The following is a 272553-nucleotide window of genomic DNA, read 5'->3' on the forward strand; positions in this document are numbered from 1 at the left end:
ATGTCTATGTGCCACTGAAGGGATCTCGGGCGCCTCTTGTGGTACACATACCCTGGTCTTAGGGGTCTTAGGGGAAATGGCTTCTGCAGCTGCAGCCAATGCAGAGTCATGGAGAAAGGACGGAAGTAGAAGTGGAACAAGGAAGATGGTAGAAAAGACGCCAGGAGAGCACGTGACAGCAATGATGGCCCCCAACACATCTCTTTTTTACTAAGTTGGTCCCATGAGCTCCTGCCAACCATGAGAGGGAGGGGAACGACTGGCACCCTGTGGACCCAGGGCAATCCCTGGGGGTGGGTTAATCACTACAGGTATAATTCACTCTCTGGCCTTGCCCACTTCCCCACACTCAGACTCAGACCCTGATCATGCTCTCTCTCTCGCTCTCTCTGTCCTGGCATTCAGGGGTAGCCTTGGTCTTGCCTCTATAACTACAAAGAAAGGATGGAAATAAAAGACCGATTGTTAATATATGAAGCTCTTAGGTGACATTTTTGGTACTTCCTGGGAAATCACCCTTTGCTGTCACCTCTGGTCCTTCCAGGGTCATTGCCCACCCCCGCACTCCTCCTCACAGTGCAATTTATCCAGGCTTACGTGGGTGTGCTCTCGAGGTGGAGCTAGCAAGGGAAGCTGAAGGGTAGTTGATTCTCTTCCCAGACTGCAAAGTTTCATTAGGAAGGAACAAACGATGACTGTTCTGCAAGACCGCACAATGAACTGCTTTCTCCTAAAGCCATGCCCTTTACCCAGGAAGAGGCCAAGCACATTTATCAAGTCTCTGCATTTGCTGCAGAGAATCTGTGGTAAACAGAGCAAGAAGGCCCACATTGTCGCCAAAGGCCTTCAGAAGCCAGTTATTTGTTTGTTTGTTCATTTGTGTTTGGAGACGGAATCTCACTCTGTTGCCCAGGCTGGAGTGCAGGGGTGTGATCCTGGCTCACTGCAACCTCCACCTCCTGGGTTTAAGCGATTCTCCTGCCTCAGCCTCCCGAGTAGCTGGGATTACAGGTGCCTGCCACCATGCCAGGCTGATTTTGTATTTTTAGTAGAGGCGGGGTTTCACCATGTGAGCCCAGCTGATCTCAGACTCCTGACCCCAGGTGATCTGCCCACGTCAGCCTCCCAAAGTGCTGGGATTACACATGTGAGCCACTGTGCCTGGTCCCAGAAGCCAATTTTTTACACAGAGCCCTTGGTTGCCTGGTCGCCTATGATCCAATTTTACTGTGGCAATTGATTATGTAAAGTTAAAAGATAATTTATTTAGTTGGGTTTAGATTGGCCTGGATAATTGCCAAGGACCAATACTGCGGCCATGCTATGGTGACCATGTTTGTTGTCTATCTACAACTTATGTCTTCTCTGTCCATGCTCACGGAACCTCAATTTTGTACAGCTATTCAGTAACCATGCCACCACTGTCAATGGAGAACCCTCATAGGGGCCATCCCTTTCCTCTTTGCCAGGGATTGGGCTATTGTGAAGTGCTGAGGGTCTATGAGGAAGGGAGAGGGTCCTGTCATGCTGCCCTTTCTCATTGCTTTTGGACTTGTGTGAGGGCCTGATACTTGGACTGGCTTTGGCCTTCTTCTGGCCATGAGGGTAGATATCACAAACAGAGTTGACAGGTGTGAACAAAGGCCTGAGTCTTTGTTGACACAGCTGGGCTTTGGAATGGCTTCCTTTGGAACACCTTGTTAAGGAGGTTTTTCTGTGGATTGCAGACCATAGCATCCTAACTGATACAGATATTTTTTCCCAGCTGACCTAACACCATCAGCCACAAAACAAAGCCTTCTGCAAACAGTGGATAGCAACACTCTGGTTTCGTTATAGCTTCGGGCAAGATGTTGGACTTCGGAGGATTTCTGACTTCTTTTGATCATGTCGTTACACTACAGAGGAACTGGAAATTGATTTGAACAGTCAGCATCAGGGAACCCCCTTTTCTGTCAAGACTACAGTCCTTTAATCACAGAACCTGCTTCCTTTTTTGTTTAGTTCTTTTTCTCTCCCTGAAGGATTTAGAACAGAAATTCATCCATCCATCCATCCATCCATCCAATCTATTGAACGCCCTCCATGTGAGCATTTCCCAGAGTCGGGCTGTGGGGTCTGTGTGCACTGTGATGACTGTGGCAGTGCTGTGGACTATGGACTGCGGGCTCTTTGATTCACATCCTTCTCTTCCCAGAGCTATGCTCTTCTGGAGGTCGCCTCAGAGGCAGTTCGGGAGAACTCAGCCTAACAAAGATTAATCCAGTGCCAATTATGCCAGGGTCACTGTGTTAGGTGTGGGGGAAAAGACATACTGCAATCGTGATATAGGAGGTATTGCATCAAAACATGCAGAATGAGTTTTGCTGACTTAGAAGAAAGTTTCTAGGAGGAGACTTAAGAAATGCTGTCTCAGTAACATTTACTTGACAAATGAGGACACAGATCCAGAGAGCTTGTTACTTGTTTTACACATGTTAAAATTCATTAAGCTGCGTGCAAGATTTGCATGCTGTACTGTGAGCATGTTTCACTTTAGCAAAAAAACAAAAAGCAACAAAAGAAAAAATGTCCTAAATATCTCTTACCACCACTAAAAGAAAAGAATAAAGGCACTTCTTTGAATAAAGGGAATATTCGTGATATTTCATACATCTTAAATTCACAATATTGGGAATGGTCTGATTAATTTGTATGTATCATTCCTCTTCTGCTAGAATCTCTGCTGAATCTTCAGTTTCAACTTCATTTCCAATAAGATGCTTTTAAGCATGTGTTGTTTTTTGCAGACAACATATGATGGGACAGTTACTCACTGATAGGACAGTGTTAATCTTAGATTTCAGATTTGTGCCTTGCGATTGCTAGCTCCCACTTTGGGTCAGGAATGGTCCCAAAGATTCAGAATGGCCTACATGTTTGCAAGGGAACAAGCATATCACACATCCATTGCCCAAAGACTGTAAGGTGCAATGACCTGGCTGCTCAATTACCTGGTGCCTGGGTGGGGGACACGCCATATGTCCTAATGGCTTCTGTAGTTGGTATTCTCACCTGGCCTCTGAGGCCAGCAGCATCTTGGCCCTGGCCAGTGTATGAGGCAGATGCCATCAAGTGGCAATTCAATGATCTGTGGGTGCCCGACTGCTTCCTCCCGCATTTTACAGTTTCTTCCCCTCCACCTTTAACTGGTGAGGAACCCTGCTGGCATCTCTTTGCTCTGATGGTTGGCATTTAAGAGGGCTGGCATGTCAGTCCGTTACACAAAGGTACTGTCTGTGGCTAGCTCTTGGCCTACAAGTGGCTTACAGATGCCTCTCATGTGGGAGCTCAAAAGGTCGATCTCATGGAGGTAGAGAGTAGAATGATGATTACCAGTGACTGGGAAGCAGGGGTGATCAGAGAGGTTGATTAATGAGTACAAAAACACAGTTGGAAAGAGTAAGTTCTAGTGTTCGATAGCACAGTAGGGTGATGATCATTAACAATAATCACGGTATATTTCAAAATAGCTGGAAGATTTGAAATGTTACCACAGGAAGGAACGATAAATGTTTGAGGTGCCATATCATGGTATCAGTTCCTCCTCTATGAGGGTCTTTGTACGTTACCTCAGGCCACGTTGTGGGGTGTGTGTGTGTGTGTGTGTGTGTGTGTGTGTATGTGTGTGTGTGTGTGCATGTGCATGGGCTTGCATCCTGGGGTGGGAGTCTCCCTTCAGTCATCCAGGCAAGAAGCAGATAGATTTAAGTTTATGATTGGGCTAAACATGGAAAAATACAATCCAAGGCTAAAGCAGACCACTGTTCTATGTGTGTCTTATTCTGAGTATTAATGTTAGAGTAAACACCCTTAGGTTTGGGATATCAAAGCCTACTACTGAAAAAAAACTAGTGATGCCACGTACACACTTGATTAGTGCAACACTGTCATTTAGCTCCTTCACTGAGCTAAGCAGCCATCAGGTTAAGGAGAGGGCAGGGGAAAGTGGGCATGGCCTTATTGGGATGAGGCTGTCCTGCCGCTGACTCCCAGGCGGTACGGCACTGACCCCTGCTGGCAGGAGTTTCCTCTCCAGTGTGCACAGAGAGTAGGAGTCCCCTCAAGAGTCTGCGGTTCAGCAGGGTTCTTCAGAGAGATGCCCAAGACTGATGCTCAGGGAGAGGGGCGACTGGGCTTTCCTGCTAAAACCGTCATGAGGGGCTGGGGTTAGGCAGTCAGGAGCTGAGACAGATCCTTACCCTTGCTTCCATGGGCTTCCTCTCAAACATGGAATGGCTTCTTTAAGTTACTCATTTTTAGATCTAAACATATTTCTTTTAAAAATTGTTCTCAAAAGGAATAAAACAAGTGTTGCTGGGTGCAGTGGTTCACACCTGTAATCCCAGCACTTTAGGAGGATGAGGTGGGCGAAGCACTTGAGCCCAGGAGTTCAAGACCAGCCTGAGCAACATGGTGAGATGCCATCTCTACAAAAAATTTAAAATATTAGCTGGGTTTGATGGCACGCACCTGTAATCCCAGCTATTCAAGGAAGCTGGGGTGGGAGGATCACTTGAGTCTGGGAGTGCGAGGCTGCAGTGAGCTGAGATTGCGCCACTGCACTCCAGCCTGGGTGACAGAGTGAGACCCTGTCTCAAAACAAAAACAAAAATAAAGATAAAAACAAATGTCACCTAAACAAGACCCTGAAATTTCTTGAGAATAACACATTTATAATCTGACAAGATGATGTGAAAACATTCTCAAAATAAGTTCACCTTTGTATGTGTGTGTAGGGGACAAGAACTGAAACATCCTTTACAAATACATGAAGCATCCTTTACAAATACATGAATCTTCATATCAGCATACCACATCTCACCCACAAGTAAGTGTGAAATGCTGTTGTTGGACAAGGCCTGGGCAGAACTTTTTCTCACCTGTCCCGGCATATCTGTAATGGAATACTCTGGGCTAGGAAGTGGGACAGCCAAGTTGAAGCCATCGTGATGGCCTTGAGGGTTCCCCATGCAGAGTAACCGACTAAGCAGCTCACGTCCACAAAGCTGTTATCCCCGTGGGACCACGGAGTGGCAGGTGACAGCCGTTCCCAGCCCACCTCCCCTTCTCTGTTCACTGTGTTTGTCCTTGGGGGTGGGGACAAACTTCTTCTTACTATAGGGCCCATCTTCTACTATAGGGCTCTGTCCCTTTAGCCAGAGCTCATTGGATCATGGGGGAACCAGTGTCTTTAGTAGGGGTGGGGATGGAGAGGTGTGGATTCCTTTGCCTGCAAGGTTCCTGTAGGGATAGCTAGCATCTTCCATCTGCAGGCAGGGAGAGGCAGAGAAGGCTGACGATTAGCACAGACAGAAATGAAGAAAGGTGACAGAGGGGGACACAGAGATGACAAGAGGTGGAGGGAGGGAAGTTTTCTGCTTCCTGTTTCCAGCTTTTCCCTGTCCTCCCTTAGCTCTTGTCTTTTTCCATCCAACATCCCATTTTGCTTCAGCAACTAAAGATCCCTAAGACACAAACTTCTGTTTAGTTTGCATTTAATACACAGCGGACGAATTCCGTAAAGCTTTACTTGAGATCTCAGAATTTGAATTCTGTTCATTCCAACTACCAAAAACCCTCAGAATATTATATGGCCTCTGTTCATATTTTCTGGATAAATGAGTTAAGCAGAAAACTTTTTTCTCTCTATTTACATCACTATTATAAAAATATGTCTAAACTGTAAACACAAAAGCAAAAGATTTGAAACAACTTAAATGCCAATCATTAGAAGATGGGTTAAATATTCATACAATGTCACATGATTTGAGGGAGCCTAAATAAATTCATACAGTGGAATACTAAAAGAATAAGACAGATCCAACTGGGTGCAGTGGCTCACACCTGTAATCCCAGCACTTTGGGAGGCTAAGGTGGGCAGTTCACAAGGTCAGGAGTTTGAGACCAGCCCAGCCAACATGGTGAAACCCTATCTCCACTAAAAATACAAAAATTAGCTAGGCATGGTGGTGGGCAGCCTGTAATCCCAGCTACTTGGGAGGCTGAGGCAGGAGAATCACTTGAACCCGGGAGGTGGATGTTGCTGTGAGCTGAGACTGCGTCATTGCACTCCAGCCTGGGCAACAGAGTGAGACTCCATCTCAAAAAAAAAAAAAAAAAAAAGAGTAAGATCCATATGTCCCAGTAGTATAGAAGGTTTTCCATTATCTATTGTTAAGTAAATGAAATAAGGTATTGAGTGGCATGTGTAGTGTGCTCTCATTTATATACAACACAAAAAATTTTTTTAAAAAATGTAAATTTAAATGCACACACACACACACACACACACACACGCTTAGATATGCATGGGATATCTATGGAAGGACACCCAGAATCTGGTAACAGTACATACTTTTAGGAAGAAACCTGGGGGCAGAGTGGAAGGGAGACCAATTTTTCTTTGTATATCCTTTAGCAGTATTTGAAAATCATTTTTCTGTGTGCTTAGCTTTTTAAACACATACATAACACCTAAGTACACACAAATGCATTCTCTCTCTTACCACTACAATTACAGGGTAGCCATTTCTCTTCCTCATAAGAGTTCCTGGAATGTGGGGTAGGCAGATCTTCATATATGTCCGTGCTGGTTGGGTCACCTATTCTAACATGTTTGCTTTCCTGCAGAAAAGCCATTGAGTGGCCAGGTGGAGGCAGGGAGACGTGAATGCTGATGTTCCTGGAACCACACAAAGTGAGGGTAGAAGGGACACGTGGAGAGTGTAGTCTGAGCACTAGCAAGTTGATAGCGGAGGTTGAGGACCTGCCAGTCAGTAAGCTGGGGCTGTCATTCCTGTGTGGATTGTCATCACTCGGAGCAGTGGAGTCCTTGGACTTGGGCCTTCACTTCCTGCACTGATTAAATGGTGAAGACCAGACCTTCTCTCCAGGTTCTTCTGAATCAGGTTGAAGGTATGATGTGGTGCAGGGCCTGGCTCAGTTAGCCCTAGCTGGATGCAGAGTGTTTTATGGTCCTTTTGATAAACTTTTCTTAAATGTGTCCCGAAAGGAGGTGCGTACTCTATATTAGCAGAGATTCTGAGTGTCAACTCTGATGTTCGATGTCCCAGAGGTGGATTCAGACTCTGCTCTCGAGAGGAGGTTATTATTCGAAATATTTCTGCTCTCTTCGAAGACTTTTTTTTGGAGCGGGGGTGGAAATAGTGTGTTTTCACTCTGGTTTGGAAAACGTGATTCCACTCAGTGTGGATATCTTTGTCTATCAACTGGGGAGAACCAGTCTGAGACTGAAACTAACGCAGAGGAAAGTTAAGAGACAAAAGGGACAGAGAGTGAGGGGTTGAGAGAGAGATTATATCATTTTGCCAGAGCCCTTGAATTCAGCTTTGCTTAAAGCCACCTATATCCTCCCCATATCACGAACAATTGGGTTTCTGTCTCTGGCAATTGAGAAGGTCCTGAATTAGTTTCTTCATTCTTGTATTGAGATGCAAAAAACATGCGCTTGAAACCAGCTTACGTGCTTTCCTCCCACCAGCCACCCGCCACCCGATCCTGATTTCAGATATGGTCTGAAGGTGGGGCTGATGAATATGAGGGTGATGGGTTGTCTCTAAAGGAAACTCAGGTGCCTTCACCCATAAACATAGAAAAGGACTCAGCAGGAAAACACGTAGCTTTCCTCCACATCGAGCAGGATGTAGTGGAATAACTTGTACAACACTGTTTTTTAGGGCGGACTCTGTTTAAAATTCTGGGAGGCAAATGCCTTGTGTGGGCAGCTGGAAGCTGTATGGTGTGCTTGGTTTTCCAGGAGGCTTTTCAGGGAAATGAGGGTAGCAGGAATGTCCGTGAAATCATCGAAGGATTTTAGTAGGGCTCTGGAGATTGGGTCCCAGGGTTCTTTCCTTCATTTTCTCAGGCCAGACTTGCACAGCTGGCCAGATTTCTATGTGGCCTGGATGTTTCCTCACCGCTCAGGAAAGCCAATGTCCTATTAGTTGTTTGAAACTGAGAAGGGCCAGTTAGTTCTACTTCTACCACGGCTGTTGATGTTGCCTCCGTTTCTGAAGAGTCTCTTCCCTGTTAGGGTGATTCATCATTCTGGTTTGCCTGGGACTGTCTCAGTTTTAGCACTGAATGTTTTTGCATCTTGGGAGAGTCTTCAGTGCCAGGCACACCAGAGCAGCTGGTCATCTGGGGTGGTGAATCGGCACTCTTCGTAGATGACTTGCATTATGCTGATGCTGGGAACACAGTGCTAAAAAAAGCAAGCCCAGGCCCAGCGCGATGGCTTAGGTCTGTAATCCCAGCACTGTGGGAGGCCAAGGCGGGCAGATCGCGAGGTCAGGAGATCAAGACCATCCGGGCCAACGTGGTGAAACCCCGTCTCTACTAAAAATACAAAAAAATTAGCTGGGCTTGGTGGTGCAAGTCTCAGCTACTCAGCAGGCTGAGGCAGGAGAATTACTTGAGCCCAGGAGGCGGAGATTGCAGCGAGCTGAGATTGTGCCACTGCAGTACCGCCTGGGTGACAGAGCGACAGAGAGACTCTGTCTCAAAAAAAAAAAAAAAAAAAAAAAAAAAAAAAAAAAAAAACAAGCCCGGAGGAGCTCTCTGGCTGACAGCAGAGGCAGAACTGAAAATGACTGAACGCAGAGAGTTGTGGTGGGGCTAGAGGCCAAGGCAAGCAGAGGTCTGAGGGGCTGTCTCATACAACACTACAAGGAAGAGGCTTTTGAAAGGGCCTTTGAATTAGGTATTGCTACATGATCACGTCTGTGGATGGGGCTGGGATAGGGATGAGAATGAAGATTTCAGCACGGTCAGGAGCTTGTACACACAGACAGTGTGATGAGAAGCCAGACATTTTGGAGAGTGATGACAGCCGCCTCCCTCAACACTTGCATGGAGGGGAGCAAGTGTACAGATGGAGGCGTATATAGAATGTGTCTAAATATTTAAAAGTTATAAACCAGGCTAGCAAGTTCTTAATTAAATATATTCGACTCTCCTCCCTCGATAAATATACCTCCGCAGCAATCTGGAAGACCATGTTGGAATGTAGAAGTCTCTGGCATTTCCTGCTGGAATGAGACAGCAGGGGAAGAGGTGGGTCAGATCTTCTCCCACCCCCTCCTCTCCTCACGCTGCCCCCTCCTAGGCTGCTAGGGGCCTCAGGCACACATGTGGACGCAAAACTCCATCACAAACTCTGTTCACAACCCCTGCAAACAGCTGCCCTTTAGCTGTCCCAGGGGTGTGGCACTGGCAAGGAAGTGGCCAGAGCAGGCCTTGAAAGTCTGCAGGGAATTCTCAGGTTCTGGGTACCTGAGTGTGGTCTCTGGGGATGGCGTGGACTCTGGGTGGGCACATCGCTGTGGGCCCTGCAGGCTCTTTGCCCCGTGCGGTGGGGCACCTCTGGAGGGAGGCCAGCACGGGGTCCTCTTGCCTTGGTCTGAGAATGATACCGAGTCCTGAGCAGTTCCCAGTGGCTGGAATGTCGTTGTGTTCAGCAGAAGCAGCAGCAGAGGAGGCTGATTCCCATTGTGATGAGAGACGATGAAAATGGTGGCCCTGAATTCTACCTCTGGTCTTTAGGAAGAGGAATGTCAAAAATGATGGAGTCTGATTTGGAAAGACCTGGGAGGCGGCCTGGTGCTCTTCCACTCACCACACTCATGCAGATGTCGAGCATGTCCAAATCAATGCACGGAACCTGCCTTTCTGGCCCCGAAGTTCCGAGAAGCTAGACGTGAACAGGGCCTAAGCTACTCACTGTCTCAGGCTGCTAGAATTCCAGAGAGAAACCAACCACTCCAGAGGTGAGTCAGCTTCTTTCTGGCAATACTCACTACTGTGACATGACTCACCTTTTTGAAGGAGACATGTCATTTCCTTGTCCTTCCATTAGAGGGAGTAAATGTGCATAAAGTCGTTGATGACCCAGAGTTTAGCAGAGGACGCTGATGGAGCTTGAAGGTCCTTTCTGAAGCTGGTCTACACTGCAGATTTGAACTCCCTGGGCCAAGCCTTAATTTCTCCCGTATATGACACCTTTGAGTATCTGACTAAAGGTTCCAGATTTTAATTATTTATAAGGAAAAATAACACACACATACCCCACCCACCCACACCTCCCAACCCCCCCTTTTTTAAAAAAATTGTACTTTTAAGTTCTGGGATACATGTGCAGATCATGCAGGATTGTTACATAGGTACATACACGGCGAGGTGGTTTGCTGCCTCCATCCCTCCATCACCTGTATCTGGCATTTCTCCCTCAACCTCCCCACTCTCCGCTGTCCTTCCCCTAGCCCCCGCAAACAGACCCCAGTGTGTGATGCTCCCCTCCCCGTGTCCATGTGTTCTCATTGTTCAACACCTGCTTATGAATGAGAACATGCGGTGTTTGATTTTCTGTTCTTGTGTCAGTTTGCTGAGAATGATGGTTTCCAGATTCATCCATTTCCCTACAAAGGACACTCTTATATTTTCATTCTTTCCGGATTGGAAAGAGAAACAAGAGTATGAAGGCTTCCACTTGCCTTGGGCCACAAGAGATCATATTTTCACCCCCAACATAATAACAGCCTTGTTTAGATAGTCCTTGACATTTCCTAGTGTTTTTTAGAATTTCTTCCCTTCTACCGAATCCCTGAGAGGTGACTCCAGGACTCCCCAGTTCTGTTATGAGTAATGCTCTGCTCTTTACCACCTGACTCTGCTGTCAGAGGCTGAGCTGTGTCACTGGGCTCCAATCCCTTTCACCTCTCTTAGCAGGCTCTGGAACTCAATTGCCTGGGATTAACTCTGTTTATCCACATACCAGCCATATGGCCTTGGGTAGGTGATTTAACTTCTCTGCGCTTGGTTTTCTCATTGGGAATTACCCATCATTGTAGCTTACCTCTGAAGATGACTGCCATCAATTCCTTCCCTCCCTTTAAGTGTCTGTGACTCCCCCATTGAGGACGATAATCTATTCCTTCACTCCTTGAAACCGAGCTGGGCTGTGGCTGCTTTAATGCCAGCCTGGTCATGCCTTTAGATGACCCCAGCCTCATCAGCATCTAACTGCAGCTGCGTGACAAGCTCTGCCCAGTTGATCCCAGTCAAACCACAGAAACGTGAAATAATAATCAATGGTTGTTTTAAGTCACTGTTTTGTGACAGTGTGTAGCAAAAAGATAACCACAGTAAACACTGATGGCAATGATAATCATGTTTCCCTCATGGGGTGATATGAGGATTAAATGAATTAATCTTCATTAGATGCTTAGAACAGTGCCTGGAAGTACTAACTGCCATAGAGAATATGTTGAATTAAAAAAAGGAATGAACTAAGACTCTGAAAGTGTCAGGCTAGTAAGCACTCATTTTCAAGACAGGACAGTATTTTTTGATTGTTTCAGTTCTAGGTTCTTCCAAAAAATACCTTCGTCAATGTGCAATCAGTGGGTAGAGATGAAAACGTCCTGGAGACCAAAAGGCTCAGAGTTGGTTCTGTCTGGCCCGGCAAGCCCCTTAACCCCCCTGTGCTTCAACATCCACAGCTTCCAAACGAAGATGAGCATCATGCCACAACAAGACTGGCGCAAGGGAGGAAGCAGATGGCAATTGTGCAGAGCTTCGAAAAGCATAGACCCTAACGGTATTGAGACAGCTCGTTTCTGAACCCTCCATTTGTGTCATTCTATCAGACACTGAGGTCTGCACTTCTCTGGCCTCTTCTCTGCCTTGGTTTGTTATATAGACTCTTATCTGACTCATCTTTCAAATACAGATGCTCCTTGACTTATGATGGAAGTATGTCCCAGTCAACCCATTATAAGTTAAAAATATAACAGCATAAGGAAAAAATGCATTTAATCTACTTAATCTACCAAATAGCTTAGCCTAGTCTAAGTCTTATGTGTGCATCAAATGCTTACTTTAGCCTGCAGTTGGGCAAAATCATCCAACACAATGCCCATTTTATGACAAAGTATAGAATAGCTCATGAAATTTATTGAATGCTATACGTAGTGAAAAATGGAATGATCGTATGGGCACTCAAAATATGGTTTCTACTGAACGTGTGTTGCTTTTGCATCACCATGAAGTCAAAAAAATTATTAGTGGAAACCTCAGAAGTCAGGAGCCATTTGTATTGGTGTTTTCTGGATTCTTCCTTCTCTATACAAGCCTCATGGGGTATATCTTGCACTCCTAGCTTCAACAATTCTAAAACCTAAAGACTATCCTTGATCCATCCCTAGCCCTCAGTTCCCATATACCATCAAACATCAAGTCCTGCTGATTCTCTCTCGTATCTCCCAAATCCTCCCTTTTCTCTCCATCTTCGCTGCAATCACATCATCTGTTAAATTAAACTAACTCTCGCCTAAGGATGCCTTCATACTCAAGTCTGAAATGAACTGCAACCTTAGTATGTAAACTAACTAAAAGCCTAAACTAACAGTTGAGTCTCAGTTCAGCAGCTGAGCTTCAGTCAATCTCAGGCAGCTGACTGATTCACATAAGGGAATACACTAAGCTGTAGCCAATTAAGCTGTCTCTGTACCTAACTTCTTCCATTTTCTTCTTATAAATGCTCCCCGACTATGTTGCAGGCTGGAGTTCTTAAAACCTATTCTGGTTCTTAGGGGCGCCCAATTCACAAATGGTTCTTTGCTCAGTTAAACTCTGTTACATTTAACTTGTTTAAAGTTTTTCCGTTTAACAAATCCAAGCCACTATCATCTCCAGCCTGGACAACAGCAGTAGCTTCCCCACTGCTCTACTTCTGGCCACTACCGTCTTCCAAGCCATTGTTTACATTTCAGCCACAGTGACTTTTTTTATAATACAAAACGGATTAAATATACCTCTTCTTGTCCCTACCTGCTTTAAATAATTCAGTGGCTTTCTGATGCTCTTGATATAAGATCCAAATTCTTAGCATGACCTTGAAGGCTCTGCGCAGTATGGCTCCTGTCCTCTAGTCTGATTTTAAATCGATTTCTCTTGCACTCCGGCCACCGCTGGCCTCCAACACTGCCTGCGTTCCCTCCACAGGCAGCCCTTGATATCTGCCAGTCCCTCAACCTAGAAACTCTCTCCCCTTTCAACTCTTATTCATCTTTCAGACCTCAGCTCAAAAGTGACTTCCTCAGGTTTAGATCTGCAAAAAAAAAAAAAAAAAAAAAAAAAAAAAAAATTACTTCCTCAAAGACAGCCTCCCTTGAACCGCTCAACTAGGTCACATTCCCCCATTAGTTGTCCTCAGAGCACCATGCAGCTCCTCTTCATAGCATCTACTATGGTTGTAATTAGTTAGCTTTTTAGCCTTTTGTGTTCCCCACTATGTCACAGGCTCCAGGGACTCTTTTGCCCATTCTTGTACTCCCACCTCAAGGATATTTTGAATGAATGAAATACAACTTTCAAATCCATACTTCCAGTCAGTCTCCTTTTCTGAACTTCCAACCCAGGTATCCAGTTTGTTATCAACACTATCCTTACTAATTGCTCAGGCCCAAACCTTGGTGTCATTTTTGATTGCTCTCTTTTTCAACACCTGGTACCTATACCATGAGCAAATCGTTATCAGATCTGTCTTCAAAATGCATCCAGTATCTCAGCCACACAGAGTGCACCTTTTAACGAAGAACATAACTCAATCTAGGGAGTTGTCTTTTTTCTTCCTAGACTGTAAACACATAATTTCTTAGGAATGAAATGGCAAAGGGGAAAAAATAGAAAAACCTATTGAAGACAGATATATCAGCTATTTGTAGTATAGGACTTTAGTTGAATTCTGATTCCAATTGTAAAAAAAAAAAAAAATTATGTCTTCTCATTATGAGATAACCAGAAATTTTAATGAATGGAACTTGATATTAAGGAAATGTTAATTTTTAAGGAATTATAATAGTATGGTTATATTTAAAATGTTGTTTACTTTGTAGAGATATATACTGGCATATTTAGAGATAAAATGGTATGATATCTACAATCTGCTTCAAAGTAAGACAGTGGAGAAGGAAATTAAGTAGGAGAGGGTATCGATGGAACAGCATTGGCTATGAATTGTTGACTGTTGAATGATGGGTGGCCTGGGCTTCACCAAACAATTCTACTTTTGCATAGGTTTGAAAATGTCCATATTACAAACTTTAAAAATGTATCTCCAGAATGTGACCTATTTCTTATCATCTCCACTACTCCCACCCTTTTCCAAGCCACTGTCACCTCCGGCCCATACTGCCACAGCCTCCTGTCTGGTCTCCCGGCCTCCACCATTGCCCCGGCCTGCAGTCTATTCACCACACTGCAGTGAGAGTGATCCTTGTAAGCACATCAGATCCTTCCACTCTCTGCCAAAGTCCTTCAAAGGCTTCCCATCTTGCTTGGATGTTGTGTTACATCTCTCTTGAGCTTACTTCCTATTACCCAGCCCCTCCTTTGCTCGCCCACTGCCTTAAGCTATCAGGATAGAGGCCCAACTCTGCTGCAAAGCCAAGGCCCTGATGATGTGTCCCATGTGCCTCTCCAGGTTCATCATCCCAAACCCCAGGCTTTCAGAACAACCTACATCCCCCCCGACCCATGGTTCCTTTGTTTTAGTCGCTCCTCTCTGGACCTGACCTGTTTGGCGAAGCCCAGCTCCACCAGCCCCCGCTCAGTACCACGTCTCTCTGCTTTGGTTCTAGACCTCTAAGAGCCCAGATTTGTTTTATAATCATCTATTGTCTCATCAATCTCCACCAGACTTAAGTTTCTCAAAGGCACAAGCTACCTGACATCTCTGTAGTCCTAGTGCAGCAGTAAAAATTAAGTATCTTTTGAATAAATCACAATTTTACATGTTAGCATTATTATTATTTTTAAGACAACGTATCGCTCTGTTGCCCAGGCTGGAGTGCAGTGGCATGATCTCGGCTCACTACAACCTCCGCTTCCCGGGTTCAAGTGATTCTCCTGTCTCTCCAGTAGCTGGCATTACAGGTGTTCACTGCCACGCCCAACTAATTTTTTTGTATTTTTAGTACAGAGGGGTTTTACCATGTTGGCCAGCCCATTCTCAAACTCCTGCCTTGCCCTCTTCAAGTGCTGGGATTACTGGCACGAACCACCACGTCCGGCTGCATTAATACCTCTTTAAAATGTGTTTACCAATTTCTCTAATTGGAATAAAATACTTTTGCCTATAATCACATATGTCATACATTTTAAAATTATTGCGAAAAAGAGATTTTGGAGAAAAACATTCTAAGTAAAATGGATGTTTTTAGATGTTACTAATAAAAATATAACATTTCTAACTAGTTCTTCCATTTGTCTAAATTTAGAGTGAATATTCTAAACTGCACATCACGCCAACTTGCTTGCTCACTGACCATCTTGCTTGAAGAACTGAGTTACGAGGTACAAAATAGGGAGGGAGCAAAGGAGGCTTCTCTCTCCAGAAGAGAAATCAATAGCTGGTCAAGATTTGGGGAGGGTGAAGGTGATGAGTTCTCAGATATGGAGGAAACTGAAGTGGAAGAGCTGTTGCTTCTATAAAAAGAAACTGATAGACACAAATGGGAGTGGAACCAAATCAATCGGTGGGCGATGAGGAAAGATGAAGAGCACTAAGAATTAAAATACCGAATGGAAAAAAAAAGTACTAACATTTTTGTTTTATGCTTTTTCTCAATTGCTACAAATTCTTTCTATATTAAATCTGTTGTTCTAGATAATGGAATTAGTTTTAGCAGATAACAGTTATCAAATTTTTGGTGTATCTGGTTTGAATTGCCCTTCCAATACAAAATTGATGCTATTGGCCAGCCACTGGTAGGCCTGGCAGTGATTTTGTGTGTTGGTGATGGACTATGCTGCCTGAGCCACTGACAGCCCCTCTCACATTGCCCACTGGGACAAACTGCAGGCATTTGCAAGATGGTTAGCTAAGTTTAGGAGTAGAGTCTGTGACGACGGAACAGATTTTTTTTAAATGTGAAAATTGCCAGCTTATAATACCATTACATTATAATTTTACTCCATATCCTTAAAAAGTGCACACATTTTACTGATTTTATAGGACAATCTCCTGAGATATAAGGGAAGCCCAATTCACACAGCTTCCTTTCATCCCGTTCCAGGGCAGTCACTGCCATCCTAAAGCTGCATTACTTTATCATGGCTCCTCTTTCTTCATACTCTGTTCAGTTTCTATTAATCATTTTCCCCCCCCCAGTTTTGAGAAGGAACAGAAACACAGGCTTTGGAGTCAGGCACACCTGGGTTAGAATCCTGGCTCTGTCTGGTTGCGGGACCTTCTCAAAGTCACTATAAAATGAGGATAATGAGGTCAAATTCTGTTGTGTGTTAATGAACTACCTATGTAAAGACGTTGCCAGGTGCCTGGTACTCAAAGTCATTTGTTTCCTGTGAATGAGTGGAGCAGAATGCTTCTGGGAGAGCATTTCATTCTCTGATTTATCATGATAAGATCAGACCTATCCAAAACACTCAATCATCCGAAGACTTCAATCTCTTTTATTCTTTTTTTTCCTAATGTCATAATCCACTGGACTCCTAAGCATGTACGTAGGTACCATGGAATGTGAACAAGGAAACAGAAGTATACTGAATATGTGGAAACAAAGCTGTGACATACAGATGAAATAGCTGCACAGAAGAAAACATTAAAACATTTAAAAAGAGACTTAATGTAGGAATAAGCTATTTTAATCAAGCAAAAACAAATTTATATCCATTATTTCTAAAAATAAAATTAGACTTTTCCAATCCTTAACATCTGCATTTAATAATATCTTCTAACCAAAATACAGATGCTAAAACAGCAAGTTACATTATATCTTGTACAGCATACAGTATGTTCACTGTTTACACTTTAATTCTAGTTGGTCATGTACTCAATGCATAAACATCACTCAATAAAATTTTCACAATTAACAAAAAAATGTGACAAGGCTGTCTTAAAATGGCTCTGCTATAAATTGTATAGAATATACAGAATTACAAAGTCAAGTATTTTTTTTATCAAAATATACACCCCTCCCTGAAACTAACACAAGCTATCAACATTTTAAATGAATACAATTATAGAAAATATTTGCAAAATTATCTTTTCATGTATAAATATTCTGCCATATTTACTTTGGTCTAGAATTATCAGCATACAAGTCCACTTAAAAAATATCCACATGTAAGGACCAAGAGACATCACTACAGGTAATTTTATATTTGGGGTTAACTCAAATCAAAATGACTAGATTACACAGTAGTTCTCTTTCACTCATATTACTGAAAAAAATTAGTGGGTCACAGGATTTCTTATTCAATATTCTAATTATCAATTCAAAAATGATTTTCATAAGCCCTTTGTGACTATCTCTTTAACAAAACCCAAATGAATAGTGTAGGGTATACATATATACAATGTATAAAGTTGAATTTGCTTGCATTTGCCCATTTTTCTCTACTTATATAATACTGTATGTAAGTGAAAGTAGATGAACAAAAGATAAATGCAGATACAATAGTGGGGTTACTTAACAGCAAGGTACTACAGTATTAAAAGGTCAACTTGAATCATGTCCTTTCCTGGGCGTTTAAATGCTTTCTTACCCACCCAAATCCATACTAAGTCTTCTTCATGGAGACATCACACTTGTAGAAAGAAAATGGAGTCTTTTGAACTACTTCTTCGCAATGATAACCTTCCAACCTTCGATAACCTTGGGTTTCCATCTGTCAAATCCAATGAACGTGAATGACTGCAGGTCATGCTGAAACTGCAATCCGGATTCTGCTCACACCAGTGATCAAAGGGTAGAAATGTTTTCCCTCTCCCTCCTATTCTGGCAGTTTAAAGTAGTAAGAATCATGAGTTCCAGCTTTCCAGGAACCTAGTCCACATGAAAGAATATGCTGTAGGGCAACTAGATTTGAGGGTAATGTTGATGGTGTGGGTCAGTGTAAAAGAACATTAAAAAAAACTTCAGTGGGTTTTTTTAGCAAGGGGTCTAGATGTCTGCAAATATGAAGACAGAGCAACTGGCTTTGTGGATATATTTGAGTCACGTAATTAAGGAACAGAACCATGTCACTCCACATCCTACCTCCCCATCCCCTAAAAACACAGCTACTGTTTTAGGCAAGGGAGGTCATCCCTTCTTCCTGCCCACTCAAGTCATTAATGAGTGGGGTGGAGGGTGGGGTTCTGTCGTCCTTTTGCTTTATACTAGTCGGTACTTGTGGGCTGCATAATCTCCAAGAAGGCTAGTAATTGTAGGGATTAGGCAGTCACTTTCAAGTGCCCGGGAATTCACTACTGCAGTGTTCTTTACACTAAATCTCTTAGTCCTTCAGTGGAATGGCAGGTTCCACGTGAACCCCTAAGTCTGTCTGGAATAGACCCCCACCATTCATGGCCTTGTGGTTGGAAGACTGCAGAGAGTTTTGGAGGAATTTGACCCTCTTTCATTCTCTGAGATGAGGCCATTGCAAAGTAACATGCAGCACAGGTAATCACAGGTAAATTCTGGGAGGGCTTTCCCCCATAGATAAGGCATGACCTATGTTTTCCGTGAATTGAGTAGACCAGTTCTAAGAACAGCTCAGCCATAACTTCAAGGAAACAGCATTCCATCTAAAAGCATACACATGCTCTTAAATCATATTCAAAATGCTTTCTACTGATTTTTACATCAGTCCTCATTATTTGCAGATCTATTGCTCATCATAATTCTCTACAGGGGATATGGACACTTAAAAGTCATAGTGATTTATATATGTATTTTACAAGGTTTGTGTTGCAGAAAAGTAGTTCTACATAATGTATGAATGTCCTACTTTAGGTTACTCATTATGCACATAATTTCAGTTATATTGTTTAAGTATTTCATATGTAACCATTAATTTAAACAAATTTTAATAGTGCAAAAGCCAGATGGGAATAAAGACCGTCACAGCTCATTACCAAGTAACATGTTCATGAAGGTGCCATCTTCAGGATAGCTTACCCTTATTTTCTCCAGTGACTAAAGACAGTTCAGCAGCCAGTTCCGATTAGCAATTATTAGAAAGTTTTAAATTGGGCTAAAATTAAATTCCTCTTTTCACTGGTAGAAATACCACAGCTAAGAACTTCATTAACTTTCACAAGATACTTGGGATATTGGAGGATTCAGCTATTTCGTTTCTGTGCACTTTGCATAAAGTTAATGCTAAAACCCAAAGTAGATATTAGGATCCTTTTTCTGGAATTTTCACAAATGAGTTTGTTTGTTTGTTTGTTTGTTTGTTTTTAACATTTCACTCCTTCATGACCGTTATGTGAACAAAATTAAACTAAACTTAAAACAAAACTAACTAAAAAAAAATACCAACTATATTTTTGAAGATTTTTCTAACTCTTGCCATTCAAAGGACAACATTTTCCACACCGGTTGGTATGTTATCCTTTTGGTCATTGTCTTCTGAATCTATGAAATGTTGATTCTCCAAGGGATTTGAGTATTCGTGGCACAGATCACCTGTTTTCTCCTGCTGGCTTGGGCTTTTGAATAAGTGTTTCTTTTGGTGCATTCCAAGGGCAGCAGCTGTTTTGCAGATTTTGGGGCACTGGAAGCAGGCATAGCCCTTCCCATTGTGCTCCCGAATATGCCTCTGCTCATGATTCCTTTTGGTGGAGAGATACAAAAAACTCTGAAAGCAGAACTGACAGTGGTAACGCTTTTCTCCAGTATGGATTCTTTCATGGATTTTGAGGGTCTCATTCAAGGTGAATGCCTTGTTGCAATACTGACAGACAAACTCCTTTAAGCCCAGGTGGATACGTTCGTGTTTCTGTAAGTTTCCTTGCACTGAAAAGCACCGTCCGCAGGTCTTGCACTGGTACGGCTTCTCCCCGGTGTGACACCTCATGTGCATTTTGAGCGTGGAAGGGCTCTGGAACTGCTTGGCGCAGAGCTCGCAGGCATATGGCCGAGAAGTAAGATGTCGGTGGGGCCTTCCTGGGTGTCCAGCCCCCGCTGCTTTGTCTCCATCACAGAGTTCACACTGCAGCTTGGGCATCTCTTTCGTTTCTTCTTCCTCAAAGGCTTTATCCTGAGGAGCCTTCCCCACAGCGCAGTCCAGTTCTGCTGGGTACTTAGATTTATGGCTCGGGCTCCTGTTTCCGTGCTCCTTCTTCCAGCTGACTTTCCTCATTTTTCTCAACTGTCTGGATTTCTTTTTGGGTTTGTAGTTGTAGTAAGGGCGCCACGGTTTGTCGGTGGAATCCTGGTCACTTGCCTCATCGAACACTTCACTCATCTCCATGCACTCGGATTGGCCAAGTCCAAGTGGGCTGTCTCCGCTGGGTTCTGGGTCATTCCCCTGTGGCAAAGGTTCCTCCTGCATCTGATACTTGGGTCTTCTCCCTCTTTTATAAAACAATTTAGATCCTAGAATGTGCCTTTTCACAATGGCTTCATTTCCGATTTTCACTGTTATTTGGCAGAGGGGTGCAACGTTACTATTTGTGGAGGTTCCCGGAAGAGCAGGTTTCGCAATGTAGGTTTCAATTTTGCTGGTTTCTTCAGCAGTACTTGCGGTTTTGCTCAATGATCCTCCAGGGTCAGCAACGTATTTTGACTCCGCCAGCATTTCTCCCCTGTTATGTGGTGTCGTTTTCTTTTTCTCCTTAATGCTTTTGGGCCTGCTTGCAAACCTACCGACTTTATCCGGCTCAGGTTCACTGTCATCTTTCAAGGACTGACTGGCAGCTGGGTCTGAAAAGGCTCTGTGGTTGCTGCTGGTCATGGCAGCAATGGCATTGCTGTGCATGATCACCGAGGAAAACTGGCTGCTGTGCACGATGACCGAGGGCGCAGAGCCACTGTAGCTGATCACAGAGGCGGCATTCTCACTGCCATTACTCAAAGATAAAACAGGTACGTCCCCTGCCCGGAGGTCGGAAGTGACAGCATTTTCAGTGGAAGAAACTGACACCTCAGTTGAATAAAAGTTATTGTCAAGATCAACTTTCAATGCCTCTTCTCCCCATCTGGTGCTTTCTGCATTTTGAACATTGGCCGAAGTGGGTATGTCCTGACATGCAGATGTTTCCAATGGGATGGCTGGACTGTTAGTCAGGGTGTTTACAGTATCTTGGAAATTCAGCGTAGGTAATTCAGAGCTGTGTGGATTCTGAACAACATAGGTACCAGCTGCAGACTCATTCATTTGACTGTTCTCTCGTGCATTTTCATAGGAAGAATTTCGATAGCTCTTATAAGGGGCTCTCTTGCATTTCATAGGCAGTAGCCTATAAAGTTTATATGGATAGACACTAGGCTTCAAGCCTCCATTTGCTGTTTTTTTGCTGATGGAAAGTCTGTGATCGATGGCATGGAAAGACTTCTGATGATTTTTGAGTATATAGTAGGTCATGAAAGTTTCAAGACAGAAAATGCACTGATACCGTCTTTCTCCCGTATGCCAGATTTCATGCCTTGTCCTGTACTCAGCCAATGCAAATACTTTGTTGCAGTAATGGCAAGGATATGTTCTTCTCCAGGAGTGAACATTTGCATGTCTTCGGAGGCTGGATAAGGTCACGTAACTACGTTTGCACACAACGCAACTATAGAGCATTTGCCCATTCACAAATTTAACCATGTGGTCTGTGTCTGGCAAAGTACTTCCAGTACTGGAAAATTCACCAATCCTATTTTCAGATAATAAAGGTTCTGGACCTGTGAATGAACCTCCATTCTGTCCAATGGTAGGGTAGTTTTCTAGAAAGCCTTGGTTTCCTCCAGGAATGGGCATGTGGCTTGACCTCATGCAGATCTGTTCATGCCGATCCAACCTGTTCAGGGTGGTGAACTGTTTGTTGCAATACTTGCACACTAAAGGCTCCTGGGTTGGCTTGTGAAGCTGCATGTGGGCACTGAGCAGAGTGCTGCTGTCGAAGGCTTTGGAGCAGCAGCTACAATTGTACACCAGAGGTGGAACCTCTGCTGCCGGCGGCCCGGGAACATCAGAAGATTGATTTTCATCTTCCCTGGAAAAATGGACATCTCCTTCGTTGTTTGGAGATTTCGAACGAGCGAGAACTGCAGCTGGCTGTGGACTCCTTTCTTGATTGACCTCTAAGTTGGATACTGGAGGGGGTGGTATATTCTCTGTAGCCGAGTCAGAATCCTGCGGTATGGAGGACGTCTTCGGCTTTCGGCATGCTTTCGGTTTCGCTGCAAGGGCTTCACCATTTTCTTTCCCTGTGTTCCCAGGTGAACTGCCATCATGTTCACGTACAGGCTGACTTCTGTAAGCCTCAGCGACCGAAGAAACAGCGTATGAGTGCTCGGCGAGTGTGCGGACAGGCTCTGCCTCGTGGCAGACGTCCGTCCTCTCCAGGCAAAGGCTAGCTGTTCTCATGGAGTCGGAGACCTTTTTGAAACTTGGCCTCAAGTCCAGCGGGGAAAACATGTTATTACTATTTTCTGTTTCGATGATGGAAAATGCATTTGTGATCCTTGGCCCATTAGTGATGGCTGGTTCTTCATGCCTTTTTTCATTTTTTTCTTCTTTGACCACTCCCTTTTCAGTAATACAGAATACATAGGGACCCGGGGAATTGGAGAAGTTGCGATCTGTAAGGTCTTCCAAGAATGATATTCCCAGCTTTTTTCCTGCAGCTGCAAGGTCAGTGACTGTTTCCTGTCTTTTGACAACGACTGTGGAACTGTAGATATAATTAAGTATTTCAGTAAACACTTCAGCTTTGAGATCGTCCAGCTCCAGGACGTGGCTGGAAATACAGATTGTATGGCTCCAAAAGATATTTTTAAAATACAGGCTTGAAGCTGCCAGAACATTGCTGTGGGCTTTAAATTTGGTATCTTCCACAATGATAGTGACATCGCATAAAATGCCCCGAATGCGCTGCTCATTTAAGATGGAGAGCACTGTGTCACTGTGAAAGTCGTCCTTGAGGTCCCTGGAAAGGGACATGACTGTCATCTGAAACAAGAGAAGAGAAATGGTGAGAGACTCTTCCACAGGTGGCTTCTTTATTTCTAGACTATTTTCCGCTTCTGTGAAAAACTGTTCTTGCGTATGAAAATTCAGGTTTTTATCTCATTCTGCGGATGCTCCTGAGACTCAAGAGTCAACATTAGAAGCTAAATCTTTTTCTTGCCCCAGCCTGTTTCTCATACCATTGCTAATAGTTGTTGTCATTGGAAATCCTCCCAGAACTCCTTCTCCTTTTCTCCAAAGTTGGAGCTATATATACATGTCCAAATTTGGAGGGGAAGAGTTTTTTTTTTTTTTCCTGAAATATTAAGGGTCTCATCATCACTCAAGGCTGCTTCTTTGAACTACTAGAGCTGGGCAATGCCATGGTCCTGCCACAAGCTTCCAGCCTATTTTCAAAGAGAACTCTGATGATCCAGTCATAACCATGAAGCAGGAAAATGATTTTTTTTTTTTTTGAGAAAAAGTATCGCTCTGTCATCCTGGCTGGACTGTGGTGGTGCGATCTCCGCTCATTGCAACCTCTGCCTCCCAGGCTCAAGCAATTCTCTCACCTCAGCTTCCCGAGTAACTGAGACCACAGGTGTGAGCTACCATGCCCAGCTAATTATTGTATTGTTTGTAGAGACGGGATTTCACCATGTTGCCCAGGATTTTTTTTTTTAAAAGAGAATTTCCTTTAAGTGGTACCTATATGTAAAGCTATTGCTCACTCAGAGAAAAAATAAGAACTGAAGGAGCTCTTCCTAATTTGTTGCACAAAAGGGTTTCTCTACCGTCGCAGGGTGTGTGACCAAGTCTGACCACCAGGGGCATCCTGCCTCCCTGCGCTATTGGCCCTGCGGGGACTCATCACATTCCTTTTCTAATCTCCCCTTTTATTAGAGAGAAAGTAGACTAGGGCTTTCAAAAAGAACTGTCAGGTACTGAAGGCAAACAAAAAGGAGAAGAAAAGGACATTTCTAAGGAAATGGACATGTCTAAGTCCTTTGACAAGAATGGACAAGAATGAATCTAGTCACATGTTCCTGAATTAGCACAACTTCAAGGGACAGTGGCTCTTGTTCTAGTCTGAGGATCCCATCTCCATTCTTCTCCGTATTTGCTATATTCTCTATATACGTCCTATATCATGAGCCTGGGGTGCTGGAGCTTACTGATATTTTAGTGAGGGCAGTGAAAAGCAGCAGCTTTCATACTTCCCACAGTAAGAGATACACAGTACACAGTGACCTAAGACACAAACAAAATTAACACTCACCCTTACTAGGTGTGATGCATTCTGTTCTGCTCTAGTATTTTTCTTTCAAAGAACGCTTACAGCAACTAACTTCACTACCCACCAATAGATCACCCAATACAGTTAAAAGTAAAGCAAAAACAAACAAACAAACAAACCCTCTAGTCGTCAGAACATACTAACCAGCTATTCATCTAGTCCCTCTGTGCTACTCTGTGTTAAGTGATGTCTCCAGAAAGCCTTACACTTTGATGATACTTCTTTAACTCTCAGTGGTAATATTTTCCTAGCACTAAAGTATATCATTTAGCTCACGGCATTTATCAGTTGGATGGACCAGATGGCCACACAAAGAACCTCTCTTTACCTTTTTGTAAAGTTGTTATTATAAGCTGTGACTATTGCATTATGTAGTGTCCTTTAGACAAGGATCCATTTGATAAATTCTTTTATGGTATCCAGTCACAGGAAAAAAGTACCTTTCTACGAACAAACTCTTCAATTCAGATAATGAGAACACTATATTCACCATGTTTCTGTTTTAATTCTCAAAGCAGCTCAGAACTAACTTTTATCATTGTTGTAGCTATTCTTGGCCTGGGTTTCTGGTGTGCCTATTGTCATTTTCTTTATTTAACGTTAGTTCTTCTACTTATGTCTACCCTGTCTTTAACTTTAATCTTCCACGAATCTATTCTAGAAGTATGGGGGATTGTTTCTACAAATAAAATTGGAATGAAATGGAATCTTATGACTTCCTCTGTGTCTCTGAAGGGAGAAAGGATTTCCCCTGAGTGAAGGAGTCTGTTCTTCCTGGGTCACAGATCAATAGCATACTTTGCTGATGTTTCCTTTGCCTTTCTTGAGGTCTCTCTGCTCTGGGCCCCTGTAGGATCTCCTCTCCCCTGACTCATTTTTTTTTTTTTTAATCATGTTTGGCTTCTGGGAAGCCCACACATTATTTTAGTTCTTCATCAGCCTGACTAGATAGCTTCAGATCTTACAAAACACATGCTATATGATTCAAAAAGGCGGCTTAGGTCTATGCTGACATCATCTATTTTGTCTTTCCAATTCAAAACTACTACATCTTCCAAAACATTCTGCTTCACAGCATCCTGAACCTCTGATTAGGCTCTGCTTCCATTTGGGGAATACAGCATTTCCCATCAGGCTAATGAACACTCTAGGGTGTCCTGACTCAGATTTATAATATACGAAGCCCCAATCACTTCTGTGGGATTCCGATTCTTCTCTCAGATTGTTTAACTAGGATGGTTAGCAAAAGGCCAACTCTTAACATGGAATAGTATCTTAGTCATCCTTAACAGAACAACATATACAGTAAGTATCATTATATATGTCATTAAAATATTGTCATAATTTTGCAAACTCCAAGCATGACATTTTCCAGGGGGATATCTACCTTTGTGTGGCAGAACACTTTTAAAGTTAATAGTTAATAAAGTTAATAAGTAGCACCTTGATTTGCCTTCTTGAGACACACAAACTTCATCCTTCTAACAACTTTATCCAGCAAATATGTTGATATGGTCAGACACAGTACTTCAATGCTAGAGATATGCTGGAGATAGGAATGGGAGGAAGACAAGTCTCTGTTCTCAAGGAGCTCAGAGTCTAGGGGAAGAAAAAGAACTAATCATTGGAATCCATGATGACAGGCCATATACTGGAGATAACTATAAAATGTTAGAAGAGTAAGAAAAATTATTTATACAGGCCCTGGATTACTTCCATAAAAAAATAAAACAGGGGTATAGGAAGAATGCTCTAAGCAGAAGGGACACTATAGGCAAAATAAATTAAAAATGATCAAAGTGGGTACTGTTCTCAGGGACTGAAGAGGGAGGCTGAGTGGTGGCAGGAGTGGTCAGCATCCATGGTGGGGCTAGGCACACATACGGCAGGCCTCAGCAAGTATCTGTTGAATGAGATGGCCTGGGAAAGAAGAGTCAGGCCAGATCATAAAGGGTCCTAAAGGACTCCCTACAGTTAAATTTTATATTGCAGGGAATAGGGAACATTGAGAATCATAACGAGATCTGAGCTTTTTTTAAAAAAAATCACACAGCCTGCAGTATGCTGAAAGGCTCAGAGGGAGGCAGGCTGTAGGACCCATGGGCCATTGTAGTGGTCCAGGTGAGAAGTAGCCCATCTACCCCAGACAGAGTGAGAGCCTGGGGAAGAACAGATGACTCCACTTTCCAGCTAAGAGAGTGGGATGGGGTGGTGGAGGTGATCATGGCATTTGAATTCAAAATTTTCTTTAATTCCCTTAATAAGTATTTATTGGCCAGGCACAGTGGCTCATGCCTGTATAATCCCAGCACTTTGGGAGGCCGGGGCAGGCGGATCACCTGAGGTCGGGAGTTCGAGACCAGCCTGACCAACATGGTGAAACCCCACCTCTACTAAAAAAAAAAAAAAAAAAAAAAGTACAAAAATTAGTTGGGTATGGTGGCACATGCCTGTAATCCCAGCTATTCAGGAGGCTGAGGTAGGAGAATGGCTTGAACCAGGGAGGCAGAGGTTGTGGTGAGCCAAGATAGTGCCACTGCACTCCACACTCCAGCCTGGGCAACAAGAGCAAAACTCTAAATGTGCGTGCGTGTGTGTGTGTGTGTGTGTCTGTGTGTGTCAAACACACTTGCTAGGCAGAAGGCATCAGCTAAGTGCTACAGAAAGATAAGCATTTAATTAGCCAGGCATGGTGGTGCACACCTGTGGTCCCAACTACTTGGAAGGCTGAGGCAGAAGAATTGCTTGAACCCAGGAGGCGGGGGTTGCAGTGAGCCAAGGTCGTGCCACCGCACTCTAGCCTGGGCAACAGAGTGAGACTCTGTCTTAAAAACAAACAAACAAACAAACAAGTGTTCATTCCTCCTTTGAACGGAAGCTTACTGAATACCTATTATACGCTTTGAGCCAGTGTTTCCTAAACCTGGCTAGGTATCAAAATCACCTGGAAGGTTTCAGGGAATACAGATTTACAGATTCCACCTCCCCTGCTCCTACAGAGATTCTGGTTTAGAAGAGCTGGGATGAGACCCTGGAATTCATATGTATTTTTATACCTTGATTTCTCTTCTGAATAAGTAATACATTCATATGATAACAAATTGAAAAGGCACACAAAGTAAACACTGGAAAGTCTCCTTCCCACCTTGTCCCAGAGGTTCATCTTATTTCAGATGGTTTTTACTCAACCAGCCAGAACCAGTTCTAAGGGCTGATACTAAAACTCAGTGCCATAAGAGAAACAAAAATTCTACCCTCAAAGGTTTGCAAGGAGGCAGGGGAACTAAGATATGCTCATGGAACACTGCAAAACAAAGATACCCAGGAAACATACAGGATCAGGCATGCAGGGAAGAGGTTTTGGGAGTTCAACAGAGGAAGAGAGGCAGAAGGGAGAGGCCGAGAAACTCCCTGCAGGAGAAGGTGGCATGCACTGAACCCTGCTGGTGGAATTCAGCTCTGCTGATACGGACGAGAGGAAAAAAGGCAACTTCAGGCAGAAAGAGGCAGAGTCAGAGTTTCATGCCCTCAAGAAGTTTATAATCTGTAATAATAGGATGAGGGTTAACAATTCACGTGTTCACCCACAGTCACTTTTGCAAACTCTGGTTTTCATGACCAAAAGAAATAATAATATGCAACACATTGAAATAAAATTAAAAGGTGCCGGGCGCGGTGGCTCAAGCCTGTAATCCCAGCACTTCGGGAGGCCGAAGCGGGTGGATCGCGAGGTCAAGAGATCGAGACCATCCTGGTCAACATGGTGAAATCCCGTCTCTACTAAAAATACAAAAAGTTAGCTGGGCATTGTGGCATGTGCCTGTAATCCCAGCTACTTAGGAGGCGGAGGCAGGAGAATTGCCTGAACCCAGGAGGCGGAGGTTGTGGTGAGCGGAGATCGCACCACTGCGCTCCAGCCTGGGTAACAAAAGTGAAACTCTGTCTAAAAAAAAAAAAAATTAAAATGTACATTATCTAAATGACAGCTTAAATGTACTAATTGCTTATTTTTCTTGAAGGCAGAATAAAATGATGGCAATTCTCAACAGGCAGCTCAGCAGCCTGCATATAAACTGAATGGAAATTAAAAACAAAAAAAAAGTTTATGATCTAAGAGTCAGTGCAACTGCTTAAAACAAAGAGTCCAAATCTGCAAATGAAACTTGAAAAAAGAAACAAACAAACAAACAGTGAAACTTGTTGGAGAAGCAATTTAAAGTTAAGACTCTAGTATCTACCTCTCCAATCTTAACAGTGCCTGCTCCCAAAACCACCAAGTATTGTCACAACTGTCTTCAGAGCACGGTCATCCAGTTCACTGGATGATCTCAGAAAGTGCTATGGCTAAAAGCCGTATTCCACAGCTCTAAAGTGCAACAAGGAAATGAGTTCTAAATCTGCAGACCAAAGGAGGCCCACTGTAAGCCATGCAGCAAATCCGGTCCCCACAGGTTTTGTTTGCCCATGTGATTTTTAAAACCATGTTTTTGAAAATCTTAGCTAACACGTTGAAAACTCTAACAGAAAAACCAATATAGGTGGCTGGGCGCAGTGGTTCACGCCTGTAATCCCAGCACTTTGGGATGCTGAGGTGGGTGGATCATTTGAGGTCAGGAATTTAAGACAAGCCTGGCCAACATGGTGAAACTCTGTCTCTATTAAAGATACAAAAATTAGCCGGGTGGGGTGGCAGGCACCTGCAGCCCCAGTGACTTGGGAGGCTGAAGCAGAAGAACTATTTGAAACTGGGAGGTGGAAGTTGCAGTGAGCCGAGATCACACCACTGCACTCCAGCCTGGGCAATAGAGCGAGACTCTGTCTTAAAAAAAAAAAAATTAATATAGCTTTTCCAGAAGAATAAAAAGACCAGACAACACTGGGGTTGTAGCCTGCTTGGCAAGAAGGACTTGGCACCAAGTGGCTATGTCCCCAAAATACACATGCTGCCTACCCAAGGATTTATCAACCAGGCAGCTTTTCTCAGTAATGTGCCCTGCCTGGCCCCTTCAGCAGGTTCAGTTTCTGTGACTGATAAGAACTGTAAGTAAAGTAACATTGGACCCACAGATCTTAGACATATTTGCTTGAAGGATATCCCCAAGACGAAAATTAAGACATTAAAAGAGCTCATGTGGGAGGCAGGCAGTCATTTTCACCAAAAACAGTATTCTTTGACTTTAAAGTTAAGTTACTTTAAAGCAACCTCCTCCACTACATTTCTTCGTAAAGAGTAACTTAAAACAGAAGTCTAAGGAGTTCCTGCCAATGCAAAGCCCACAATAGATTTCAGAAAAAGAAATATAAGAAAGAAGATGGTTTAATTTACATGTAACTTTCTAAAATATTTTCTAAAAGGCAAGTTTTGTGCAATAAATTCACTGAGATGGAATAGATAAGCATAAAAAGGCTAACAAAAACATTCTAGATGTAAAAATTTGGGTGAGTCAGTATTTTTTTTTTTTTTTTTTTTTAAAACGGAGTTTCGCTCTTGTTACCCAGGCTGGAGTGCAATGGCGCGATCTCGGCTCACCGCAACCTCCACCTCCTGGGCTCAGGCAATTCTCCTGCCTCAGCCTCCTGAGTAGCTGGGATTACAGGCACGTGCCACCATGCCCAGCTAATTTTTTTGTATTTTTAGTAGAGACGGGGTTTCACCATGTTGACCAGATGGTCTCGATCTCTCGACCTTGTGATCCACCCGCCTCGGCCTCCCAAAGTGCTGGGATTACAGGCTTGAGCCACCGCGCCCGGCCGAGTCGGTATTTTAAAAGATAATTTGTAAGTGGATATCTTGCTATCTGACTTTAAGGTCACTATTTTTCTGAGTTTGTTTTTAAACAAACTAGAATAGATTGTTTTAACTAGAATAGCTTTTACATTTTAACTAGAATAGCTTTTAAAATATATTTTTTAAAATGCATAGTCCATGTATGTACATAGCCACATGTATGTGCAAATACAAGTATGAATAAATCCATGAACATATATTATACTTAAATACATTTTATATGCACAGATATAGAACTATGATGAACAGGCTGGGCGCAACGGCTCATGCCTATAATCCTAGCACTTTGGGAGGATGAGGTGGGTAGACTGCCTGAACTCAAGAGTTCAAGGCTAACCTGGGCAACATGGTGAAACCCCGTCTCTACTAAAATACAAAACATTAGCTGGGTGTGGTGGCATGCACCTGTAGTCTCAGCTACTCAGGAGGCTGAAGCAGGAGAATTGCTAGAACCCAAGAGGTGGAGGTTGCAGTGAGCCAAGATTGCACCATTGCACTACAGAGCCTGGGCAGCAGAGTGAGACTCCATCTCTTAAAAAAAAAAAAAAAAAAGGATGAACACATAATTCGGCATCCAAAACAGGACACTTGAGAGAGAAAGGAAGTACCACTAATGCCAGGGAAACAGGTACACATTGAGATTACCCAAAAAAAATCAGGATGAATGGTCATCCAGTATTTTATATATAAACAAAATCTAAATCTCTATATAAATTATTTTACTTTTATTATTTTTTTCTTTTCTGAGACAGGGTCTTGCTTTGCCACTCAGGGTGGAGTGCCATCGGACGGCAGTGGTGGCATGGCTCATTACAGCCTTTAACTCCTGGGTTCAAGTGATCCTTCCACCTCAGCTCTCGCCCATCCCCCAACAGTAGCTGGGATAACAGGCATGTGCCACCATCCCTAGATAATTTCTAAATTTGTTGTCAGAGACGGTTTGAGACCACTATGTTGCCCAGGCTGGTCCCAAACTCCTGAGCTCAAGTGATCCTCCCACCTTGGCCTCCCAAAGTGCTTGGATTACAGGCCTAAGCCACCACAGCCAGCCTATATGAATTAAATATAAAATTCTATATTATACTTATAAGTACATTTGTGTATATTTACATAAAGTATATTGTACAAATATGTAAAGTACTTTTAAGAACTATATAAGTAGATGATAAACACATTTTATAATTAGACTTTATATAAATGCCACTGGGAAATTCTAGTGAATTAGCATATTTAGAATTTTCTGTTTTTGTCTCCTGCTATGCTTCAGCCTTATGTAATAAAAACACATAAATGTAACGTAAACAGAGGCACTTAAGATACTTTTGATGACTGAAATGAACTTTCTTCACTTGCTTTTTAGAATTTCTTAGCTTTAGAAAAAGAAAATGAATCTATGCTCATGATCAAAGGCTAAAACAGCACAGATATGCATTAAGGTAAAAAGCAGGCCAGGCCCAGTGGCTCCTGCCTGTAATCCTAGCACTCTGGGAGGCCGAGGTGGCAGATCACGAGGTCAAGAGATTGAGACCATCCTGGCCAACATGGTGAAGCCCCAACTCTACTAACAATACAAAAATTAGCTGGGCATGGTGGTATGCACCTACAGTCCCAGCTACCCAGGAGGCTGAGTCAGGAGAATTGCTTGAACCTGCCTCAGCAGGTTCAAGTGAGGTGGAGGTTGCAGTGAGCCGAGATTGCACCACTACACTCCAACCTGGTGACTGAGGGAGACTTTGTCTCAAAAAAAAAAAAAAAAAAAAGCAGCAGAAGTCTCCTCCTCCATCCTAGCCTCCCCACTCCCCACATCTATACCTCCTCCCCTACCCTACACACACACGCGCGCGCGCACACACACACACACACACACACACACACAGCACACTCTCCCTTGTTATGGGTCCCTTTTCTTATAACTTCGGGAGATTTCTACATTCTGCCTGAATAAAGCCTCAGGAGAGAAGCTATATTTCCTCTTAACGATTATCCTTCTCTCCCAGTTCCCCTGCCTGGCAATCCTCACTTGTTCTTGTCTTATCTGGATAGCCTTGCTCCTCCGGAATTTCTAGTTTTTGGTTTTCCATCATTGCAATGTATGGTATGATGCATTTGTTCACATTTATATCTTCCCTATGAGCTACTCGAGTACAGGGACAATCTGATCATCTTGTACTCTCCGCACCTGTAGGCATGACAATCCATGGTTGGTGATGTTGACAGTGAGCAGAAAGGAACTGGCCCTGGAGAGCAGCCTTGAGAAAGTGCCTTCGAGTTTTAAGAATGCAGGATTGCTTCACTCTTCTCTCTGCAATGTCTTAAAGATTTACTAATAAAAACACACTTTTTGGAAATTATCACTTGTCAAGTTTTGGTGTAGTATCAAAGAATATCCACAATTAGCTGAAAAGGCTGTTAAAAAACTTCCCTTCCAACTACCTATTTGTGAGAAGCTGGATTTCCTTTACATAGTTCAACTAAAATAGCATACCAGAGCTGAAGGCAGGAGCAGGGATGAAATTCTAGCACTTTCTATTAAGCCAGACTTTAAAATATTTGCAAAGATGTAAAACCGTACTAGTCCTGTCACTATTTTTTTCTTTTAGAAAATACTTTTAATAAGATGTTATTTTATCATTCAGTTGGATTTATCACAGTCATTTTTCAATCAGTTAATAAACATTAGGTTGGTGCAATTAAAACTATGGCAAAAACTGCAATTACTTTGCATCAATCTAACAGTTCTTTAAATTCTCATTTAAAATGCGGAATGTGGTAAGTATTGCTAGAAGGAACTCAGATAAACAAAAGCTCTTTGGGTTCCCAATGACTGTAAGAGTGTATGGGAGTCTAGGGACCAAAAAGTTTGAGAACTGCTGTGCTAAGCCTTCCCCCCAAAAAGTCAAAACAATTTTAATTAAAAATGTTAATTTTCAAAGAAATTATTTAAAATTTTTACTCAACAAAATAAATACACATAAACCTAAAAGGACTAAAGAGACAGTGAATAAAAGTGTAAAACACTAAGCAGAAATCCTCAGGAGATAGCTGGAAAGACCAAGGGATTCAGAAACACAGACACACCCACAGTCATGCAGATATACACACACTCTATACCTGTCCTTAATTTTCCAAGTGTGAGGCGATTACTATTTCTTGAATTTGAACATGGCTGAAAAACCAGGTGGACCAGCAGTCCGCTCCACGTCATACCCAGGTGGAAATTGCTCTTTGATTTGCAGGGCTGCTACCTACAATCTGTTTATGCAATCAATATATCATTGCTTCCATCCTTGCCTTCCAAGTCTCAAAGGTTAGTGTGGTCACTGTAATCTATCCTGGATATTGCTTTTAAGTATTGGTTCACTCATTCTGGGAATGAATTTGAAAATAAGGGAAACAATTCTTGGCAATAATCTGACTAACTACTTCCCAGTATTTCCAGCTTAATTAAATCTTCTCTCCCTTCAATTAGTTAAGGCCATCTTACTGAAATGCACCGAAGAAAACATACAATGATAAGTTTCCATATAAACTCTAATTTTTACAATGCAAAAAAACTCTTGACAAAAAGTTGTTAACTAATGTATATATTATGCAGCTCTTTATAGGGCTTGTTAGTAAAATCTGGCGTATTTTTATTAGTAAATCTTTAAGACGTTACAGAGAGGAGAGTAAAGTAAACCTTTTCAGTCTGCATTCTTAGTGAAAACCACAAGTCACTTACTCAAAGCCACTCTCCAGGGCCAGACTGAACCCCATTTTTCTAGATCTTCTAATCAGAGGAAAAGGCCAAGAGCCTTCCTGCAGGTCCCTTAGCCACTCAACTCCTAATGTACATAATAACAACTGAATCGAGAGACCAACTTTCTCCTCCCTCTACTGCAAGTCGTCTTCTATAAAAAGAAACTTAGAAATAAAACCTAACTAAAAAAAGAACGCACTGTATTAGGATACTGACCTGGAATCCTGCAAAAGTCAAACCCGCAGTCCATACTGGGCCAGCGCAGGGCCCATATCAAAGTGAAATCTGCTGCGCGGGTCTGTTATTCCCTGTGGAAAGTTTTCTGACAAAGGACATTTTGCTTCAGTGAGCTGGCTGCACCATCCCACACACATCTTTGCAGTATATTTTCTCATAGTCATGTTGGGTGACTACGTCAGACCTCCTCACGTGACGGGGTGTTAGAAACACATGCATCAGATCTCGAAAACAGATTACAAAACAGAAGCCCTTTATAGAGCTGAGCTGTGTCTAGGAAAAGGAAAATCCTCTTGATTTTGCCTTCTAAATGCGGCCTGAAACGCACACAGAAAAGCTACATTTATCAGACTTTACTGCGCTTAAGCTATCAGATTCAAGAAGGCACGGTGTGACAGGGAAGCTTATTTTTTAATTGAAATTCAGGCTGTTCTAACGGCCACCATCGGGAAGCTGCTGGAGTGCACTCAGCAGAGAGGGAGGCCAGCTTCAACAGCCTCACCTATTACCTGGAGAAGGTAAACATTCGGGGCCTGGACTTGTAGTTGCGTGCACATGGGATTGTGAGAACGAGTACTGTCAGATTCATGAATGATGCAATGGGCCCAGTTAAATATTTTAGGTTGCTTGTTTGGAAAGATGAAAGGGGGAAAGGTCCTGGGTTTCTTTTTTCCTTTTGAAATGCAGCAGCGTTTCAGGGTAGCTCGTGCGCCTTGGGTTCATCTCAGGATCAAGCTTGCCTGGGACCTGCTTGCTTAAGAAATCTGGCAAACAGGCTTAGAGAATCTCTCTGAAGCCTCTGAGTGCTGTGTCTCCATTTCTTGTTTTACCCAAATTCCACTGACACTCAGAGTCCCAAAATGTATTAATAGAAGGTATTTTTAAATCTGAATGCTGTGAGGAATGCTGTGTCCCAGAGTTCCCCAGGACAGGGTTCCTGTCTCCTGAAAATTTTTATTTTAGGGGTGAACTTATCATCAAGAGTTGGTTTCAAATGTCAACCATCATTTCCTTGTGACGCCAAAGGACTAGCTGGTTGAATGGAAGGTGGCTCTGTACCTCTCGGGGAGGGCAAAGGGAAGAGCCGTTTCCATTCTGGCTCCTGAAAAAGAGTGAACCTCCAGCTAATCACAAGGATGAGTTGTCCTAAAATGAACGAAGCGCCAGCTGCTGCTCTGGTGTTAAATAATCTAAATCCGCCTCCCGCACTGCACTGCCGCTCCCCACCCCCGGCCCCTCTGCACCTCGGATTTCTGGGGACTCCTGCAAGACAGTGAATCACAGTTTACATTGGTACGTCCTAGATGAACCAGAAACTGGGCAGTGAGGAGTGACTGAGATGATGTGCCCGAAAAGCACCAAGTGTGATCCATGGCACCTAGGAGAGGGTTCAAGAAATGTCAGCTGGAATTAGCTTGAGAACTGACTGCATTCTTCCCAGCTGGTGGCTGTGGAGAGAACTGCTCATGCAGCTTACCCTTCATGCAGTATGTAGGGTGGGATATATATATACACATACATATTTAGAGACATTGTCTTGCTCTGTCAAAGGCTGGAGTGCAGTGATGCGATCTCGGCTCACTGCAACCTCTGCCTCAGCCTCTGGAGTAGCTGGGATTACAGGCAACCACCACCACACCTGGCTACTTTTTATATTTTCAGTAGAGATGGGGTTTCACCATCTTGGCCAGGCTAGTCTTTAACTCCTGACCTCATGATCCACCAACCTCGGCCAGGTGACCTTTGAAAACACAAACAAGGCCAGGCACGGTGGCTCACACCTGTAATCCCAGCACTTTGGGAGGCTGAGGCAGGTGGTTGCCTGAGGGCAGGAGTTCAAGACCAGCCTGACCAACATGGCAAAACCCTGTCTCTACTAAATACAAAAAAAATTAGCTGGGCGTAGTGGTATGTTCCTGTAATTACAGCTACTTGGGAGGCTGAGGCAGGAGAATCACTGGAATCAGGAGGGCAGACGGTGCAGTGAGCCAAGATCGCACCATCGCACTCCAGCCTGGGCAACAAAAGTGAAACTCAGTCTCAAAAAAAGCAAAACAAAAAAAAACCCTCACCACAAATGAGATCAAGTCAAGCCCTGCCCAAAGCACTGCCGAGGCCTTCCCCTGATCTTAGGATAAAATCGGATCCTTCCTGGTGGCTGGGGAGGCCCTGCGCTGTCAGCTCTCCAGGCTTCCTTGTTCCCTCCCACTGCACTCCTCACGCTGCCTTTGCTCAGGCACACAGGCTCCCTGGGCTGACTCCACCTGCTCAGTCTCTTCCTGCCCCTGGCCGGCCGAGACTTGTGCTTCAGGCTCAGCTCAAATGCCTCCTCGGAAGGACCACCCCATCTCTCTATCTGCTGCCCCTTTGGCTTCCCCTCCCATCACCTTGTTTATTTCTCCATACTGCTTACCTCAACCTGCAATTATCACCTGTCCTTGCCTGCTTGTTTACTGTCCACTCTGCCCGCCAGAAAGTAAGCTCCAGGAGGAGCTGCTTATCTAGGCTGCTCACGGTTCACTGCTGTATCTCCAGGCCGCAGCACATGGCGGGGGCACACAGTATATGCCTGGCAAGTTAGTGACGTGACCATGCATATGAAACACAAACCAGGCTCACCCTGACTAAAAAAGGCAACCTGCCACTGTCCCCTGCACTCACGATCTCCCAAAAAGCAACCTGCCATCATCCCCTGCATTCATGATCCCCCCAAAAGCAACCATGTTTCCTTGCACTCACAATTCCCAGAAAAGCAACCTGCCTCTGCCCCCTGCACTCACAATCCCCCTCGCCCTGCTCTGCTTTTTAGATTTTCCACGGCACTCAACATTCCAATATACAAAGTGGACTTACTTATTGTTTATCTGCTTGCTAAAACTGAAGCCCCACAAGAGTAGCAATCATTGATTTTCTTCAGTGACATATCTTAAGTACCCAGAACAGTGCCTGACACAGAGGATGCCGTCAGTATTCATTTAAAAAATGAACAATATGTACTATAAAAACGTATATGTTTGTAAATCAACATTACATGAGGATGGTCACCACAAATATTGCCAATTACAATTTTCGTCTGTCTGAATTCTCCAATATTGAATAAAATTGCTTTCATCAGATACATTTCAAGTTTTAAAGCACTTATCACATTAATTCATTTAATCACCTTCACAATCCTACGGAGGCTGGCACATAAAAATGGAAATACTAGTATGTACTCACAGGAGTCAGTGAATTAGCAGTTGGTGCTCAGTATGGAAAGTGGTGTTATTAATATGCCCATAGTACAGATATAGTAACTGAGCCCAGAGAATTCACTTGCTCATGGCAGAGCCTATAATTTCTGATGGAGGAACAGTGTCTTATCTATTGCACTCTGCTACCTCACATGTATGTGCATGCACACAGCAGTAATTAAGTCAGAGCAGGTGACTTGTTTTATATGGCACAAAAGGGCCCGGCAGTGAGCCCGGATCACAGTCTTGTTATACAAGACCCCCACAGAAGAAGCTGGCAGCTGGAAAAGACCCAGAATGGGATTCAAGAGGTTGGGCAGTTGGGGGCAGCCAGCCTGAGTCACATGCCAAGAAATCACAGAGAGAATGAGGAATATGCCAGAGAGGTCTCCAAGCAGGGCAGCCAAGGATGGCAGTTAAGGCAAGCAGCCCCTTGATCCCAGGTGGCAGTTGCCAGGATGATCTGAGCATTACTGGGTGATGGGCCTTGGACCCGGGATCCCTCATGGCTGGCCAGGTGTACAACAGCTGTCCAGGAGGCATTTTCAAGGTGCCGCCTGACATGTAAGCAATCTGTGTCTGTCTGACAGCCCAGAAAGCACTGGCACAGCCAAGATTCGCTAATCTAAAGTGAATGCCTCAGGAAGAGGGGTTTTCATTTGCCTCCCCTCCCCCAACGAGTATGTAGGTTTACCCTCTTATTACAGGCCTGTGATAATGCAGACCCCAGGGATGATGAAGCTAATGCTGCGGACCTGCCGGTCAGGGTGCAGCATGAGACTGGTGGGTGTGAAGCCTCAGGGGAGCACTGGGGGAAGACAGTCTCCAAGGGTAGAGCTGGCTTCTGGCATGAGCCTCCTCCATGATGGCGGGAAGAGTCTCCCGGCCAATATGGAACTGAGAGCAGTCAGCAGGGCTTGTCAAAACACTGAATCCAAATCTCAGCTGCCTTACCAGGGCTTCTAAGGTCTCCTGTGATCTGACCTCCTTTCCTGCCACTCTAACCCACACTAGGCTCTTTCTGTTCCTTGAGTGTGCCCGGGCCTTCCCAACCCAGAGCCTTTGCACATGTTGCTTCTGCAGCCTGGAATGCCTTCTAGCCTGGGCAGCCCACCCTCACCTCCATCTACCACCCACTTCTCTCCTCCCATCTGGTTCCTCTGTTATGTATTTTTTCGCATACTTCTCTTTCATGGTACTTATTACGATTGTAATTAAAAGTTACTTGACAAGTCTGTGCTTTTACTACAGAGTAAAAATTCTATGAGGACTGAGACTGTTGACCAGTTTTCCTGGCACTCTGCACTGCAACTGCCACATAATAATTGTTAATAAACCTTTATTTAATGAATGCAAAAACAGAAAGCACCCAAAACTACACTTTATAAAGCCCATCATGCCTGGCACTGTCACCAAGCTTTCCAGATCCAATGTCAGGTCACCACGAACTGCTCTGTTATTTCCCACCTAGGCTAATGGAGAAAAAGACATTTGTTTGTCATAAAAAAAAAAAAAAAAAAAAGTCAAGAAGGTTGTTCTGACATGAAAAAGGAGAAAGAACCCATCCCACACACAAATCAACACTGCTGGGCTAAAGCTGAGCCGCATAAGATAAAACAGAGCTGTCCACTGCCCACAAAGCTATTACAGCACAAACAAGTTAAAACACTGAGCCACAGCTCTGAAACACTGAAAAACTGCTTACTATCACTGTTTTGACCCAAAGGAAGAAAAAGAGCAATCTTTCAAGCACGACTGACATGCTTTGTTCAAAGTCCAGGAATTTTGTCTTTGTCTTGAGTACTTGGGCTGAATTGGCAACACACACTTTAAAATTTAACACTAAAAACGTTGTAAAGGTGGCGACGTGGGGGTGTCGTGTGAGGCCTTGGTGCCAGGTGTTTGTAAAGGACTTAGCTTCCACGTGACATCTTCCCTTCCCATACTCTGGCAGCTTTCCACTCTGTAGTCACCAGTCGCTTCCTTCTGGCAGCAGCTCCCTCACTCGGCCTCCTCTGTGAGAGCTAATCTGGAGACAGTGCTGGGTCTGTGGCCTTCTGCTGGGTCATGAACCGCAGATGCTCTGCATCCCAGCACACCAGTATATAAGCCTCGTCCTCCATCAGGCAACCAACAGTAGACGGAAAAGGCACGGTTGTGTGTGCTTATAACGGTGGTTCTCAGCAGAACTATGCGTATCAGACTTATGTGGGGAATTGCAAAAAGAATTTGAGATGGGTGATACCATGACAGTGAGCCAGGGTCTGGGAGACAGGGTCTGGATGGGTGTCTTTTTGCATCCTGCTGAAAATTACCGAGATACGTAGTATGTGCAACCTGGCCGATGACTCCTGCTTCTGCTGGAGCCCCTCTGGGCAGCCTGAGAACTGCTTTAAAGTGACATCCCCATACTCTTAACAAGTGCATCAATGTCTTCATTGCGACTTATCATTTGACAGGAGGAAGTCACCTATATGTGTCATCAAAGCTGTGTCCCGACACCTAACAAGCACATATGTGCTGTGTGTGCTCAGCACCATTACACGCTGCATTTAGATCATTCCATTTAGGCCTCACAGCAATCTTTCTCATTTCACAAGTGAGAAAAGCGAGGTTCAGAGAGGCTGTGGAACTTGGCCAAGATCGCTTAGCTAGTGAGTGGCAGAGGTGGGATTCAAATCCAGGCAGCGTACTCAAAATCCACACTTTCCATTTCAGGTTCAGGAGCACCAAAGCATCAAGAACTTAGCTTGTCCATGTTTTTCTTGGTTTCATTTAGTGACCAAACTCTCAAAGGCTCGTAAGACAACACCCTAGCCTACTCACTAGCGTGCATCTGGCAAAATGTAGCCGGGCCTGGAGCAGAACTGCCACGTGTGGCAGGCTGAGAGGCAGCCCAGGCTCTGCTTGGCCGGGCATGTCCCTCGGTGCAGGGCAGTAGTCCCTGCCAGAAAGGGGCTATTTCTCACTATGCACAAAGATGCCATATGGGACCACCAGGTGGCCCTGAGGTGAACATTTAAGGGAAATTCAGTATTTTCCATAAATTCTACTTTTAATTCATTCTCTTAAAAAATGTGAACTTCAAAGTAATATATGGCATGTATATGACTTATTTTGATTTTGATTTTGATCTATTCCCATTTCAAGATAATAATGGGTATATACATACATAATATGGGGGCAAAGAAAAGGAATGGTGGGGAGATTATAGTTGCTGAACTAAAAGAACTAAGAGTCTCCCAAAGCACTGTTATAGTCTATTCTTAAAATGGTGCTCTACAATACTTTAGGATAAGGCACATCACATCCAGTCTGTTACAGTGGCTCAAAGTCTGAACTTTGGCATCTGGGGCACCTGGCTCTGTCACACTCAGGTTGTGACCCTGCACAAATTTTTAAAAACTCTTTGCATCTCAGTTTCTTCCTCTGCAAAATGGAGCTAATAATAGAAAACACTAGGGTTAACATGAAAACTAAGTGACAGTACCTTTAAAGTGTTTGGCATACTACCTGGCACAAAAATCAAGCTTCATAAACATTAGCTATTATTATTACCAACTAATTATTAGTCAAAAATGTCAGCAGTAGGAAGTATTAGCTAAGCCTTGGCCTCAGACCCCAAATTAGGGAATGTGAAGTTCCTCAATGGCAGGGACACGTGTCCCACTTCACTGTGTGCCCAGAGTTCCTCACCCACTTCACAGTGCTCAGTAACCTGCAGGGCTCAATAACTAATTATTCTTTTTTAATTCAGAGAGCAGTTACATCTGAGCTTTGGCACCGCAATGCACACACACGTGCATTTAATTACAGTTGTCATTAAAATAATTTTCTTTCTTTAGTTGCATTATTAGCACCTCTTCTAAGCAAACGGAAAAAGGAATTCTTTTATCTTTTTTTTTAGTGACAGGGTCTCACTCTGCCACCCAGGCTGGAGTGCAGTAGCTTGATCACTGCTCACTGCAGCCTCGAACTCCTAGGGTCAAGTGAGACTCTCACTTCAGCTCCTGAGTAGTCAGGACCACAGATACCCTCTAACATGCCTGGCTAATTTTTTTTATTTCTTTGTAGAGACAGGGTCTTGCCATGTTGCCTAGACTTGTCTTGAACTTCTGGGCACAAGTGATCCTCTGCTTTGGCCTTCCAGAGTGCTGAGATTAGAGGTGTGAGCCACCACACCAAGCTGGTAATAACCATTTAAATAAAAAATCTTATAAGTTCACTGTTTATTAGCTATTCTGATGAAAAGCTTGGTAGAAAGGTGTTTCAGATAAATACTTAGATCATCAATAAATTTCCCTTATGTACACTTAGCCTCTTAAATCAGAAGGCACTCAAATTTGGCTATAAATTGATGAATAAAAACAAAGCTAGGGTCTTATCTGTTTATTGAGTTCTATGTCTGTGTTGGATAGTGACAACATTTCACCTTCCTAAAGAAGCCTCTGCTGCATTCGGCCTCATTACCTCTCCAGCCTCTTTACAGACTTGACAAACCACATCTGTTCCCTTCTCTTCAGACAATAATTTGGGATTTTTAGTAACGCATCAGTTTGGTTACAATTTATTTTGGAGAATATTTTGATGTTTTGAGTTTTTGATTTTAGAATCTGTTTCACTTAAGTCTCAGTTTAATGGATTCATTAGTTTGTATTTTGTTCAGTAAAAAATAATTAAAAAATTGGGTTCACTTTGGGAATTGGCATGTTTATGTGCTTTATTTTAGATTTTGGTTCAAGCTTCCCTGAAGTCCTTGATTAAATTATTGGGAAATGTCAGATGTAGTCGATAGCTCCAAGCTTTCCTTTCTTGTTCTGTCAGGCATCCTTTTTCTTCCTGTATAGTGAGTTATCTTATCTTCATTTGGCTGTGCCACTCACTAGCTAAACGAGTATAGTGAGTTGTCTTTATCTCCAGAGCTACAGCACTGCTTACCCACTCCTGGGTTTAAATTCTGGTTCCGCTAACTTGCTAGCTGTAAGCACATGTACAAGTTAATTAACATCTCTCCACCTGGTTTTTTAAAAAAAATCTATAAAGTCGACATAGCAGTGTGACCTCATTCTTATGAGGATTAAATGAGATAATACAGATAAAATATAGTATCTCATTCTACTGCTTTTACTCTCATAATTTTCCAAGAAAATCCCAGAAACAAAAACCTATAACTACAGCTCTTGTTCTGTAGCCCATCTCATTATGATACTAGCAACCAATTAAATGCTCGACGGTTGAAAAGTATTGGAAGGAGGGGGCAGTTTGTAAGTGGGGATTTCCCTAGTGCTGAAGTGGAGAGTTGAGTGACCTGGAGAGATTCAGGCTGTAACAGCTTCCTCTAAGTCCAGGCAAGATCAGCTCTGCAGGCTGCCGTATGGTCAGGAGCTGAGGGGCTCAGGCCAGGCTGACCTCAAAAGAAGGGAAGCCAGGGGAAAAGTGCTTGTGGAAGGTAAATGCAAAACCAACAAAATAAGGGACTATGGGTAATACAGTAAGAGTTCATATATTAAGGCTTTGGGAGGATACGTTAATATTTTTGGTACAGTGAAAACAATTTTTTTGATACTTTCAAAGTATTGTATAAAAAAAGGATTTTATAATACTTTCAAAGAATAGATACATGCACCACGATGTAATATTGTGATAAATATAGTCAATATTTTGTGTTAACAGATACAAAATTAAGTGACTATATTGTTTTAGGGAGCCCTGCGTGCTCATTAAGGATATGGTACCCGCACAGCCCCACCGTGAAGAATAAACAGAGAAGAGGTTAAGGGTTCAAACAATCAGCAGGGAGCTTCTACCTCACTGAGGGCTTTCTATAGGCCCACATGGTACCCTTTCCCGTCTAGGCTAAGAGGTTGAGCAAATGCGCCCGCAAAGCATCACTTAACCCTGAGTTAGGTGATTCTCTAGTTTCTTCACACACAGAAACATCAGGGCAGCCAGCTTCATCAGAGCGTGAGGAGACTGGGCTGAGAAGGCCAAAGAATTTCAGCACAGGAGCACTCTGTTCCCTTCACAGCTTCCTCCTGGTCCATCCTCACCTGGTGGTAAGGGGCTTTTAAAGCACAGTAAGGTGACTTACGCTGTGAGAGGCAATGAGTGCCAGGCAAGGAGAGGAGGCAGGGCAGAGGGGTGTCCTGGCCCGAGAGGTGGGCGGATGCAGGAGGAGACAGGCCAGAGAGAAAGGGGCATGGGGCTCCCCATACCCAGGAGGCCTCTGCTGTCCTCCTGAGGGCTGCAGTATACTCCTGGAAAGGCCTGGCTTTTTCTGCATTGCCGAGCCTGCCCATTCTGCTCTTTCAGATGTCGAGGGCTTAATAACGAGGTTAGTCATAAAAGTGCACAGGCAGTCCCTCTTCAAACATGATTTCTTGGGCAGAGCGCCTCCCCAGCAGCAGCATTTTCAGGGTTTTGTTCTGGGTTCCTTTACATTTGATGACCACAGCTCATCTCCAATGCACAGTGCTGTGTCCACAAGATGGTGCTGAGACCATACAAAGAAATGCTCCCGAGTCCTAAGCAGCCAGTCATCCAGCCCCTAGACCTTTCTCAAAATGGGCAGATGAGTAAGCATCACTTCATTATGACCAGAACTTGAGGTGCTACAGATAACAAAAAGCACAGGGGGCAGGATGCTTAGTGGAACATGCACTCTGACTCATTCTTATGGATTTTAGACATTCTTCAGATGGGGAGTGGTGTGGGGGCTCAGGATGGCTCCAACCAGCGTGAGCATCTCCTTGTTAGAGAACTCCCCACCAGGGAGGGAGCAACTGAGGGGCCCTCAACTGTAGCCTTTGCCAAAGGACAGCCCTTTGAATGTTTGCCCTTTCGTGGGCTATACGTCTCGAATTTCTTCAGCTACTCCCCTATAGTAGCAAAAATAAAACAAGACAAAAACCCAAAAAACTTTACAGAAAAGCCTAAGATCTCATCATAGTGTGATCAAAAGAAGTTTCTAAACTCCTGGCTGGGTGTCGTAGCTCATGCCTGTAATCCCAGCACTTTAAGAGGCCAAGGCAGGAAGACCGCTTAAGGCAAAGTGTTCAAGACCAACCTGGCCAACATAGCAGGACCTTGACTTAATTTTAAAAAAGAAAAAAAAAGTTTCTAGATTCCTGGTTCCACATGCCTTACTATGCCACACTCCTCAAATGGCAGATGCTGGGATCCCACTTATCAGAGTGGTTGTCCTCACTGTAAGCCTCAGTTTCCTCATCCATAAAATGGAGTGAATATTACACATGTCATGTAGTTCCGGGAGGACTGACAGTGTATGAACACTCGGCAAGTTCACAGCACGTAGTAAGTGCTCAATAATTGATTTCATTTACAATTTAGAGGCTTCCTCTTTTTTTTTTTTTTTTTTTTTTGCCTGACCTTCTCCTTTCTTCCCTTGTTTTATTCCTCTCCTTTGGCTTCTAAACCTCTAGGACTGGATTTTTTAACTCAAAATAAAAATTTACTCTGGTTAAACTTAATTGTGTTTGTTTCATCCATCCTTTCTCCACCTGTTGAGATATTTTAGAATGTCAATTCTATCTTAAAATGCATGCACTGATCACTTAAACATGCCCTACTGATTCCTGCTCTAGAAAAGCTTTCAGTAAGTTCAGGACAGCGATGACTGCGACAATAAGGTATGACTGTATTCTAGCTCACCTCCACAGAGCAGCAGCAGATCGTTCTTTTTCCCCCAAAAGCTTATTTTGAGATCAGTGCTGTTATACTTAGAAAAGATTTTTCAATCTATTAGAATAAAAAAAAAAAAAAAGAAAGCCTTGGTTTCATCTTTAAAGAGGAAACTGAGCACACATGATCAGGATATGAGCCTGTCAGAAGCAGTTCTGAACAGGTTCATCCATCCATATGTTTGGAATCAAGATACTGAGGCCACAGGCTAGTAGGCTCTTGAATTCAGATCCGGAAAGTTTCAGAGCTCCTGGGAACAGAATTGTTAGGAATAACCTAAGAATAAAAGATCAACATGTCAAGCTCCCTGGAGCTCATCTGTGGCCTCTGGTCTGGTCTTTGGTTACAGGTGACCCAACGTAAAACTCTAACCAATTACATTGTCTCAGCTCCACTGTTTTCAAAAACACAGCAAGACGCTAATTTTCAACTGTTGTTCTCTATTCTATCATTCTCCCTAAGTAGCTCATTCCAAATGTTTTTCTTGGGCTCACATCCCAGCATCCTCATGCCCCACCCTGCCTGGAATTCAGGCAGCGTGCGATTGTTTCGGCGCCCATATCCGCTTACCCAGCAGAACGCCACCTCCCTCATCCTGACTCCTCCCAAAGGCCAACCTCTTCGACCCAAACACAGAACAAAGACAAAAACACCCGGCCTTATTCCTGTGTAGCCCTGTACCATTTACAAATCACTTTCATACACACCACCTCATTTTCCTTCTCACAACGCTACTGCAGGCCAGAAAATTGTATTTCCATTTCAAAGATGGGACACCAAGGCTCAGAAAAGTGAAACCAAAGTCCCTGCACCACGACACTGTCACTGGAAAGGTTGAGTTTTCAGCCCTGATCTTGTGACTCTGAGCTTCAAACTAATTTCTACTAACATATTTAAAAGGAAGACTAGATTCGTGTGATTCCAAACATTAGCAAATATAAGCCACCGTCTCATCTTTCGATCGGTATGCTTAACAGTTGTGCTTGTTTTACGCCAAATTCAGTGTCAAACATGTATCTGCCACTCAAAAAAACTACCTATGTGATATGGTTTGGGTTTGTGTCCCTGTCTGAATCTCATGCTGAAGTGGAGGAGGGACCTGGTGGGAGGTGAGTGGATCATGAGGGTGGATTTCTTCCTTGCTGTTCTCATGACAGTGAGTTCTTACAGGATGTGGTGGTTTAAAAGTGTGTGGCACTTACTTCCTCCTTTGCTCTCTCTCTCCTGCTGCCACGCAAAGAAGGTCCTTGCTTTTCTTTCCTTCTGCCATGATTGTGAAGTCTGCTGAAGCCCCCCAGTCACGCTTCCCTTTAAACCCGCTAAACTGTTAGTCAATTAACCCTTTTTTCTTCAAAAAATACCCAGTTTCAGGCAGTTCTTTACAGAAGTGTGAAAACAGACTAATACAATATGGTTAGCTATTTTTACCAATCAAACCAGTTTTTCCTGATGAGCCTATGGCATGCCATTAACACGCTGTGGACCAGGTGACCACGTAAGTATTCTATTTCGTATTTTCCACCATCTTGCATTACAGTACTTGATCACATAGCATTTTATTTAACTTGTTCTATAAAATCAGAATAACATCTGAGAAGATTATTGTGACAGCTAAAGAAGGCAGTGACTATAAAGACCTTAGCTAGCAAATATTCAATTAACAGCATACCACATAACTACTACTAACACATTTTCAGTGTCTTCATTAAAATCAAGCAGAGTTTTGTTTTCTTAACAAGTGTCTGATGAAGTACAAAGCAGCATCAGTACAATGATTCAAAGAAACAGAATGATTTCCTCTCCTTGGCCTTTTTGAACCCTTTATTTCTTCCCTCATTCAGCAATCTCCTGGAGCCTACTCTCCAGTGGAGGAGACAGACATGCAGACAGCTCCTTTGATGACAAGAGTGCTCCACTGATGGGGCATCCAGGGCTCTGGAGGAGGCAGCCTTCAACTGGGGAAGAGAAGTCAGGGCAAGGGAGGTGGGGCTCGCTTGCAGGGAGAATTTCCAAATCCAAGAGGGGAAAAGGTATTCTTTTGTAGGCAGAGGTCTAAGCAAAGGCAAGACGGCATGAAATAGAGTGATGCACTTGGGGAAGGGCAAACAGGTGGGCTGGCTGCCTCCCAGGCATGTGCAGGGGCGTGCTGGGAGAGGGGGAGGAACTTTGGCAGGGCCTGGTCATGAAAAGTTTCCAGTATGGAATGAGTTTGGACTTTATCCTCTAGCCCACAGTTCTCACCCCCTAACTATATTCTGAAATTGCCTATGGGAACTTGAGAAAACACCAATACACAGGCCCCAATTCAAGATTCTGATTTGTTTAGTTCTGGGTGGGGCCTGAATATTGGGCTTTTTAAATAAGCTCTCTGTGTACAGCTTGAGCAATGGCAAGTCATTTAAAAGATTAAATATTTGACATGAAGATTGAATGATTTGACAAATTTGCAGACAGGTCACTCTGGAAGCAGTTTGGTGAGAAGGATGTCTGGAGAAAGTCTGAAAAGAAGGCAGGGAGACAAGTGGGGATCAAAGAGAGGGGAACAATTTGAAAGCGATATGGATGGAAGAATCAACCAATTGGAAATCAGGGGAAATAGAGGGAGGCGGGATTGACTGATGTGCCATTTCTACTGTGTCTAGATTTGTCATTAAACAGGTTGGGAGCCCAGATCAAAGATCTGGTTTGGGAGGAGGATAATGAAGTCTGTGAAGTCTGCAATCCCTCTGAGAAGCCTGTGGAAAATGCAGGCGGCTCTGTGTTAACCTACCTTGTGTTGGCCTAACCACCTCATTCTTAATTGAAGAAGCCAGACAAACTCCATCTTAGCTTCTTCACTTCTAGTTATTTTCCCTGCATTAAGTATGTAGCTGTATCGTGTGGCTGGGGCAGGATGACACCAGGCACATCCAGGAACGCACTTGCTGATGAGATACCAAGTCAAGTGCTACCAGCAGACCCTGGGAGTGCAGATGTTGCTAAGTACCCAGAGCCCCCATATCTATAAGTTGTATGTCTTCTGTGACAGCTTAAGCCCCTGGACATGTACTATTTCCTTCTTATGTACTACTTTATCTTTTAACTTTCTGCTTGCTCTGCTTCTGTGAAAAAAGTTGCTTCAGCTAGGTTCCCCCTCCCTTTTCAAACTAGGGCATAAGAAAACCACCTAACTCTTTCTTCGGGGCCGAGAGAATTTTGGGTGTTAGCCAACTCTCGGTCGCTGGCAATAAAGGACTTGCAACTCAAATCTCAGAGTGTGGCACATTCTTTTACTCACTCGGGTATAACATTTGGAGGCCCCAGCAAGATTTTATATCACCACTGGGTGTGACCGGACTTATTCCAGCCTTCCCCGGACAAACGGTGGGCTATAGGAGAGGTGCCCCTGAGACGTTCTAGGACCCCACAGGCCACCGCCTTCCAGAGGGGAACAGATCGACTGCCAGTGTGCCCACCAAATTCGGCCCCTGAGTCCTCTGTCTCTGGTCCCAGGAAGGTAAGTCAGATCTGGCTCTGCCTGCCTCTGGGAGGGAATCCACCCTGATGGGGGTCCTCCCTCAAAACTGTCAGCACTCCAGGACGCTGGAGGACAGAGTCTGGGTTTCTGTTAGTAAGTGTTTTAGTTGAATTTAGACTTTCTTTCACTCCCTCTCTCTCTTTCTCCCCTGCTTTCTTTCTTTTTCTCCTTTTAGAGAGGCTTCGACTTTGGAATTGTAATAAACTCTGAGTGAGTGAGTGAATGTGGAATTCAGGGCCTTGTGCCTGAATCTCCGGTCTGTGGCTCCATGGTGAAAACGACGGAGTCCGAGTGGGCCCTAACCTGCGGTTCTGTGGTGACCTCATAAGGCTTATGGTACTATTGAGCCTCGCCCGATCCAAGTTGGGGGTTTATACCAACCTGCCGATACCAAGAGGAGCCTAAGTCCCCGTAAGGGGCGCAGCCAGGCGGGCATCTGAATGATCCCAATATTGGACTCCCTCCCTTGTTTGTCTTTAAATTGCCATAAGTGGTTATATACCTAAGTGTCTGGTGTCCTGTTTATTCCTAACGTCTGAGTTTGTTAGGTCCCATCGTCGCTACTGTCCGAGGTGGCTGGGAAAGAAATTCTTTAAGGTACTCAGCGCAGACTTCCTATCTGAGGAGGTCAAATCCCTTATTTGCCGCTTGGGCTGGCCATCCCAGTCCTGTCATTTCTGTCAAAAACAGATCAGGTGTTATTATGGGGAAAATTGTAAAAATCATTCACCAGTTTGGGATTTCTGGCACCACAAAGATTGTTGGCGCCTGGATTGTCACACCTCATGCCCCAACGACTGGTTAAATTTCTCCTTCTTAGAGCAGTGGTGGATTCAAAACAGCCATTCTGCAGATCTCCTCACCCGCCTTTTCTGTCACCCCACAACTTTCCTAGTGCCCCTAAATAAGGCACTGTGTAGGGAAACCTATGCCCACAATACTCTAACTTTTCTGCATACCTACTACCTTCCCTCGTGGTTCCTCTCAAATCTTCAGAAGGATTCAGGTGGCCCTTTTCCTCATCATCCCCATCCTTTGCCCCGAACATCTCAACATTGTGTTTTCCTGTGTCTCAGCAAGTCCAGCATCTCCAGGACTTGGCTTTGTTATCCCTCCTAAAACCCTTGAAAGAAAGGGCCGAATTTGAACACTCTGCCTTTAAGACGTGGAGGCATCTGAGGTATCTTGGATATAAACTGAGGAGGGGGCCACCTAGATCCTATAGACTGGGGACCCCTCAGCCCTGGTATCCTGCCCTCTCCCCATAATTCAAGGTTCGAGAACACCCAATGTTGGGGCAAGAAATAGTGATTACAGTCGTTTTCTTGTTTCTCCTGCTCATAATCTTTCTGTTTTTCTGATTCTCCACACCCCAGACCATGAATACTTTTGTCCATGCTGGGTTTAATATCTCTGCTTAAATCCTGGTGACTTTATTTCCTGAAATGGGAAAGTCTTCCTCCTGTCCCCAATTGCTAAGCTCTCTGCAGTGTATGTTAAAGAATTTTTCTCTGGGCTTCTCAGAAGACTACAGAAAAGACTTTCTTAAGTAGAAGACTACTTAAGAAAGACAAACTCTAGACTCTCTGTGAAGTGGAATGGCCGAAACTCGAAACTGGGTGGCCCCCAGAAAGGTCACTGGACCCCACAATGGTTCAAGCTGTGTGGCGAGTTGTTACCAGAATGCCCGGACATCTTGATCAGTTTCCTTACATTCATCCACGGTTTAGTTTGGTTCAGAACTCTCCCCTGTGGCTCCAGTCTTGCGCTGTTCATAACCCCATCTCTAAGGTCTTTCTGAGTAAAACCCCTTCTCTGCCTCAACCTATTGCTCAAGTGGCACCTTCTGCTCCTCCTGTACTGCCTTCCTCTGAAGAAGAGGAAAGCTACCTGCACCCACTACCTCTGCCTTACAATCCTCCTGCTCCCCAAGGATCCCCCACGGTTTCTTCATTGGCATCTCCTGTGTCCCCTCCACTGCCACCAGCCCCTGAGCCATTGTCTTCTGCAGTCTCTCTGCCTATTCTCTCTTGGCTAAGCCTCAGTCAGAGGAATCCCACTCCTCCCCTTGAGGGAGGCACCACCCCCGTCAGGTAATGAGCATTCTGTTCCTTTTCTATGTTCCCTTTTCCACCTCTGGTCTGTATAAATGGAGGGCCCACAACCCTTCCTTTTCTGAAAAGCCCCAGGTCCTAACTTCACTCATGGAGTCAGTGCTCCGGACCCATAGGCCCACTTGGGACGACTGCCAGCAACTCCTTCTGACCCTTTTCACTTCTGAAGAGAGGGACCGAATTCAAAGGGAAACCAGAAAGTATTTCCTTACTTCAGCCAGTAGGCCAGAGGCAGAAGCCCAAAACCTCCTTGAGGAGGTTTTTCCTTCTACTTGACCAGAGTGGGATCCCAATACCAATGATGGGGGAGGAGGGCTTTGGAAGATTTCCACCAGTATCTCCTTGTGGGTATTAAAGGGGCTGCTTTGGAAACCCATGAACCTGTCAAAGACAACCGAAGTTGTCCAGGGGCCCAATGAGTCACCTGGAGCGTTCTTAGAGCACCTTCAGGAGACCTATCGAATTTACTCTCCATTTGATCCAGTGGCTCCCGAAAATAGCCGCGCTATTAATTTAGTACTTGTGGTCCAGGAAGCTCCAGACATTCGAACAAAGTTACAGAAACTGGAGGGATTTTCTGGTATGAACATTACTCAGCTTTTAGAAATAGCCCAGAAGGTTTTTGACAATCGAGAGGTTGAAAAACAAAAGCAGGCAGCCCAAGCCACAGATAGGGCAGCTGACAGAGCCAGAAAAAGACAGGCAAAAATCTTAGTGGCTGCCCTCCAGGGAACTAAAAAGGAAGAGCCTCCATCACAGAGCACCAGCCGGAGGACCCCGGACCCCTGCCAGAAAGGAGAGAAAGGTGAGCGGGCTCCCCTACAAAGGGACCAATGTGCCTATTGTAAACAAACTAGACACTGGAAGAATGAATGTCCTTTGAAGCCAGAGAAGAAACCAGAACAGAAAAGGGTCCTCACCCTCCCTGCAGCAGAGCAATCTGATGATTGATGGGACCGGGGCTCCTTTTCACTTGGCCCCCAGGAGCCCATGTTTACTGCTTCTGTGGGGGGCCAGCCTGTACGAATTTTAATCAACACGGGGGCTGAATATTCTGTATTGCAAACACCTTTGGGCAGTGTCTCTAACAAGAGGGTGGCTATACAGGGGGCTACTGGAGCTATTCAGGAATATCCTGTCACCCATTCACATGAGGTGAACTTAGGTCAAAAGAGAGTAACAGATTCATTTCTAGTAGCTCCAGAGTGCCCCTTCTGTCTCCTCAGGTGAGACTTGCTCCGCAAGTTGCAGGCATCCATCTCCTTCTCGGCTCAGCAAATTCATCTCAAGTTAGGGGACACAGCCCTCTCCTGCTCAGCTCCTGCTGACTGCCCCTCTATCAGAGGAATATCTCTTAGTCTTGTCCTCACCACTTAAAAAGGACAAAACTAACCCTCTCCTGCAAGATCTGCAAACTCTTTTTCCCTGGGTCTGGGCAGAATCAAACCCTCCAGGACTGGCAAAGCACCATCTGCCGGTAGTTGCAGAACTTCTGTCTATTGACCTGCCTGTTCGAGTCAAGCAATATCCTATGAGTTAGCGGGCTAGAGAGGGAATCAGCCCCCACATTCAGTGGCTCTTACAAGCCAATATACTTATAATTTGCCAGTCTGCCTGGAACACTCCATTCCTGCCAGTTCAGAAACCTGGGACAAATGATTATCGGCCTGTACAGGACTTACGGGGAGTTAACAAAGCAGACAGTCACAGTCCATCCAACTGTTCCTAGCCCTTACACACTACTCAGCTTGCCCCTGCCAGAGCATACCATGTATACCATCCTTGACTTAAAGGATGTCTTGGCCATTCCTCTGGCTCCTGTTTTTGCTTTCAAATGGACGGATCCTGGTTTGGGAGACACAACCTAATTAACTTGGACTCAGTTACCTCAGGGTTTTAAGAATTCCCCCACTCTTTTTGGGGAAGCTCTTCAGCAGGACCTTGTGACATTCCAAGCCAGCCATCCCAACTGTATCTTACTCTAATACATGGATGACTTGTTATTGGCTACTGAGACTACCAAAGGCTGCCTGCAACATACTAAAGACTTACTTCACCCCCTTCAGCAGTTTGGGTACCAGGTCTCAGCCAAAAAGGCCCAGCTTTGTCTTTCTAGGGTCTCCTGTCTGGGATATGAACTAAACCAAGGAAAAAGAGCACACATCAATGCTTGGAAGTAGGCCATCTTGCAAATCCCCACCCCCACCACCAAGAGAGAGGTATGTGAATTCTTGGGGGCTGTGGGATACTGTTGACTGTGGATATTAGGGTTCATGGAAATTGCCAAGCCTCTGTATACTGCTACAGGAGGAGATGGCCCCTTAGTCTGGAGACAGAAGAACAGGCCTTCCAAAACTTAAAGAAGGCACTGACTGAGGCCCCTGCTTTAGCCCTCCCAAATATCTCAAAACCATTTCACCTGTTTGTCCACAAAAATCAGGGAGTTGCTAAAGGGGTGCTCACTCTAACCTTGGGACCATGGCAATGCCTCGTGGCATATTTGTCTAAAAGATTCGACCGTGTGGCCTCCGGGTGGCCAAGTGGTCTGCAAGCAGCTGCAGCAAGAGCAAGCCTAGTTCATGAGGCCGGTAAGCTCACTCTGGGAGAATTTAACCCTCATGGCACCACATGCCATAGAGACACTACTATGAGGTGCTCCTGGATGTCTAATGCCTATATCCTGCAATTATCAGTTTGCTACTAGATCAGCCTCGTTTAGCTTTCTCCACCACAAGGTGTTTAAATCCAGCTGCTCTACTCCCTGATCCAGACTTCACCACCCCTGTCCAAGACTGCCAGGAACTGCTAGAAATGACAGAAACAGGTAAGCCTGATCTCCAGGACACTCCTCTGGAAAAGGTGAACACCACCGTGTTTACAGATTGTAGCAGTTTTCTTGAGCAAGGGGTATGAAAAGCCGGTGCGGCCATGACCACAGATATTGATGTACTGTGGGCCCAGGCACTGCCAGCTGGTACCTCTGCACAGAAGGCTGAGTTAATTACCCTCACTCAAGCCCTCCGATGGAGTAAGGACAAACGTGTTAACATCTACACTGATAGCCAATATGCCTTTGCTACTGTGCATGTTCATTGGGCCATCTATCAGAAGCGTGGGCTACTCACTTCAGCAGGAAAGACTACTGAAAACAAGGAAAAAAATTTAGCCCTGCTCGAGGTTGTTTAGCTCCCCCTACAGGTTGTCATAATTCATTGTAAAGGACACCAGAAGGAAAACATGGCTGTTGCCAGAGGAAACCAAAAGGCAGACTGTGCAGCCTGTGAAGCTGCTGCATTACCGGTTACCCCATTAACTCTGCTTCCAGCCACCTCTTTCCCACAGCCTGATCTACCCAACCACCCGATGTATTCCTCTGAAGAAGAGAAGCAAGCACTGGATCTTCAGGCCAGTAAAAATCAGGATGGATGGTGGATTCTCCCAGACTCCAGAATCTTCCTGCCCTGGGCCCTCAGGGAAACTTTAATCAGCCACTTTCATTCTTCCATCCACCTGGGAGGAACAAAGTTGGCCCAGCTTTTAAGGAGCCGTTTTAAAATTCCACACCTCCAGGACTTAACTGGTCAAGCGGCCTCCCAATGCGTGGCTTGTGCCCAGGTGAATGCCAAACAAGGTCCAAAGCCTGAATTGGGCCATTGTTTCTGAGGATGTAGCCCAGGAGAGAGGTGGGAAGTTGACTTTACCGAAGTAAAACCACACCGGGCAGGGTATAAGTACCTCCTGGTGCTGGTAGACACCTTTTTCAGATGGACTGAGGTGTTTGCCACCAAGAATCAAACTGCCACTATGGTAGTTAAGTTCCTACTCAATGAAATCATTCCTCAATATGGGCTGCCTGTTGCCATAGGGTCTGATAATAGACCGGCCTTCACCTCTTACATAGTGCAGTCAATCAGCAAGGCATTAAATATTCAGAGGAAATTCCATTGTGCCTATCGCCCCCAGAGTTCTGAACAGGTAGAACGCATGAATTGTACTTTAAAAAGTACTCTTACCAAATTAATCCTGCAAACCAGTGAAAACTGGATAAAGCTCTTTCATTTAGCCCTCCTAAAAGTTAGATGCACCCCTTACAAGGCAGGATTCTCTCCATTTGAAATCACTTATGGGAGGGCCCCACCTATCTTGCCTAAACTGAGGGACACCAAGTTAGCAGAGATATCCCAGGCTAACTTGTTACAGTACGTGCAGTCTCTCCAACAGGCTCAAGATATCATCCAGCCACTTGTTCGGGGAGCATGCCCTAATCCAGTTCCTGATCTGATGAGGCCCTGCCACCCCTTCCGTCCCGGTGACCTGGTGTATGTCAAAAAGTTCCAGAAGGAAGGACTCGTTCCTGCTTGGAAAGGACCTCACACTGTCATCCTCACCACACCCACGGTCCTAAAAGTGGATGGCATTCCTGCTTGGATTCATCATTCCCATTTCAAGAAGACCAACAAAACACAGCAAGAAATACTGATCCCCAAGCCTGGGTCAGGCCCCTTCAAGCTGCACCTAAGTCGAGTGCAGCCATCAGATTAGTTCTTTTTATTTACTTTTCTTATCTGCTTCCAGTCCTTAAGCCTTCTGTCCCCTCCTACTCCTTTCTCCTTACTTCTTTTGCAACAGGCTGTGTGCTTGCGAACACCACCTGCAAAGAGAGTACCTCTGATGAAGTCTCTTTTACAACTGATTTATGTGTTTTATTCCCAAAGCCCAGCCATGCCCTTGAAGAGCAGCGAAATATGCCCCTCTGGGAAGGAGTGGGACTCGTCGATCTTGCTGCCGGGTTTGGACACACCAGAAGTGAGAGTGGATGTGGCAGCTCTAGGGGTGCAGAAAAGGGACTCCAACGTGTAGATTTCTCCCTCTGTCCTGGAGATCACCCTGACGCCGCCTGCCGGGATCATTACGAGTTTTTCTGCTCTTTCTGGTCATGTGTAACCTTGGCTACTTACCGGCGGCGGGGGGGGGGGGGGACTGACTTGGTCCCCGACCCTTTCTATAGCTCGTACCTCTCGTCCTAGGCCATATACCATGGGAGTTTGTAATCCTATTACCATAACTGTCCACAACCGTAGCTCAGTTCAATGGTACTATGGTATGACATGGGGACTGTGCCTCTGTATCACAGGGTTTGATCTCAGAACTATGTTTACCATTCAAAAGAAGGTCCTGATTCCCTGGAGACCCCCTAAACCAATCGGTCCCTTAACTGATTTAGGAGACCCTATGTTCTGCCTGCACCCAGACAGAGTCAGGCCCATCAGCCCAACTGTCAGTCCAAGCTCCTCAACCTCAGCTGCAGCATCAATACCTCCAATCCAGCTCTAAATGGAGGACATTACCTTCTTAATGTTACTCAGCCTAAGTTGTCCTAAGATGGTTGGGTATGCTTAAAGGCAAAACCCCCAGATTATGTTGGATTGGGAGGTGAGGTTAAGCTTGATATTGGCCCTTTTTCTTGTCGTGCCTGTCCCTGTTCCCTTACACAAGATGTTTCAGGAAATGTCTCCTGCCTAGTCAGTAATGGGTATAACCCATCTGCTTCCCCCTTTCAGGCCACCTGTAAAGTCTCTGCTTACTTCCCTAAACCCTTCAGTCTCCTACCAGGCACCCAACAATACTTGGCTGGCTTGCACCTCAGGCCTCACCCGCTGCATCAATGGAACTGAACCTGGACCTCTCCTGTGTGTGCTAGTTCATGTGCTTCCCCAGGTTTATGTGTACAACAGACCAGAGGGACAACTTCTTATCGCCCCACCTGAACTGCACCCCAGGATCTGCCGGGGTGCCCCATTCCTAGTGCCCCTTCTGTCCGGCCTTAGTGTAGCTGGGTCGGCAGCAATCGGCACTGCTGCTCTGGTCTGAGGAGAAACTGGACTAGTGTCCCTAACTCAACAAGTAGATGCTGACTTAAGAAATCTCCAATCAGCCATAAATATGCTACATACCCTGGTAGAATCCCTGGCTAAGGTTGTTCTCCAAAACCACCAGGGCTTAGATTTGCTATTTCTCTCCCAAGGAGGTTTATGTGCTGCTTTGGAGGAAAGTTGCTGTTTTTATGCTAACCAGTCTGGAGTCATAAAGGATACTCTTCAAAGAGTTTGAGAAAATCTAGATAAACGCCAACAGGAGTGGGAAAGTTACATCCCACGGTACCAAAGCATGTTTAACTGGAACCCATGGATAACTACTTTAATAACTGGATTAGCAGGACCTCTTCTCCTCCTCTTGTTGGGTTTAATTTTCAGGCCCTGTATATTAAATTGGTCAATTTTGTAAAACAGCACATAGCTTCCATTAAATTTATGTATCTTAGAAACCACTATAACCTCCTCGCTATAACTGAGGAATCAATGATTTGAATCCCCAAAAACACAAGTGGCAATGTGTTAACCTACTTTGTATTGGCCTTACCAACTCATTCTTATTGAAGAAGCTGGAGAAACTCCATCTTACCTTCTTCACTTCTAGTTATTTTCCCTGCATTAAGTATGTAGCTGTATCGTGTGGCTGGTGGGGCAGGATGACACCAGGCACATCGAGGAACGCACTTGCCGATAAGACACCAAGTCAAGTGCTACCAGCAGACCCTGGGAGTGCAGATGTTGCTAAGTACCCAGAGCCCCCATATCTATAAGTTGTATGTCTTCTGTGACAGCTTAAGCCCCTGGACCTGTACTGTTTCCTTCTTATGTACTACTTTATCTTTTAACTTTCTGCTTGCTCTGCTTCTGTGAAAAAAATTGCTTCAGCTAGGTTCCCCCTCCCATTTCAAACTAGGGTATAAGAAAACCACCTAACTCTTTCTTCGGGGCGGAGAGAATGTTGGGCGTCAGCCATCTCTTGGTCGCCGGCAATAAAGGACTTGCAACTCAAATCTCAGAGTGTGGCACATTCCTTTACTCACTTGGGTGTAGCAGCTCTCTCAACCAACACACATCCAAAATGGACTTCAGTGCTGAAAGGGAGCTGGGGTGAAGATTCAGATGTGCAGTGCAATGCCATATGGGAGGTGGTTGCAAACATGAGCATGAATTTTGCCCAAGTTGAAGTAAATGTGATGAAAAGAAAATAGGGCCAAAGGAGGAGCATGGACAATGGAAGCTGGCACATCAGAACCACCTGCAGACCCTTAGTACAATTTCATTACTTCATGCCACTCCAGACTGACTGAATCTGGTTAAGTCCCCAGAATCTCATTTTTAACAAGCTCCCAGGTGCTTCTGGATCAAGGCTAGGTTTGGATAGTGTACTTGTTTCCTGGGGCCGCTGTAATAAATGACCACAAACTCGGTGGCTTAAAGCAACAGAAATTCATTCTCTCACAATTCTGGAGGCCAGATGTCCAAAACCAAGAAGTCAGCATGCCTGTGCTCTTGGTGAGGGCTGCAACGGCAGAACTCTTTCTTGCCCCTTCTAGGTTCTGGTGGCTCCAGTCTCTCCTCCACCTGTGACTGCATAATGCTCATCTCTGCCTTCATCTGTACATGGCTTTCTCCTTTCTATAAGTGTCTTCTCTGTGGGTCTCTTATAATGGACACTTGTCATTGGCTTTAGGGTCCACCACTCATCTCAGAATCCTTAATTACATCTGCGAAGACCCTTTTCCCAACTTAGGTCACACTCGTGGGTTCTGGGACATACATCTTTTGCAGGGCAGCCATTCAACCCATTGTCAACACCATAGCAGTAGCTCACATGAATGAATGTGACAGGGGCTGGGATCCAGAACTCCAAGCTAAGTTTCCTGACAGTGGTAAGAAAAGGAAGAAGAGAGGAAAGGAGAGTGAGCCAGCTAAGAGACTCCTAAGATACCCAGCTGGATTTCTAAGTTGTGTTCTGCTCAAAGGACCCCAGGCCACTGTGAGTCCAGGGCAAAAGACCACCTGAGAGTACTCCACGGAATGGGAAAAAAATCACAACAATCATAAATTCAGAAAAAGCCAGGCCACGTTACCCTCAAAATGTAGGTAAGAACTTGGAAGGGCCGAAAAGGCTTTTTTTTTTTTTTTTTTTTTTGAGACGGAGTTTCGCTCTTGTTACCCAGGCTGGAGTGCAATGGCGCGATCTCAGCTCACCGCAACCTCCGCCTCCTGGGTTCAGGCAATTCTCCTGCCTCAGCCTCCTGAGTAGCTGGGATTACAGGCATGTGCCACCATGCCCAGCTACTTTTTTGTATTTTTAGTAGAGACGGGGTTTCACCATGTTGACCAGGATGGTCTCGATCTCTCGACCTCGTGATCCACCCGCCTCGGCCTCCCAAAGTGCTGGGATTACAGGCTTGAGCCACCGTGCCCGGCCGAAAAGGCTTTTAATTCATTTTTAAACTAGATTAACGTAATATGAAGCTGGAATTTCCGCTCTAAGATTCTGCAGCCCTTTTCTCACCACCCTCGTAGCTTCCAGTCCAGACAGGTCACCATGGCAGCACGGGATTAATTATTTCTGTCTTTCCCATTGTTTTCTTAGGAGCAGGCAATGCTCTCAGCCATGAACATTAAAGTAGTCCAGGTACACCTCCCTTCTCACCACCTACAAGGGCCCCATAAATATTCAGAGAGCAGATCACCCCTCATTTTTATACTGATACCCACTCCACCATTAAAATCCTATAATATAATTATTTCTGTCAGTTCCCTGATACACAAAGGTTTTCTATTCCCTAAAAAAGGACTTTCCCTCCTTGGCAACAGGGTTCCCAAGGCCAGAAGGTCAGTGGGGGCTGGAGATGGTGGAAAGGAATGAGGTGCTATGATAAGATTAAAGTCACAACCAGGGGGCAACAAGAGTTTTCAGAATCAGATTCTTACTGTGGTATCACCCCATCATACATTTCTATAGCACAGCTTAACAGGTGCAACCCTCAGCCCCACCCCCTAAAACCAAAGCATCCAATGCACCTCCTAGTTAGCAAGTCCGCAATCTTACATAGGCGTCTCTACATCAGTCTGTCTCTGTGCTTTGTCGGAATGTCTAGAGCAGCACTCCTCAAACGTCAACGTGTGTGAGTCAGCTGAGGATCCTGTTAAGTGCATTTTCTGATAGAGTGAGTCTGGGATAGGGCTCGAAGCTCTGTATTTCTAATGGGTTCTCAGAGGATGCCCATACTGCCAGTCTAAGGCCCACGCTCGGGTGGCAAATGTCAGGACTTCACTGCAGCAGCGTCTGATGGCTTTTCTTTGGTCAAGTCGTCCTGGGAACAAGTTTCTAGATTCCAAGTTATCCTGGGAACAAAAGTTTCTAGATTCCATTCTGGTCCCTACAGTGCAGCCCACACAGCATAAGCCCTACAACTTCACTTATGATGGCAGAAACTTGTCTATTTCCAATAAAAGCCCAACTCCTACAACGAAAATGGATGATGTAAACAGGACAGATTCCAGAAAAGGGTCTTGTATGTCTGGTCCGTCTTCATCTATGTCAGGGTGGAGATGGCTGAGGTACCCCTAAAGATGTGGTTTACATGGAATATAGGGAAACTAAGTTCCCTAACCTCTGGTGAAATAATAGCTAGAATGGAGAAGATGATGATGATGCCAGTAACAACAAAAGCTAACATTGAAAGAGCACTTTTACATCCCAGGCCCTATGCTATGTGTGTCATAGACGTTATGACTCAGCACCGAGAGAGAAAGGGCAAGGTTAAAAGATGTGTAGAAAAGAGGAAAGGCACTGTAAATTCCAGGGTGTGTGGACGGTCAATAAAGTGTCAATGGAGGGAGAGAGGACATTCCTCATACTGTCCCAATCTAGGACTAGTTAGGAAATCACTGTTTGATATTTCAGGAAACATCCTTGGACCAGATATACCATAGACCAAGACATATCTGCTGTCCCTTGCTGTCATCCATTGCCTGATGCCATCCAGGTTAGCCTCTGCAGGCCTGGTGACATTTGGCTGCCTTAAGAGTGACATGTCTGGACACAGAGGGGCTTCCTCTGATGTTCTTCCTATCTTATCCTGGGATCGGCACACTGAGCACTGGGCAACTTAGTCAGGGCTGCTCTGTCTGATGCCTTCCAGATATCCCTGGACACAAATACTAAGCTCTGCTACTGACCCCACTGACATAATTACTTGGCCTGTATGAGATGGACATAGTTATATCTGAAGTGGCTGACTTACCTGTGGTGACATGGAGAAGGTTCAGTGGCCTTTACTTTACCCTGGGCTGGGCCTTAGACAGCTTCAAGCCCGACGCTCTGCAGAAGACTGGGCAGGTTGCCAATGAGGGAATTCAGATCAGTGGACTGAGTCAAATGGTGTGCAACTGACATGCAAGAAGCAGTCCATAGGCTGCATTCAGCCTGCAGATGCTTGCATCAGGCCCCCACTTACGTGAAAAAGTTTCAAACCTTCAGTGCCACAATCTAACCACTTGCTTATCTTCTTTTTTTTTTTCTTTTTTTTTTTAAACAGTTTCACTCTTGTTGCCAGGCTGGAGTGCAATGGTGCGATCTCGGCTCACCGCAACCTCCGCCTCCTGAGTTCAAGTGATTCTCCTGCCTCAGCCTTCTGAGCAGCTGGGACTACAGGCATGTTCCACCATGCCTGGCTAATTTTTTCTATTTTTAGTTGAGATGGGGTTTCTCCATGTTAGTCAGCGTGGTCTCAAACTCCTGACCTCAGGTGATCCACCCACCTTGACCTCCCAAAGTGCTGGGATTACAGGTGTGAGCTTCTGGGCTTTTACCTTCTTATTCCAAGCCCACATTTAACGTTCATATTACCTTCCTGCTCCTGTATGTATTTGAGTTTTAGATCTTAGTCTATACAAATGTAAGTATGCATCACGTGTAGGTTTTGTTTTGCCTGTGAATTTTTTTTTTTTTCCAAGAGACAAAGTCTCACTCTGTTGCCCAGGCTGAAGTGCAGTGGTACGATCTTGGCTCACTGCAACTTCCACCTCCTGGGTTCAGGCGATTCTCGTGCCTCAGCCTCCCGAGTAGCTGGGATTACAGGCACCCGCCACCATGCCTGGCTAATTTTTGTATTTTTCTTAGTAGAGACAGTGTTTTACCATGTTGGCTAGGCTGGTCTCAAACTCCTGACTTCAGGTGATCCACCCACCTCAGCCTCCCAAAGTGCTGAGATTACAGGCATGATCTACTGTGCCCAGCCTGCCTGTGAAATTTTAATCTCTGTACAGTGATTCACTGTCCTTCTAAAATTTAAATGATGAAATATCAGTATTCAAGTTTTCAAAACTATCAGAGTGCTCCATCCTAATGAAGGACAGGTGTTGAGAAGTCTTACCACAGAGTACATTAGGGTGACGTACTATTTCTTAAGGATCCCTTCAGTTTGTCCATTCCTCTGGGGAAAATTTCTGTACATAAATCATAAGAGGTAGAATGGCAGATACCAAATTCTTCACCTTGCTCCAAACAGTCCCATTAATGATACAGCCTGTTCAAGCTTCAAGAAAAAGGGGTACCTAACACCTAGTAAGTACTTCATGATATCAGATTTTCTATCAGAGGCACTGAGCTCTCCTTCTTTAAAACAAGGGTCCCACAAGTCATTATACAAATGAGCAGGTATGTAACGGGGGAAGCAACACTCACTGAGCTTTTATTGGTTACAGTATCCTGAGCTGACATCACTCTCCTTCCTGGGTTACAGTATCCTGAGCTGACATCATGCTCCATCACTGTGCCACACAAATAGAATGGTTCCAAAAAACAGATCCTAGAAATAGGTCCTGGAACATGCAGCTGTCAGGTCTTCAAAACAACAGGGTCCCCACCATGAAGCATCTCCACGAAGATCACAAGTATCCTCAAGGAATCCCAGAACTGCTCAATGAAAACAGTGGCTAAACCCAGGAAGCAGATTTCTGCTCTAGAGACATCAGGGGGATGTGCAGCTGATCCCTCAGTCCCGAGAGCATTCTGACCGTCTGGGGTGTGAAGACCTCCCGCAGGAAGGCTGCTGAGGCTCTCGGCCGGGTCTTCCCCACCTCCTCCCCACTGTCAACAGACACCTGGCTCTGGACGCAAAATACCAAGGTAGAGATCATCTGTATGGGCCCGGGCCCTCAGGTATTTATTTAAGCCGACAGACACACTTTTCCTGCACAAACATTTCCTTCTCCCCCATTTCCCACAATTCCTCCTCCCATGTTTCCAGTTTGAAGCCACTGCTGGCAACACTACGACCTCTGGAGGGAGGCCAGGCCTGGCAGCACAGAGCCCAAAGGCAGCACAGGATTGTGAAAGTCGCCTCTTCATAGGCTCAGGAGACGCAGGCGCTTGGTAGAGCTGTGGAGCAAGCCCACCAGTAGTTCTGAGGTACAAGGAGAGGCACAAGGGCTTTTCTACTACGGAAAAGCGACAAAAACTCTGACCAGTCTTTCAAATGGACGAACAATGGTTCAGACAAAAAAAAAAAAAAAAAAATCAACTGGAAAAAATTATTTTGTGTTGGGGTGGGGGGAATATTAAGGGAGCTAAGTTCCAGTCAGCTTTTGCCAATTTCACCCCAAAAGAAATGTAATGAGAATAGAAGGAAGGTTTCTGGCAGTAGTCAGGTACCTACATAGTTCCCCTATTCACCTGGGTTAGAGTAGAATTATCTGAGCAGAAGGAGCAATGACGTGAGTACGTTGTCTATGTTAAAAAATAAATAAAACTCCTCAAACAAACTCCAAATCACTGCAGGTAAACACTCACAACATGTTGTTTAGAAAAATTATGCTTTAAATATACTAATCTAAGAAAAAAAAAATCGAAAGAACAGACTGTTCTGTAGAATAGTTCGAGTTTCTGCCCGTGCTTTCATTTTAGAAAACAAATGCTCGTAGACCTCATGGTGGGAGGAGTTTCACACAGGGATTCAGCTTGCAGAAAATGGCCACCGGCTTTGAGAGACCTTAACACGACAAACAGGGCACCCAAAAGACCTTTTGGGAATACGGGGCATTTGCCTTTCACAAGGGTAATTGTCTCGAGACACACAAACCCCTTTTTTTCCTCCCAGACCAGTAACATAAATCATGGCCTCCAAAGTACGTGTTTGCAGAATACCACAATGACTAATTACCAGAACTTTTCTTATTCTCTCTGAGCAAAGGAACCTCATGGGAGGAAAAAAAAAAAAAAAGGTCATTTTTAATGTAAGGTAGTTGCTAGGATTGGAGGTAAGACTCCTATTTAAACTTCATAAAAAGAAAAAAAAAAGACCTCAAGAAGTATTTTCTAAAATAGGGAAAGGTGCAAATCTTCTTATCAGAAACGCATTATAAATAGAAAAGAAACTCTTAAAAGAGACTGTTCAAATGTGACGAAAAGCTCTTGGTTTCCTGAAAATGTCAAAAACAAATATTGAGAATACTACATATCCAACAGACGGGATAAGAAATTCACTTAGAAGCAAATTTCCATTTAGGTAATTTATGGTGCTTCTGTGCAAAAAGTTGGTTTACACTGTGTAGTCGCTGAAGATACTCCAGAATTGTTAGACCTTCACAGGAAAAATTTTAAAGGTCAGGGTTGTTTTTTTTTTTTCCTTCTCTAGTTAGCACAGCACTCGGGGCAGCCAGTTCTCTCACGTCTGAGTAAAACCCTACACAGGGCTTCATTTCAGTGCCACGTCATGGCTTCTGCAGACTATCTTCTTGCCTCCACTTCCTCAAAGTGGTCCCTCTGTCCCCTCCCATTAAAGCAAAGGTGGGACTTGCATTAATCCAAGGGAAGGGCTGCACACACTACAGGACACATAGTTCAGCCACAGGCACCAGGTATGGCTAAATCACCTCCACCAAAGAGCATCAAAGACTCACACAGAGACCTTGAGAAACCTTGCTCTTTGAGCTCAAGTCAGAGACTGTAAGACCAGACTAAATAGGTTTAAGCAGGGACAGACCAGAATGCCGAGTAGGTTTTTCAAAAAGGAAATCCTCACTTAGGTCTAGGAGGCAATCACTGTGCTATTAGAACTAATCAGAAATCTCCGTGCTTACACGAAAACACAAATAAGTACGGGGAGACTGATTTGAATATGTGGGTCTCCCTTGCCTGGCAAGATGATACATTCAGCTTTGTTTGGACTGAATTGGTGGTCTTATTATCTAATTGTAATCAACTCAATAGTCAGAAGTTGTTCTAACACATGAACGGGAAAAATAACATAAATAAAACAGGGCCTAGAAATAATACCCAACTCACAAAGCAGGAAGTGACAGCTCATATCTGTCTCACCTTCCACAAAGCCTGCCTTCACGGGTTGCTGAAATAATCCCAGGATGCCCTTCCAGGACTTAAATAGCCACTGGATTTCTCACGAAAATGCACCCTGGAATGAACACACACAGTAGTGGCCAGAAAAATGGGGGTACACAAGTTGGGTCTTCCTGCCTCCCTGAGAAAATGTTAAATTTCTTTCAATATTAAGTTATAGTACAACTTAGGAATTTTCATTTACATAAAAGAGGAGAAATGCGTTTTTTTTAAAAGACAGGGAAACAGCCTTCTGCCTCTCCCAGGTCAAAAAGAAATTTGCATGACTGTCTTAATTGGCAAAAACCCAAGGGCTTCAACTGGACCGGAAGCTTTGCATCATAGTGTCCTACTGCGTTTGTCTGCTGGAAGCCCAGCAGACGTTATGGTCAGCTCGCTCTCACGGGACAGTGCCAGTCCTTCTTTAAGCTTTGCTGCTGCCATGTCCTGCTCTTCTGATAACCTGCCTGTTTCTGGCAGACTGGGCCTAGGACAGTGGGTTCTATTCCCACTTTGCCCCTAATGATATGGCTTTGAACAAGTCCTAAGACTTCACTGGACTCTTCTTTCCTTATCTGGAATGCAAAGAGGTTGGGCTAGTTTATTTCCCAGGTTCCTTACAGGCATAAAATTTGAAAACTGTGATTCCTAGCCAGTCCCAATCCTTCTGTAAGAGTCTTAATTCCCTCCAAAGTGGACACTCTCCACCCTTAAATTCATGCACTTACTTCAAAAGTGTAGAAGGTAGACCAGGCTCCCAGCACTTTGGGAGGCCAAAGCAGGCAGAACACAGGTCATGAGTTCGAGACCAGCCTGGCCAATATGGTGAAACCGTGTTTCTCTAAAAATACAAAAAAATTAGCTGGGTGTGGCGGTGCATGCCTGTAATACCAGCTACTCAGGAGGCAGAGGTTGCAGTGGCCAAGATCACGCCACTACACTCCAGTCTGGGTGACAGAGCAAGATTTCATTTCAAAAAAAAGTGTAGAAGGTAAAGACAGAACCCAAAATGTGGCTAATATTGGCATATCTGTGAAGACAGGAGGAGGGAGCTATTACATTGAGATCCCCGGGAGACCACACGCTGAGTCCCTCCCTGGCGTGTTTGTCCCAGCACCTCTGCTTTTCTGCTCAAAAGAAAACAAAGTACTACACATTAGAGCCGGAAGGAAACAACCATCATTGAGTGAAACCTCTGGTTACAGGTAAGGAAACCAAACAAGCAAAGCCATGCTGGGAAGAATTCCTAGGCCTCCCCACTGGATTCTCATGGAGGTTTTTCTTCTCACCCTAACTCATCTCTGCAGGGGATCTGGGCAATTTTCCTATCGCCCTGTAGAGTTCCTCAGGGCCTCAGAGGGTAATTAACAAACATTTACTTAGCCTTCTGGGCAAACCCCCCAAGGAACAGTTTTAAACTTTCAACTGGTATAGACTCTGGGAACCTTTAGCCCAGCACAGTGACAGTGACAGCTATTGCAAGACACAAATTAATTGATCTTATCAGTGTTGAACTCCATTGGTGTTTTACTTTAAACGAATAGCTTGTAGCAGCACAGACAGTAGATAAGGATAGGTTAGGGAGACAGGAAGTCCCCATGAGGGTGGGGTCCTGATCTCCTACCTGGCACAAAGTTGATACTAAGTAAATATTTGCTGAACAAATTCAAGTTTGCACATTATCTCTGCTCCATTTGCTTCTTGTCAAAAATTCTGAGGTTACAATAATATTAAGAATGAAAATCTCTGAGTCTCTTAGTTAAAATCAGGAACAAATAGCTGTTTCATATTCTCATTATGTGGCTGGGGAGGCAGACCAGGGTTTGGAGAGAAGAGGCTAGCCTTGTGAGTCAGAGAGACCCCAGGGTGTAAAACTCTCATCTTAGGCTGGGCGCCATGGCTCACACCTGTAATCCCAGCACCTTGGGAGGCTGAGGTGGGTTGATCACCTGAGGTCCAGAGTTCAAGACCAGCCTGGCCAACATGGTGAAACCCCATCTCTACTAAAAATATAAAAATTAGCTGGGCATGGTGGCAGTCACCTGTAAGTAATCCCAGCTACTTGGTAGGCTGAGGCAGGAGAATCACTGGAACCCAGGAGGTGAAGATTGCAGTGAGCTTAGATAGCACCACTGCACTCCAGCATGGGCAATGAGAGCGAAACTCCGTCTTCAAAACAAAACAAAGCAAAACAACAACAACAACAACAACAACAACACCTCTCATCTCTACACCCTTGGCTGTAGTTGTTGAGTTTCTTTTTGCCTCACTTGCTACCACACCATGTTGTCTGAGGTTAAAAGACAGCTGAGATAATGCACATAAGGTATAGACGTAACTCCATGAATGTCCGTTTCATCCTCTTTGCTTGGGAGCTGTGAGTATAGAGAAACTCTGTTTCTAGGAAAGGCTCCAAGCCATCAGCACTCTCCTCCAAAAGAGGCAAACCAGCAAGACGATGCTGGCATTGTTTTAAAATGACTCAATATGGTTTTCATAAATATATTCCCACTAAGTCATCTGATTTTTAAATTATGTATAGAAAATGTAAGATGCAATTCAATATACATGTCAAATATTTTATACTTTCCATATCTAAGTTAAACACCAAGTATGTCTATATCGCTCAATCCTTTGTTGTAAATAAACAAAGAGGGGAGCTAGAAATAGGAAGAAAAAAAAAAAGAATACATGCCTTTTTCTTTCTTTCTTTTCTTTTCTTTTTTGAAACAGAGTCTTGCTCTGTCACCCAGGCTGGAGTGCAGTGGTACGATGTCAGCTTACCGCAACCTCTGCCTCCTGGGTTCAAGTGATTCTCCAGCCTCAGCTTCCTAAGTAGCTGGGATTACAGGTGCCTGCCACCATGCCTGGCTAATTTTTGTATTTTTAGTAGAGATGAGGTTTTTCCATGCTGGTCAGGCTGGTCTCAAACTCCTGACCTCAGGTCATCCATCAGCCTTGGCCTCCGACAGTGCTGAGATTACAGGCATGGGCCACTGTGCCTGGCCAAATTATTTTTTCAGCTATAAAACAGGGTTGGAATGGATAAAGAATATGAACTTTAGCCTAAAAATTATGTGACTTTAAGATGCAGAGATTGAGGGAAATAATGACAGAGATGTTTATCCACCAGATGAGAGTCATACAGAATACTTTAATGGCATGACTGTGTAGTGTTGTCACTGTATATTGCCAACAACCAAGTTAAAATGGTTTTGTTAAGTCTGGCCATGGGGACAGGGTGTCATCACTTACTCCACAGAAAAAGAAACTGGTTTGCAGGCAGCATGTTACCCAGTACTGTGATTCCACAGCAGAGAGCAATGAGACCATGCGAGCGGGAGGGTGCAGTAATACCACCATTCCCTAACTATCTGGAACGTATTTGTTTTTATCTCATTATGCACATAATCCACTAACAATCATACAAAACTTTTGAGCCTAGAGTTATCTCTAGTAGAAGCAGGATTTGAAACCAGCATCTCAAATCTCAGGTTTATCCCTTCCCCTGCTCCACAGAAATTGGCAATTGTTCATCTTCGTCACCAACCATGACAGCGCTGTTTAAAAAGCAGATTCCCTAGCCCCATCCCAAATCTACTGAATCAGAATCTCTGGGACTGGGAAACTACATTTTGACAAGTTCCCCAGGTGGATTCTTGTCCATACTAAATTGACGGTCACTGGGACTAATCCAGAATAAATCAGTGATAACAGGTGTGTACTTTCCATGATAAAATTAACACATTAAAATGAGTCTTAAAGATAAGGCTTTATGTGTAGGTGCACATTATATAAATTTACATATCTATTCAAGGTTGTGAATGGAAGGGAACCAGTATTAATTGATTGCCTCCTGTGGTATACAGAGTTCCTGACCAAATTATTATTACTCAATCTTCCAAATAATCCTATATGAGTTATAGATGGAAAAAGTCAGGCTTAGAGAGAAACTCTTTTAAAGTCACAAGTCTGGAAAGTGGCCCAGCTAGGTTGTGAAACTAGATTTATCTGACCCCAGTCTCCTCATTCCATTGTACTAACCTCATAGGCACGTGAAAACACGCAGACACGCACATGTCATACAATAGGCATATGGTAAAAGGCAATGGAATCACATTACTTTTAGAAACTTTTTGCATCAACAGAAATGTAGTTTTCAAAAGACTCATTCTATTAAGGGATAGTCTTTAATTTGTATACTGACAACAGACTATGGTGTGTGAATGCTATCAAAACCACGTTTAACAGCCTGCATTTTCATAATCAGAAGTGTGTTTTGACACTTGCTGGGGACAAATTTAAGGGTGATTCTTGATTTGTGTAAGCTACACATTTATGCAAATTAAACCACTTAATACTCATCATACACGTCATATTAACTTACGAAAGAAAACAGCAACAAATGCGTAACCTCGCCCTTGTCAATCCACCGGTCTTCCTAGGTTCATCCCTCACTTCTAGGGTCTGACGCACCCGGCTCTCTCCATCGGGAGCCCCGTTCGCTGGCTTCTGGAGTTGCGTTCCTCCACGGTCCTTTCTTACTATTATGCCAGACTTCTCTCTGTCTCCATAGATCTTCCTTTCTTTTCTCAGAAGGCTCCATCCTCAACCATTTTTTCACTATATTCTCTCTCAAAAACCTCTCTTTATCTCTTGACTTTTTCTTATAAATCAAAGACTCCCAAACAAGTCCTGGCCTTCCTGTGGAGCACAAAGCCCTCCTTCTGCCTGGGAGACAGCATGCTTCAACACTGAAAACACAGCAGCTCTAAAATGTAGCTCCTTACCTCCTTCTGAGTTTCCTCCACAGGTACCACTGCTCTGGAAATTGCAGCGTCAGCTTTAACTGTTCCTTCTCCAGTGAGACACCAGATTCTGTCAATTCTTCCCTTGGCATGTTCCTTTCCCATTTCATTGCTACCATCCATTTCAGGCCTTTCGTGCCCTCCTTTTTCCTTGGTGGGTTGTAGTAGCTTAACTGGCCTCCTGGCCTCTAGTTTCTGCCCTGCCTCTCCTCCCAATCTCCCCCAAGCTACTCACAAGGTCCCAGCCCTGAAGCATGGCCACAACGCTCCCCTGTTCAACGATCTTTAATGACGCTTATTGGTTAATGCATTCACATTTCCTAGTTGGCATTCAAGACTCTATCACTTAGCACCAAATGTTCTCCAGTTTTGATGCCTGCAAAGACCAGTTCTAACTCAATTGAACTTGACACTTTTCCCCGAGTATGCTCCATGTTTCTCCATCTCCTCCTATTTCTCCTGTCTCACATGCCTCCTCCCCACCTCTTTTATTGAAATGCCACATCATTCAAGGACTTGCTTAGAGGCTTTTTCTCAAGAGTCTCTTGACTGCTAGGGATAAAACGGACCGTTCCTCTTCAAATGACTAAAATGCCTTCTTTTTGCATTTATCACATGGTTATTTCTGTATATCTTATTTCCTCAACAGAGTCTGAGGGCAAACAGACCAGATTTTGCGGCAGCTGAATTCTTCATTCTCTCTGGCACAAAGTCATACTTGTAGATTGCTGTACAGCATTCATAGAACACCTCAAAGCTTACAAAGCATGTTCACATTCAACATCTCATTTGTTTTATTTGGGGATTAAATTATGACGGGTTGCATTCAAGTCTTGCAATTTGATTTCTGTGGCTTATCGCAATTCTTAGAGCTATCTCTAATTTTCTACCTTATAAATTAAACAAATGTATTTCTTAAATTACTTTACTTTTGAAAGTTTCCTTTACCCACAGTCTTCTGTGGCCTCCAAAGCTAAAAGAGAACATTTCAAATCAAACAAAGCCCCACTGCCAAAGTGCTTTTTCTTGGATTATGAGCTAAATGTACAAATGAAAAGGTATCTATAAGCAGGTAACAGGAATGTCAAAAATCAAAATTGAAAAGAAAAGCGGAAAATTCCTTTCTAAAGATCTTAAGACTTTTTAAAAGGCTTTCCTATATATCCATTTGGAATTCTACATATGAGTCAATCTCCAACATCCATGGAGCTGACATTCCAGCATATTAACAATAGAAAATTGCTAACAGTTGAACAACGAATTCTTTGCTAAGAGAATGGAAATGACTAATATGATTGTAAAAACAATAATCTGTCTGGTCTTGAGCACCCAAGTGCCTTGTAGAAACTAATAAACATTTGTTGATGAAAAATAAACGAATGGATTCAGAGAAGGCCTTCTATCATTTATAACTTGAGGGCATACGTTTTAATAGATGGGTGGAAGTACAGATTTAAGTAGAGAAAAAAGAAAAATTGAATTTAGAGGCAGGAATTTTGGTGTGTCTATGACTCTGGTCTGTCCCTGTGGTGGACCCCACTCTGCAACTGCTGGAGAAGCAGGGGAAGGAGAGGGGGGTGAATGGCAAGCACCGTCCATCCTACTGTGCCTCTGCGGAATCAGGCTGCAAGCTCCTCCAGGATGGCCACTTTGCAGTCCCGGCACAGTGCTGTGCACACAGAAGGTATTTCATACAGGTAGTATGAGATGCAAAGCCCTCTGTGACCTGTCCCTATTTTCACATTTCAATCCTTTACGCCTACTCTTCCTCACCTCATAGGGCTATCATGAGGAGTAAATAAAAATATACTGTGCTTAAAGCACTTCACACACTGCCGAGCATACACACGCACACAAAGGCTCGATAAATGGTAATTGTTATTGTCACCATCTGGGACTTTGTACATGGCTCCAAGGTACAGCTTAGTGTGCTGGGCTGTCAGTATTGGTCTGAGACAGCTCTAAGTGTCCCGGAGGTGGTCTCGTCACATTTGCATACTCGGTGCCCAGCAGAGCGCTCACCTCACAGAGGGCTCTGAAGCTGGCTACCTGACTGAGCAAAGAAGATCCAAGGTCCAGTCCTGCCTTGACCCCAACCCACTAGGTAGCCCTGAAGAAAAATTTAAACTCTTTGGGCCTCAGCCATGTCAGTGCATCCTTCCAGCCTAGAGAAACCAGAGATCTGGGAAGAGACATGTAGAGGACCCCACGACAATTGCTGACAGAACTGGAACAAGAAACCAGCAGTCCTAAAGCCTCAATGTCCTAGTTCCCCTTCCTCACAGGGACTTCACACATACCGTCTCCCCGTAACAGATCACCTGAGTGTCACGGTCACCTTGTAACCCCGTCACCTTGCAACCCCCAAACCTGGTGGATTGCTGTCTTGAATCATATACTCTTTGGGAGTCCCTCAGAAAAACCATTTCCTATCTCACGTAGGCTGAGAGACGCAAATTTAGTTACCTCAGTCAGAACAGACCAGCTTTAACGGAGTTAGATTGCTGTGCTTTGGAAGAAATCACTTGGAAATCCTTGGTTCTGAGTCCTCCATTTCTTCCACATCAAGATCTAAAAAGAAAAAAAAAGTACAGTGTCCCATGACTAGCTGCTAGGATTTGACATTTTAGCAACAACAGTAATTGCAATTAGCACATATGGAACACGTAAGTCAAGCACCCACAAAGTGGTTGACAAATGTGGTTTCATGTTGTCTTCATAACAACCTTCAGATGTAGGGAACATTCCCCCATTTTACAGCTACGGAAACGGATACTCTCATGGGCTACGGAACATGTTCAAGGTCATAGCTGGTTTATATGACAACTGGGATTCAAATCCAGATTCAATTGATTCTAAAGCCTGGGCTATTAACCAGTAAGTCAGGGTTTTAAAAACTTTTCAGTGACCCACTGTTTTAAAAATGTACGTGATATAAACTGAAAACCAAAAGTCTCATAAAACAATGCTTACCCTTACTACGTGCAATGCACGTTATTTTCTATTCTATTCTCTGTATTGTACTATGCATTCTATATCTTTAAGATTTCCAGTAGCAACCCACTGAACTGATCCCACAATCTTCTAATGGGTCCCCGACTCTTGAAAAACGCTACCCTATACCTCACTAGCTGCTTCCCTGAAACCAAGACAAAACTCTTACACATTTTTTAACCATGAGAATCTGACCAAGTGGTTGAGCTTCACAGAAGAAAAGCCTTTAGCCTTTAAAATATGTATAAGCCACCATAACACATATCACCAGTAATGGATCCTTAGAAGTGATACTCAGTTAGGGCCAACATCCAGAATGGAATCAGTCACTTACCTACCGCAGAGCAGGAATTATAAAGTAGAACCGCCGAAAGACTAAAAATCTCAGGTGATTTATGATGTACCCTAACGAAAAGTGGCTAGCGGCTGGCGGTTGTGTTGTATGTTGTAGCAACACAACAGACCTAACTACTGCAGAAGTAGGCGGCTGAGACTGCAAACCCCTGGGGGCAGGGCCCTGCCTCTGCACGTCCCGTTCAATTCCAGGGGCTTGCTGTTGCATCAAGGAAATTATCAAGGTCCCGTAGGGTCAGGACTAGGGTTCGATTCCCAATCCAGCACACGGGAGGTGTGACTGTCAAAGCAGTGCCCGAGCTCGCCTGGACCAGAGCCCACCACGTCCCCAGCCCCGGGGGCGCATTCCTCCCCGGCCCCCGCCCTCTAGCACAGCCGCGCAGTTGGGCCAAGAGATGCGGCGCAACCTGCCCGCACTCTCCAGCCGAGCCCACCCCGCCCCGCCCCGCTCCGGGCACCTGCGGGCGCTTCCTCCCCGCGGGCACCTCGGCTCTGCCGCGTTTGTGGAGCTCACCCCTTGCCAGGGTTTTCCCAGCCAGGCTTCCCGGCTCCCTCCAGAAGCGAGGGGCGGTCGGGCTGGCGGCGTCCCGGGCCCCGCGCCTGCAGGCCGCGCCTCACCCACCCCGGCCCCGCGAAGACCCTGCGAGGGGCACTTACGGGGCTCGGCTCCTGGGCCGCCGGCGCGTTTCCCCGGGGGTCCATGGTGCTTCCGGACCCGCGAGTCCGGCCGCGGCGCTGCACAGCACCGCCCAGAAAATGGACGCCGGCGGCTCGGCTCTGGCGGCCCGGCCCGCCCCCGGCGCGGGGCAGAGGACGCAGCCCGTCCGGGAGGAGGTCGGCCCAACCGGCGGGCCCGGGGCCGGGGGAACCGCTGCGCGAGGACCGGGCCTCAGGAGGGCAGCGCTGGGACTCGCGACGTCCCCGCAAGGCCCCATGCCCGACCCAGGGGCCGGCCGGGGCCTCCCACCAAGGAGGCAGCGGCCTCAGCCTTCCCGGGGAGGACGCAGCTGGGAACCTGCGGAAGGACAGCGCAGCTGGGACTCTGGGCCACAGAGCCTGGTGACTGTCAGAACAAGGCCCCGGGCCCCAGAAGGGTCCGTGGGCTCCTGTTCCAGACTCTGCATACAGGATTCACAGAAAGTCCGGTGCTGTTTTCAATTGCATCACATTCTCAGGAATAAGGAGTCACCTGTGTTTTTCTATGGCCGTCAAGAGAGGCCTAGGTTGATTTTTCCCAACGTGGTGTAGAAACTATTTCACGCAAAAGACCCAGTCCTCTTCTTTAAGTGACGGGCCCTGACCGCTGGCATCTTCCGTCCAAGATCCAGGGGCTGCTCATTGAAAAAGTATTCAGAGAGGGCCTGCCAAAAGCTGGCCATGTGGAGCGAATCGCCCAATGCGGGAATAATGGACAGGTGTTTGTTTTTTAAAAATCGGCCATGTTCTCTAGTGTTTTGATAGTAGAGTCTTACTCTTAAATTTTCTTAAAAAAAAAACAACAAACCAAAAAAGAAGGCCACAGCTTAAAAAGTCAATTATTCGCATAACTTACGTCTTGTTTTTAGCCTGGAATCTACAGTACTTGCAATTCTGCGTCCTAGTTCCTGACCATGTTTTAAGAATGTGATCACCTGATGAATAAAGTAGACTCCAATATTAAATATAAAGCCAACAAAACATTTTAAATAATGAGGGAAAGATACATTGACTCCAAGTCAAATTAAAGAATCACGTTATTTAAAAATAAAAGGAAGAGCTTTGAAGACCTACAGTTTGGGCAACATGCATATACATGTACATTAGCATTTCCCCATCTCCTATTATTCCTTCATACGCCACATGTTCAGAAAGATCTACTCCACTAAATTGCATTTATTAAGTGGTGATTCATCTTCCCACTTAAAACAAAAACAAAAACAAAAACAAAAACCTGCAATGTTTTTGCATATGCAATTGCCAATCAGAGCTTCCTCAAAACCTGAGCTAACCTGTTGTTAATAGTGGATTCCAACCTAAATAACCTGTGGTCTCTTAATAATGGCATGTTTGTATGTTTCCACTGAGGCTTTTGGAAACTCTGAAAATTACTCAAAGACCTCCAAGAAAACTGAGGCACATGGGTTAGGAACCAGGGTTGGGAAGTGCTAGTATCTGGTATTGTTCCCTGTGTTTCGCTGCAACTGGAAGGTGGGAAGTGGCAAGACAAGGCAATTCTGTCAGCCTGCCTAGGTTTAAAGCCCAGCTGGTTACAAGGCCACTTCAGGCAAGTTAGCTAAACTCCCTTGGCTTCTTCATCTATAAAATAGGACTAATCTTAATATTAGTGCCTACCTTAAAGGGCTTTTTAAGAATTACATGAGATAATACACGTGAAGCATTTGCAATAGTACCTGGTATTACGTCAAGTGCGCTAGGATTGTAGGCTGCTGTAGGCTGTTGTGGCTGTTGTCAATACTGGAAGTAAAGTATTCAGAGTTCTAAGTGTCTACCATCCAAGCAGTAAGAATCATAGTTACTGTGTGTAAAACAACTTTTCCAGCCTAGAAATTTTCCATGGGTAATCTGCCAGAGTCATGTGGCGAGTGACATAAAGGGATTGAAACATAGGTCTGACTCCACAGTCCACTTTTTTGTATTGTTAACATGTTCCAGGTGGTACCTTGATCAGCCTCTGTCAACAGCTTGTTAAGGGTAAAACCGGCTCTGGCTTTCTTAAGAGGCTTAGCAAGTGAATGGTTCTTTACATCCACTTGGGAATTCACAAACAGTGGCATTTCTTTCTCTTAGAGCCAAATGCTTCTCCAGAAGTGACTAGATTTCCCAAATTGTTATTAATAACTAAAATATCACGGCAACAGTTTTAAACAACACAGTCTAAAAATTACATAATCAACCCGTCCTTCAAAATTTTCCATCCTTCCTCATAACCAGTCACAGATTCTCTCTCTTAATCATTCTTCTGAGTATGGGGAACTATCTGGAAATTTCCAGGAAGGGCCCAATTTGTCATAGTTATTTTCTTTTCTTTAAAGGTTTATTATTTTTGAGACCACTAAACATGATGTGTTTCCTCTATCTTTATAATACTTGTCATTTCAATACATTTTCAAAAAAAAAAAAAAAAAAAAAAAACCAAGACTTTCAAGATTATGTCCTCTTAAATTTCCACCAGTTCTTCACCATTCCCACAGTGTGGTTCCTGATTCTTTTCCAGGAGCCTTTTCTAGAAGCCTTTCCTACCTCATTCATTTAATCTCCACACAGATTTCTGTTATTCTACAACTGCCTGCTTGCACTTTCTGACTAGGACTCCTGGCCAATTTAACATTTACTAACCCCTTCTTTTTAAGGCTTCAATATTAGTATTATGATAATATATTAAAAGACTAAAATGTTGCTGGGCGTGATGGCTCACGCCCATAATCCCAGCACTTTGGGAGGCTGAGGTGGGTGGATCACGAGATCAGGAGTTCAAGACTAGCCTGGCCAATATGGTGAAACTCCATCTCTAGTAATAATACAAAAACTAGCCAGGCGTGGTGGTGCATGCCTTTAGACCCAGCTATTCAGGAGGCTGAGGCAAGAGAATAGCTTGAACCTAGGAGGCAGAGGTTGCAGTGAGCTGAGATCGCACCACTGCACTCCTGCCTGGGCAACAGAGCAAGGCTGTGTCTCAAAAAAAAAAAAAAAAAAAAAAAAAAAAAAAAAAAAAAAGATAGGGGTGTCAACTTCCCATGCCTGTGGGAGCCAGGCAGATAAATATGTGAAACTGCTTATGGGAAGTAGCGTGAACTTTGGCCTGCAGGAGAATTCAAGTCCCACCTAAATGGGGTTGGGAGGTGGGGAATGGAGATGGTGACTACCCAACTCCAGACCAATTTGTTGTGAGGTAGAAATGCTGGAGCTGCAGCACTTCCTATTGGAGCCTAAATCAGGATTTTTATATAAAATCTATGAAATGTTGACTACTTAAAAAAAAAAAAAAAAGAACATAAATCTGATCCAAGGCTCTAAATATAACTCCCAATTTACAGGAAATCTCTGAGATAGGGAAACAGGTAAAACAGCACCAAGGGAGGTAATCACCAAATTTCAGATAGGAGGAAATTCTACAAAGTTTCTTCAACAAAATTTTTACAGCAATAGCAAAGAAAAAAAGAAGAGAGGAGGGAAACCTATATGTTAAATGAAATTTAAGAGCATCAGTTGCACAACTGTATGGACCTTATTTGGATTTGAGCCTTAAACAAATAAATTGGTTTTTTAAAAAATGACCTTTCATTTTTTGAACGCTATGCTATTGTGTTTGAATGCTATGATGTTTTGATGTTATTGAAGAATTATTGTTCTTTGTTGGTGTGGTCTAGTACCATGGTTATTTTTCTTGTTTAGTAATCCACATTTTAAAAATATATTTTAGAGATAATCAACATTTCTAAAACTTTTCATTTAGAAATATTTCAAATTCATAGAGGAGTTGCAAGAAAAGTGCAAAAAAAAAAAAAAAAAAACCTCCTGAATACACTTAACCAAGATCTTCCTGAACCATTTGAAAGTTACAGACATCATCCTTTTACCCCTAAATATTTTAGTGTTTCTTTTTTGAGAGAAGTCTTTCTCTTAGAATATTTATCTTTCTGAGAATCAAACTAAATCATACTAAAATATTTAGAAATTATATCGTTCTGGGGTTTGCTTCAAAATAATACAGAAGGAAATTTACATGAAACAAGATCGAGTAGCAGTTGACAATTGTCAAATGACTCACTGGGGGTTCATTAAACTAGCCTCTACATATGTTTAAGATTTTCATAAAATTTTTAAAGGTTTTGTTAAAAGTCTTTATTTAAAATGATATAAAATGCTTCTGCTTGATGTTACGTAGATAAGAAGAAGATACATAGGTTGTCTACAAAATACTATCTCAACTATTAAAAAATGCACCATACATAGATAAAAGGCTGAAGGGATCCATGCCAAAATGTTCAACACAGTAGGGATATACTACTTTTATAATTTGGAAAAAAAAAAAAAAGGTAGTAACGTTTTAAAACTAGGAAACAAAAACATTGGCAACTCATTCAACTAAAAACATCGTTAGAAGTGAAACAAACACACAGGTGAACTGAATCTGGCCAATAAGGCCCCAGTTTACAGGTTTCCGTTTAGAAAATGGGCCTGCAAAATCCACTGGGTCCCTTGGGCCACATCTGGCCTGATGTTTTTTCGTGGTCTACAAGCTAAGAATAGTTTACACGTTTTTTTAATTACTGGGGGAAAAAATCAAAAGAAGAATATAAACATAGCTTGTTTTACTGCACTCCACTTTATTGGGTTTGTAGATACTGCATTTTTTTTTTACAGGTTGAAGGTTTCTGGCAACCCCCCATCAAGCAAGTCTGACTGGGGCCATTTTTCCAATAGCATGTGCTCACTTTGGGTCTCTGTGTCACATTTTAGTAATTCTCACAATATTTCAAACTTTATCATCTATATGTGTTATGGTGATCTGTGATCAGTGATCTTTGATGTTACTATTGTAATTGCTTTGTGGTGCCATGAACCACGGCCATAAGATGGTGAGTTTATTAATAAATGTTTATGTTCTGACTGTTCCACTGACTGGCCGTTCCTTACCTCTCTTCTTCTCCTTGGGCCTCTGTATTTCCTCATATACAAAAACACTGAAATTAGGCCAATTAACCCTACAATGGCCTCTAAGTGTTTAAGTGAAAGGAATAATTGTGTATTTCTCACTTTAAATCAAAAGCTAGAAACGATTAAGCTTCATGAGTAAGGCATGTTGAAAGTTAAGACAGGCCAAAAGCTAGGCCTCCTTTGCTAAGCATTTAGACAAGTGGTAAAGGAAAAGTTCTTGAAGGAAATTAAAAAGTTCACTTGATACTCCAGTGAACACAGAAATGATAAGAAAGTCTTATTGCTGATATAGAGAAAGTTTGAGTGACCAGGATAGAGGATCAAACGAGCCACAACATTCCTTTAAGCCTAAGCCCACTCCAGAGTGAGGCCCTAATTCTCTTCAATTCTAGGAAGGCTAGGAGAGGTAAGGAAGCTACAGAAGAAAAACATGAAGCATGCAGAGGTTCGTTCATGAAGTTTAAAAAAGAAGCTATCTCTGTAACATAAAAGTGCAAAGTGGAAGTAAGTGTTGATGTGGAAGCTGCAGCAAGTTATTCAGAAGATCTAGTGAAGACAGTTGATGAAGGTGGCTATGCTAAACAACAGATTTCCAATGTAGACAAAATAGCCTTCTATTAGAAGAAGATGTCACCTAGGACTTTCATAAACAGAGAGGAAAAATCAATGCCTCGCTTCAAAACTTTAAAGGACAGGCTATCTTTCCCATTAGGGGCTAATGCAGCCGGTAACTTTAAGCTAAAGCCAGTGCTCTTTGACCATTATGAAAATCCTAGGGCTTTTAAGAATTATGCTAAATCTACTCTGCCTGTACTCCATTAATGGAACAACAATGACTAGAAGACAGCAGGTCTAGTTTAGTGAATATTTTAAGCCCACCGTTGAGACCTACTACTCAGAAAAAAGATTTCTTTGAAAATACTGCTGCTCATTGACATTATACCTGGTCACCCAAGAACTGTGATGGAAATGTACAAAGAGATGAATGTTGTTTTCATGCCTGCTAACAGAACATCCATTCTGTAGTTCTGGTCAAAGGATAATTTTGACTTTCAAGTCTTATTACTTAAAAATATATTTCATAAAGCTGTAGCTGCCATAGACAGTGATTGCTCTGATGGATCTGAGCAAAGCAAACTGAAAACCTTTGGGAAAGGATTCACCATTCTAGATGCCATTAAGAACATTCACGATTCATGGAAGGAGGTCAAAATATCAACATTACCAGGAGTTTGGAAGAAGTTGATTCCAACCCTCATGGATGACTTTGGGAGTCAAGACTTCAGTGGAGAATGTAACTGCAGATGTGGTGGAAATAACAAGAGAACTAGAAGCAGTGCCTGAAGATGGGACTGAATTTCTGTAATTTCAATATAAAACTTGATCAGATGAGGAATTGCTTCTTATGGATGAGCAAAGAAACTGGTTTCTTGAGGTGGAATCTATTCCTGGTGAAGACTGTGAACCTTGTTGAAATGGCAACAAAGGATATATATTACATAAATTTAGCTGATGAAGCAAGTACAAAGTTTGAGAAGATTGACTCTACTTTTGAAAGAAATTATACTGTGGGTAAAATGCTATCAAACAGTGCCACATACTAAAGAGAAATCTTTTGTGAGAGTCAATCAATGTGGCAAACTTCACTGTTACCTTATTTTAAGAAATTGCTACCCCAACCTTCAGCAACATGACAATGATTAGTCAGCAGCTTTCAACATCCAGGCAAGACCCTCCACCCATAGAAAGATTATGACTTGCTGAAGACTCAGATGATCAGTAGTATATTTTAGCAACAACCTATTTTTAAACTAAGGTGTATAATTTTTTTAGACATAATGGTATTGCATCTTTAATAGACTATAGTATAATGCAAACATAACTTTTATATGCACTGGGAAACTAAAAAGTTTGTGCAAGTTGTTTTATTGCAACATTTGCTTTATTGAAGTAGTCTGGAACTGAACCTGCAATATCTCTGAGGTATGCCTGTATTTCATGATGTGAAAACTATATAAAATGCAGACTTCAGCGTTCATAAGTGAAGTTTGGAGACACAGTCACATTCTGTATCTATAGCAGTATATCTATCATTATTACTATACTTAATATTACATATTATTGTATTTTGAGTTTCATCAATACAAAATTTATGAAAATTTGCTTTGCCCCTTGTTATATAAATACCTATGTAGTATCTTCAGTTTTGCCTCAACCCACGGTTACATTAAATTTATAGGAGGCCACTGATTTAGACTGGCTCCCGCACTAAACCCCAGTAGACCAAACCAAAACGGAGTCACTCACACTAAAGTTCCACATCACCAAACTGAAATGAAGTTGTTTATCTGTCTCAAGAAATTAGGAGAGAGATAATAGGCTAATCTTAGCCAAAATAATAAAGAAGTTCCTTCTGCTTTAACACTTATAAGGAAAATTACCTGCAGTAACTTGATGTTAACCAATCTGCTTTTTGTATTATGTTATTTCCTTATTCCTGTCTAAGCTACCTTATAAAAACCAATTGTTCTGCCATGTCCAACAGAGTAGCTTTCTATTTTTTATAGATAGGGTGCTGCCTGATTCACGGATTGCTAATAAAAATCAAGTCGATCTTTAAACTCAACTTGTTGAAAATTTGTTTTTTCATGCCATAGAGCCTAAAGTATTTGCTGTCTGACTCTTTACAGAAAAAGTCTGTCAGCCTCTCGTTTAGAACTGGGCTTCCCCTGTGACCTCAAGGCAGCTTTAGCAGAAGGAGCACTGGTCTAGGAGTCAAGCATGGTTTTTGTTCCAACACTTAACTCTCTGAGAGACCTTGAGAAGTCCAATCTTCTCTGGGCCAGGGTTCCCTCAAAGATAGAGCAAAAAGGCAACTGAAATCTGTTGTTCAGATTCCCACAAGAGTTTAGCAAGAAGAGCAGGGATGACGCAGTGTTAAATGCTGGTATGCCAGCCAGGCGTGGTTCTCCAGGAGACCAAGCGATTCAAACAATCAGAACATCTTTTGAGGATGGCGCCACAGGCACTCAGATCCGGGCCTGGACAGGCTGGTGAAGGAAGGAAGAGGAAGGCTCTGGGGGCTCCCAAAGCAAAGTAGCATGCCTCCAGTGGGCAATCTGACTCTGGGGAAAATAATTTTTTTTTTTTTAATAAAATTTTTTAAAGCCTACAGCACCCAGTATTCCCAGGCGGTCTCCAATCCAAGTACTAACCAGGCCCGACCCTGATTAGCTTCCGAGATCAGATGAGATCGGGTGCGTTCAGGGAGGGGAAAAAATTTTTACAATCTGCAACTTATAGCAGGTATTTCGGGTAGGTTTTCGATCTGTGCTTTGTAGAAGACCAAAAGCACTTGATCACAGCATGTATTTAAAAGTCTGCTCATTTCATTTAATGTTTAATTCAGATCTAGCAGAGTGATGGGGAGGAGGGAGAAGAGGTGGTGGGGAGTGGTGGTAAGGGGCTCTCTGGCATCCTCAGCATGTAGAATAGGAGACTTGGGATAGAAATGGAAAGTTCACAAGGCTCTGCAGTAAATCACCTTTAAGGACATCAGTGTGTAGGCGCTTCACAATAGGCAATGTGGGGTAATTAAGGAGCAAGGCCAACATTATGAGCAAAGCCAGAGAGTACATCATAACACCCCGTCTCTATGCAGTAGGCCTGCACGCTGCATTTAGGGGCTCTCCTGAGCCTTCTTTTTCTAGTTGCAACTCCTTCCCACTTTCTCCCTGGTACCTTGCTCCCCCAGCTCCATCGCCTTTTGTCCCCCAGCTGCCTCCTGACTGCTTCCTTTGTTCCCTCTTTCTTATCTTCTGCATCCTCACCCTGCCCCCATGCTGCCCTCTCTATCTACAGCCAGCTCCCCATTCTGCTTCCCAGATGACCACCCCATTCTCTTCCACATCATCTCCCCAGTACCCTGAGTACTTCGGAGAACCTTTCCATGGTGCAGTTTTTTTCTTTCCCGGCTCAAGGTTCCTCTCTTCCCTTCCTTAGCTCAAGAAACAAGAGAAAAGGAAAAAAAAATTACAAGGGCACTGCCCTTCTGGGATTTAACCACACACTCTCGGCTGGTGGCTTTTGTTTTCTGGCTTCACTGGCTTGTAAGGCCCTCGGGGCAGGGACTCTACGTCATGCTCAGCGCTGGGGAAGATCGGCAGGACTCTTAGGCCTTAATTAGAGCAAGGCCTCAGACAGGGTGGGAGATTTTAGCAAGCAAGGGGAAAAGAAATTTCAAAATATCCATTTGGCAGCAATGACCACAGAGTAAGGAAGAGGATTGTTTTACTGTAGAAAGCACATAACAAAAGCCTCCACTGCTTTGCATGAGCACAGAAAGAATATTTACACTGGCATTTTTCAAACCAAACAGCACCGGAAAACAAACTCCCGCCACAGGCCAAACATAGGGGAGTGTAGACGCAAGTGCTAGTCTTGAACCCTGAGTAGGAATCACTGCAGAAGCAAGGAAGCCATTAAGGGGGAAAAAATGCAAAATGATTTTTGAGTTCAAAAGAGCAATTTTCTGGTCAATGAGACATTTAGGCTAAGGCAGTGGCATGCTGGAATCACCTAACAAAGACAATTGATTTTGCGACTGGTCTCTGATTTACCTGCTGCCCAGAGAGCCTTCTGCAGAACAGCCAGTATGGAGACATCCCTGCTGTCAGCCAGGGAAGGTAAAAAAGCAAAAGCATCTTGCCTGCATCACAAATTCAAATTTTTGCATTTGGGGGCTTCTCAACTTAACATCTGCTCATGAATGCAAAAGTGGCAGCCGTTATTGAGGTCACCTGGCAATGCAGGCGGACCAGCTTGGAGAAGGGCAGCCAGACATACGGTGGCTTATTAGGAGCCAAGATATCTCGGGAAGGTGGTGAGGTCAAGACACAAAGTCCAAGTAAAGAACTGTCCTTGCCATCAGTTGAAATGCCCCAAACTGTGGGATGGCCTCCAGCGACCAGTATAAAAGGCCACTAAGAGAACAGCACACCATTTACTTCTTCCTGGAACAGGGAGGTCACACAATTGTGCTTGTCCATACAATGCTCTAGCCTTGTGTGGGAACCTGGACTGCAGTTTCATAGGGGGACCATATCGTATTTCATTCTGCTTGGCTTATAGCAGTGTCTGGCACATAGTAGATTCTCAACAAACACTCAAAGAAATAAACTGAATTGTGGCAGTCCCCTTCCCCACTAATGGGCAGAGAGCCCCTTTACCACCAGCCCCTTCCCCACTCTACTACAAGGGACCCAAACAAGCTTGTCGTCCTGTAGTGGAATGTTTCAGGGCTTCTCAAAACAAATTAAGTATAACATTCCAGCCAGGCCACCTCTACTGTAATAAGCAAAGTCTGCTATGTTATGAATCAGTTTTAGAAGGTGCTTCTGAAATATTTAGAAGGCTCAAAAGAGCCTTATAGTTTCTAATTCGCATAGCAAACTTCCCCCTTTGTTCCCTGTTCCCTGACCTTGATCAACAGACTAACCTGAAAAGCATGAAAGAGTTCTGGTTCTTAAGAAGAATTTTTTAAACAACGATTTTTTCTCAGAGAAAGAGAGAGAGAGAGAGAGAGAGAGAGAGAGAGAGAGAGAGAGAGAGAGAGAGAGAGAGAAAACTTCACTATTTAGGTCTTTAGAAAGCCACCAACAGGCAAAGATGTATGCAGAGCTGAAGCGTTTTAGCAAAACCTGAAAAACGCTTTACTGTGGTGGGAGCCATTTTAGGTCTAAGACAGTGTACTGGCGAGATGAGGTGAGACAGACCCTTCCACCATTTTGCCTTTACGAAAAATTCAATGGCTATCTCAATGTTTTGCAATGGGTTTAAATTCTGGAATTCTTACGAAAAACAAAGCAAGAGGCTTCCCAGAAATTTCTCTGCTCTGAGAGGTCTTTCTTCTGTGGATTTCTTGGGTTGACACTGAATCTGTGCCAGACTTTCATCACCACCTAGGACTGCAATGCACTTCTGAGGCAGTTTCAGGGTTGTGACTGGGTCAAAGGCAATGACCCCACTAGTACCAGACTCTGGAAGTCTGACTGGCTAAAACCAGTCACAGGAACCTGGGCCAGTCTCTTACTGTGGGGTAAGCTTACCTAAGGAAGTCTCAGCCCTTGAAGCTGTCAGATCAGGCTCTGTAACAGCAACATTTACACAAAAAAGGGAAGTTTGAAGGCTGGGCATGAACACTCCTCTGTCTGGTAATGCCCCATGTCAGATCTTCACCTGACTAGACCTTCTCAGCACACAGATCTCCACTTAAATGCCACATCCTCAGAAAGTTCTGATCAACCATTCTAAAGTGGCTCTCCTCCCTGGAACCAAATAACCCTCATTTTTTATTTTTTTTTAATTAAAAAATGTTTTTTAGAGAAAGGGTCTTGCTTTGTTGCCCAGGCTGGAGTGCAGTAGTGTGATTCTAGCCCACTGCAACCTAAAACTCCTGGGCACAAGTAATCTTCCTACCTCAGCCTCCCAAATAGCTAGGACTATGGGTACACCCCAGCCATCGTGTCCAGTTAATTTTTAAAATTTTTTGTGAAGGCAGGGTCTTGCTATGTTGCCCAGGCTTGTCTCAAACTCCTGGCCTCAAGCAATCCTCCTGTCTTGGCCTCCCTAAGTGTTGGGCTTACATGCATGAGCTACCATGGCTGGCCCACTTTCATTTTAAAAATTTTTAATTTCCTCTGCATTCTTGTCTTTTTTATTTATTTAGATCTATATTTTTGCTTATTCCCTTCCTTGCCAGCCCTCTCCCAGCCTCTGGAATATGCCTGGAATATAGTAGATGCTCAATAAATGTGTTGACTGTTTATTTACCAAGAGAGCTGTTAAGAACAGCATTTCCCCTGGAAAGGAGCTGTTAGAATGAACCACATGGTACCAGGAACTCAAAGACTTAGCATGACTTAGTACTAAAGAAAAAGTGCTAGATCTCTTTCTAGATTCTTCTCACATAACAGTTAAGAGGCCCTAAGTCATGGTCTGATTACCAGTCCATCTCCAGGGGATCCATGGAAATGGATGAGGTAGATCAATACTACTCTAGTATTATAGCAAGAGATGCAATCTTGGTATTCCCACGGCATTAAAGTTTGGAAAAACATCTACTCTCCAAAGGAAAAAAAAGGGTCGATTTATAGTATTTTATACTATAAATAATTCCAGCAGAAAACCACATATTTGCCCATTTTGTTTTGGTGAGAACAGGGCAATTGTTTGTACAGTCTCCCTGTCACACCTGCTCTGGGCTGCCCAGTATAAACAACATAGCCAAAAAGTGTAAATGGATTCAGGATAGCTTTTCAAACAATGAGATGGGGTAAGTGCCATCCTCTGCAATCATCAAGAAGCATTTTCAGCTAATCTTGGGAATTCAGTAATAATTGTAACTGGGTAAGTTTCGAAAACCTTTGTGCCTTGTCAACATTGCTATGAAATATGAAGGTAAAGTATTAAGGTGAAACACAACAAAGTAATGTATAGTAATTATTCTTCTGGTCACTAGTCTATTTATCAGAATGATGATGGTACAATATACTACCCAATAATCTTATTTGGCTTTCTAGCTCCTTGAATTGGGTTTAAAATTCTTTCAGGCAAGACCAAGAGCAACGTAAGTGAATAATGCCACCAAAAAACACCCCATTAAGTATGAAAATTTACAAGATGACGCAACCAAGCTTGAGTTACAAACAAAAGAATCGATATTCTATAAAGAAGAAATACACTGTTGAATCTGTCAGGCATTCATTTTAATGGTAAAACAATTGCATTGCATCCATCTAATCTTGTAATTAAGATTCAAATAGGTGCAAAATGATTACTTTGTACTAGCCTATCAAAATAGAAGACATGTCGCTGGAATCTTTCTGAATAGCAGTAGTGTTTTAATTATAAATGCCTGGCTCATTATTTGCTCAAGAGCGAATGACAATTAGCTTGATCCTATTGCAACTGTTAAATGCTGTTGGTACTAAAAAAACAGGCAATACTGAATCAGGTTTCTGATATTTCCCTTCAGTTGACAATCTTCTGATTGATACTATACTAAAAATGTACTTAGTCATTTAAAGTCACAGGCAAGAAGGAAAATGGCTCCCAACAGTCAAAAAAAAAAAAAAAAAAAAAAAAAAAAAAAAAAAAAAGAAAAAGAAAAAAAAAAAAGGTGTTGCAGAAAGGGTATTTCACGGCAAGCCTGGAGAACAAAATCAGTATGAGATGAGTCACGTTCTAAAATAATTGAACCAGAGAAAGACTCCAAGCAAAATATTTTAGTTGGCTACAAAATAACACAACAACAACCACTACCACCCTTCAGCCCATTAGAGGTTCAATTCTACGATAGTGCTATGGAATAGAATATTAGATAAACTACTAGAATAAAGCAGCCATTTACACAGATGGTTCTGAATCTCAGTGTTCTTCACATCCAAGCAAACCTCGGGGAGGTTTCAGGTTTAGCACCATCTTCCTAACACACCTATAGAGATATTTCCACAAAGGTTCTGGGTGCACTTGTCATTGGAAGGGTAGGCTTGGGTTTGGGTGGGTCCTTTTCTACTGAGAGCTCTGAGGTTACCAACGGAGGAATCAGGGAAAGCAAGAGCACAAGCATTTTCTAATTCTCAGAATTTCTGAAATACCTTTTGTTTCAGTGGCGCTGGTGAACTTGTGATAATGAAACTACACCTCTGTACACAAACCTTGACCTGGATTCTGGAGCATATTGCAAAGAACACCTTAATTTTGAAAGTACTGAACACAAAGGAGGGGAGAAAAGCTGTCACTGTGCAAGCTTTCTCTATATGTTTAGAAACCTGGCTTAATTTCTAAGGTTTGAAGACCGCATTTAAAAATATCTAAAACCAATTCAGATTCTATATGAGAGGAAAAATAACTGTAAATTTTTCATTAAACATTTGTTTCCTTTTTAAAGACATTCTTTTGCATATCTGTTATTGCATGTTTAAATACGATCTGGTTACCAAGGAAACAGGTTCTGGCCCAGTGTTAAATTTGAAACTAAAATATATTTGAGAAGTTAAGCCCAAAGGGAAGAGCTCATGAAATTATTTTGAAAAGTGCCCGAACCACAGCTATATGGTCTGCAATGAACCATTCGAGGGGCTCGGTTTCATTTAGTGAAGCTCTATTTTTTTTTAAGAGGGCCATCTATGTTTAATATTTCCCTCTTTAAAAACTGTAACTCCTCATCCCCCCAAATTATATACATAATATAGTATATCCTTGTATATTACCTAAAATTAATTTTGGAAGCATATCATGTTTTTATTTTCATCTTCTCATATAACACGTTTAAAGACCGCTTCTTAAAATTTAAATATTTTAAATGTTTCTTATTAAGCTTGTTTACGCTCTTTGAAATCATCTCCAGAAACCCATTTATTTTTAGTTTCAAGCTAAAATGGAGCTGAATCATTACTCTTTTCAAAAAATTCTTTTGTTGTCTAATGGTACCACACCTATCATATATATGATTTTTTAAAAAATCTCCCTTTTATGGCAGAATCATTTAATAAGTTCATAAAATCTATACATTTTTATACTATCTGAATAGCAGAGGCTATCCAATTAAAAACCCTCTCCCAAAAGATTACAACTGTCTTATTTAATTTTTGTTTTTTTAAAAGTCACATTTCAATGCATCTAATATTCTTGCTGCATGGCTCAAAAAAAACCCTATAAAAACATGCAAATTTCAACCTACCTGTATGTATCACTTAATGCAGTGCTAGCATGACAAGACACTCAGCCATTTTTACGTAAAGCGATGGAGACCAACTGATTTCTCTGTCTTCTTGCTCACAAGTTTTAGATGCAATTGCCACATACACACAAAAATCATACGCAGAACAGCTTGAATGAACTGTGATCACAGAACTGAATTTATCAACAGGAAAACAGGATTGAAAAAAGAAGTTTCTCATCCAAGGTTTCTCTGAGACTGCAACCAAGGAGGTGGTGTGTTGAATTTTTTTCCCCTTCCTCCTCTGAGAGTTCAAAGCTCGGAGCTGACCACTGCAAAGGCCACTGTCACATTTGCTGAAAATCAAACCACTGATACCAGCATTGAAAATACAAATTTGAGAACCCAAGTTGCGTGCACACGATGGAGTGCATAAGAGTTAAAAATAGAATCCACCTTGCCTCCTACCTGCATAATAAACATGTAAGTTTCAAGTGTTTAATTTGATATTCACATTAATTAACAATACAACATACATTATTTAAAAGACAGCAAATGCATGAAGAAAGGAGAGACACCATCTGGTAGCAGAGTTTTGTTGTTGTTGTTTTTGTTTTTAGGGTTTTGTGGGGGTGGTTGGTTTTGTTTTAAAAAAAAAAGGTAAAATCATATTTTAGATGTGACGAAAAGCAAACATCCAGAAGCAAATGAATTGGAAATGAAAGGTGATGTTGAAATATCTAAGGCTGTAATGAGGCAAAAACAAGTCTTCGCTACCAGATGATATGGCATACAGAGCATTTACATACTCACATCTGAAATACTAGGCAACGTGTAATGAATTCTAGACACAGCATGCACACACAGCACAAGCACGGCTAATCCTGCCTGCCATCTTAGGCTCGCAGAAGCAAGATACGCACTGCATGCAGCACACGAGCACTGGGGAAGGAGGAGGCAAGGGACAGCTCACCTTAAATGCAGTATCTGATTAATGTTGTAAGTGACATTGCATATCAGCCTCAGAGTCTTGGTTCAACTGGGTAGGAGGGAACAAAGAAAAATGTCATCAACTGGTGATGCAAGATGAGCCCAATCACTAAACACTGTTTAGCAAACTCCAAATTCTGCAACCAGACAGAAGGCATTTCATACACTTAAGCAGAGCTGCTCCACAATGAATGTGTCCTTCTGCTTCTGAGAATCAAACAGTCCTTTTGCTAAGGAAGAAAATAAGCTGGAAAGAACGCTCTCATATTCTCTTCTTGAAGAAAGCTTTCAATACAGTATGTATCTGGTCTGGGATGCATTTTATACATTATTAATTTTATAGAATTGCTAAGAAAACACCAAAACTGTTAAGCTCTTGCAAAGTAAAGAATAATGCTGATAAAGGGTATAGCATTTCTAGATTATTTTTCAAAATCCTAAATGGTGCCGGCAGGCTTGTAGGAGAATTGCATGATCAGCTGTCTGTATCTGTGCTATAACCTTTAACCACAAGCAGTGTAAATGTATCCTGCTAAATGTATCTGCAGTACAGAGCAGCAGATACCGCCTCAGAATTTTATTAAAATGTGAATGAATTTTTTTAAACTTGGAAGCAGAATAAAATCAGAACAGAAAAATAAATTGATGCTGAGTTCCTATGGCTGCATAGCTGACCATCATGAACGATAAAAGCTATCCTTAGGATAGTGACCTAAATAATACTAAGACTTACAGCAGCATACTGTATGCGTTCAGAACATAGAAAAAACACAATGATTTTTCTTCTCCCTCCCCCTCCAAAAGCTAAATTTTAAAGTAACAAGCCATTAATAAGAATACCAAAAGGCTATAGATAGTACATACTGTAAGAGAAGAAATGGTATTGTGCTGAGTTGCAATGTTTCTTTGTTTTACTTTGAGGCTTATTTTAGCTACGCTTGCATGATGACATTGACATCAGGAGGTCAGTGCTGACACTGGGTTGCTATCCGTTTTATGAGTGAAATGTTTTCTGAAAATTAAATCACATCTACTCAAACACCAAATTTCATGTCGTCTTCAATACCACCTCCCTACCCCCACTGCTCAAGATTGATGGGATCTAGTTTGGCTGTATGTAATAAATTGGAATCACCTTCTGCAGATACTCCAATACGTAATGGTGAGGAATTAATTTTTTAAATAAAAAACCTTCAGGAATTCTTATGCACCCCCTTTCATTCCTTCCTATCAACACACACACACACACACACACACACACACACACACACACACACTCGAAGCTCAAATTGCAATGAAATGTTTAACATGTGGAACAAAACTGTTGAAAGAGCTGCTTATTCAGGATTTTTAAGAAATGCCTAATAAGCAAATACGGTTTTGCTACAAAACCAGTGTCACCATGTCCCCAAAGAGGAAAACAGCATAGCTTGCTAGCAAAATTTCCTCCAGATCCTGCCGGCAGGTAAAAAAACAAAAAAGCGTTTTATCTGCCATGCTGTATAAAACAAGAAGTGTTTTATTTTTAAGGAATAGAACAGATTCTTTTCCACTCTATTTCTTTAGCTACAAAGAAACCATACCCACCCCACCCTTAGATCCTGGACATAAGCCAACATTTTTATAAAATGCTGAGACTGATTTTGAATATATAATATTTATAGTTTTCTTCTTCTTGTCTCTCCAAAAGTCTTTAATTGCCTATTGCATCACTGAATATGCTGTTGTTAATTTTAACACGTGCAAAAATGAATTAATATTTTCTGGGGTTGCTAGTTTTCCAGCGCCTCAATTTTCTGTAAGGACTGGCTGAAAACAATCAGGTTAGCAACACATTGAAGTTCCCCAGAATATTTTTGAAAGAGAAAATATGTTCAAACACCTTAGCTGAGGTACTAGGTTTCACAACTGGATCTTTTGTTTCTAGCTCTCATTTTATCACCTGCCCCAGAGCACAAGTGATTTTTAGCTTAATGTGTGGAATGTATCCTGCCCTCCTATAACCCATACACTTTAAAGTCTCTGAGTTGAGGTGTCCAGATGATGGGTCATACCTGAACCATAGCGAGTCCTCTTCTCTTTGGAGCACATCTCTCTCCCACAACTACTCCAGAAATAAATGTGGCTCTAACGAAAACAGTAGCTCCTGGTCTCACACCAATGGTGGAACCATCTTCCCCACCCCCACATCATTGCTCTATGAGCTCTGGCTAGCATTGACAGCATCAGAAAATTAGAATGGAGTGTCCTTAGGCCAATTCCTCCTTTACCATGGGGGTTGAGAATTAGAGAGATGATCGCGCTCAGTTATAAGGCACCAATTTAATATATGGTCATCTATAAAGCAGAGTCATTAGAGTGGGGTGGGACGAGGTTGACGTGGAACCCAGGCATGGAATATCTCTGTTGAGATATTCTCCATTAATGACATTTGAAAGCTAGATATTCATTTAAAAATACTCGCAAATTATTATCATGTAGGCTAAATATACACGTTATGGAATCAACTCTGACCACATAGAACTAAGTCATCTGCCTCCTCTGTCGGGAATAATAAATGACAGTGACAACGACAGTAATCCACATTAGGCTCTCAGGAGATGAGTAAATAGCGTTATATTCCCTTTACAGAAAGACTGGTGAATGTGGTCAGGTTCCCTACTGGTACTTGTAAGCCAGATGCCAGGGCAAATGGTTTCCAACCCCCCTGTAGGGTTCTCTGTCCACTCTGTCAAAACGAGCCAAAAGCCACGTATTGGTTTATTTTGTGATGTTCCAAAACACTCAATCAGCAAACATGGTGCGTTTACCAGACCTGCTAGGGTTAAACAAATGTGAACTATAGTTAAAATATTCAGAGCAACGAGGTTGTTTAGGCAGACATTCTCAACTAGTAAATCCTGTTTTATACTTTCAGAAAACCGTGCTCATGCCTGAATTACTTAAGCTTTGTCAGGATTACTAGTGGCAAGGGTATGTGTTCGCTTATGGTTTTTAAAAATTGCGTGCTTCTCATCAGTCTCCTCGGGGCATGTGCACAAACATTAATTTAAAAGGCAAATCCCTTTTCCACAGTGAACATTTTAGCCTGTTTCTGCCACTTTGACAAGTCAAACACGAAGAACCCCAAATAATCTGGCAGGCACAGGCTGGAGAAGGACAGAGCTAGAAGTGAGGAGTGAGCCTTTCACTTTGATTAACGTGCTTACTTGCTCACGGTCTCGTTGTTCTGCAGGCTGAGCTAATTTTCTTTGCAGTCCTGTGCGTTAAAGTTAAATTGCATGGCTAATGCAATGTACATAATTCAAGTATGAACAAAGCTTGACTCTCTATGTTTTAAAAAAAAACATAAAGTCAGGGCACTGAGTCCCAGAGGAATACTTGGTTTATAAACATTTGGATCAGTTTGCATGTTCCTTTATGCCATTCACCACATTAAACATTACAGCTGGGTTCTTTTTACACCTAATAGAGACAGTCAACATTTGTGGGTACATTGTTATCAGGTTAGGCTATTCTAATTGAAAAAAAAAAGTGTTTACCAAATACACTTTTGTTTAAATTCTTAGTATTTAAAAAGTTTACATTTTTTAAATGAGGTTGGTTATTACATCTGTCTATAGCATATTTAGTCTTGGAAACAACATGGTGACTTAATTTACTAATGACCAAAAATGCCTTTGGATTTTCAAGAAAGTTCAGTGCTACTTTGAACATCCATATCTTGCCTAGAGACCTGAGCAGGAACTTCTGCCTTCCACATTGATCAGAGCTAAAAGGTCTGTAATAGCTACCCTTACGGAGAACCTATCATATACTCAATATTTTAGCTACAAGTCCAATGTTTATTTATTTCATTCTAACCCAATAATCCTGCAAACTGAGTATCACCGATTTTAGGCGAGGAACTAATAAAGATTACACACAGAAAATAGCAGACTTAGGATTCAAACCTAAGTTTGATTGATTGCAAAGTCTATGTCTTCCCACCAATCCTAAGAGGATGAAACTTCCTCCTATGGCCATACTCCATCCCTGATGTCAGTAATCTTATTACGCAGACACCTGGTAGAGGACTTTGTCTCCCTGGAGTCCTGACTACCTCTGTTTATATGAACCAACCTCTACCCTCCAGTCCCTGGGAATTGTGGGAACCTAGAATGACAACAGCTGGAGACAGGCTGGGCCCAGCAGGTGGAAAAGACACAATGAAAGAGGCAGAATCAGCTGGACCATGTAGGAAAGTTAGGTGTAGGAAGCAGAATAAATATTTTAGTGGGAGATTTGTGATAATTCAAAAAATATTTTATGAGGCAAAATAGAAAGAGCTGGAAGGAAAAGGGAACTGTAAACCATGTTTTTTTTTTTTTTTTTTTTTTTTTTTTTTTTAACAAAGGCAAAGTGGCAAATGACATAGGCTGCAAGGGAGACTGTGGTGGACAACATCTCAACCCATCGTAATCCAATTCAGATCGTCCTGTGGGAGCATCCTCAACAGGTGTCACCACCATTATGGAAATCACTAACTCAGCTTTAGCAACAGAATAGTTGCTACTTTCATTTCTCAGTGCATTTGAAACATGGCACAAATAATGACCTTGAGTGCCCATGGAGATGAAGAGCATTCCTACGCCCCAATCACACGTTCATTTTCTGCCATGACTGCTTGTCATGCAGGCACCAGATGGAGAGTAAGTAAAACAACAGGGCCTTCTAGCTTCTGAATTGGCAAAACACATTCAGCAGGGAAGTAGAGTTTCATCTTTTTGGAGAAACAGGCAACTAGGCTGAAAAGGGAAGGTGGGGAGAGAAATGAAGGTAGAAAAGTAAGAATTCTTACAGATCCATAAAAATCCACCTCGTGTGAGAGCATAATCTTCTCTTTGTATCTTTCTTCACCCAGGGCCACAAATAGTTCAAGACTTAAACCTGGGAATAAACTTACTTGCTTTCTCTTCTCTCAGATACGTGACCTTGCAGCTCAGCAAGGGCCACAATACACCGGGTTCTCAGTCAGAGCAGCTTAACAAGCCTCAGTGAGTCTTTAACTCCTTTGGCCTAAAGATAAAGGCACAGTACATTTTTGTTGTATTGAATTATCTACCTAGGCCCATGCCTCTGGCTTGATTCCTGGAAGCTTTTTGTATCTTCCAGGTGCCTAAAGCATTGCCTACTACAATGGAGGGGCGTGCTGAGGATGTTTTGGACTCAGCAACACCAATCTCCGGAGTCCTTTCTCTACCACTACCAGTGGGATCTTCAGCTTTGTAGCATGAAGCCCCTTCCTAAAGTTAAAGTACTTGCTTCGGGACTTAAGTAATGGGCTCGGGGGCTGAAAATCCCTATGAAAACCTTTCAAGTACTTAATCACTTGTTTATCAAGGGGAGCTACAAGTTTTCTGGCAAGCAGACCACAGTGCTTTGTGTAAACCTGTCCCTCCTAGAACAGGGAAAGAGGAGACAGAAATAAGAGTGGTGAGACAACCCTGCCACAGCCTCCAAAGAATACCTCAACATTTCCTCAGGTCCTCAGTGGCAGAGTGTGTTTCACAGAATTGAAGGAGGAGGAGGACGCTTTAGAAAATGCCATCTAAACCATTGCTTTGAGGGAGAAGAAAATCAGGTTCAAACGGGTAAGCATCACGTTTAAATAAAGGACCCAGCAATGAGCACAGAAGCCATGTTCTTTAGTTTCTAGCATTCTGCTTTTTGTAATTCAACACACTGGCTCAATTAAAAAAAAAAATTCTAAGCTGTCAAACAGATACTTAAAAATAGTTACAGATTAATTGAATTAATGACTAGATAGCAGTATGGAGGGTTTACAACATGTTTTCCAATTCCTCTCAGATGAAAATATTATACTACACTTGTTTAACTAAAACCAAAACTCAACTAAATATAATTTTAAGCAAAATAGCAATGTTGGCCAAAATATCACCTGGAACTTCTCAAGTGTCACTTGAGACTTGTCATAGAACCAGACTTGATTGCTATATTAAGTCAATTGACTAAGTTTAGCCTGCTGAAGTAGCCTTTATCCTCTATGGTTTGCAAACAAAAATGTCATGATTTAGTATGAACAGCTAAAAATAAGTTGCAGGTTTCATTTTCCGTTGTTCAGTACGGTTTTGAAACTAAAAGGTGCAAAACTATGAGATTCACCGACGACTACGGAAAGTCAGCGATTAAAATTGTCACCTTTCTAGCACATGATCCTCGTTGCCTATTCACAGCCAGGCCCGAGAAATGTGCGTTGGTGTCCCTCTCATCATGGTCTCTTGAGATGAGTCCTTCTAATAACTAAGGCACGGATGGAAGCTGGAGGCTGAGGCCAGTCCTGGGGTAGCAGAGGCTTGTGAGCATATTGTCACATCCGGACAGGATGCTGCATAGGCTTCAGTCCATATGCTCAGCCTCGACCTTAGGCGATGCTGGGGACTCCTCTGAAGAATCTGGGGATAAATACAGCTCAAATTTCATTAAGATAGGGATCCAAAGGTGCTGAGTGCAACGAGTCCCCCTGGACCTAAATGCCCATGGCCTTGTACAATTCCATAGCGCTAACCTAGGCGGCTCGCAATAAATTTAATTTCAAAATTGTCTTTCCAGGGACAAGTCTAGCAAAAAGGTATTTGACAGAAGCGTAAATGCTTCAAAGAGAAGGCAGCCATCTCACTCTGTAGCCTTCAGCTGTGGCACAAGGCCCAGAGACAGCAGCGCTGCTAAAAGAAAGCCCTCGGCTGAATGAGATTGAAAGGGGGGCAAAGAAGGGTTAATATCCTTCCATTAAAGGAGGGGCCATTTGGCGAAGGTGAAGAGTATAATCTGTATGAAGAGCAGAGCAGACAAAGAGCCATTCCAGAAAAGAAATTACTGCGCAGGGATGAGAATGATGATTTGTCCTTGATTTTCACGGTGAGACCATTTCTTAGATCTTAATCTACCTAGCTTTGAAGTTATGGTCTAAGGAAGAGGTGAATGGGCCCCATTCACACTCAGTGCTGGCATACTGGAGCTTTGATTCCACCTGAGATGGGCTGTCTGTCTCTGAGAAGCAGAGGGTGTGGCCAAAGCCAGCAGGACGCTGTGGACTCCAAACTGCAAGTTAGAAGGCGGCAAAATAAACAGTAGGAGTTGCTCATAAAGGAGAAGCCAGGTGATAAATCCCCTTCCTTGGGGTGGGAAAAATCCCTGTTTTAAACATAATTTTTAAAACTTTTAAAAAGTTTTAATACCTTTTTTTTGTGTGTGAAAGAGCATAAGATGTACAAGAAGTTACAGTGTCTACTTTCTCCACCTTCTCCCAGTGATGGGAGTTGCAGTACTTAACATAGTTGTAGTACTTGGTCTAAACCAAGAAACAGATGCTGGTATAGTTCAAATAAACGCAGATACAGTCTTACGTGATTTTGCCAGTTTTTACATGCACTCTGTGTGTGTGTGTGTGTACCTGTATGCCTGCAGTTCTATGCAATGTCATCACATGGACAGGCTGGAGTAATGACCATCACCATCAGGACAGAGAATAGTCACTCCCATAGTTTTCTGTGCTCCTCCTCTAATAATCACGCCTGTCCTCCAACCCTAACTCCTGGAAACCACAGATCTGTTCTCTATCACTGTCATTTTTTTTTTTTTCTTTTTGACATAGGGTCTCACTCCGTCACCCAGGCTGGAGTGCAATGGCACAATCATGGTTCACTGCAGCCTCAAACTCCTGGGCTCAAGTGATCCTCTCATCTCAGCCTCTCAAGTAGCTGAGACCACAGGTGTGCGCCACCATGCCCAGCTAATTTTTAAAATATTTGTAGAGATGGGGTCTCCTTGTGTTGCCCTGGCTAGTCTCGAACTCTTGGGCAGTCCTGCCTCGGCCTCCCAAAGTGCTGGGATTACAAGCATGAGCCACTGCGCCTGGCCTACCACTGTGATTTCGTCAGTCTCAATGTTCTCTAAGTGGAATCAGGCAGCATGTAACTCTTTGAGAATGGCTTTTGGCATAATGCCCTTGTGATCCAGTTGAATTGAATGTAAAGGGCAAATGCCTTTTTATTGCTGAATAGTATTTCAAGGTGTGGATGTACCAGTGTGTTACCCATTCACTTGCTAAAAAAATTAGGCTATTTTCCAGTTTTTAGATATTACAAATAAAGCTGCTACAAATGTTCATGTAAAGTTTATTGTGTGAATATAAGTTTTCATTTCTCTTGTGTAAATACCCAAGATCACATGGTAAGCATATGCTGGATCATGTGGTAAGCGTTATGTTTAACTTTTATAAGAAACTGCCAAACCATTTCCTAGAGTGTACCATTTTACATTGCCACAGGTGATGTGGGAGAGACCCAGTGTTCCCATATCTTTGCCAGCATTTGGTAACCTCAGTATTTTTGACTTTAGCCATCTACCAGATTTGTAGGGGCTCCTTTTGATGAGCCACAGTCAAGAAGGCAGTCAAGTTTCATGGCCTTCAGAGCTTAGCTGGGGTGATCTCAGATGTCTCTCACTGCTCCAGTTTTCCTAGTAGCTGTCTACACAGCAGTTTGGGCTGTGTTTCATTTAGATGATGGAAAATGGGGTGGGCTCTCTGAATGTTGGGTGAGACTTTGGGTTTGCCCAGTTGCTCCCGACTGCAGTGGTGGGACATTGCTATCTGGGAGCACGGAGCCTCTTTGAGGCAGTGGCTCTTGGCCCAGCAGACAGACTTGATACCATGGCACATGTTCCCATGGGACAGGTAAAATGACAGCTGTGGGGCAGGGACATAGTTTGCCTGGGCCAGGGTCTTTCTGCAGCTTTGGCCAGAGACTGCGTGAATACTTTTAATTTCTCAGGCTAGATTGTTACTAGCATAGTGTGAGAGGAAGTGGTGGACATGGAGTTAACGTAGACAGGCAAGGGTGGGACCACCAGTGGCATTCGTCAAATCTTGGGACCTGCTGAACATTCTTTGCCCTTGAACATTGTTCTCTGTGACCACCCAGGACTCTCCAGCAGCATGTGGATACCTTGTCTGGATGCGATGGAGCCCCCCATTTTTGTCTCCTGTGGGTGAGATTTGGAGGCACTGCTGTCACCACCACATGGGCTTTCCTGGCCCAGGAGTCCAGGTCTCGTGAGGAATGAGAATGTCATCTGAGTATCAGAAGGTGCCTCACTCAAGAAGTTGTGCAGGACAGCAAGGCAATGGGTCTTACATAGGGCCAACATTATAGCGAGAACTTGAACCAGCCCAGCCATTCTTGGAAAGTCACCCTCCATCTGTGGTATCTCTGATTCAAGGGAGGTTGTAGACTTTGCCAGGACTCTTACTCATCATGACCCTGGAGCCATGAGTTTAGACCAGGAGGCCAAGAATCAGAAGAGAAGCCATCCTGAACAGGGGCACCCATGAGATAATGGAGATGAGCACAGGGCGGTGAAGCTTGGGGATCATCAGCAAAATTCCCCAGTGGCTAAGCCCTGGGAGGGTCCTGGGAAGGAGCTCCTTTGGGTTCTGGCTCTTGTGTGTCACCAGGTGCCATTGCAGGGGCTCAACACAGACGTAGGTATGGAGGAACTTAAAGTTGATTTCTAGAACCTGAACATGAACTGGGGATGGTAGGAAGCTGAGCAGTCTGTCTAGGCAGAAATTGAAAGTCGTCACACCATGGCAGGCTCTGGAAGTTGAGGTGGTAGAATGAGAGGAAGCTGGGAAGTCAGATACCATCAAGTGATCAGCAGGTGTGGTCTGATGGGTTTCAGCAGTTACGCAAGCAGGATGAATAGTCAGACTTCCTCTTAGAAGGTGGTGAGAGTTTAAAGAAACTGGTTTTTTTGTTCACTATGGTTTCTGCTACGATTGTTTTTTCCCACTGTTTCCTAAATTTCCATTTTCAGGTTCCTCCTGCTCCAGCCTGTCTCCTCTCAGGCCACACTCCTACTCACCTGCTGTCAGAAGGCAGCCCAGCACACAGCACCTTTCAGATTTAAAAAGGCAGGCACAGCTTGGGGAAGGTACTTCCCCTGATTGTGAGGTCACACAGTGGGACTCCATCCTCGAGACCAAATCCTCTGCAGCTCCCCTCTAGCTCTTGCTTTGTCTTCCTTTCAACTCATTCCTGCCATGACCTCAAATTCACCCACACATTTTAGTCCGGCATTTGCCCTGACCGTCTCCACTGTCTTGATTTCTGACCTCAGAACCCACCTCCTACTCTACTCTTATGGCACTGATCACATAGATGCTCTCCACACAGATGCCCTCTGTCCTCCTGGGTACAGCTTCTTCAGACTACCACCTCAGGGATCAGGGCACACCATGGTCTGGCTCCATTAGGTGACCAAGATGGGCACTTGGACCCCTCACTAGGTCTAGGCTGCCCATGAGTGTCTTGAAGTATGGGCGTGAGGGCAGGTAAAAGCTCCTTGGCTGAGGTATGGGGTTGCTTCAGGAGTCAATCTTCTCATTGGTGCCTTTTGCCTCTTTCCCAAAGGTTGGATGACTCTGGGCCCTTTGTCTAATTCAACCTTTACCACTACATCTCTAAGTGACCACCAGGAAGTAAACATACCATTATGAGCCTCAGTAATTTCATGTGTATAATCTGGTTTCTTGATTACCTAATTAATACATCGTTTTACTACACTATGTCACAGTTAAAAAAAAAAATCTAAAAGTCAGAAGCCAAAAAGAGACTTCAAGTTAAATTCTGGTATAGATACACTAGCTCAGAGGTCCTTATTTATTTATTTTTTGTCTAATAAATGTTTGCCAACTGAATATTTTTTGAACTGAATGCAGCAAGTCAGTAGTTCTCAGGCATTAATGCAGAAGAATTAGGAGGGCAGATTAAAATACATATTCCCTGGCCTATCCTCAGAGCTTTTAATATCACTGGGGCCTATGAGCATGCATTTTGATATGAGAAACTAAGAAGGACCAAGGTTTTGAAATAGACACTGGTACCTTTCTAGAGGCCAATTCACCAATATGCATTAGAAACTTTAAAAATAATAGAACACGAAAGTCAATCAAAATGTCCAACAATAACATAAAATGGATACATCAAAATGTATCAGTGCAATGGAAACATAGCTATTAAAAATAATATTTTCAAAGGTCATTTAGTGATTTGGTAAAATGTTTATAACATCACTAAGTCGCCTCTGAAAACATGATTTTTAGGAGGCAGGCAGATCACGAGGTCAGGAGATTGAGACCAACCTGGCTACCACGGTGAAACCCCATCTCTACTAAAAATACAAAAAAATAAGCTGGCCGTGATGGCATGAGCCTATAGTCTCAGCTACTCGGGAGGCTGAGGCAGGAGAATCGCTTGAACCCAGAGGGCAGAGGTTGAAGTGAGCCAAGATTGCACCACTGAACTCCAGCCTGGGTGACAGAGCAAGACTCTGTCTCAAAAAAAAAAAAAAAAATGTTTACAACATAATGTTAAATGGGGACAAAAAAAAAAAATATATATATATATATATAATACCATCTCAATAAGTTTTAAAAGGAGAGAAGAATATATACAAGAAAAATTGGAAAAAATACATCAAACTGTTAATATTGAATTGTGGCTTGGTTGTTGGCTTGCTGAGCAATTTTAATTTTTTTACTTGATATTTTTCTGCATTTTCCAGATTTGGTACAATTGACTAGTTATGGCTCTTTTTATATGAAAAAAAAAACACAATAATTTTTTTTTTTTAAAGAAAAGAAAAGGAATCTGCCTTATGTCAAGAGAAACAAAGAAAGAGAAGTCTCTTAGAAATCCAGCCCAGCCACAGCCTGACTGCTGCCAGAGCTCTGACAACAGGGAGACAGTCTTGCACCTGAGGTCAATTTTAAGCTATTTCTTTTGTGAGGTACCTTGGAATAGTCAAAACCTAGGTAACTGGGTCAATGAGAAGGTCCTTTTCACCAGATACTATTTTCCTGCTGCATTTTAGGATGACAGCCTGTAGAATCTGGGAAACGAAGAGGAGTTTTCAGTTAGTTTAGATGACCTTTATTCTTGGGATGAGCTCATGTTTGTGGCCTCAGTATAATGCTTCACCCCCATCCCAACCCATAGCACTAAGCATGGTCTCACCCCATAGCGCATAAGACTGGTCTCATACTTGGTGCTAATGGGTTGGGTTTGGGGTAAGGGGTTATACTAATGCTCTTTTGGATAAAGATGAGGGCTCCACTCTCTCCACTCTTGCCTGGGAGGCACTTCCCAAGGTTAATGCCTCTATGGAGCAGGTTCCAAGCCTCCTGGTCCCAATGCACTGGGAGCCCCATAGAATGCCAGGAATCATCTTGTTCTGGCAGAGAGATGACTCATCCATCCTTCCTCAAAGATTTCAGTGAACTGCAGGTTAAATGTCCCTCTGAATAAGATCAGAAGCCTCTCAATAAGTCTGGCCTAGAATCAAACATGCTTTGGCTAGTTAGAAGTGGTGCTAAGACTCCCAGATGAAAGTTAATTTAGAAAGACAAAAAGTCTTTAAAATAATGATAATAACAATATCAAAAGTCAAAATACCAATACTGACCATAATTATGATGATTATTTTTTATCAACTTTTCTTTCTTTTTTTTTTCCCTCTGTTGCATGGGCTGGAGTACAGTGGTCCAGTCTCTCAGCTCACTGCAACCTCTGCCTCCTGAGTTCAACCAATTCTCATGCCTCAGCCTCCCAAGAAGCTGGGATTATTTTTGTATTTTTAGTGGAAGAATACATGCGCCAACAAGCTTGGCTAATTTTTGTATCTTTAGTAGAGACAGGGCTTCGTGATGTTGGCTGGGCTGGTCTTGAACTTCTGGCCTCAAGCAATCTGCCCACCTTGGCCTCCCAAAGTGCTGGGTTTACAGGCATGAGCCACCAGGCCTGGCCTTTATCAACACTTTTGACATGCACTTTTCAAAGCTGCCCAAATCATTTTGCATAGATCACCTACTTATTCTGACAGAGTCCCAGCATTCCATTTTCTAACAATACTATTTTGAGGTAGGAGGAAGCTTTAAAGTTCTGATGAAAACCAGCAGCTTCTTGAGTTAAAAACAAAACCCTGAAGTCTTCAGTGTGGTATTTTCCAACTTGGTTCTTGACAAGAAATTAGGGGATTTCAGTGTGAGAAATTATAAAGCCCTATTGCTATGAATTGTTAGGTTTGGTGAATATGATGTGGTATTTCTGCAAAACTCTCTAAGGGGAGTGACAGAACATCATGATGCTGACCCATGGCGAGAAGGGAGCTTGCACATCTGTGCTATGATAATTCTAAAACCTCAGGGATTAAAATACCCAACTCGTGTAGGAGCTGCCTGTGTGAAACTGTGTGCTCAGTCCACATCTGCTCATCATGGCTCAACAAGGCCAGGCTCAGATCTTTAGATGACCTAAGCTCTGAAAAGTTTATAACGGCTCCAATTTGAATTATTACTCCTATGTGAAATTAAAATGGAAAAGAAAATAAAAGATAAAATTAAGGTTAAGGAAGCTCAAGAAAGTCTAACTTTTCCCAGGCTGTCTACTTTGATGCTTTTTTTGAAATGTCAAATATCAAAATATTTACAAAATGTGTGTTCATACACAGTCCGGCTTTGCTGGTGTTGTCTATGAGGTCACTCAGCATCCAGTGGTCACGGGGATCTGTAGCTTTCTTTCAAACACCAACTGTTGACAGTAGTGAAATTCTGGTACCTGATGTGGTGGTCTCACTCCCCTTCCTGTAGTACCATGCAGCTAGAAATTAGAAATCAGGAGGCTGGCCCCCTCCCCCAACCCTAAAACCATTCATATGTCAACTCCTGCATACTTAGTGCTTTGAAGAGTCATAGCAGATGGCAGTTGAAATTAGCAAGCTGTGATTAGCCATTCTCCCACATGAATGGACCCTGACACTGACTGAGACCTTTGGCTCTGCCCTTTCTGAAAGACTCTGTTAGGCTAGGACTTCCAGCAACAGATCATTCCCATTTAGCTCCTGTTTTTGAAATATGGCACATATTCTTAACACTTATACTCCTTCAGCTGCGCCTTCTAGCAGGCACTGTATTCTCCATTCCCATTCAACCTGGTCTTTTTATTTTTTTGAGATGGAGTTTTGCTCTTGTTGCCCAGGCTGGAGTGCAATGGTGCAATCTTGGCTCACTGCAACCTCTGCCTCCCAGGTTCAAGCAATTCTCCTGCCTCAGCCTCCCAAGTAGCTGGAATTACAGGCATGTACTACCACGCCTGGCTAATTTTTTTTTTTTTTTTTTTTTTTTTAGTACAGGTGGGGTTTCACCATGTTAGGTTGGTCTTGAACTCCTGTCCTCAAGTGATCCACCTGCCTTGGCCTCCCAAAGTGCTGGGATTACAGGCATGACCAAAGTGCTAGGATTATAGGCGTGAGCCACCACACCCAGCCCAACCTGGTCTTATCATTATTTTATACCACTAGCCCAGCCAGCTCCTCACTCAATAGATACTTTCAGTTCCCAACAACTTGGAAAGACAGACTTTCAGAGGCTGAAGTATTTTTGCAACAACTCAACTTGTTATTCTATTCCATTCCTCCTCAGCTCCATCCTGATGTGAGGGGACTGGGCAGAGGGTAGGCAGCAGTAACAGGAGGGTAGGCCAGGCATCAGGCTGTGACAGATATCTGAGAAGCTGTGGCAAATTGGCCAGTAACAGGCATCCCCACACAATAGACAGTACACGCTCTTCAGGGTGTGGATGTGGGTGCCAGAGAGGTCAAGTCCAGGGGCAAAAGTCAATCAGAAACCAGTGTGTTTAGTCAGATATTGACACAACTAGAGAACTAGGTACCAGGCAGCTCAAGCAAAGACTTGAGTTCATTTTTATTTGATACTTTTAAATTGGGGCCTCACAAAGCACCCATCGTATGTTTTCTATTTACTGGTAAGGGGAATACTGCACCAACATCAACAATGGTTAGAAGGCCACATAAAATGTTAAACTAGTTAAAAGTTCTCCATGTAGAGCTTACAACTTTACCACTTATTTCAGTAAATGTTTTTAAACTTTTCCTGAAAACAAAAAGCTAGACTTATATATCACATCCTTTGGGGTAGCATTCATAGCCCCAGTCTGAGACTTTTTAGTGTACATTTAAATGTAGACTAAATGAGACTAAATAGCCTCAGGCTGGGGCCATGAATGCTATCATTCATTCTTGGCTGAGCACTGTGGCTCACTCCTGTAATCCCAGCACTTTGGGAGGCCAAGGTGGGTGGATCGCTTGAGCCCACGAGTTTAAGACAGCCTGGGCAACATGGTGAAACCTTGTTTCTACAAAACATACAAAAATTAGCCAGGCATGGCGATGGATGCCTATAGTCTCAGCTATTTGGGAGGATCACTTAAGCCTGAGAAGTTGAGACTGCAGGGAGCCATCATCGTGCAACTGCACTCCAGCCTGGGTGACAGAGTGAAACCCTGTCTCAAAGAAACAAAAGTTGCTTTAATAACTTGGTTTAAAGGTCTCATAAACCAAATTATTAGAGAAACCTCCCCCCGCCATCAAGTGTCCCAAGACCTGGAGCAGATCAGGTAGGATACAATTCCAAAGCCTCCAGGAGCAGAGAAAACTTCAAGCTAAGGAAGTCGAGAGCTTTTCTATAGACCACTGGGGCTCATAGTTGGGGGGAGCAGAATTCTGTCACAATTCCAACTAATATAACTAGATCCAGGAAGGAGACAAAGCTGGTACAGTCCTAGACCAAAAGGACCCTGAGAGTAAAAATAAGGAGAAGAATGTCCTTCCTGGTTCACCGGCCATGGGCAACATAATGGCGCTCTCATAAAGGCTCAGGGTCATAATGGACAGAGGTGTTGAGATATCTCTCATCCACTGCTTCTTGCCCTCATGGCCAGATGTTCCCTAAGAGTGACAGTCAGAAAATCTAAATGTGGATAATTTTTTACTTCTCTCATTGTTTGTTTGGCAATTTTATCCTTGAGTGTCTCTAGGTTTCTTTATGCGCTGTGCCAGAGAAAACTATCTCTTCTTCAGAAACCCTCCAGAGCTGTGACCGCTAAGTGGCTGCCCCACCAAGGACTACATTTCCCAGACTCCTCTGTGGTTAGCTGTGGTCATGTGATGAAGTTTTAGCCAATGGAAATACCCACCACTTCCAGGCAGGGCCCATAGAAACCTCCCACGTGTGCCTTTTCCAAGCACTTTTCTTCCTTCACTAACCCTAGGCGACCTTGAAAACCACATGCTGCAGAAGGCAGAGCCCCTCTCTACTTGTCTCTGAATGAATGCACGAAAGAGAATTGCCCCACTGACCTGTACTGTTACATGAGCAAGAAATAAACTATTGTGTTTGAGCCGCTATAGATTTGGGGTTCTATTATAACAATTAGCCCGTCCTAATATCCTTTTTGATACAGCTGTTATCGTTGTATACAGAAATCTCTGTGCCCTTTACTCCTTTCTTTAAATCTTACCACAAACTAAAAAAAGAATTGGGAGACGTAAATTTAAGTAGCTGTTGGGGACAAATGACACTTACCAAATTAGTGGTCACGACATTCAGATCCTGGAGACAGAAGAATAGGAGTACAGCAGAGCCTCATTTCAAGACAACCTAATAAAGTAAAACATAAGGCCTTTAAAACAGATATTTTAGTGTGTGATAGTTAATTTCCAACAGGAGTTGTCCGTTTACAAAGGAATATGGCACTGTTTTCCAGTAAATGACAAGCTTCCCCGCTGCCTTTAAAATAAGACTTACACCTCCCCGCTCCCAATTATTTTAACATAGAATTTCTGAAGAACAGATCTCCTCTGACAATGTCAGCTATACTAAGACTAGATGCTGACTCAGGGGATGACTTTAGAAGCTAGGAAAATCAGGGTATGATTTCTATGCCTATGTGCTGTTCTCATGTCCACGTCAAAACTTTTCTCTTGGAAACTTAAGTTTCTTGGGTAAGAACTTCCAGAGCTTGCAAAATTATAGGCTTTGCAAAGAAGTACGAGTCTTTAGACAAAGTTAAAACTGACACATTATGATGTGTCTTTGTGTTTAATATCATCCCAGATACGAAGGCACAAGTAGGAATGAAAATAAGTCCTCTGTAAATAGGGCGATAAGACAATGCAGGTTCATACACAGAACAATGAGAAACATGCTCAGTAAAGGCAGCATGGCTGTGTATATCTTTTTACCAGGGCTGCCATCTTTTACCAGGTTAAGTGTGAAAATTGCCATTTGATGGCACAGGGCACTTATCTGCCTAGAACAGGGTTTATTTTTGTGTCTGATTGCTCAGTATAATAACTAGGAAGCAAATAACCCAGAACTCTGAACAAACGCTCTGAACAGTCTGAAACAGAGTACGTGGGTTAGGGGAGGAAGAGGAGGCAAAACAAAGAGGATGGACAGGGAAAGGCATCAGTTGGACCATTCTCCCCAGGGTTTCCATCTTAGTATCTTTTTTTTTTTTTTTTTCTTCCTTTTGCATTCTTTTCTGGTCCTATGGAGAAGAGATATCAGATCCCTTTGGGGCCATATTTACAGGGTCTCCCAAACGCAGTCCCTACTCCCAACTATGGGCTGGGGCCTGCTAAGCTGCAGGTGTCAGGGAACAAGATGGCGCCCTACAGTGAAGGGCACCGAATTGCGGGGGTTGGGGGGCAAAAGTGGGCCTTCACTTACTCGGAGGCGCTGGCTCCTCTGAAGCCCAGACGCTGCCAACTCCCTGGGCTCAGGAGTCACAACCGCTTTCGTGCTCTGTGTTCTTCACTTCTGTCGAGATCAGCTCCACATATTTTTCTGATGATGTCACCCATTCTGACTTCCTACATTTTGAAAGCGGATCTACAAGTAAAACCTTTTGTGAGGCTTAAAAAAAAAAAAAAAAAAGAAGAAAAGAAATGAAAGATGTGCTGTAGGGAGATGGAGAGGAGGAAAAAGGCCGTTGCCTCTTTATTTTGAGATTTGCTGCAGCTGCGAGTGCCACTCCCCAGCTAGTTTCCTGGCTTCAGAGGGAGGCCGGTGGCCGGGCGTGGGTGACGTCAGGGCCAGGCCTGAGTCATCGCCAGCGGCCCAGCCTGGCTGCCCTGCCACTCGGAAGGGGACAAAAGGAACCTTTGATGTCCAGAGGCCCTCCTCTCAGCACACTCGCCGGCACAGACTAACAGGCCAGGAGAACATTCCTGCCACCTCCCCACCCCCCGGCCGCCCTTCCTACTTCCGGAACAACCCCAGATAGATTCAACAAGGCCTCTCCAAAGAACATCACCCTCCTGCATGGCAAAGGCATGGCCACGCTCTGTCAAAGACAGAAGCAGCGACAAAGAAGAGGATGTTTCCCTGGGGAGCTCTCACTGCTCCTCTGCCATCCCCCTTCTTCCGTGTGGTGCCCACCTTACTCAAGGAGTTGCAGTGGAAAGAGATGCGGAAAGGTGGAAGGTACTTTGGTCACCATCACCAGGCAGCTCCCGGTGGTCAGTGTCTATTCTCCTCTGCCTCCATGCTGTGGCCCTGGACTTCGCTCCCTGCCCTGGGTGCTAACATGAACTAATTCTTCTTGGGTTTAAGACATGACCACTCTTTAAAGGGGATATTTATATCCCAGTGCCTGGCATGAGGCTTGGTAAATACATGATGAATGAAGGAATGATAACTGTAAAATAAAATAGTAGAGACCATAATATTGACTACTTAGAGTGAACAATATTCAAGCCTCTGTGCTTTATGAAGACTACTTCATTTATTGGTATTATCACAACAAAGAAGCTGTGAGATAGGTACCATTAATATTCCTAATGCTATAGAGGAGAAAATGGATACTCAGAGAGGTTAAGACACTTCTCTAAAGCCTCACAGCTAGTTAGTTCGTGGCAGAGCCTGGATCATCTAACCTCACATCCTGTTTTCTTAATCATGGTGCAGAGTAGCTGGAGTGAATGAAGAAATATTGACCAATGGCACCCTGGCCAGGAGAAAGGAGACAAGGATAAGGATGGGACTTGAAACCAAATCCTGCAAGGAAACAGTGAAACAATTAGGAATGTTCTGGCAACATGGGCCTCAAACCTTTTTATTGCGTCAACACCAGGTCTGAGGTTTGGCAAGTGGGTGGGTTACTCAGCGTGGCCAGAGGCGCGAGTCAGTCATGAGGTTCAAGGGGGGATGAGAACCAGGGAGGTTGGATGGATGCAGGCCTGTGGCATGTGGTAGATGCAAAATCTGAGAGCCATGGCGGACAGACTAGCTCAGCGGGGGACAGAGTACCTTGGAGGGAGTCAGAGTCCACGCTTGTCTTTGTTGCCTTCTGGCCTCATGGATGTGGGTGGGAGGGTCAGTGAGATTAAAGGGATACATCTGGGGCAGACACGAAGGCTACAGGAAGAAGCACATGACGGCACTCCCAAAGACTCCAGACTCGGAAAAAGGGTCGCAATTGGGGTGTGGTTTTAAAGTGCAGGAGGGACTAGAAGGAACAGGAAACAGATTTGGATCTGACAATGGTGGTTACTTTCTACTCTTTGTGCCCTCCTACCAGGAATTAGTTGCCTTTCTGGGCCTGAGGGAGAGTCCTGCCAATGGCTGTGGGCAAGCAAAGGCGAGGAGGGGTGGCAAGAGAGAACATCTGCTTACCAGGGTATCTGGGCCCAGCATAAGAATGACCTATGAGGTAGCCTCTGTGGTTTATGATTCTGTGGTTTGTACTGTTCCATGATTCTCTGAGAGTAAATGTCTCATTCTAAAAGGAAGACAAAACCAGGAATTTCCAGCCCCTTGTGGAGGGGTCTGGGAGGTTTGGGTGGCCTCCTCAATAACACATCCACTGCTTTCCTTCCCACTGTGGGTGGTGTGTCAGGTCACAGAGACCCCTCTCCCTGGCTCAGGCAACCTATGCCTCTGATGCCTGGGACATTGTGTAGTTCTACCTTGTTCCTGGGAGCTCTGCCAGTTGCCACTCTGAGGAATTGCACTTGTTCCATGTAGTTTGAATCCCTAGGTAGGTGGAGTTTCTAGAGGTGAATTTCATAAGAGAGAAAGCCACATGCTTTTAATCAAGGGAGCAGCAGCAACTGATCAGGTTCACTGTCAGTGTCTGCACACAGCCTGATCTTGGGCTGAGGAAAGTGCTTGAAGTTCCAGGCATTTTTGGCAGAAGATGTGTTTATTCTTTTCTTCCTTCTCTGCAGAAAATGCCTCTGGGCACCTCCCTGCTCTGCTTCCCCAAAGACTCAGTGGCCTTGCTTGCTTCATATACACAGGTATTTATTTCTCTAATAAGATGAACAGAGGCTGATTATTTCTTTACCCTACTTCCTATCAGTTTAATGTAAATAGAAAAATAAAGAAGCAGAAATGGTCAGTAAACTTAAGTGAGACACAGATTCTTGGGTTATATGCTCTGGGTTTGATTCTAACAGTGAAAATAAAATCAGAGAACTGAGAAAAATATCCATTTAGATACAGAGAAGTAAGTACAATGGCACTTCCCTAGCCTCTACCTGAAATGGAACATCCTCCTCCTTTGCTACAGCAAATGCAGTTAAATGCTGGTAATTAAAACAAAACAAAACCTTTATGGAGGCAAGGAATTCCTTGGAAGATTTGTCTATACTTGTTGCCTTCAATTCTCTCATTTCATTCCCTCTCTTTCAAAAAAAATTGATTAAGGTTTAATTTACATACCATAAAGTTCATCCACTTAAAGTGTACAATTCAATGGACTTTAGTGTATTTCAGAATTGTGTAATTTGTAATCTGTTTTTTTGTTAACATTTTTTGTCATCCCCCACAAAAACACTATGCCTAATAGGTATCACTCTTTTTTTTTTTTTTTTTTTTTTGAGACGGAGTTTCGCTCTTGTTACCCAGGCTGGGGTGCAATGGCGCGATCTCGGCTCACCGCAACCTCCGCCTCCTGGGCTCAGGCAATTCTCCTGCCTCAGCCTCCTGAGTAGCTGGGATTACAGGCACGCGCCACCACGCCCAGCTAGTTTTTTGTATTTTTAGTAGAGACGGGGTTTCATTATGTTGACCAGGATGGTCTCGATCTCTCGACCTCATGATCCACCCGCCTCGGCCTCCCAAGGTGCTGGGATTACAGGCTTGAGCCACCGAGCCCGGCTAGGTATCACTCTTCATTTGTCCCCACCTATCAGCCCTAGACGACCACTCATCTAGTTTCTGTCCCTATAGATTTGCCTCTTCTGGACATTTCCTACAAATGGGATCATACAATATATAGTTCAAATATTTGTCCTCTCCAAAACTCATGTTGAAATTTAATCTCCAATATGGTAGTATTGAGAGGTGGGGGCTTTCAGAGGTGACAAATCCACTCATGGATTAATGGATTAATTGGTTAATGGAATAATAGGTTATCATGAGAGAGAGACTTGGGGGTTTATATTAAGAGGAAGAGGGACCTGAGCTAGCACTTTCAGTCTGCTCACCATGTAATGTCCTGTGTCACCTTGGGACTTGGCAGAGAGTCACCACCAGCAAGAAGGTCTTCATCCAATATGATCCCTAGACTTTGGACTTCTCAGCCTTCATAACTGTAAGAACTGAATTCCTTTTTTTTTCTAAATTACCCAGTTTCAAGTGTTCTGTTTAAGCAACAGCAAATTAACTAAGGCATAGAATATTTTAGTATTTCATTCCTTTGTATGGCCAAATAATATTCCAAAATGTGTGGGTGTACAACATTTTGTTTATCCAAATCTCAGTTGATGAACACTTGAGTTGTTTTCACTTTTGGCTGTTATGAATAATGTTGCAATGAACATTCATGTGCAAGTTTTTTTGTGGACATGCATTCATGTCTCTTGGGTAGACACAAAAGAGTGGGATTGCTGGGTGATATCATACTATGTTTAACATTTTGAGAAACTGTCAAACTGTTTTCCAAAGTGCTGCATCATTTTACATTCTCACTAGCAATTTCTGAGGGTTCTGATTTCTCCACATCCTTGCCAACACTGTTATTGTCTTTTTTATTATAGCCATCCCAGTGGGTACAACATGGTATCTCATGGTGGTTTTGAATTGCATTTAACAAATGAATAATAATGTTGAGTGTGTCTTCAGGAGCTTATTGGTCACTTTTATATCTTCTTTGCAGGACTGTCTATTCAAATCCTTATCTTTCAAACTGGGCTAATTTTTTAAAAGTTTTTGAGTTTTAGGGATTTTTTTTATATATCCCAGACACAAATCCCTTATCAGATATATATTTTACAATATTATCTCCCTGTCTATGGTCGTCATTTTATTTCTGGTTGTTGTTATTTGAAGCATAACAGTTTTCAATTTTGATGAAGTCCAACTTACCAATCTTTTCTTTCATCACTTATATTTTTGGCATCATATTTGAGAAAACATTATCTCAAGGTCATAAAGATTTACAAGGTCATAAAGATTTACACCTGAGTTTCTTCTAAGAGTTTTATAGTTTTAGTTCTTACATTTAGATCTATAATACACTTTAAATTAATTTTACTTATGGTATGAGATAGGGATGCACATTCATTCCTTTCATGTGGTTATCTGGTTGTCCTGTAACCATTTGTTGAAAATATTATTCTTACAATAATTCTGTACATATAAAACTATTCTAAAATAAAGAGTTTATTTAAAAAATAGTTTATTATTTCCCCTATTGAATTGTCTTCGCCCCTTTGTCAAAAATCAACTGACCATAAATATTAATATTTATCCTTGGACTCTTAATTCTGTTCCATTGATTTAGATATCCATTGTTATGCCAGTACCACACTATTTTGATTACTGTTGCTTCATATTATGTTTGGAAATTAGGAAGTGTGAGCCCACCACCAGCTTTGTTCTTTTTCAAGATTGTTTGGCTATTCTGGACCCCTTGTATTGCTATATGATTTTTAGGATCAGTTTCTCAATTTCTGTAAAAAATCTAGCTGGGGTTTTGATAGATGTAAAATTGTACCAGCAGATCAATTTTGGAAGCAATCCCATCTTAGCAATATTAAGTCATCTGATTCATGAACCTAGGAAGACTTCTCATTGATTTAGATCTTTAATTTATTTCAGCAATGTTTTGTTGTTTTCAGTGTACAAGTCTTGCAACTCTTTTGTTAAATTTATTCTCAAGTATTTTATTAACTGATATTGTTTATACTGGGAATCATCTATGCTCTTGAACTTATGAATTGTGCTTTCATGATCAAAAGTCTTAAGTCCCAGTCCTGGTTTCACTATTTATTAGCTGCCCACAATTACTTAGACTGTATCAAGTTCTTTTTCTTCAACTGAAAAAAAAGGAAATACTAATATCACCTCATGGGTTTGTTATGCAGATTAAATAACATAATGCATATATAACCCTATTCAGACCATGACCCACAGGGTGCAGTCCTGGGGTGAGAGGAGGGGTTGCAGCCCAAGAAACCCAATCTAGTCACCAAAAGTAATGTCTAATTAACTCATATTAATACTTGTATTTCTCAAACATCACAAAGAGCCTCTTCAATACCCCTTAGCATTCTTTCCCCTCCTATCCAAGCCCCTTCCCACCCCATAGCTTCTGCCTTCCTTTCTTTCTCCCAAGCTCCCTAAAAGCTTTTTCTCGAGTCTTAATCAGCATTCCTCTGGTCCTTCTGCTTCTGTCCAGTTCTTCTTTTGATGGGGCAAAAAAGAGTTCAGACAAAGCCAGAACTCTTGTTAGTGGACAAGAAGAGAAGAAAATCAGGGAACACTTAATTTATGTCCTATCACTCATGTAAAGTGCTTAGTGCAATGTCTGACATACAAAAATGGCTCAATAAATGTTGAATTAAAAATGTTTTTTGTGGTGGTTACTTTATGTTATCTATATGTTATGTTAATGTGGGGTTTAGATCATAACCTCTGAGAATCCAGCCTAGAGGTTGCTACCCAATGGCCCAACCTCATTCATTCAAGTGAATTTTGAGAATCTGAATTTGGAATTATTCTATTTTCTTCCTCCTAAATCAAGCCTCAGAGAATTAGCCCTTGGAAAACTGTGAAAAGTTTATCTTTAGGGCTTCTTGAGTATTGTTTGGAGGCCACATCTGCTTCCTCCCTAGACCAGCCCCAGGACCCTATACACTTTTCCTCTCCATAAAATCTTCTAGTATAGTACCTTTAAGTGCAGATCAGGACTTGCCATGTAGTAGGTCAGCATCGGTTTCAAGTGACAGAATAAAATAAAACAATAGAAAAGATCTGAGTACATTATAACTAACACTTTTGTTTCAATTTTATAATATGTATGTGAGCTGGGTCTCTCTGTGAAACATATTTTCTATTGTGGTTCAGGGTTAAAATTTTTTTTTAAATTATTTATTTGTTTTTTCTCTTTTTTTTCTTCCTAGTGAATTTAAACCAGTGTTGACACAGATCCCTCACTTTCGCTAAGGTGTTTAAACAACTCATGAGAGCATAAAGTAAACCCCTCTAAGTGATCTGCCCACTTTGACAGGGATGGAGACCTTAAGCCCTAGGGATGAAGCTCTATCAGTAGTGAAGGATTCGGGGGCACTGAGGCTCTTACCTGTAATTTACAACACTTGGAGAAGGAGTATCTTCTGTTTGCTGTGTGGACCTACCCCCCGCCCCCATGCCACCCCACAGCCATTCCCTTCTCTCATTCCCACAAGATCTACACGTCCACACTTTGAACTTATGTGAGGTTTTCTATTTTTCAAGACTCTTTCACGTACTCCATCTCATTTGGTTTTCACAACTATTCTATGAAGTTGATGGGTGAGATGCAAGTCCTTGCTTGACCACTTAACATCCTGGGTGACCTTAACTTCTTAGCCTCAGTCTCCTCAGTTTGATTTATCTATATAAAACCAGAGAAGTCAAGAAATTTAGCCAACATCACACAGCCCAGAAGTGGCAGGACCAGGAAGAGAACTAGATTTTTTTACCTCCGAGCCTGATTGTCCTGCAGGCTCCCATTATGGAAATTCATATCTTTTTTTAGAGGCATGATTCATCTGACTACCTTACAAAGAATGTTTAAAAAGCAGAGAACATTTTGCTCTCCCCTCCCTGCCATATCTAAAAACACTGACTTTTATGGCACCAAGCACAAGACAAACAGCTCTTCATGTCTCATGGTGAGGGGTTATCACTCTCAACATCAAAGACTATTTATTTAAGGCTAGGGCTTGTCAGAAACAGAAACAAAGTCAAGAGGAGAGGAAAACAGTTCCCTGAGTGCTCTGTTTTTGTCCTTTGTGTAGCAGAGTGTCCCCTCTAGTGGCTCTGAAGGAAAATAGCTTCTGGAAAACACATTTACAGATTCGACATCGATGGAGTCAGAGATTTTGGGGCTTCAGGGGAACTTCAAGCACTTCGTTCTGTACTTCCTTTTATTGATGAGAAACTGGGGACAAGAGCAGTGGTTCTCAACCAGGGGTGCGTTTGCCCCCTGGAAAATGTTTGGCAACATCTGGAGGCATTTTTTTATTGCCATTTCAGGGGGTAATACTGTCATCAATGGGTAGAAGCCAAGAACGCTGTCAAACATCCTAGAATACACCAGACAGTTCCCCACACCAAACAACTATCTGGTCCACTATGTCAATAGTGCTGAGGTGAAGAAACTCGAGAGCAGAAAAATGGGGGGACCTGCCCAGGGACTCACAGCTTATTCACAGCTTTTGACAGCTCGGGCTAAGTACTCTCTTTTAGTTCCTTAAAAATTTTTTAAAATTAGAATTGTTAACGATTCAAAAATAATACATGCTCATAAATAAGAGTCATACAATAAAAGATCTTCCGTCCCCTCATGCCTCCCCAGAATCAATGTTAACGTCCTTGGTGGTTGATTAGGCTGAACTATATTAGAAATGACAATTGTAGACCCTTTTTGTCTTATGAACATGGCAATTTCTGACGGTGAAGCTCAAGACATTCATCCTTCTGTCCAGGCACACACCAAGACAAGCATCAAGGCACACAGGGCATTCTTTCAACTCTGCTTGTCATATAAGAGTTAGACTCAACAGCACACATTCGAAGTTTTTGTATTTAATAAATGAAGTACCTCTTCAGATCAAAGATAAGGATCTTCTACACGTTCCCAGAAGCTTAGGGTGCTTAGCACTGCGGGGTCCCAGAGCTAAGATGGTCTATGACAGACATTAGAGGACACTGAATCATGTGGTGTGTGTCTTTAATGCCTCTTTGACACTTGGGATCTCACCCTTTTGTAGAGAGCTTCGCTCAGGATTAGAATCTTCTGTAGGCTATGCTGTTTAAGCAGAAATTAGTAAGATTATTTTGTTGTTTTTGTATTTATTATGGACACTTTCTTTTTATAGGAAGCACTGTTGGTATTCTATTGACTATGGGACTTTACAACTTCATTTTATGACAAATGCATAAGAAAAAGTGAGACAACTCAAATAAAAAAAATTCTGTTGTTTTTGTTTATGAGACAGAGTCTTGCTCTGTTGCCCAGGCTAGAGTGCAGTGGTGTGATCATGGCTCACTGCAACCTCGACCTTCTGGGCACAAGCAATCCTCCCACCTCAGCCTCCTGAGTAGCTGGAGCCACCATGCCTGGCTAATTGTTTTATTGTTTTTTAGAGATAAGGTCTTGCCGTGTTGCCCAGGCTGGTCTTGAACTCCTGGGCTCAATCAATCCTCCTGCATTGGCTTCCCAAAGTGCTGAGATTACAGGTGTGAGCCACTGTGCCTGGTCCCATTATCTTTTTATTGACTACTGTTTTTCTTATCTTCACTGTGAGGTTTGATCATATTCTTATCTTCAAAAAAGACTGTCCTTTGCTGGACTACGAATGCTTTACTATCCTGGATCTTCTTTGTCTTTTGTGCCAAACGTTGTTAGCCTACCCAATTGCTAACAACACCTCTCCCTTCCTTCTTGCTGGGCAGAGCTCACCACCCACCATAGGGACTGACAATGGCAGATAGACCCATGCTCAGTCTACCTTCAAACTAAGGCATGGATATTTGGCATGATCCTGGCCAATGGCACTTGAGGGGAAGTTTCTTAGGTAGGGCATTGGGAAAAGCGTTTCTTTCCTAAAAGCCAGAGATAAAGGTTTTTGTAAGCAGTTGTATGAAGAGGTGATTCCTTGAAGAGCAGCAGCATCTTGCAACAATGAGGAAGAAAGTCAGAGTGTAAAAATCAGTACACTAAGACGGTGGAGAGAAAGATGGAAGAGCAGGGTCCATGGCAACGTTGGTAAATAATGGGCCAACTTAAGAACCACCTACTTCCAGGTTCCTGTCAGTATATAATATGTCTCTGGCATTTAAGCCATGTGTAGTTCAGTGTTCCTTACTTGCAGCCAAAAGCTTCCTTACTGAGCACTCATTTGACCACATAACAGCTACTCACTGGCCTCCTAATGGATCTCCTTGGTCTCCCAGCCCCCATCCGCCATCCTGAATCCAGTCCCTTCTCTCTAAAGAGCCAGTTTGGTCAGAGAATTCTGTAGTTCCAGCCTTTAGTGGTAATATTGTGCCAAATCAAAGAAGCCACTCACAAAAGACCACAAATTATATGGTTTCATGCATATAAAATGCCCAGAACAGGGAAATCTATAGGGGCAGAAAATAGATTAGTGGTTGCTTAGGGCTGGGATAAAGTTGGGGCTTAGGGAGGTCACAGCCAAAGGGTACAGGTTTCTTTTTGAGGTGATGAAAATTTTCTAAAAGTGACTGTGTTGATGGTTGCATTTGTCTGTGATTATGCTAAAAACTTTTGAATTATACACTTTAAAATGGTGAATTTTACACTTTAAATTGCTGCGTTGACCAGTATGTGAATCGTATCTCAATAAAGTAGTTTTTAAAGGAACATTTCAGAGGTCATCCATTATCTAGAAAACAAAGCGCAAATTCATTTCTTTGACTTTCAAAGTCTAACCTCAAACTGCCATCTAACTGAATTCCTCATGACTTCACTCTGGCTGACAACTGGACAGACTGCAAGGGTTCCAGGCACAAAACCTGTGCTTCCCTGCTTCTCTGCCTTTGCTCCTGTGTTCCCTGGGCTTGGAAGGATCTCTCTCACCATCTTGGTCTATCAAAATTTAGCTTGCCTTTGAGGTTCGGTTCGAATGTTCTCCCTAACATTTCTGCCTGGAAAGCCAGGCAGAAGTGGGCCTTGCGCCTCTGAATTAGTAGAATTCAATAGACTTCCTGTGGTGCTTACCCTTGTCCTCTTTCACAGACTGACTGGGTATATGACCACAGTTTCTGAATAAGTTGGTGCTAATGCTGTGTCAGTAAGAAAGAATACCAGGACTATTTTAGAAAATTTGGATTATGTGGTTACCATAATGCCTTCCCACTATAGTGTATGATCTTTTTTGGGTAACATCTTCCTCTCTCACAGAGTTCTCACCACAATCTCTCAGACGAATAAAAGAGCTTAGGTTCCTTTTTCTCTACAATGCACATAAAATGTGGTCAGGTGGTGTTAATTAAGGGTCTTATGTCTGCATTATACAACAAATAAATAAAAGCTAAGTTGATGATAGAAACTTTTTTAAAGACCACAAAAATGGCCAGGCGCAGTGATTCATGCCTGTAATCTCAGCATTTTGGGAGGCTGAGGTGGACGAATCACCTGAGCTCAGGAGTTCAAGACCAGCCTGGCCAATAATGGTGAAACCCTGTCTCTACTAAAAATACAAAAATTAACCAGTTGTGGTGGAAGGCCTCTGTGATCCCAGCTACTCAGGAGGCTGAGGCAGGAGAATCGCTTGAATCTGGGAGGCAGAGGTTGCAGTGAGTGGAGATCTTGCCACTGCACTCCAGCCTGGACGGCAAGGTGAGACTCCATCTCAGAAAACAAAAACAAACAAACAAAAACCCAAAAGACAACAAAAATACCAAATGGGAAAATAAAAGAGAATGTTTTTATAATGGAGGATACCTTCCTAAATAAATCAGAAAATCCCAAATACCATAAAGAAAGTCACTGATAGATTTCTTTGCATCAAAAACCCCCTTTTTGGGTAAAGACACCATCAATATTGTTGAAGGATAAATGACATATACTTTGAGGAAATATCTTCAGGAGAATAATAAAGAATTAATATCAGTGCTAATTGAACAAACAATACACAATAATGAGGGCAAAGAATAAAAACGAGTAAGTCATAGAAAAAGTATCAATGACAAATAGTATGTGAACCATATCCACATCACTAATGTCAGGGAAATGGAGACCAATACAAGGAGGGTCGTTTGCCTGCCACATTGGCAAACATGGAAAAGATTAAGAACATGCCTAATGGTCAAGTCTGTGGGGAAGAGAGAAAACACAAGTAGTAGTAATGGGAAAACAAATTAGTTCTATAAAATTTATAACATATATTATAATATACATAACTTTGAGGAGAGCAGTTTGGTAGTGATCTAATTATTGTCTGCAATGAACAGATACTACATTTATAGTTGCCAAGTGAACTTCTTAAAAAAAAGTCATTCTTGATGATTAACAAGTGAAATCTCAAATATTTTCTTCAATTTCTCCATTTTAAGACACTCATATAGAATACGCTTATTAAGATAATTTCCTGGTTGTTTACAATATCAAATAAGGAAGCCTAGCAGGAACAATCATCTTTAAAAGCTCTCCTCTAACTCTTTAAGTGAGAATTTACTTTAAGAAGGCCCCATATTTGCCTTGACTGAGACAGCCAGAGCCCTTGACTGATTGACCAACTCGATGAGGAGAGGAGGGAGGCGGATGAGGATGCTGCTCTGCCTCGATTTCCCTATCCCTGGCTTCCCTTGATTGGTGTTCGGTAATGTCAATGCTTTTTGTTTCCCTGATGCTTGGTGAGGCTTTCATGTAAGGTTAGATGCAGTACAGAATTGTGTCAGTCTTTATAATCAACCAAAATACCGAGGCTTTCCCTGAACCTGGCATGTTTTCTTATCCCATTGTCTTTCCTAAACAGATCTGTAGCAGCCCTGTAACACTTTTGTATGAGTGAGGAAAAGGCATCCCTTGAAGTGTAGCCCCATGGTAGGATGCAGGGCTGGGCGAGGGAAGAGCTGGCCATCTTCAGGCCCTCTGGCCCCTGGGCCACTGTTTGAACAGTCTTATTCCTTACACCAGCCCTAGTCCAACTGCTTCCCAGAAAATCCTTGCAAACCACCATTTCCTCATTTCCCATAGTCCCAGGGCACAGCAGCACCTGCTACAGTTAATGCTTTCTTTTCGTGACTACTCTTTTGGAGCTGCCCTTTGAGATTTCATCAGGGCTCCACATCGCTTTTGTTAATGCACTTGGCCACACAACCCCACTCCACCACACACACACACACACACACACACACACACACACACACACCCATAGGCTAAGTGTTCACCCATGAAACAGAGAGTGGCAGAGAAGTTAATTGGTGTCCTTTTTACTGCCGCGATCTTACCAGCAAAAAAGCATGATAAGGAAATTTCTTCTTAGCTTTGAGTTTTGTGTCTTGGGCTGGCTCTCCTTCCTCAGGGGGAAAGAAATGGCCCTTTGTGCTTTGGAGCCTAAAACAGAGAAGTTTTTGGGCCCCCAGGATAAAGCCCTTCCACTCAGATCTTTGTTTGAAATCCGGACTGATTAAGAATTATTCAGGATGGTGGAGACAGTTGCTATGGCTAAAGGAGGGGAGGGTGGTCCAGCCCTACTGGTGACCCCCCTAAGATGAGAAGTCTGTGTAGGAGGTGGGGGTTGGCCTAGAAATTTCCAGGGTGGCAGGGACCTGCATCCCACACTCACTGCGTGAACTCAGGTGGGAGCCACTGGAAACCCTGTGGAGGCTGCGCACTGTACACTCCTACTTTGAGAGCTGGGGTAGGGCTCTCCATGGATAACTTGTGGCCAGGGAAGACAAGCACAGCAGGAGTAGCAGGAGTAGCAGTTACCATGACAACCACCATGGTCTATGAATCAGAATATCCCTTTTTCTCCAGACACGTGAAAGCCTGGGGCTCCTGTACATTCCCATGAAGGGGTCAGGAAGACCCAGTAATCATAATATTAGACTATTTCCCAACCTTGGAGAGTGAGGACCTTGTAGCCAAGTTTAATATGATTTTATAGCAATACAAAAATTTGGCATTCTTTGCATTTGGGTGTTGTTATTATACAGCATTCTTACCTGTTACCTACATTTATCTCTAAAATGTAATTTATGAGATTCCTCCTTGGAAAGAGAGGAGTGCTTGTTATTTTGAGCAGTTTCCTCAGCTCTCCTTCCTCTCATTGTAATCTTCACCTCTTAGAAATTCTCTCTTGTCTAAACTGCATGTATAACTTAGTTCATAATAATGTGTGCATATATTAATTTAGTGGAAACATGACTTCTTAGGATCTTGCCATGTGCTCCACTACCCATCCTAAAAATAAGATGAAGACAGAATCTTCAAGAAGAATCATGAGAAAGAGGCCTGGAATGAGGCCTAAACCCTCCACCTTGGTTATGTCGATCCTTCTCCCAGTGCCCATCATCTAAGGAACAACGGGGTGAGCTGCAAGTCCTTAGACAAATGGATGTAGTTACTTTGACTCAATCAGGGTTTTTCTGTAACATCCATTATGCAAAAAGCAGTGTGTTAAGTACTCTGAGAGACAGATAGAAATAAAAGCTATGGGTACTTCCAGGGGGAAGGTACTACCTGGCTGGAGAGATAATGCCAATGAATCCCAAAGTGCACTGTGGGGCTGTGCTGACCATGGGCAAAGGAGAATGTGGGTAGCGCAGAGAGCTATGAGGATTGGACCAGTCAGGAAGGCTCCCTGGAGGAAGCCTTTGCCCATCCGATTTCTTGATTTCAGTCAGGTAGTAGAGAGAGGAGGGGAAAGAGAGAGAAGCTCCAGGGAAGAAGAAGCTGCTGGACAAAGGGACAGAGATGAGAATGGCCACCACCTGACTGTGAGGCAGCCAGCGCATGTTGGAAGCAATGGGGAATGCATGGAGTGTGGCCTGGAAAGTGGGGCCAGCTTTGGCTCTCAGTGCTGTACAGAGTCGTTCAGACACTGGGCAGCTGGGTTTTCAGCACAGGAATCCCATGCTGAGAGCAGGGTTTAAAGAGGATTAGCAGGCAGCTCATGCGGGATATACTGAGTGTTAAGGGTTCTGTAGGTTAGTAATGATTTCCTTGTAATAACGTTTTATGGTATTTTTAAAAAGTTAACTTTGAGATACAAGCATTGTGTGTATTGTACATAGAACTTTGAAAGAGATTTATACCCTGATACCACTTAATCCACACTATTTGTAAGAGAGGGAAGGGATTATTGACTTATGAAATCAACAGGTCCAACTAAGAGGTCCTGGGTGGGAGAAATTTGGGATAAGACCAGATACCCAAGTGTTGACTTCATAAGGTGGTTATGAATGCCTGCAGCAGTTAGCTCATGATCGTGTTGTTCTGCAAGACTGCACTTGCCAGAGGAACAACTGGAGTGTTCCTGGAGATAACTGCTGGAGTCCAGGATAGCTTCCAAGAAGCCAGCTGTATCTGCAGTGAGTAATGAGGAGCCAGCACTGTTGTGAAACAGCTGGGAGCAACCTCACTGCCCTCAGTGCTTCGTTTGCTATGCTTGTGTATCCATTTATTCATTCACTCATTCCTTCAAGTATTTCTACCTGCTAAGGCACTGTAGAAGATACAGGCTTCGGCAACGTGTGGCACGGTCTCTAATCCATGGGAGAAACACACATACACACAAATGGTAGTAGAGCGGTTGTTCTCTCTTTCCTTCTCTCCCCCGCCTTTCCCAATTCCCTTTCCCTCTGGAAAACTCAAATATCTATGTATTGGTAGGTAACTGAGTCTCAATTTTCTTCCATGGGTTCCAATGTCAACTTCTGCTTGTTGGGTAGTAACAAGATTGAAGACATTCAATGAGAAATTTCTAGAATTCCTTACTTTTCTCCACTTTCTAAGAAGCGTGGGTTGGAGGAAGGTTGTAGGGTAAGTGATGCAAAAGGGAACAGATAAAAAACGGGCATCACCCTCAGGGGGAAGGGTTAGAACTCCTGGAAAGAAGAGAGGGTTGGGTTGACGTCTGAGGGCTTGGTTTGGAGAGAAAGAAAGAGGGGGAGATGGAAGGGTGGAAGAGAAATGGTGAAGATGACAGAAACAGAGAGATTGACGGGGAGAGGAAAAGAGAGAGCCTCTGGGCCCCAAACACCCCTGGTGAACCTAGGGATTTGGGATAAAGGGACTCTTGTTTTTCTGGAGAAAGTTTTGCTGTGCATTGTGCCCTGAAACTCCCTTATCATGGTCTGCATGTGCTCTGTTACTTTTCAAGGTTTGTGGGTGGGGGGAAGGGAGGTCTGGGTTTGTTCGTTTGTTTGTTGTACTAACTAGTACTACTAAGACTGAAAGCAGCTTAGGCTTATTTGGGGGTTCTTATGCTACCTTCAGTTTTGCAGTTGAGTATTCTCAGACTTCCTCTGTCTGTGCATCTGAGCTCACTGGCCTGTGAGTTCGTCATGATCACAGATAAGACTTTTATGGTTGCAGCACGTAGTAGCCCAGCTCAGTAGGGTCACTCCTTCATCTGGGGAAAATGGCTTCACTCTCTACTCTGCTTAGAGTTGCTTTGTGGCAAAGATCATTCCTCTCGTCCACTCTCTGGCTTACCCCATTTGTCATGTATTATGCTTATAATTCATTTTGCTTTAAGTTCTTCCCCAGTTCCGTTCACCCACGTATACCATCGTCACCCCATTTTCTTAGCTATTCTTTGAGCCCAGCCTGGCTGGCTTTCCCTTTATGAAATGCTTCTTCCATTCCTGCATGCTTACTCTTCTCTCTCCTAAACTTGAAGCCCTCCTATTGACCTTGCTTCCATCTGTATATCTTCATTCTAAACATACTCTGAATCTTACCCCTTCTACAAAGTTCTTATTCTGAGAGTTCAGATTATCATGGGTTCTTTCATAGTCTATACACACCTTGAGGACAGAAACATATTTATTTGTGTAACCCCAGAAGGAGGCAGGTGCTGGGATTATACAACCTCGGATAGCCACATGTCTCCCTCTCTCACTTCCTTCGGGTTTCTGCATGAAATAGCAGCCCTGCTCTCCATTCTAGCTTCTTTTTCTGCTCTATTTTCTTTATCACTTGATATATAAAAGAATTATTTGTTGAATTTCTGACTGTCTCCCCTGTTCTCCTAGAATGTAAGCCCGATGAGAGCAAGGACTTTGTGTGCAGCTTTAGGCCAAAACCGTGCCTGGCATATTTATTGGGTAAATGAATTCTTGGTAGGTCTCACGTACTCAGTCAATGTGAAACGGAATTAAATAATCGGAAGTAAATCTCTAGAAACATAACCTTACAAAAACAAGACTTTATCTTTGTACTGAAATCTCCAACAACCTGAGGTTCAAATAGTATCTTCCTCTCCCAAGGGATGTTAAAAAATATAAGCTTAACTCATCTGTAAATAAATTTTTAGATAACAATTGCACTAAATACTTAACATTTCAGCCTATTATACTCAATCTGAGAGAAGTAAAAAGGGAAAATTAATAATAGTTGTTTTTTTTTTTTTTTCTAAAGAGAACGGAGTCTTGTTCTGTCACCCAGGCTGGAGTACAGTAGAAGTAGAATGACTACAGCTAACTCCTGGGCTCAAGTGATCCTCCTGCCTCAGTTTCCCAAGTAACTAGGGCTACAGGCACATACCACTGTGCCTGGCTTTTAGAATTTTTTTTTTTTTTTTTTTTTTTTTTTTTTGTAGAGACAGGGTCACTATGTTGCCCAGACAGGATCTGGCTGGTCTTGAACCCCTGGTCTCAATAAATCTTCCTGCCTCGCCTCCCAAAGTTCTAGAGAGGGAATTTTCTCTTCACCATGCCTGGCCTGATATACATTTTTGTACTATTAAAGAAAATTCTTGATAATTTTATCTTTGCAAGGCACTTTTTATTTTGCTATGCTGACTTGGACCAGACATTTACATTGGCATTTGGAATGAATGTATGTCATATGCCTCTTTTTGAAAATTGTGAATTGTATATTAGGAAAATTCATAAAACATGAGTGTACCATTTAAAGGATAAGTATGAAGCAAGCAATTGGTCAATTACTTCTTGAGTCAAATAACAGTAAAGTCAGTTCTCTAGGAGCACCTTTCTGAGTCCTGAGCACACCAACTCCCTGCCCCAGAGATAACACAACCCTGCCCTGTGTGATAGTCTTTCACTGGCTTTTCTTTATAGTTTAGCAACACATGTTTTATACTTTTAAATTTTTTTCAAAATAATAATGCCCATTGTTAAGAAAAAGTAAATAAAAGCAGTGGTGAACTGTCTTCCCTAGTACCACTGTACAGAGGCAATAATTTTTTACCTTTTTAGACATTTCATCTGTAGATATCTTCCTGCCTTTAAGCAATATGCTTACACTGCTAGTGCATGCTCTATCCATTTTTAAAGAGTAGGAGTAGAGGAGAGGAATGTTCTTACCAACAAATGAACATTTGAATTGTATCAGACCTGTTCTTAGCAACACTTCATGCTAGAAGGCATTGGAATAATTTTCCCATGTTTCAAGAAAAAAAAAATTTTCAAACTAAAAATACACTTTTGACCAATGTATCAATGAAAGGTGATCATTGAATATGATGTCGAAGAAATTGATCACCTACATGTCCTTTCTAAATAAGTTACCTGAGGATCTAACTCAGCCAACCAAGAGAGTAAAACCAGAAAGAACAAAATGTAGACTCCAAGTAATCTAATCCAGTGAAGACCCTGGCTGATTCCTGTGTAGGAACCCAGAGAGCAAGACGTCCAAATTGGAGTAGGTGAGGTCTCAGGAGCAAAGAAGAGGGTTACATAAAGAGGCTGAATAAACTTGAGGGATAAAATGATGATAAAGATGCTCAGAAAGGCAAATACAAACTCCAGGGGAAAAAACAAGACTATGCAAGAAAAGAAATGTAATCAGAGTGATTACTAACAATATTTTTCATGGTCACCATAAATGTGAACCCTGTTACTCATTTTCAACTCCTGGACTAAACCTATAAAGAGAGCACAAAAGACTTAATTTTAGTCACAACACAGATTATGAATGCCATAGAGGATCTTTTCTTTATCCCTGACGTGTAAATGTAATGATTCTATGTCTAATGGGCTCATGTCCTTCAGCTCTAGGAAATGTCTTCTATTTCTCAATAACCTTTTTCTCTTCTAGACACTACTATTAGTCAGCTGTGTAACATCCTGGCTTAGCCGTCCAATACTCCTTTCTTTTCTTTTGATTTCTATCTTTTGTCCTCTTTGGGAGATTTCTTTGAATTTATATTCTAATGCTTTTGCTTAAAAATATATAGATTTTTTTTTTTTGGTAAATGTTTTCAATATCCAAAGGCTCTTTACAGTTTTCTGATTTTTCTTTCTTTTTTCTTTATGTATCCTGTTCTTTTATGACACAGTATTTCCTCAAATTACTCAGGGTGCCAACTGGGGATTTCTTCTCTTCTGTTTCTAATCTTTAGTCTTTCCTTGGGTCATTCTTTTTTTTATTTTTATGTCTTTCATGATACGTTTTTATTTTTATTTTTTGAGACAGAGTCTCACTCTATTGCCCAGGCTGGAGTGCAGTGGTGCAATCTCAGCTCGCTTCAACCTCTACCTCCTGGGTTCAAGTGATTCTTGAGCCTCAGGGATTACAGATATGCACCATCACGCCCAGCTAATTTTTGTATCATGTTCCATTCTTTCTTCAAGTATCTGAGCATCCTCAGTTGTCTTGACTTCAGAATGAGACAATAAGGTGCTAATTGGCTTTGGGGTTTGTTGCTTGCTTGTTTTTGTTTTTTTCTGTACCTGGAATAAGCTTACTAGTGGTCATTTAACCTTGTGGTGATTTAGCATTGCCAATTAACTGCTGCATGATCTCAGACAGCACTCTGTGCTTTAGTTTCTTCCTAGAGTTGTGAATATTAAATGAATTAAGACATAAGGTACTCATTGCATTTATAACTTTTTGCTGCATCTATTACTTGCATTATAATTACTTGGTAGGGATTCAGCTAGTTAGCTAGGGAATTCCTAAATATCAGGATATCAGGAGTTTCATTTTTGGGGCTACCTCATTTTGCAGCGAGAAGAACAAGGCTGTGAGATTTTTAGTCGGGTGAGGAAGTAAAGGTAGAGGAGGGCCTATGTGGCTGCCAAGTGGGATGAGAGGCTAACTGCTCCTTTTGAGTATTTCATTAATCATGGTGGTTTCAGCTCCACCACTCTCTCAGCTAATGTGTATGAATTGCCTCGTCTCCTAGATTTTGCATTGCAAGGATTTCCTCCTCCGTTCTAGCCTCATCCACCCTTACTCTTGTAATATAGGTTTGGCTTCCTTTATCTTTCTTCTACCTCCGCCTCTCCATCCACTGTTTACCCTCCAGAAATTCTGTGAAATTGCTTATCTGCTGAAAGTCCCTTTACCATTACTAAGTGATTATCAGTTTTTACTCTTGTTTTAGTGGGGTCTCGGTGAGGATAAATCAAGTATGCTTATCTGCCACCTTTAATCAGACACTCATCAGCTCTTGAGAGATACAGTGCCAGGTTCCAGGTTTGAAATCCTAGCTCATTTATGTGCTTTTCTTACACTTGTAGGGTCATTTAAACTTGAAAGATGAGAAAAGGAGGGAAGAAAGGAAATGGTAGCCAAATTGACTTGCTTTAGTTGAGGGTCCTTTGACGGTATTCTACTAATGCACCCCCCTTCTGGAAAGATCTAAATTTGCAGTCAACAGGAGAAATGATTTTAGGCTAAGGTTCAGGAAAGACATTGCAAGTAACGATGAAAATAAATCACTTAAAGAGGAAGATATAATTACTTCCAAGTTCCAAAGTTATTATGAGCATTTCTTTTACTGTAACTACTACTGGGTAATTCCTCCATGGCACGATTGCTGGAAGTTAGCATGTATATTAGCTCAAGAATAGATGTAGGCTATTTCTACAAAATACAGTAGTAGTTCCATTATGAATAACAATCATTCACTGGCTTATGATTTACTATTTCCATTACATTTACCACATGAACATATATAGTAAAATTAGGTCACTCCTTTGAAGCTTAAGATGGTGGAATTCACAAGCATTTATGACATCGAAGCATTTTTAAATGTTATGGGCAAATATAAATAACTTAAAAAGCCTAAGAACTACCCTTCAAACAAATAATTACAAATAATAATAGATTGGCAACCACAACTATAATTAAGGAATCTACAAATAGATAATCTATATTAAAGGAAAATGTGTTTGGTTACACAGGTGACAGAGAATCTGAGAAGCTTAGAATAGTGACAGCAGAAAGCCACTCCCAACCCTGGACTGAAGGAACCATTTGAGAAGATAGTGTTACAAATGCCCAGGGACTAGGGTCACTGAGACAGCCACAACTGTGGCAGCCTTTCTGCCAGGGACTGGAGCCAGGCCACTGCTACTGTCAGAGGCACCATTCACATCTGAGAGGCTTAGGGAGAGAAACTCGGGTCTTTTCCTTCCTCCCACTTTCTAGTGTTTCTCATTGGCTGAGCCCAGGTGGGGCCTAGGTGACCTGCGAGCCAGAGAAATCTGTTTGCAAGGGTGGGCACTGGTAAGACAAAGAGCAGAGCAGGTGGAGGGTGAGGAAGGAGTCTGAAAGCATACAGGCCCAGTTATGATGTATTTTACACAGCATGGTCATCCCTTAGGCTAAATATATGCTAACAGACTATGTATAATAGAAATATATATGTGTGTACATGCCTTTGCAGCTCTATATATACTCAGATCAAATTATGCCTTGTCCAGTTAAGTCAGGACTGTCTTTTTTATTTTTATTTTTTGAAATGGAGTTTTGCTCTTGTTGCCCAGGCTGGAGTGCAACGGCACAATCTCGGCTCACTGTAACCTCTGCCTCCCAGGTTCAAGTGATTCTCCTGCCTCAGTCTCCCGAGTAGATGGGATTACAAGCACGTGCCACCACGCCCGGCAAATTTTTTGTATTTTTAGTTTCTCCATGTTGGTTAGGCTGGTCTTGAACTCCAGGCCTCAGGTGATCTGCCCGCCTCGGCCTCCCAAAGTGCCGAGATTACAGGCGTGAGCCACTACACCCAGCTGCTAGGACTGTCTTAACGCATTAAGATCAGATTCAAATGAGCCATAAACTATTGCTCCTCTAGCTACCAATTAAATGATACTTTTAATTTTTCAAAACAAGAAGCATATCACCCAGCCACCTTGGGACAAGGAAATGATTTCCCTCCTCACATTTTGTCTCTAATCTTAACACTAGGAGCATATAGTCTAAGATGCACAACTACAATTCTCATGCCTGCAGAAATGCCTTGCAGCCCACCCATATTAACTCACCAACTGTGTAGCTTTTGAAACCAATGACAACTAGCTTTAATATTCTTTGGTAATTTTCATGAGAATATAAAAGCAGTCCGTTCTGAAACCTAGGCTTCACAAATAATGAGAAACAGTTATTTGGTCCCTCCTTTATGAAATCTAGTGGTGGATGTGCTGGACCAGCCATTTTCCCTCACTAATTTCCGCTTGGCAGATGGCAGAATAAAACATTCGTAGTAGACAGTGCTTTCCTTCAGAGACTGAAATGTACAGGCACACAGAGAAAGCTTGAGGTTTGGCCTTCTTCAGATGTGAGCATTACACCACCAAAAAACAAAAACAAAAACACCTCGGAGAGTTTGAGAGGCAGCAAGGGTGCCTTTAGCCTGTGCTTTTCAGAAAGTCTGATGGCTGGCAATGTGGAGTGGATTCGGCTGAGCCCAGCTGGGCATTGGCTTATTTCCTATTTACCCCTCATCAGAGCATCTCACTGTAACACTCCCTTTATTCAGTAAAACTTTACACCAAGAGGAAGTAAAAACATGGAGCTGTCAACTGTGCTGTCCTTTTCATCCTCACCTTTGTTGCAACAGAGTAAGAGTTTGATTGAAGGAAAGGGAACTGTAGGATGAATTCCAAATAATTATAACCAAAATGGGTAGAAGGGAGAAAAGGAGAAAGAGTGGGAAAAATTAAAGGGGGAATGGCTCACAAGGAAATTTCTCCAGCCAACGGGAAGTGTTTATTTCAATGCTACTAAGCTCTCCCTCACTCCCACGTCAAGGTTATTCACAGAGGAAATCTCCTAATAACATGTTATCAGCTCTGGCTAATCACCAGGAGTGTTAAAATAGCTAGAGGACCCAGCCTATTTAATCAGACTCTCTGGGGTGACACCTGGGTATCAGTATTTTTTACCCCGTGGTTTCAACATGGTTTCAACGTGCAGCCAGGGTGGAGACACTCTGAGGTGAGCCCCACCTTGGGTATATTATGGCTAAAGATTGAACAACAGGAGCCTTAGAGAGAGGTGATTGCTTTAACTGGTGACAAATCACAGTCACTATCTGGAGCAGTGGAGCCCACTAGGTATTGTTCCAGGAAATTTATTCAGCCTCTGTAAGCTAAAAACTGACCCCGCAGCCCTTCCAGGGACAGACACTGCCTTCCACTCACACCTCTCTGAGCAGAGGTTCTCAGCGGGGGTGACCTTGTCATCCTTACCTTGGGGGTGTCCTTGGGAAATCCATGGGGATGTTTTCAGTTATTCTTGGTAGCTCATAGAGGTTGATGACTCTTAGCAATATTCAGTAAAGCTCAGATCTCTAGATGACAAGAAGTGTCTGGAAATAGCATAGGCCTGCCTACCCTCTCAGGAAGGTGAGAATTACCTTAACTTATTCCCTAGGATTAACAAGAGGGTTTCTTGTGATAGCAGCTGTGATAGACAGAATAATGGGCCCCCAAAGATGTCCAGGTCCTAATTCCAAGAACATGTGAATATGTTACCTTACATGGCAAGAGAGGCTTTGCAGATGTAACTAAGATTATGGACCTTGGGATGGGGAAATTATCCAGCATAATCTGAATAAGCATAATGTAATTTTGACTCCTTAAAAGCAGAGGACCTTTCCCAACTGTAGTTATTGAGAGGGAGATGTGAAGAAAGGTCAGAGAAATGCACAATGCTGGCTTTGAAGATGGAAGGGCTGGGTGCAGTGGTTCAAGCCTGTAGTTATCCAGCACTTTTGGAGACCACGGCAGGAGGATCACTTGAGCCCAGTAGTTTGATATTAGCCTGGGAAACACAGTGAGACCCCATCTCTACAAAAAATAAAAAAAAACTTAGCCAGGTGTGGAGGCATGTACCTGTGGTCCCAGTTATTCAGGAGGCTGAGGCAGGAGGATCGCTTGAGCCTTGGAGGTTGAGGCTGCAGTGAGCTGTGATTGTTCCACTGCACTCCAGCCTGGGTGACAGAGTAAGACCATGTCTCAAAAAAAAAAAAGAAAGAAAGAAAGAAAAAGATGGAGGAAGGAAGTCATAAGCCAAGGAATGGGGACAGTCTCTAGAAGCTGGAAAGGGAAGGGAAAGGAATTCTCCCTAAGCCTCCAGAAGAAAGCATGGACCTGCAGACACCTTTAGCCCAGTGGAACCCATGACAGACTTCTGACTTCTGGAACTGTAAGATAACTGTGTGTGTTAAGCCATCAAGTTTTCGGTGACTTAATACTGCAGCAACAGAAAATAGCAGCCGACTAAAACACAGCCAAAGTGGACCACAGTTGGAGGCTTCCTGTCCTGCTATTACTAGAATACAAAGCACACGTTGGTTCCTAAGGTAACTGAGAGACATGGAATCGATTTTGTGCTCTGGAAATATGGATTAGATGCAAGTCCCTAAAGTTCCCAGCATCAACATTTTCTCCCTTCTACCATTAGTGGCTTTTGGGTGAAAAAGTTTAAGAATCACTGACAAGAGAATGGTGTCCTCATTTGTGTCATTTACACAATGGAACATGTGTCTGGGGCACAAAGACAAAGGAGAGAACACCAGGAATCTAAGCCATGGAAATGTCTCAAGATGACATGATACTCGAAATTTTGTGGTTATTTCTTTAACCAGAAGGAGAGTTGTATTTTGATCCCTGCCTGGACCTGGCTCTGTTGAGATTGCTGAAGATATTGGTCCATTTTCTGTTTCAGTCCCAGCTTGCTTGGAATCTTCAGCCAACGGGGGCTGAGGATAATTGTCCCGGATTGATCTGTACCTCTGCTGGAATAGGTCAGAAAATAAAGCTCCTATGCTGACAGGAAGACTATCCATGCTATGATAGCCTTAGTTACCCTCTTCAAAATCTGTGGGAGGAACAATCCACCTGTTTGATCCCCTTTGCTCAAAGTCCTCCTCCTCCAACCTCAAGGGTCTTTGTATCTGCCTGTTGATGCTCCCCACTTCCCTGGCTCTCATGACCTAACACCATGCTTGGAAGTCCCCAAATGATGCTACTGTCCTGCTCCCTTGGGTGGAAACCCCTTGGGATTCTGAGGTAATTTATAAGAGTAAACTGGAGTTTTGGTTTAACCAATACTCCTGCAGTCTTGGTTGCTGTGAATCACCCATCTTTTCCCTGAGTGGGGAAGGATGACCACTTTTACCCCTGATGGTTTCACTGTTACCACCCATTCACTTCCTTGCCCTAAACTTCCTCTGATCCAGCAAGCCACATGACTGCTGTCCTCTTAGATCAATCCTGACAATACAGTATGCAATAGCCAAAATGTATGAAGCTGATGAGAAATACGTTGCAGCTTTGTTTCTGATGTTATATTCAGTATTATAAACATATAGACTTGCAGACATCTGATCTCAATGGAGATGGAACACAACTTCGTATATTGACATTGCAGGTTTGTTTATGCTCATTCAATTTTCTTCACATCAAATAATTCCCTTCCACCCCCAGCTTAAAAGAAGTGTCCTCTCCTCTTCCTGAGCTCTTGTTCATGTTTCTTCTTCTCTTCCTCCCTGAATTACTATTTCTCTCAGCAATAGATTTCACCTTTAGCTTCTTAGTGGTTTCTTCCTACTGCCTGTACACAAACCCAGATACATGCATTAAAAAAAAAAAAAAAAAAAAAGTTCATGGGCCCTCATTGCCTTCTCTAGTTTTTTTTTTTGTTTTTTGTTTTTTGTTTTTTTTAATTAAATTTCAGGCTAAACTTATTTCAGGAGGGTTTGTGCCCACTCCCCAGCCTTAGAAATTCCCTACAATCTGTGTGTTACACCCACTTCTCAACCACAGCTATGTTCTCAGGTGTCACCAGGATTCTCCTAACTGCCTAATCCAGGGCTTCTTTTCAGGTTTTGTTTGTGTGGTTGATTGCTTTAGATTTTCCAAAGTTTTCAAATGGACAAAAAACTGGAGAGAACAGTATAATACACATATACACTTGTTACTTAGATTTAACAATTGTTACTATTTTGCCCTGTTTCATCCATTTTATCTGCCAAATTTTTATTCAGTAAATTACAGACATTCTAACATTTCACCCTGAAATAATTCACTGTTCTTTCATAAAAAACATGAACATCTTCCTACACACCCACATTATCATATCCAACAAGAAAATTAACAACAAATCTGTAATATCGTCTTATACACACATTCTACATTCCTATTTCCTCAATTAGTCTGGAAATGTCTTTACAACTGGTACATTGAGATTGCAGTCATGTATGTCCATCATGCTTGATGATTGTTTCTTGGTTTTCACTGATGACCTCACTCTAGCATTTGCCTCTGTTACACAGTTCCTTCTTGGAAGACTTTCCCTTGGTTTCCATAATATCAACTCTTCTTTTTCTTAGTCTTTTACTCCTGACCATCTGTTTTCTTCATAGACCTTCCCTTGCTACTTGTCTTTTCAGTGTTGGCGCTTCACAGGATTCTGTCCTTGGCTCTCCATTCTCACCTTGAACTAGCTTCCCAGGCAATTCTCCTGAATAATATTCCACTGTATATATGGATACCATTTATTGTGTGGCTACACCACCTTTGGTTTACCCTCGTATCAGTTGATGGATGTTTGGGTTGTTCCTACTTTTTGGCTCTTATGAATAAGGTTGCTATGAATAGCATTTGTATACAATCATGTGTATTTGTATACAAGTTTTTGTGTAGACATGTTTTAATTTCTCTTGTGTATATACCTAGGAGTAGAATTGCTAAGTCCTATAATAACTTTATGTTTAACGTTCTAGAGAACCACCAAACTACTTCTCAAGCAGCTATATTGTTTTACAGTCTCACCAGCAATGTAGAAGAGTTCCAACTTCTCCACATTTTCACCACCACTTACTACTGTCTGTCTTTTTTATTAAAGCCATCATAGAGGATGTGAAGTATTATCTTACTGGGGTTCTGATTTGTATTTCCCTGATGGTTAATTATTTGAACATCTTTTCATGTGCTTATTAACCACTTGTACATTTTCTTTGGAGAAATATCTATTTAGATCCTTTGCCAATTTTTCACTTGAGTTATTTCTCTTTTTTATTATTGAGTTGAAGAGTTTTTATATATTCTAAATAATACTCTCTTTTCAGAAATGTAATTTGCAAATATTTTCTCCCATTGTAGGAATTGTCTTCTTAGTCATTTTATATGCATAGTTTCTAGCACAATAGGCATTCAATAATTATTTATTGAATTCAATTGAATCTCTCACAGGTCTAATCATCTTTTTTTACTGTCCACTCAACTTCAACTTTCTTTCTTACAGTATAAGAAAAATACAAATAAAAATGAAGAATATAGACTCTTTGGACTGAACATTATTTAAAACTCTGAAGTATACGTGGCTTATGAACACTAGGTTTTAACAAATTACTTAACTTCTCCAGGCTTCAGTTTCCTTAAGTGTAAATTGGAGCGAGGTTTTGGAATTTTTACTTGGTCATCTGTAAGCTTGCTTCCACTCCAACATTTAATACATTCAACAATAACAAAAGTCAAGACCATTCCTGGTGGCATGCAGGGCTCGAAGCAAACCACTTAGAATAATCACCGTGTCTGCCTCAGTTGCTGGTATATTCCAAGCACAAAGTGCTGTGACCTACCCATAATAAATAATAAACTAGATAGTATTACTTAATTCCCATTAAGCTCATTAGATTCCACACCTGTAAAGAGCATCAAGATGTCGATGACTCCCAAATTTGTATCTCTAGCCTCGACTCTTTTCCTGATGAATTCATTTGCTGATTCAACACTTCTATCTGCAGGTCTAACAGACATCACAATTGTAACATGTCAAAAATAGAATTCTTGATTCCCCACTCCTCCTCAAACTTGTTTCCCACTCCCACTCCACACCAGCCCTTCTAATTTCAGTAAATGGCACCACCTCCAATGAGATGCCCAGGCAAAAGGTTAGAATCATCCTTAACTGCTCTTCTTCTTTAAAAGTTATTCAATTCATCAAAAAGTTTTATCAGCTCTACCTTCAAAACACACCCAAATTTGACCACTTCATACCTTCTCCACAGCTTACTGCTCTAGGCCAATCTATGACCTTCTCTTCCCTGGATTTTTATAGTAGCCTCCTACCTTGCGCCCTTAAGTCTATTCTTCCCCACCTACAATCATTTCTCCACATAGGAGTCTGGATGTTTCTCTAAAAACTTAAACAAGATCATACTACCCTTCTGTTCAAAATACTCCAAAGACTTCCTATCACATTCAGAATCAACCCAGGGAGTTGCTGGTGGAGTGGTATGTTAGGCCTTGAACAGCTCAAGTGACCTTGCCACCCATTTTATGTTTCTTGAACATACCCAGAATGTCCTACCTTAGAGCCTATGCACCTGCTGATCTCTGCATGCAACACTGGTTCACCTGAGATTTTGCTCAGCCCACTCTCTTGCTTCATTCAGATCTCTGCTTGAATGTCACAACTCCAGGGAGGACTTATCCAACACCCTTTCTAAAAAAGCCCTTCTGCAACTCATTGTCCCTTTATTCTGCTTTACGTTCATTCAGAGTACTTACTGTTCCCCGAAAGATAATACATGTTTGTTTGTTTACCTCTGTGTCCCTTACTAGAATGTCAGCTCTAGAATCTAGAAGGGCAAAGATCTCATCTTTGTTTCATTTTCTTTCTGTTCCAACTTTTATTTTCAGTTCAGAGGGTACAATGTGTGGATTCGTTACATAGGTAAATTGCATGTCACAGGGATTTGGCGTGCATATTATTTCATCACCCAAGTAACAAGCATAGTACCTGATAGGTAGTTTTTTGACCCTCACCCTTCTTCTACCCTCCACTATCAAGTAGGCCCTGGTGTCTATTGTTCACTCTTTGTGTCCATGTGAACTCAATGTTTAGCTCCCACTTCTAAGTGAGAAAATGCAGCATTTGTTTTTCTGTTCCTGTATTAATTCCCTTAGGATAATGGCCTCCAGCTCCATCCATGTTACCACAAAGGGCTTATTAATGGCTGCATAGTATTTCATTCTTATTAATGGCTGCATAGTATTTCATGGTGTCTGTGTACCACCTTTTCTTTATCCAGTCCACCACTGATAGGTATTTAGGTTGATTCCATGTCTTTGCCATTGTAATAGTGTTGCAATAAACATATGCAGCCAGATGCCTTTACAGTAGAATGATTTAGATTCCTTTGGGTATATATTTTTTTAGTATAATAATAGGATTGCTGGGTGGAGTGGCAGTTCTGTTTTAAATTCTTTGGGAAATCACCAAACTGCTCTCCAGAGTAGATGAACTAGTTTACACTCCCACCAGCAGTGTGTAAGTGTTCCCTTTTCTCTGTAACCACACCAGCATCTGTTATTTTTGACTTTTTATTAATAGCCAGTCTGATTAGTGTAAGATGATATCTCATTGCGGTTATTTGCATTTCTTTAATGATTAGTGATGCTGAACATTTTTTCATATGCTTGTTGGCTTTGGTTACTGCATGGTTTACTGATGTATTCTTAGAGCTTGGTACCATTTCTAGCACATGACAGACATTCAATTAATATTGTTGAATACATAAATTAATGATATAATAATTATTATCTGAGAGCAAGCCCTGGGTCTGTGTCACTTACTAACTGATTTGCCTTAACAAATTATGTAATCTCTCCAAGTTTCAGTTTTCATCCCTTAAAAGTGAGCTAGTAATACCTACTGTGAACGACTGTTATGAGGATTTGAGATAAGGGATGAAGGTGCCTCATATTAAGTGCTAAATTCATAGACCTGTAATTACCCACAAAAGTAAACATTCTTCTTTTTGCATTTGGTTGAAGGACGAAGGGGATCATCAAACCTGCTCCCTTAGAACCATAATTTATCAACTAAGAATACCATGCTAGAAGCTAAAGAAGGAAATGAATCCGTTTCATTGCAGTAGACTCAGAGAGCTGGGTTAGAGATACTATGTTCAAATTCAAGTCAAACCACTGCTTTGTTCTGTGGACTGCAGCAGGGTTGGAGAGAATGATTCAAAATGACCTCAGCTTTTGTCTAATTTGGTCCTGTGACCAGACCACAGGCAATGCCACATCCAGGGAACTGATTTCCTTCACAGCTCTCTGCCAAGAGGCCCACTGACATGATAAAATGCTGTGCAGCCATTACATATTACTCAGCCATAGGATGAGGCATTTCTACGTGTTTGGACATGGAAAGACCTTCAACAAGTATTGTGGAGTGAACAATTCAAGTTGTAGATGAAATATGCAGCACAAATGCACACCAACAACACTTCATTATACTTGTATGCAGGTTCCTACGTCTATGTGTAAACACAAAGCAAAGGGTCTTTGAGGTAGAAACCATGTCAGTTACTCTCACTTCCTCAGAGAAGCGAGGAGTGACTGGAACTGGAAGTGGGCGTCAAAGGAGACTTCAGATTTATCTATAGTATTTGTTTACTAAGATAATGTGTTATTTATATAATTAGAAATTAACTTTTTTAAGCTGCTCAAGCAAGATGATGCGAACATACCCCATTTGAAGTAAAATGAAGGAATTTACTTTTTCCTAACTAGTGGTTCTCAAATGGGCAGTCTCTCCATCAGAAGGTCTTTGGAAATGCCTGGGAACATTTTCAGGATGTCACAAATTCTCCAGGGGGCTACTGGCATTTAGTTCCCCAGGGATGGGGGATACTAAATATCCTATCATGTGGGGAAATCCTACACCACAAAGTAGTATCTCTGCCCAGAGGCCAACAGTGGCCCTAGTGAGAAACTGCACAAAAATTTGGGTTGGTTGTATTAGCAAATTCATCTATTACTGCCAAGGGTGGTAGCTCACACCTGTAATCCCAGCACTTTGGGAGGCTGAGGTGGAAGGATTGCTTACGGCCAGGAGTTCAACACCACACTGGCTAACACAGTGATACCCCATCTCTATAAAAAAAATAAATAAAGGAAAAATCTATATTAAAAATTTACCTATTACCTATAATTAAGAGGTGTTTTTCTGTCTTTGACTTGAACTACTGAGATACCCACATGTTCTGTCTCTCTGTATAAAACAGTAAATTTTGGTCGAAAAGTAAATTTTGGTCAGGAGAAGCAAATAGAAATCCATGTCAGTTGCTCTCAGTGGGAAGCCTCGGTTTTAATGGAGTCATTGGCTTAGGTTTGACACCTCCCATTTAGAGTATGTGAATATTTTCGAGAATAAAGGTTGTCTAGGCAGCAGCCGGTCCCTTTGTATATTGCTGATACTTTAAGACAAATGTCCCATCAGCCAGCAGTCAGGCAAGACTGAGAGCCTTCAAAGGAAAGCTAGGAGGGGTCCTTCTCCGGTGGTTAGCAATTTCAACACAGGACTGTCTGCTTTCAGACTACTAGCTCTCAGAAAGCAGCTTTCAACTCACAGGAGTAAGAGAAAGAAAGGTGATGATAGGTAAAACAGAAAGAGTATGTGGTATTTTCCCCTTCAATATCATACTCTTTGACAGTATTGTGGTTCATACATTCAATACATATTTATTGAGCATCTACTATGTGTCATCATTGTGATAGATGCTGCGGTGTAGTAGAGAACGAGACATATATACATGCATTCTAGTGGAGAAGGCATAATAAACAGATACATGTGAATCAGGTCATTTCAACTAGTGGTTACTGTGTAATGAAACAGCATGGGGATGTGATTGATAGAGACTAGTGGGATAACATATCATGGAGAGTTCAGCAGAGACACCTCTGGGAGGTGATCTGAGGCTAGCTGGGCCATGTTGTGAGAATAAAAATTGTGCTGTCAGTGGTCAATGTGGCGGCAATGGAAGGCCTGTGACTGTTCCCGTCTCTTCCAGCCCAGCCCAGGGCATCATGCAGTCTGCAGTAGGAGATGCAGTCCTGATCTTGCAGGTTATTTGTGCTCCGGGGCCGGGAAAAACTATGAGAAACATTCACATTTCTTATTTTGTTTTCCAGCCATCTAAGCCCAGGCTTTCAGCTGCATCTCAGGCCAGGATTTCACCTGTATTTACGGAAGTTGATTTCATTTGTTCTAGAGGTATAGGACTAGAGTTTGCTGATGAATAACTGGCATGGTACTTTAAGTAAATTACTGTTACGTAAAAACACTTGTATAGCAATTACTTTGTATCAGACACAGTTCCGAACAGTATGAATATTAAGTCATTTAGTGCTTACAACAAATCTACGTAACAGGAGCAGACGACTATTATCCTTAGTTTATGCATGAAGGACAGAGAGGCTGTTTCTTTAACGAAGGCCTTCCAACCAAGCACCCCTTCCAGGGATTTGTGGTGCGACAGGTAACACCAGCATTGGGTGGGGCAGACCTGGCAGAGGTGGCGGCAGCAGAGGTGGCAGGGTCAGAAGTGCAGATTCTTGACCCGCCCTAGAGGTAATGAACCAATTCTGTGCTCCCTCGGTGATTCTGATGGATGGCCAAGTTTAAGGGCCGGTGATCTAGTCCATCTTTTCATTTTTAGAAAGATGATCTGAAAGATTAGCCTTCCATATCTAGCTAATTGTTCAAAATCAGGTGTTTTATTTTGATGCACCCTTTCCCCTTTGTTAAAGTTCACTTCTCAGGTAGAGGAACTGAGCACAGCAGGGTTAGAATCAACCTATTAATCAGGGGTCACTACAGCAGGATGTAGTGCATGGGGGGGGGGGCTGGGATATGTGGTGACAGGGGCTGGGGAAGGGATGGGGGAGGCACTGCAGACCACAGGCCAGTGTCCCTGCCTGAGAAAATACCTCCATGTGCGAGAAGGGGAGAGGGACAGACAGGGACATTGTCCTCTTACAGTGACATCTCATCCCACGTACAGCTAACCTACAGCAATTTAACAATATATCCTTGCCAGAGAGAAAGGAAGGAAGAAGAGAAGGAAAGAAAGAAGGAAGGAAAAGAAGGAAGGAAGAAGGGAAGGAAGGAAGGAAGAAAAAAGGGCGAGAGGGAGAGAGAAAGGCAGGCAGGCAGGCAGGTGATTTAATGCTGAAGGCATCCCTCTCACATTCCCATGAGAAGAGAACCTGTGTTTCCCTGGGGTTCTAGGTTATGATGGGCCTCTTTAGCACATAGCTTTTTTTTTTTTTTTTTTTTTTTTTTTTTTTTTTTTTTTTTTTTTTATCCTGAGAAGGGATCTAAAGATTTTTCATAAAACACAATCCTGAATGCAAACCAACCACATTGCCTGGTTGTCAGCCAAAAAGCATGGTCTGTCTAGTGCTAGAAGAAAATGACTGTATTCGGCTTCCTGAGAGATGTATGCAACCCATTCTTTATGGGTGATTTAAAGGATTTTTGGGAGACATTTTGATTCCATGTATTTTACTGTGTGTGCTAACTTTAGACACTACCTTTCATGTAAGAGGCAACCACATTGAGTATGAAGGCCTATTTTCTGACTTTCTGTGTTGTCAGAGCTGAAAAATTGGCCAAGCAGACTCCATCCTAAGCTATAAGATCCACACTGTGATGGGGAAACTAGACTGCAGCCCTGGGAGGAAGCGGGAGCCTTACAATCATGGGTGGAAGCTGGCTGTGAAAACATCCACTGCGGTATGACTGTGCTTACACAGTGAGGGAGTGCTCCGAAACCCTACAAATTGCAGGGCCAGGTGTCTCTGGGTCTGTGAGGGTGCTAGGCAAGGGGTCAGTGCAAGGCTGGGCACTCTTTCCCCACCCACACTGCCCTTGTCTTGGCAGCCTGAGCTCTACTCATCTACCCTCTGCATCCAGCCCTGTCGGTGCTTCCTGACCCTGTGGTAACCCTTTCCTCTCACTGATCAGGCAGGGAGTGGACGCAGCAGGGGTTGTGCCCGGTCAACCTGAGCCTCCCTCTCACAAATGTGATCTGAGTGGCAGGCCATCTGTGGCCGGCCATCCAGATGGCAGCAGGCTCTGGAGCCATGAGGTCCTGTGGACTCTGGGCTGGTAGATGCCAAGCACGGGAGACTCATGGCAGAGACAGGCAGACAGAAGCAGGATAAAATGGGCCTGGAGTGAGCAACCAGCCATGTGAGTGACTCCCCTGTGCTGGTTTCCTGGGCCTGGCTGAGCCTGACTTGCTGTCCTAGGTCTCCTTTACCTACAACCTCATGCCAACCCCAGTCGCCTATTCACTGAGCTAGTAGCCAGCACTGGAGTCTGTCTCCTGCATCCAAACAACGCTTTACTGGAGCAAACAAGGAGGCTGGGCTTTACACTGTCCCCTGGGGCCCTCAAATGCCTGCTAAGGCTTTTACAAAGAAGCCAGGTCTCTAACCCCTTGTAGAACTCACTTTGAAGCTTCAATCACTTGTGACCTCTTGTGACCCAAAATGCAAACTTGCAGAATTTAGATGATCTTGGCAAGTTCATTGTTTAAGAACCCCCTTTCTACAGGACAGGTATGATTTTCCTGGGCCATGTAAAATGCCCACACTTGTTCTCTATCCTTCCTTTTCTGATGAGTTATCTGTGCCACAGACATGCTTGTCAATGTCAGGTATGAATTTCCCCTAGTTTATCAATTAGGCGTAGAAACAACAGTGGTTTCCAACGGTTTTCAAATTTTCAGTACAGAGTCTCTTTTCTTAATCTAATGTTGCTTGAAACCTCAGTACAGAAGAGATATAGGCAGAGCTGCCCTGTGCGTTTCTTCTTTCGGACTCCCTCCCCAACTCCGTCTGCAGGAACAAGCATTCAGGGCATTGCTCAGGGCGGCAGATCATTTCATCCTTATCTAGAACAAATATCATAGAACACCCATTACACATTATAACCCCTTCCAAGTTCTGGAAATACAGCAAAGTACAAGACACATTTCCAACATAAAGGAGAGGTGCCGGCGAGAGCCCTTGCCAAGTTTGGAGGTACGACTACGGCCGCGGGGCTCAGAGCTGGGAGGAGTTGCTAGGAGCTACAGTAGTTGGGCAAGGGGCCACTGCTATTCAGTATCGTGGGACTGGAGCGGAATTTCAATAAGTTTACATAAAAAGAGAAGGTGAGGTCTGAGGGGTGAGGGTGGGGGTGCACGCAGACAAGAGGAGAAATGTGAGCAAGGGTGGAACTGTCTAGGCGCTCTCAGGGAATGGCCAGCTGATGAATTGGGTTGGAGTAGCAGGGCACTCTCAATGGGAAAATAGGAAGGGGCCAGAATTTGAATGTCAGGCTCGGAAAATTCAACTCATTTCAGAGACCATCAAGAGCCCTGAATAATTCAATTTAGGAAGAAAAAGAAAAACAAGATAAGGTGCAAAAATGAGACATTAAGCTGCTCAGTTGTGGTGTTTGACATGGATCTGCAGGAAAGGCCATGGGTCAGAAAAGGAAACATCGGTGACACAATTCCCCGCTGCTGACCCTCTTCCCCAAAGGGTCACACATCTTCCAGACTGAAGGCAAGCACATTATCGTCTACTTATTTTTCAGGCATCAGAAAGCACAGTGACTCATTTGAAGTCCCCCAGCCAAGGAGTCCCAGGGGCCCTGACTCACAGGCCTTCCCAGAAGAATCCTCTCCAAGCACAGACGTGTGATCACCAGACACTTGTTCATCAGCTGGTGAAAGCAGCCTCCTGGCCAGATCAGTGCTTCTTAGATCTTTCCTCTTCTGCTCAAACCCATGAACGGGAAACACCTAAACTCTCTCCCAGCCTCAATTTCAGGCTCAGCCTCAGCTCTGCAGCCAAAGGAATCCAGAGAATGGCCATGTGTTGAAGCCTCTCTTAAAACCATCGAAGCAAACACAAATACCTACACAAAAATACAGTAATTCCTTCTCATTTGTGTGTGAACAATAAAAACAAAACAAAACAAACCCAAACACATTCATTCCTGAAGCAGGCATAGGCATCAGCTGCAAAGGTGAAAGCTGTACTCGGGCTACAAACTTCCATGGGGACGACAGTGTAAGACATCCCCTCATTATACACAATTTGATGGTGACACATTGGGGCTAGCCACCTCTCTGTCTCTGTCTCTCTCTGCTACATAATCAATAGCCTGAATTTGTCCAGTAGTTGCCTAGAGTGAAATCGATTCTTCACATGGGAACATAACCAAGGCCTTTGTCCAATCACCCCAGGGATCTCAGCCATGTTTTTCCACAAGGCACACATCCACCTGTGTCACCCATTTTGTGGTGCAGGCACCAACAGAAAAGCAAATGAGATACTTAGAGATGATGTCATGACTCGTGATGGAGTTGGAATTGAAGATCTTACAAGCAAAAGTTCAAAGAGATGCTGCTACTAATAAATAATATTTGAGCTCACAGATTTCTTCTCTTTGATCCTTATAAAGATCTGGAGACATGGGGAAGGTACGTGTCCATTTTCTGTCGCTTATAACAGTATACTTAGAACTAAGGAAATAAATGCATTTCTTGTAGTTATGGAGGCCAGGAAGTTCCAGGTTGAGAGGCCACATCTGGTGAGAGCGTTCTTGTTGATGGGGACTCTCCGCAGAGTCCTAGGGTGGCACAGGGCATCGCGTGGCGAGGGGGTGGAGCATGCTCACATGCTACCTCAGATCTCTTCCTTGTCTTCAAAAGCCACCAGTTCCCCTCCTGTGATAACTCATTAACCATTAATCCATGAGTGGATTAATCCACTTAGGAGGGCAGAACCCTCATGATCCAATCATCTCTTGCAGGCCTCACCTTTCAGTACTGGCCCATTGGGGATTAAGTTTCCATGTGAATTTTGAGGGGAGCATTCAAACCACAACAGTGTGTTTGGGCAGGGTAGTGAGAACAGAAGCATAACGAGTCTGAGTGTCCGACACAAGGTCCCTGAACAAGGCAGGGCCTGGACAAACTCTCATCCTCGTCTTCTGGTTTTGAAGGCTGTGTTCTTTCCAACAACGCCACAGGATAGATAAGAATGACATCAACAGAAAAGGGACAAAGAGGGACATGGCCAGTCACTGTACGTCCCCCATCAGTGGAGGAAGGCTTTCTGGCAAGTGGATTGCAACGGACTTCCCAGCACCTTGCTCAGAGTTTCCAGGAATCTGTTCCCAAGGCTCTGGGGGCCAATGGCAGAGGATGTTCCATGGTACCCTTAGTCAAGGAAGCACATCAGTTGCAACTGCAGTCAGTGACTCAGCACTGATGGGAAAGCTGTCAGCTGGAAGCCAGGCCAGACACACTCTCTGAGGTCACTGGCTACAGTCAACACTGGACGCGTCCACCTCCCAGTGCCCATTGTGACTCCAGGGGAAGGAGCTCTTCAAACAATCTCCTGGTGACTATGCTGCCTTTCTTTCACAATAAATATGTCATCTCTCCTCATTATTTTATATATATAAAAAATATGTGCATACATAAATATATAACACATATATTATATATAAATTATTATACAATTTATATAATATATATAAATTATTATATAACATTGTATATAAAGTATTATATAATAAATATTTATATAAATTACTATATATTATATATAATTACTACATTATATATGTAATGTTATATTATATATTAGAGTATAATAATGTATTATTACTATATAATTTATATATATAATATTTAGTATATACATAAATTTTTTTATAGAGGCAAGGTCTCACTATGTTGCTCAGGCTGGTCTTGAACTCCTGGGCTCAAGCAATCCACCCACCTTGGCCTCCCAAAGTGTTGAGATTACAGGCATGAGCCACTGTGCCCAGCCAGCCTTCATTATTTTTCTATTCCAACTACTTTTCTACAATTTTCTGATTAAAAAAAATCCAAACAGTACCAAAGACTGTACAGTGAAAAGCAATAGAGGTTGAAGTATAGGATTCTAGTTTTTGACACATAAATGTAATGTAGTATCTGGAAACTTCCATTTTGCAAGATGAGAAAATTAACCTTCCATTTCTGCTCTCCTCCCCTGTCCCTAACCTCTGGGTCCCTTAATATCACTGCTACATGGCACCACAGTTTATAACGTGAATGTCTTGCCCTAGACATATAATTCTTTATGATGATATAGCTTGATTCTTAAAATTAAAAGCAAACAAGTGGCATGTATAATACTCCGATTACAGCAGCATTATTCTTTCCAGAGGCAAGTGGAGACCCTCAAAGAAAGACGTGCGGTCCTGAGTCACTAAACATGTGCTGATCCAAGGGAAATAAAATTCAGCTGGGAGAAGGACACGGGAAGGGATGGAGTGATGTATTAAAGTTATTTTTCCTCAGCATGTTAAAGGCATTTCTCTAATTCCTATCATTGAACGGCAAGAAGGATGGGAGGAACACAGTCAGGGACCTTCTTTCACATACTCATCTATAATTTTGAGCACTGACCATGTGCTGGGCATTATGCAGGCATCCCCAAACTTTTTACACAGGGGGCCAGTTCACTGTCCCTCAGACCGTTGGAGGGCCGCCACATACTGTGCTCCTCTCACTGACCACCAATGAAAGAGGTGCCCCTTCCTGAAGTGCAGTGGGGGGGCGGGGGCGGGTAAATGGCCTCAGGGGGCCGCATGCGGCCCACGGGCCATAGTTTGGGGATGCCTGTGCTAAGTGCTTAAGAAGCATATAAAGTATGGTTCTCACCTCCAAGGGGAAAAGACAGGAAAACCAATGTGCAGAGAGTGAAAGCTCCAAAAGGCGGGATTTTTTTCTTTTGTGGCTTGTTCACAGTTGTGTTTGTAGTATTTAGACTAGCCAATTATTGAATGAAAGAAGAGTGCAATGCCAGAGCTATGCATGGCTGCAGGAAGGGGAGACAGGTGGGGAGGAGCCCCTATGAAAGCACTCGGGAGGAGGTCTGGAGGCCTCAGAGAATGCTCCCAAAGACAGCTTGGGTTGAATTTTGAAAACCAAGTAGGAATAGGACAGGGGAAAAAATTGGGAAATGGAATCCCCAGAAGTTTGGTGGAAGCAGAAGATGAATTTGGAAACATTAAAGGATATGAGAAAGGAACGACAAGAGGGGCAAGAAGGGCCTTGTATGCCAGGCACAGAAGGCTGGCTGCATTCCAGGGGTGGCAGAGCACCTCAGAGGGTTGTCAGCACAGGAGTAGTGTGCTCAGGCTGTGTTTTAGAGACTCTCTGTGTGGGTAGTGAGAGGGTTACCCGGGGTGCTGGAGGAGTCCAGGGAGGGGCTCTGTGATGAGACATGATAAGAAGCTGGCTAAGGTACTGAGGTTGGAGGGAAGGGCCTAGATCCAGGAAACATTTAGGAGGTAGAGTGTACACACAGTTTTGGTAGCTGAGGGGCTTTCTGGGATGGACAAAAAGTCCAGGGTGAGTTTCTGATCTGAGTAAATGGGGGTGTGGTGATATTATTCATAGAAAGAGAGATTAAGAAAAGAGCAGTGGTTTCAACAAGTTTTGAGGAGGTGCTAAGTGCCACTGCAGATGTGTTGTGCATGTGGGATACTCAAAAGGTGATGGCTGTAGACGGATGGATCTATCCCTAGATCTGAGAGTCGTCGGCAAGTAAGTGGTAGACGAGGCTGAGGACAGAAAAATATAGGGTATTATGCACATGAAACTGTTTGAGAAATACCACCTTTAAGCATGGATAGACATAGAGAAGTCCATGAAGGAGACTGGAAGGAGGCGAACTGGGAGAGAGGGTGTCACTGTTTCCACGCAGCAGTGTGCGAATGAATGAATGATGAATATATGTGTATGTGAAACGATTAATTATCTTACCTTTTCTTCTGGCCTTCCCATATTGAACTTCAAGCATTAGACTATACAACCAGAATCTTTCCCCATTAATCTTGGTGCAGCAGCCACCAGAGGCATGACCTAGTTCTGCATGTGGTTATAAAGTGTCTCAAGGGTTTTCAGGAAAGATTGCAAGACACAGAGTCTCAGTAGTTTTCCAACCAGTAGGTTCTCTGGCAATTAGCTTTATGCATTTTAAAAATAAACTTTCTATTTTACAGTAGTTTTTCGAATTTGAGAAAAGTTGAGAAGACAGTATAAAGAATTCCCGTATACCCAATACCCAGTTTCCTCTATTATTCATGTATTACGCTAGCATGGTGCATTTCTTATAACTAACAGGCCAATACGGATATAGTATTATTAACTAAAGTCCAAGCTTTATTCGGTTTCCTGAGTTTTTAACTAGCATTCTTTTTCTGTTCTAGGAAAGCATCCAGGTGACCACATTCCATCTGCTTGTCATGTCTCCTTAGGCTCCTCTGGCTTTGACGGTTTCTCACACTTTCCTTGTTCTCTTGATGGCCCAGATGGTTTTGAGAAGGGCTCCTCAAGTGTTTATAGAATTTCCTTCTATTTTAGTTTGACAATTTTCTCAAGGTTGGACTGGGGTCATGGGTTTGCGGGACAAAGACCACAGAGCTAAGGTGCCATTTTCATCGCATCATATCAAGGTACAGACCATCAACATCAGTCACCACTGTTGACACTGCCCCTGATCGCCTGGCTAAGATAGTGTTAGGCAGATTTCTATTCCCCTCCTTTCCACACTATGCCCTTTGGAAGGAAGTCTATGTGCGGCTCACGTTTAAGGAGTGGGGAGTTATGCCTCACCTCCTTGAAGAAAGAGGCAGTTAGCTTTTAAAATCTCACCCTGCCTTTTCATTTGAAAAGAACGTCTCTTCAGCTTCTTTGCCTTTCTTTCAGACACCCTTTTAAGAACACATAGGCCTGTCAACTACAGAGCCTGACTTTAAAGGGACCTTTTTTGGTACTTAATATTTCTAAATGTATCAACTTACACACACCTCAAAAACTCATCACAAGATTTTAAAATGCAGGTAAAGGGACTTCCCTTGAGGCATGGAGGTCCCCTTTGAAGGAGCCTAGAAGGATGCCACCTCATCCAGGGGTCCATCTGGCAAAGCCTCACCCTTCGTTTGCCCTGCTGGTGCCATGAATGAGCATGGCCTAACTGAAAAGTCAGGAATAAGTGACACCACCCCTCTTAAGAGGAATGAATTGGAAAGGAAGTACTTGAAAAGAATAAGGATGCAGAGGATCTTTTCATTGTGTTATAGATAAAGTCTTACTTTGTTCCAAAAACAACACTTTGTTCCTATGAACCAAGAGTATCATTGTGAAAACACAACATGATCAAGGACTGCATCACTTCAAAGAGAATTAAGGCACAGAGTTTCACACCAAGACTGCCGAGAAAAGGATTATTTTTTAAAGATACTGAAACTCCAACAAGAATAATTGTCATGTGAGTTAGGAAACACAGTACTTGCCTCTTAGCACGATAAACGTTTACAACTTAATAAAACATTACTGCACTCTGATAAGATAAAACCTTAACCCCCTGCTTTGTTTCCCTCCAGTGGCTGTTTCCTGTCCCCCACCCTGCTCCCCTGCAACTCCCTCTGCCTCTCCATGGCTTGGGCGGAGCAAGGAGGAAACACACATTAACTGCTTTTCTGTCATTCTCTTTTCCTCCTTATTGCCTGCACTTTGAAGTTCAATGTCATGTAAACATTAACTTGCTTCTTAAATAAAGCTGCAAAGAGCAAACTGTAATCTGAGCAGATGATTTACCTCAACATTTTCCCACGAGCTCTAAGGATTCCAATTTCTTCTCTATCAGTATGTCTCTATCTCACAGAATTACTTTGAAATAGTCTTAACTTACCATTATTATTGTTATTACTTTCGTAATGGCATGTTTTCCAAAGAATGCCTCTTCGAGATGATTTTAGATAGTAATGTCCACTGAGTTTAAAAAATGTTAAGTTAAATTTTTTTTTTATTAAAGAAAAAACATGTTAAATAGCAGCACGGTTGGTAAAAGACGGGGCAAAAATTATACTGGCTGAAGTTTGGGACTCACTAGACACTTTCATTAGTCAGTTTCACAAGTAAAACTGATTGTACAGGTAAAGCCTGAATCATCTTATAACTTTAGGAATAACCCACAGCAACTAAGATGGTACATTTATTTGTTTTGGTAATCAGCAGCCATGGTCTGCTTCTATTACCAACAGTGTCTGTTTGTTGGTTTGTCTTTTATACAGCTGTGCTAACCATGGTAGTCTAAATTAGTCTAGCAAACACTTCAACTCACCAAACTATATGCTTCACTAATACAATCTTTGCTAAGCTAGTGTTAAAAGGGAGGTTTTTCTGAATTTGCTTTGGAGCTGTTTTTACATTTTCTCCTAGGTTGCATTTTATTTTTCTCAAATTAAGGAAATATACAAATATAGTAACTTTTCCTAACCTTGAGGACTTTAATACATGTTGCAACCCGGGCTGCTGCAGAAAAGATCCCTTAGTCATAAGAGCCTGACTCTGTACAAATTATATTTAATTACCTGCTTTTATCTCCACTGTGTGTGGGTTATTTTGCCATGTATAGTGTATGTCACTTAAAGTTGGCTTGCTGGACCTGAAGTGTGTCAATGTATGATCTCAAATAAATGGAAGATTATACTTAAAAAATGCTAATTTTCTTAATCTTTTTTTCCCTGCACTGAGATGTTTTTCCTCGATAGACAATTAAATATTTTTGAGCCTTTGCTAAATCACTATGTGGTTAATTTTGCTCAATGGCAGGAAGCTTAGATATTTGTAAATTTCCTCATTGCACTGTTCCTGATTAGTTGACCTTTTCTAAATACCACATGGACCAGTTGTAGTCAATTCTATCACCACCATGATCAGCTTGCATTTATCCACAAAACACCTGTTTATCCACCAAAATAAAGTTCTTCACTGTTTTAATTCACTTTTGAGAACTGTCATAGACACAGAACAAATGGCTGTTAATGTTAGAGTTTTGAATTTATCTTATAGCATGATCACTGCTGTTTACACCTAACTTTCAAAGAATACCCTTTTCTGTTGTTATTCTGCTTGTCTACTATTATTTTATCTTTATAAATATACTCTTCATTTTACAAAGTGACTTAAATTGCTTTATTGATTCCAGATAGCAGGGGTAATATACCCAATCAACTTTGAAAACAAGACTGTTATCATCACATGATAGCTGAATAACAGATGGACACTTTCTGCATTCATACCCATCTCCAATCCCTTTTTCTTTCTCTTCCTCCCTCCTTTCCTCCTGTCTTTCTTTTCTTTCTTCATCAATTATTTATTGAGCATTGACGTGTTAGGCACTATGCTGAATGCTGGGAAATCAATAATAGATAAACTCTTGGTCTCCATGAAGCTGATTCTATTGATTTGAAATCTTTCCTATCTGTTTGTTCCAAGGGTCATTTGGAGAAAATACACTAGTGGAATTCATGGGAAAGAAAGCAAATGTAGACAGCTTTCATTAAGTTGGAGAAAAAGTATGTCACTAACCTTTAGCTGTTACAGAGTAATCTTCTTTTCCGGCTCTGGTTGTATCAACAGTTCCTCTTTTCCCCAAGAACTGGCTCTGGAAAGGGCATTCTTCTTCCTCTAGCATAAATAACCCTGGGTGGGAATGTTTAGATGGATATCAGTTGGATGAGACCCAGGGAAGCAGAATAGACCTCCTAGAAAACTCAAGGGCCCATATTCATCTGGTAGGGCTGCCTGAGGCCTTGGCTAGAGGGCTTCTGTAGAAAACCACAAATGCAGAGGAAGAATTGGAGACAATCAGATAAAGGCAAACCATTAAGTGACATATGTACAGAAGGGAAACAGTTAAGAATTAACTCAAATTAATTTAAGGCTACAAGAGCAAGTGGTGCAATGGCTTAGTTAATAAGAAGCTAGTCTCCAAAGCTAGGGCTTTTGAGCCAAATGACTAAGGGCCTTCAGAGTTACCAAGAGGCAGGTGGCTGGACAATGGGACCTATCACAGAGAGAATCACAAATCATCATGGGGACTAGGAGTATGCACTGTACAACGGATGGAAACAGATTTGTTCACACCTCCATCTACCCATATATGCATCTGTTGCTAATCGATTCAGCAAATGCTTGGTGATAACCACTGTTCTAGGTGATGGTGCTGGCGATACAGCAGTGAACATGCCCTCATGAAGCTTAAAATTCAGCAACAGGCAGGGGGCATGTTGAAAAATAAACTGGAATGTAGATAGGGATTATACAAAGAAAAAGACAATGTTGAAACTTGCATCTGCTGAGTTTGGCTAGTTTCTTTGGAATACCAGGGACCAAAGAACCCACCCCTTCAACCTTTTGCTAGTCTGAGGTTGCATCCCTCTTTAATCTTTCTCTCAGGTCAGTAAGACCATATAAGCATCGATATCTTTAGGCTCGGGCTCATCTATACTGAGGCCTCCAGTCCTGCCTTAACAGGGAACATGACACCCTTGGATGTCTGCACTTGCCTAGGAATCAGCTTCTTGAATTTCAGATTTCTTTACTGTTTTTGACCTCTAAAAATTGAGCTCAAGTCCCTGGCTTTCCCAGTCTCCGTATTTACCCATTGTCCTTTGGGTTTAATTGATACCTATCAATCTTTATGACCCTACTCAAATCTCTAACATGAAGAATTGGAATTGGGGGTGTAACAGCCCATTCAGAATGTGTAGTAAGTGCAGTCAGTGGACAGAGGTGAGCAAACCCAAAACTGAGATGGATTAAACACCTGGAGGCCAGATCAGGAGGTGTAGATTACAGGCATCATAGTTTACGGAGAACACGTTTCTTCTAGAAGACTCTCCCAGAAATAATTCATGCTGTATTGTGATTTGAAGACAGTTTAATAGTGAGAGTAAGGGGCCTCTTTGTGGATAAAATCAGGGAAAATATTATTTGTTAATTCAGACAAAACAGAAGGGTACAGGATAAATAACTACTTGTAGAAGAGTGATTGTCCTTGAAGAGTCTGGAAAAGCTAGGGAGGAAGGATTTATCACTGTGTCATAAGCACTGATGGGATGAGTGGATGGATGATTGACTGGTCTTCTTGTCCATTTGGAAGCCATGTGCTATAGACATGGACTATCATGATTTCATTCATTCAGTCATTCATTCATTCTCCTGTTTATTTTATTTTTTTGAGACAGAGTCTAACTCTGTTGCCCAGGCTAGAGTGCAGTGTTGCCATCTCAGCTCACTGCAACCTCTGCCTCCTGGGTTTAAGTGATTCTCCTGCCTCAGCTTCTCAAGTAGCAGGGACTACAGGCACAAATCACCAGGCCTAGCTAACTTTTATATTTTAGCAGAGATGTTGTTTCACCATGTTGGCCAGACTGGTCTTGAACTCCTGACCTCAAGTGATCTGCCTGTCTCAGCCTCCTAAGGTGCTGGGATTACAGGCATGAGCCTCTGTGCCTAGCCTCCTTTTTAAATCTAGATACTATTGAATATAACTTGATAAATAAGACACAATCCCTTTCCTCTTGGAGCTTCCAGTCTAATAGGAAATGCAGGGTTATACCCAACTAATTAAAATACTGTGGGTTGAGGTTTCTGACACAAGGTTCCTTGGGATCTCAGAGCAGAGGCAATCTAATTCTCTAATGCTTCCAAGGAAACTGACAGAAAATATGCCTGAGGAAGTGAACTTTTGGTTGGACAAGGGTCTCAAGAATCTTTCCAAAGTAGGTGTTTTTTTTTTTTTGTTGTTGTTGTTGTTGTTGTTGTTTTGTCTTCACTTAGCTCTTCCTATGGGAAAAGACTGTTTAAAACTAATCTACCATGAATAGTTCAGTCTTCTTGAAAAATACAGTTTGTACTGTTAACTAGTGAATTCCAATTAATTATTTAGAACTAGTATGGAAATTACTTACTTGGATCTGAACTGAATTTTTTTTTTTGAATCTACAATCCTTTAGCAGGGGTAGAAGATATGATAACTAAAAGACCCAGCCTAATTCTTTACCACCTTACTGTTGGCAACCGGCTCAATTTAGGAACTTTTAGGGCTATGTAAGAGCAAGCTCCATACTCCTAAACAAAAAGTAAAAGTGGGTATGGGAGTGTAGCTGGGGCCTCTTCCATACTTAAAGAAGGCACTTAGTTCCTAATAACAGTTAACAGGAGGACTTGAATTAACTTTTATTTTCCCAGGGCCCCTAGACTTTAGGTTTTCAAGCCTCTGGTAGGGCTGTCATAACAAAACGCCACAGACTGGGTGACTTAAACAACAAAAAATTATTTTCTCACAGTCTGGAAGCTGCAAGTTCAAGATCAAAGTGTTGGCAGGGCTGGCTTCCTCTGAGGCCTCTCTTCTTGGCTTGCATACGGCCACTTTCTTGCTGCCTGTTCACATGGACTTTACTCTGTGCATCCACATCCCTAGTGTGTCTCTTCTGTGTACGAGTTTCTTTTTCTTATAAGGAGACCAGGCATATTGGATTAGGGACTGCCCTAATGGTTTCATTTTAATTTAACCGCATCTTTAAAAGCCCTGCCTCCAAATACTGTCATCTCCTGAGGTACTGGAGACTAGGGCTTCAATCTATAAATGTTGAGGAGATACAATTCAGCACATGACAGCCTCTCTTTGCACATTACTGCTCTCTGATTGCCTTATGATTCACTGTGTGGACAACTGCATGAACCACTAAGGAAGCCAGTGACCACAGGATCCTCTACTTGTTAAGAGAATGACCACTTCATACTAAGAGAGAAGTGGGGGAGTTTTGGGACCTGCATGCCTTATGTGTACCTGCACTCGACTGCAGAGTGAGCCTCTTTTCATGACCTCCCAGGATCTGGGACAGCTTCCTGAGTTTTATGAGAGACATAATGAGTTTCTATTAGAAGCAGCTGAAACGTCCATTTTGAACCTCAGGAGCACATGGGAAACAGCAGACCATTGGCCATCAGAGGCTTCAGACTAAGGAGTCTTCAAAGAGCTCAGGCTGCTTTGTAGAAGCAAAATACAATGTAATAATAGAGTCAAGATGAGAGGAAGTAAAAGAACTCTGCAAGGCACAGTTAGTACCACCCTGAAAATCAATGCTTCCTGTTTGCCAACAAACCTCATTCTCCTGAGGGGCCCTGGTCAACATGAACAGGTCCCTTTTGCCAGTGGCTCTAGGTCAATCGGCTGAACACCAGTTGTTTCCACTTCACACGTGTAGTCCCTGCCAGTTCCACCCCTTCTCTTCGTGTACCTCTAAGTTTCTTCAGTTTTCAATCCCTCTCATTTGTTTTTATTTCCGCCAATCCCTCTAAGTGCCTTTAAGCTCCTCTCCCCTTCTCCCAATCAATCCTGGTTCTTCCAAATCCCCCCTGGCATCACACATTGCTCCCTTTACATTCCTGTCCTTTAGTATCTCCCATTGCGTCCATTCCCCTAGCTCCTCCCACTCTTCCCCAGCTCCTCACTATCTCAAAGCGTACACCTGCATTTTAATTTGGACAAAGGGGGCCAAATTGCCTACCACAGATGCTGTACCAGTTTATATGTACATCAACATTAAACTCAATGAAAAGGCTTGATCTCAGAAATATCTTCAATAACGCTATTACTCTTTAACTATCTGATAATGTGCTTTGTGAAAATAAATATCTTACTGCTACTTTTTTGTTTTTGTTTTTGTTTTGAATATTAGTAATGTTGAAAAATGCTGTTATATGTTGGTTGGCCAATTGTGTTTCTGATTCTGTAATTGCCTGTAATATGGTTTGGCTGTGTCATCACCCAAATCTCATCTTGAATTCTCATGTGTTATGGAACGGACTTGGTGGGAGGTAATAGAATCAAGGGGGTAGGTCTTTCCCATGCTGCTCTCATGACAGTGAGTAAGTCTCATGAGATCTGATGGCATTATAAGGGGAGTTTCCCTGCACATGCTCTCTCTTTGCCTATTACCATCCATATAAGATGTGATCTGTTCCTCCTTGCCTTCAGCCATGATTGTGAGGTCTCCCCTGCCATGTGGAACTCTAAGTCCATTAAACCTTTTCTTTCGTAAATTTCCCAGTCTTGGTTATGTCTTTACTAGCAGTGTGAAAATGGACTAATACAGTAAATTGGTACCAGTAGAGTAGGGGCAATGTGAAACCAAACCTGAAAATATGGAAGTGACTTTGGTATGGGGTAACAGGCAGAGATTGGAAGTTTGGAGGGCTTGGAAGAAGACAGAAAGATGTGGGAAGTTTGGAACCTCCTAGGGACTTGCTGAATGGCTTTGACTAAAATGCTGATAACAGTATGGACAATGAAATCCAGGCTAAGGTGGTCTCGGAGAAGAGAAACTTGTTGGGAACTGGAGCAAAGGTGACTCTTGTTATGCTTTAGCAAAGAGACTGGCAGCATTTTGCCTCTGCTGTAGAGATCTGTAAAACTTTGAACTTGAGAGAGATGATTTAGAGTATCCAGTAGCAGAAATTTCTAAGCAGTAAAGCATTCAAGAGGTGACTTGGGCACTGTTAAAGTCATTCAGTTTTATAAGGGAAGCAGAGCACAAAAGTTTGGAAAATTTGCATCTTGACAATGCGACAGAAAAGAAAATCCAATTTTCTGAGGAGAAATTGAAGCCCACTTCAGAAATTTACATGAGTAACAAGGAGCCACATGTTAATCCCCAAGACAATGGGGAAAATGCCTCCAGGGTATGTCAGAGGTCTTCACAGCAGCCCCTCCCATCATAGGCCTAGAGGCCTAGGAGGAAAAATTGGTGTTGTGGGCTGGGCCCAGGGTCCCCATGCTGTGTGCAGCCTAGGGACTTGGTGCCCTGTGTTCCAGTTGCTCCAGCTGTGGCTAAAAGGTGCCAGTGTAGAGCTTGGGCTGTGGCTTCAGAGGGTGCCAGCCCCAAGCTTTGGCAGTTTCCACATGGTGTTGAGCCTGTGAGTGCACAGAAGTTAAGAACTGGGGTTTGGGAACCTCTGCCTAGTTTCAGAGGATGTTTGAAAACACCTAGATGTCCAGGAAGAAGTTTGCTGCAGGGGTGGGACCCTTATGGAGAACCTCTGCTATGGCAGTGCAGAAGGGAAATGTGGGGTAGGAACCCCCACACAACCCCCCTAATGTGGCATTGCCTAGTGGAGCTGTAAGAAGAAGACCACCATACTCCAAACCCCAGAATAGCAGATCCACCAACAGCTTGCACCATGCACCTGAAAAGCTGCAGATACTCAATGCCAACCTGTGATAACAGATGGGAAGCAGGCTATAAACTGCAAAGCCACAGAGGTGGAGCTGCCCACAACCATGGGATCCCACCTCTTGCATCAGTGTGACCCAGATGTGAGACATAGAGTCAAAGGAGATCATTTTAGAGCTTTAAGATTTGACTGCCCTGCTGGATTTCAGACTTGCATGGGGCCCGTAGCTCCTTTGTTTTGGCCAATTTCTCCCATTTGGAATGGCTGTATTTACCCAATGCCTATACCCTCATTGTATCTAGGAAATAACTAACTTGCTTTTGATTTTACAGGCTCATAGGTGGAAGGGACTTGCCTTGTCTCAGATGAGACATTGGACTGTGGACTTTGGAGTTAATGCTGAAACGGGTGATTACTTTGGGGGACTATTGAGAAGGAATTGTTGGTTTTGAAATGTGAAGACATGAGATTTGGGAAGGGACAGGGGTGAAATGATGTGGTTTGGCTCTGTGTCCCCACCCAATTTCATCTTAAATTCCCATTTGTTGTGGAAGGGACTTGGTGGGAGGTAACAGAATCATGGGAGCCAGGTCTTTCTCATGCTGTTCTCATGATAGTGAATACGTCTCAGGAGATATAACAGTATTATAAGTGGAGTTTCCCTGCATGAGCTCTCTCTTTGCCTGCTACCATCCATGTAGGACATGACTTTTTCCTCCTTGTCTTCAGCCATGATTGCAAGGCCTCCCCAGACATATGGAACTATAAGTCCATTAAACCTCTTTCTTTTGTAAATTGTCCAGTCTTGGGTATGTCTTTATCAGCAGTATGAAAACAGACTAATACAGCCTGTTAATATTCTTTGTCCATTTTTCAATTGGGCTGCCTTTTTCTTACTGATTTATTTTTTATTGATCTTGTGAATATTTTTCTTTTACATATACCTTATTTTCTAACTAACTGGGCTGAGACAGATTGAATATTCCTTAAAATGCTGTTATTCAGACATATGGGAATACTGGCCAGCAAATATTTTGCAGAAATGTTCAAAAACTTTTAAAAGAATTCCATCCAGTATGAATTGCCAACAACCTCACAAATAGGTAAAAGGAGCAAGTAAATGTGGTGAATTGGTTAATCATTGAATTGGCTTTTAGCAAATGAGTCTATTTTACCAGCATATCTTCTCAAATACCTCAAAATATGACTACATTTCTTAGCTTGATATGTCCATTTTCCCCTCATATTCATTATCTTTATTTCCTTCCTTCTTTAATCACATAGGCTATATATTTTATTGTGGAAATTACTTAAATATATATAGGCAATTGTAGCAGGCATTTTTTTGTGTGTGCTTACCTAATAGTCATGCCCTGTCTTCCAAGTTGGCAAAGCCCAAATATTGTTTAAGTATCTACTAATCTTGTTAATTGAATTATTTAATTCTCTAATTTTATCACAGGACCTAGGTGTGGTGGCACTCTCCTGTATGTCTAGCCACTCAGAAGGCTGAGGTGGGAGGATCACTGGGGCCTAGGAGATTGAGGCTAGAGTGAGCTCTGATTACACCACTGCATTCCAGCCTAGGTGACAGAGAAAGACACTATTTATAAAAAATAAATAAATAAAAATAATTTTATTATAGCTCATGTACCTTATTCAAAATGCTTGGGACCAGGAATATTTTGGATTTTTTCAGATTTTTGAATATTTGCATTATACTTACCAGTTTAGCATCCTTAACCTGAAAATCCAAAATCCAAAATGCCCAGGGAGCATTTTCTTTGAGCATCATGTGGGCATTCAGAAAGTTTCAGATTTTGGAGCATTTTGGGTTTCAGATTTTGGGATAAGAATAGTCAACCTGTATCAGGTTTATGGATTTATAAAAGTTACATTAATAGAAGGAAACTTGTCCTTGATTTATGAATTTCTAAGAGTTAAGAGAGAGGAAAGGAAAGTAATCTTGTTTTCCTAGCACCAAGGCTCTTTGGTGAGAGGAAGGGACCCTGGAACCACGTCAGGTGGTCACAATGGGAGCAGGTCCACTCATTCAACCATGGTGTAGTGAGGCTGCCTTTATGCCTCTTGTGGGATTCCATTCAGAAGGTGCTCAGATGAGTTCCTAAAGTGGTTGAAAGTGGAGTCAGGGTGTGGCCGCAACCCCAGTATACATCTATTCATGAGGCTGTTGGTGAGAGAATCTGGCAGATGATGTATATATATGTATAACAAATTTTGATATCTTGTCTGACCCTAGGTGAGAGAGAGACTGCACCAGAATCTACTGACATTGTATATGTGGCTGGAGTTCTGGAGGCTCTCAGGTTACAAAAACAGGTGTGGTGGCTCACACTTGTAATTCCAGCAACTCAGGAGGATCATTTGAGGTCAGAGTTTGAGACCAGCCTGGGCAACGTAGTGAAACCCCATCTCTAAAAAATAGAAAAGAATTAGCCAGGGATGGTGACATGCACCTGTAATCCCAGCTACTCAGTAGGATGATGGGACAAGAGGATTGCCTGAGCCCAGGAGTTCAAGGCTGTAGTAAGCTACGATTGTATCACTGCCCCACCACCTGGGTGACAGAGCAAGACCCCATCTGTTGGAAAAAAAAAAAAAAGTCACAAATAGGTTGTAGAGACAGACTGAGGAAGCTACGAAATGTACAAAAAAAATTTAGAGCAAACAATGCACATTCAGGCCCAATATATCAAATTTTTCTTTTGCAAATCTATTTAACTGTCTGGCTTAATAAATGACAGCTGGGTTCTCAGCTTCTACATTCCTGTCTATTCTGATGCTTTAGTTATATGCAGAAAATTTAGTATATGCAGAAAATTTGACCTAACAGAGATAGGTAGTTGGAAATGGGGAGATTATTTTAACAGCTTTTCAGGCAATTGTGAATATTATTCTTGGACACTACATCAAAACTCAACAAATGTATAGCTTGTTAATAATTAGAAGCAAAGTGGAATAACTTATTATTACATTAAAAATCCACTGGACTGTCTTGCAATTGGAATAGATTTTTCTTTTTTACCCATGCATCATGGTTTTGTACCATCATAAATAAAATACTGGCTCACTAAGTGTAGTGGTATTAAAATATGTCCACATATTCTTTGACACTCCTCAGTTTAAGAGGTGGAGCTTAGGCCAGTCAGGTGTGGTGCCTCACGCCTATAATCCCAGCACTTTGGGAGGCTGAGGCAAGCGGATTTTGAGGTCAGGAGTTTGAGACCAGCCTGGCCAACGTGGTGAAACCCTGTTTCTACTAAAAATACAAAAAATTAGCCAGGTGTGGTGGTGGGCACCTGTAATTTCAGCTACTCAGGAGGCTGAGGCAGGGTAATTGCTTGAACTCAGAAGGCAGAGGTTGCAGTGAGCTGAGATGGTGCCACTGTACTCTAGCCTGGGTGACAGAGCAAGACTCCATCTCAGGAGGGGAAAAAAGAGGTGGAGCTTAATTTCCCTGTCTTTGATTGTGGGCTATGCATAGCAGCTTGCTTCCATCAGAGGGGTTTGAACCAGAGCAACTCCATCTTACACAGGGGCTGGGTAAAATAAGGCTTGAGACCTACTGGCTGCATTCCCAGGAGGTTAGGCATTCTAAGTCACAGGATAAAACAGGAAGTCAGCACAAGATACAGGTTGTAAAGACATTGCTAATAAAACAGGTTACAGCAAAGAAGCTGGCTACAACCCACCAAAACAAAAATGGCACTGAGAGTGACCTCTGGTCATCCTCTCTGCTACACTCCCACCAGTGCAATGTCAGGAAGTTGCCCTGTATACTCTAAAAGGGGGAGGCAAGAATAATCCACCCCTTGTTTAGCATATAATCAGGAAATAACCACAAAAATGAGCAACTGCAAGGAAGTAGCATTATTTTATTCCTTTACTTAAAACTGCCTATGGAGTAGCTGTTCTTTTATTACTTCATTTTTTTTTTTTTTTTTGAGACAGAGTCTCCCAGGCTGGAGTGCAGTGGTGCCATCTTGGTTCACTGCAACCTCCACCTCCTGGGTTCAAGAAATTCTTGTGCTTCAGCCTTCCAAATAGTTGGAATTACAGGTGTGTGCCATCATGTCCAGCTAATTTTTGTATTTTTAGTAGAGATTAGGTTTCGCCACGTTGGCCAGGGTGGTCTCTAACTCCTGACCTCAAATGATCTGCTCTACTCGGCCTCCCTAAGTGCTGGGATTACAGACATAAGCCACAGCACCCGGCCTACTTCTTCACTTTCTTAATAAACTTGTTTTCACTTTATAGACTCACCCCAAATTCCATCTTGCACAAGATCCAAGAACCCTCTCTTGGGGTCTGGATCAGGACCCCTTTCTGGTAACACTTCTAATCAATAGAATGTGGTGAAAATCAAACCGCATGTTCTCATGCATTAGTGGGAGCTAAACGATGAGAACGCATGGACACAGGGAGTGGAACATCACACAGTGGGGACTGTCAGTGGGGTGGCGAACTAGGGGAGGGGATCACATTAGGAGAAATACATAATGTAGATGACAGGTTGATGGGTGCAGCATATCACCATGGCATGTGTATACCTATGTAACAAATCTGCATGTTCTATACATGCACCCCAGAATTTATAATTGAAAAAAAAAAAAAGAATGTGGTGGAAATTACAAAGCATGACTTCTAAGGGTAGATTATAAAAGACACTGAGGGCTCCACTGTGCTCTCTCTCTCTCTCAGATCACTTGCTCTGGGAGAAGCTAGCTGTCATGTTGTGAAGATACTGAAAGCCCTTTGGAGAGGTCCATGTGGTGAGGAACTCAGGCCTCCTGCCAACAACCAACAAGGAAATGAGGCTTCCTGCTAACAGCCATGTATGTAAGGCATCTTGGAAGCAGATCCTCTGTCTCCAGTTAATCCTTCAGATGACAACAGCCAGCAGACACGTTGACTGCAACTTCAGGAGAAACCTGAAGTCAGAACCACCTGATCAAATTCTTGACCCATAGAAACTGTATGATAGATGTATTTATTTATTTTTTGTGAAATGGAGTCTCGCTCTGTCACCCAGGCTGGAGTACAGTGGCATGATCTCGGCTCACTGCAACCTCTGCCTCCTGGGTTCAAGTGATTCTCCTGCTTCAGCCTCCTGACTGGCTGGAATTACAGGCACCTGCCACCATACCCAGCTAATTTTCGTATTTTTAGTATATGAGATTTCACCACCTTCACCAGGCTAGTCTCAAACTCCTGACCTCGTGATCCCCCTGCCTTGGCCTCCCAAAATGCTGGGATTACAGGCGTGAGCCACCGTGCCTGGCCTTGTTGTTTTAAGTCGCTATGTTTTGGGATAATTTGTTATGTAACAGTAGATATATAATACATGGAGTTATGCAGATCGTCCAAATGTTGGCACATTTCATTATTCGGTATTTTTAAAAATCACATTTGTTAATACCATGACCAAGCTCATCAGAAAAACCTCTTAAGTATTGGGATGTTGTTAAGCTCATGGTGGCAGATAGTTTTCTTTTTCTTTTCTGAGACAGGGTCTTACTCTGTTGCCCAGGCTGGAGTTCAGTGGCACAAACATGGCTCACTGCAGCCTTGACATGCCAGGTTCAAGTGATCCTCCTGTCTCAGCCTCAGCTGAGACCATATGCACATGTCACCATGCTCAGCTAATTTCTGTAATTTTTTTTAAGAGATGGGGTTTTGCCATGTTACCCAGGCTAGTCTCGAACTTCTGACCTCAAGCAATCTGTCTGCCTTGGCCTCCCAAAGTGTTAGGATTACAGGAGTGAGCCACCATGCCCATCTGAGATATGTTTTTCAAAATTCTAAAATTTTTCTTGAAAACTCAAATTTTTTCATTGGCCTCAAATAATGTCAGTTGTTTCCCTTGAAGTGATTAGCTTACTTAATTTTCTTGAAAATGTCTATCAAATACCCAGGTCCAAGTAATCATACTATCAGTTGATCAAGTAAAAGAGGTGTTTTCCATGTATATTTGTTGCAGTACTGTTTACAATAGCAAAGACTTGGAACCAACCCAAATGCCCATCAATGATAGACTGGATAAAGAAAATGTGGTACGTATATACCATGGAATACATTACAGCCACAAAAAAGAATGAGATCATGTCCTTTGCAGGGACAGGGATGAAGCTGGAAGCCATCATCCTCAGCAAACTAATGCAGGAAGAGAAAACCAAACACCACATGTTCTCGCTCGTAAGTGGGAGCTGAACGATGAGAACACATGAACACAGAGAAGGGAATGACACACCTTGGGGCCTGTCAGGGGGCGGGGGCAAGGGGAAGGAAAGCATTAGGACAAATACCTAATGCATGCGGGGCTCAAAACCTAGATGACAGGTTGATAGGTGCAGCAAACCACAATGGCACATGTATACCTATGTAACAAACCTGTACATTCTGTACATGTATCCCAGAACTTAAAGTAAAAAGAAAAGAGTTTGCCAAAATACAATGGAAAAAAAAAAAAAAAGAGGTGTTTTTTGGACAAAGATCTAGTTCATCTAGCAACTCAACCAAGCACAGAACTGCTTTTCCTCAGGACATAATACCTTGGTGTGCAGCAGACGTGCTTTACGCACACTTCCCATTTGTCACCCTAAATAGTTAAATGGCATGTAATCAAGGCTAAAAATGGAGTAACATGAATACTTTTTACAGCTTCATTAAGGACAGTAAGTGGAACTGGCTTTCCCATCCCCTTCCCCTGCAAGTCTACTGCCGAAAAACGCAGTCACTGCCAAAACAGTTTGGTGCCACTGCCTTGAATCACACCAAGGTGCCAGTAGTTTTACCTGCGATTTTAAACGTAAATGTCACTACACTGAAAAATGCGAATAAAGCCTAGTATTACTGTGAAACGTGTTTTGACCTTGCAGATTCCCTAAAAGGATCTCAGGGACCTCCTCAGGTCTACCCGAATAGGAAATGTGGCAACATGGAGCAACATGGGAGAAGAGACAGGCACCTCTGGGAAGCCTGGACTTCACGCACCCGTCTGGTAGAAGACACTGAGTTACCAGTGGTTGTCTGCTCGCCTCGCGACAGAGGATGTGCTGGGAACCAGGGCAATACACAGGCAACAGCGGAAGGGCTGTGGCCAGGACCCTTCCTTCTTAAGTCAAGGTTTCTCTGGCTCACCAACGACCCCTGGAGGTAGAGACTCGGCGAAACCGCCTATCTGTTTATTTCTTCAGAAACCCTCTCCCCTGCAGAGTTGGCAAGCCTTCCGCTTTCGAAAGCAGAGGCAGTTCCGGGGTGGGAACAGCGCGAGGCTTTCTGGGAAATTAGTCCCTGTCGAGAGACTTCTGGGAGTCGTAGTCCCTACTGTTCCCCGTGCGCAGCGCCTTTCCGTTTTCCGGTCTGCGGCATGGGAAAGAGGCTTGCGCCCTCCAACTGTGGCCTCTCTGGCTTCCCGGTCGGGTGGGGAAAGTTTATGGGATGGAATGTGACAGGCTCAGGCGCTTTTGCGTCTGGTCGTTAGGCAGCAGGTGGAAGTCTCTGTGATAGGGACGCAGGGGCAGTGCCAAAGGGCCCCAGAGAACGAGGCATCCAAGGGGGAAACCTTGGAGTGTGGAATACGAGTATGAGGGAGACGCGCCCAAAGCCGGGGACCTCACGACCCCAGAATCGACCTCGAAAGAGCCCTCGAGTCAGACTGAGGAGATGGGCAGTATCCCCCGGCAATGGAAAGCCGTTGTCCGCTTCAGGGGAGGCACGCTGTGACCCAAAAGTCATTTTACCATCGTCACTGTGGCTGCAGTTCAGAAGGGTTTCGGGGGAGGCCACTGAAGGCCGAGCAGTAGCCCAGGGCGAGGTAACAGAGGCTGATTAAGTGGATGAGGAGGGATCAGGGAGTGGGGCGAGTTGAGGATTCCCAGATTTCTGGTGTGGGCTGTAGGCATGTCTACAGACACTCTGTCCTAGTGAAATTCTTTTCCGTAACCTATCTTAACTTACTGAGAGACTTGAAGGGTCAATGGTTAAGGATGCATGTGCACATCCGTTGGCCAAACCATTCAGATGCTCACACTAAACCCAGAGGCCATTCATTCACGTATGCACACAGCTCAGTTACACCCACCCTTGTGACACACTGGTGTGTTACACTGCCACATAACTCATGATCACATACTCCCGGCACCACACAAAGGCAAAAGTCTATCTAGGGCGAAGTGTGACCTCCAGACAGGAAGGACCCAGGCTGACTTCCTTAGGGCTCTCTGGAAATCTCTTCAAACAGCTCAGCCTCTATCCTTTCTCCCTGCTACATCCACCTCCTCTAAGGGCTCTCTGACTCTTCGCAGTCATCTTCCTGCCACTCTGGCTTCATGGGAGGGAGAAAGAAATGGGGCTTGAATTCAGACAAGGGCTTTGCTTATCTGAAATGTGTTTGCTAAGGATTTTATTCCCAAAGCAGTAGTTCTGAACATATTACATGTGCTGGACTCTGTCGAGAATCCAGTGAAAGTTGTGAACCCTCTTCCTGGATAAACACACATCTTTACATCCACACTGTTTTGAAAGTTTCAATAAACCCATCTGTGGAGCCCTGGTGAAGAACCTCACCAGAAAGAGATCAGAACATTAGTTTCCTGATTGCCCTCTGTCTTAGTTCGTTCAGGTGGCTATAACAAAATACCTTAGACTAGGTAATTTATAAGCAGAAGAAATCTTATCGTTTATAGTTCTGGAGGCTAGGAAGTCCAAGATCAAGGACTGGACTGGTGAAGGCTTGCTCTCTGCTTCAAAGATGGTGCCTTGTAGCTGTGTCCTCACATGGTGGAAGGGCCAAGTTAGCTCCCTTCAACTCCTTTTATAAGGCCACTAAGCCCATTCATGAGGCAGAGGCTTCGTGAATTAATCACTTCCCCAAAGGACCCATCTCTTAATACTATCACATTAGGTATTAGCTTCCAATATATGAATTTGGGGGGCTCACCAATATTCCGACCATAACACCCTTTCTGCAGCCTTCAAGTGGTTCAAAAGAAGAATAGGGTCTCAATATCCCTAGGAGTTGGAGTGTGAGGAAGGGGAAGCCTCTTCTCCCATCTGTATGTCACCCTTAGTTATGGAGCCAGACATCAGTTATTACAGGTCCTCCACTGGCCAGTCAGTCATTCAGCTGGTTAAAGAGTCAGTCAGGGCTGGGTATGGTGGCTCATGCCTGTAATCCTAGCACTTTGGGAGGCTGACGCGGGTGGATCACGAGACCATCCTGGCCAGCATGGTGAAACTCTGTCTCTACCAAAAATACAAAAATTAGCTGGGCATGGTGGTGCATGCCTGTGATCCCAGCTACTCAGGAGGCTGAGGCAGGGGAATCGCTTGAACCCGGGAGGCAGAGGTTGCGGTAAGCCAAGATCACGCCACTGCACTCCAGCCAGGCAACAAAGCAAGACTCTGTCCCCCCCCAAAAAAAAAAAAAAAAAAAAAAAGAGGCAGTCAGTTTAAGCTTGTCAGATGTTTAGTTACCTACGGTTAGTACATAAGTTAGAAATCCAGTAGGTCAATCAAGTGATTTGTGTTTAGATATTTAATCAGCCAACCAGCCAGTCAGTTACTCAGGATTAATTTCTCAGATAGACAGTCCATCCTGATGGTCCATCAGGATCCATCAGTCAGGAAGTCAATTTAATGGTCAGTCTGTCAATCAGGGAGCTAGTTATTTAGAATGCTAAACAGCTGGTTCATCAGTGGGACAAAAGGGCAGCTGGGGTGAGGCCATCTGGACACAGCGAGTCTCTACTTGTGAGAGCTTGAAGATAACTTACACGTGTGGGGAGAAAATTTGACTCCTCCTGGGCTGCCAGGGGAGCTTCGGTTTGCTGGGAAAGAGGCCTCACCTGGTGTGGTCGACAGGGAAAGAGGAAAAGTGGCAAAACACAGGCCAGGAAGAGTTGTCACAAGAGGGTGGTATGACATTCCTTCACGTCCGCACTCTGCACACTCCACAGGCTCAACTTTAGGCTTGAAGGAGCCCGTTTCTGGCAGACTTTTGCGGAAAGGCCCCTGGAAGACTTCCCAGCCTAGGGAGCACCTCAGACATGCTTGGCTCTGAGCTGGGAGGAAGCCAGCCGGCTACCCACCAGGAAAAGGACTTGCCCTCCCTCGTTGCCAGGGGCACACCAGCCAAAGCAGTGGGCAAGAGGGGAGGAGAGGGAAACTGGGGTGGGGATGTTGGGGCATGCAGAAAGGAACACCTTACCTGTCTGCCGCAGGAGCTAGGAGGGGAGCAGCTTCCTAAAGCTGAGGCACTGAGGGCAGGAGCTCCGGTTTGCGGAGGTCTACGTCATATCCAGGGCTGCCTCTCGTTCAACGTCTCCAGGGGGCAGCCTCCGAGCCTCGAGGCTCCCATTCCTTGCTGAACTCTGTGGTCAGCAGCTTCCTCTCAAAGGAAAAGCAAGTCCAAGCAAAGCAGGAAGGATGGAAGTTAGACATACGTAATGAAGAAACCAGGGGAAAGGATGAGCCCTCTTGGGGAACAGTGGAGATGTTTATATAAGGTGTCAAATACAGCGGTGGACACAAAAGCAGGACCTAGTAAATTTGAGTCCCCCTAAGGGAGGTGTGTGTGGCCAAGGCCTTGTGGCCCTTACTTATGCATAAAGCATGATTCACCGCCTCCAGGCGGGCTTCTTGGCTTTAGAAAGTGGTCAGTCTGGGCGGGAGCTATGGCTAAATGTTATCTGGATTTGATCTTTTGCTGCAGGCAGGGTGGTGTTGCCATCGGAAGACTGTGTGAAAACCGTGACAGCAAGTGTGTGATTTGTGACCGCTGTGTGTGTCCCTGCACCCTGGTACACTTATGTGATGAGTGTAACTATGGCTCTTACCAGGGACACTGAGATCAGTGGAGGCCGTGGGAGTCTCTGATGCCCATTATCCAGCCAGGAGAAGGATAGAGATGGCTGCCCAAAGATTGTCAACTCAGGGAGCTCTGAGACAGACCTCTTCCATGAACGTCAAAAAGATGGCGTCAGGAAGAGGTGATCGGTGGGTGGCCCCTTCCTCCCCTGCATCAAGCTGCAGCAGCTGCCAGAAAAGACACCTACTTCTACCATCAGAAAGGAAGTGGAGCCCCAGGCATCACCAGAAGTGCCTGCCGGTGTGCTGGCACCCTGCCACCCTGGCACCCTGCCACCCCTCCCTCCCGCTTTGTGCAGACATATGGTAGGGAGGGAAGAGGATTCTTTACGGAACACCCTGGCAGACTGAATCACAGAAGAACTGATAGATTAGTTACTGGGTTTTCTTGAACATGAGAAGCAAGATTCTGTCCTGCATATGGATCTGTCCTCCCTATGCAGAGAGCATCTAAAAAGGAGTCATGGTTCAGTCTGCTTGAGGAGTTGAATGCGAAGCTAGACACAGTGAAAGGCGGTCCTTGAGGAGACTTCAGTGTGTGGCGAGACGAGATGCTATCAGAACATGAGGGCCTTTCATCTTTACACGTTAAAAACAAATGTGGGCGGGGCTGTCATTCTGGTTCTAACCGGTTTTGGTGTCTCAGGGCAATGGAGAGAGTCATTTGTGAGAAATGACTCCTGCCAGGTGGAGATGGTCCCTGTGTCCCGAGCTTCACATACACTCTGCGGGAGTTGTCATCCCTGTTTAGGGCTCAGGCGTCTGAGGCGTAGGAGCCTCGGCACCTTGCCTGAGACTGCACAGCTGTGAAGTGGTAGAGAACTAGATTTGAGCTTGGTCTGTATGGTTCCAAAGCTCTTTTTCTAGGTGATCACACTCCAGACCACAGATGGGGAAGGGGAGGAGAACGGAGGACTGAGAAGTCATTGACTTCTGAAGTGCTCGGAAGTGACTGTCCTCTCGGAGATCCTGTCAATCTCACACCCCACACCATGATGCTGAGACTCCTTTTCTGTCTTCTAGGCACAGAAAATCCACCAACAACTGCAGTCCATGTACACACCCTTCATCCTTGTTCTTATTCCAGGTAATAGAGCTGGAGACGCAGGTCAGACCCTGGAGGGGCCTCGTGAGTTACCTTAGAGAGACTGGATTTTATTTGGAAGGCCATGGAGGGGCAAGGAAGGCTTTTTAATTTGGTTTATGCTGTCATGAATGTAAAGTCTATACATGCCAGAGAGAAATATTTAGTACGTATTGGTTAGCCATCACACATGCTTTCTGTAGACCCCTGTTTCATATAATAATCTGATGACTATGAGTAAGGGCTTGAGTCAGACTGGTTTGCCTCCCGATTCTGCTGCTTCCTGGCTGAGAGGCCTTGGCAAGTGACCTCTCCTCTCAGTTTCTTTCCCTGTCTTAAAAATGGGGCTGATAGGCTGGGTGGGGTGGCTCATGCCTGTAATCCCAGCACTATGGGAGGCCGGGGCAGGCAGATTGCTTGAGCCCGGGAGTTTGAGACCCGCCTGAGCAACATAGCAAAATTCCATCTAAAAAGAAAAAAAAAAAAAAATTGGCTGAGTGTGGTGGCTTGTGCCTGCAATCCCAGCTACTCAGGAGGGAGGATTGCTGGAGCCCAGGAGCTTGAGGCTGCAGTGAGCTATTGCTGCTACTGTACTCCTGCCTGGATGAACAAAGGTGAGAGACTCTGTCTAAAAAAAAAAAAAAAAAGAAAGAAAAGAAAAATGGGAATGATCATCTCTAAGTCACAGGTTACCGTGAGATGAAGCAAGGTTCTACATCAAAGCGCAGAGCACGCCTTGGGCTGAAATGCTCAACAAGTGCTGGCCCATCCTGCACATCAAATGCATCTTGTGCTCCACTTCCGGCCCTCTTGGTCTTTTTCCAGTTACTGATTTCTCTTGTCTTTTTTGTCTTAAATAACTGATACTTATTTCTCACAGGTGTGGAGGCTGAGAAGTCCAAAGTCAAGGAGATTGGACAGCATATTCAATTCCTAGTGAGGGCTCTCTTCCTGGCTTGCAGATAGCCACCTTCTGACTCGCAGATAGCCACCTTCTGACTCTGTCCACACATCGGGGTGGGGAGGGAGGGAGAGAGAGAGAGAGAGAGAGAGAGAGAGAGAGAGAGAAAGAGAGAGAGAGAGAGAGAGATTGATTCTCTTGCTTCCTGCCCCAGGGTTTCTCTGATGCCATGCCATGGTGTACAGGGCACCCTCCTGCTGGGCAGTCCTGCAAATGCACCTCTGCAGTGCAGGGAAGACAGCTGTAGATGGGAGCCAGTGGATAAACATTTCCCGCAGGTGAACAGCTCTGAGATGTATTTCCCCAAGCCTTCTCAGGAGGTCCTGTGGGATGGAGCACCCAGTCGCCCCTGTGCGTCCTTACATTGGCTTTCCCTTCTTCCCCTCTGTGCCCTCTATCTTTCATTCCTGCTCCTTTGGGACCACATCCCCTAACAAACTTAACATTTAAGCTTTTTATCTCAGACTCTGCTTCAGGGGAGCCCAGGATAAGACAATCTATTATGAGAAGATTCTGTTTTCTTGGAAAAGGTATATTAGGAAAAACATGGGAAAAGAAACAAAAGGAGCTAGAAATATGAATATTCATAACAGATGCAAGAAGGGGATCATTCCCGCGAGCAGAATAGACTCTTAACTGCAGCCCACGTGTCAAGTTTGCTTCCTCACTTGTGCGGATGCAGCGGACCAGGGGTGCAGGGAGAGGCACTAAGCTAGAGGAACCTGGAAGAGCGTGGTAGTCCAGGCTAATCCACATTCCAGTCCCGAGCTGGCCATTTACTATCGACTGTGTGATCTTAGGTGCATGTCTACCTCTGAGCCTCAGAGCTCAGAGCCTTTCCTTACTTGTAAAATGAGGATAATAAATGCCTACTTCAAGTGGTCGCTCATACTGTGAGATACACATACTATGCTAGTTGAATGCTCAGCCCAGTGTCCAGCCCATGGTATGTGTTCAATGAATGGTAAGTCATGGTGGAACAGCCCTCTGTAATTAGCTTTGGATTGTCTGGAATCATAATTTTCCTACTGCTTCATATGTGCATACTTAGCTTCTGCAGTTAAATGGTAAGCCTCTCAAAGGCAGTGATAGAAAATCTATTGGTCATCAATACTTATCCCTTTCCTAGAAATGAGTCCAGCTTTCCTGCCCATGCTGGCAGAGACCTTAGCCTCTAGGATTGCTTGCCTTTCATTGCAAGGCAGTTCCCAGGAGGCAGATTCTGAGACAGACATGTGTACTGGGGATTGCTGGGCGTGCTCTTGAGTCAACACCTGGGAGGATGCTGGATGAAGCAGAAGATGGGCCGTGATGCAGTCACAGGGCCTTGGCTGACCCCAAGGGAGCTCTGAAGCTGGGATGGCCCCTCGGGGTTGTCCCCGGGCCTTCCAATCCCTATTCTGACCAATCATTGGGTGTGGCTGCACTGGGAAGGAGCATGTCCTTCAGCAGATGGCTCCCTGCTCCAAAGCAGTGCCCTGAAAGCACTGACAGCGGAGCACCACCAGCAGTGGGGGAAAGAAGTCCTGAAGTGGGGGATCTGGGTGGTGCAGCATCCACACCTTCAGAATAATGGTGGCTTTGGAGAGTGTGCTAGTCACTGCTAGTTCTCTACTCAGTACCCACTTTCCCTTTCTTTGCAAGTAAAAGGAGGCTGAGTTTGTTTGGGACAGCTGTGTGCCCAGTAAAAATCCTCATTTTCCTAGACTCCTTCACTGTGGAGGTAGCCAAGGCGCCCCGCTCTGGCCAGTGAGAGGCCAACAGGAGTCTGGGTTCCTGATGACATCATGGCGCCACGGGTGAAAGTGAAAGGCTTTATTTGTTTAGGTCACTGTCATCAGGTTTCTGTAGCACAGAACCAAAGGCAGTCCTAAATGGTTCCAGAGGCTTTCTCATGTGCCCTGCTTAAGAGCATGGTCCTGCATGTGAAATGGGCACAGCGGGAGTCCAGCTCTGCTGCACCCCAGCAACCATGTGGCGCCTCTGACAAGCTACTCCTCGTGCTTTCCTTTTCTGTAAACGTGGGAATGACAGTAATATTCTCACAATTGTCTCAACATATAACACCAGGGTAACCAATTTGTTCCAGTGTGCCTGGGACTTTCTTGTTTTTTGTTTTTGTTTGTTTGTTTGTTTGTTTTTGAGATGGAGTCTTGCTCTGTCGCCAGGCTGGAGTGCAGTGGCGCAGTCTCGGCTCACTGCAACCTTCTCCTCCCGGGTTCAAGCAATTCTTCCGCCTCAGCCTCCCAAGTAGCTGGGACTACAGGAGCCTGCCAAATGCCCGGCTAATTTTTTATTTTTAGTAGAGACGGGGTTTCACCATGTTGGCCAGGATGGTTTTGATCTCTTGACCTCATGATCCACCCGCCTTGACTTCCCAAAGTGCTGGGATTACAGGCGTAAGCCACTGAGCCCGGCTCTTTCCTGGTTTTTAAGCACTGAAAACCTCTCATCCTGGGAAGCTACTCAGTGCCAGGCAAACCTGGACACCTGGGCAACCTACTAAAACACCCTCAAACCACTCTGCTTCCTTTACGGACGGAAGATTGGAAAAATTGTGTGATGCTGCTCTCTAGTGGTTAAATGTAATATAACAGCTGCAAAGATAACGTTTCACATTGCAAGTTTTCTTAAGAATAGCAAGCCACAGATGGTTAGAGGCAGTATTCGAATATTCCCCTCAACATTTAGATTTTAATGTAGAACTGCTTTAACCCCACTACATTATTCATTGATATTTGACAGCAAATACAGTATCTTGTAGGACTATTGTGAAGATTAATGAAATGGTGTAAATTTTCCTATGGTATCTCATATAGTTTTATTATTATTATTATTATTGAGACAGGGTCTTACTCTCTCACCCAGGCGGAGTGCAGTGGCACAATCACAGCTCACTGCAACCTCAACTCCCCTGAGCTTAAGCAGTCCTTCCACTTCAGCCTCCCAAGGAGCTGGGACCAGAGGCATGTGCCACCACTCCTGGCTAATTTTTGTATTTTTAATTTTTTGTAGAGACAGGGTCTCTCTCTGTTACTAGGCTCGTCTCAAATTCCTGGGCTGAGGCAATCCTCCTGCCTCGGCCTCTCAATGTGCTGAGATTACAGGCATAAGCCTCTGCGCCTGGCTGTAAGTGCTCTTCGGTTCACTGATATCATGTGAACTAGAGTTATACTCAGCTCTGACTCTTCCTTTGAAAAAGTGACTTCAACCCCTGCCAGGCTCCCCAACCCCCACCCCAGCCTGTTTTCCTCATTTTTAGGGAACTAGGACTTTCCTCAGAATGTTGTGAAGATTGATGAAGAAGCACTTGTGGACCCATGTAGTTGGCACTAGCTGGCACCTTCGCTGCTGACAAAGCTTTCAGGAAGGCAGGCTTAGACCATCCCTCTGTTGAGGGGTTCTGCCGCTCTGAGGAGCTGAGCTGGCCCTCAGGGATGACTTCTCCTCATCAGGGCCAGTCTCCGCTGGCAGTGGGGCTTCAAGAAGGGCTGCCCAGCTGCTCTGATGAGTTCAGCCGCTTCCTCTTCAGCAGAAGCTATTACTCATCTGAGCTGGCTCCTGGGCAGGCACTAACACAGCAGTACAATCCAAACTTTCAGTTCAGTGGCCTTGGGCAATGGGAGTTAACTGGTGTTGAGGCCAGAACTCTGTACTGGCTTCTGTTAAAGCCACAGCTGCAATGTAAACCCCAGCTATTTTCTGCTATTTGTGGTTGTGTTTAAACACACCAGGGCACACCCACCCTTGTCTGAGCTGCTAAATCTGTTCAGAAGGCTTCCCAGAGATTCCGAGAAACAGAAGCATCTATCCCTGCCTCTCTTTAATCAGTCTTTAAGACTTCTAGAAAAAAGAATCACCTAAATCTTCCAGAAAGTCTAATTCTGCTATAGCTATGACAACGCTCAAATAGGCTTAATAGCAATATTAGATTAAGTTCCTCAATTCCATTTAAAGAGAAGTTAGAGAAAGAAAACTTACATAACAAATACCCACAGCCGCAATGAAAAAGCCTCTGCTTTGTTCTGTGTAAAGCTTTGTAGTCCTGTTTTAGTACCTTGGCTTTAAGTTTCCAGTTCATGGATTTTTAATGAGATTTTTAAAAATGTCTAATCTATACCATGAAATATTATTCAGTGGCTACAAAGAGCTGTCTACATTGATACACATCTCTATCAATCAATCATCTATCATCTTAACACGGAAATATCTTTAAGACATACTGTTAAGGGAAGCAAGTTAATGAAAAATACTTCCAACACATAATATTAAAAGATACAAGTGGCCAGGCATGGTGGCTCAGCATGTAATCTCAGCACTTTGGGACACCGAGGTGGGCGGATCACTTGAGGTCAGGAGTTCAAGACCAGCCTGGCCAACATGATGAAACTCCATCTCTATTAAAAGTACAAAAATTAGCCGGGCGCGGTGGCTCAAGCCTGTAATCCCAGCACTTTGGGAGGCTGAGGCGGGCAGATCACAAGGTCAAGAGATCGAGACCATCCTGGTCAACATGGTGAAACCCCATCTCTACTAAAAATACAAAACATTAGCTGGGCATGGTGGTGCGTGCCTGTAATCCCAGCTACTCAGGAGGCTGAGGCAGGAGAATTGCTTGAACCCAGGAGGCGGAGGTTGCGGTGAGCCGAGATCGTGCCATTGCACTCCAGCCTGGGTAATAAGAGCGAAACTCCGTCTCAAAAAAAAAAAAAAAAAAAAAATACAAAAATTAGCCGGGCATGATGGCAGCCGCCTGTAATCCCAGCTACTCAGGAGGCTGAGGCAGGAGAATTGCTTGAACCCAGGAGGCAGAGGTTGCAGTGAGCCAAGATTGTAAAATTGCACTCCAGCCTGGGCAACAGGAGCGAGACTTCTCAAAAAAAAAAAAAAAAAAAAAGATACAATAAAAAATATATTAAAGGGAAATAAGTCACATTTTATATACATAAAATTATCTAGTTCCTGTTAAAAACTACATATATTTCTGAATCTGCATGGAACTTTTCCAGAAGAGTATCTGTCAGACAGCTCACAACGTTACCTCTGGAGATGGAGAACTTCACTTCTGAAGTTGTTTTTCACTATTGGTGATTTTCTAGTGGGCATATATTAATCGTAAAACAAGAAAAAAAAAAGAAAGGTAAATGATGCATGCTTCCAGGCCTGTCATGAATGGAGTCATCAGACCACTGCCCAGAAACCAAGGGCTATGACTGTGTCCACTGCTCTCACCTCTGTGCTCAGTGCTGTTATGGAATGAAGTCTCTTGGAACTTGATACTGAGGAAGATGTTTTAATGCTGTGCATACCCAGTGTCTTAGAAGACAAAATTTTTCTCTACACTTTTGATGTTGGCTCTTAGCCACGATATTTACTTTTACCAGCAGATACTATGAACTGATTTTTAAATAAATCTTCTGAGTCGCTTTTATTTTTAAAGTTTCAAGCTGTGTTTAGCAGTTCTAATTCAGATATATTGTGAGTGGGAAGAAAAAAACCACATTCAGTCTTTGAATACTTGAGAGGTAACACAACTTTCGCAGTAAGTGGAGCAATTAAGGTGAAATTTTAAAATACTGGTTCTCTGCATGACATTTGAATGAAGGGGGAAAAAGAAAATACTGGCTCTCACTTGAAAATAACTAGAGTAACTTATCGGTACAAACTATTAGTTGAACATCATAGGTATCCTTCAAAAATTTATTGATAGAAACAGACATATTCAAATGCAACACTGGACAAAAACAGAGAAAAAGCTGGAATGCTAATAACACCAGAGAATCTCACTTGCACTTTACATTTCTCTGAATTAGCACCATTAGTTCAGAAATCACAGATGTAATCATAATTGCTTCTAATATATAAAACACCTTACAAAGATTTGTAAACTATCTAATAGCAAAGTTCTTCCAAAAACACATTTAAAAATCAATCAGAATTTACCATTTGAAACTGATGAAAATGATTTAAAAATGAATTCAATTCTACGGCTTCTCAAAGGGAATGAGCCATAATTAGCTTTATTGGAACAAAGTGCCTGAATTCATCTTCTAGCCTCCTTCTAACCACCAAACAGGTACAGTAAATTGAATATTACTACAGGAATCGGAGTCCTCTAAAACTGGTCTTAGAAAATATTTTCCTAGACTATAAAAATACTAAATGGCATACAAAAATTTCAGCATATACAGCAAATAGACTACAGCATACAGATATTTAGAATGTACTTAAAACTATCTTGTACCACAATCGTCATGAGTATCAAGTATTCTTCTCATCAGTTTTCTGTGAGGCATTCTGATTCAGTTTATTTCCCCTCAAGTTTTGTTCTAGTGTCAGATACAGACCAAATCCCGTGTTTCTAGCAGAAGTTACTGGAAGAACCATCGAAAAATTCTTGGCATTCAACTGGTTCTCAAAGTGCTGGAAGTGCAATTGTAGTATAGCCTATTTTTAAGGTCAGGGGTCAGCAAACTACAGCCCAGGGGCCAAATCTGGCCACCACCTGTCTGTCCGGCCCGGGAACCCAGCCACACGCATTCCTTTACGTATTGTCTGTGGTCGCTTTTCTGTTTCAGGAGCAGAGCTGAGTAGTGACAGAGACTGTGTGTGGCCTTTTGGTCCACACAGTCTGAAATATTTACGATCTGGCCCTTTAGAGGAAAAGTTTGCCAACCCCTATTTTAGATAAATCACTTCAAGAAATCCTTAGCAAGGACAAGATAAAAATGTCTAAGATTAAAAAAATTTGGCTGAGGTGTGCTGGTTCCATCACGCAATACCATGAGGCAGGCCGAAGGGTACAAACTGGGATCGGTGACTTTGAGTCTTGAACTATATCCTTCTGGTATTCTAAGCACAGTCTGCCCGAGACAAAGCACCTTCTACTCCTCTGTGAACTGGCCATTTTGTACCAAGCAATTCACATACCACATTATAGCAATGTGCTTACTGTTCAACCCCCAGCCATCTGTGGTTCCCACAAACAATATTTAGCCTTTGAAAAGCAATAATCTTCTACCCTTAGCAACAGACAGAAATTGCATGGACCTTTCCCAGCGCTCTGATTGGCACAGATTCTATCTCGCTGCACTGCACACCTTTCAGAATCCTTCCCTGTGACACGCGTCATAATAATTTGTACTACTGCCACCCAGGGCCACAAACATGTCCCTTTTGACAAAGCGAACCAAGTTTTCAAGGGGGCACATGGGCTTGGGAGAACGCTTGTGGTGGTCTTGGCAGAAAGAGGTGTGGAATGTGACATCAATGCCATTGTAAAGAATCCGGACGGAATGTTCAGTGGGCTTTTCTCTGTCTTGCCAAAGCTCAAAGATCAACCTGGCCGCAAACCTTGGGAATCTGGCTTCGGAAAGGCCCAAGGCACTGAGAACTGGTGACAGAGTGACATCATGAGCAGAGTAGAGGGCAAAGAGCTCTTCTTTCCTGCCCTCGGTGGCACGCTGCATCCGGCTGATGGTTTGGTTCAGGATGGGGTGGGCACCCAGGAGAGAATACCCAAGGTACAGCTTTTTCTCCCGTCTCTCCTTTTCATCCTCGATCTGATGGGTCTTAATGACCTTGAAGTGCTCCATGTCGACACAGCCATTTCTGGTGCAGGGGAAGCTGACGTTGTGGCAGAAGTGGCAAAGCATGGAGTCTATGGGGTTGGCAGCACGGAGCTGCTTGGTGGGGATGTCCACGATCTTGGCCATCTCCCCGTAGGTCTTCTCCAGTTGGCTGTTTTTCAAACGTAGGAGGTACTGACGACGCTGCTCCTTTTCCAGATACTGGTTTCTCACCGGGCAATAGCAGCTCCCAGAGCAGAACAGCGCACTTGGCTGGTGTCTGAAATAAATCTTCTTCCAGTCAAAATCTGGGAGAAAGCCATAAAGCAAGGCCAGCCCACTTTGTAGGGTCCGGCTTTTCCCAGTGGTCTCTAAATAGAGCTGGTCTGCAGACCAATCAGTGGGCAGGAGTTTGTGTTTCTTTAGATAGATGTCCCTCAGCAGCTGGCCGTTCTGCAAATGCTGCACGACGCCTGAAACACAAGCACACGAAGCTTTCCTTACTTCCAGCTGAGCAAAAGAAACAGCAAGGGGAGGTGGAGGCAGTGTCCAGCTCTGGAGTGTTTTAGGGCAGTGGAGTGCAAGAGAATGGCATCCAGCCCACTTCCCCATGCTGGGGGGGTTACGAGCTCGAGTTCACAACAGCTGGTGAAGGGAGCCCTTGGGAGAATGCACGAAGGATGAGCAGAGTGGGGCCCTGGCCCTGGGAACCACAGCCTTTGGACCATCTGCCTCGCACTTGTCCTCCAGACCAGCCCCTTCCCCGGGGAAAGCGTGGAGACTGGTGGGTCTCAGGGGTAGGAATCGCCCAGCCTCCGGGATATCTGTAACTGCATGGGCCTAAGGAGAGCTTTTGCCCCCTGTCCAGCATTCCTCAGTGTGCAGGTTGTCCTCAGTGAAAATGCTCAGGTAAAGGCTGACTGCAGATTCCCTGCTTGCTGCTCAGTCTCCTCACTGCTGGAGAGTCCCTCCTTGGCCCCATCGTCCCCAGCCTGCGGACCAAGTGTTCTCTGATAGCCTGCTGGGTACGTTCCGCCTGGTCCTGGGGGCTTTACAGACTCGTCAACACACATGCACTCTCTGTCTGACATGGAACAATCTCCGGATACCCAGATAAAATATTTGAAAAAAGTGTAGAACTGTGTGTTGATCACGCTCCTTTAAAAAGAAAAAGAGGAGGCCAGGCGCGGTGGCTCACGCCTGTAATCCCAGCACTTTGGGAGGCCAAGGCAGACAGATCATGAGGTCAAGAGATCGAGACCATCCTGGCCAACATGGTGAAAAACCCGGTCTCTACTGAAAATACAAAAATTAGCCGGGTGTGGTGGCAGGTGCCTGTAGTCCCAGCTACTCAGGAGGCTGAGGCAGGGGAATTGCTTGAACCCAGAAGGCAGAGGTTGCGATGAACTGATTGCCCACCGCACTCTGGCCTGGTGAGAGATCAAGATTCCGCCTCAAAAAGAAAAGAAAAGAAAAGAAAAGAAACAGAGGGAAAAATGAGAATGTGTATTTGCAGTTGCCTGAGTTTTGCATAAAGAAACTTTGGAATGATGTACAAGAAACTAATCTCAATGGTTCCCTGGGAGTGATGGAGGTACAAAAATGAGGTGGATAGGATATGGGTAGAAGCAATAATTTAAAGTTTACCTCTTAGTACTGTTTTAGTTTTGAACTATCACAGTATAATAATAAATTAACTTTTAAAATTGGAAAAAGCCTTATCTTTAAGTAGGAGAAGGCAACCCAAGACAAAAACAAGCTCACTCATCCTGTAGGAGGTAACAGTCATGGGTGCGAGTTCCACACACTGTCATGGGTGCGAGTTCCACACACAGGCTCTGTGACCAGTGATGCCATTTATTTGGACGTCCAAACAGCGTAAAAAGTCCCACTGCAAAGATGAGACTACTTGGGCTGAAAATCCCGCAGGAAAGGGAACAGGTCGGCAAAACCCACAAGGGATGCCTGGGTCCTACCGTGAATGAAAAGCACTGAGAGCAGAACTCTCCTAGGAACCAGGAACTAAAGGCTGAAACAGGCTCTAGCATTTCCAGGATGTTTCGCAAGAAACACGCAAACCATGAGAGATAAACATTAAGATTCTGTGTCTTGCCCTAGTTCACTGCTGTGCCTATCTTATTTTGTTAGGCTACATAAATTAGAGTTGTGTACCAGGCCATTCTCATTTAATCCTCATAAAAATCCAGCAAAGAAGGTATATTATTATATGATTATTATTATCATCCCCATTTTCCTTGTTGTATAGATGAAGAAATGAAGATCCTGAACCATTCACAGTTAAAAAGTGGCAGAGCTACAACTCAAGGCCCCATCTGGCCCTAATTTTATGCTGTTAGTCCCGTACATTTTCATGCAGAAATACTAAGTTCTAGTTATTTAGGGCTTCTTATACTTGCCAATCACAGCCTGTATCTTCATGGAAGATGGAACAGTTCATACTGTTCCCCTTCCTCTCCCTAGAGAAATCCTCCCAGGGCCTGGCTCCAACATTACCTTCTTTGTGATGCCTTCCTTCTTCCTCTCCCTGGTCAAGTTAATAATTCCTTCCTCTCCCATATGCTGCTGGACCATGACGACATCAGCTGCATGCATGGGAGTCTCTCACGTGCCAGCACTGCACTAGGCACGCTACATATGCTACCTCATCGAATTCACCACCAGCCACCGGGAAGGCAGGATCCTCTGCATGCTGCGGGTCTGTGTGACTCCAAAGCCCCTGTTCACTCTCTAAGGCCCTGCAGCATCCAGCTATAGCAGCTGTCTCCACACGCACTGTCTGCTGCAGCTGCAGCCTCCTGTAGGACAGGCAGGAGGGTCCTATTCATCCTGCTACCCTCTCACAGCAGCTGCCAAAGCATCTTCAACAGGGTAGGCACTTGTGAGCAATCTTATCTTACATAGCTACTGTGGGGTGCCATAAGTGCACCAGGGACAAAAGATCGTTATAACAGCCATACATTTTTCATGATATTTAAAATGGAAGATAAATGTGACGATGAAAAGAGAATGAGGAAACAGGAGCAGACAGTATTACAAAAATGATTTCTAGATTAATACTAACTTAGAAATGATGATGATGACAGATGTGTTGAGAAGAAAGATCTGAATGAATGATGAGGTGTGTGAGGGCCAACCCTCCAGCCTCTTCTCAGGGAGCAGCTCCTGGATCCAGAGACTGGCACCCTCACTGACCTGTTCTCTGCAGTCACCCGGACCTGCTGGCCGGGACTGATGGATGCTAACCCCTAGGACCTCAAGGATTCAATCTCTCTCAAGAATTTGGACTTGCAAATTCATCTGTGTGTGTGGCTAGGATTGTAATTCTATTGACAGACACAGTAAAAAATGACAGAGAGAGGCAGGGACTAGATAGCTTTTTTATTCCTGGTTCCAGTCTCTAGAAGTCTGGTCACATTCTTGATCTCAGAATCTGTGAGTCATTCCTAAATCCTAATGATAAATTTCCCTTTTTTGGTTGAGGTGGTTTCTGTTATTTTTAACCAGAGAGTCTAACCAGCAGTTCTCCCCAGCAGTGCTACTGCCTTCAGAGAGGGCTTGGGGATGGAGTTATCACAATATTATGGGGGAAGGGCATTTCTGGCACCTAGCGGGTGGGGGCCGGGGGGCTAGAAAGTCTCTAGAAGGGACACAGGTCTCTGTTCCACAAAACTTTTGAATGCAGCACAAGACATTCCAACATGTGAAAAACATATTTGAATACTTTAGCCTGTAGAATCTAACTCTGGTTTTTGTGTCTAGAAACACAAAACCATTTTTGTATAATATTAACATCCACTGAATTTTCCAGAAATGCAATATAAACTAAGGAACATCTATACTTTGTTTTGATCAGAATTTCAGAAAAACCATGTCCTGATATGTGGTATTAGAGTCACCAATACAGCATCCATCAATCATCTGCATTTATAGCTGTCAGAGTCACATTTAGGTGCAAAGCATTTGAAGATGTCATTATGGTTTCTAGGGTAGCTGTTTTTAAGCATTTATACTGAGACACGTATAATTATGTAATAGGTTAGTTTCTTTTTGTTTGTTATAGCTGGGGACTCTGATATAACTTTTAAATAATTAACTATACAGAAAGATTACATTTATTTATTTATTTGAGACAGGGTCTCACTCTGTCACTCAGGCTGGAGTGCAGTGGCGTGATCATGGTTCACTGGAGGCCTTGACATCCGGAGCTCACGTGGTCCTCCCTCAGCCACCTGAGTAGCTGGGACTACAGGCACATGCCACCACATTTGACTAATTAAAACATTTTTTTGTAGAGCAGGGTTCCACTATATTGCTCTGGCTGCTCTCGAACCCTTGGGCTCAAGCAATCCTCCTGCCTCAGCCTCCCAACGTGTTGGGATTACAGGCGTGAGGCACCATGCCCGACTGGTTACAGTATACATAAATTTCACTTCATGATAGTTGAGGGATATTGCAAAATAGTTAACTGTGTAACCAAAGGCAGTGTTGGATCTGGTAGGATAAAAACCCTGGTTCTAAACGAATGCATGTGGAACTCATTGCCAAAGGCTTTTGACACAACTCCTCCTCCAAGGCTAGTCCTCTGGAGTAGGCGTCCCCAAACTTTTTACACAGGGGGCCAGTTCACTGTCCCTCAGACCGTTGGAGGGCCGCCACATACTGGGCTCCTCTCACTGACCACCAATGAAAGAGGTGCCCCTTCCTGAAGTGCCGTGGGGGGCCAGATAAATGGCCTCAGGGGGCCGCATGCGGCCCGCGGGCCGCAGTTTGGGGACGCCTGCTCTGGAGGCTTCAGCTTGCTCCACTCTGTCAGCCAGTATCATTCCCCCAATAATAACGGCAAAACCTAAGAGGGCGCACTAGAGGACAGAGACTTTCCCTCCATCCCTGCTGAGGTCCTAAGATGTTGATGCAACATGAAAACAGAACACCGCCAGTGGGTTTTCCCAATTCATCCATAAAGTCTGGTGACCAAGAAAAGGTCCTTTGAGGTTCCAGACTGAAGAATCAGAAAACAGAAACCTCTTGAAGGACCACCTGTTCCTCTATTCCCAGCAAAAAAGGTGACTCCACGCTTAACTCACCGACCTACCCTGGTGGTGAACTGCCTGCAGGTGGTCTGACTAGGGCTGCAGAGGGAAAGCTGGGCTGCTGTGAGGGCTCGAGTCAGCCCAGCAGACTCCCCACGCAGCGGAAATGTGCCCTGCGTGCTCCCTCCTGAGATCTTGTACATGAGAACCTATTAGAAGTTTTGTTAGAAACATCTGAAAACATGGGATGAAATAAATGATCAACTGACCATCCAGAGTGAAAGAATATGGAGCTATAACAAATGATGGCGTGGATAAACAGTTTTTGATAGGGAAATATTATCCAAATGTATTGCTGAGTGAAAATGTGGGTTATGAAATTGTGTGTTTAGTAAGGTGTGTGTCTGTGTAAGCACAGGAAGAAAGGTTACCCCTAAGGGTCTATTTCTGTGGTGGAAGTACGGTTGCTTAAACGTTTTCTTCCTTTTACTTGTCTTTCCTAATTTCTCTTCATAAACATGTATGGCTTTTGTAATAAGGTGAAAGGTTCTATTTAGTTTTGAGAACTCAGATGTTTATTTAGAGGCCCTGGTGATGGAGCTCCTCGTACAGCCAGTCCTCATTCACCCCTCTGAGCTGCACAGCACCCCGCTCCGAAGGTATGCCAACAGGAGAGCGGACTGGAGAGCCCCTGAGCGCATGGCTGTCACACCTACCTGTCTGTGTGAGCTCTCCCATCTCACACAGCGGGTGATTTGGGTAAAGAGGCAAGGAGTTCAAGGGGCTTTCGAAAGAGGCTCCGGATCCTTTTGACATGTGACTAACGAACGCTTCCAGTTTTGGGTGATATGGTTTCCTAGAGAGACGATACAGAGAGTTAGAGGTCAGAGAGTGCCAAGAGGGTCCAGACAGTTTCCAGCTTCAGCGAGCAAAATCCCACATGCATCATGGCCTTTTGCACCCATAGTAACAGGTACTGGCTCAATCACCTTTCAATTCCAATGTCATTATTTCTTGACCACTGACACTGACACGTGAAATCCCCTGTGTGAGGTCGGCCGGAGTGCCTAACCTCTGCTGCACTCAGCACTGTGGGATTCAGCTTCACCGTCTACCTTCCTGCTCCCCACCTGTGCCGCCCTCCGGGAGGCCAACACCCACTCAGCAGTCAAGCCTAGGCCGGGCGTCATTCCGCTCTCTCCCTTCCCTGCCCCCGGGCAAGCCATCTGCTCCCCATGTCTTGCAGATTCTTCCTCCTGGTGCTTCTTCATCCCCTTCTCCTTCACCCTCATACCTACTACCTGTGTTCTGGCCTCAGGCAGCTTTTGTCTGGCTGGCAATGGGCCCTTTCTTGGTCTTCTTGCTGATTAAGCAAGCCCCTCTAATAATCTTGTCTTCTCCACAGCCGGAAGGATGGATTTAAAAGGTAACTGAGCAGTCACTGTCCTTCCCTATCACCACCTTCTGGAAGGGGGCACGCACAGCCTGTCACTCTGTTCTGACCCGCCTCGGTACTCCCTGGCCCTCTCTACCCTAATACTGTGTTCTGGCCACACCGAACCAATCTTTCTTCCAACACACAATACTCCTCACTCTTCAACACATCTACCACTTTCCACAAGCTATCCCTTCCTCCTAGAAAATCTACCCCATCCTTTACTGAGGTAACCCATAATCCTTAATTTTTCTGACCTCTGAAAAATCTCCCTTTAGGAAAAGTGTTAACTGAGTAGGATAACCAGGATCTCTACCTCTTTACAATTCACTCTGCATTTTGGACATGCAACCTCTCATTTAACACAGGGTAGTAATAAATGTCAAAAAAAGTTTATATATGAGATATGAGAGTATCTCTATTTCTGCCACAAAGTATATGTGTTAAGTCTTTCAGGTCACTAATACACAATTACCCTGAATAGTGAAATGACCTATGAATAGAAACATCTTTTGTTTGAATAATGAAATAGCCTATGAATGCATACAGATTTTCCAGCTGAAGAGAAGTAGACAGATAGAGTAGTTCATGACTAAACTCTATAAGAATCAGCATGAAAGAAGCAAAGATAAACCGTTCTAATGGCAAACCCCTGCTGCCTGAAGGCCCAATTAACTTTGGAGTGCTTTAAAAATGGCTGCCAAAATGGGTTTATTATCTATCAACAACATGAAGCTAAAAAAAAGGAAAATCTATCTTTTAAAAAATATGTTTTTAAATTAGAGAATGCTAATCCAGACATGCAGTACAGTCTAATAAATCACCCTGGATGGCTACAGGGAGTTATGCCCTTCCATAAAAACAAGGTACGTTATTTTGCCCGAGGCTAAGGCACGTAAATGTTTGCAAACTGGGAAATCAAATGTCCAGCCTGACAATGAGGCCGCCAAGAGGAGTCCCCGTGAACAGAGGCTCTCCATCAACAGGCGTCAAATGTTCTGTTCCAGGCCGTTATTTCAGGTTGGAGATTTTTTTGAGGATCTGAGAAAGCTTCGCTGCCAATTTTAGAAATGGAATTTCATGACTGAAAGTGTTTGAAGAGACAACCCAGGGTTTCAGGGCATCTGACTGCTTAATGATGCTATCTAACTATATTCATTACAACTTTTTTTTTCTTAGTATGCAAAGATGAGGATTCATGGAAGAAAAACTCCATGTAAAGAATAGCTTTAATAGGCCAGGAATGGTGGCTTATGCCTGAATCCCACCATTTTGGGAGGCAAAGGCGCAGGCCTATAGTCCCAGCTGCTCAGGAGGCTAAAGTAGGGCGACTGCTTGAGTCCAGAAGGTTGAGGTTGCACTGCAGCCTAGGTGACAAAGAGAGACCCTGTCTCAAAAAACAAAACAAACAAACAAAAAAAGGTTTGACAACAAATAGCGCTATTGTTTTAGTGGAAAGAGGACCAGGTAACTCGAGACCCGGACCCGGATCTGACTACCCAGGTCCTGTCTGTCTGGTCCACTGCTCTATCCCTGGAGCCCAGAGTGTGCTTAGCACGCAGCAAATGTTCCAAAAAATATGTGTGAGTGAATTCAACTGGGAAGTGTCCCATCCTTGGATGTTTCATGAAAATAGCAAGCCTTCCATAATCTGTAGCAATGAATATGGTGAGTTCCCATGCTGTTTGTTAAAATATTCGGATTTTGATGAAAACATAATCAGCCCTCCATCTCTTCGGATTCTACACTGGAAGATTCAACTGTGGATCCAAAAATATTTGAAAAAAAACCCAATTAAAAAAATAAAACAACGCAAATAAAAAATACAGTATAACGACTGTTTACATAGCATTTACACTGTATTTGGTATTATAAGTAATCCAGAGATGATGTAAAGGACATGGGAGAATGTGTGCAGGTTCTGTGTAAACACAGCACCATTTTACAGAAGGGACTTGAGCATCTCAGATTCTGGTATCCAAGGAGCATCCTGGAACCAATCCTCTGTGGACACCGAGGGACGGCTGTATTAAAACTAAAGGTCACTGTGGATGAGACTAGTGTACTAGCTGTACACTAAAATCTATTCTCTTCTCAGGGACTTGGTTAGATCCCAGTTCTGAGGTCCTGAAATGAGGTAGAGCCACATTAGCCAATGGAATGGAAGCATGTATGCCACTTCTAGGTTTAGGCTTTCTGATCATGAGGGTGCTTGCTTCACTTTCTCTTCCTTTCTTCCAACCACTGTTTAGGTACGGCAGCAACTAGGGTTCAGCCATGTAGCCATCCCTGGGGGAGGGCAGAAGCAACAACCTGGGGCCCTGAATGACCAGGTGGAGCTGACTAGCATGATCTGAAACACGTATTTCAGACCTTCACGTGAGGAAGAGCTAAACATCTTTGTTATTTAAGGTAATGCATTCATGAGTCTTTTTGCTACAAAATAAACTTACAAAATAGGTGTACCTGACTCATGCAGACATAATTATATCCATGAAAATGAATTTTTCTTCAAGAAAAACTCATATTATTGTGGGCTCATTGAAAATCTGCTTCCATCATGAAAACTGAAAGAATCAGACATTCTACTATCTTAAGCCTTCAAGTTACTCATGTTGGAGTACTTATTTTCACTTTTATATGCATTATTCACATCTATTTATGCCACAAAGCTTGAGACAGAACCCCAAGGCTAATCTATACACCATGAGAAAATTTACTGTGATTTATTTAAAATCTCAGCAATCACTGAGTTCTGCACAGAATGTTAAGGCAAGGAGAGGAGACAGAAGACCAGCGACACTGTTTCCAGAAAACACAACCCAAAAAAGCATACGCAGCTGGAAATTGGAGTCACACTAGATTTTTAAAATTCAGACCAATTACAGAATTTATCATTTTGCATGTTAATAACATGAAATTATGAAAAGATAAGGCCAACGTACTTTTCTTAGTCTTTAGCTTTCTGGGCTTTTTGGCCTTACTTGACGTGATTCATGGCCCTGCTCTCCTTAGCTCTCATACCATCGCTCTCCTGACTTCTGCCCTGTTGCAACATCCCCAGACCCTCCTGAGTGCCTTTTTCTCTCTGAGTACCACATGCTGGTGTTTCCCAGGACTCTGGTTTTGGCCCACCCCTCACTCCTCAGGTTCTGCCTGTCCTATAAACCCTCAGCTTCAAATGCCATCAACATGCTGAAGATTCTCAATTAAACCTCTTTCCCCCAGTACGTCAGTGCTCCTGAGCCACAGAATTATACAACCTAGGCCGGGCATGGTGGCTCACGCCTGTAATGCCAGCACTTTGGGAGGCAGTGGTGGGTAGATCACGAGGTCAAGAGATCAAGACCATCCTGGCCAACATGGTGAAACCCCATTTGTACTAAACACATGTACACACACACACACACACACACACACTCACACTAGCGGGCATGGTGCGCACATCTAGTCCCAGCTACTCGGGAGGCTGAAGCAGGAGAATTGCTTGAACTGGAGAGGCAGAAGTTGCAGTGAGCTGAGATTGCGCCACTGCACTCCAGCCTGGTGACAGAATGAGGCTCTGTCTCAAAAAAAAAAAAAAAAAAAAAAAAAAAAAAATTTATACAGCCTACTACTGACTAGAAACTGTCTCTTGAATGTTTAATGAAGGCTCAAGTGTAGCACCAATGCCTGTACTAACTTCCCCTGCCACCCCCTTTCTTCTGTGTTTTCTATTCTAGGCAGGGGCACCACCACTAGCCAGACACCAGTGAGAAACCTGGGCCCCATCCTGCCTGTCTTTTATACCCCTGACCAACAGACCACCAAGTCCTGTTGATCCCACCTTGTAACTGCCTCCAAGACCCACCCACTCTCTCCATCTCTGGTGCCACTTTCTGAGTTCCAGCCGTTCTCTTTTATTCATTCAACAAACGTAATCATACCCCACCACTCATATGCCAGTCACTGTCCTAGGCACTTGGAACGAATAAAAACAAATAAAAGTCTCTGCTCTCAGGGAGGTTATAAAATTCTAGCCTGGGGAAGCAGACAGGACACAATGAACACTATAAATGCGTGCGTGTGTGTGTGTGTGTGTGTGTGTCTGGGTTAGAAAGTAACAGATGCTGTGGCAAAGAGAAGAGCAGGCTAAGGGGGTTGTGGGAGACCAGGGTGGAAGGAGGAACACCTGGTCATTTTAACTGGAGTGTTCTGGGTAGGTCTTATTGAGATGGTGACATTTGAGCAAAGACTTAAAGGAGGTAAAAGGACTGGCCATAAAGCTATCTGTGGGAATAAGCTTCCAGAGACAGAAACCAGTCGTGCAAAGGCCCTGAGGCAGCACAGTGCCTGAGCATGGAAGGAAGAGCTAGGAGCATCGTGGCTGAAGCAGAGTGAGTGAGCACGAGGAGGCAGAAGGTGAGTCAGGCAGGTAAGTGTTGGAGGAAGGGCACTCAGGCCTTGTGAGGCATTTTAAGGACGTGGATTCTGATTCCAAGTGAAGTCCCCCCTCTGGATCACTCTCCTAATAATACCACCACTAGCTGCCACCAGCTTCCAATCCATCGTCTACACTACAGCTGTCAGAGACCTTCATCTTTACATCCCTTTCACTCCCTGGCTCTCTCCATGCCTTCATGCCTGGAGTCCACATTCCCTGGCTGGGTATTCAATGCCTCAGATCACCTAGTTCCCACCCAGTTTTCCACTCCGTGCTCCAGCCTGGGAACTAACTTTCAGGGCCCCAACGTGCCAAGCTGTCTGCCACCTCACACTGCGTGGGCTGGTTTCACCACCCAAGGGGCCGTTTGGCACCAGCTGCTGCCCGACTTCCTCCTGCATACCCTTCCGGTCCCTTTCTCTGCATGGCCTTCCCTGATCTGCCACCTGTGTCTCCTCCCTGCCCCAGGCTGGGTCAGGCTGCCCCTCTTCTGACTTATGCCCCCAAATACGGCACCCAAACTATTTGCGTTTCTACTTCTTGTTCTTCTTCCATTTCTTCCTCTTCTTTCTCTAATGCTGCCACCACTGCTGCCACCTGTGCCAGCTACCATTCTCTGAGGGCTGCTGTGTCCTGGGCACCAGGCCTGTCTCTGTAGAGGTGCTGGGCTCCCTGAGGGCAGAGGTGGCCCTGAGGAGGGCCTTTCTTCTGCGACCCCTCAGAAGCCCACTCCCTCCCTCACTGCTCCAGCCCAGCCATACCCTTGTCTTATTGTGGCTCACACCCGCCCAGCTCTTCCAGCCTCAGGCTCCCTGCATTTGCTGTTTACTCCATCAGGAACGCTCTGTCGCCAGATCGTCACAGAGCTGGCCCCTTCACTTCACGTAGGTGTCTGCTTGTGTGGTACCGTCTGGTACCTGGCACATGATAGAAGCATAAAACTAAAATCTGTGCAATAAATGCTGATCAAAGTGAACGTTTTCTCTTCCTTGGATGTAGAAAAGCATATTTAATTCATATTTATGAATTTAAAAAGAGCATTTACTAAATACAGCATATAAATAGCTAATAACCTTAATACTGGCTAAACGTAATACTATGAGGGTTAAAATAACACCTTTCTCATAAAGCACTTGGCATTCAGAAAGAGGCAGCTTCTACTACAAAGGCTTTGAGGGTCACAGGGTGTGTCATGGTGGATGGGAAACCTGGGGCAATGAACCTGTGGACAAACAGCTCCTGCTTAGTTCAGCTCACTGAGCCCTGCCTGCTGGCCCCAGCGCTCTGTTTCACGAGACTAGAATAACGGGCACACTCCAGGACACACGAACTTTTAAGAGGTCACAACATTACTAATTTTTAAAGCTGAAGTAGCACCTGGGAAGACAGCAGGCATTGCTGGTGACCCAGATCCCACAGTCCTGGGGGAATCAGCAGCCCAGAGAGGGTCCCCTTCACGGTGTTCCTGCTCACTCTTAATCTAAGTACCTGTTTGTAATGCCAAGTCAACTACTACTGTTTTTAAAGATTAAATTAATTAAATAATATTAAGTAACAAAATATGCATACTCCACCCTCTTTACACAAAGGATGTAAGGTCACTTCTAAAAATACAGAATGTTCAATGACATAGAACGAGGCAAAGGAAAATGAGGGCAGAGGCAGCCAGGCCAACTGGTCCCTAGGAACTGAGCCTCTCAAATGGGAGTGCCAAAAATGGCCCCATCCTGCCAGCACGTGACAGAATGAGGGGCCCTGCAAGATGAGCTGCAAAGTGCCTCTTTTAAAGAATAGCCCTGGCTGCAGTGAGGCAATTCATGGCTCCACCAGGCTGGCCCTCCCTTGAGCAGGCTGGCACCCCAGAAGCATTCCATCAAAATAACATCTTCCCCACTGAGCAGTTCCCTCGTCTCCTGACCTCATTCGGTCAATGCTGCTAGAATGTTATGTGCCTCCAGACACATTTGCTGGGGTCTAGCCTAACATTTTATCGCTAACCATGCCTCTAATTGTAGGGCCATGCCATTTCCATACTATTTCCACTCTCTGTTCAATTATTTTTCATCCTAAGGGCTTTCAATGCAGAACAGGCTGTCTCTACTCCTGCGAAGAAGGGTGAAATAATTCTTACACGCAGATGGCTCTGCAATCGCTATCGTGCATTGCCTGTCATCTCACTTACTCCTTGCCCCAAGCCTGCATGGGGAGCCTCATGATCTCCATTGTGGAGGTAGGAGGCTGAGGCTCAGAGGACACTGAGGGACTTGTCTGCTGCTCTGAATGGAGCTGGTGAGCTGAGGTGGAAGACTCTTGACTCAGTGCTCTCTGCACTGTGTCCCAACTGTTTCTCAAAGTGAAAAGCGTCAGGGTGGGAGGGTAAGCCTCAGACTGACCTGGGCTCAGGATATCTGCTGTGTTACTGGAAACAGGTGTCCCCACCTCTGTGGGCCTCCGTCTTTTCAACTGTACAATGGCACTCACATGCAGGACTGCTCTGAGCTCAGGCTGCTGCCAACGGTATGTTTCACCAAGTGTACGTCACTCCCCTGTCCCGTCATTCTCCATCCTACAGGATCTAACAGATACTTGGAACTGACTTTTAGAAAAAGTGCAATTTACCTGTTAGCCACCAGAGTGCAGTCAATTTCTGGCCGCTTTGTTTTGGGAATGACATACAGTGGGTACCTGTCTCCGTGGCGAATGAACACATGCACTGAGACCAGCTTAAAATGATGCGGGGCATGACCTGTGAGACAGAGAGAAGCACATTGTCTGGTTATCACCCAATAGGTGTCAATCCTTTTGGAAGGGGGCCAAGGGGGTAACCTGGCTATGCTTGTGCTGGGAATCTGAGCAGGAGGCAGCAGGGGCCACTGAATAGTCTTACCAGGCGGGACAGAGGAACGTGAGTAGGCTGGCTATGTCCCAGGCCTCCTGGAAACAACGGGAGGCCAGGGAAATACAGGCATGACTACTAATGTGGCCTCACTCACACACACAGACCAGGGAGAGATCCACGGAAATACTAGAAACAACGACTTCTCCTTTAAATCTTTCGCGAGACAAGAGAGGGCATAAAGACATCAATAAGGATTCAACACTATGCTCGGATACGTTTTTAGAAAAGCAAACCTTGTAGAAATTGCCTCACTTCTGTGGTATGGTGCCAGCAGGACATCCTGTGGACATCCTAAGTCCCAAGAGGCTTCCCTGAAAAGCAGAGTGTCTCAATGCGCTGCGCTAGGCCTGCCAAGGCCACCTTTCTACCTTGCTGCCTTCTCACTAGAGATCATGGTCATGCCAAACATTTGTGGTGGGCTGATCGTGAGCCACGTGGTGTGTTCAGAGCAGTTACTGAATCCTCCCCAGTCCCAGGCATTAAGTCCTGCGAGTTACTCCCATTTTTCAGATGAGAATGCAGGGACCCAGGAACTCATTCAAGGGCACAGCCTGGTGGCAACTGCAGGCCTTGGGTCCTGGCCATCTCTGCAATGCTGCAACCAGTCCCCAAAGGGGTGTCTGTCCTGGCGGCACAGCCAGGCCTACCTTCCATGCTGCGTTCGGCCACGCTGGGGATGTTGCAGTACAGAAGGGCTTCATAAACGGGGTCTGTCACAGGGGGCTCCGTCGCAGGCTCAGGCAGGATTCTCTTTCGACTCTTGCTACTCACTCCATTCTTAGCTGCCGACACCGGGATCAGGTGGACTGAAATGAAGCAAGGCAGGTCCTGATGCATGGTTGCTGGGGATGCCAGGCCAGCTGCATGGCCCAGCGTGGGGCTGGATTTCACTTTGAGGAGCTGCTTTTGCACTGAGAATCAGGGTATGCTTCCGTGGGGCAGCTTCCCATTCGAGAAGTGCTTCCTGAGCCCTACTGTGTCCTGCCGCTTCCTCACTGCCCCTACCCTCTCCTCACCATCTACTCAACACCAAGGGGGCCTCCCAGACAAAGGGGCCTCACTCGGCATTTCGAGGAAGAACTCACATACTAACTTCTTAGGACCTGATTACCTCTTCCTAATGCCCTTTAATTCTAGGGACAGCAATAGGAGGAAAACCATCATTCCTCTTGGAGGACCTGCTAGGTGCCAGATGTGGGTGTCTGACCTGATCCATCTATCATCATCTGCTTTATGCTTTGTAGGCCTTCAGAGTCACTCACTTAACCCATGAGAGCACTTTACAGAAAAAAGCCAAGGACCAAGGCCGTGTGTGCTGGTTGAAAGCCTGTCTCATGCTCACTCCTTGACTTCAGCTTCCCTACCACTGTCTTCGGGGTGTCATGTGTGGGTCCTGCAATCTGTGTGCTTGTCCATCTAGCACCCTCATTCCATTAGTGAGCTGATCCTTCCCCACCATGTGTGGTCAGGATGGACTGTCAATCACAGCATCCTTGCCCCCTGGCAAGGGTGGACACGTGACCAGAGTCAGTAAGGATAGTAATGGGGCAGGCAGACTCCCTTTCTTTGAGAGAGGTGATGTATAGACACTAGAAGAGGTGCTCTTTTTCTTTTGGATGCTGAGCTGTGGGGGCTGCCCACATGTCTATCCCCCATGGACAGCTTCTGTCTCAGTGGTCCCTCATCTCTCCATGCCTAGGGAATGTCCTTGCAGCATCACACATTCTCTAGAACTCCCTATACAGTAATTGTCCTACTTTCAGCATCCAGACATTGAGGGAAATACATGAAAATAAGTGTACTTGTAGATCTATTTAACTTCTAAAAGGTTTATTAATCACCATAATATCTATATATACACACCAACAATAGTTAAAACAGGGACCGACCGCCAGTCTAAATCAATGTAAATTCCCTAATTACTTCTACAAATTCTTCTACATAAATATTTAAAACTTCCCTTTGGCAAACAGATGCCATAAACAAAGATAAAAGATAAGCAACACATTGAGAGAAAAATATTTGCAGCTAACCTAACAGACAAATGATTAATATTCAAAGTACATAAGAGCCCCTACACCTGAAAAATCATTACAGGATATGAACAGACTAATCACAGAAAAATAAATACCAATGGCCAATAAACACATGAAGGGATGCTTAAGTTTATTTATAATTAAATATAAAACAACCATATGATATTTTTCATAAGGAAATATGAATCAAACAGTGGGATATATTAATAATTTTTCCTCATCAAACTGGTAAATCATGTCTTAAAGATAACACTCACTATTGCCAAGGGTGTGAGAAACCTGACGCTTCCAAGCATTGCAGGTCAGGGTGGAAATTGGCACCTTTCAGGAGTGTTTGGCAAGAGCCATCAACACTGTGCATGTGCACTACCCCTGATCTCATTATTCTATGCCTTGGAATCCATTCTACATGTATAAAGATAGCAATGCCCACACACAAAAATGTCTGGCCAAAGAGATTTCCTGCAGTGCTGTTTGTAATAACAAAACAGGGAAATAACCTAAATATCCATCTCTAGCAGAACAGACTGTTATGTCCGTACTGCTGATTGTTCTACCCCTTCTTAAAAAGAAGGGAAAAGAATCAAAGATAAATTAAGTGAAGTAAATAAACCAAGCCACTCAATACTGATACAATCCTCTTTGTCTAAAGAAAAAAAAACCTATAAACGTATAACTATACAGGCATTTGCTGATTATGTAATACATAGAAAAAATGTCTCTAAGGTTACCCATCGTAACACAGCAGTGGTTTCCCCTGGGGAAGGATGGAATGGGGCGTCAAGAAGCATTTTCACTTGTTTGATATATTCGCACACACATACACGGCCATGAGTTGCTTAACAATGGGGATGCACTGAGAAATGGTCCTCAGGCAATTCTGTCACAGTGTAAAGATCACAAAGCGCACGTACACAAACCTGGGTGGTAGAGCTTACGACACGCCCAGGCTACATGGGACAGCCTGCTGCTCCTAGGCTACAAACCTGAACAGCGTGTTACCGCGCTGAATATTGTAGGCAGTTGTAACACAATGGTAAGTACTTGTGTATCTAAACATATCTCAACATAGAGTACAGTAAAAATACAGTATAATAGGGCACCATTGTCATATGTGTGTTGTGGTTGATGGAAGTCATGTAGTGCATGACTGTATATTTATGGTAAGCACATATTAATGTATTCTGTATGTGTAGAAATATATATTTCTATATTTTTATCTTGGCCAGGTGTGTTTTTCTTTTTTACATATTTTCCTTCATCACTTTTGTTACCAAAACAACAATCATAGAGCTACAGAACTGGTGATTCGCCCACCCAGCATCAGAGCTTGGTTGCTCCTAGGGCCGCTTTCTTTCCAGTAGCTGGAAGGTGCTAGGATGGTTAACACACAGCCCAGGTGTTCAGAGAGAATTCACGACAGGGGTATTAGCACAACAGCGTAGCAATATAGAAAAGTGCTAAGGCCATCTCTTAGTGACCTGGCCCTTCTGGCTGGTGGCACCCCTCAGTCTTTGACTCTGTTCTTTTATGAAATCTGCTAAGTCCTGGCCCCTTGGCCATTCCTGTGGCACACTCCTCTGGAGTCTGGGCCAGGAAGAGGAGCAGTTAAGGAGACAGGGTAATATGAGTGACACAGAAATGGAGGGGCACAGGTGAGGGCCATGAGTGTCCTAGAGTGCCTAGAGTTTGCTAGTTCATCTGTAAGCATCCAGGGGGAGGCTTGCTGTGGCTGCCACTTGGGAACCATGGTGGCTGGGTGCAAATGACTCACCCATGACCCAAAGAAGCAGTGGTTTGAAAACCACAGACAAAGATCAGAATAAGACTTTTCATCTAGAAAGATTTTATCTGCTGTTTCCTCTGGCATCCGGGCCCGTCAACCTTATCCACTAGTTCAGATCGTCCTGTACTATTTGTTCCTCCCTGAGTCTCTAGCACATAGCATCAATCCACAAGGCGCCCTCCCAATACTAGGCATTCAAACAGGTCCTGATGCATGGAAGCTGTGAGAAGTCTCCCCAGCTCCAACTTGACCTCCAACCCCAAGTTGATTCTCACTGTTCTGAGCTGCTCTGAGCCACCCCACCGCACAGGATGTTTCTCACCCCTGCTCCTCTGTTTGCTTGCAACTCTACCCTCACTCTCTGCTCCCCAAATTCGGCCAACACTGTAATTGATACTAGGGGTCACCTCCTCCAGGAAGCCCACCCCGAATCCCCAGACAGTTCCCATATGCCCCTTCTGTGAGCCTACTCAGTACCTACTGCCATCATCACACCACAGTACATGCAAAGCAGAATCCCAGTTTGTCACCTTGCCATCCCAAGGGCTGGGGCTGTGCCTCTTTCACATTTATATCCCCTGCTGACTGACAGAAGACAGGTCATCCAAAAATACCTGCTGAACTGAGCCAGACACCGCGCTCCATGCTTTTGATGAAATATCTCATTGACTCCTCATGTGGAGCGCTGAGGGTTACCAAATCAGTCTGCGGTGAGAGGCATCCAAGACAGACCTCCCAGAGGAGACACCCATCTGGGTCTGAAAGGCTGACGCAGCTGGCTACATGGAGGGGAAGAGGGGAAGAGCAGAGCGGAACCTGTGAAGCACAGCCAAACACGGCAGATGAGAGTCAGCAAGCTGGCTCAGGACATGTCCTGGGTCTTGTAAGGCCTGGTCAGGTTGACCTCAGCAGGGCTGATGGGCAGAGCTGCACTCTGGGAGGAAGGTTGGGAATGGGCCTGGAGGAGCGGACCCCAGGCTGCAGGCTGCCTCTGCCCTGGTGCTGTGCTTCTCACCGCATCAGCTCTTGAGGCTTGCCCTGATCATCTAGTTGAAAAGAGCTGAGAGACAGACTCAGGGGCTGGGGGCAGACACAGCTCCAGGACACTGCTCATCTCAGCAGGCTTTGTCCAGGCACCCCCAGTGCCTGAAGACAATCCGAAATGCTGCTGACCCCAAGCAGATGATAGCAGCTCAGATGTCACAGGGCAAGAGAAAGAGGCTGTGGGGGCAACAGAATGAATAATGGGCAGATAAATAGATGGAAGGATAATGAGTTTCATTATGTAGGTGGGAAACCCCATGAATCTAAATGAGTGCCCTGGGGCCAGTGTGCCACCAGAACCAACCTGAATAACAGGATATGAGATATCTTTTATTGATAATTAACTCTGTACCAACGGGCATGCAATATCTCTGTGGTGTGATTACTGAGTTGGAGGACAAATTTCCGTAAGCCACCTCTGGAAATGAGCCTCTCATTTATGGTGGCTTTCTCTGCTCATCTCATCTACCATCACTTTCATCCTGTTCACACAGCTATAACCCTCACGTGTAAAAATTGAATTGAATTTTTTCAATTTCAAAGAAATGGCAGAGAACATGACCTCTAGAGCATCTCCTTGGGACCTCTCAAAAGCAACCAACAAACTTGTTAGAATCATGAGTAAAACAACCAGATGCTATCCCATGCAGGCTCCCTCCCCTCCACCCTTCCCGTCCCCGTCTCCCAAATGCACAGTGATGACTCCGTGTGCATTACTAGCAAACATTCCCATAGCTATGGCTAGGATGCAAGCCAAACTGACCCTCTTTCTGCTTTTCCCAGCTTTGGATCTCAACCTAGGAAGAGTAACCATCAGTCAGACAGTAGACCTTAGGCAGAGGCAGGTCAAGGGAGTTAGCCAAGGTCCCACAGCCTGTAAGCCCAGGCCTGCTCACCCCTTAAGCTCAGTATTTATGCATTTTCCATCCAGCCATCCAACATTCATGGAGCACTTGCTGGGGATTCTTCAAGGAATAAGACAGACAAGGTCTCTGCCCTCATTGGGTTTACAATCTAGTTGTGGGGAACAGCTAAACATTAAATAAGAAAAGGGGAGGAGAGAGCACATGGATCATAGGGAGAAAACAGCCTTCTCAGTCATGGGGCCCCCTGCACTCCCTGGTTGCTGGCTGGGGGGTACCGGTATGGAAATGATGCAGTGAAGATGTGGATATAAAGGAAATATTGGGAAGTTACCAAACGTGGTTAAGACTGAGGGTCAACTTGATTGGATTAAAGAATACAAAGTATTGATCTTGGGTGTGTCTGTGAGGGTGTTGCCCAAGTAGACTAACATTTGAGTCAGTGGGCTGGGAAAGGCAGACCCACCCTTAATCTGGGTGGGCACAATCTGATCAGTTGCCAGGGTGGCTAGAATAAGAAGTAGGCAGAAAAATGTGGAGAGAGACTGGCTTAGCCTCCCAGCCTGTGTCGTTCTCCCACACTGGATGCGTCCCGCCCTTAAACACCGGACTCCAAGTTCTTCAGCTTTGGTACTCGGACTGGCTCTCCTTGCTCCTCAGCCTGCAGACAGCCTATTGTGGGACCTTGTAATCAGGTGAGTTAATATTCAATAAACTCCCCTTTATATGTTTATCTATTCCATTAGTTCTGTCCCTCTAGAGTGTCCTGACTAACACACCAGGAGTGGTCAATAACAGCCTTAAGCAAAACAGGACCTAATCAACTAGACTTGGCTTAGCAGCCAACACTAGAAACTTTTCTGGAGAGAGATGTTTCATCTAATGATGATTTGCACATTTTAAGTTTCGTTTATTCCATTGATGGTCCCCATGGAATAGAAAAAAGGAGAGAAAAGTCCAGGGTCGGAGTCAGATCACAACAGCACAGGTTTCTAGGCTGTAAGCCCCTGCCTGGCCTTTGAACCTCAGGCCACCTTAGTTATCCCTGAAACTCAACAACCCATAGGGGCAGCAGATAAAGTTACAGCTGAGCATTTGCTGCCAGCTCATTATCTGGGAGTTACTTTGACTTGCACAAGGACACACCAGTTTCTTTCCCTGAGGTTGCCAAGCCAACAGTCCTGATCTCCAGGTCTCCTCCCTATACCAAGGCCCTGGAATAGGGCTGAGGACAGGAATCTACCTGCGTACGTGGCCTTCTTCTTGCCTTAGGAAATTGCTGTATGCAAGCACCTCACAGGTACCTTGGAACTGACTTTAATGGAGCACAGTGAAGGGCCCATCCCTGGATCAGCTCATTTCTCCCTACCTCATTCTGCGGAGACAGACCCATCCTCCTTTGGGAGCAGCTTCCCTTCTCATGCCAACCCCATGGCCCAGTAGAGGCTGTCACGTTGCTCCTCCAGGACCCTGTCCCTGCCTTGCTAACTAGCTCAGGGATGGGGACCTGACTCTAGGCAGCTGTGCCAATAAGCGTCCCTTCCACGAAAGACAGGCTGTCCCACGTGGAAGACACTTTTGTAGTGGGAGTCAGGTGGCTTCCAAACCCCTCCTTCCCACCATCCCCCTGCTTGTGTGATTTGGCTTTCAGCCTTCTTCTGGTTACACAGACACCTGGCAGATTACAGTTGGGTGTCAGGGATCCAGAGCTTCCCAGTAAATGTGAGCACGATGAGGCTGAAGTGTTGGCTCAGCTCTGTCTCCATGCTCTGGGCTCAGCTGCCACATAAGTCACCCCACTGACTATACCAGCAAGGAACCTCTTGGAGCCAAGGTCCAGCTCCATCATCTATTTTCTACCTTCCTAGCTCCAGGGTGTGTCTTCAACACTGGGCTCCAGGGTGTGACCTCAACACTGGGCCAGTCACTTCCTTAGGGGACTATAGTCACTTCCTCCTTGGAACTCCACTGAAGTCTGTCCTCAGTTGCCCCTGCTGCCATGGTTCTGAATGCTGGGAAGTAGCCTGGGGCTAGGGACTGCAAATGAGCTACCCTATTAGAAGGATGTGAGTTCATGTCCTGGCTCTGTTATGTTCTAGCTGTGTGACTGGGGGCAAGTATCTCTGCCTCTCTGTGCCTCATTTCCTTCATCTGTCAAATGAAGGTGATGATACCTACAGATCAGGGTGACAGTGACGATGATGATGATATACCACCTGTGAATGGATTCTGGTAAGGGATCAAGAAATGCTATTTTCAATTTTTAAAAAGTGAGCAGGACATGGTGGCGCACGCCTATAGTTCCAGGTACTCGGGAGACTGAGGCAGGAGGATTGCTTGAGCCCAGGAGTTCAGAGCTGTAGTGAGCCCTGATCACACCACTGCATTCCAGCCTGGCTGACAGAATGAGACCCTGTCTTATAAATGAATGAATGAATGAATGAATGGTGTTTTCTATACCTATCCCCTGGATGTGATTATTCCTGCAGGCTCTTAAAAAGCACTCCCTTCAACTTGGGATCTGGAAGGGATATTGAACCTCTGTGTCCTCCCCTTCACAAAAGCACAACCAGCCAATCTCCTTTCCCCTCTTGGCCACCCCAATTTTAACAGCTTTTCTGACTCCCTTAAATACATTCAGCTTATCCAAGATAGCGCCTCCTCATAGGCTAAACACCCCGAGTCCTGCCACCTAATTTCTCCAATTTCCTCCCCCGAATAATCCAAAAGACCCTTGAATTCTCTCTCCTTCACAGGTCTGCCAAGGAATAATGATTTGGTCTGTGATTCCCACAATTCCCTTAGCACTCATCAACCCACTAAATTATCTTAAATGCCCACCCTGTCTCTACTCTGTACTGAATTTTAAAAGTGCATTGTAACTGTCAAATGAAAACCAGAACCACAACGAAGAGCCCACACTTGTTATCTGCCTCTCATCATCTGCATTTAAAGGCTGGAGTGGGAATCATGTTATACAGGTGAAATGGGAAAAGTCAAGCCCACATTTGTAGACTTTGAGACACTTGGTTTTACACAAACAAGACTGATCAAACAGTTGAATCTGCTTTTCCCATTTTGATCTATCCACTTCGAGCCACAATACGTGGCTTTCTTGTTTTTCTCATTCTTGATGTTGCCTCATGGTGAACCACATTAGGTCAGAATTTATTAAGTACTTCTGATATGCCTGGTAGCATTCAGGGAGCTGGAGAACTCCAGCAGAGTTTGGGGCTGGGCATATCCTATCAGGATGGAGCTCTGCTCCCTGGGCTGTTTGCAAGCTCTATCTCCTCCCTGCCTGACCCCTTCCACTGACATTTGCCTCTGAAACCTAAGTCCACCTACTGCTCGGGCTAAGCTTGAACTCCAGTTGCAGCCTCTCAGAGGGGTCAGGAAATGCCACACTCTTCTGGGAGCTGCTGGTAACTGGTCTTACCTTAACAGGGCCATTGGATTAGATCAGGCGTCCCCAAACTTTTACACAGGGGGCCAGTTCACTGTCCCTCAGACCGTTGGAGGGCCTCCACATACTGTGCTCCTCTCACGGACCACCAATGAAAGAGGTGCCCCTTCCTGAAGTGCGGCAGGGGGCCAGATAAATGGCCTCAGGGGGCCGCATGCGGCCCGCGGGCCGTAGTTTGGGGACACCTGGATTAGATGATGCAAACACCAGACTCCAAAGCAAGACAGAAACTAGACATAAGAGATGTCCATGCCTCCAAAAAGAACCATGAAAAGAACCTGTCTCCTTAACCTTCTTGGGTCAGGAAGGTTATGATCCTCATCTTTGAGAATCTGATAAAAACTACTGATCCTCATCCCTGAAAGAGTACCTCAAACAGTCTTTTCAATTTGACTTCTGGGCGTTTATAAGACCCCTGAAACTCCATGGGACAACGGAGAAGTCCATGGGTTCGGGCTGAGAACAGGTTGTCAATTTCAACGCTCAAGAAGAGATGAACACATTTTCTTTTTTCAAAATGAAAAGGGATCTTTAGATTTCATATAAACATGAGTTCATCCTAAAATAGTCATTCAACACTAAAGTATAAAAAGAAAAGGATTTATCACCCATAAATCCTACTACCCAGAGAACTCTACAAGGAATATTTCGGTGTATTTGAGTAGCTGTGCGCCCTGCCAGAAGCTACGCATGTGCTTCTGTCCCTGCTCTGGTGGGAATGCTGACGGACTGTCACTCAGGCCCAAGGACATTGTTCTCTCTCCCCAAGAGGAGCAAGTAAGTTTCCTGTGTCTCAAAGGTCTGTGCCCCACTGAGGCCACCAAACCAGCAAGGTGTCCTTGAAGGTGGGTGGGTCATCTGCCTTCTGTGTAAAGGCTCAAAAGAGACATCTGGCTATATCCTTGGGGAGGCACCTCAAGGAAAGAATGTGGCCCAGGGTGGGGCCTGCACTCTCAGGCATCTGGACATCCCACAAGAGCTGCCCTACCCTCTGGTGGATACCTAGGGTTGGTGGGGAGGGGCAGACCCCTGGCCAGTGGAGTCCAGCCCCTCAGATGACATGGGGAAAAGAGAAGGGCAAAGAGAGGCAAGAGGTGATGCTGAAGCTCCAGCCAGATAAATCCTAAAGAGGCGTCATGCATCCCAGCCACCTCTCCATCCCCTCCCACCCGAGCTGACCCCTGAACTGTGGCTCTGAGGCACAGAGCACATCTGCAGTCTGTGTGGCACCCACACTGGCAGGAGAGCAGGACGGTGGGGAGGGCAGGATGGTGGGGAGGGCAGGATGGTGAGTCAGTCGCAAAGCTCTCTCCCAGGTGCCCACCTTATTTCACCCTCATGGACAGGATGCAGATTCTGCCCTTGGCAGCCTCTTTTAGATCAGCCTCTTTCTTCCCTCTCACAAGGTGGGGCTGCTAGTATATGACAGGGCTCTGCCTCTGATCAGCACTTCAAGGTGGACTTCCTCCTTTTAAATGTCATCAGCATGGGGCCAGAGCCCTGTTGCCAAGACAACAGGGAGTGAGTGGGGCCTGCGCTGGGCAGCTTGGCTCCTCGGGCACACACTCTGCTTGTGAGGCTCCAGCTGGCCTCACGCTCTCCCTGCAGTGGATACAGCCGTGAATCCTGCAGCTTTCTATTCCGTTCATCTCTTCAGTGGGTCTTGGAGATCTACAGGCACTCTCCTGAATTCACTGAATACTTTTACTGATGCTTTCTATTTAGTATTGGCTCCTACTGACTCAAGACACACACAAACGCAAGACACACACACGCGTGCACGCACACACACACACACACATGCACACTTTCTCTCTCCCCGCCACCCATAAAGGTACCATATTTTTTTTAGTTTAATATATTATGCACAGCCTTCCAAGTCAACAGAGACAGGTCTATGTGATCACAAGGTAATGGAGAAGTTGCTGTTGTACACGTCAGTTGCCTTCTCCTTTGTTTCTTATTATAAATGGTGAGGCAGTAAACATCTTTAAACAGATATCTCTATCACCTCATCTAATCATTGGCTAGAACTTTTTTTTTTTTTTTTTTTTTTTTTTTTTTTTTTTTTTGAGACGGAGTTTCGCTCTTGTTACCCAGGCTGGAGTGCAATGGCACGATCTCGGCTCAACGCAACCTCCGCCTCCCGGGTTCAGGCAATTCTCCTGCCTCAGCCTCCTGAGTAGCTGGGATTACAGGCACGCACCACCATGCCCAGTTGATTTTTTTGTATTTTTAGTAGAGACGGGGTTTCACCATGTTGACCAGGATGGTCTCGATGTCTTGACCTTGTGATCCGCCCGCCTCGGCCTCCCAAAGTGCTGGGATTACAGGCTTGAGCCACCGCGCCCGGCCGGCTAGAACTTCTTTAAGATTAGTAACTAAGAAGTAAGAAGGGAGGGAGGAAAGGAAAGAGAAAAGGAAGGAAGGAGGGAAGAATGGAGGGAGGAAGGGAAGGAGAGAAGGAGGTCCTTATCTAGTTACACCCTGAAAGAAAACTAGAAATGACCCACAGACATAAATGTGTCCATACTCAGCTTGCAGAAGAATCTGCTACATGACACTCTCACCTCCCACTTCCAATGCATCTACAACACGAGTTTAAGAAACTGTGACAATAGCTAATTTGTCAGATGTAATTTTGTCACTCATCTATGGCAGTTCTTTTTTCACCCGCAGATATTTAACTTTATGTGGCAGCTGGACGTAAAGCATTCTGAGAATGAGCAAATTAAAACTCTTAGAAATCAAACAGAAAGTAAAATCTTTAAGAAAAGGACCAAAATTAATAAAAAATACAAAATTGAAAACTTTGGTCACAATGATGAGATGGTGATATGACAGAATTCTTAGGTTAAAAATGTAAACCTTGATTTTCAGTTTCTCACACTTTTTGTCTCCAGCTCAACAAAATAAAAGCCCAGGAGGAAGCGCATTGGGACTTTTAGAATAGAGGACACAATGTGTTAGACTCTGGGCATCCTAAGGGCTTGCATATCCCCAAACCCTTTCCATGAAGCACACTAAGATTTCATGAATCTCCGGATTCAAACATACCATTCTATGGCTTTTCTCCATTGAACCTACACAGGACAAAGAGCAGGGGTGGCCACATCTCCTGGCTGCGTGGCAGGACCTGGCTTCCTCACGGCTGAGCAGCTCACTTTCCACTACTTTCATCCACATGTGTGCCTCAGCAGAATCACTATTACCATGTACTACAGACCTCAGGGGTCCCTGCAGAGTTGAAACCACAAATGCTGATGGCCGTCTACAAGAGTGAGCAGGACTGAGGACACGAGCGTCTGAGCCACGGAGGAAGGTGTCGCAGCACCCTAGTACCTGAGGGCTAGTCGCTTACCTACTCAGAGGCCGTTCTATGTCAATGTACACACTGTTCTATCAAGCATTGTTATTTTCTTTCTTAGCAGGTATCAGACCGGAAGTAGCACAGAAAAAGGGAGGGGAGACAGGAGATCAGGGTCAGAGGAAACATGATAGCTCTGCAGGTAGGGGAGTTCCCAGGGAATCTATAGAAAACACATGCATGCTCTTGCCCCCGCCCCTGCTCTCTCTCACACACAGCTGGCTAAGCGGGGCCTCCTCAGCTGCCCACCTGAGAACTTCTAACCCGGGCTTCCAGACCGCTCCTGTCTTGAGGCCCCCCGCCCTTCCCGGCTGTTGCTGTTCTGTCTCCTTCGTGGCCCCTCTTCCTCTGTCTGCCCAGATTTTCCTCTCTGGCTCTCTCCTCTGTCTGCACCACAGGGCACAAATTCAGGAGCTGACAGGGACTAGGCAGGTGGGCGCTGTGGCGACCAGGAGAGCACACCCCCCCCCCCTGCCCAGGGAGGCAGCCCTGACTCAGCTGCCCGGCTCCTGCTAGCGGTCTCTGCAATGCACTATGGGCCAGGTTGCTGGAGAGTCAGGTTTTTCAAAGAGGGGCTAGAAGTTTATGTGAAATTGCCTAGTTTTAAAACATTGGTAAATAAATTTAAAAATCTAAAAACGGGTTGGGCCAAACAAAACAAGTTCACAGGCTGTTGGCCTGGAGCAGCTTCCACATGCTCCAAGGAGCCCTGGTCCTCTGGAAACCAGGGTTGCACCAGAGGGAATACAAAGTCCCCAAATGGTGGCTTCTGACAGGGTCTTCCATAGGTCTCAGACCCTGAGGTCCACTCTTGGGCAGGACACTGCATCCACGGGGCCTGCTGGGTACCTCCAGTGACATCCATGCCCTTCAATGACTCCTCCCAGCCTGGTCTCCTTCCTGCTCTGCCCCCACCTGTCCTGCTACCTGGGCCCGGTCGCACTTCCCTTCTTGCTCGGAGCACTTTCCTGTGGCCTCTCTCTTCGGACCCAGGGAGCCACCAACCCTGCATGGTTGACCTCCCAGTCTGTGTTGTAAGAATTTACTTCCATCTTTGGCAGACTTATCCCAGAAGGAGATGAGACAGTTATGTGAATGAAGGCATGCATGAAAAGTATCTACTGAACTACCCAAGCTGGACTCCTGGGTGCTGTGACAGAGTCCCCCATTCCGCATCATCCTGGCTCCATGACACCACCCAATTAGTTATAGAGTCCCACAGCACTAGCATGACGTCTCTTGGCTTTGCTTCTTCCTTTCAGGGTCAATGCCTTCATCGGGGCCACCCTCAGCTTATTACTAGATGAGCGCAACAGTCTCTGAGGTGCCTCCCAGCATCACCTTTTCACCAGCCTCTGGAGTGCTTAGATTTTGTGTGCATTAGACTCACCCAGAGAGCTTGTTAAAGATGGAGATTTCTGGATTCCACTATTGCCAAGATTCTGATTCTATAAGGAAGGGCACAAAATGTGCTTTTTTTGGTTTGAGAACACGAATTTTGACAAGCTTCCCAGGTGATTCTGATGAACGTGCTTTGGAAAACACCGTGCTGGACTGCAGTCTTTCCAAGACAGAAATCTGACGGTGTCTTCCCTGCTTCAGCGGCTCCTCACAGCCTTCAGGATATAGTGCAGTGATAGGAGGTAGGTCCCAGACTTCATTCCAATTTCAAAGCTACCTACAGGTGACTCACCTGGGCCTGCTCTCTCTCACTCTTCCTTTGCACATTTGGCCAGGAGCACTTGTACTCAGCTGCCTCCTTGACCACTCGTGCCTTCCTTAAAGGATGAATTCAGATGCCATCTCTTTTAGGGGGGGGTCTTCCCTGACTCCAAGCTGGATTGGGTTCCTGTGCTCTAGTCTCTCATACTACCCTTCCATAAACAATCTCGAATTTATTTGATTTAACAAACATATACGTAGTGATTACTAGGTGCCAGGTACTGTTCCAGGTGTTTTATAAATATTAGCTTGCTGAATCCTTTGGCAACCCTATGAAATGGGAACTATCATTGTCCCATCTGGCACAGAGTGGGTAAATAAGTTTCCTGAGGTCACACGTGGCAGGACAGGGATTCAATCCAGGCATGCTGGCTCTAGAGCCCACGTTCTTCCCGACCCCACTGTGCTGCTGTCTCTCACCTTTCCTAGCACACAGCATCCGGTATTCCAGGGTGTCTACTTGTGATTCTTCTCCACTGGACAGACAGCTCCCTGGGGCCCTTGAGGGATTAAACTCTCAGCCCGGGGCCTAACACACAGTGGAAACTAAAGCACAGTCGTTAAAGAACAAAATATCACATACTCATGGCACTGGATCAATAAGAAAAGATAACATTCAGAAAGCCTCAGAGTTTAATGAGACTTTAAATGGGATCAGACTCAATGACCTGTCCAATACGCTGCTCTTCAAAGAGCAGCCCTCCACAGCTTGCAGACTCCACTGATGGATAGCACACTATCCATTCCACCTCTGCATGGCACTGATTTTCAGGAAGTTCTACCATATGCTTAACTGAAATGTCTCTCCATGTTCACCTCCTCTTGCAGAGAGGGCCCTTCCGAAAATGACAACAACCCTTACTCATTTTTGCAGGTTAGCCCTCCACTTTTCCTCTGTTTCCACGGGGAATCTGAATCCCCAGTTCACCCTCAGCATTGCCTCTGAACCTGCTTTGGCCAGTCGGGGGCTTGCCCAAGAGGAAAACCCCAGATATGGGTGCCATGTACTCAGTATAAATTAACCCCATCATGGCCAATGCACTTTGCTTAAAAACAAATACATGTGTGATATATTTCAAAAGCTTTCCCCATCAAGTGGCTGAAGTAACATAAGCTCTGGCAACTTCCAGAACACCAGGAGCCCTGGTTTCTGACGATGGTACACTATGATGAAACTCCACTGGATTGCTTAAAAGGTTTATGTCGGCTCTGCTGCCATGAGTCAAGGGTTTTCCCATAGCATCTCTGTTCTCACATCAAGCTTGCAAAGCAGCAATAATTAACTCTATTTTACAGAATAAGGAAGAGGACACACGATAGCTTAGCAGGGAAGCTGACATTCAAACTACGACTCTAGAGCCTGCGAGCTCCTGTCACGCTGCCATTTTGGAAATGCTGGTCGGAACATGGAGAAATGAGCATAAAATCAGCATTAGGGAAAAGCAGGGGCCAAGGAGGGGAGTGAGTGGTTACAAATGAGCACAAAAAGCAGAAACATAACTCATGAGTCCTAAGTCTTCACATCCTGACAGTCTTTCCTTGTTGCACTAAAGGAGTCTTTTAATTTGAAGTTATTTTCCACTTGTATGTATTTTAACTGCAATAACTAAAAATCTCTCTGTCTTGCCTGTTCCCTTCTACAATTCAAACATCAGGAAATTCAGAATGTCTCACCTACTAAACACAAAACACTAAGGACTTGAAAACATAAATGGAATTATTTTTATTAAAGACTATTACCATATACCAAGACACTAGCAGCATTTAAGATGAACATATTTTGAGAAGCTATAAACAGTATCTTAATCTCTTCTGTATTCCTTACTACTTCCACCCCCACAGTGCAGAAAAATGTCAAACACACATAAGCACTTAATAAATATATGTGGGTTCACGACATACTTTCTGTATTCAGAGGAAGATCCTTATTTAAGCAATCCGATTTTTGAATTGTAACCTGGGCCATTTCTTTTTCACATTCAAAACATCAGAAAAAAAAAACTATGAACAAGACCAAATAAAAGATATGATCATTTCAGACAACAAAGCCTTACTCTTAAGGCATGAGAAAACCAAGTTATACTTGGTTGCCTCAAATATGTTACTTTAAATAATCATATGGGCTAATTTGGTCTTCAAAAATAAGTAAAAAGAAATGGTAAAGAACAAAAGTCCATGTATTTTAGGATAAGAATAAGAACATAAGTGTTATGTAAGCGTAAATCTGTGCGTTATGAATTAGTGCCGTTTCTTACAGCATAATAATAAGCAACCAATAAAGCAATTAAATAAATGGAGCAATTAAACTCCATTTCTACAGAAATGGGGAAATCTCAAAGTTACACTTTACCTAGGAGAAGAAGAGCAGTAAGAACGTCCATATCTTAATATCCTTCCAATCTCCAACAAGGTATCCAAGAAGAAAGAGCTCAGACCCAGCCAGGCTAATTTACCCTGCAAAATTTCCCTTAAAAAAGTATGGCTGAAAATTGGCTTTCCTAAAACAGAAGGTACTTTCAGAAGAGTTATATAAGCAAAACACACAGGCCAATTCAGTGACGTGGAAAGCAGCTCATGCAAGAGAAGTGCCACAAACACAAGTAACACACATTCGTGTCTCAGAACCTGTCGCCTCTCAAAATAAAATCAGGGCTGAGCGTAACATCCTACCTCTCCAACCAAAGGATGGAAAAGTTTTAATGAAAAGTTACAACAATTAAACTACTGAAAACCTTACCACACTTTTTGGAAAGGATTCCTATTTTACAGCTCATTTGCCATCTGGAATATTTTTAAGCTTCTCATGCCCACCTTCTTTTGACCTCTTTTCCAATTCTGGAAGGATGAGTATTTTCAGATCTCTTTACTATTAGAAATAGCCTGTCATATGCACCAGATGTGTGCACAGGAATATGTCACAATTGGAAGTGGATCAAGGAAATTTCCTCAAAGCCTCTTCTCTTCAAACCACCCCCTCCTAGAGCCAAACCTTCCCCATGCTCCTCTGTACACTCACAACATCCCACTCACCCAGCCACCTGCCCGGCTTTCCATCACTCAAACTGCAACAGAAACGCCACCTCCTCACACAGCTGTCCTGGATGGTGTGGGTGCCAACTGCTTGTCTCCCACCCATCAGGGTGAAGTGGTTAAATGGAGAGAAGGCAGGTGACAGCAACAACACAATTCCTGGCATTGCATAGATGTTTTCTCAGCTTCGAATACACAGCAACAGAAGGAAAGAAAATTAGGGTCTATCTGCTTTTAGAGCAGGCATGGTAGATTCATGCATTCAGCACATTTACGAAATATTACCATGTGCTGGGCAGTGACAGAGAGAAACAGGATGTGGTCCTTGCTCTCAGTGAGCAGACAATCTGGTAGAAGGAAAAGACACAAGAAAATTATAATACTGCATGGTTGGTGAAAGGAGGGGCCCAGGAGTGGCAGTTCACACCTTGTAATATCAGAACTTTGGAAGGCCGACATTCTTACTACTCTTCTTCTAAGTAGACTTCGACTTTGGAATTTCCCCATTTCTGTAGAAATGGAGTTTAATTGCTCCATTATTTAATTGCTTTATTGGTTGCTTATTATTGTGCTGTAAAAAATGTCACTAATCCGTAATGCACAGAGTTATGCTTATCTAACACTTATGTTCTCACTTGAGCACAGGAGTTCGAGACCAGGCTGGACAACAAGGTGAAACCCTGTCGCTACAAAAATATGAAACATTAGCTAAGTGTGGTGGTGCATGCCTCCAGTCCCAGCTGCCCAGGAAGCTGAGGAGGGAGGATGACCTAAACTCGGGAAGTCGAGTGCAATGAGCTGTGCTCACGCTACTGCATTCTAGCCTGGGCAACGGAGTAAGACCCTATTTCAAAAAGAAAACAAAGGGGAGGGGGTGCAGAAGGAAGGAAGCGGAGGAAGGGAAATAGGTTCATGGATTCAGGGCATCCTGATGTATATAAAAGCAGCACCAAACCCTTAAGGGTTCGTGGAAGGACCCTGGAGGAGAAGAGGCAAGAGCCGAAAGGGAAAGGAGAGGGAGTGAGGAAGAGAACACTCTTGGCAAAGGAGCACCAGGATCTGAGCACAGAAGAAACAGAGATGCACCACAGGAGGGGAAGGCCTCCCAGAAGACGATGGGCCACCACTGGGGGGTTGCCACTAAGGAGGTCCTGGGACTAGATGTGTGTCTGAACACAGCCACTCTTGGGGAAGCTGTGGTGTGCACAGAATTGGGGCCTGGCCTGAGCCTAGGAATCTCAGCAGAGTACGCCGCATGCTGAGGCCCATGGCCTGGCTTTCTCAGAGTGCTCCTGCCTTGTCACAGGGGATTTCCAGTGCAGCCCCTGCTGCCCAGGGGGGCGAGTTTGATACTGGTGACCTAACCTCCCCACCCTCCCCCAAACAACTCCAGCCCCGTGGCTGACTGAAAGCTAAACAGACGCCCAACTTTCAAGGACCCAACCAGAGGGCCAAACAGCTCTGCTCTGTGTGGCTCAGCATAAGAAGTCAAGCAGGGCCACTCAGTGTCTGCATATGGGGAATCTGAACAAATATTTGGGAATAACCAGCGCAGTTTGGGAGTTCATGCAAAAGTCAGAAAAGCACACAGAACACTGCTCCGTGGTTTAGGATCCCTCCTTGCAACTGGCTACCATGAATGCCAAAAACAGAAAGACTTCGTTGTCTTCAACCTCATTGTTCATTTATAAAACAAGGCTTCGGGGCCTCCTTGCTTCCTACGAAGTCCCTACCCTCCCACGACCTGCGGTGCCCGGCTTACTCACAGAACTGCAGGCTGAGGCTCACAAAGGCCAGCAGCGCAGCCAGGGCCAGCAGCAGCAAGAAGCGGTTGCGGAAAAGCATTATTAATTCTTCTATTTTCTCTTCATGGTTTCACCTCAAATCGGGAACATGTCCTGTGAATAAAGCAGAGGTGATAAACGAAGGGTTTAGAGGTGGAAAACCAAGTTTGTCAATTGAAAATAATCTGATTAGCCCAGTCCCCTGGCAGGGAAGCATGCATCTCTAGCTGGGAACAACAGCATGCTCTATGGTTAGTCTTTGCCCCCAAATAAGCCCAAGTGAGAATGCTCCCTTCCAATTAGTAAGAGGAAACCAGTTCATGAATGCTTTGTTTATCTGACATCAAGAAGGACTGAGATATTTTATAGACATGACCTTCCCAAGGAAAAATGCAAAGGATGTTTATTGAGAATGTACAATGTGTCAGACGGACAATGACGGAAATTTTCATGTCGACTCACCTCGCTGTGACCTTTAACCTTTAAATCTTCAAAGTTTTTTTGATGGGCATTTGGCTGAAATGACCTTGGTCTTCTTTAATTATAACTGTTAATCTGAACACTAGTCCTTGCAACATGTCCCACAGCAGTGCTCTGAGGGGTGGCTTAGCTGTGGAAAAGGATTGACTAGCTGCATCTGCTCATCCAGACCTCCCTTCATCCCGGACCACTGAGCCTATTTCAGCTGGCTTAGTGGTCCAGGGGTCTTTTGGAAGCCTCGTCCTGCCTATTCAAAATTCCTCTAACCACATTAAAAGTGTGCAAAAGGATTTTTTAAAAAGGCTGAATAAGGTCCTAAATGTCTCCTCTGTGAAAAAAAAAAAAAAAAAAAAGAATGACTACTATAACTTTTACCCTATCCATTTTAGAAGTCAAATTTATTTCCTGGTTCTCTTTGGGATTTTAAAGAGAACTTGAAAACCATAATCTCTTTAGAAAAGGTTCTTAAACTACAGTTAGATTGTGACAGTAATTTCAAACTTGAATCTTTCCTCCATTTAAATATAATCTCCTTCAGAGACCAGACAGACAAAATCAGATAAAAGCTCTTCTGCTAATGTGTGAGAGCTGTGTGACTGTGACTATCACTGAATATAGCCATTGAGCTGTACACCTGGGGTGAATCCTATCTCAATAAGCTATACTATGAAAAGCATGTCTTTTGGGAATGAAGCAGAAGCCAGGCTCCCAGAGCCCCCTGCCTCCCACCTCCTCCCCAAGGGCCCAGCAGGTGAGTTTGAAAACCCACTTGTTTAAAGGACCTGTCAGACTTTCTACCAAAAGAGAACACTTGCTAACAGACTGATGAAAATACACTTGCACCTTACAATTGAGCTTGTTTGTCTAGCAACCAGCACCTCTGTTAACAAACAGATCCCAATTTCATTTTATTTATTTACTTTGTGGTTTTATAACTCTGTTTGGCATATTTGACAATCAGCAGTTAGTTCTCTTCCACATTGATTAGATTTTTGAATGTGGTAACAGGTACATAGGTAACCAAATACAGAGCTTGTGTGTTAAATCTTAATCCTCATTACGTTTCCTGGACAGCCGCACATGGTGGTATGGGACGCGTCTTAGTCCTCTGGCCCACATAGCTTTGTTGAACCTGGTATCGGCAATGCGCACATCTGGAGTCCCCCTCTCCTTCAATCTCTCTGAGTGCTGGAGGGGCACACTTCTTGAAGCCTGCTCCGTGAATATGCTTGTGAATACTGGTGGTGTATTTTCAGGTCACCATCTTGTTAATGATGGAATGGCCCTTCTTCTCACCACCCTTCTTCATGGGAGCCCTTCTCCGAGACCCAAGTTGGAAAGGAAGAGCTGGGGGGAAACGCTTCTGTCCCATGAGTCACTATCCCTGAGCAAGAGTCAGTGCCCCCATGCCCAAGCTCAGTACTGCCTGTACACGTGTTCTCCTGCTCTTCCCTCCCTCTGAAGCTCTGGCTCAAATCTTATCTTCAGACCTCTCACTCTGGGCCTGGGAAGCCACTATGCCACCCTTGGGGAATCACCCACCCCCGGGCTCTGATGCCGTGTGGCGTCTTTTGTGTCATCACCTCAGAGGCCGACCTGCCTGCTGGTTGCTCTGCTTTTGCTTGTGGGAGGTGAGGGCCTTGTTTCTGCTGCTGGGTCAGGTCTTATTCCTCAACCACTTCCTGCTTCCAAGCTCTTAATGGATTTCCCCCTCCCTGACTGGCAGGAGAGGCCACTGGAACAGCTAAGTATGTATGGTCTTACTTGATACTACCTTTCTTTTCCTTCTTTCCCTTTCCCTCTTTCCCTCTTTCTCTCTCTTTCTTTCTTTCTTTTTTTTGAGAGTTTCGCTGTTGTAGCCCAGGCTGGAGTGCAGTGGCACAATCTTGGCTTACTACAACCACTGCCTCCTGGGTTCAAGTGGTTCTCCTATCTCAGCCTTCTTAGTAACTGGGATTACAGGTAACCCCCACCACGCCAGGCTAATTTTTGTATTTTTAGTAGAGATGGGGTTTTCACCATGTTGGCCAGGCTGGTCTCGAACTCCTGACCTCAGGTGATCTGCTCACCTTGGCCTCCCAAAGTGTTGGGATTACAGGCGTGAGCCACTGCCCCGGCCGACACTGCCTTTTCATACGGGATTTGCCACGGCATTATTTAGAGTTGTCTTCAGGCAGTCAGGCGGGCATTCAGTGGCAACAATGGTTACTTGCTAAATTAAGTCTCCGTTTTACAGCATGGTAAATTTGTTGCAGTAACAGCCCCCAATTTTCTCATGCCCTTGGCATCCATGGGCTTACCCAGGCTTTTCCAATACTGACTTTTGGCTTGGCCAAGGAATTTGCCTTGGCCAATGGGACAATAGCAAATGTGTTGCAAGGAGGGACCTGAAAGGTACTTACACACTAGGGCTTGTCTTCCTTTGCTACCTTTGCAACATTGAGACGACGATGTGAAGACCCTAGGCCAGACTGCTGGGGGATGAGAGACCACATGAAGCCAAGGTCAGCAGTCCCTGCTGAGGCTCCCTTCACACAACCAGCTTGCCGTGGCCACACCTGTGAATGAAGCCATCCCAGCCCACCCTGCTCCAGCCATGCCACCAGCAGATGGATATCAGTGGCCTGTACAGACTAAAAGAACTGTATGGCCAGTCCCCAGAATCATAAGCAAATATAGCGGTTGCTGTTTGAAGCCAGTAAGTTTTAAGCGCTTGATACAAAGCAAAAGCTAACTGATATAATAAGGAGGAAATGGGTATTTTTTTTTTCTTGTTTCAAGTTTTAATCAAAGCTTGTATACAAGATTACTTTATTTCTGCATCTTCTCAATCGTTTCTTCCTTGTATTTGCCCTTTTCCTTTCCTACTTGGCGAGGTTTGGCTTTCCGTTCAAGGATCTTTTTGCGGTCTTTGTCCAGTTTTAGCCTAGTGATAACCACCTTGCTGGGTGAACGCCTACATGGACAGTTGCGCCATTAGCCTTTTCCCGCTGCACCCGTTCAGCGTAGATTACGTATTTCTTCCTGTAAACCTGGACTACTTTGCCAAACTGCTGACCTTTATAGTGTCCTCGTACAACCTGAACTTCGTCATCCTTTCAGATGGGCATGGATCACACGTTGTACTTCTGTCTCAGCTCTTTGGAAAGAGGGGAAGACATAATCTTCCTGCGAATGTGGGAAGGTGCATTGAAATGCCTTTTGCGATTCTTGCTTCGGTCGGAAGTCACAAAGGGATTGAACTTCATTTTGGCAGCTCCCGCTTAGTTGATGGCCGCAAAAGGGAAGAGCAGGAAATGGATATTCTAAGCCAGGATCTAGATCTCAATCTCCTCATCTATAGGCACGACATGAAAATCTCCATCTCATCTTCGTTCTTTAATATGCTGAGTGCTTTTTGGGAAAGAAGCTATATTTAGTTTTAGATTTAAATACGTTAGGTGAACCAGATGGCTCGGATCCTGTAGCTGCCTTACTGCTTCTAGTCAGCACTGCTGACATGTCCACCTGTCTGTGACTTTTCATTTGCTGAACAGTGGGACCATTCACCGTTCCCCCTTGATACTCTCTGGGGTCTGTACCCTCCCACTTCTGACTCTCCTCTGACAGCCTCTGGCACGGTCAACTTTTCCATTATTTCTGCTTGTGCTAAGGACTAGTCTGGTATGATCACAGCTCTAGGGGTGTGTACACAGCCTGGCCAGAGGAACGCTGAACCCTGGGATAAACACATGCCTTCTTCTGGAGTCCATCTCACTAGAAAACTTGAAGATAATGTCAAACTTTAGTCTTAGTTTTTTAAAAAGGCTAAATAATGATGATAGGATCCAAAATTCATATGGATTTGAAGAAGTTTGCAGCTAAAGGTAGGACCCCAAGGAGAAGGGGTGTGTGTGTGTGTGTGTGTGTGTGTGTGTGTGTGTGTGTGCATGCGTGCATGTGCACGCATGTGCCTGTGTCCAACATGGGAAGTGGAGTGCATGGTTCTGCTGTTGTGGGTGTTTCTTCGCTGGGGCCAATTCTTCAGTAGAAGAGACCGAAAGGAGCCCTGATGTGGTGTGAAGGACTAGGCTCCAGAGACTGGCAGATCTGTGTTCAATTCCCAGCTCTGCCGCTTATTTTCTGTGTGACTTGACAACTGGCTCCACTTCTCTGAGCTGCAGGATCCTGCTTTTTAAATAAGACTGGGGATAAGAGCACAAAAGAGCAGGTGGCCATGGGGAGCAAATCTCACAACAGGCACAGCACGGCTGTCGAGCAGATATGTACTGTGTCTGACTTCCACACTCTGGAAGAATCACACAGACTCCTATGCCACGATCTAAACATAAGGATTCGCTCTTTCCCCTGAGCTGTGGCTCTGCTTTCAAATCCTGGCCACTCGCCCCTTCCCTACTCACTGGCCCTAGCATCCATCAGCACAGGCAGCTGTGTTAGCAACCACGTCCATGGCTCCTCTGTCACCACGAGCCTTCCTGGGGGCTGACTCAGCTGTTGTGTCCCTGACTTACCCTAGGTTTTCTAGCCTGGAACATCTGTCTCAGCTTCTGTTGGGCCCCACCCCAAGATGATGAGGTACCAGCCAACTGCTTCTTTCTGGCACTGTGGGTCTAATCTCTAGCCTGAGTTTTCCAGACCTCCCTTTCCCCCTCTCCATCCCAGGCAGGAGGCTCCTGCAGCCAATCAAGAAGTCATGCAGTCCCTGGTTCCCTTTCTGCCGTATTCCTGCACTTCTCCGCATAGGAACTCTGACCCTACCCCTGGGGTCTACAGCAGCTCCTCAAGACACCTGGTGAGACTCATACAAGTCATACCAGGCGACAGCCAGGATTGTGAGCCCAGAGCAGAACTCCCACAGCCTGCTTGTGCACAGCCCTAAAAATAAGATCGACAGGAAAATTCCCTGCTGCACCGGCAGGGTGAGGTGCTATGGGATTACAGCTCCCACATCTTCTAATCCCCAAACATTTCTCAAGTCCCATCACCTCCTGTGGAAAAGATGCTCTTGGCTCAATATGGCATCATGACCAATCCAATTCCTACAAATACTTCTGTGAAAACAACTGTTATATATCCAGGCTGAACATAAAATAGTTATTAGTCTTCAGATGTCTATTGGGCACAGCTGCAGTCCCCGGTGCTAAACCCACGTGGTAAAAACATCTTAAACCAAGAAATTGAATTATTACTCTGAATTCCTGATGAAACAGTAAAAACCAAACAAAAACCAGAAACCCCAGCTAACTCAATTCAACCTTACTACAAGTCTGAGCCGTGAAAGAAAAGATTTTAAAATACAATTTTGAAATACAGTACTAGTTAATAAGCAGTTCCCATTTCTGAATTAAAAGGAAAAAAGAACTTGTCAAAGGCATTTTTACAAGCTACTATTCTACTACCAGAGAGTTCCAGAGCCCAAGCCTTGGCCTAATTTTTACCTTGCTAGAGCTGACAATATCACTTCTAGTGACAGACTCTGGGTCAGGCTCTCCTTCAAAGTGTACAGAATTTAGGGTTTTAAACATGAACACAACTGCTAGAAAGAAAACAAACATTCATTTTACCTTTCATTTGTGCAGTTAAGATACCATTACCAAGAATAGAAAGATAGTATTAAAGAAAATGCTTTAGATGTATTCTACACGTTGATTTTTTTGTTCCGAATCATTTTGGCCTAAGTAAATACAGCAATATAATTTAAAAAAAAATCTTCAAGTCTGCAATCGTGAACAAAACATGAGCCAAGCAAAGGTAAAAGCTGTATCTTCATAGTTCTCCCTCTCCAAGGTCACATCAAAGTGGAGTTTAATTGCAAAATCAAAGATGCTTGCCTAAGAAAAACCAACTTTGATGTCTGATGAAGATGGACAGATTCCAGAGCCTCCTGGAAACCCCGGGAAGGCACCTGGGATGAAGGGGTTGTGAGTTCATAGCAGTTATTCATATTCCAGAGTTCTCCACTTAATTTGCAGGCTCATTCCTAAAAGCTGAAGCTAGTTCATGCACTCATTCATTCAGTCAGTCAATTCAAAATAACATTTCCTGACAGCCACTAGGTGCCAGGCACTATTCTAAGTGGTAAGAACATAGGACACAGGATACAGGACACAGTTTTTGTCACGTGGACGGTCTCAGCTGAAAACCACTAAAGTATTTATGGGAGAAATTATACAAGACCTAGGACTCGATTTAAAATATTCCAGAGGAGCTGTGTGTGGTGGCTCATGCCTGTAATCCCAGTGCTTTGGGAGGCTGTGGCAAGCAGATCACATGAGGACAAGAGTTCAAGACCAGCCTGGCCAACATAGTGAAACCACATCTCTACTAAAAACACAAAAAATTAGCCAGACGTGGTGGTATATGCCTGTAATCCCAGATACTCAGGAGGCTGAGGCATGAGAACTGCTTGAGTCCGCGAGGTGGAGGTTGTGGTGAGATAAGATTGTGCCACTGCATTGCAGCCTGGGTGACAGAGAGAAAGTCCATCTCGAAAATAAAGTATGTATATATATTTATTTATAATTTATATATATTACATATAATATACATAGCACGCGCACACACACACACACACACACACATTGCAGATGGGATAAAAAGGTCAAGGGAAATAGATGAAATAAGACTGGCAAAATGCTGACAACAGCTGAAGCACGGTGACAGATCCTTGAGGGTTCATTATCTGTTCCTCTCTGCTTCTGTGTATGTCGGAAGTTAAAGGTTTTTTTAGAAAAGTTTTTTTTTAAGAAAGGAAGCATAGAGTCTGGTGAGGGAGGCATCGAGTAAACAGATCACTAGGCTGTATGAGACCTGTGCTGTCAGGAGAAAGAGAAGACTGCTTCGGGGCGAGGTTACGGCAGATTGGTCTTCTGAAGCGGCAATGTTGGAACTCAGTCTTGAAGAGCAGATTGGAGTTGCTGCATCTGTGACTGAATTTTAGGAAAACAGAATAAACCCAAGGGATGGTGTTAAAGGTGCGGGGGAGGTACTGGGTTGTTGTAAAAGGAGTTAGAGAAGGGAGATGAGTCAGTCCAGGCACCATCCAGCATTGACACATGCAGGGAAGCGTTGTGCCTAGGGAAAGCCAGCTGCCCAGGCCACATAGAGGCTGAGCTGGGGCGCCCCTGCCATGTCTGGGTCTGCTTCTCCAAGGGGAGGGCTTGCCTGGCCCAGCACCCATAGTCCTCTAGCCAGGCCAGCTTCCCCACTCATCTCAAGGTGTCCCATCTGTGGGACCAGACAACACACTCACTGACTCTCACTCCCTCCCTGAGTCCCCTCTGCTGACTAAGCCGACTGATCCATAGGATGGAGCGGGAAGAGGGGTCTGACTGCAGGATCCACACCACCAGGCAGGCCAGCCTGAAAGACAGGCCCACTTCACGGGCCTATCCTTATTTTTGAGGGCCAGGGTCCTATCTCCTCCCAGCACCTGGCCTCCTTGGGGAAGACTGGACAGGGGCAGGCCCAGAGGCCTCCCTGCCCCTCTCAGTAGGGGCAACGTCTGGAAGGATACTTAACAGCCATGAGGTGTGGCTCCCGCAGAACATTCTGCACCTTGCACCGCACCACAGACCGTCCCAGGCACCTCTCTCCCCCAGGGGCTCTCCTCCTTAAAAGTAGCCTGTCTTCTACCCTAGGGTAGTGAGGGGTAATTGGACCTGTGCCACTGTCATGCCCAGATGTGATGTGGAGTGGCAACAGCCACCTCTTGGCTGTGGGGGAAACCAGTGGGGAGCTGAGAGGGTGATATGGTTTGGATGTGCATCCCTTCCAAATTTCAGGCTGACATGTGATCCCCAGTGCCACAGGTGGGGCCTAGTGGGAGGTGTTTGGGTCATGGGAGTGGATCCCCCATGAATGGTCTGGTGCTGTCCTCTTGGTGGTGAGTGAGCTCTAGCTCCGTTAGTTCATGTGAGAGCTCTTCAGAAGCAGCCTGGGACCCCGCTTCTCTCCCTTGCTCCCTCTCTCATCGTGCGACACACTGGCTCCCACTTGGCCTTCCACCATGACTGTAAGCTTCCTGAGGCGTCAGCAGAAGCAGATGTTGGCACTATGCTTCTAACAGCCTGCATAACTGTGAACCAAATAATTTTTGATTCACAAAATTCTTTTCTTTATACATTACCCAGTCGGGTATACCTTTATGACACAAAAATGGATTAACACAGGGGGTGTGCTGATCAGTGCTGCAGAATGATCCTGAAGCAGGTCCTGAATAAAGGGCAGCACCAAACCCAATGCTCTTTGCCCCACTTTAAGGACCTGTTATGATCTGGCCACACCTCACAAATCCCCCCTGACTTCCCAGTCCTACCCACAATGGGTTGCTAAGTGCATGGGCCCAGGGGTCAGCTGGCTAGGTCTAGGGCCCTGTGCTACCTGCTAATGAGCCCCAATTTCCCCATTTTTGAAGTGGGAACAATCACTGGGCCTGTCTCATAGGTTGTATAGGGAGGGACTCAAGGGGTTAAGATATGTAAGGAACATGGCACAGTGCCTAGCCTCTGATAAGCTCTCAGTAAGTATTAGCAGTGATTTTGCTGACGGGTTTAATATGCACCAGCCACACGTGAGCTACTTATCCTACTTCTCCCTTGTCTTTGTTCCCTCTCCCCTACTCTAGAAATAGAATCTCCACTGGACCATGCCAGAGAAAGTCCGAGTTTGAAGAGGTTTGAAATATTATCTGGTTCAAACCCCTGGTTGACCTGAAGAGACGCCAGGGCAGGTCAGAGGGCAAAAAGCTCCAAGCTGCTCATGGAGGCTGGCCTGTGTGGCTGAAACCATTGCTTCACATTCAGAGTGGTACCCAGTAATCTGCCCTTGCCATGTTCTTCTTCACTGTAGCAGACACACTATGTGGCAGATGCTTCTAACTGCCCCAAGTGTTTATTCCTTCCTTCATCTTATGGACCAAACCCTCTGGGTTTCAGCTGGATACATGGCCATCCAGCTAAGGAGACTATTTCTCAGACTGCTTTGCAACTCTTTGTGGTGATGTGATCAAGGATCACATCAGGCTGCAAGACTGGAAGTGCAAGTGGCATACGATAAAGGCTTGAGTGATAAAAGTCAAACTCTTTTTTTTTAAATTCAGACAGAGTCCTCTGGCTGGAGTGCAGTGATGCAATCTTGGCTCACTGCAATCTTTGCCTTTCAGGTTCAAGGGATTCTTCTGCCTCAGCCTCCTGAGTAGCTGGGATTACAGGCGCCTGCCATCATGCCCAGCCAATTTTCTTCCAATGAGTCCTGATTGGAAGTAACATGGCCATTCCAGATCAAAAGGAGGCTGCCTGCCCCAGCCCATCCTGACCTTTTTTCTTCTCCCTTTCCATGTCCTGAAACACTGGCAGGAGTGTGAGGAGCAGCTTTCACCATGCAGATGGAAATAATACCCTCGTGGATGACAGAGAAGAACCCTAGATGACCCCAAGGAGCAAGGCCACCCTTCCTTGATTGGCTTTCAGCTCAAATTGTTTTGGGAGAGAGAAATCAATGTCATAGTATTTTAATCGATTCTTATTTCACTTGTGCTAAAGCAGACAAACCAATATCCCATCTAGAACTTGCTGTTGGCAAAACACTGGTACTGTTCACAGAGCTCCCTTCTGGAGGTATAATGAGTAAGTGCACATGCGTTCATGAGCTGCATCAGGCAGAAAATCTCATCACTGACAAGGCTGAATGCCACTCTTAGACATGCTATGAGATGCTGTTTTGGTCACTTTTGCTCTTTTTGTTTTATCTTAAATAATTCATGTATCTATAAATACAGCTTGGCTGCAGGTAACAGAAAACACTAGCAAGCAAAGACTCATCCACATTCTCACATTACAAGCCATAGTATTAGGACAGCAGTTCCAAGCCTAACTGATTCAACAACTCCAATCATCAGTGGAAGCCAAGAACTTTCCAGGTCTGTCCTCTTATAGCTGGCTTCTCTTAGGGTCACAGGCTGGCAGCCACACTGCCAGGCAACACAGCCATATACTCGGCCATGGGCAGAGGCAGAAGGAATAACCCCCTGTGTATCTCTACTAAAAGGAAGGAAGCCTTCCCCAGAAACCCCTCCCCTTGGCTGCCCATCACATCTCACTGGCTGAAGACTCTATTCTCACTGAATAGAGTCAGGCCTCTGTTAGGAATGAGTGAGGAAGAGGATGTTTGTAACAACTCACAACTGGAGAAGGTATGACAACATAAACAATTATTCTCAAACACAGTCATCTGATGATAGTACCAGAACTTTTCAGATCCAGTCATCAAAACACATACAGTCATAACTGTACATTTAAAAAACATCAGTGCTGGTCTGCTCAGGTGCAATTCAGCAGTGACAACAGCAGAGCAGCCTCCTGTAGCCTACCGACTGTACGTGTTCCACTAACGGACCTTTTGTTCCATATTTCACATGTTTTTAAAATATGCAGCATTAATTATTTACCTACCATTTCTTTCCAAAAAGGATCTTGAGGCTGATAATCTGCAGATTTAGTATTTTTAAATCACTGAAGTAGCAAATGGTTTTTTTTTTCTTTGTGAACTGCATGTTCTAACCATTCTCTCCTTTGAGGTTTTTTTTTTTTTTTTTTTTTTTTTTTCAGCTCTATAATGGATAAACTTGTCAAGGCAGCTGATCATTTCTCAGGGCCAGAACAGACTGAAATAACTAATTCATCAAGCCAGAATTTTCACTTTTATGTACTCTTCAGTTTTTTTTTTTTTGTTTTTTTTTTTTGACATTTTGGAACAAGTCTGTGTTCCCTCCAACGTAACTGCTTTGCTGTTTCTTAAGTTTAGAAGTAGTTACATTTGAGAGTGGCATTATTACTTTAGAATGTCAAGAGCAGCTATAAGCACCTCAACAAAGAAAGGAGAATATGCAGTTGGCATGATTTACTCACCACAAAGCCACTTAAAAAATATAAGGGGTTTAAAAAAAATTTTGCAAGCAAGTACGTCAATCAAAATTTCTTAAAATGTCAAAGAAAGCATGAGAGGATTAAACAGGTAGGCTGCAACACTGGAAGTGCAAGTGGCATACCATAAAGGCTTGAGTGAAACAAGTCAAACTTTTAAAGTCAAAAAAATAGCTTACAAAGTCCTGAGACTCATAGCTGTGCAATGTGAATCAGGCACACCTGAAAGCCCAGGTTATGACAGCCTGCATTTCTATGTTAACAGTATTATATAGGAAGAGGATTTTGCTCTAGACGGATGGATGGACAGGAGCACTCACGCATGTCACTGAGAGGCATTTTGCCCAATGAGACCTTTTTTTGGCTGGGATCACACTTACCTACAGAGCTTTGGCAAGACCCTATGACTCATTCATGAAGAGGAGTGGGCACCAGGAACCCTGTAGCTTGTTCACTGCCAGTGCCAGTGGGCATGAACTTCATGTCCTTAAAAGTACATCTGAGAACACGGCTGTCTCACTCAGTGGGAGGTTGACAGTGTCAGTACAGAATGAGCCCTCCTGCCCATGGAAGACGCCAAGCGTGTGTAACCACTGCTGGCGACACTGCAGAGGGACTGACGGGGAGGACATTCTGGAGCCCTCCACGTGCTGAGATCCAAGGATTCTCTGACTCAGATCCCAAAACAAGCTCTCAAAACTCTCTCCCTCTCTCTCTCTCTCTCTCTCTATGTATATAATATATATCTCTCTATATTATATTACATATATTATATATATTATATATGATATATTAGAGATTATGTGTCTCTAATATGTTATATATAGGGGTATATAGCATATTATGTATCTCTTTATAAAATATCACTATAATATATATCTATATATACAGATATATATAATCTATATATCTACATATATATCTATATATACAGATATATATAATCTATATATATATATATAATATATAGATGTAGATATAATGGTTTATAATATATAGATATATATTATATTGGTTTGCATTATAATGGTTTGCTCCTTTGTACTTATAAAGTGATGGGTAGAGCAAAAATAGGGCTAAGAGCACTGTCACCTACAATCATGACATTTAGCTTTGGCGGAACTGCATCGAGTCCCAGCTCCCTACCAATAAAGCAGGGAATAAGACTCTAAGGGGCTGGGCTCGGTCGTTCACTCACTCCTGTAATCCCAGCACTTTGAGGCCGAGGCAGGTGGATCATTTGAGATTAGGAGTTTGAGACCAGTCTGACCAACATGGTGAAATCTCTCTACCGGAAAAAAAAAAAAAAAAAAAAAATTAGCTGGGCATGGTGGTGGGCGCTTGTAGTCCCAGCTACTCAGGAGGCTGAGGCAAAAGAATCACTTGAACCCAGGAGGTGAAGGTTGCAGTGAGCCAAGATCGTGCCACTGCACTCCAGCCTGGGTGACAGAGTGGAACACTCATCTCAAAAAACAACTCTTAAAAGCTCCATAGCTTTCGTGCAGCTTAGCTTAAAGTTGTAATGAAACACACAACTCCAGGTTGATGTAACTTAGTGAGAAATTTGGGAACAAAAGTGGTTGACACAAGTAATTTTGAGCATTGAAAGCAATGGGGGTGGCCATGATCCTTGTTTACACACCAGTTTCCACAAACTGCAGCTAACCAAGAAAGTACTTATTCTGTATTATCATCGTAAAATCAAGGTTCTAGATGGAGTTTTTTACTTAATATGTCTATTAATAGGGCAAAGGCTATACTGTACTATTTAGAGGTTTGTTTTTGTAGTCCTCTTACAAGGCCCGTTGAGTTACTGCTTGGGCACTATTCAGTGTTACAGGAAATCCCAGTGGTGGGAATGCTTGTTCTAGAATGTGAACTCGTGGTTATAGAAAGTTGACTCTGCCCACCAACTCTGTGATAATGAACCACAGATTGCCATATCACTGATGGTGATATAATAACTGATAGAATCAGGATGGACATCTATGTTTCCGCTCTTTAAGCTAGAGGACAAGTAATCCTAGAGGACACTTGCATTTCAGGGACATACCTGAAAGCCTTGTTTTGTAAGACAATCATCCTAACAGATTAATTTTAAACTGTAATACAAATCTTGTTTTCCAAGAAGAACTGTCTTCTGTGATTTTGTTAGGGAGTCATCAGATCTCTGGTCTTTTAGTTGTTTCCCATAGTGCTCCAGGGATGTCAACCAAACACTGCCTATGGCCTCCACAGCTCCACCTGCCAGTGCAGCCTTACCTCAAGCCCTCACACTATGCCTCTCCCAGACCAGACATCTCTCAGCCCCACCGAAGAGCCTTGCTCACTGAGCCAGGCCTGGGTCAGCTGGGCAGGCACCTGGAATGTCAGAAGAGCATCACTCCTGCTCTCCAAGAATGAACCTGAGGTGGAGAAACCTATTGCTCTTGGAGCTGCCTGAGACAGGGGAGGGAGGTAAGACCCCAAGGGGCATGCTGGACCCAGCACACAAGGCCATTGGATTGCCTTTTTGGGAGGACTCTGGTGAGCCGAAACAGGTAGTGGGTTTGAAGCCAAGGCTGAAGTGCTCAAAGACTCAGAGAATGAGACCAGTTAGTGCCTGAATAACTCTGTCAGACACACGCATGAGAAACAGCCGCCTGGGCCCGGTTGACCTCCAGACTATGAGGATAAGTGGAAAATAGCGGCTGTTTTAAGGCACCAGGTTTGGGAACGATTTGCTATGTGGCAACACTGAGCTCCGTGAGGCTGGGAACTTCGTCAGTCTTACTCTCTATATGTGTATCCCCAGGGCCAAGAACACTGCCTGGTCCAGAGCAGATGCTTAACCAACATCTGTTGAAACAGTGAATGAATGTATGAATGAAGAGATGAATGAATGGAGGAAAGACTCACCACGGCCAGCAGCAACCCCCACTGACTGCCTCCAGCCAGCATGCTGCCTCTCCTCTGGGCCTCCACTTTCTCACCTTGCTGACTGCTGACCATGCCCTGGATCCCAGCTCAAAGATCGCTTTCTCAGAGAGGCTGCCCTTCGGCGCACCTGCCTCGTTTAGCAGCCTGCCTCACTCTCAAGTCATCCTGTACCTCTTCTCCATGGCACTTCTCAGGGCTATCATTATGTAATCAAATGACTACGGTGAAATTCCTGGCTGGCTGGCTGCCTCCTGTGACTGACCCTAAGCCACATGACAACAGGGCAAGTGTCTGTTTGCACAGAGCTGACTGACCGCCTGTCAGAATATTTCTGAAAACTGGCAAAATATAGTCATTCTCATGATTAGAAAGTACCAATTCGTAGAGAGCTCTCTTTTAATACTAAGCTGGAATTGACCTCTAACTGCTAGCCTCTCCTCCACCAAGCTTTCCAAATTCACTACACCCAGGTCATCTTTGCCACACAGACCCTAGGCGACCCAAAAGGTTAAGTGTGTCCAGGTTTACTCAGTCAGTCGGGGGAAGAACTAGAGTCTGAAGCCAGCTCTCCTGACTTTCCAGTTCAATGCTATTTCCATCACACCACACTCACTCTCGAATGTTTCCACTGACATTAAATGTTCTGAAACCATCATAATCTCTCTATCCAAACAACAACAGCAAAGCTGTGTACTTTTCACAGAAGAATGCGTAGAACAAGTCAAGCGTAACATATAACACAATGTCCGTATCTAACAAGAGCTCATGGTGATATTTTAGGGAGCTTCCTGCCAAATACCTAAGAGATGAGCCCCTGAGCAAATATCTAATTTCAATTTTAATTTGGTTCTTGTCTACTGGACACTCCTTGTGCCAATTCTCTGCAGGTGTTTCTTCTACTTTCCCTTCTTTTCTATGACTTATCATTCCCAGGATCTTTGAAGATCAAGGACATAAATAAACTAAAATCAAAACCACTGCAGGTGATCTGCAACAGCTCAACAGGGCAGCAACCCTGAACAATGGAGCTTTTGGAGAGAATACAATGACCAGAGAAAACATCCCTGACCTAATGTGAAAGGAAAAAAGGATACAGAACCAGGCATGGAGTGATTCTGTTTTTCAATATGTATAGTTATGTATATGTTTGGAAAAACTAGGATGAAAAGAAATACACATTTAAAAATGAGCTGGTGGCCGGGCGCAGTGGCTCATGCCTGTAATCACAGCACTTTGGGAGGGCAAGGCAGGTGGATCACCTGAGGTCAGGAGTTTGAGACCAGCCTGGCAAACATAGCGAAACTCTGTCTCTACTAAAAGTACAAAAATTAGCCGGTCGTGGTGGCAGGCATCTGTAATTACAGCTACTTGGGAAGCTGAGGCAGGAGAATCGCTTGAACCCGGGGGGCAGAGGATGCAGTAAGCCAAGATTGCTTTACTCTAGCCTGCATGAAAGTGTGAAACTCTGTCTCAAAAAAAAAAAAAGAAAAAAGAAAAAAAAAGGAGTTGGTGGTATTTCTTACCTTTTAGATTGGCCAAAAAAATTCACCTCTCACCTCTCTTGAATGTTAGTTAGTCTCAGGGGGATGAGATCTTTCTCATCGCTGCTGGTGAGAGTGTTAATTAGAATGGTACCTGTGAAGGAGAAATGGTGGTCTCCATCAAGACAATAAACATGCACATCTTTCGCCCCAAGAATTTGTATTCCAGGTTTCCATCCTACAAAAATGTTACCACCTCTGTACAAAGCAGCACTAGGAGTCATTATGCAAATGTGAAAATAACTGAAATGTTCATCCATAAGGAAACAGTTGGAAAATCAGAGTTTGTCCAAACAATGGAACACGATTCAGCCTTAAAAAAAGAAAGAAGTGGGCTTAGGTGAGGAAAGACAAACTTCCAAGAAATATTGCCAAGTTAAAAACAAGAGACAAAAAGTAAAAGTAGCAGCATAATAGATACAGTGTAATCTCACTTAGGTAAAACCAACTTTGCTTATCTCAACACATATATGTAAATTTTTGGAAAACATAAATTTACAGAAAAAGGTCTAGCAGGAGATGGGTACCCAAATAAACAGTGTCCCCTCTACTGTGAAGTAGGAAGAACTTTCAATATTTACTCATATATTTTAATGCTTTGATTTTGTAGCATGTTGGGTACAAATAACAACAACAAAAAAGGTTAGTAATGACAGAGGAAACATTACATTGTTAGGCCAAAAAGACAAGCTACAATATAGCATGTACAGATCTGGCTGAATGGCTTGAAGCGGGCGTGGGAGCAAGACTTCTTATTGTACACTTTAGAATCTGAACCTGTGCTATTTTAAAAAAAATGAATTTAAATAATTGCTATTTGTAAAAGTAACAACTTTTTAGAAAAAGACAAGGAAAAACACTGGAAAGAGAATACATATCTTAAATATTATGAGTGGTTAGAGCTGCAAAGACAAGTAATCTAAATTTTCTTTAAAACAAACAAATTACAAGACAGAAGACTGGCTCACCACTCCTTAAGTAAGTAGGTGGTGGAATCCCGGTAGGCTTATTTTCTCACATATATTTCTGCATTTTCTAAATTCTCTTAAACTTGTATTACTTTTAAAAACCAGAAAAAAATGAATGCTGTAAAACATTATTTAAATGATTTTTAAACAATGCAGTTAAGCAGTATCTCACAAGGCAGGCACATGATAAATTATAGAGACCAGTGGTTTTGAAACAGTATCGTCTTTCAAAACTCTTCATACCTTGGAACCTGATGTGGAATTCAGGTAGCAGTGGAAGTGCTTAGGTGGACTGGGTGGGGCCTAGTGCCCCACTTAACAGCAGCCCCATTCACCTGCGGAACCCACAGTTCCAGGAACATCCTTAGGAAATGCACTGTCCAGACAGACAAAGGCTACGGGGACCTGAGGAGTAGGGGGCTCTTTGTGCTGGAATGATCAGAGAGAGGGATGCATGAAAGAGGCGGAAACTGCGCTAAACTAAAAGGCAGGGAGGATGTCAGTGGGCGTGCCTGACGTGAGGATAAATGGTACAGAGGCAGGCTGCAAAGCCCACCCCCATGCCACTGTACTGTGGGTGATAGGCCTTATGCAGTGACTCATCAGTGAACAGGGTGGAGGAGGGCTGGAGCCAGACTAGGTTCACGTAGGAGTAGGGAGCCACTGAAAGTTTCTCGGTAATTGCCTGACCGGATGTAGGTGGTATTCTTGAAATGTCACTCTCAAGCTGCTGATAGATTCAGCCTGCATATCACCCCACCTCTGAGTTACAGCAGGGTGCTGGCAGCCGGAAGACACTCTCTCCAACCCCCTGGGTCCTGACATTTGGGGCCTTGAGGCTCATACAACTGGTGGGTTTTGCCAAGATTGTGCTGTGTTCAGTAGACCAGGCTAGGCAGGCTCCAGCCCTCCTACACTGCCATCCTAGAAGACGCCATCATTCCAGGGGCAGGGGGGCTGGGGTTCCCCAAGTCACAGCTCATGGTCCCTCCCTGGCCTTTTAGTCCACTACCTAATAGCTTGAGCAAGGTATTTAATCTCTCTGAGCTGCGGTATTCTCACCTGCAAATGGTGATTCATTCATTTATTCAGATATTTACTGAGCAACTGCTCTATGCCAAGGATAGTTATAGAAGTTGGGGATTTGTAGTGACCAAACCAGTCCCAAATTCCTGCCCTCATAGAGCTTCTATTCTAGTGGAGTATAATATTGCTGCCTGCCTCAGGGGGCATGGAGGGGATTAGATAAGTCCATCCTGGAAAACATAAGACAGTCATGATTTCCTCCTCCCCATTATTATTTGCATTCCCTACAACACTTTGACCAAGAAGGCGCCCAATAAACAGCATCAAACTATTTAGTCTCTGTCTACAGATTCAGATTAGCCCACCTTGAAGCAAAGTGCAGTTCATTCAGCCCTTGGCTTAGACTAGCATGATGGTTCATCTCTCTGTACCTCTGTACCCCATTCTCCAGCACTGCCCAGTCCACCTTACTAAACAGGGCTGGGAAGGAGAACGCAGAAAACCACCCTTGGAACCATTCATCACAATGAAGGCAGCTGACAGCTTTGCTAAACTCTGGCTCAGCCCTCATTTCCTTAGGGAAAGAAAGCACAGAGCTATCAGAACCCTTACCTTCTCAGGCTGTGCTGAAAGTTACTTTTTCAGGCCAGCATGTCCTGCCGTGTATAGGACATGAACCCCTGATGGACTGCATGCCAGCCTCCAGCGGCCCCATGGAAATAACTCAGCCCCTCCAGTCAGGCCAGTCCCTGGCAAGGTGAGCCCTCATCTGGTGGATTTCAGGGTTGAGTGTGTTTCAGTGTGTCCCTGAGGGCGTGTATGAGTCTGGGGGCAGGCGAGTAACAAGCACAACCAGTACGTATTCCAAGTTTGTAGCCAGAAGCATTGGGATAAGTTCAAAGGAGAAAAAAACTGCAAGCCAACTTTAGAATCTCATCCTCAGGGCTCCAAGAAAGTGCTCCACCAAAAATCTCCCTGGCAAGTATTTTGATATGTAATGACAGCTTCAGCTTTCTTCACCAACTACATGCTGGAGTTCTGGTGCCAGCCTCTATTTTTATAGCCTGAGTAATGCCCGGGCAAAGGACCAGTCAAAAATCAGACACAGAGGGACGGGGCACAAGAGATGGGGCCCCTTTCCTACTCAGCCTCCACAGCAGATCCTTCAGGGCAGAATCTGGGACAGCAGCCAAGCCCTCCTCAGATTCTGGCCCAAACTCCTCTGCAGACTCATCCCCTCTCACAGCCAGCCCATGAATTCCATGAGGGCTGGTCCTTTTCTGCCTGCAAGCTCCTGTAAGGCCAGGCTCCATGGCACAGCAGGGTTGGATGAGTGAATGGCCACACCATCCCACCCGACTCGGGCTCAGTCGACTACTTGCTGTTCCCCCTTCTAATAACTCAATGTCTGTGCCCATTCCACTCTCTTGGCCCAGATGCCTTCTTGACCTGGTTAACTCCTGCTTTTCCTTAAACTCAGCTCAAGCACCACCTTCCCCTGGAAACCTCCTCTGACCCCAAGGCCGGGTGACGTCCTCCAATACTGGGCAACCACAACCCCCAGGGCCTACCCCTCCCGCTCTACTCATCAACAAGACAGACTCCTGTCAGCTTCCTTGCCCACTTTCCATGGTGCTGGTGGATAGACACCAGAGCAGGCAGCAGGTGCTCAATAGGTGTTAGGGGAAGGGAGGGAGGGTGGGAAAAAGGAAGGTAAGCAGCAGGAAGAATGCTGTGGATGGAGCAGCCCCATCACAGAAACCTACAAGGACCTGAACAAGAATAAAGCACTACACCCCAGTGGATCAACAGACCCCTCGTCAATGAATACTGAGAAAAACTAGCAGGAAGTAGTGGGAAAACAGGTCTTAATGAGTTAAGGGGAATCAGGTCACTCTTTGCTGTGTCCTCTCCTTCCCTGCAAGTGTGGGCTGGGCGGGGGCTAGAGAGGAAGAGAAGCTGTGGAAGGCTGGGTGGGCAGGGGCACTTGAAAAAAAGCAGCTCTCATAGGCTCCTCTGGCCTTGGGGGACTGAAGACCATTTCCTCTGGGGTAACCTCCAACTGCTGATGTGAATTATCTAGGACACATTCCCACAAAGCTGTTAAGAACATGCCCTGTGTCAAGACAGGGGGATAATGAGGGCTTTCCACTATCCTACTGAGTCATCTGGCCCAGTTCCCAAAGGTAGTGACTGAAGCAGGGATTTAGAACAGATGATCTCCTGGGAATGAAGACACTTTTGGCTGGAGTCGTCTTAGCACAGCATTTCCTTCTAAAGAAAACACACCCACTTGCCCCTTAGTAGCCACTCATTCTTGCTTGTAAGAGAATCCTGATTTCTGCGGGGAGGAGGGGGCGGACAGTGTAGCAGAGACTGCCAGCTAATTGTCATATACCCATTTCCTCTCCCTCGTGGGCATGTGGCAGGACCACATTTCCTCCCCTCGGAGGGCATGGTCATGTGACTGAGCCCTGGCCAGTGAAATGTCAGGGCCAGTAATTCACCACCTCTGAGCCTGGCCCACAAAATCTTCCCACACACCATCCTGCAGGCTCCTTCCTCTTCAGCTGACTGAGGCAAGTGAGCATGGCAACCTTGAGAGCCTGAGTCCCTGAATCTCCTCTTGGAGGAGAGCCCCTCCCCAATCAGAAACAGCCATTTTGGACTATGTGTGAACAAGAGGTTGAATGCCTACCATATTTGAACCATTAAACATACTTGGTTTGTTTGAGCAGTGAGCCCCCTGCCACACACTCACATGGTCTGTTTAACTTGGGGTATCCCGTGTGATACAGTTCTGGCCAGGAAATAAGGGGAAGTCTGCTGGTGTTTTTGCCTCCACGAAGGAAAGGCCAAGAGAGTAACACAAGTGTCAGTCCAGACAGGTGTCAGCTGCTGAAACCAACACCAGCAGAATCACCTATCTTCACGCATTTTCTTCCTCGAGAAAAAGAAATCCCTATTTGCTGAAGCCACTGAGGCACGGCTTTCTGTTACTTTCAGCCAGACACATTCATAACTGATATGTTTTGCAACCACTCATCATTCATTCAGCCGAGTTTTACTGAGGCCTGTTTCATGCCAGTCCTTGCGCTAAAGGCTGACGCTTTAGAGATGAGCTGGGGTATGGTCTCTGCTTTCCAGGGACTTCCTATCAAGCTGAAAAACAGGCCCATGAGCAGACAATCAGAGCACACTGGGAACAGATGCTGTGATGATGCAGGATGATGTTCCAGGGGAGTGTGGGCACCGGGCAGGGGGCCAGCATCGAGGTGAGGGGTTCCCATCTCCCCTTCTGGCATTCGGCACACAGAGTAAACAAACACTTCTCAAGCTAAACAACAAGTAAAAAGAACACACGATCCTCAGCCTAGCCAACTGCGATTACTAACTGTAAGTAGAGTTGTTAAACACCATCAATTAATGCAGCTCTTTCAAGATCATCAGCAGTCATTAGAGCAAGATGCACAAGAGGAGGAAAAAAAAAATCACACGCTGCGAACTTAGCAATGCTAGAAATTATGTGAACCGAGGATGAGACAGGCTTGCTTAGATCTTCCTGCCTGCTGACGTTAGCCACCTCCCAAAATATACTTTCTTTCTCAAAGAAGACAGTGATTTTTCACTTTGAAGACAGAGCCAAAAAAAAAATCAACCATCCATGCCATGACCTTCGACGGTAAATGCCCATGCTTTGATTTTTCAGGTCTGTGTTTCCATTAGGACCTGCGATGGAGACAATTTGACGACAAAAGAGGTTCCAGTCTCAGAAATCAAGAGACAATCACGACCAGAGAAGCCGGAGTAACTGGGGAACCATTTGTAAAACAGAGAAAGGGTTTTCCTCCTTTCACTTTAATTCTCCCTACATACAAAAGATTGGCATTATTTTCTGTTTCTTTGTTTTATAAGTGTGGGGCAGGTTTGTTTGTTTTTTTTAAAGACAAAACTTCATTTAGAATTCCAGAACATAGGCGTACCCTTGAACAACATGGATTTGAACTGGGCAAGTCCACTTACATGTAGATTCTCTTCCGCCTTGGCCACCCCTGAGACAGTAAGACCCTACTGTGAAGACAGTGAAGAAGAAAACTTTATGATGATCCCCTTCCACTTAATGAATAGTAAATGTTTTCTCTTACTTATGATTTTCTTAATATCATTTTCTTTTCTCCAGCTTATTGTGAGAATATAGCATATAATACATACAACATACAAAATATGTGTTAACTGACTGCATTATCAGTAAGGCTTCTGGCTAACAGTAGGCTATGTATAGTTACAATGTTGCGGATTTAAAAGGTATACTCGGATTTTCAACTATGGGGGGCCAGGGCGGCGGAGGGGGCATCAGTGCTCCTAACCCCTGAGTTGTTCGAGGGTCAACTGGAGTTTAAAATAAGTAAAAATAAGCTGGCTGCCCACTAAGATAACTGATGACTGGTTTTCCAGTCTGACTGCTGACTTACTGGTATGAAGTATTCCAGTGCATATAGAGTACAAGCTGGGCTAATCATACTCAAATGAGGCAGAGAAGCTCTCGAGTTCCTGAAGCAGCAATCACAGAAGGGTTTTCTGGTCGACAGCCCATTGCTGGAGGCCGTGCCAGCTCCGTGATGGCAGGTGCTAGTCGGGCAGGCTGCCATGCTGGAGCCTCTCTGTCAGATGCGCAGGGCAAGCATGGCGAGGTCTGAGGAGGAAGGACCTCTCTTTCCAGCACCAGTTAGGAAACCCATGCCCGTCAATGCAGTTTCTTTGGGTCAAGAAATTTCCAGCTACAGCAGACATAGAAAATGTGGTGTTCTGGCTTCCTGCCTCTGGCTAGTCCCCTACCTGCTCTCAGGAGCAGCTGTGCCATTTCTTGCTCAGAGAACTGGGTCTCTGATAGTACCAAGGCTTCTGGGGCTTCACAAGAGCCATTCCAAAATGGTAACCAGGGCAGCATTCCATCAACCGGGACTAAAAACAGCGCTGGCAAACCAGGTGACTAAACAGGTATAGGGTCCCTTATCATTCTTCCCACTAACAACCTGCGGCCAAGAGTGACAGTTAAAACAGCCAGCATGTGTCAGACATAGACCAAAATGACTGCCTGTTTCACAGAGCTGGCAAGGTCACATGCCACCAGGGTGGACCGACGGGATCAACAGTCCTTCCCCCACCCCGTGGTCAGCCCCTTCACAGCCTCATGGCTATAAGTGAGCAAGTGCCTGGAAATCGGTCGGCACCAACATTCTTGTCCTTCACCATAAACTGAAGTATAATGTCCTCTGTTCCACGAGGACAGAGACTATCATCTTATATCCATCATCTCAGTGCAGTCGGTTGGCGCCTAAAAGGTAATTTTAAGAAGCAAATGAATAGGAATAGCAGCTAACATTTTTAAAGCACGTACCATGTGGTAGGTGCTTTTCTAAGCCCTCATCATGTATTATATTTCGGTTTCACAACAGTACCATGAAGTAGGTATTATTATCACCACCCAAATCTTACAAATTAAGGAAACCAGCCCAGAGAAGTAACTTGCTCAAGGGGATATCGCTAGTAATGGTAGATCCAGGGCTTAAAGTCAATTCAGCTCCGAATGTACACACGTAATCACTGCACAGTGCTGAATACACAACCAAACTCAGGTACTCTAGTATTAGGAAATCATCACCAGAGAACCTCTGACATCCACAAAGCCTGAGAAGTCCTTTCAGGTTTCTGGGTGTTACATATACACTGTTTTTGTTTGTTTGACTTGCAGAAAATTTTAGAGAGAACCAATACCTACTTTTATCCCTAAGAATGGGACCAGGCCTATAATTTTCAAAAAACTATGTAACCACATTCAGTTGTCAAGGAACCGTGGGCAGGAATACCTAGGTTTACATAGTATTTCTCTGCTTAAGAGATCTGAATTCTTGAGGAAGGCTTTTAACCGTCTAAGGTCCCATCTCCCCATCTCTGAGCAGACTGTGGGCTTACTGAATCAAATGAGATCATGGACATAGTTGCTTGCTTATACAGTAAGGTACTCTATAAACATAATGCAAGATCCTAATAATTAATATATTATAATAAAATAACTTGCTTTAAAAATTCTATACTTCTTAATCTATACTTTCAAAACTTTCTATACTTTAAAGATAGTTCATATCTCTCCATGTTTTAATGATATTTAAGCTTAATAGTTTGTTTCTGTAAATCCTTCCATTATTATTTCTGAGCTTCCAAAAATTTGTGCTATAACTTTACCAACTTTATGGTAATCCAACTGCTACTTTTATTTTAGAGGCATGAAGCATTAACAAGACAGTAAATGTTTAATTCTAACTAGATTCTCCCATATCTGCAGAGGACAAACTTAGCAAGTAAGACTTTCATTTTATTTTACAGTTAAAAAGCTCAAAATGATACTGCTGTATCTCTGAAGGCCTGAAGGTTGGTGTCGGATCCAAGAATGAGGTAAGCCTAGGAAAGCAAGCTGTGGTTCTGTTGGTTGGAAAGACACATGTCTCTGAATAATTGAGGGGTAGGACAAATAGCATTCAAAACGATTTGTAAATTTAACATAAATTATGACTGTAACCACAAACAGAAGTGGAGGAGGAAAGGGGAGAGAGGGAAGGATCAAAACTAGGTGCAATAATTTTCATCTTAATATGCTTTTTAATCAATATGCTATTGATTACAGCTCTTTCTAAGGAAGTTGGTCACACCCAGGGGCATAAAGGGTGGCATGCAGGTGACAGAAGGATGCCCTGCAAACTGAAACATGAATGTATAAATTGGGGGAATGACTCTGCAATTACAAACAATTTTAAAGTTATTACAGTCTCTACCACTAGATGTTTGAGTTCCCCCAAACTCTCCTCCACCCTAGAGTACGCAGCACAGTGGGAGGTCCGCCGATGGAGAGAGGGGCAGATGCATGCACGGATGACTCGGCCAAGGGGATGAGATGAAGGCTGCCTCCCACAGGAACTACTCCACAAGCCGCCATCGTCCATGCCTTTTTAATCATTGACTTCTTCCACACGCCTGAGATTGTTCCTGCCATCACTGGAGATTGAACTTTTTCCAAAACCAGTGGCTTCCCTAGCCGAAGTCCAAGCAGGGTCAATGACTTCCCTAACCAACGTCCAAGCAGGTTTTGAGGGTGGAGGATGCACAGGCCAGAGTCTGTGGCTTAGTTAGGTGTTAGTTGGCCAGGGCCCTCATGCCTTTTGCACTCAGAGTGGATCCTGAAATTCATTCTGGGTTCACAGGTGCCTCCTCATGGCTGCAATGCAGTAACTCCAAGTTGAGAGGTTCCCATGAGCCCTCTTCTACCTGTGAGGCTGTGCAGCAGGTTCAAGAAGAGACCCTGGGAGATGCTTCTATTGAAAGGCCCACCATCCTACTAGAAGGCTGTTCCCTCTTCTTCACCTCCTAAGTAGAGGTGCACACACCTTCCAAGCCACTGCTCCTTTTGTCACTTCCCTAGACTCTCCCCTCAGCACCTCAGGTGAGATGAAGTGGCAATGGCTACAATCTGAAGTGGCCAGGTGGGCTCTGCAAGTGGCACCCTGTCTCCCTGGGAGCGTCCTCCATTGGTGGGCAAGGATTGGGGATGTCAAAGGGGATTAGAGCTACAGCTCAAGGCCTATACATCAAGCTGTGGTCAAGTGGCTCCCCAAGCCAAACCCCAGATCAATCTTGCTCAAGCCATTATTTCCACAGGGTCACACTCCTCATTCGAAAACTTCAAACAGCTCAGGGCTCTCCTGCAAGTCTTAGCTGGCTTTCAAGGCCTTCTAAAAACCAGAACGATGGGCCCAGCAAAGGGATTTCAGGTTCCCACAAGGCCATTTTTCCTATCCCAGTGACTTTGCTCCTAACTGGTAACCCCTACAGTGGAATGTGGGCACACTTCCTTATCCATCAACTAGGAACCTTGTCCAGGAACAGGTTCTGGGGCCAAAATCTCCCCCTGTGAATTTTCAGGACCTTAAATATTCTCCCATCCTTTCTCCCACCCACCTCTAGATAGTAGTATGTCTCTTTCGCGCTCTCCTCCCTTTCTCTCTCACTCACAGACTGCAGGCATTAATTAAACCTCTTCTAGAAAACAGATTTTCACCAGCTGCAAGAATGCTGGGTAATAGCCAGACCTGAAGACAGAGACAATCTGGGTAAGAAAGATAAGCTCGTGACAGCCAGGGGCAGTGCAGGCTCCCACATCGAAGTGGCTTTCTCAATTTTAGCCCTTTCCAGATTCCTGAAAAAAAGGAGACATGAGGTATTCCCACCCCCTCAGCATTTGGCTGAACTGACTGGGGCTGGCCTTTGACAGAGGCACAAGAGCTGGACCCTGCCGGCAGGTCATAGCCACCTCCGAGAGACCAAAGCACTAGCCCAAAACACCAACCTCCCTCCCACCCATAGAGGTGCAAGCCATAGTGCCAGAAATCTGCAAGAAGAGGCACTCCCAGCCCTTCATGGGAAGCAACACCCACCGGAGTGAGGACAGTGCAACCTGAAGCAGCCAGGGGGGCTCTGCTAGTGGTAGCCCGTCTCCGTGGGCACTTCTTCCATCAGTGGGCAGGCATAGGAATGTGAAAGGGGGCTGGGGCTACAGCTCTGGGCACTCTAGGTTAAGCTGTGGTGGACCCAGCTCTCAGCAGACAAACTTAGTAGCTCCCAAGGGTGCCCACCACCACCCACGCCAATTCTTGAATGAAGACAACTGATTTTCTTCATGGAAATCCTGGAGTCCCCACTGAGGTTAAAGACCCACCATCAGAGCCTGACCTGTAGATTGTATTCCCTGCCCCAAACACACCCAAAAATGAGTTTGTCTTTAGTGAGATGACACATTAAAAAAAAAAACAAAAACAAAACTGTTGAATTTAAGGGTAACATTTTGAACAGTGTAGCCAAGTGTGGAAAATATTGGTTGTGAACTCAGACTAATTCCTGGGGGCATCCATTTCTTTCCTCACAAACACTGAGTACCCCCATGTGGTAGATAGGGGGGACCAGGCAGGGACCTGGGGCCACAGAGATGGTTCTACCCATCCCTGAAGATGCTCCTGGACAGTGGGGCATCACAGAGCAGTGTCGGGAGGGCCCAGGAGAAGCCCGTGGGAATTTCTGGGCACTCAAGAGAGACCCTACTGAGCCCCAGTGTGTCCTTGGGCTGATCACTTACCTAATCAATAGTGAGGGAATATTGAGCTAATTACTATTCAAACTGATTCAACAGAAAAAAGAGTTACAGATATTGCAGTTCCACAAACACTCGGAGTGCTGTGCTTCAGAGGCCAGGTGGCCCACGCTGTTGCTGGTGCCCAAACACAGCCTTCCAAGGCATCAGCGAGGGTGGGCTGGCCGGCAGCCAGTCCCTGCAAGAGAAGTTCCCTCTACACATCCTTTCTCTGAGGTAAGCAATTAATTTAATGAAAGCCAGGACAAGCGATGGGGCAGATTCATACACTGGCTTTTAGGCTGTGCATCTCCACCTCTCTCCAGAGACCACGAAGCTTCTTGACCCATCTGCTGTAAACCCCCTTCCCACAGATGTCCCGATTGGGACCTCTGACGAGGGTAAGTTGTTGCCAAGCCCGACCGCAGTCGCGTCCTGTTTGAAATGGTGGGCTCCACACTGCATGCTTCACACCCACCGGCCTTCTGCAAGTATCAACAAACGGCCTCATTTGTAGAGCACTCGGCATCCCCCCTCCACCCCCTCCACTTCCCCATTCACAGCTCGATCTTATTCCACATCTCTCCTGATTTTACTTGTTGAATGCTTACAAAGCATCCTTGCCTTCCCACAAAGACACTGGCTAGCCAGGCGGTGACAACCTCACTCCTCCCGGAGCCCCCTCGTAATAGCTGAACTCACTGGAGAGGCGGGAAAATATGGCTCCACGTCCTGCACCGCCAATCCTTTACCATCCACAGGTATAATTTAAAAGGCAGCTGCAGCTGCAAAGCAGGCAACCTACCCTAAGCAAATCCAGCCTCTGTGTGTCTAAGACAAAGCCAGCATATTTAAATGATAGGACACATCCAAGTTCACCAGCAAAAGCAACGTCGTGGGTCCACACCACGCGGTCCTAACCTGCGCATCCAGGAATGTTAACCTGCGCTCGGGCGGCCCCGTGGCTGGGCCCGGGACTCCCGGAGGCGCCTGGCTGCAGGTGGCTGCCAAGAGGAGCCAGCCCCGTCCCCGGGAAAGGCCGCGAAGTTGCAGCCGCCTGCTTACCTGGAGGCTAGCCGGCTCAGGACCGCCCCGGAAGGGAGATCCCGGGAGCTTGAATCTCGGCTGGAACGCAGTGGCTGGAGTGCAGGGGCCGGGCGGGAGAGGGCTGGAGGGGCAGGGGCGAGGCGGAGGCGGGCTCCGCGGGACAGTGCGGGGCTGCAGGAGGCGAGGGCTTGAAGACAGAGCGGGGGGTTCGCAGCGGGCGTGAGAGAGGGGGCTGCAGGGCGGGCGCCGGGGCTGGGACACCCGGCGCACGGGGGGAGTGGCAGGGGAGAGGGCGCAAGTCCTAGGCTCTGGGGCGAGCGCGGGGGTAAAGGAGGAGGCTTAGTCGCGAGATTCAGACCCGACGCTTCCAGGCGCCCCCAGCCTTCCCACCCCTCTCCCACTGGCGAGTTAGGGGGACCCCCTCAGTCTCCTAACCCTGGACCCTGGGCGTCCACCCGCCTCGAGCATCCTCGTCGCTCAGCCCCAACGGCAACCGCCCCGGCTCAGGCCCGCGCCGCACTCACCCCATGGTCCCGGGCCGGCCCCAGCTCCGCCGCTGCGCGCCCGGCTCGGCGCTGACCGCCAGCTCCTCCCGGCGCCAGAAGAGGCGAGGGCGGCGCGCGCCGGCCGCGGGGCAGCTGTAGGGGCCCGGCAGCGCCCCCTGCCGACCCCGCCGCGCCCCGGCTCCGCTCGGCCCACCCCGCACCCTGGAGCTCCGCCCCGGAGGCGGTGTTGCGGTGCTGCTGGGCGAAGGCGACCGCGCGGGGTTGCCGAGAGGACGCTGCCTCTGGGAGGCGCAGCACAGCCCCCAGAGACTGATCGGTCTGCAGAAGCCTCTGCGTGCAAAGCCACCGGCACGGACGCGCCGAGCGCGCAGGGACCACGATCACAGACGCGCAGGGCCATCCCGCGCCTCACAACGCCAGACCTGCGATCCGGCACTGCGCGGCCGCGCGCCAAGGCCCAGGAACACAGCCCTGGTCCGCCCCGGCCCTGGTGTGGGTGCTTTGGGGCCCTGTGCCGGCCCAGGCGCGGCTGATGCTGGCGCCGGGTGGGCGCGCGCGTCTGGGGTCCGCCTGCTGCCACGTGGACCCAAACTGTCACTCCCCAGCCCCCACCCCTTTCGGCCTGTCCCACACTTCTCTTCCGGCTCAGAACTCACCCGGCCCTGTGTCTCTATTCCTTGCTGCTGCTCCGTCTCCCACGGCCTGCGGGGACCCAGGGAGGTCGCGGCCCCGCGCAGCCGCCCTTCCCACCTGCTCCCGGCCCGCGGCTTCCTTAGAGCGGCTGCTGAAGATCCGCAGAGCACTTGAGGGCTGTCTGTATCGTCCGGTTAGACATCTGACAGGCGCATGGTTGTACTTGGTTTGATGAGTATTTGTGGGCTATTTATTGCAAATGTTAGGTTCCAGCTGGTGGAATTCCCACCAGATTTCTCTGTGGGAGATGAAACGACCAAGAGCGATTGTCAGACAGGCCTTTGCTGTCAGCTGGAGGTCTACAGCGCCCCTGTGTGCCCCGGCACAACGAGCCCCAGGCACAATAGATACGGCTTCGAATTTGCTACTGTATACCTTTGAGGTGTGCTTCCGGCGGATCTCATCCCTTGACCTCTGCTTTCTCTCCTTTATTGATGGCTCTCAAATCCACACACTTGGCCCAGATGTGTCAGCTATATTTCCCCCTACCCTCCAGTTTTTTTCTTAGAACCGTCCACCTCAAGTTACCATGTCTGGCACCAAATTTTACCCCTTCCAAGCTCCCAGCTCCATTTATTCCCGTAGTCTCGCCAGTTGGCCAGCCACCTGGCATGCCTTCCTGTGGGAAGTAGAAACGTTCCTCTTCAAAATTTTTTCTTGTTAAAAATAAATCATAAGTGTTAGAAATAATTGTTTCAAATACTTTCTTCAAAACTGCTTTTTGCTAATAACTCTTTGTTAAGCCCTATGCTAGCTGTTAGACATGCTCACAGGCACGTAGTTTCTATGTCCTTGCACTTTAACCAAGATATCTGTGCTGGGCGTGCTCACAGGCATGTCCCAGGTCGCAGCCTATGCCCCTTCCTTATTTGGACTTCTTTTTGCTCTTCATTGCTTTTTACCTGTTTAGAAAAGTTTTAAGTTGTTAGCCAATCAAGTTTTAGTTTTAGATTGTGAGGTCTGGCTCCAGCCAACGGAGATCAGACACAGCAGTAAGGATGCCCCCAAATGCGTTAAGAGGTAAATATGTCTGGTTTTCCTTTGTTCATTGTACTCTCGTGGGCAAGATGGCTAATGGGAGCACCCTTTCTGCAGAAAATAAAATTGCTTTGCTGAGAGATCCTTTGTCTCAGCGCTGATTTTTCTTTCGGGCACTGTGCATCTGTTTCCAACACTTCCTCATCAGGACACTTAATGGCATGTCAGTACCAGACTTTGGCTGCCTGTCCCTCTGTGGTTTCCTCTGATGCAGCACTGTCCCAGGCTTTCTTTCTGCCCTGAATACTGACAGCCTCTCCCAGTCCACGGGCACAAAATCTTTTCACTGTCCCCTTTAGCATCACCCCCAACTCTCCCACTTGGCCCCCACAAAAGCCCACCCCAGCCCACCCAACACTGCCTCCTTTGCCCCTTCTGAATGTCCTCTCACTGATTCCAGACTTTACTGTATAGTGCATGCTGTCACCCTCTTCTCTGTGTGGGTTAGTCAAGGTGCTTTCTGCTGTAAAAGACAACCCAATTCACACTAGCTTAAACCAAGAAGTGTTGGTTGGCTGTGCGCATGAAGAGCCTGTCTGCTTCAGGCCTGACTTTAGTCCCAGGGTCTCAGGAACTCCCTGCCTCAGATTTGCTTTCTTCCATATGAGCTCCGCTTTCATGTGCACACGAGACCCTAGCAGATCCAGGCTCACAGCCTCACAGCTCTAGTTCAGCATCTCTGTCAGCTATTGCAACTAGCCTTGAACCGGGCTTTATTTGCAGGATTGGGCCACCTGTCTGTGATGTGCCTTCAGCCTCTGTGACTCCATGGCAGGTGGGTTCACTCTTGGCCACACTGTCACCCTCTGCAGGGAGCATGTGGGCACTCCTGGATCCCTTCTCTGTCACAAGGGAACTAAAGGTAACTCAGGGCACGATCTCTAACTATTTCTCTGCAAAATTTGCCACACCAACACTTTGCTTGATGGCGCAGGGCAAACTGTGGGGCAGAGTCTCAGCCTTGAGATAGGACATAGGCCCTCTCTGCTTTCAGCTTCCTCCTTAACCTATCTGATATGTTTGTCTTTGTACCACCCCCTTCGCTAGGTCAACACTTGGTACAAGGATGGCCGCAGGCCCTCATGGAATCAGACATTTTATACTTCCTAGTCTCACGTTCTGTTTCTTTCCCTCACCTTCCCGATTCCCTGTGGATGTCTATGCCACCTTCCATTCTAGAGGAGGTATCCCCTCCCCTCTAGTCCCTGTGGACTCTGGGTTCTGAGTGGTACCTGCTGAGCCTTAATGGAGGAAGCGGCTATAGGGAAGGGAAAAAAAAGGCTTCCTACAGAGAAAATAGATAAGGGGAAGCATCTCAAGACCATTACATCTATTAAATTTCTTTCCTCTGTGGTTGTTGGAGAGGTAGGATGGCAGCCTGACACAGCTGGGGACCATCTGGCCAGCACGTGGGGAGACTGTGCCAGAGATTGCAACAAACAGAGGAAAGCAGAGTGGTGAAATATACAGCCTTCATTCTTTTCCTTCCTTCCTTCCTTCCTTTCTTCCTTCCTTCCTTCCTTCCTTCCTTCCTTCCTTCCTTCCTTCCTTCTTCCTTCCCTCCCAAGATAATGGATGTCATAGGCAGGTTTCTGCTGTGCCTGAATCCAACTTAACACTGAATTTGTCAAGTATGTGTTCCAAAAAATACTCAATTTCCCCCTGAGCAAATTAGAATTGGATTTCTCTGTCACTTGCAACGAAGAGAGTCTTGACTGGTATAAGCCCCTAGCATAGGACCTCACACATCAATTCCTGCAAAATAGCAATCATCATCACCATTATTCCTCTGATAAAGGAGCGAGCCATGCTCTTTGGTGACTGTAAACAGTAGAAATGAACAAGTGCCTGCAACGTGCTCAATAACTTTTGTCTCCCCTCCTATTCCCAGCCTGCTCCTTTTCCCTTTCCAAACTCACATCTTGACTTCCAAGGAAACCCTCAAAATTCATTAAAAGCAGAGCTCACCCGTCTTATGAAAATAGTCCCAGGCTTACCCAGGTCATGAATATTCTGCTAGGCAGCATTTGCTGCCATTTTACACAAGTAATCCTTTCCTAGACTGTAAGCAACTGGGAGCAGGTGTCCAGCTTCAATTCACTTTCAGGCCTTTGAGCAAAAATTGTACAAATATTTGCCCAGCCTCCTTTGTCCCATACTGTAGACTTAGAGACACAATGAGCTACTGCCTCTGCACTTGAAGGGACTTTACCATGGGGAAAGACAAATAGTCTAAATCAGAAACGGAGGTGGCAGATGACAATACCAGGGAGTCCTCTAGGGCAGGTGTCCCCAAAATACCATCCGCGGGCTGCATGCAGCCCCCTGAGGTCATTTAACCGGCCTCCCGCTGCGCTTCAGGAAGGGGCACCTCTTTCATGGGTGGTCAGTGAGAGGAGCACAGTATGTGGTGGCCCTGCAACGGTCTGAGGGACAGTGAACTGGCCCCCTGTGCAAAAAGTTTGGGGATGCCTGCTCTAGGGGATGGAGGTGGAGTGGATATTTGCACCATGTTCTGCTTTCCAAAGGCCTGTACTGCCTGCAATCTTGTCACAGATTTTTTTTTTTAATTGCATTTTAGGTTTTGGGGTACATGTGAAGGACATGCAAGATTGTTGCATAGGTACACACACGGCAGTGTGATTTGCTGCCTTCCTTCTCTTCAGCTATATCTGTCATTTCTCCCCATGCTATGTCTCCCCACCTCCCCACCCCTCCGTCCCTCCCCTATTTTCCCCCAACAGACCCCAGTGTGTAGTGCTCCCCTCCCCATGTCCATGTGTTCTCATTGTTCAACACCCGCCTATGAGTGAGAACACGCGGTGTTTGATTTTCTGTTCTTGTGTCATTTTGCTGAGAATGATGGTTTTCCATGCTAAACATTTCTGCTGTGCCCACCACAGTATCCAGATAATAAATTTCATTTCAAAATTCCATTACCATGGGGTTTGTTTTTTTGATTACAAAAGAAGTACCTATTCATTGTTGAAACTTGGAATAATACAAAGCACACAAAAATAAAGATTAAAGCTGAAATTATACACAATAGATTTATGTTGATTAATATAGTAGAGAACATCAAACTACGATATAAAGAGAGAAGATTGTCTCATTCACAGGTCTACCCCACTCCTGGCAACTACAGGGCCTCAGGGAGATAAATATCTTGCAAAAAGCCAAAGGTCATTTCTTAGCTTCTTGCAGAAATGGTGCACTCTCTCCAACACATGTATAGTTTTAAAAAATGCAATCTAGGTCAGCTCCAGGGTGGTCTGTTCTCTATTATTTATGTATGCATGATTCATTTTACTTACTACCAGCTGTAATCCCTTCTCCCCACCCCTATCAGGCTTATTATGCAAGTCCCTTCCCCCTCCTGAGAGCAACTAGGGAGGCAAACTCATTTTCCCATCTATCTGGGTGAAATTTAATTAGAAAGGCAAGTCTGGAAGGACAGAACACAAAATAACCACATTAAATAAAAATAAGAGATGGCTCTGAACTTGACCTCGAGCCAAAAAATCACAAAGAACTGCAGTAATTTGCTGAATCATAGATCTAAACATTCATTTTTGTCTTCTAACCTCTGAGCCCAACTGAAAGAGGTTTCTAAAGAAAAAAACAAATACTAGATCACACGCAAATCACATTTAGATGTCGTAAAAGGACAGCAAGGATTCTGGCTGCCTATTCCATCTAAAACACTGCCTGGTACGTGGGTACTTTACAAAAATTGAATGAATGGATAGATGGGCTAAAAGGCCACACTTCCTGTTTTACAATGGTGTGCTCATCAGAAAGGAAATGAGAGGAGATTCAGCAGCTGACGGAGCTTTCCGCAATCTCATGGCCGCTTGAGAGACAGCAATTCAGGGTCCGCGAGAGATGGGGCCCAGGCTGTACCCTAGATTTCTGGTTAGGACCCGAAGGAGAAAGACTGGAAGCTAGAAACAGCCTTCAAGTGCTGTGAGTCATTGCCAATGTAGAATTCTATGCCCAGAGTAAACAAGAGACAGAGAAGAATCAACTTGCCCAATATCAGTTACAAAATTCGATAGTGGGAGACCCAGGACTAGAATCCAGCCCCCCTGAACGCTTCAGGGCCCTTTACACTGAACTGCACTGCGTTCTTTGTCCCATATATTCATCTTTTCAAGCCACTGAATAAAAAGAGAATAAAACATTTCCGTATTCTCCAAAGAGGAGCGGAACAAATTTATCTTACATGTTTGGATTGTTCACAAATTGCATTCCAAAACTACTTGGGCTCACCACTTCCCTCAGTGGATCCAGGCGACTTATATTCATGCACATTGGCTGAGTTGACTTGGGTTCTGAGATCCTTTGCCTTCAGGCCAGGCCTCCCTGTTGAGTGACAGATCAGAATATGCAATTGCTTACTCAGTGATTCCATTGAACTTCTCAAAGCACCAAAAACTCCACCATGTCCAAAACTTGACCGGTGTTTTCTACTGTAGGGAGTAGTATCTGTGCCGACTCTCCTAGCGTGAAAATTAGAAACATGGGAAACACCTCTCTCTCCCTCATCCTCCGTATCTGGTCCTTTCCCAAGTCCTGTTAATCATTTCTTCTGAATATTCCTCTAATTTGTCTACTTTGGTAGTTTGCATTTTCTCAAATTTCATATTAATGAAGTCATATAGCATTATGCATTTTTGCTGGATATTTTTCACTTAGTGTAATCATTTTTAAAATTCAGCCACACTGATGCTTGTATCAATAATCTGTTCAGTTTCATTGCTATTTTTTCATAGTAAGAATGTCCCACAGTTTATTTTTGATTCACCATTGATGGACATTTGGGTTGTTTCCAGATTGGGTTATCACAAACAAAGCTTCTGTGAACATTCGTGTGCTATTTGGACCAATCGACACATGCTTTCATTGCTTTTGTGTAACTATCTAGGAATGGCATGGCTGGGTCACATGGTAGGCATATGCTTAACTTTTAAAGAAATTGTCAAATATTTTCCAGACTACTTATACCATTTTACACTCTCATCAGTAATGCTGAGAATTCCTCTTGCTCCATATCCTCACCAACACTTGGTACGGTCAGTAATTTTAACTTTAGCCATTCTGGTGGGTGGGTAGCAATATTGTTTTTGATTTGATTTGCATCGTTTCATGATGCTGAGTATCTTTTCATGTGCTTATTTGCCGTCTGTGTATCTTCCTTGGTGAAGCATCTGTTCAAATCTTTTGACTATTTAATTAGGTTGTTTGCCTTATTATTGAGTTGTGAGTGTTCTGTATATATTCTAGACAAGAATCTGTCAAATTTACTTTTGCAAATATTTTCTTCCAGCCTATGGTTTGCCTTTTTCATTTTCATTACACTGTGCTTTGAAGAACAAAGTTTTAAATTTTGATAAAGTGTGACTTATTGATTTTTTTTTATAGTTCTTGATTTTTGTGTTCTCTTTCAGAAATCTTTGCCAAACCCAATACAACTTAAGATTTTCTTCTAACTTCCTTGAGAAGTTTTACAGTTTTGGCTCTGACATTTAAGTCTATGTTCGATTTCAAGTTAATTTTTATATAGGGTATGAGGTAAGGGTCAAGTTTTTACATTTGATTTCCAACTGTTCTAGCAGCAGATGTAAACATTATCCTTTCCGCATTAATTTGCCTGGATGCCTTTGCAGAAAATTAATTGATTTGCATCTGCGGATCTAGTTCTGAACTCTCTATTCTGTTCTACTGACCTAAATGTTTATCTTATGACAATATCAAACTGTCTTGATTACAGTAGCTTTATAATAAGCCCTGATGGCAAGTAGCGTAAGTCTTCCAATTTTATCTTTTTCAGAATTGTTTTGATGACTCTAGGTCTTTTTCATTTCCATATAAATTTTAGAATCAGCTTGTGAATTTCTACCAAAAAAAAAATCCTTGTTAGGAACTTGGCTGGGATTGTATGGAATATGTATATCACTTTGGGAAAGTTAGCTATTTTAACAATATTGAATCTTCTGACACATGTACACTATATTTTTGTATTTATTCAGGTGTTCTTTAATTTTTCTCAGCAATGTTTTATAGTTTTCATTGCACAGGTCTTATGCACATCTTGTTTATTTATACCTAAGGATTCAAAATGTTTGATGCTGTTATAAATGATATTGTTTTAAAGTTTCTGTTTCTCATTGTTCATTGGTAGTAGATAGAAATAAAATTGAGTTTTGTATATTGACCTTGTATTCTGCTAAACGAATCTATTAGTTCTAGCAGCTTTTTGTAGATCCCTTAAGATTGCCTGCAGAGATGATTATGTCATGTGTGAATAAAGACAGTTTTACTTCCTCCTTTTCAATCTGGATGCCTTTTATTTCTTTTTCTTGTTATTATTGCACTGGCTGAAACCTAGTATAATGGTATAAACGGGGGTGGTAAGATCAGACATCCCTGCCTTGTTCCTGATCTTAGAGGGTCTTTCAGCCATCCACCATCATGTATGATGTTAACTGTGGGCTTTTCATAAGCCCCTTTTAAATTAGGAAGTTTTAAATGAGAAGTTCCCTTCTACTCCTAATTTTCTGAGAGTTTTTTTTTTTTTTTTAATCAGTAATAGATGTTGGATCTTGTCAGTTGCTCTTCATGCATACAAAGAGATGGATCATACAGTTTTTAGTTGAGACAGTCATATGGTTTTCTTTTTATCTGCTAATATGGTAAATTGCACTGATTATTTTTTAATGTTAAACCAGCCTTGGATTCCTGGGCTAAACTCCATTTGGTCATGATACATTATCCTTTTAATACATTGCTGGATTTGATTTGCTAAGAATGGTTAAAGAATGTTTATGTCTATGGTCATGAGTGATATTGATCAACAGTTTTCCTTTTTTTCTAAAGTCATTTTTTGGCCCAGGTATCAGAGGAACACTGGCTTCACAGAATGACTTTGGAAGTGCTCATTCCTATTTCAGCCTCTGGAAAATTTTATGTGGTATGAGTATGATTTCTTCCTTAAATGTTTGATAGGCATCACCACTAAAGCTGGAACTTCTTTATGGGAAGGCTTTATAAAATTTTTATTAAAAAAACTAAGCAATTTTGTGCTGTTTTGTTACAATGACTACAATATCACTAGCTAATATGACTTTTTCAGCTCTACTGTAATCTTTTTTTTTTTTTTTTTTTTTTTTTGTGTGTGTGTGTGAGACGGAGTTTCGCTCTTGTTACCCAGGCTGGAGTGCAATGGCGCGATCTCGGCTCACCGCAACCTCCGCCCCCTGGGTTCAGGCAATTCTCCTGCCTCAGCCTCCTGAGTAGCTGGGATTACAGGCATGCGCCACCATGCCCAGCTAATTTTTTGTATTTTTTAGTAGAGATGGGGCTTCACCATGTTGACCAGGATAGTCTCGATCTCTTGACCTTGTAATCCACCCGCCTCGGCCTCCCAAAATGCTGGGATTACAGACTTGAGCCACCGCGCCCGGCTCTATTGTAATCTTATGGGACCACTGTTGTATATGTGATCCATCATTGCAGCATCTGTTACAAAGCACATTACTATACTTTAATGATGTTCTTCCACTGTCTTCCTATTTGCATTACCCAAAGTTTCTCTTTTTTTTTTTTTTTTTGTTTGAGACAGTCTCACTCTATCACCCAGGCTGGAGTGGGCAAGATCTTGGCTAACTGAAACCTCTGCTACCCGAGTTCAAGCAATTCTCCTGCCCCAGTCTCCCGAGTAGCTGGGATTACAAGCACCTGCCACTGCCCCCAGCTAATTTTTATATTTTTAGTAGAGACAGGGTTTCACCATGTGAACTCCATGGTTCCAGGAGGGACAGATGGGGCAGAGCCATGTCCTGGGCCCTTCAGGGTTCTTGCACAGCCTGGCCTCTTAGGCATAAGATAGTTTGCAGATGGGACTCTCATTCTGTATTCTGAAGGCCATGATTGTCAATTGATGCTCGAAAGCAAAGCATGTCTGTATGTGCTTCTCTCTCGGGAGAAGAGCTTCCTCAAGAATTCTAAACGACCCATAAAAACAACTGCCCTTTATTGAGCCCCTCCTGTGCACCAGGCCCTTTGCCAAACATTTTCACATACACCATCTCGTTCAAGCTCCAGGGGTTGCTGGGAATATTAACTCCATTTTACAGATGAGGAGAATGATGATCAAAGGGTTCAACAGCCTGCCTAGCATCACACGGCTCCCTGGGTGGAGCCAGGTTTGACCTTTGACTCTTGCCTCCCTTCTCAATCCCATCCCCCTGCCGTCCACCACACTTGTGTTTCTCCATTAATTCTCACTCCTCCTGGCGAAAGTCCTTGTTGGGCCCAAGAGAGTTGGGGAGGAAGGAGGATCTCAACCTCCTCCCCACCGATGCTGGCTCCTGGCCTAGGTGAGGGTCCGTGTCATGTCTGGACCTTGGTGACTGTCTCGGCCCTTCTTAGGCTCCCAGTTTCTCACAAATACTCACCCTATGTCCAGTCAAAACTCACTTTTGACTTTGAAGGATCCATGTTACTAGGCCTTTTGAGTGAAAGTGGGAAGCACCATGTTCTTCTCCCAGGCTATGGTGTTGTTAAAGAAAAAATTATTCAGCGATACCTGTTAAAGCAAGGTACAGGAGACTTTATTTGGGACCATCACTATAGATTCAGAGACCACCGCAATGAGGTTTTGCAGTGGGGGAAAGAGATTGCGTTGAACTCGGACAGGCAAGTGGGAATGGATAGCCAAGGAGCAGGTTGGGGGTCAGTGGATGGAAAATTACTATGAGGAAACAGGAGGGGCAAGGGGATGCTGGCTCAGCTGACAACAGGATTCTTTCTAAAGTCAGACCGAGGTGACCAGATGTCACCTGGGGGATGGTGGAGGATGAGGAGCCTATCAGGTATCAAGGGTGGTCAGATATTAAGAACCACCAGATATCAAGAGTGGACAAGGAAGCGCACAGGTGTGCTTAGGAGAAGGTTCAGAAGGCTGGCTGAAGTTTGGCCAAGCAAATAACTTTTGTCAGCTTGCGCCAGTCTTGTTCTCTCTCTGTAGAAAGAGAAACTTCATTTGCTGAGAAAGATTCTCTTAGGGAGGATTTGGGATATAGAGACCCTCAGCCTTGATCCCGTTTCCTTCATCAACAAATCAGAGAGCCAACTTCTCTGGGCTCCTTGCCAAGTGCAAACAAGGGATTCCCAGCACCTGCTTCCCCAAGGATCTTCCTCCAGGGCCTAGTAGGGGGCAGAGAGGTGGGACCTGCTGCTTGGCTTTGGGCAAAGTCAGCCTGTGGTGGTTCCTGGAGGCCCCTCCTTGGTCACCTCATACAGAATGGTGGACAAGAGGAGAGGCTCTACCCGCAGAGATACCGTGTTTGACTCTTACCCCAGGTTTAAACATAGGCAGGCTGGAGAAGGACCACAGTATGTGGGCAGCTCTCTTCCCTGGGCCAGGTGGCCTGGGGTGGGCACAAGAGGATGGCAGAGGAGGCAGGTGTGCTTCTTCTCCAGCAAGTGAGACTGAATGCTGAGCCCCACAAGTGTCAGCTGCCTTAGGACTCTGGCATCCATCAAACCATCAGCTTCCTCCAGGGCTTCCTGTTGAGGTTGGAGGAGGCAGAGGCTGTGTCCCGTCCGCCATGTCCCAAAAGTGGGGGAACTACTTCTCGGAAACCTTAATCGTTCTCTCTCCTTGTTCCAAATATCCAGGAGAGCTTGGACGGGCCCCACCACTGCTCTTATAGGACAGTGGGTACCAAACCCTGACCTGGGCCCTGGACTAGACTGGTCACAGCCTCCAGGAGCACTGGTTGAAGTACTGATTCCAAGCTCACACCCAGAAATTTTTTTCTCAGGAGCTGGGCTGAGACAAAGGTGGAGTAAGAGAGAAGCCTAGGGTGCAAAGTTCAAGGAGCCCCCTTTCTCAGGAGCAGACCCTGCACTTGCAAGACCCCGAAGCAAGAGCTTCGTAAGGTCTGTGGCCTGGGCCCCTGGTTGCTTCACCCTGCTGGAGTTGTTGCCCTGTTCAGGGGGTTCTGGGGATGGCCCGGAGGGCCGGCCAAGTTTGGGAACCATTGCCCTCCACAAATCAAGCACTCAGGATCATGCAGAGGATAACAGGTGATGCCAACAAGATGGCCTTTCTTCTTAGCAATGGCGAGGAAGCACTAGGGTAGCTGGGTGGCTAGGAAGCTGGGATGGAAGTGATGGTAGAATAGGAGTCTGGGGCAGGGAGGAGCAATGCGGAGGACAGGAAGAGTGACTGACAGACAGGAATGAGGTTGAGAAAGGACTTGGAGGCAATGGTCTTGCCCATTTCAGTAACTCACAATTCCCATCCCACCTATCCCTTGACCCCGGCAACCCACTTGTGCTCTAGGGGGTAGCTGGGAGGTACAGGGCAATGGGGCTCCATATGGTGGAGATACCTGGGTGGGGCAGCTCATGGCCCAGCTGTCAGGGATCACTCTCTGCTCATCAGATGGAAGTTCATTGTGTGTGCTTCTCCTGATGGGTGGGCAGTCACAAAAAGCAGGGCTGGGAACAACTGCAGAGGCTACTTTTATTGTGGCCCCTGCTCAGCTGGGGCTTCCTGCTCAAACTTCGTTGCCTGCCCCAGGCTGGGAAGGCCCTTCTGCCTCCTCCCATCTGCCCATCCCAGCGGCCACCTTGAGGTCCACCTGTCCATATTCCTTTACATGGATAATGAAGCATTGTCCTTACCCAGCCCACTCTTTTCTTTTCCTCTGTTTGATGTTCCCTGTAATTCCAGGAGTTCATCAGGGAAAACCTTAATCCCATTTCGTGTAAGAGATAAAGGTAAAAGTAAAGGCCAAAGGGGTTAAGTGACATGACCAAGGTTATCCAGAAATGTGTTGGTTGGGTTTGCATAAAATTAAGGCTGAGGGTCATTTTTTTCCCCATGTGGTCTTGGTCCTCCCATCAGTCCAGCCCTCCCCCACAGATCAGAACTGTGACGCCTGCGTGTCATGATGTCATGGTTCTTCACAAGGGACCTTTGTGCAGGTTCCCTGTGGAGGTCAGCCCTACATGGCTCCTACTGCTTGAGTAGCTGTGACTTGTCACCACAGTGGGCCTGTCAGCTTCTCAGACGGCCATGTCCCCAAATGCCCCAGAGTGCCTTCACATGCCTGGTGATCAATAAATGTCTGCTGACCGAGTTCCTGTTAATGAACAGTGATGCTTCATCAGTGAATATTGATGGATTGGGACTCCGGCTTACTCTGGACAACAAGCCAGGGCTTTTGCCAAATGCAGCAAAGAATAATTCCCAGTAAGTTGAAGGCATTCTAATCCCCTACACAGACAAATCTGTAATTGATTCAGGCCGGGGGATGGGGTATCTCTCTGTTGTCATGGTGACTCATTAAAAAAAAAAAAAAAGAATTCTTTAACAGCATCCCAGACACTATGACTCTGAAGTAATAGCCCTTTTAAAATGGAATCATATTAATAAGATCCACCCGACTGCACAGTGTTTTTTTTTTTTTCCCCCTTTGGTTGCATTATTAACCTGGCTAGCAACAAGACCTCATAAATGCAAAATGCCCATTCAATAAGAATACCATTTCCAGCATGGAACAAGGAAAGCTGCAACTCTCCAACTCCGGAGATCCTGGTGGGAAAGGAATAAACTCTGAATGGCAATCTTCAGGTTGTAGAGTCTTGGAGGGCCAGGACTCTGTGTGGGTCATCTCTGTTGGTTGAATCCTTAAAACTTGAGGCAGCCTATGCAGGCACATGAACCAGCTAGCCACAAAGCATCAGAGGGAAGTTGAGAAAAGAGCAAAGTAAATTTCACAGAACTTCTACATTGTGTAAGAGATGAATTGCAAAAATCTTGTTTCTCACAGTTCTTCTACCCCAGCATCAGTTTCCAACATTGGATTTAACATTTTGGAAGTATTTACTGAGCACCATGGTGGATAGGATCTAAAATGACTCCCAACAGTCCCTACCTCTTGGCATCACACCCTATGTAATCCCTTCCACTTGATTGTGGGCAGGCCCTGCAACCTGCTTCTAACAATAGAATATGGCAAGGCAATGAAACAACATTTCTCTGATTATGTCACACAGAAGCAACTTCTGTCTTGTTGGTGGACTTTGTCCTTTAATGGCTTAGATGAAGCAAGATGCCATATCGTAAGCTACTCTGTGGAGAAAACACCCTGGGAATCAACTGGGGATGGGCTCTGGTCACAGCCAGCAAGAACTGAGACTCTCAGTCCAGCAACTCACAAGGAACTGAACCCTGCCGAGAACAACATGAGCTTGGAAGTAGGATCTTTCCCAGTCAGGCCTTCAGATGAGATTCCAGTTCTGGCCAACACCTTGACTGCAGCCTCATGAGAACGTCTACAACCGAAGAGTTAGCTAATCCATGCTCAGATTATTGATCCACAGAAACTGTGAGATAGTGAACACAGCTTGTTTTAAGTTACTACCTTAGTGATCCTTACACAGCAATCGATAACTAATACAAATACCTACTGATGTTGTAAATACCGTGAATGCAACCATGCTGTTTTGGTTACTGAGTCTTGTAGTATTGTTTGAAATCAGGTAGCATGACGCCTCTAGCTTTATTCTCTTTGCTTAGGATTGCCTTAGCTATTCAGGCTCCATTTCGGTTCCATATGAATTTTAAAATAGTTTTCTCTGGTTCTGTGAGGAATGTCAATGGTAATTTATTAAGAATAGCATTGAATCTACAAATTGCTTTGAGCAGTACAGCCATTTTAATGATATTTCTTCTTCCTATCCATGAGCATGGAATGTTTTTCCATTTGTTTGTGTCCTTTATGATTTCTTTGAGCTGCGGCTTGTGGTTCTTTTTGTAGAGACCTTTTACCTCCTTAGTTAGCTGTATTTCTAGGTATTTTATTCTTTTTGTGGCAATTATGAATGGAGATTTGTTCCTGATTTGGCTTGACTGTTGTTGGTGTATAGGAATGCTAGTAATTTTTGCACATTGATTTTGCTCCTGAGACTTTGCCGAAGTTGTTTATCAGCTTATAAAACCTTTGGGCTGAGACTACAGGTTTTTCTAGATATAGACTCATGTCATCTGCAAACAGCGATAATATGACTTCCTCTCTTCCTATTTGGATGCCATTCACTTTTTACTCCTGCCTGATTGCCATGGCCAGAACTTCCAATACTATGTTGAATAGGAGTGGCAAGAGAGAGCATCCTTGTCTTGTGTCAGTTTTCAAGGAAAATGCTTCCAGACTTTGCCCATTCAATATGATGCTGGCTATGGGTTTGTCATACTGGCTTTTACTATTTTGAGGTATGTTCCTTCAATACCTAGTTTTTTTGAGAGTTCTTAACATGAATCACAATGTTGAATTTTATAAAAATCCTTTTCTGCATCTATTGTGAAAATCATGTGGTTTTTGTCTTTGGTTCTATTTATGCAGTGAATCACATTTATTGATTTGTGTATCTTGAACCAACCTTGCATCCCAGGGATGAAGCCTACTTGATCATGGTGGATAAGCTTTTTGACATGATACTGGATTTGGTTTGCCAGTATTTTGTTGAAGATTTTTGCATTGATGTTCATCTAGGATATTGACCTGATGTTTTCTTTTTTGTTGTTGTTGTATGTTTGTCAGATTTTGGTATCATTCTATGATGCTGGCCTCATAGAATGAGTTAGGGAGAAGTCCCTCCTCCTCCTCAGTTCTTTTTTTTTTTTTTTTTGAGTAGCTTCAGTAGGAATTATACTAGTTCTTCTTTGTATGTCTACCAGAATTGAGCTGTGAATCTGTCTGGTCCTGAACTTTTTTTGGATTGGCAGACTATTTCTTACTGCCACAATTTCACAACTCATTATTGATCTATTCAGGGATTCATTTTCTTCTTGGTTCAGTCGTAGGAGGGCTATGTGTCCAGGAATTTATCCATTTCTTCTAGATATTCTACTTTATATGCATAGAGGTGTTCATAACATTCTCTGATGGTAGTTTGCATTTCTGTGAGGTCAGTGCCAACATCCCCCTTGTTGTTTCTGGCTGTGATTATTTGAATATTCTCTCTTTTCTTCTTTATTAGGCTAGCTAGCTAGTGGTTTATCACTTTATCAATTTTTTTTCAAACAAACCAACAAAAAACCCGGCTCCTGGATTCATTGATCATTTGGGTGGTTTTTCATGTCTCTCTCCTTCAGTACACCTCTGATTTGGGTTACTTCTTCTGCTAACTTTGGGATTTGTTTGCTTTATGTTCTCTAGTTCTTTTAGGTGTGATGTTAGGTTGTTAACCTGAAATCTTTCTAACTTTTTGAGGTGGTCATTTAGTGCTATAAATTTTCCTCTTAACACTCCCTTAGCTGTGTCCCAGAGATTCTGGTACACGGTATCTTTTCTCATTATTTTGAAAGCACTTCTTGATTTCCGCCTTAGTTTCATTATTTACTAAAAAGTCATTCAGGAGCATGTTATTCAACTTCCATGAAACTGTATGGTTTTGAGTCAATTTCTTAGTCTTGATTTTGAATTTGATTGCACTGTGGTCCAAGAGAGTGTTTGTTATGAGTTCAGTTCTTTTGCATTTGCTGAGGGGTGTTTTACTTCCCATTATGTGATCAATTTTAGAGTGAGTGCCATATGTCAATGAGAAGAATGTATATTCTGTTGTGAAGATCTCTAAGAACCAGCTTTATGGATCTGGGTGCCCCTGTGTTGAGAGCATATATATTTAGGATAGTTAGATCTTCTTGTGGAATTGAACCCTTTACCATTATGGAATGCCCTTCTTTGTCTTTTTTGATCTTGTATTGTGTTTTCCAGCTCTATCAGGTCAGTGACATCCTTCTCTGGCTACTTTGTCTGTCATCTCCTGCCATACTTTAGCATGATTCTTAGCTTCCTTGCATTGGGTTACAATATATTCCTTTAGCTCCATGAACTTTATTCCTATCCATATTCTGAATTCTACTTCTGTCATCTTAGCCATCTCAGCCTCACCTGAACTTTTACTGGAGAGGTCATGTGGTCATTTGGGAAAGAGGGCATTGTGGCTTTTTGAGTTTTCAGAGGTCTTGTGCTGACTCTTTCTCATCTTCGTGGGCTTATTTACCTTCCATCTTTGAGGTTACTGACCTTCAGATGGATATTTTTCCCTTAACAGTCTGACCAACTTTCTATAGGGCTGCTGCAGTATGCTGGGGGTTTGTTCCAGTCCACAGTCACCTCGGATTTTTCGGTACCTGGAGGTATCACCAGTGAAGGCAGCAAAACAGCACAGATGGCAGTTTGCCCCTTCTTCTGGGAGTTCTGTTCCAAGGAGGTACGGACCTGTTGCTGACCCAAACGTATCTGTAGGAGATGGCTGGAGACTCCAGATAGGAGGTCTCACCCAGTCGGAAAGCATGGGATTGGGACCTGCTTAAAAAAGTGGTCTGGCCGTATTCTCGTAGAGCAGCTGTGCTGTGCTGGGGGCACCCTTCAGCCCCTGGTCACCTTAGACATTCCAAAGCCCAAAGGCTGGAATGGCTAAGCTGCCCAAACAGCAAAGATGGCAGCCTGCCCCTCCTCCTGGGAGCTCCATCCCAGGGAGTCCTGAAACTTCTGTCAGCTGAAGAATACTGGTGTAGCTGGAGACTCTGGTTAGCAGGCTGCACTTGGTGAGGAGGAATGGGTTTGTCCTCCCTCTCAAAAAGCAGTTGGCCATGTTTTCATGACTCTGTTGTGCTGTGCTGGGGTACTACTTCCACCCTCTGCTGGCTTGGGCTCCGCAAAGCCTGAAGGCTGGAACTCCTAAGTCACCCAAACAGCAATGATGGTGGCCCACCTCTCCCTCTGGGAGTTCTGTCCCAGGGAATTTTCCAATTTCTGCAGGCTGAAGAACACCCATGGGGGTGGCTGGAAGCTCTGACTGGAAGGTTCTGCCCGGTGAGGAGGAGGGGATCAGGGACCTGCTTAAGGAGGCAGTGTGGCCGTGCTTTACAGAGCAGCTGTGCTGTGCTGGGTACCGCGTATTCCCCCAGTCAGCTGGGGCTCTCCAGAACCCAGAGGCAGGAACGGCTAAGTCACCCAAACAGCAAAAATGGTGGCCCACCCTTCCCTCTAGAAACTCTGTCCCAGGGAGTCTTCAAATCTCAGTTGGCCAGAGAACACTGGCAGGGGTGGCTGGAGGTGCCAGTTGGGAGGTTCTGCCCGTTGAGGCGGAATGGGATCAGGAACCTTCTTAAGGAAGCAGTGTGGCCACACTTTCATAGAGCCCCTGTGTTACGCCAGGTACCACTTCTGTCCTGGCCGGCTCAGGCTTTCCAAAGACTGCAGGCTGGAGTGGCTAAGTCACCCAAACAGCACAGGTGGTGGCCCACCCTTCCCTCTGAAAGCTCTGTCCCAGGGAGTTTTCAAATCTGTTGGCCAGAGAACACTGAAGGGAGGCTCTGGCTGGGAGGTCCTGCCTGGTGACGAGAATGGACTGGGGACTTGCTTCAAGAACAGCCTGGCTGTGTTTTGGTAGAGCAGCTGTGCTGTGCTGTGGGATCCCTTCTGCCTCTGATCAGTTTGGACTTTCCAAAGCCCACACACTGGAACCGCTAAGTTGCCCAAACAGCAAAGATGACAGCCCACCCCTACGCCCCGGAGCTCCATCCCAGGGAAGTGCAATGTTGCTACTGGTGACTGGCTGGAATTTTTATCCCGTGAGGCTCTGTGCAAGTGGGGCCCGCCCACCATTAGTGCTTGGCCCCTGGGATTCAGCCTTTTTCCTAGGGGTACATATGGGGGTCTAACCTGCTTTGTCAGAGTTGTGGTTACTCTTGCCACGAAGCCCAGAGCTGGAGTATCTAAAGCTCCTGGATCTCCATGCACATGTGGCTGAGCATCTGCTCTGCTGAGACTCCACATAGCTTCATGTGTCAGGCTGAAGGCCCTGATGACGTGGGTTCACCAAGGGTTGCAAGGAATGTGGAGAAGTATGGTTTCCTGGGGTCGGCCATTCACACTGCTCCCCTGGGTGGGGGAGGTTCCCTTGGCTTTGTGTTGCTCCTAGGTGGGCTGTCATCCTGCCTTGGTTTTCTCTATTCTCTGGGGCTGAGTTGTTTCCTTGAATGATGTGCTGTTAGTCCCAGTGCAGATATCTGGAGGTTTCTGTTGAAGGTGGTGTATTTCCTCTCCCTTCCCTTCCTCTCATCTCACTCCCCACAGACTAGGTCTTCACCGTCTTCTTGTATCTTCACCTGCAATCCTGTGCTGTGACCCAAGCGTTGGATTTTCCTAGCAATCCCCTTTGCCTATCTCCCCCGGCCCTCTAAACCAACCTCCCCTGTGGTCCAATCTATCAAGATACTTGACTCTGCTATGAAACCGGTAAGACAGTTTGTAATGATTGAATGATGTGCTATTTAATTTTTCATTTTATTAGGAGAGAAGTTACACTTTATGGATCATCTACTTTGTGCTAGGTGTTTTACCTCAGTTATCTTATTCACCACAAAAACTCTCTGAGTGGGTGTATTACCCGTTTTGCCAATAAGGGAAACTAACACGCTGGGAAGTTAAGTGATACGCCCAAGGTCACACCGCCAGTGACGATGGAGTAGGGGAGTGAGATTCAGCCAGTGCAGTTTCAATCGTTTCCTTGGCACACACGGGGCTCCTCCTTTCCTTCTCTGCAAAGTGCCAGCAGCGGTCACCAGAGGGCGATGCGGGGCGGCCATGAGCCTGGCTCTCCCGTAAGGCCTGTTGGTAAGATGCTGAGCCCGCCCCTGTGGGCTGGGCTCCATCATTAAACGGGGTACCTTAAAAAAAAAAAAAAAAAAAAAAAAAAAGATGCTGAGCCTGTGTTCCCCACATCTACCAACAGGGGGCAGGCGGGGAAAAGAAATGGGGACGGCCACAGCGGCTCACTGACTATGTGAGTTGCTCTAAAAGTTACAGGTTCCACAGTGTGTTTCTGAAATCTTCCCTACATGTATTGAAGCGCCATACGCCAAGCAGAACTTTAATCTTATTTGTTGATTAACTTAAAAGTATCAGTAGCATTATGCTTTGGTAAAAAGAACACAATCCAATCTTTGCAACTTCCTGGCTTGGGCAACGAAGAGAAACACCATTCATTACCTCCTGGATGCCAGGCACCTTTACATGCTGTATCTCATTTAATCTTTACGTCTTTGAGAGGTTCGGAGAAGTAAAGTAATCTGCCCGGATTTACACAGCAGAGCCAGGATTGGTGGGTCCAGCTTCAAGGTTGCTTACCAGGGCTAACTGCCTGGCATTCATTAGTTCTCAATGATTCCCATACTTGACAAACATTTATTGAGTGCCTACCGTATGCCAGGCCTGTGCTAGGCACTGGAATCCAGGGATGACGCACATCTTGTCTCTACCCATTACAGTCTAGGGAAGGGATGATTGCTCCAATCAGGATTGAACCCTGATTCTCCACAGCCAGCTTTCTGTGATGTTTCCTCTCGAAGCCTCTCGAAGCCTCAGTAGCCTCATCTGCCAAAGGGACACAGTCATAACAGTACCTATCCCAATGGTGAGATAGTTAGGCATGAAGCTAATGCACATGGATCAAAGGGTGGAGTGCTAAAGTGGGTGAAGTAAAAGATGCCACTTCTCTGAGGCCTGCTACACAGTGAATTCAAAAGCAGATTCACAAGGACAGTCTACCTTTTGCAGCACCAGTAGTATTATAAATTCTGGTGGTGGGTGCTTTCATATCTGATTTACACATAAGGAAATTGAGGCCCAGAAAGGGAAAGACATTTGGCTGAACTCTCTCAACTGCCTGGTGTTCATTAGTTCTTGTTGATTCATACACTTGACAAACATTTATTGAATGCCTACTATATGTCAGGCTTATGCTAGGCACTGGAATATGGGAGTGACTCACATATTGTCTCTACCCATTACAGTCTAGGGAAGAGATGATTGCTCCAGTCAGGAATGAGCCCTGATTCTCCACTGCCTTCTGTGATGTTTCCTCATCCATCCATCCATTCATTGACCCACGCACCAATTCACCCAACTATCCACTCACCCACCCATCTATCCAAACATCCATCCATCCATCCACTTATCTACCCACTCATTCATGCACACACCTACCTATCCATCCATGCATCCATCGATCTACCAATCCACCCACTTGTCTGTACATCTATCTAAGCAATTGATTAGACTTTGCTTCCTCTGAATGAGGTCCCCGTTAGTGTTCTCATAGTCATTTGTGCTTCCCTCTATCACATTACTGATCACTCTTGGTATCATGGTGTCTTCTTTTGTCTGTGCCCCCTGCTAAAGAGTGAGTTCCCAGAGAACAGGAGACAGGGGCATGAGAAACACTCAGTAATTGGTGTTGAATAAAGCGGTGGTACCAGAAGTATGATCTGGGCACCTCAGGTCTTGTGAAAGATCCAGGGGCACAAATTTAGAACTTCCATTTGCATTTAATTTTTAACTAATCACAAGAACACAATTAATCATCTCTTGGTATTTAATACCTAGGTTGATAATGATGTCACTGATGTATTTTATACTCCTGCATCACCCTGGTGTGTGAAGCATCCCGAGAGGAGGATGGGAATTCCACACCGTGGACGGCCTCCTGTGGTTTCCTGTCTTGTTTTTTGGCTTTGAGGCAATTGCAAAACAGCACTTTTTCAACTACAGGATGTCACTGGTGATAACTTTCCAAAAACAAGGTTGTCAAATATCAGAATCTTTGCGTAACTTTGTAACAAGATGCCCAGTGATTAACATTTTTTAATTAGTTGGTGGTTCAATATGTTGGTTCATCCTCTGAATTGAATATAAAATGGTAAAGCTGAGTCTTACATTTAGCAAAACAAAAGGGATAAACCAAGAAAGAAGACATGGGGTCTAGGACACAGGAGATTCCTTGCGGCACAGCAGGGTGGGGAAGGGGGCTGGACAGCAAGTCCAGAATGCAGCAAGTTTAGATGGAAACGAGGGGAGGGTTTGGGGAAAATGACCTGTTAGCAGGGCCGATGGGTAGCCAGGATGTGCCAGTTTAAGTACTTCTGAGTGGGTTTGTAAATAGCAGCCAACACCAGCCGCCCTTCTTCCATTGGCCATCCCCTTCCTGGGGTCTCCTGGACCTTGCCATGATCTGGACTCTGAGAAGTTCATGGCTGGCACAGCAAGGGGCTTCTGGCACCCTGCCTTGGTGCTTTGGTGACGAGTGCTCTGTCTATTCTGATTGCTCTGCTCTCTGCTAGAAATGATCCCCATAAACGGAATTAAATTGGGTTGGTTGGTGATCAAATTTTTTAGCATAATTCCTTGCTTCTTAGAATATCTGATATGACGGAAAGTTTGAAAAAAGTGAGGATGTAATATAAGCAAATAGGATAAGAGAAAAGAAAGACAAATAGAAACTTCAGGACAAACTAAAAGTTTGCAAGAAAAGCAGCGTGCTCATAGTACTTTACGCACCGGCTGAACTGCCATCAATATTTGCCTAGTCATAATGATGTAAACCTTGTTTCTTGATTTTCAATTGTTAGATTCAGCCTGTAAACAAAGAACATAAACCTTACTTGTAGTTGTGGAACAGAATATCAATCTTGAAAACATAATGTAAGGCTGGGTGCAGTGGCTTACACCTGTAATCTCAGCAGTTTGGGAGGCTGAGGCAGGCAGATCACTTGAGGTCAGGAGTAAAGACCAGCCTGGCCAACATGGTGAAACCCCATCTGTTCTAAATATACAAAAATTAGCAGGGCATGGTGGCGCATGCCTGTAATCCCAGCTACTCCAGAGGCTGAGGCAGGAGAATCACTTGAACCCAGGAGGCAGAGTTTGTAGTGAGCCAAGATCTCACCACTGTACTCCAGCCTGGGTGACAGAGTGAGACCCTGTCTCAAAAAAAAAAAAAAAAAAAAGAAACAAAAAGAAAAACCTTAATGTAAAGTTGCCTTGAGTTGATAGGAAGGAGTAGGGAGAGTAGGGAGAGGAGTTAAGATAAGAAGTCATTCACTTAGACTCATCTGTGAAGTGAAAATGATAATGACAGTTTCTGCCATGCCAGGTTATTTGATTATTTCTCTGAGATACCTTTAGGATTTTATAGAAAGTTCAGCATCAGGACAGAGGTCATTCTCCCTGCCTAACAAGGAGGCTGGTAGCTTGCTGGCCGGTCACAGTGGCTCACACCTGTAATCCCAGCACTTTGGGAGGCCAAGGTGGGTGGATCACCTGAGGTCAGGAGTTTGAGACCAGCCTGGCCAACATGGTGAAACCCCTTCTCTACTAAAAATACAAAAATTAGCTGGGCATAGTGGCAGGCGCCTGTAATCTCAGCTACTCAGGAGGCTGAGGCAGAAGAATCACTCGAACCCAGGAGGTAGAGGTTGCAGTGAACCGAGATTGCGCCATTGCACTCCAGCCCAGTTAACAAGAGTGAAACTCCATCTCAAAATATATACATATATATATATCCTTAGCTTGCCAAAGGAGAGTCAAGAGATACTCTAGAGGCACGGTGAGCCTAGGAGCAGAAATATAAAGGTAATATTTACACTTACAAAGATATCCAATGAGGAATTTAAAACAGTTTCCTGCTTACCCTGAGTTTAATCATATGCACTAAGAGATAATTCCTAAAATCATGAAGTCTAGAAAGTATGTTAAAATTATATTATCCAGAGACATGGAGGGAAACACTGGCAGAAGCAGCTGGAAGGGTCCAGAGTAGCCCCACTGGGAGCTGGTGGGGAGGGAAGGTGATAGCTGGGTCTTCTTTTATAATTTCTTTTGTGTTCCCTGACTTAAAAAAAAAAAAAAAAAGTACATATGCCAAAAACTCAAACCCAACAAAAGGAGCTTTTTGATCATCACACTGGATGTGATGAGGGCTATCTGACAGCACTCCATTCACAGGCAGTTCCTAGAATCTAAAACGTATTGGCAGACATGCTTCCCTTAGAAATCTGCTGCAGTTCACACTCCCTCCTTAAAAAACCTTGTGGCATGGTGGGCCTAGGATGAAGCCCCTATTAAGTTTCATCAAGCAAGGTTGGAGAGAAGTGACCAGGTGGGCCGCCAGGGATAAAAGGCCGCTATTAAGGTCAGAAAGGAATTGTGGGCCCTTCTATGGGTGGAGCATATGTGCTGGCTGTCAGGGGACAGAGGGAAAGCTAGACTAGACCCCAGACCTCAGGACTCAGCCATTCAGGGCCTCCCTACACCTCCTGAATACCCCTAAGCAGGGATGAAGGGCCAGGAGCGGGGCCAATACTGCCCGGTGAACAGGGACACAGGCTACTTGCTTTCTGGACCATTTGTTCCCAGCCTCTCAACCATTCTGTGGCCTCAGCATTCCTCCCTGAGGACAGATGGAGGCAGCAGTTGGCAGCTAGATACCTGCAGTTGTTTTGTAAGTTTCACCCCTCTGCAGGTGGGAGGGCAGGTCCCAGGAAGGAAGACCTGATCCTTCTTTCCTCTCTTCTTGCCCCTCTGCCACAATCTGAAAAGCTGAGGACACCAGTCTGCAGGGCACCTTTCTGCCCTCTTACCCTCTCCTTTTGAGCCACCCAGAATCCCCTCCCGAACTCCCAGTTTCATTCCACATCTGACTTTGGACCCCTGACTCCACAGTAATACACCTCCACTGCCCCTTATGCCCCTGACTCTTAAGGTCCTGCTCCTCACTGACCTAGAGCCTTGCTGCTCAAAGGGTGGCTCTCGGACCTGCAGCATAAGCATTACTCAGGAGCTTCTTGGAAATGCAAACCTGGGGCTCTACACCAGACCTTCTGCATAAGATTCTGCATTTTAAGAAAACCCCCATCGTATTCACAGGCACATGGAGGTTTAAGAAGCAGTGAGTTAGAATACATAATCTGATCAATCAACTTCCTCTATTATTACTAGCTGACATTTATAAATTCTTCCTATGGTCCAGGTAGTATGCTAAGACTTTGCATATCTTGTCTTACTTAACTTTCACACAACTTTACAAGGTAGAGACTCTTTCAAACCCATTTTACAGATAAAGAAGCTAAAGTTTGGAGAGATTAAGCAACTTCCCTAAGGTTATACAGCAAAGAGCAGAACAGAGATTTGAACTGGGCAGTATTCTGACTCCAGAAAACTCATAGATCTCAAGGCTGAGATTAGCAATGATGATAATCATCTTGGGAGAGCGGGGATTGTGCTAAGACTCCTAGAAAAACATTCAAATAGGAGAAGCTGTTCAAGAGCTGGGAAGAGCTGAGGACAAGGAAAGGGGATTTAGGTTCAAGAACCACTTTTTTGGGGGATCTGGATTCAAGAACCATTTTTTTTTTTTTTTTTGGAGATGGAGTCTCACTCTCTCACCCAGGCTGGAGCGCAATGGCACAATCTCTGCTCACTGCAACCTCCGCCTCCTGGTTTCCAGTGATTCTCCTGCCTCAGCCTCCTGGGTGGCTGGGGTTACAGGTGCCTGCCACCATGCCGGGCTAATTTTTGTATTTTTCGTAGAGATGGGGTTTAACCATGTTGGCCAGGCTGGTCTCAAACTCCTGACCTCAGGTGATCCACCCACCTTGTCCTCCCAAAGTGCTAGGATTACAGGCGTGAGGCACTGCGCCTAGCCAAGAACCATCTTTTAGTAGGGCAACTTTGGGAAAATCACTTAGAATCATCTGTGAAGTGAGAATGATAATGAGAGCTTCTGACATACCAGGTTATTTGATTATTCAGTGAGAAAACATGTGCCAATCCCTTGATAAAGTGTAAGCATCCAATCAACATTTATTGGACCTCTTCCTCTGTGCTAGATATTGGGGATGCAGAGGTGGGAGATGACACCCTGCCTTCTGGAAGTTCAGAGCCCCATGGAAGGTGAAGTGGGAACAGATTATACCAGTGGATGAAGAATACAATGTGGTGTGCTATAACAGGGAAGCACAGGAGGCTGTTGCACTAGAAGAAAATGTGTACATTTCAGTCTGTGTGGGTAGAAATACTTCCCTAGAGAAGGTGGTACCTCAGTTGAGTTCTGAAAAAGTCAGGCTGGTAGAAAAGGATATTGTGGATGAAGGGAACAACATGTAGCCAGAGCTGGAACAGGAATGAGAGATTCTGCACATAACTTTATCCAGAAGTCAGAGAACTAGAGGCCTGGGGAAGGCAGTTACCTGCAACATGGAGCAGGGCAGGGAATGGATTAGAGGTAAATATGTGGTTCATACACAGATTCTTCCAGCTCTCCCCCGACCTGCCTGCTTCCTCTGACTTCTCATTGTCTCTCTTGGCTTCCAGGCTATTTCTGGCTTCTAAGGTTTCTGCTCTTTTCATTGACATACAGTTGCACCCTTCTCTCCCCATTGCTGGGTTTGGGGATCCAGTACTGGGGCTGGGGCCTCAGACCCCCACAGCTCTGCTTCCCAGCTTCTTCCTCAGACCTGACTCTGGTCTCAGGAACATGATGTCCTTAGGGCTGCCATTTAGCCCACATGGTGGTTTCGTATCTCTTCCTATGGGCAGATAGCCCTGTGCCAGAATTCACAGGTAAGCAAGTGAATGTTGACGGGCCTTCTCAGCTGGGGCATTTGTACAGTGCTCAACTTGCACAACCACACATGATGTCCTGATGTTCGAGATCCTGCCCCACTCTCTGCTTAGACTAGGGGCACCTTGAGTTCAAAGATGCTCATACCCATCTCTATCATAGTGGCCAGGAACAGGATTACTCAGTGGGACAAATGGATGGCCTTGTGCCCATATCCTCCAGCCCAACTGCCAATGTCAGAGAAAAGGGATCCAGAGGTGACTGCTTGGCCTGTCTGGCAGTGCCAGGGCTAAACCTGCTTCAGTCTGAAGCTCTCCCTCGCTTGGGCTTACAGCACATTGACTACCCCATGTCTGCCCTCCAGTGGGACCCAATCTTGGCAAAGTGTCTGAGGCTGGAGTGGGAAGTGGGACCTTCAGGTCCTTCTACACAAGGGAAGATCATGGAGGGGTAAGGGAACAGGTCCCACCATGAGGGAATTACATCCGGTGGAGAGAGATTCGATATATCAAGCGAACAAACGATGAGTAATTCAAACAGCAGATCATTTTGGGGCCAGAGCCTGCGTTCAGGCTTCCCAGACTCCCCCCAGTGAGTGTGCCTACTGAGCTCCCGCCCCGGGCCCTGGGAGGCTGGAGTGAGTCGGCCCCGCCTGCTGCGAGCTTGCGGGCTCTTTGAAATTACCCGTTTCCTCTTAAAAATTCATGAGAATTTTGCACTCTACTACTGGGCTTGTTTTAACGTAACATTGATGTGTTAAGTTACTTTCTGTAAGACGGAAGCTGCAGAAAATGCCTGCGTTCACCTGTCAGTCTGCATGCGGCCGGCTCGGTGTTGGTGAGGAGACAGCTGCTCTGTTGCTCTTCCTGCCCTGCCTCCATTCCCTTTCTGGTACCAGGGACTCAATTTCTCTCTAGGGGAACTAAGCCTCCCCACTCTCTGTCCATAGCCGGACCTGCCCTGTGTCAGGTGCACCCGTAACTCAGGTTACATTCCCCTGAGTGCAATGCTTCAGAAATTTACATGTGGGCTTGGCGCAGTGGCTCACACCTGTAATCCCAGCAGATCACCTGAGGTCAGGAGTTTGAGACCAGCCTGGCAAACATGGCGAAACCCCATCTGTACTTAAAAAAAAAAAAAAATTAGCCTAGTGTGGTGGTGCATGAGTCTGTAATCCCAACTACTGTGGAGGACGAGACAGGAGAATAGCTCCCAGGAGGTGGAGGTTGGAGTGAGCTGAGATGGTGCCGCTGCACTCTGTCCTGGGTGACAGAGCAAGACTCCAGCTCAAAAAAAAAAAAAAAAAAAAAAAAAAAAGGAAAGAAAGAAATGAGTATGTGGCCCGAGCAGACCAGTGAGCATCAGTCCTGGGGTGTCTGCTGCTACTCTCTCAAGAGAGAAGCCCTGTCTCAGCTTGGATGGGCAAACCGCTGAGATGTAGCCTAGAGGTTTCAAGGTCGCTAGTAGAGAAAACTGCCTGGGAATGAACCAACCCAAAGGAAAGCAGAGCTGAAGGGTGGAAAGGGGTAGACCCCAATGACATTATTTTAATCCCAGGATCCAGCTGTACCTAAAGCCATGTGATTTTTTGGTTAAATTGATTTGCCTTAGGTTATTTTCACTTGTAACTAAAAGAGTCCGGACTAATCCAACTAGTGAACACACACCCTAGTTTGGAGACACAGGCCTAGTGAAAAGAATGTTGGGACGTTGGCAGATGGGTCCTGGCTTGCCCACAAACCTGCTATGTGATTTTGGAAGCTGGATTAGGTAGTCACCAGGGTTTCTTCCAACTTGAAGATTCTCTGCCTAAAAATCTTGTAGAGCTGAGGGCAGGGGCACACACCTGTAATCCCAGCTACTCGGGAGGCTAAGGTGGGTGGGAGAACTGCTTGAGCCAAGGAGTTTGAGTTCAGCCTGGGCAACATAGTGGGACTTTGTCTTTAAAAACAAACAAACAAACAAACACAAACAAACCACCCCTCTCCACAAACAACAACAAAACAAAAGAAAAAACTCGGTAGAATTGACAGGTAAATTGACTGTAGGCCTGGGGAGAGATTCTTAGGTGGAAAACCTGAAAATTCTAACTCTGTATCTGGGCAGGGCTTAGAGATCTGTATTTTTAACACAATGTCCAGGTAATTTTGACTTATAGCCAGGTTTGGAAACTACTCAAATTCTTAAATTCTTCCTGAAGCAGCCATTTAAAGTCCTTCAGTAAGAATTTATTGAACACCTACTATGCATCAGTGGCTCCGTTCTCTGACAATGGTCTCCTTGTTGGGTGGGGAGAGTGACCTCTGTACTCATGCTGGACTTTCTATAAAATCCCAAAGGTAGCTCTGAGAAAAACATACATTACTGGCAGCACTTCCTCCCGTCATTCACTTGCTTCACAAATGGCATTTAAAGCTTTTATTTATGAATAAGCTATTCACTGTCCAATTGGTTCATTTATAAATAGCAAGTAGATTAACATGCGTATTTATGTTGCTTTTGCTGTTGATGTCTCATTTAAAACCTTAACGAGACTGTGCCCTAGCAACTGTAACTCACACATTACTAGAATTTAAATGGCTTATTATCAAGATAAACATTTATTATATTAAGGTATGCGATATTAGTGTCATATTTTATACATGGTTACTTGTAGCATAGTTCAGCTCGGGGCCAACACCATATTGAATTATTTAAAGCCATTTCTCCCAGGGTTATTAAAAAGTTCAGTAAAATATATATTAGTGTATAAAATTTTAATGCATAGTTCACATTGCAGTGTTTGCAAGCTCTTGGCCTCTGGAAGAGGGAAGCCAGGGAAGCAGAGCTCCAAACAGACCCTGTCTTTGAGAAAGTGCTCACAGTGCTACCAAACACAACCCCCACTTTGTCTCAGCAATGACTTCAAGCCCTGCAAAACTCTCTTTATAGAAGTTCCAGGCGAGGAGGCCAGAATAAGGTGAAGCCACCACTCATGGCTCTGGGAGAACTTTGGGTCCTCAATCTCAGTGACTTTGACTCCTGCTGACTTGAATACAGGGAGGGAATCCACGGATTGTTTCTGCTCTCCAGGGCCCCCATATGGACTGCATTACACAGGTGGGCAACTAATTTGGTGTTTGCCACACTGTTATTAACCAATTGTGTGAGTGTTCGCTGTAGCTTCTCTGAATTGCACCTTCCCTAGAAGGGCTGGGTGGAGCTGAAGTGCATGGTTTGGAAAACGCAGCTCTAGAGAAGTCCTTTTGGGCCCTGTCAAATGTAGGGCCAACTATTGCCAAAGTCCCTTCCTTGTCATCCAGAGCCCCCTATATCAGGGCAAGAGATCCTGCTGGCCAATGCGTGGTCACACCAGGGTTGGATCAGGTGACCTTCAGCTTGAGCAAGTCACTACATTCCCTTGAACCCTAATTTTCCCAACAAATGCCTGAGGATGTGAATCTAGAACAGGTGCCCCAGACTAGGTGCTCCACTATTGTTCATTCCCACACCAAGAATGTTGATTTTCTTCCCCTGCAATCTGGGTCATCACACCTTCTCATTTTTCTTCTTTATCCCCCAGATGGCTGTGGGCCAGGCTGGCCTCACAGCAGATGCTCAGTAAATAATTGTTTTATGGTGGTAAAATGTATTGTATTGTTCATTTCTCTTATCCTCTTTGTGGAAGAGACTCCAGAAGGAGGAAAAAGTCATTTTTCTTTTTTCTCTTTTAACAGATAAGGGCAGAGTAGATCTGGACTCCTTTGCCTCTGGAGATGTTGATAGCTTTTGGGTTTCAGAGCCCAGAACTGAAGCTACCAGGGCTCCTAGGTTGGGGTTCCCTGAAGCAGACCTCAGGTCAAGAGTTTGGGGGCAATCTGGGAAGCAGTGAAGCGGAGAAGTGAGATTAGGCATAGAGGGCAGCTAATACAGGGTGTGTTAACCAGCAGCTTACTGCTGAGAGCGCCTCAGGCTCCATCCCACTTGGATGTCTGGGAGATTGTGTGAAACATGCTCCCTGTGTGCTTCCACCATAGGGGCCAGGAGCTGATGCATTTATCCTCAAGTCATTGATTGAGGTTGCTTCCATGTCATTAACTTCCAGGCACTTCTGGCTTGCACGGTGAGCCAAGAGCACCCCTGTTACTATGAAAGTCCTTAAGCAAAGGCTTAGGAGCTTGTAGGCAGAAGCTGTTGGCATCCCCAAAAAGGTGAGTTCTGGGGTTAGCAGCAGATGCCTAGAGTGACTGCTACACCTGGTACCCAGAAGACAGCCCTTCCACACTAGGGGCTCAAGCTTGGTTCTGCCTGAAGGGGAGGAGGTGGAAGCAGTGCTTGGTGCTTGGGGTGACTCCTGGAGGTGGAGGAGAAGAAGGTGATGGTGAGGTACATGCATGGTGAAAATGGCTCCTCACCTTCATGTCAAGGCCTCCAGGGGATGATACACAGTTGTCAGTGATTGGGCCCTTCAGGATGTGATTTTGGGAGCAGCAGCTAACAAACACTGCACCCTGTATAGACAGTAAAGTGTGACACCACCCATTTTAAATAGACAACTTGGGCAATGTGAATCTTAGTGGTAGGTTGAAGACCAGAGAGGTGCTTCCCCAAGTTTTCAAGACTATGTGAGACTCACTGGCTTCTTGGTGGCCCTGGGGAAGGAAAAAGTATCCCCAATAGTGAGTTATGTTTGGCATCTCACTGCCTAGGGAAGTAGGGACTGAGAGCCAGATGGAACTTGAATTAGGAAAAAAGAAAGCAATGCAGTATTTCCTGCTCTTGAGTGTTGTGACACAAGTATAAATCTATTTCAGTAGTTGGAGTGAATACAGTTTTAAAATCAGAGATGAGGGAGCCCTGAAATGTGAGGCCACAATACCAATAGCAAGCAGTAGTATTTAAATCCCGATGTCAAGCACAGGCATGCAAAAAGAGGGGTCGTCTCCTTTGCAGTGAGAAAAAATAGCATCAAGAAACTACAGCAACAGCAGGGGCTAATTTTTAAGTAACAGAGACCAAAAAGGTGCCTCTTTCATCCTTAGCGACTTACAAAGGGTGTGAAATAATGCAGAGTAGGACTTGGATCTTACAGCAAAAATCTAGACACTCAGGGGAACTTTAAAACACAGAGAAGGAAATCCTATTTCCCCAAGGGCAACCCTGTCACTTTGAGAGATAGCACAAGCTGGATACGGGGACAGGTTTAAGAAGGAGTAGGAGGAATTCACAATTGGCAAAGGCAGGCATGTTACTTGAAGAATAAAGTTTGGAGCACCTGTCTCTGATTGAAGGACATTTATGACCCTCACAAAACCACCACAGCCAGTGGAGTCATACGAAAGGGCAGGCCAGTGGGTCTGAGGTCTCAATCTATAAGGACCTCTAAGACAGAAGCAGAATAAATGGAAAACATGGTATTAGTTAACCCAGTTGTCTTCACTCAACTCCACACAAATGTGGCAAAATGTACCATGCTCCACTTCTGTTGAGACAGAAAGCATACTGGGGGAAATTAAAATATTCATTGAGAACACTCATCTGACACATATGGAACAAATATTGTTAAGCTATGGAAGGGGCCTCACATTCATTAGCCTGTCTGAGACATGCACATGTCTCGGGCAAGCCCTGAGATAATATAACTCTTGGCCAGGCATGGTGGCTCATACCTGTAATCCCAGCACTTTGGGAGGCTGAGGAGGGTGGATCACCTAAGGTCAGGGGTTCAAGACCAGCCTGGCCAACATGGTGAAAACTCTTTTCTACTAAAATTACAAAAATTAGCCAGGTGTGGTGACAGGTGCCTGTAGTCCTAGCTGCTTGGGAGGCTGAAGCAGGAGAATCACTTAAACCTGGGAGGCAGAGGTTGCAGTGAGCCGAGATCATACCATTGCACTCCAGCCTGGGTGATGAGCAAGACTATGTCCCAGCAACAACAAAAAAAATTCTAACTCTTGTATAATCATGGTGGCCAGACATGTCTACATGAAAGCAGAGTCTTCCTGAGAATGGGTGGGAAAGGCATCTATATCTCCACCAGAGAGAGAGAGTCTGGTGGGAGGAATCATCCACCTGCCCATGCAGGTCCGTGAGTTCTCATACCTGTATGGGGCACCTGTTGTTCACCAGGTCTGGAACCTCAGGAGGCAGATCCTTCAGCCATGCCATCTAGCAGAGGGGACTCTTCCCTCTGCCTACCCAACACAGGTGGCTAGTTTGAGGAATTTATTTCTTTTAGAGGAGATAATGAATGTAAAGTACTTTGCATAGTGCCTGGCACAGCATGTTAACAGCAAAACTTTAGACAAATTAAATTTAACAGAGTTTATTGGAGCAAAGAACAGTTCATGAATTGGGCAGCACTGAAAGCCAGAAGAGGTTCAGAGAGCTCCACTACAGCAGCATGAGCAACCAGCTTTTATAGGCTGAATGCAAAAGTCAAGTCATAAAATTGCTTGATTGGCTACAGCTGGGCATTTGCTTTATTTGGGTATAGTTCAAAAGATCCCTAGCTATATCATAGATTGGCTAGCTGGCTGGCTGTGATTGGATAAAGCTCAGGGGTTTTTTTAATTTGTTTTTGTTGTTACTGTTGTTTCAAATCGTTTGCAAGAAATGCCTCCAAGTTAAGTTTTGGTTTAGCTCTGTAAGAGCTCCAGGTATAGAGACAAGCTTAGGCTAACAGTCTCCTTCCCATTTGCTTCAACAATAGTAAGCAGTCACTTATGGCTGGATATTGTTTTCAATTATTATTATTGACATACATCTTGCACTATTCTTCTGCTTTCCTCTTCCTCACCTCCACTCTTACCAGTCCCTCTGTGTCCCTGTTCAACACTGTGTTTGCTGGTGGAGATGAGACTGGTGTGGTTTTGGGTGTCAACAAGTTGGGGGCAGCCATGCCTTCCCTGGTGCTGTGTCTATACAGAGAAAACTTAGACATTTTCTCATCAGAAAGACCTGGGTTGGAAGCTCAGCTTCACCATTTGCTGACTCTGAACCTTGGCCAAATTTCTAAGCCTCCATTTTGTTACATGGAGAGACTCAAAGCCTCCATGTAGAAATATTGTAAAGAATTAATAAGGTAACTATGTATAAAGTGTCAGATTCTTGGTGCACTCAACAAATAGAAGCCCTTATCACTGGAACAAGTGAGGAAATTCTAAAGCATCAACAGACCGGGTTTGTTGATGTCCTGCCTGATCTTCTGCAGGAAAGGGTACGAGGAAACACGGGGTGGGGAAGGAGGCCACGAGCCACCATGTACTGAACCACAGTTCACGGGGCATTTGCACTGGTCAAGACGTGGGTGCATCATCTATTTACATGGATTTCCTTCCCCACATTCCACGGGCACAGGCACCCACTTGGCACATACATTTCCATCCCCCAGCACCTGCTTCTCCATCTCCCCTGTTCAGATGCGTAGACGCTATTGGACTTCCTGGAACCTGGTTACCCACCAAGGGAAGCCTATCAGACTTACAGCAGATCTCTCAGCAGAAACCCTACAAGCCAGAAGAGAGTAGGGACCAATATTCAATATCTTTAAAGAAAAGAACTTTCAACCAAGAATTTCACATCCAGCTAAACTAAGCTTCATAAGTGAAGGAAAAATAAAGTTTTTTGTGAACAAGCAAGCACTCAGAGAATTCCTCACCACCAGGCCTGCTTTACAAGAGCTTCTGAAAGAACCACTACGCATAGAAAGGAACAAACAGTATCAGCCTTTCTAAAAAAAAAATACCAGAAATAAAGAGTATCAATATAATGAAGAATTTACATCAACTAATGGGCAAAATAGCCAGCTAATATTAAATGGCAGTATTCAACTCACATATATCATTATTAATTCTAAATTTAAATTGACTAAATCCCCCAATCCAAAGACAGACAGGCAATTTGGTTAAAAAACTAAAACCCATCGGTATGCTGCCTCCAGACCCATCTCACATTCAAGGATACACAAAGACTCAAAACAAGGGATGGAGAAAGATTTACCAACCAAACAGAGAGCTAAAATAAATAAACAAAAAGCAGAAGTTACAATTTTTGCCTCTGATAAAATAGTCGTTAAAGCAACAAAGATCAAAAGAAGTAAAGAAGGACATTATATAATGATAAAAGGATCAATGCAACAACAAGAAGAGCTAAAGATCCTAAATATATACGCACCCAATACAGGAATACCCAGACATACAAGACTAATAAAGAGACCTAGACTCCCACACAATAATAGTGGGAGACTTCAACATTATTATTAGACAGATCAATGAGACAGAAAATTAACAACGATATCCAGGACTTGAACTCAGATCTGGAACAAGTAAACGTAACTAACATTTATAGAACTCTCCACTTTAAATACACAAAATATACACTCTTATCAGTACCACATCATATCAACTTAGAAGTTTAAATGAAATGTTGGTTGGCTCCTTGTTTATTATTCTCTTCCCTCATTTTCTTTTATGTCTCCATTATTAAGGACAATTATAGGCATACCCATATTTAGACTGCATTCTAGCTTGGGCAATAAAGCAATACCCCCATTCTCTCTCCCTCTTCCTCTTTCTCTTTCTTCCTCTTCTTTATTCTTTTTCTTATTATAAAAAAAAAAAAATTAACAAGAGGGAAGCCTTCCCTTTATTCTCCATTCTCACCCGCCCCACTTTAAGAGCTCCTTCTCACTTTATTATGCTGT

General features: G+C 44.3%; 2 protein-coding genes and 3 pseudogenes across 17 annotated transcripts; 1 reads left to right on the plus strand and 4 right to left on the minus strand.

Moving 5' to 3' along the window:
- Positions 1 to 18531: 18531 nt before the first annotated feature.
- ZBTB38 (zinc finger and BTB domain containing 38) lies at positions 18532 to 150252 on the minus strand. Of its 10 annotated transcripts, XM_074405819.1 has the most exons (6): positions 150003 to 150252; positions 107044 to 107229; positions 105895 to 105969; positions 89374 to 89439; positions 72140 to 72244; positions 18532 to 23016 (listed from the first exon to the last, which is right to left on the minus strand). In XM_074405819.1, the coding sequence occupies exon 6, from the start codon at positions 23014 to 23016 to the stop codon at positions 19429 to 19431; it is 3588 nt and encodes a 1195-aa protein (XP_074261920.1). In that variant the 5' UTR covers positions 72140 to 72244; positions 89374 to 89439; positions 105895 to 105969; positions 107044 to 107229; positions 150003 to 150252; the 3' UTR covers positions 18532 to 19428. The 10 variants fall into 10 exon arrangements, with proteins under 10 accessions (XP_074261920.1, XP_074261919.1, XP_074261923.1 ...); XM_074405818.1 differs by lacking the exon at positions 150003 to 150252 and having other exon boundaries at positions 107044 to 107493; XM_074405822.1 differs by lacking the exons at positions 89374 to 89439; positions 150003 to 150252 and having other exon boundaries at positions 107044 to 107493.
- LOC120360864 (5S ribosomal RNA) lies at positions 81846 to 81960 on the minus strand (annotated as a pseudogene).
- A 16102-nt stretch (positions 150253 to 166354) lies between the features above and the next one.
- On the plus strand, positions 166355 to 166673 carry LOC101050314 (PHD finger-like domain-containing protein 5A pseudogene; annotated as a pseudogene).
- An 8939-nt stretch (positions 166674 to 175612) lies between these two features.
- On the minus strand, positions 175613 to 237809 carry PXYLP1 (2-phosphoxylose phosphatase 1). 7 transcript variants are annotated; one of them, XM_074405828.1, is made up of 8 exons: positions 237669 to 237809; positions 237163 to 237331; positions 224911 to 236582; positions 209049 to 209180; positions 190616 to 190774; positions 189689 to 189815; positions 181928 to 182067; positions 175613 to 176633 (listed from the first exon to the last, which is right to left on the minus strand). In XM_074405828.1, the coding sequence occupies exons 4-8, from the start codon at positions 209125 to 209127 to the stop codon at positions 175696 to 175698; spliced, it is 1443 nt and encodes a 480-aa protein (XP_074261929.1). In that variant the 5' UTR covers positions 209128 to 209180; positions 224911 to 236582; positions 237163 to 237331; positions 237669 to 237809; the 3' UTR covers positions 175613 to 175695. The 7 variants fall into 7 exon arrangements, with proteins under 7 accessions (XP_074261929.1, XP_074261931.1, XP_074261932.1 ...); XM_074405830.1 differs by lacking the exon at positions 237163 to 237331 and having other exon boundaries at positions 224911 to 225022; XM_074405831.1 differs by lacking the exon at positions 224911 to 236582.
- LOC120360853 (large ribosomal subunit protein uL24-like) lies at positions 212358 to 212794 on the minus strand (annotated as a pseudogene).
- Positions 237810 to 272553: the final 34744 nt, after the last annotated feature.

The sequence above is a fragment of the Saimiri boliviensis genome, chromosome 9, assembly GCF_048565385.1.
Source record: "Saimiri boliviensis isolate mSaiBol1 chromosome 9, mSaiBol1.pri, whole genome shotgun sequence".
NCBI lineage: Eukaryota > Metazoa > Chordata > Mammalia > Primates > Cebidae > Saimiri > Saimiri boliviensis.

Excerpts from the sequence above, each read along its gene's own strand:
- ZBTB38 (XM_074405819.1), bottom strand. The coding sequence starts at position 23,016 with ATGACAGTCATGTCCCTTTCCAGGGACCTCAAGGACGACTTTCACAGT.
- PXYLP1 (XM_039462012.2), bottom strand. The coding sequence starts at position 209,127 with ATGCTTTTCCGCAACCGCTTCTTGCTGCTGCTGGCCCTGGCTGCGCTG. Across the intron at positions 190,775-209,048 it reads GAGCCTCAGCCTGCAGTTCT|TCCACCTGATCCCGGTGTCG; the intron begins GTGAGTAAGCCG and ends GCTTCATTTCAG. Across the intron at positions 176,634-181,927 it reads GGGAGAGCTCACACAGACAG|GCGTCGTGCAGCATTTGCAG; the intron begins GTAGGTGTGACA and ends CTTGTGTTTCAG.